Below are 288,358 nucleotides of genomic sequence, written 5' to 3'. Positions count from 1 at the left end.
GCCTAACATTTTGAGAGAATGAATTTGGTGTCCTTTTTTTTTTAATATTAAGTTAATCGTTTTATTTGTACATAAAACACATTTTGTTTCCAAAACTCGTAAAAATGTTAGTTACAAATAGTATGGAGCCTAAGAGTATCGAGAGACAGATACGGCTGCTCTTAGAAAATCGATGTTTACTTACGGGAGAGTGGGCTCATCTTGTTCTGGATGAACTTCTTGTTATTTCTCCGACCCCTCCCTTCCGCAAAAAAACTGCGTTATTTTTTGTAACGTGTTTGTAAATTGATGCCTCTAAAATCCTGGTAGTCTGTAAGTTAAATTTTCAAAGACAGCTAGCAATAGCAGTTATTTTGCAGCTGGAGAATAATTTAATTTCCAGTTCATACACTAACCCTATTTTCAAACAACATTTCATCACACCTATGCACTAAACAGTTGATTTGTTCACAGCTTCGATATGCTCATCAGAATTTCCAAAATGGACAAATGTTTCACAGTTTTTGGAACAGTCAAAGTCTTGGTTAAAAATACCTATTCATATATTTTCCAATTATTCTCTACTTTTATCACACCTAGAGATTCACTGCACAGTTCAATTGAAATAAAAATATCATACTATTATTTTAGCATCAGACTCAGTATAGAAGGTCTAAATTTCATTATATGTATTAAAGTATCAATTCAATTGTGAAATCATGGAAAAAAATGTGGAAGAGTTTGGACAATTTTCAATGTATAGTATAGTTTAGGTCATATTTCTTGAATTCTGAGTCTGTTTTTTTATTACCCTGGCATCAAGTGCGTGTAAAAATATAAATAAATTTTTAAAAGATTCAAATTTAGCTTATTTTATCTAAAATATTTCTGAACTAGTGTTATAATTTAATAAGAATTAGGCTTGGCACTGATCATGTTAGATTTCATTTATTACGACACTTCTTCCAAAGCATCAGTAGTGGAATGTAGAGCAAAGGGAAACGGTTAAGATAATTTACCTTTCTCAAAATGAATCAATTTGGAATTTGTTTTGAAAATTACAGTACATAAATAAGAATATTGTATTTTGTAATAAAACCTGCATTATGATATTATTTTTAGTTTCTGGCAATAAAGTTGGACCTTCAAAGAAGTCCTTTTTCCCTTCGCCCCCATGTACGAGCATAAGTGAAAAGTAAAATATTTTTGCAATGAAATACGTATTTTCTATTCGGTTATCAAAAACATTTTTCGTCAAATGAATGACTGAATAAACGAATAAAGGAGTAAATGAATAAATAAGAAAACGGAAAAATAAGTTGTTTAATTAATGCATAAGAAAAAATAAATGAGTGAATAAAATAGTGAATTAGTAAATGAAGGAATGGAAATTAATTAATTGATTAACACGTAAGTAACTTAATAAATAAAGGAATAAGTGAACCAAATGAACTATTTTACTGTGCCCCGTGTGCACTTGACAAACTGTATTACAATGTAAAAACGATTTAGAAACGTTCCTGGAAAATAATAGGCAGCTGATGTGCCCAATTTCAGCCAGTAACATATCTTACAAAAACCAGGAACGTTTTCCGATAAAAGTCAGTAACCTTTCTGAAGGGGCCATGGTAGCCCGATCGGTAGAGTGTCGGATTCGGGGCTGGAGGGTCCTGAGTTCGAACCTCGATGGTCGAAGATCCACCGTCGTCATTAAAGGGGACTGGGCGACGTTAAATATGCTCGTGGTCTCAATGTCCTCCAAGTGAAACGATACCTCTGGGGGTGCTAGCAAGAGGTAGCTATTAGCTCCTGGTCTAGTTCTAAATTCTCATTAACTGTTCGATCTGGTGATGGTGCTGCCATGAATCGGTATAAAAAATAATGGAGGCAAGGCACGTAGTATGCAGTCCTCGACATAAATACAGTTGTAGTCAGTTGTGACTCGGAATCGGAACCTTTCTGAAATACTATTGGGAAATCTTCCCTGTTAAAGCCAGTCGTGAACCTGCTAGAAAAATTAAATATGTTTAATGTACTTTACTAGAACCTTCCTGATTTATCAAAAAAGCTCCAGAAGCATTAGAGCAACAATCACCAAAGCTACGCGATGCAATTCCTGCCTCGCAAAGCGGCCTGCAGCTATCCAGTAACTTATTTGCTCCCATTGGTAGATTAGTCAATCCCGACGGCCAGTAATCAAATTAAGGCCAATACACTTAATAAACACGCTCTGTCAATCTTTAAACTGGTAGCAAAAAATATGTTTCACACCAGGGAAAAGTCAGCATTCGTGCATCTTTTAGCAATTCAGGAAACTTTTTTGCGAAGATACTCGGTTTTGAGGGGAAATACGTGAAAACCTCTGAAATCCTGAAATGTTCCACGGAAATAACCAGTAATGTTTCGGAATTTTTTTTACAGTGTAAATACGTACTGCACTGGACATCAGTAAATCTCATTAGTCTATAAAACGTTTATTAATAAAAAAATTATAATAACAAAAATAGTTTTTGAGAAACCAATTACAATATGTGTATTAAGCTTTGTAAATGACTTTTATAATTGCATTCCTTGATTTTTAAAGAAATTTATATTTTGACTGCAATCCATTATATGTTTAAGAACATAATTAAAATATTGCTAGGCAGGTAGCACTGCAAACTGAAAATATTTTACCATTTGACTTTACCTCACAGTCCCCTAACTCATTTATAATTTTTAAAAGATGACCTAAAAAGCGAAGCTTCAAATGAAATAAAGAAAAAACACCATGAATATGCATATTAGTAAAAGAAGTGCGTAATAGTGGTTTATCTTGTTTTTTCGTAATAAATGAACTCATGAATAGACATCTTTCCGTTGCAGTCATACAGGGAAGTATTTGCCTCGTTTTTTTTTTTTTTTTTTTTTTTTTTTTTTTTTTTTTTTTTTTTTTGCAGATGAAGGAGAAAAATAGAAGCCGTCCCTAATATCCTATAACTTTCCTGCATGTTGCATAAAATACACGAAGTGAAATCAGAAACCGTTAATGATTACATACCTTGATCTTTAAAACAATTTATTTTTTGACTGGAACCCGCTATATGTTTATGAACATAGTTAAAATGTTGCTAGATACACTGTAAAATTGCTTCATTAAATTTACTAATGCTTTTCCGTAAATTTACTGTACAATTTCCCGTTCTGGATTGATAACGGAACTTTTCATGGAATTACTGGAAATTTTCTTTTACTTTAGCGCACTAACAGAACATGTCCGTATGCGATCGTTAGAGGGAGCCTTTATCCGTGAAAAAACGGAATATCTCCAGCGTAGAAGATTTTTTAAGTATTGAGTGATAGTAACAAATGAGTAATGGCGGTGAAGCACGTTGTTTATTTCGTGCATGAAGATAGCTGATACTGAACATTTTTCGAACTTTTTCCTCTTCTCCAATAACATCAAATTGTTTTGAACAACAGCAGTGATTACTGCATTAACTGAAACGCTTAGAGTGTTTGTTCGTAGGCTACGGTTAGTTAGTTTATCTTGCAGCAATGGCGGATGCCGTAGCGGTCAGAAATCGCTATCGCCGAAGACGAAGTTTTTGTATCTTCTTATCCGGGATTGATTGCTGGTAAGTGTTTCCATTTTTACTACAAATAAATACTTTTTGAATTCTCTAACGATGATTGCTGCTTAAAATTAAGTTTTTATCTAGTTTGAACATTTAATTTCCCGTAGATCTTTGTTTAAACATTAAAACATCGGGACAAGTTTTTAAAATTAAAAAACTTCTAATAATATTAAAAACTTTTGTTTGCTAAGGGGATATTTTACAAAATTGTCTCGAATAACTAGGTAATTGTTAGATGGGACACCATTGAGTCTTGATTGTTTTATTGTTAATGAAGAATATTTTCTGCCTATATGTAAGGTTAATGTAAAGATATTGCTTATTACTTAAAATACTACTGTTTTTTTTAATTTTTTTTTAATTAATTTATTTTAATTTCTATGAATAACAACTATGTCTGTATAAACTTGCTTCTTGCAATTGATTAGATTTCAATTAACAAGTTGAAGCATCTAGTTTTAGTTAACTACTTGGGTTTTCAATTCTCTCCCCCCCCCCCTCTCTTTCAAACTTTTAAATGCTTGTTGTCTGCATTAATGAATATAATACATAATTTTTTAAGGAAATGAATATAAAAAAAAAATGTATCAATCATTAAAAAAAGCATTATTTTGAGAACTTTGAATCATATTATTCTAAGCACTTTAACATTCCAGATGCTGTCCACTTTGAACCCTCTCAGCACTGGAACCTTCCAAAGTGAGCCGGAGAATTTATTGATGGAATGCAGATTCAACTGTGCAACTGAGTGAACAGAACTCCTTGAACAGAAAAGGGAAGTTTGCCGCGAATATGCAAATTGTAAGTATAAAACATGTTGTTTTACATATGCATTAGGGCTGGGCGTTGGATTGATACATCGCCAAAAACCAGTGTAAACCCTGCATTGTTAAATCGGTTTCTAATTTTTCTCTTAACCAATGCATTGGTTCCACACTGACTACGAATCGAAGCGCCAATGTACGGACACCGGTTTACTATTATTGCCGTTGTAATATCTTTATTGTTTCAAAACGCCACTGGAAGCGGCACCCTGATAGGAGGTCACTGTGAACTACCAAAAGTGTTCTACGTCGACAATTTTTTCTGATGATTCTGTAAATTTGGACACTTCACTGCAAAACTGTTTGAAAATTTTAAATAGTGATGTTTAATGTCTCTTCTCATTAGATGCACGTTTGTGTTCATGCTCGTATTTTATCATTCGGTAAAATTCAGAGTATCGCTCGGCAAATTAAAAAATCATCCCTTCCCGAACATTTAAAAGCGGGGTTGTCTGTAAAGAAGTATCATAAGTGAACGAACAACTTTCACTTTTCCCAAAACTTGCAGTAAATGCAATTGCTTTTAAAAACCCTTTTGCAAAAAATATATTGATGAACAAAGTTGATCAGATAATAACTCTACAAAACAAAGCAAAATGAAATCTCAAAATAGGAGCAAAGGTTGTATGCACGAATTTTATTGCTTTGAGTTACCTCTTTCCAAATGCAAGATGATATTGCTTCCACAAGCTTGCATCTGTTTGTATTGAAAAAAATAGGTTCATTGTAGTTTCAAAACAGATGACTAATATTTATTGCTACCTTGTACACAGTTTTTTATTTTTGACAATTTTTTGCTGGTGCTAGAACGTGTTTGTAGCATTTATATTTTTTCATTTAGAATATATGTATTTTTTAAAATTTAAACAAGCAAATTATAAGTGAAATGAAGAAAGAAAAAAAAATGTACATTTTAATGCATCATAACATCGTGATGTAAGGTTGGCGATGCATCACAATGTAGAAATCCCTACAATGCCCAGCCCTATTTGGAAACATAAATATGCAAGTATAATGAATATAGTATGCATATGCAGGAGTTCGACAAAAAATGTGAACTCTTGAGAGGTAAAAAGAAATTGTAGGTTACCGACAAATTACATATCCGAGTTAATTAGGAAAATCTTAGCTTCTGAAAGAGTCTTGCTCTAAAACAACTTGTCGACATTTTTTTTTTCTTTTTTTTAGTCACCTCGGTGACCTGTTGGATCCAGTATATTTGTAGATCTGGTGCCTGACCTGTTACTTTGAGATTTTCAATACTGAGGAGCTGTGGCATAGCTACATCAAGTGGTGTGGGTAACTGAATTTTGCGAGGCCTCTGATTGTAACTAAAAATTACTTTTGAAGCAAATAAAACCAAATATCACATTTACCGGCTCGGGATATCAATACAAAGCCAATCATATTCTTCGACATCATATTTCAGTGTTTTTATTCATTGATTTATTAAAAGTGCTTGAAGGGAACTTAGACTTGCATGTTGACTGTTGCTGTTGAAAATTCGTTATACATTATTTGTAAATATAACAGGCGAACCAAAAGACCTTTTTAATTTTTTTATAATGGGGAAAGCCGTGCGAATACCACTATTAATTGAATAAAATATTTCATTTTCCACTTTGCTCCATAAAAAAAAGTTGAAAATTTCCACTTTTTTTTTCTTTTTGAAACTGCAAATTTACTGCCAAAATTAAAAAATACAGTTTCAATGGTAGTTTTATTTTAAATAGAATGTTCTGTCTTTAAGTACTATAATTTTCAAAATAAATTTCTAATTTTTTCATTTTGAAAAAGCTCAGTCATCTTAACTATTTCACTTTGCCCCACATTGCCCTACTCAGCACAAATGGTTGGCTGTTTATCAGTTACTAGATTACTATGAATTATGACGACAAAATTTACACACATGAAAATTTTCTGCTTTAAGTCTAACAAAAGTAATTTTTAATTATTGCAGTGTAATCTAGTTTTAACGACATAGCTGCTTTAGCAAATAAAACTAATAAAGCAGACAGCCTATCCTAACTCAACACACTTCACAATTTGTTCGAAAATGCAGAATGTCTGTAAACCGAATTCAATGATAATTTAAAGAGTAACTGATGTTAAACAGAAGTCTTTCCGCTTGCGGAAGGATATACTTTTTTAAGTTTAAAAACCCGATTGGCCCTGAGAAATAAAGCCTAACAATATTTTACTGTTTTAAAAATAAATTTTTTATGAAAAAAAAAGTTTCCATGAAAAGTTTTTCAGGTGTATAATAATCAGTCAGAATCGGATTAATATAATTTTTACAGTTTTATGTGGGGAGGGGTTAAGGAGACCAAACTAAGAAGGCGTAACCTTGGCTCTCGTTGACCTGAGTTGAACTATAACATATACACTGAAAAAATTAATTCTGCACCAGCTGTAATTTCATACGATTTTGTGGAATTGTGCATTATTGCATCCTTCCAAATAAATGCAAAAGGAGATTGAAAGCACAGTACAAGGACAAATCATAAACATAAAAAAATAATGATTTTTTTGTGGGGGGGGGAGAGAATATAGTAGAAAAACATCCAGGTATAACTCCGTGATATTTATTGTGATTCACAAATTCATGATTCCTTTCCTAACAGTTCTTTTGAAGTTTTTGAATAATATTCTCGAAACAATTCTTATAACCTGCTAAAATATTATTTTTTCATGGATAAGTTTTGTTTTGTTTCTTGAGAGTCAAGTAATGATGTTCGGAACAAAAATTGAGTTAGCAAATAAAATGTTACACTTACTATAGTTAGGGCAAACCTAACCTGGAAGCATTGTGAAAGCTAAGCATATCCGAAGCTCAGTATTAATTGGCTGCAGGGTTAGGTTCGCCCCAACTATAGCTAGGCGAGAATTAGGAGAGATCGAGAATAGTTTTTGAGCTATTGGCTGGCACGTTCAATTCTAACATATAAACTACTCCACACTGCCACTTTTAAAATTGAAAGTATTAATTTAAAAATTGTTGCAAAAAAAAATGCATGGGTGTTTACAAATTAACTGTTTCTGCAGTAAGATGCCTAATTTCTCTCCAAATTTCGACAGTGCTGTTGACTACTTTTTTTGCTTGCTGTCAGCGTATTACCTCATTGTCAAGAAAAATAATGTCAAATATCTTACCGTAGGTAATTGATGTTTTCATCTGCATGTTTATGACATGACACTTGGTAATTTATTCAATAAAATGTTCATGTGTTAAAAATTTTTGATATCATGCATTAATACTTTTATTCTTGTAATTTAGGTTTGTGACATTAATTGTGAAACATTGGAATCGTCCAAAGATGGCCCAGTTGTACCTATCAATCTTATTTAATCTCTATATATGAGTGCAGAAATAAAAATGGTACTGATGATGACAGCAAAGCAAACTATTAATTCGACATTGGCACAAGCAAAAAACTTTAAAAATTGTGTAGCACAAGATCTGCAATAAATGATTTTGTACTTGTAATAAATGTTTTGTTTTATTGAAAACAATGTTAACTATGCACAATTGATAAGTTTCAATAATTTTGATAAATTTAAATTTTGTGGCAGTTATTGTTAAATAAAACATCGCACAGTTAATTACAGGAACTTTTTTTTTGTCGGGGGGAGGGGGAGAGGAGGGTATTTTTGTGAAGACTGATTTAAAAAAGAAAAAAACAGTTGGTATGATTTGCGTTTATTTCATATGTTTTGCAGTTGTTTGTTGATAAAAGATTTTAATACAATAAAATGCAAAGCAAATACATTCCCAGATGGCTGTTATATCTTCCCTCTGTACTTTCAAAAGAGAAAGATGCATAGTTTCTGCATAGTAAAAATGTGTTTCTTCACTTTTAGGAAGTTTCACAAATTTTTGAAAGTTAAGGAAGAAATTTGTGCAAATGCTCTAATAGAACTGCTTTTCTTTTTCTTTCTTCTTTTTTTTTGCTGTTTTTCAAAAGAAAAAAAGAAAAAAATATATGGGCTTCTAAAATCTCCAAATGTTAATTCATTATGCTTTAATTGCCCAGCTATATTTTCAAAATAATAGTTTTTTAAACTGAAAATATACGTGCATAAAACGGAAAATATTTATATTATAAACTGAAAACATCAGTTCATGAAACGGAAAATATCTACGTTAAAAACTGAAAACATCAGTTCATAAAACGGAAAATATTCCGATTGAGAACGGAAAATAGCAGTTTTAAAACGGAAAGTGTCCGTGATAAAAACTGAAAGTGTCAGTATGAAAAAACGGAAACCATCCGTGATAAAAACGGAAAACACCACTTCTGTAAAAAAAACGGAAAATTGTCGGCAACTCTGCTGCCAGTACATTTTCCGTTTTTTTGAGGGAATTTTAAAATACAATGTAGGTGGCACTGCAAACTGGAAACATTTTACCATTTCACTTTACTCCACATTTTAATACAACAACCAACAAGGCGCCATGACGCATACTGTTGGTCGTTTGAAATAATTATTTATTTATTTATTTAACTTCAATACGCCCATTAGGAATAAATAATATTTTTCATGTGTTATCAAAAAATGACTCTCAAAATTGCTCGTCTACTTTTCATCTTGAAATTTAATCCTAGTTTATATGAAAGAACTACATAGTTCTTAAGTCATTTCCAGTCCAGTTTCTCGTCAATTATTGACGCATTTTTTTTCCAAGTTTTCTTCTAAACAGTTTTACATCTCACTCATCATCCAGTATCTAATATTATGTTTCAAACTCAAACATAAGGCTATGTCGCTAAAGCATTCCTGTCCTCTCTCTAAGCATTAATGTAATATTACTTGCTCTCAGCAATTCTCGGTTTCTATGCAAAATCGTTTATTTTATATACTTCTTGAACACAAAAATATTTTAATACTGTGATAAGAGTCCATAACGAAATTGGAACAAATGGACAATTAGAACAAATTGGAACAAAGGGAACAATTGTAACAAAATACTACAGGTTACATCGGATATAGATAAGCACGGATAATATGTCGGTAAAGCTTCGTAGGAAAACTGAAAACAAAATATCATTTACTATAATTTTGTCTAATGAGAAAAACTGTTCTCTTTAAAAGTATATTGCTTTAGATATTATATCAACTTTCTTTGTTTTGAATAATTTGTTTCGTATCAAAACCTCAAAAATAAACTAATAAGTTAATAAATTATTAAAAGTTGCATGAAGCATTTTAGGCCGATCATGTACTAATAGGAAAAAATATTAAACATTTGATTAGCTAGTGAGAAACCCCTCTGAAATTTTTTTGCTGCAAAATAAATTGCTGAATGAAAATTGGTTCTTTTACAAGACACAGAACTACTCTTCAACCATCAGTTCTTACGCAATTTCTTTCCTCAGATTATATTTATCAACATATCGTCGCCTCAGAGCAACAGTACGATATTTGAGCAGCAAAATAACATTTGAATGTCCTACTGTTCTTCTGAATCGACGATATATTCCTCACAGTTTATAGAAAATTAGAAACGCCAAAAAAAAAAAAAAAATATGTAACAAAAAAATTTTCTGAGTATGTTTTTTTTCTTCTTCTTTTTGCAAATACTTTTTTTTCTATTTCAAAAATCAAAAGAATTTTCGAGAATAAAATGCTCTGTATTAACATTTTTGAAGCCAAGATTTAAGATTATGGGAAATATTTCAATATTTAACTTTCTACATACATATATATATATATATTCATAATGTAAATGCTGTAATGATTCCTAAATTGACAGAGCAAAACGTTAGAGAATCAACTACAAAAAGTCACACGTTCCCATTTACTTATTAGTCAATAAAGGTTTCAAAAACTTATTCAATAAATGAGATTTTTGATGTTTTATAAATCTTAGATTGAATTCATTAACTTTGAAATATAATTATACTGCTGAATGAGTAATAAAGTAGCAACCTTTTAACTTTATCTTTTCCACTAAACACAATAATTTTAACATTATTTCATATTTTTCTGTTTACCTAGAAAAAAAATTTACAACCTATGAAATACATTTAGTTGTAAATGTGGACTTCAGCATTCTTTCAAAAAATTATGTAACAGTTTACCCGCTTCGGTAGGACTAATTTCATTGACCTCAACTCGTAAATTCCCCCCCCCCCCAAAAAAAAAAGACGTCTCTTTATCTGAGATCTTTTCGCGATAAGGCAGGTCAGGTAGAACAGCGAAAAAAGGCTCCTGATTACGACGACATTGTACCCAATAACGGGGTATGAAAATCATACGCCCCTTGAAATCTACAAGTGCTTGATTTAAATTCCATTTTGGATTAAAATTAATCGAATTATGGTTTCCTTATATTAATATTTTTATGAATCTTTTAATATAATTCAATTTTTAATGTAACTGAAAATACTATTGCAGTCTGAAATGTCCTTCTAATTTTATTCTCGAATTATTCAAGTGTAAATGGTCGACTTTATGTAGCACAAAAGCTCATAGGTAACTAAGTGCCTGAATACCAACCGCTTATAGTGTCCCTGCAGTTTAGTTTAAACTTAGCGTATAACCTATGATTACGACAGGTTATATTATTGAAAAGTACGCTTCAGGTATTTTTGCGAAAGAGAAAAAAGCTAAGAGATATTTGAACTATAGATGAATGAAATGGGGAAAAGAACTTTTTGAAGATTTATTTTAATTATATGTGGTGCATAAATTGGATTGGCTATGACTTGTAAAACGTTTTACAAAATGGAGAATAATGGAAGGAAATGTGTTTTATTTATTTATTTATTTATTGATGCTTAGACGAGGGAAGCAATGTTGTTCATTAATTTAGAAAACATCTTTAAACGTTATCGAAAAAAGAAATTGTAATGTTTCAAACTGATATAAACTACCCACACAAAAGCTATGCGTCTTCAGGTATGAAGTATCAAATCTTCAGTGATACTATACTTCATGAAGAAGTTTCAACCAAAGGAAATGCGCTTGACTGATTTCAAAGAACTATTACTTTGAGATAGACTGTACGCAGAAATTTCGAAATCATTGTAGTTTATTCATCAAAATAATGGAAAGCTTAAAAGATGTAGTAATAATGGAATTCTTTGAGATACCATTTATTTTATAAGTATTCCATCTATGTAAACAAATTTGTGAAGGATACTGTTTCATCAAATATTTCTACGTACTGCTAAATTAACCTTTTGCGAAAAAACATCTTTAAATTTAAAGCAGATGGTACAGTTTAGTTCGTTAATAAGGCGTTAAATCTCAGAGATTCAGTACATACTATGTGATGAAGCCATGTGATGATGTCTTTTCTAAATTCCAAATGAAAGCTTACGTTGGCAAGAAATTACATTTATGAAGATGGAAGTATACGTGTGGAAATATTCAAAATCATCTCCAGGAAATGCGGGAAAACCTTTGGAGTAAAGTTTGAAAACGATGTGGCATAAGTATTCAGAGCTTTGTTAGGTAACATTCTACCAAAAAAACTTAGAAAAATGACTTAAGAATACCCGAATGATCGGCAACAGACTTAGCTTCTATGTTTTAAAAAGTTCAGTTACTTGCGCGAAAACGTTTTGAAATTGTTAAACGTTTTGAAAAGTTTATTCCTTCAACATGAATATTCTTTCTGATTGCCTGAATACATTTACATGGAATACTTTCGGATTAATCATTTGTACGGATTAATTTTCAAACTAGTTCAACATGTAATAGTTCGAAAATACAATTGATGCCAAAGAAAAATTACTAATATTGTGGAAATAGTTTCCAAGACAATTAATTCCTTTGATGTGTAAAATTCTCTGGTTAATTTAAATGTTTCCAGTGATTGTCTTTCTGGATTCTTAAGAAATGTCATCCTCCTGCTTGGTTTAGTTAAATAATCTTTTATTTACAAGTTCATACTCATACATAAATAGTTATAAATGGCTATTTCCATACAAATGGCTTGAAATCGAATGAGTATCCGTAAAGTTCCTCTACTATGAAGAAGGAATGGTATAAAATTAGAGGCATGTGTGCAACAGCAAAACTTGTGAAGGAATTATGCTGCAAATTTTAAAGCAAAAATAAAAACATTCCTGCACCACTGTAAAGTAAGTTATACTTTTCATTCTTTTAAAACAAAACATTCATTGTAGCAAATAATAAGTAAATATAGCTTTCGGGGTTTTTTGTTTTTTCTTTTGCAATGGCTTAAAATAATTTGGTTTTTTCAGTGTCATATAACATTTTATAAAGACAGTGAGAACCTTACATGAATAGCTAATGCCACAAAAAGGATTTCAAAACAAGGATCTTCTTCAATGTGAAAAACTTTTTCAGTTCAAAGCTTTGTAGACTGTTCAAATCGAATCTAAAACTGTATTTTTTTTAGTTTTTCAGAGTATACTCAACATAAATAAATATAAAATATCTATATGCTTGATTGTATCACTTAAAGAACCTTTAGTTAGTTTTATGGCCTTACGTAAATAAATATAAAATTTTTAAGTGATAGATTAAAGTTCTTGCACCATTTTGTGTTATTTGAAATCTTTATTTCGGTAACTAGAGAGAAAAATTCTTTGAAATGTTTGATCTACGCAAAAGTTTCATTCTTTAACTTTGATATAAACTATGATAGGCTTTCGGTTTGCCAGAAATTGACATATTTATATACATAATTATACCTATTAATTCTACTTTTTTGTGGTTTTGTTAAAAAAAAAGCAAAAATTTACTAATGTCGTAAATACGATTTCCAATCATATAAATTCCTTTGATGTGGGAAAATATTTTCTACATAAAATTATATGTTTCATTAAAATGATACTTATAACTATCATTTTGGAGAGAGAGAGAGAGAGAGAGAATCCCCATTACATAGATAAATATTGAATAAACCATCTTGGGTCAGTCAAATAACTAATTTATCAACATCTTTATAGTCTTAAACCTGAATATAAATGACTGCTGACACATGAATTGTTTGAAACTGAACAGATATCTTTACAATTCAACTGAAATAAAGAATAAATGCTGTACAGTAAGATATATACACAATAGCAAACATTTGAAAGAATTATGTCAAAAATTTTCAAGTGAAAGAAAAATTCCTCCACTCCTGAATCAAGATTTACTAAGGATTACTAAGTTTTCCTAAGTTTATTAAGGTTTTTTATTCTTTAAACACAATACAATCAGTGTAGTTAATCAGAAAATATAGTTTTCTTCCTTTTATTATTTTAATTACTTATTTATTTCCAGTTTTCTCTTATGAGTCAACTGTCTGGAGAAAAAACTCAACCGAAGACAACACTGATCTTTACATGCATTATCAGACTCATTGTTAGCTAAAAACGTTGACTTAGCTAATGTAAACAATCGATCCTTTACAAGGCGAATTTTTATGTTTATTTTGTTAAATAAAAAAAATGACACAGATTATAATTGAAAGTGCTGTTTTTATGAAGGAAACCTCTTCAAAAAGTCAAGTCTTAAGATTTTAGTTTTCATATCTAAGACGAAACATTGTCTGAATTTGATAAGATATTGTCTTGTATTATAAATATAAGTTTTGTATAAGTTAGCTTGTTTCTTAGAAGTTCTTTCGATTTCTAAGCATAGTACGTTTCATTGAAATTCATTTTGTTTTTGTAATTTTTTTACAATTTTATTTCCAAAAAAAATTTTTCGTGAAAAATGTCTGAATAAATAAAACTAATAGTCCGACATTAGACGAGTGCTTGTCGTTTAACGTTACTGATATTATAATGTCAATACAGGAGCAGAAATGATTTTTAAATGTAGTCATTAAGGGGTTTAATACTTTTTGAAATGTTCAACATATTTCTATTTTAACAAGATTTGAGGAAAAAAATATCATTGGAGTGGTATGTGTTTTCTGACATAGTATTACCTGTTGTGACTCAAGGAAAATGCAAACTTAATGTTTTCTAAATGATTTATATTTTTTGTTTTATTATTTGAAATAAGTTTTTAAAATTTGACTCGTCAGTGTTTTGATGATTTGTTCCGTTAAGCACAGATGTCTTGTACTTAACTGCAAACAAAAAAATAGTCATCAAAATATGTTAAGATAAATAAATACCTTTGTGCTGAATAGTAAAGTCAGACCAAACAACGTAAGTAGAAGCACAAATTTATAAATTACAGCAGACACGTGTTTCGGCGTTACAGGGAACGCCTTTTTCAATGCAAAAATAATGAGCTTATGGATGAAAAGACATCCGACAAAAGCCAAGAGCAGATAAGCATGCAGCTTAAAAGATAAAAACAGCGGATTAGCCAAACACCAATGACAAAGTTATAAACCTTTCAGGAACCAATAGGAATGCAAGCAAAGGTCAGGAGCTTTCGCTTAGGTACGAACCCAGAAAGAAAGAATTCAATTGGACAAGGATTAAGCCGAAGCTTAAACAAAAAGAAAAGAAATTGTCAGTAACCGTGAACCGCAAGAAAGGAAAAGCAGAATGGAAAACCATGAAAAAAGATAAACAGAAACAAAAAATATTCGAAAAAAGGGAAAATAAAGATAAATAGAAGAAAATTGGGGGGGGGGGTGTCAATCAAGACAAAAAGGCGAAAATAAACAAAGAAAGATAGAAAAAAAAAAAAAAGAGGGGGGGGGGGGAATGGGGAAAGGACAGTATTAAAGATATGGGAGCCAAATGTTAGAAAAATATGGAACTGCACTAAGATCGTTAACTAAGTTAGAACTGTTCCTCAAAATATGAAAGGATTCCCAAAAGTCAAGATCTGATGAATTGGGGCATTTTTGGATAATCTGAAAAGAGGTAAAATCAAAAGAGTGATTCGAATCCCAACAATGTTGAGCAATACTAGACTTATTTAATTGTTGTTTTTTCACATAATTTTGATGCTCTTTCAAGCGAATTTTTAAAGCACGCCGAGTCTGTCCAATATAGGCAAGTTTACAACTACAATTAATAATATAGCTTCTAATATTGACTTTAACTCGAAAATTTCTAAACCTGTATTTGCTAATACTGTTAGCCGTTCTGTTAAAGACTTAGTTTCGAATTCTGATCTGGTTGTTACCAAAGCTGACAAGGGTGGCCAAATTGTTGTTCTTGACAAATCATCTTATGTTGATAAAACTAATGATTTGATTTCTTCTGGGCCATATGCTGAAATTTCTAAAGATCCTAGTGATAAAGAGTTAAAAACTATTGCATCTGCTGTTAAGTCTGTTCAGTCTATTCCTTCAAATGTTAAACGCTCTGTTGTTCCATCTATTGCTAATTGTGCTAGATTTTATGCTTTACCTAAGGTGCATAAAGCTGGTATTCCTTTCAGGCCGATTGTTTCCAATATTGGTACGGCTTCGTACAAACTTGCAAAATATTTAGTCTCTGTGTTTTCTCCCCTTAGGAGTCACAATTTATTTACCATTAAAAATTCTGTTGAGTTTGTTAAAAAAATTCATAGTTTCGTTCCAAATAATTCTTTTATGGCTTCTTTTGATGTTAACTCTTTATTTACGAACGTTCCCGTCGAGGGTTCATTGTTATGCCTTCGTAGAAGACTTTCTGAATTTCATTTCACCAATACGGAAATTGAGGATTTAATTTTCCTTACCCGTACTTGTCTTAAACAATGTTCTTTTGTTTTTAATGGGAATTTTTATATTATGTTAGATGGTCTGGCTATGGGTAACCCACTTAGCCCCATTCTTAGTGATATTTACATGCATTATTTTGAGGTTAAGCTGTTCCAAAAACTGCAGTTCCAATTTTATGTTCGGTATGTTGATGATTGTTTTGTTCTAATGAACCAGAATCAGTTTGAGAGTGATGAGGTTTTATCTATTTTAAACTCCATTGATCCTCATATTCAGTTTTCTTGTGAGAAAGAACGGAATAATTGCATTTCATTTCTTGATGTACTTGTTTCTCGTACAGAAATTGGTTTTGAAACTACTGTTTATCGCAAACCTTTTGCTGTCTCTTTACCTCCTCATAGACTATCGTCTCATCCTCCAAATCAAAAATATTCTGCTTTTAATTCTTTTGTTTATCGCGCAATTAATATTTGTTCTTCGTCGGAACTTCTTAAAGTGGAACTTAATTATCTTAAAGCTGTGGCAATTGATAAAGACTATCCGCCAACTTTGATTGATTCCATTTATAAAAAACTTTCAAATAAATCCCAAACTAATGTTCTTAACCGAACCTTCATCAGAAAGAATTTGGTTGTTTTGCCATTCTTTCCATCTGTAAGCTATCAGGTTGCTAAGATTCTAAAACGTTTCCAATTCCAGGTGGTGTTCTCTCCTATTAATAAACTTTCATTCTCTTCTCTTAAAGATCCTATTCACCCTCTTAATTGTTGTGGAATTTATAGAATTAATTGTAGTTGTAAACTTGCCTATATTGGACAGACTCGGCGTGCTTTAAAAATTCGCTTGAAAGAGCATCAAAATTATGTGAAAAAACAACAATTAAATAAGTCTAGTATTGCTCAACATTGTTGGGATTCGAATCACTCTTTTGATTTTACCTCTTTTCAGATTATCCAAAAATGCCCCAATTCATCAGATCTTGACTTTTGGGAATCCTTTCATATTTTGAGGAACAGTTCTAACTTAGTTAACGATCTTAGTGCAGTTCCATATTTTTCTAACATTTGGCTCCCATATCTTTAATACTGTCCTTTCCCCATTCCCCCCCCCTCTTTTTTTTTTTTTTTTTCTATCTTTCTTTGTTTATTTTCGCCTTTTTGTCTTGATTGACACCCCCCCCCCCCAATTTTCTTCTATTTATCTTTATTTTCCCTTTTTTCGAATATTTTTTGTTTCTGTTTATCTTTTTTCATGGTTTTCCATTCTGCTTTTCCTTTCTTGCGGTTCACGGTTGCTGACAATTTCTTTTCTTTTTGTTTAAGCTTCGGCTTAATCCTTGTCCAATTGAATTCTTTCTTTCTGGGTTCGTACCTAAGCGAAAGCTCCTGACCTTTGCTTGCATTCCTATTGGTTCCTGAAAGGTTTATAACTTTGTCATTGGTGTTTGGCTAATCCGCTGTTTTTATCTTTTAAGCTGCATGCTTATCTGCTCTTGGCTTTTGTCGGATGTCTTTTCATCCATAAGCTCATTATTTTTGCATTGAAAAAGGCGTTCCCTGTAACGCCGAAACACGTGTCTGCTGTAATTTATAAATTTGTGCTTCTACTTACGTTGTTTGGTCTGACTTTATCAAAATATGTGTTGAATGTAACTCAAATTTATGCTGCAACACTTTAGTAAACAATATTGAAGCAGAAAAGAAATGGAAAAACACTTCCTGCTTGCAAAATTTGATCTGAGCTAGTTGGTACAATGTTTTAATTTTTATTTCGAGCACGCGAAGATTTCACTATAATATTCTTATGCAGTAACAGCAGTGGCATTATTAATAGCACTTGTTGGTTTAGTAATTATAGCAGTTTATCATAATTATCCTACTATGGAGTTTTCATTTTTTTATTTATTTTTCTTATTTTTTAAATTTAGACTCCATTTTTTTTTCTTACACACTCCTTTTTGCATTGAGTCACTTGGGAAATTCTCAAATACCCTTTTTCTCAGTTAACCACTTGAACTTTTCTCGTATTTATTAAACTCTTCAACCAAATGAAAATTAACCTAGAGATGCTCTAAATCAGCGGTCGACAACCCGTCGATCCCGATCGACCGGTCGATCTCGAGCCTATTTGCAGTCGATCGCGACATTTTTTCCCCTTGGTTTCTACCGGAGTACCATTTTCTGAAACAAAATTAGGTTTAACGTCCAAATTATTTGAAAAGTTTCCAAACTTTTTATGTTCAGCGGAACTTTCTATGGTCACTATTTCATCAATTTTAAAACATGCAACATACTTATAGTTGAAAATATTTTATGCTAGTTAACAGTGTTCACATAACATTATTTTATCATATTAAAGCAACTATTTAATTAGTAGTAAAGTCTATTTGGATAAGATTTTGCCTATAACTTGAAGTTGCATAACCTGAACTTAACCGCGAATGAAACACGACCGTTTAACTCTCCCACCCCCCTCTTAAAAGTCGATCTTCGTATTCTCTGAACTTGGAAAATAGATCTTCAGTCAATTTAGGTTGCCGACCGCTGGTTTAAATCATCTTTTTTGTAATTTATTGCACTGTTATGTATCCTCTGTTGTTTCACTTTAAAAGATATCATTCGGACGTTGTCAAGCTGTGACTCTATGTTGACGTCTCATTAAAAAAATAAATTTAAAAAAAAAACCGATTCTGATCTGTCTGAAATATTCTGGCTGTAACCTCCCATAGATGTTACCATTGACATCATTGGCGGTCATTTTAAAGCGCGATGGATAGTTTTATATTCTAGAAAAAAATGAATAAAAATTTTTTAATTTTTTTAATCAGAACCTTGTATTTTTGAACAGATTACAAATACAGCGAAATTTTTTAAATATTTTTGGGCAACAAAAGGTAAAGGTTGTGTTTGCTTACATTTTCTTTCAGTCATACGATTTGAATTTCTTCAATCATTTCACTGTTGCTAATACGTTTAAAATTTGAAAATCTATCGGGCTACTAAGCTGCTTTGAAGGGATTATTCATTTGTTATGTGTGTTTATTTGTTATTTCTAAAGGGGTCGTAAAACTGTATGATTGTTTTTCATATACAGGAAACTAAAACCAAAGATCATTAATTTTTGAGAACTTTGATGTCTTTGTGTACGTCTAGTGTGAATTTCATCAATCATTTCAATGTTGCTATTTTGTTTAAACTTTAAAAATCCATCCAATAACTAGTGTACTTCATTTCCTTTGCTTGTTCGGTGTTTTCCCCCATGTTCTTTGGCTTCTTTCTTTTATTTTTGTTTGGTTGTGTTTTTCCCCACTAAACGTTCATTTAAACTTTATTACTCCTTTTGTGAGAAAAGACAGCTAAATCTAAATTTAACCCTCATTTTTTAATGTCACGAACTTCTTTCGTGTTTATGAGTCTCTTAGTTAATTACTTGCTTTCAATAAATGTTCCACAAAAGAAATCTATCCAATTATTTAAACTTTCCAACTATATATGTTGCTTGAAAAGTGTCTTTACACTTAAAAGATGAAACTAATATTTACGTTTTTTTCTGGATAAATTGTAAATGTATCTAAAATGGAATGCATTTATTAACTATCTAAGAGATTAAAGAATTGAAAACATTATATGATGAATACTGCACAGTCGGAACCATTTGTTTTTATGAAGTTATTTACAGTGGCGGTTTGCTTGTATTTTGAATTGACGAAAATTTTAGCACTTTTTATTTATTTCCTTTTTCTTTTCTGATATACAGGATGGTTATAAATTCATTTTAAAGACATTTAACTTTACTACATTTACATTTTAAAGTAGCCAAGTTTGCTGTCTAGATCTTTCTTGCGGAGTACAGAAACTTCCGACAGATTCTGTTTAAGAAGGCAAAAAACTGAAGTGCTGCTAAAACGCTCAGCAGGTCTTCCTGAAAAAATATTAAACATCGATTTGCAACAATGTTCTGTAATATTTGGCGACGACTGTCAGAACACCGAGAAGGCAGTGTCAGCGTAGACGGAAACTAGTGGCCCAGCTTGAAATTGAAGGGCTTGGGGCAGAAATGTGCCAAGCTACAAGGAGTAACTTTTCGATCAAAATTTTTATTTCTCGAAACTAAAATTGAAATAAACATGACAATGGATTATGTCATTTGGAGAAAAACATACCTGGTTTTAGTATTGCAAAATATAGAATGTTTATTACCTTTGATGAATTTTACAAATATTTTTTATAAGTTGGAAATTGGCTTACTGAAAAAATCACATCATTTGTCTTATCACATTCTTGCCTTGCCCAATTGAAATAGTGCAGAGTAAAATCAGCATAATGAGAGGGTACTCGGTGACAGAGCTGACAGTTGTCTTCCTTGGCGCTCGGTGGGCCTGATGACTGTGAGCTACACCAGTAACAGTACCTTGCCTGGCTTATTTATCTTAAGTTCTAAAATATACTTTCATGCCATGTTGTCAGATTGTTCTACTATTAGTGGATTGAGTAAATTATTAAGTGCACCCACTGCAAAATATTTAAATTGTGTAGCAAGCTTCTTGCAAGGTTGAATTTTATATTATTTGTAAACTATTACCGCTTGCATTGTGGGTCTTCAAGTGTGGGGTACACTTTTTTAAATCTTTTTTTTATAAGAGTTATTTCCTATTTTCTGGAATTTTTCTTTTTTTATACTTATTTACATACAATTTAAATATTAATTCCCCAGTTCTTTTGTTACTCTTCGTTAATAAACCTTTATTTCGGCTATGTTTCTGACACATTAATTTTCTGAACGTTGCAATATTTGATAAAAGCACTTGAGTTATATGAGTACTTTAAATCTTCTTTATCTTTACTAATAACAAAGCTGAAAGTCTGTCTGGATCTCTCTTTGTCAGGATCTCTGTGACGCGCATAGCGCCTAGACCATTCGGCCGATTTTCATGAAACTTGGCACAAAATTAGTTTGTAGCATGGTTGTTTGCACCTCGAAGCGATTTTTCGAAAATTCGATTTTGCTCTATTTCTATTCCAGTTTTAAGAACAGTTTACCGAACAAATTATCATAACGTGGGCGAGTAAGTTACCAAATTATCATAACGTAGAACCGTAACATGGGCGAGCAATTTGGCGAAAAATTCACCATCCATTATTTGTAAATACACTCTATAACAAAAAAAATCGACGCACCAAGAAGCAATCATCTGTTTGCTTTAAAATTTTATATGCATGAGCGTTTTGATCAGATATGCAAATGATTAAAATGTGGTGTCAAATGAATGAATAGTTAGATCTCCTACGCATCGAAACTGCGCACCCAGCAGATTATTATAAAGAGCAGTTCTTCAACAAATGTTTAAAACTTTCGGTTTGATTGCGATTCAGATTACCTTTCAACAACTTAAAAATGCCTCGCCGCATGGTTCGTGCTCATTACGAGCAACTGTCAGAGTTTAAAAGAGTTCGTATCATTGTATTGAAAGAGGCCGGTTAATCAAATCGGAGAATAGCTCGTCATTTGAGCCGAAGAGATGCGGTGATTCGAAGATGCTGGCAGGGATGAGTGGAAAATGGCAGAGTTCAGCGTTTGGATTGTAGCAGTCGACCTAGGGTCACAACATATCGTGATGACAGAGTGATTGTCCGATCAGCCGTCACAGCGCTTTCTTCATCTCTATGAACCATCAGACATTCAACCCAAACACCAGTGTTCATCATGACATCCTAAGACCTGTCTTGGCGCCCTTTTTTTGCAGTACCCTCGGCTAGTTTTCAGAGGGACAATGCCAGAAAACATACAGCACGTGTTGCTATGAGCTGTCTGCAAGCTTGTCAAACTCTTCCGTGGCCTGACAGATTTCCAGATCTCTCTCCCATCGAGCATGTCTGGGATATGATGGGATGGCAATTGCATCTTACAAGGAATATTGATAACCTCGTCTGACAATTGGAGCGAATTTGGCCGGAAATATCACAGGACTTCCTCCTGGAGCTTTATCGGTGTTTCCCACGCCGTTCTTCAGCTTGTATCCAAGCTAGAGGCAGGTCAATACCTTATTAAACTTGTTTCTGTAACTCTGACATACATTACTCAATTGTTCTGAGAATTTAATCATTTACTATTCTGTGCATTGTCTTCCTATCCACCGATTTTGGTTTCAATCGGATCACTCCTTGGTGCGTCGATTTTTTTTGTTATAGAGTGTATACAAGCGAACCGAATGACCTTTTAATTTTCTACTACGGGCAAAGCCGTGCGGGTACCACTAGTGATATTATAAAGCTCATGTTTTTTTTTGAAAATTTCTCAATGCTTTTTGTAACGGTGGTATGTGAATTCAAAAATCGCTCGTAGCAGTTGTGCTTCAAAGTGTTCGTTGAATTCGTTGTGCATGTTTGATATCATTTTCAAACTTGTTTCTTGCAATATAATTTCAGCTTATTATTGAAACAAATAAATGAGCAGAGGGAAAAGGATAATGAAACATGTACTGAGAAAAATACATGAAAAGAACAAATAACATTGGTATAGAGTATATTTTATGTTTCTTCTCGGTGATTGTTTGCGAAGCGAAACACTCCTGACTTTTTTTATTCTGCACCCCGTGTTACTCAATCACGTTAGCACTTCTCATAATGTAATCGTTATAAATCATATTCCCATTATCAGCTGTCACTTGAGTCAATGACAAAATAAAAGTTTTGGAATAAAACGAGTACTAATTTCAAACCATCATTCATTGAATTATTTTCTAAATTATGTTGCATAGTAGCATCTGCTAGTGCTATTATCATCTCTTGCTTCAACACAGATAAAAGTTCCTCTTACCATTTGTTTTAGTTATCTTCATTTTATTCTAATTTTTGGTAATTACACACTTTTTTGTTTTAAGTGTTTTAATTAATTGTTTTGTCATCAATAGCTTTTTTTACGTTACTCATATATTTTTTTATCCATAAAAGTTCATTCGTAACTCAACTTTTGAGCAACCACTTTATTTCACTATGAAACATGAGTATCTTCTCTGAAAATAAAAGGTGATTGTGTCTCTTACTCGTACGGGCTTTTGGTTATTATTTTTCCAGAGAGACACTAACTGTACCAAATGCTCGTGCAAGCTCTCAGTTATAGTTTTTAAGATAAATACGTGTGTGTATTTGTTCCATTTATTTATTACTTGGTCAAGTTTCTACGTAGTAGATCATGACAAACTGTCTGTAAACAAACGCTAAGTTATACTTTTCGTGGCTCATGCAGTAAGATGTAAGATGCTGCATTGGTCTGAGATGAGTGAATGAGAAGGTCCGAGTCGGGGACCGGATAGTGGGTTTTATTACAAGAACCTCATTGAATCAAATCTAATGCTTTAGAACGCTTTTCCAAAATTACTTACACTGAAATAGCATTCCTTTTATTGAGCAATTACGACTGCTTACGGTTTTCACTTAACCGTAGTTGATATTCCTTTGATTTTATTTTTCTGTACTTGTAATGCAATCTCCTCTGGTCCCCCTTATTGGGCGGTGGCGTCCATGTCTCCCAGAATCGACTTTATTTATACCCGACCCTCTCGACGTTACACAATCCTCTTTAAACAAAAACAGCAAAAAGCATCCAACTGGCATTAATTTCAATTTTGACGTCTTGAATTCAAATTATATTTTTCGAAATTATGATTGCGATAGGATCTCTTTGTAGAGACAAGAAGCCCAACAAGTAGGGTCCTATCTGATTGCAAAAAACATATTTTGAATTCAAGACATCAAAATTCAAATGAATGTTTTTTTTATTCATTTATTTTATCTTATCTGTTCAAGTAAAAACGTTTTTACTTTACTTTATAAAGTTCTTCATTTAATAAGATAATAATCATTATTTTCAAATGGTCTTAAATATTCTATTTCAATGAGAATACATACTAATAACAATTTACCCTGTAAAAACGATTCAGAAACGTTCAGGAAAGTAATGGGCAGCTGATATGCCCAAGTTTTCCCAGTAGCATATCTTGCAAAAAACAGGAACGTTTTCCGCTAATATTCAGTAACTTTCCTGAAATTATCTCGAAAACCTGCTTAAATATTCAGAAATCTTACCGTTTGAAGCCAGTTGTGTCTCTGGAACTTTAGAGTAAACTTTGGTAGGTATAATATAATAACTTCGTCCTTTCCTGATTTATTAAGAAAGTTCCATAAGCAGTATTGCAAACATGGCCATAGCTAAGCCAGAATTGCAAGCAGGTATCGATAATTTTTCTCGACTGCAACTCTTACAAAGCAACGTATTCCATACTTATTCGCTCCCTCTGGGAGCTTAGACAGCATAAACGGGCCGTAAATAACTAGAAACCGATTCACTTTTTAAATACGCAAAGTTAATCTTTAAACTGGGAGCTAAAAATATGTTTCACACCAGTGAGAAGTGTGCATTCGTGCAACTTGTAGCAATTCAGGAAACTTTTTGACAATGATACTTGATTTTTCCAAGAAGTGGATAAAAACCATTGAAATCCCGACACGTTACGGAAATACTCAGTAACGTTTCGGATTTTTTTTACAGTGTATGTGAGTGAATACATGTAATTATCAAAAAGTTTCTGAAGCTATAAATTATTTATAAAAATTGTAATTGCACATTGACGTGCAAAAAATTTATGGAGACAATAATAAGCAATCTTACAAAATCTTACAAATTTTATAGAAGTTGTTATTATGGTAATCAAAATTTCTTGTTTAACCTCAGGTATTCAAAAACTTTTATGATTTTTTTAGATGCAACAAGAAGGTACGAGTGTTTGTTATCTACCTAGATGGAATTGACAATTAGAATTAGCGTAAAAAGCAAGTTGACTGCAATGCGATGTAACTATTTTTTGTAACCTGTTTTTGATTTCTATAACTTTAATAAAAAGTATTTTGAAAATTGTGTCATTCTCTTACCTCTACTCTTACAGGTTTAGATTCCTTACAACTGTTAGTTTTCTTTTTGGAGTTCAAAATTAAAGTAAAACATCGTTATCAAAACAATGAGTTGTGTGCAAAACTAAGGAACATTCAAAGAATGTAATTATGATAATCATTTGCATTGAAAGATTTTCATTATAAATTGGACTTACGCAAAAGTTTAACGGCACACTGAACATAGTTTTTTACGAAAATCTTTTAACTTTAAAAACATTTTTTTAATAAATAAGTTATTACAAGTTGTAATATTTTTTAATAAGACTCTTACATGCTTAACATAAAATAAAATGTATTTGTATGACACATACAGAAACAATTCAGATAAGTCAATTTTTTTCTTTCAAGAGAAAAGTATCTCAGGAAAAAAGTTGATTCCTTAATTATCATTTTAATATTTGATTTTAATATTTTCTTTTCAGAGGAAAAATACTGAAAATTAAATTGAAGCCGCATCATTTTCTTCTGAATGCGTTTTAAAATATCAGAATTTGCTACAGGCTTATCATACGTACATGAAGCGTACTAAAATCGTAGCATAATGTTTATCTGTATAATCTGTATTACATCCGTCAAGAATTTTAATTTTGATATTTTTCAGAAACGATCATTTGAGAATAGAAAATAAATATGTAATTTAAAAATTTAATATACATTTAAAATGACTACAGTGAAACTCCGTTACAGCGAATACCAATACAACAAAATATCCTTTTAAAGAACTCAATTTTCAGTATCAATTTAATTTCCATTACATTGCTTAAATTCCATTGCAACGAAATTCCTGCTACAAATAACCAAAATTGCTGTGCCTTGATGTAACGGGATTTCACTGTATTTTTAATAGTACGTCAAGAAAATTGCACTTTTGCTATAAAATTTTCAATGCAAGTAATCTAAATTAGTAAAATAATATATCATGCTGCAGATTTAGATAACTTTATGTGGGGAAGAGTTAAAGGTTTTCTTGGTAGGGAAATTTTTACAACAGCGTTGTTTTTGCTGAGATTGATTTTACCTCTCTAAAACCTCTTACAAATTTTGATAATATTTCATTGGTGTTTTTTTTTAATAGTTAAAAAAAAATCAGTACATTATAACTCGACCTATTGAAAAATTAGAGTTTAACTCTCAGAATCATTTTTTACTTGATAAATGTACCTTCTTCTACCACATAAAAGTAACAGAAGCTACAGAATGAAGAATGGGTTACAAATTGATGTATCCAATAGATTAGGTATACTTTACATCTCATTGTATCATCTTCATAACATTGTTTCTTAGATTGTTAAATATAGCAAATTGGGTTTTTCGATAGTATATTCACTGTTGCCATTTGATATTCATTAAAGCTTTTGAGCAGTAACTTTAACTGAACCTGTGTGAAGTGACATGCATTTAAAGTAACAAGGTAAAGTAAAGAGAATGAATTTCATTCATAATTTCATGAAACCAGGGTATGCTGCAATGTTTTATCAAAGTTATGAATTACACACTTTCAAGTCAATTTTTTACCACTGTATTCTGAAAGTCCATCTAATCTTATCAAGAAGAGAATCCTTTTCTCTAGTCGAAGAGTGCTATAAAAGTTTTTTTGTCAGCAACACGAAAGCAATAACTACAAATACATGCTTTTGATGAAGCAGATAAATGTAAGCAATGGTGTACAAGGATTGCCATTATTTTTATTATGGTAATTTGAAAATCTTAAAAAATGAACGAAACAAAAATTTTGAATCGGCAGTAACACTTATGAGGCTATCGTCTTTAAAATGCATCATTTAAAAACATAGAAATAGTTTTTATAATTGTCAAAATACTAGAAGTTTGAAATCATCATTTTTTAAATATTTGTATGGAAATATTTCGTGAATTTCTAAGAAAATGATCGTAATGTCAATTCAAGGATGGTCTTGCAAAGCCTAGCTAAATAATGGCAATGGTTTCCAACCTACTGTCCATGGGTCATCTGTGGCCCCACGAAGCAGATATTTAGATGTTGAGCTTTAGTGAGACAGTTGCACACTGCAAAAAAAATAATTGTTGTTTTTAAAGTAATATACTGTATTTTCCTACAGTTTAATACTGCTTTGCTAAATAACAGAGAAAAACTGTAAAACTGTTTTAAATTGCGCAAAAACGATGCGAAAAAGGTGTTTCCTTTCATACGGGAAGATAAACGAATGAATTCGAGATATCGACAGCCATGTTAGTAATTTTCGGGGGTGTGCTGAGACAGGACTGATCAGCTGTAATTCAAGTTAAAGGTAAGTAATAGTTATATTATTCATTCCCTTTTCCTCAAAATGTAGTTTTCTTTATCATCGATAATGTATGTAAAATAATAGTGTGTGTTTTGAAATCATAATTCGTATTCCAATATTCGTTGATGTTGACTTTGCCGTTTCTTTTAGTTGCTAAGTTGTAGCGATTGCTTTATAGCAAAAGTCCGAGTAGTTGTTGTGATCCTGAATATTTTACTGCACGTATGATAGTTTTTAAACATTTTCTGAAATTCAAATTTGATTTAAAAATGAATCAATTTTTCTTGGTCGTATTTAAAGTTATTAGAGCATTAGACTTTCTTTACGATTATATTTTGTGTTATATAAGATGTGAGTACTTAAAATTTAAATTCTTATGTTTTCTAGTAAATTTTTTAGCGTATCGTGATTGACTTCTTTCTTCTTTTTTTCTTTTTCTTTGTTATGTTCAATTTTAAATTCTTTAACAGTTTGCATTTAAATATTTTATTGATAAACTTTACGCTATAGCGTAAGTAACTTTTATATCCTGTACATAACTCGATGAATAAAATGTAAATAAATAAAATAACAACGTAACCGAGAGACATGCAAACAGTATCAAGTTTACTGATATTTTTTGTTGAAGAATTTGCCCCTCTGGAAATACAATACTCTGATGTCTGAACGACTCAAAATTCTCTGAAATCTGAAGCCAGCTTTCACACTTATCGAACAAAACTAAAATAATAATAATAATACAAAATCATCAATGAAGCACTGCAAAAAAAAAAACTAATAAAAATAAGCATTTTTAGATACAAACACGAAACCCTTGTGTTTTAGCAGTTTTATATTTGCGTCAGTAGGAAATTAAAGTTTTACTTCAGGAAAAATGCACTAGTACCATTGAAACTTGTGAACCTAAAAAAAATTTTAGAAACTATATTCAAAGGCACTCGATGGGAGGTCACGGGAAGTCTCTATGACTTCCCCGAAATTGCCAAATTTTGAAAACATTGCCGATTCGGCAAATTTGGGGACATAATTGTAATGTTGCAATTTTTGAATTCTCGAATGTCCAAATTTCATTAGATATTGTACATAATTGTGCGTACTTAATGTGTGCATGCACCAGTATTTTATTAATCGACAAATATGTAAGTTCCGTTCGACAAATTGAGATTATACGCCTTCCCAACATATTTAAGTTCAGACCGTGCCTGGCTATATTTTAAAATTTTCAGCCTTTCATTTCTGATCAGGCAGTGTTGCGTTCTCGTCAAAAGTACAGCTTTTTAGTTAAAAGTCGAAAATATACATTATTATGCATTGTTTGTCATATTTTATTTACCTTGAAGCACATGCTCGTTTAGAAAAGTAGATGCTCGAGAACTACAGTAGAATTTGAAACTCTTGTAACCTTGAACTCGTCAGTTTCCTTACATTTTAACTTTAAGAACCCTTTGAGTCTTAAAGTTTTGCGTCAACGTGTTTATGCTGAAGGAAAAAAACTATATTATAAATACTGAAAAGTATGATTCTGTACTTAACTGTCTTTCACTGCATATAAAAAGTAAAAATATGTCAGAGTGTTATCCGTGTAAAATGGAAAAATCGGGGAATTTCGTTTAAACCTGTAACGGAGATTCAAGCCAAGGCCGGGTAAGATCTTTTGCATTTAAATGCGATGGGTTCCTTAGCAGTTGAGTTCTTTAGGCGGAGGGGGATTATTTTCACAATAATAGACAATTTTTCAAAAAAGTGAGGTTTTCGAATATTTTCTCAGGTTTCAAAAAAAGAACAGAGAGATTTGCGGGAAAGATCCGATTACGGAAAGGAAATTCTGAACTCCCGGTTTAAAATTTACCTTAGCGACCAAAGCATAAGAATCGACAAAACCAACAAATCCTCCAGATAACAAAGTAGCGTCTTAGAACACTATAACTCAACATTAATGAATGGAATTAGGACACTTTTAAATGAATCGGGTTTGCCTAAGCAGTTTTGAGCCGAAGCAGCTATGTGCTTTCACTACTTACGGACTAGAGCGGTTTTAAAAAGAAAAACCAAAACCTTTTTTGAGCTATCTGAGGGAAGAAAGACATCTATTAAACACTCCCGTGTTTTTTGGCTGTATTTCGTATATTGGAATTCCAAAACAGAAAATAAACAAATTGGATATGAAAGCTAAACAGGTAGTCATGGTAGGATATGCGTTTCATACGAAAGGTTATAGAATTTGGGATCCCGAAAATAGCGAAGTGACAGAAACTCTGAATGTTTAATTCGATGAAAATAAATTCTGGGCGGGGAAAAAAAACAGGAACGGGAAACGGAGATATACAGTTTTTTTTTCACTTCTGAGTAAATCTGAAGTAGAAGAAGAATATCCTGAAAATCATAAAATAGCATGTTGTGAGAATTAAATGGGTTAAAGAAATACCAAGGCAAAGTATATATTGACACGACGGTTCTAAAGTCCGAATCGCGAAGTCGAGGTTTATTGTTCTGAAAATGACATTGAATATGACCCAAAATATTTTGATTTCACTTGTGATGATAATTCAAGAAAAGTATCAGATTCTGATGAAGATAGGGGGGATAATTCAAGTAAGCTAGAAGCTAACATTTCCAAAGATGTAATTCCTTCAAATTTGAAACAAAGTTTGAGAACGCCAGAAAGTGAAGATTGGCAAAACGCAACAGAACAGATTTGAAGAACGAAATAATGCGCTTCAAGGGCAGACTAGTAATTTTAGGTAACCCCCAGCTATGAGGGGGGGGGGATACTTTTCGCAAGTGTTCTCTCCAGTAATTTCCTTTCCTTTGGTTGAGGCTTTCTTTTCAATTTTTCTGTAAAAGCTACATTGGGTCCATTTCCAAGCAGATGTTTGCAATGCGTATCTATATGAGGATTTAAAGGAGGAGATTTGTGAGACAACCGAAGGGTTTGACGATCCCTGAAATCTAAATTTTGTCTGTAAATAGAATAAATCATTGTTATTCTGATACAGATTACTCTTCAAATCACGACGGCCGGATTTCAATGCCGGGGGGGGGGGGGGCGCTTGTAGTGTCTTTGGATAGGGTACGAATAATATGGTGTACATTCAAACAAAAATGCGTAGCACTGTCAACGATGGAAGCTGAGTATATTTCAATTAGTGAACAATCTAAGGAAGTTATGTGGATCAAAAAAATTTTAGATGAATTAATTGGCCACGAAAAGAGTTCAGAATTTTAGATTGATTAATAGTACTTTGCACTGTGACAATCTAGTTGCGATTGATTTTTCCAGTTCTGCAATAGAAAATTGCAGAACTAAGCAGATTAATGTGGGGTACCATTTCCTAAGGAATTCGATTGACAAAAAAGAATTTGAAATAAAATTTGCTGAGAAACTAAAAATAATTTAGCTGATTGTTTCACAAAACCTTTCTGTAGGGAAAATTTACGTAAAGCTTGAATTGCAATGACATATTTTTCTAGTTTTTTTTTTTTTTTTTCCTGAAATGTTTCAATTATTCCATTATGTTTAAGCTATAATTTGTGCACACAATCGGATGGCCTATAATATATTTTTTATTCATTTCTTATAGTATATTTCATTTTTTGCGTGTGCTGGCTTGCCAAGGAGGGGGGGTATTTGCTAGCGAATATTTTGTTCCTGTCACTCCAGCGCACGGAAAAAAAAACAATTGTAGTTGATTTCATTTTGAATTTATGCCCGGTGATATGGTTGCGGTTAGGTATTTCGGAAAAATTTAAACTATAAATTTCATTCTAGCCGCCTGAATTAACTTCATTTAAATTTATTCACTAATGCAGTATCATTTCTTTTAGTTTAGTGTGTGCAAATGTAAAGAACTACGTAACTTGTGACCAGAACTGAATGGCAGTCTTTATCAAGATGGCAGTTCGCATTTGTGTTCCGCTTGGAATTTCAAAGAAGCCTCTAGTCTGAACGATGTTGCGATGATTCACTTTGTAACATGAATGCCGGCAACGGAAAACAGAAGTTTTTAAGTGTCTTTTCATTTATATTTTTGTGTTTTCGGATGTAATTTGTAATCACCAATGCTTTTGAGTTTTAGAGCGTTCTTAGCCACTGAAGCCTATCCTACAGTCTGCGTGCCGTATTGGGGCCCCTGAAGCTGACTTTTGTAGCCCGTTGTCAGGTTCTATGTTACAATCAAGAACTATGTATTGGAACAAGATAAACTAAATTTTATTTTGTTTTGATTGAAATGTGATCGGTCATACAATTCATTTAAGTCTGATTTTTTTTAATTTGTAATTTAATATTAGATTTTAAGGGTAGTTGAATATTATTACTTCAAGAATCACAGGAATATAGAAATTTCTGTTGCTAGAGCTAAATTAGACGTACATTTCTTTCATTATTTTTTTTAAATTTTCCAGTAAATTTTGAAACACTGATTCTCTGTTTTTACATGTTATTAAAGTCGAAGGAACCAAAACAGCATGCTAAAAGTACGATGTATTACAGCGTATGAAATTTTTTTCGTATATTCAGACTTGTGTGACACTTATCAAACAAAATTATAGATTATTTTTATTGTAATGTAAATAAAAAAAAGCAGTTACTTTGTAAATGTGAGCATGTTTAAATCTACAGTTAAAAGTGGCGCGGTCTTCTGGCAAAGCATTTTCAAGAAGGGTAGCATTGTTTACAACAAAGACGGCTGGCCAAATGTGGACTTACAATTTCTCAATGATTAGAACTGGCCCTACCAGATTTACTCTTTTTTGACATGTTTGACGATTTATTATTTTGTTAAAAACTTTCAACTTTTCTGACCGATTTTCATTTTTTACTGAATTGACTTTAACTAAGCCATCTTGATTTTGGGAACATAGAATTTTCAGATAAACTCTGAAAAACTTAAAGATAAATTGTCTAAATCCTCTCTGAAGAAGTGCCCCTTAAAAAAAAGTCGCTGGTGGCTTAAATGGGAACATCGATAGCTGTTCAAAACGGGGTTCGGAGCGGGGGGCGTCCCCATTTTGAAAGACATAGAATATAAATGAAACATTTTAAATTATGCTTAAATATTAAGAGATATATAAGATAGAACGTTCTTACGGTATTATTTTATTTCAACTCAAATGACTCTTTTATTTGATTCCTTAGTATTTAAGAAAAAAGCTCCAAAAAATTAAATTTTAATAATATAATAACCCAATTATGGAATAAAATGCATGATTTTTTTTTAAATTTAGTAAAATATTTCACATTAAGTACAGAGTTCTAAATAATTATTTTACGTCACACTTTGTTTCATATTCAGATTTCAATAATGGGCAGTTGTCAAAGAAAAAGAAGATGAAGCTGGTATCAGTGGAACATAGCTCGAGCTGTTAACAAGTGTTGGAAAGGAATATGGGTTACCAAAAAAAAAGAAAGAAAAACCATCTATATACGGTTTTCATTGCTACGATAGCAACTCGGGGGGGGGGGGGGATTAAAAGAGGCTAGATACAGTATTCATTGTTTTAAATGAATACCTAAATATTTCCCAATTGGTTGTCCTAAACGTCGACCTTGCTCCATTTTCTAAAAAAATAATTCTCTACCTCATCCTAATTATTGTTTTGAAGTAAACATATTGCAATCCGATAATCTGGAGCCTATTATAAGAAGAAACTAGTTTCAAGTTTTATCATTTTTAAAACATTTTAATTTTTTTCTTTAGGCCAAGATGTTAGCTTTCGCATTTTGGACAACTTTCCGTTGCTTTTTTTTTTTTTTTTTTTGGAATTCTTGACTTATAAAAGGAGTTATTCTCCCGATCACTTCAGTTATCCGATCGAAAAAAATAAACATTATTCTCAATCAACAGTCTCATTTGTATTACGAAATCCTTCAAAAATACCGAAAATTACAAGATTTTTTTTTTTTTAATTGTACTTCAAAAACCAGTATAAGTGCATTTCTTTACATGGAAGATAAAATGTACGATATTATTTTCTTTATTTTTTTCTTTTTTGAGTTCTTATGTAAAGTATCCAGATTAGGTCTACTTTAACTAGACATTAATAACCACCGTTACAAATGCGTAATTTGCAAATTGCTGCCAAACAGTTTTTTTTTTCTCCTTAAAACAACATATTTACGCTTAACTGGTTCCTGAAATAAACGGTTCAATTACAATTTAGGTATATGTTAAGCAGTTTCAAAATAAAAACAACTCTCAAGGCAACCTTAATTTCAGATCATTCAGGGTCATAATTTTAATCATTTTAGGGCGTATTTTTATACCTACGTAATTTGATTTTTCCATGTATGTTTTTTGGTGTCAGCAAGTTTATGAGATTCTAACAGTTTTTATTTTGACAGATACTTTCATAATATAAGTTCTAATGATGGCAACTAAGTCGGCAAAAATGTCACAAGAAGAATCAAGTTCGTGATGTAAAAATGTTGATCTTGAAAAAATTAGCATTCGATTTTAAATGATTTTTTTCAATTCAACTGGAAAAATGACTAATCTATATTTATAGGTAATGTATACGAAATAAAATAATTTGGCAATTTTTAATGGTGCGAATGTTTCGTTTTTTCTCATGAAAACAGTATAACAGAATATAAAGTTACATAATTTTTGGAGTAGTAAAACAAAGTTTTAACTTTTAATACAAGTACTCATAAACGTAACAGATTTTATTATACCGAGTGAAAAATTGTTACTGTTTAGTAGCTTTGGAAATTTGAACTGTCACGTATTTATTGTTTTCATGTATTTATATGGTTAATAGGATAAATTATTATCTAATCTATAATAATCAGTTTACAATAATAACCATTCTGTTCATTCTAAATACTGAATACTGCTCATATGGTGTGAAATAAATTTTGTCGGTAGTACTTCTCAAATAAAGTATAGGTCCAAGTGCAACTTATAACATTAAAAAAAGAGGAAAATTATGAAAATAATCTGTTTTAATCGAAAAGAAAATAAATCCACATAATTGCGTGCATAAAGTTAAAATAAAGTTAAAGGTATAAATGGATTGCATGCTGAAAAACATGTGCCACATTATGCTGCACAGTTTAGCAACACAATAATGCTGGAAGTGAAAAAAGTACTTTTAGTGAAGATACGATGTAGTCTTTTCAGTTATATATAAAAAACCTCATTTTTACTACCTTCATTTATCAAAAAGTTTTGTTTTATGAAAAGGCAATAGCTGTTCTTAAAATAAAGCTTCAGACCATATTTTCCAATTTCCTTCTATTTGTAAATTTTTAAGTTTGCAGTAGAGCTAAAAGATTTTGTAGAAATGAAAAGGCGCCACTTTTTCTTCTTTAACATGTGTTTATAAAATATAGAGATTGGGGGGGGGGGCATTGATTTATTTTGTGTACAATGAAATTAATATCAATAAAACATAGATTTAGCAGCAGTTAACTATTTTTATGTAAAAGGCTTTTATATTTATTTACTTGTCGCTTTTCATAGCCTAAAACATTATTTTTGTTGTTGAAAAACTTTAGAAAAGGAACAGATTTCGTATGTAGGCTGATTTCTACAACGTACATACAGAATCAATTGCTTTACTTTTCTATATTCTTCAGCTGTAAAAGCAGTGATTTCGGCTATGAAAAGAGACAACGATGCGTTTTGCATAAAAATTGATAACTATTTATTTTATGGTTTACTGCTGTTAATTTTACTGTACAAATCATTTACAAAACCGTATGCTACTGCTGTTTTTGTGGTGCAATTCAGCTGATTTCGCAGCATAATACTGCTAAATTTACAGATTGATACTGTTAATTTTGCAGGACAATTCCGTTAAAAAACAGTATATTACTGTTAATTTTACAGTTTGACACTGTAAGTTTTACAGGGCAGTTCCATTAAAAAAACAGTATATTACTGCTAATTTTACAGTTAATCATTGTTAATTTCAAAGGGAAATTCCATTGAAAGACACTATATTACTGCTAATTTTACAGTTTAGCTCTGTAAATTTCACAATAAAAGTCTGTTATAAGACAGTATATTACTGCAAATTTTACAGTTTAGAACTGTAAATTTTACAGTTTTTCTTTGGAATGTGAGCTGCCAGTATTATACTGTAAAAACAACAGTTTATTTTTTGCAGTGCAAACTTTGCCTCAGAAAATAAATAAGCATCAGTCAATCATATCAACCGTTATTGGTTTGTAATTTTCTCTCCTTTTCCATGTTTTCCTAACTTATCTAGAAAATATTTAAATATTTTAAATTTTTATATGTGCACTGGCCCACGAGATTCACCTTAATACAAGATGCGTCCCCGGAGCAAAGAAAGGTTGAGCTCCACTGGTCATGATGTTGTGTCTATAGTTGTATAACAATGATGTCAAATTAGTAGTCTGCTGGATACGTTTGGAAAGGAATAAAGTGGAGAACTTCTCATATAATTATCATAAGTTAGCTTATTTTTCTATTCGACAGTTTTTAACCCTCGATACCGTAGCGTATACGATTTTTTCAATATTAAAGTTTTCAAAGAGAAAAACAAAATATATATATATAAAAGAAGAATTAAAAGATATAACATACAGAAAAACATTCTGGAAAACTGACCGAATATTGTTGAAATAAAATTTCTCTTAAACTATATTCGAGGCAAAATAAATTTTGAGAGCAGTAATGAGTTTTGATTTTATTATAAACACGCACACACGTATATACATACATATATATGCACACAAAAAATTCTCAATTTGCTTAGGATTTTCCGCATTAAAAAAAAGCGTATGTTAAAAGTATAATTTATTTCATACACATCAACATATAACTTTTCATTAACAGATTTTTGTAATGTAATATACGAATACATCACTAGATTTTTTCAAATATTAAAACATCTCAAAAAAAGTCATAGAATATTGAAATAATGTTTGAAACTTTCTGACGTTGATGAAGAAAAGCGTACACTCTACAGGTAATAAAACACATAAATTTAAATGTACTATACGTTTCAGACTTGTTGTACTAAGTTACACATAAAAGGATTGAAAACTTGTTTTGATCTATAACAAACATTTTGGTAGTATTTTATAGAAAACATCCGCAGGCTGCAAATTCAAGCAAAGCAACTTTTTCACGTATTTGTTTGCTGTCGGTTGATTCCATTTTTATCTTATCTTTTAAGGTACAAAAATAATAATAATATCCAAGAAATAACATCCAATTTAAATTTATCTTTAACTAGAACAAAGGCTTTTTCTTAAAAAAAATACACTAAACTAAAACTTAATGCTTTCATCAAGCCGAGAAAGTGAAACAGGAATACTTTAACTCATGAAGACTTTGAAGAAGGTTTCGGAAAAAAAAGTTACACTTAATTGTTAGTTTTTGTATCCTAGTTTAACTTAGACAGTTTCAGTGCAAATCTGGAAAAGATTTATATGGAAATGAAGTGCTTCATCTGATAAGAAACTCTGGATGAGACTGAAAATTATGTAACCTAAACTTATCTTAGTCGAGTTGTCTCTCAGACATAATTTGTTACATTTCTCTTTACATCCTTTTAAAATTAAAATACAATGCTATCCTAAAATATCTGAACTATTTTATACACATACGATTTTAGTTTAGATACATTTTGTTATCATTATACGAAGTCACAAACTCAATCACAATACTAGGCTATTTTATACTATGGATGTGTCTAACGCTATCTGACAGTAAATGACTTAACCAAATGTATATACTTTTAACTAAAAGCAAGTTTATTTGATTTCAGTTTAAGAGCAGAGTTATAGAAAAAGAAATGTCACGTTCTTGCCCTTATTTTTCAGCTTGTTGTTTCTTTATGAAACAATTTGAATGAGGTTGATGAATACGAGTCATAAATGAAGCAAAGAATTCACACACAAATAAGACTTTGTTCAAGGTTCACAAAAATTCGATTTAATAGTGGACTGTAATGAATGAATTCGGAAGAATTCGCACAAAGAAACTCAAAACACAACTCAAGAATAGTTTCACACTCAGACAAAAAAAAAAAAAAAAGACCACAACTCGCACACAGAACACAACACATCAATTCGAAAATCAATCAAAGTCGAAGTATTTTTTGAACTGTTGCCACAACCTTATAAAGTAAATTATGTAAATTAAATTAGGAACAAAAACCATGGAGGAAAAAGTTTTAGCCCCATATAAAGAATAAATTTCACGGACTTCACGGTAATTATATAGAGAAAAAATGATAATCAGCCGTGAAGCCGAACAGCGCATTTTCTTTTCCTCTTCCTTTTTTGTTTTGTTCTCGCTGTACCAAACATACCCCCAGCCTTGAAACCCCAGGGGGCGGGGGTTCAAAACTCACGAAAGGCAAGCACCTGAAATGAGAACACATAAATACAACAAAGAAACTAAAATAGAAACAATTGAAAATGCAGTCTCTAATAAAAGTCAAAGTCAGTTCAGAGGTAAAGCACAAAGTTTAGAAATTGGTCTCTTTAGTACACAATTTGCAGTCAGTAGCTCTACAACACGCACTCTACTATCTTTTCCTGGGAAAACATGTTGAATCCTACACTGCAAAAAAAAAAAAGCTGTTGTTTTTACAGTAAAATACTGGCAGCTCACATTCCAAAGAAAAACTGCAAAAATTACAATTCTAAACTGTAAAATTTGCAGTAATATACTGTTTTATAACAGACTTTTACTGTGAAAGTTACAGCGATAAACTGTAAAATTAGCAGTAATATACTGTCTTTTAATGGAGTTGCCCTGTGAAATTAACAATGATTAACTGTAAAATTAGCAGTAATATACTGCTTTTTATTAGAACTGCCCTGTAAAACTTACAGTATCAAACTGTAAAATTAGCAGTAATATACTGCTTTTTATTAGAACTGCCCTGTAAAACTTACAGTATCAAACTGTAAAATTAGCAGTAATATACTGCTTTTTAATAGAACTGCCCTGTAAAACTTACAGTATCAACTGTCAAATTAGCAGTAATATACTGTTTTAGGAATGACTTGACCTGTAAATTTAACAGAGATAATATGCAAAATTAACAGTAATATACTGTTTTGTAACGGAATTGCCCTACAAAATTAACAGTATCAAACTGTAAAGTTAGCAGTATTACGCTGCGGAATCAACTGAATTGCGCCATAAAAGCAGCAGTAGTAAACGGTTTTATAAATGATTTGTACAGTAAAATTAACAGCAGTAAACCATAAAATAAAATTATCAATTTTTATGCAAAAGGGTTTTTCACCCTATGGTTGTCTCTTTTCATAGTCGAAATCACTGCTTTTTCAGCTGAAGAACAATATAGAAAAGTAAAGCATTTGATTCTGTATGTAAGTTGTAGAAATCAGCCAGCATACGAAATCTGTTCCTTTTCTAAAGTTTTTCAACAACAAAAATAATGTTTTAGGCTATGAAAAGCGACAAATAAAGAAATATAAAACACTTACATAAAAATAGTTAACTGTTGCTAAATATATGTTTTATTGATATTAATTTCCTTGTACACAAAATAAATCAATGCCCCATCTCAATATTTTATAAACACCTGTTAAAGAAGAAAAAGTGGTGCATTTTCATTTCTATAAAAATCTTTTAGCTCTATTGCAGACTTAAAAATTTACAAATAGAAGGAAATTGCAAAATATGGTCGAAAGCTTTATTTTAAGAACAATTATAGCTTTTTTTCATAATACAAAACTTTTTGATCCATGAAGGTAGTAAAAATGAGAAAGTTTTTTATAAATAACTGAAAATACTACATCGTATCTTCACTAAAAGTACTTTTTTCACTTCCAGCATTATTGTAATGCTAAAATGTGCATCATAACGTGGGAAATGTTTTGCAATATGCAATCCATTAAACCTTTAAGTTTATTTTAACTTTATGCATGCAATTATGTGCATTTAGTTTTCTTTTATCTTTATTCCAGAATATTTTCGCGGTTTTCTTCTTTTTTTAATGTTATAAGTTGCATTTGGATCTACTTTATTTGAGAAATACTAGTAACAAGCTAATTTTATTTCACACCATATGTGCAGTGTACAGCATTTAGACTGCACAGAATGGTTTTTATTCTAAACTGATTATTATACATTAGATAATACTTTATCCTATTAACCTTTTAAAGTTTACATAAATGAAAACTATAAATATGTGACGGTTTAAAGTTCCAGAGCTACTAAACAGAAACAATTTTTTACTCCGTTTAAAGTTAAAAATTGGTTTTACTACTCCAAAAATTATATAACTTTATATTATGTTATACTGTTTTCATGAGAAAAAATGAAACATTCACACCATTAAAAATTGCCAAATTATTTTTTTTCGTATACATCACCTATACATATCGATTAGTAGTTTTTACAGTGAAATTGCAGAAATTCATTTAAAACCGAATGCTAATTTTTTCAAGGTCAATATTTTTACATTACAAACTTGATTCTTCTTTGTGACATCTTTGCCGACTCAGGTGCCATCATTAGGCCTTATATCATGAAAGCATCTGTCAAAATAAAAATTGTTAGAATCTCATAAAACTTGTGGACACCAAAAAACATTCATGGAAAAATCAAATTACGTAGGTGTAAAAATACACCCTAAAATGATTAAAATTATGAATCTGAATGATCTGAAATTAAGATTGCCTTGGGAGTTGCTTTTATTTTTAAACCGCTTAACATATACCTAAATTGTAATTGAATCGTTTATTTCAGGAACCAGATAAGCGCTAAATATGTTTTAAGGAGAAAAAAAACTGCTGTGCAGCAATTTGGAAACTACGCAACTGAAACGGTGGTTTATTAGTGTCTAATTAAAATAGACCTAATCTGAATACTTTACATAAGAACTCAAAAAAGAAAGAACATAATCTTACATTTTAAATTCCATGTCAAGAAATGCACTTATACTGGTTTCTGAAATATAATTTAAAAAAATCCTTCTAACTTTCAGTAGTTTTGAAGGATTTTGTAATACATAGGAGACCGTTGATTAAGAGTAATATTTATTTTTTTCGATCGGAAAACTGAAGTGATCGGTGATTGGGAGAATGAATATCTTAAGGATAATAAAACTTGAAACTAGTTTCTTCTTATAATAGGCTACAGATTATTGGATTGCAATATGTTTACTTCAAAGCAATAATTAGGATGCGGTAGAGAATTATTTTTTTTAGAAAATGGAGCAAGGTCGACGTTTAAGACAACCAATTGGGAAATATTGAGGTATTCATTTAAAACAATGAATACTGCATCTAGCCTCTTTTAACCCCCCCCCCCTCCCCGAGTTGCTATAGTAGCACTGAAAACCGTAGATGTTTTTTCTTTCATTTCCTTTTTTTTAAACTCATATTCCATTCCAACACTTGTTAACAGCTCTAGCTATGTTCAACTGATACCAGCTTCATATTCTTTTCTTTGACAGCTGCCCATTATTAGAAAAATCTGAATATGAAACAATGTGCGATGTAAAATTATTATTTAGATTTCTGTACTTAATAAGAAATATTTTACTTGTAATTTTTTAAAATATTTTTTTTTCATATATTTTATTCCACAACTGTGTTATTATATTGTTTAAATTTAATTTTTTGGAGCTTTTTTCTAAGTACTAAGGAATTGCATAAAAAAATCATTTGAGTTGAAATAAAATAATACCGTAAGAGCATTCTATCTTATGTCTGTCTTAATATTTAAGCATAATTTAAGATGTTTCATTTATATTTTATGTCTTTCAAAATGTGGACGCCCCCCCCCCCCTCCGTTTTGAACAGCTATCGATGTCCCCATTTAATCCAACAGCGACTTTTTTTAAAGTGCTACTTCTTTTGATAGGATTTAGACAATTTATCTTTAAGTTTTTCCTGAAACCCGGAAGAAACAATTCTATATTCCCAAAATCAAGATGGCTTAGTTAAAGTCAATTCAGTAAAAAGTGAAAATCGATCAGAAAAGTTGAAAGTTTTTAACAAAAGAATAAATTGACAAACATGTCAATAAATAGATTAAATCTGATACCGCCAGTTCTAATCATTAAGAAATTGTAAGTCCACATTTGGCCCGCCGTCCTTGTTGTAAACAATGCTACCCTTCTTGGAAATGCTTGCCAGATGACCGCACCTCTTTTAACTGTAAATTTAAATATGCTCACATTTGCAAAATAACTGCTTTTTATTTACATTACAATAAAAATAATCTATAATTTTTTTTGATAAGTGTCACAAGTCTGAATATACGAAGAAAGTTTCATACCGTTGTAATACTTTAAACTCAAATCTTTATTGTTGCTCTCATTATGAAGTTGACTTTAAATTTTGTTCCTTTAAATTTTTACAAACATACGTACAATAAATAATAAAGTACTTAACATTCTGATTTGGTTCCTTCATCTTTAATAACATGTAAAAACAAAGAAACAGTGCTCCAAAATTTACTGGAAAATAAAAATAAAAAAATAAATAAATAATGAAATAAAATACGTTAAATTTAGCACTAGCAACAGAAATTTCTATATTCCGATGATTCTTGAAATGATAATATTCAACTACCCATAAAAACACATTTTGAATTACAAGTTTAAAAAACCCTGACGTAAATGAATTGTATGATACATCACATCCAAATCAAAAAAAAAAATTAGTTTATCTCGTTCCAATACATAGTTTTTAATTGTAACATAAAACCTGAAAACAGGCACACAAAAATCAGCTTCAGGGGCCCAATATGGCACACAGACCGTAGGATAGGCTTTAGTGGCTAAGAACGCTCTAAAACTCAAAAGCATTTGTGATTACAAATTACATCCTAAAACATAGAAATATAAATGAAAAAGGTACTTATAAACTTCCATTACCGGCATTCATGTCACTAAGTGAATCATCGCAACATCGTTCAGACTAGAGGCTTCTTTGAAATTCCAAGTGGAACACAACCACGAACTGCCATCTTGATAAAATCAGACCACCCATTCAATTCTGGTCACAAGTTACGTAGTTCTTTACATTTGCATACCATTAAACTCATAGAAATAATATTGCATTAGTGAATAAATTTAGATGAAGGAAATTCAGGCGGCTAGAATGAAATACTTTAAGACATGAATAAAAAAAATAGAAATATATTACAGGCCATCCGTTTGTGTGCACAAATTATAACTTAAACATAATGGAATAATTGAAACATTTTAAAAAAAGAAAAAAAAACCTCTAGAAAAATATGTCATTGCAATTCAAGCTTTATGTAAATTTTCCCTAGAGAAGGGTTTTGTAAAACAATCAGCTACATTATTTTTAGTTTCAAAAAATTGTATTCCAAATTCATTTTTATCTGTCAAATTCCTTAGGAAATAGTACCCCACATCAATCTGCTTAGTTCTACAATTTCCTATTGCTAGAAAAATCGATTGCAACTAGATTGATTAATAGTACTCTGTACTGTGTCAATCTAAAATTCTGAACTCTTTTCGTAGCCAATTGATTTAAAATTCCTTTAACCCACATCCTTAGTTTATTCGCTAATTGAAATATACTCCGCTTCCATCGTTGACAGTTCTACGCATTTTTGTTTGAATGTACCACCATATTATTCGTACCCTATCCAGAAACACTACAAGCCCCCCCCCCCCCATTGAAATCCGGTCGTCGTGATTCGAGGCGTAATCTGTATCAAAATGACAATGATTTATTCAATTTACAGACAAAATTTAGATTTCAGGGATGGACAAACCTTTCAGGTTGTCTCACAAATCTCCTCTTTTACATCCGCATATAGATACGCATTGCAAACATCTACATGGAAATGGACTCAGTGTAGCTTATACACAAAAATTCAAAAGAAAGCTTCAATCAAAGGAAAGGAAATTACTGGAGATAACACTTGCGAAAAGTCCCCCCCCCCCTGGTGGGTATTTAAAATTACCAGTCTGGTCTTGAAGCGCATTATTTCATTCTGCTCATTTGTTTTTAAATAAAAAAAACATCTGTACCTTTTTCTTTCTTAAACTTTCATTCAGTGGAACGAATACGTAAACGTTTCTTTCTCATATCACCTGAATTTCTTGAGCCATTCCGTTTTGCCAATTTTAAATCTCGGAAATGTTAGCTTCTAGCATACTTGAATTATCCACCCTATCTTCATAAAAATCCTATACTTTTCTTGAATTATCATCACAAGTGAAATTAAAATATTTTGTGTCATATTCAATGTTATTTTCAGAACAATAAACCTCGACTTCACGATTCGGACTTTAGAACCGTCGTGTCAATAGAATAATACTTATCCCTGCATTCTTTACTTTGCCTTGGACTTTCTTTAACCCATTTAATTCTCAACATGCTATTTTATGATTTTCAGGATATTCTTCTTCTACTTCATATTTACTCAGTATAGAAATAAAACTGTGTCCCTCTGTTTCTCGTTCCTGGGGAGGGGGGGGGGGGGGGTCGCCCAGAATTCATTTTCATCGAATTTAACATTCAGCGTTTCTGTCACCTCGCGATTTTTGAGATCCCAAATTCTGTAACCTTTCGTATGAAACGCATATCCTACCATGACTCCTTGTTGAGTTCTCATATCCAATTTGTTTATTTTCTGTTTTGGAAGTCCAATATACGAAATGCAGCCAAAAAAAACCCCGGGAGTGTTTAATAGATGGCTTTCTTCCCCCAAAAAGCTCAAAAAACGGTTTGGTTTTTCCTTTTAAAGCCGCTCTAGTCCGTAAGCAGTGGAAGTACATAACTGCTTCGGCTCAAAACTGCTGAGGCACATCCGATTCATTTAAAAGTTTCCATTCATTAATGTGGACTTATAGTGTTCTATGACGCTACTTTGTTAACTAGAGGATTTGTTGCTTTTTTCGATTCTTATGCTTTGGTCGCTAAGGTAAATTTCAAACCGGGAGTTCAGAAATTCCTTTCCGTTATCGGAGCTTTGCCACAAATCTCTCTTATCTTTTGAAACCTGACAAAGTGTTCTTAAACCTCACTTTTCTTCTTAAAGAAATAAACTGGAGAGTTTCTTGAAAAATCGTCTATTATTGTGAAAATAATTTCTCTCTCTCCCCCCCCCCCCTTTAAAGAACTCAACTGCTAAGGAACCCATCGTATTCCAATGCAAAAGATCTTACCGGGCGTTGGCTTGAATCTCCGTTACAGGTTTAAACGAAATTCTCCGATTTTTTCATTTTACACGGATAACAATCTGACATATTTTTACTTTTGATAAGCAGTGAAAGAGAGTGAAGAACAGAATCACACTTTTCATTATTTATAATATATTTTTTCTCTTCCTCCTGAACATGTTGATGCCAAAATTTATGAGTCAAAGTGTTCTAAAAGTTAAAATGTAAGGAAACTGATGAGTTTCAAGGTTATAAGAGTTTCAAACTCTACTGTAGTTCTCGAGCATCTACTTTTCTAAATGAGCATGTCTTTCAAAGCGAATAAAATATGACAAACAATGCATAATAATGTAAATATTCTACTTTAAATTTAAAAGCTGTAATTTTGACGAGAACGAAACACTGCCAGAACAGAAATGAAAAGCTGAAAATTTTAAAATATAGCCTGGCACGGCCTGAACTTAAATATGTTGGGAAGGCGTATAATCTCTATTTGCCAAATGGAACTTAAATATTTGCCGATTAATAAAATACTGGTGAATGCAAACATTAAGTACGCACAATTAAGTATAGTATCTAATGAAATTTGGACATTCGAGCATTTAAAAATTGCAACATTACAATTAGGTCCCCAAATTTGCCGAATAGCCAGACAAAATTTTCCCAATATGGCATTTTTGGGAAGGTCATAGAGACTTCCCGTGACCTCCAATCGAGTGCCTTTAAATATAGTTTCTAAAATTATTTTTACGTTCACAAGTTTCAATGGTACTAGTGCAATTTTCCTCAAGTAAAACTTTAATTTCCTGCTGACGCAAATATAAAACTTTTAAAACACAAGGATTTCGAGTTTGTATTTTAAGATGCTTATTTTTTAAGTTTTTTTTTTTTTTTTTTTTTGAGTTCTTTATTGATGATTTTTTTAATTATTATTATTTTACTTTCGACCGATAAGTATGAAAGCTGGCTCCAGATTTCAGAGAATTTTGAGTCGTTCAGACATCAGAGTATTGTATTTCCACAGTGTCAAATTCTTCAACAAAAAATATCAGTAAATTGTATACTGTTTGCATGTCTCTCTGTCACGTTGTTATTTTATTTATTTACATTTTATTCATGGAATTATGTACAGAATATAAAAGCTACTGACGCTATAACGTAAAGTTTTTCAATAAAATGGTTAAATGCAAAATGTTAAAGAATTTAAAACTGAACATAAGAAAGAAAAAAAAAAAAACAGAAGAAAAAAGTCAATCGCGATATGCTAAAAATTCACTAGAGAACATAAAAATTTAAATTTTAAGTACGGACATAGTATATAACAGAAAATGTAATCGTACAAAGTTTAATGTTCTAATAACTTTAAATACGATCAAGAAAGGAATTGATTTATTTTTAAATAAAATTTGAGTTTCAGAAAATGTTTAAAAACTATCACACGTGCAGTAAAATATTCAGAATCACAACAACTACTCGGATTTTTGCTAGAAAGCAATCGCTACAACTTAGCAACTATAAGAAATTGCAAAGTCAGCATCAACGAATATTGGGATACGAATTGCAATTTCAAAATAAACTGTTATTTTACATACATTCTCGATGATAAAGAAAACTATATTATGAGGAAAAGGGAATGAATAATATAACCAGCACTTTTAACTTGGAGTACAATTGAGCAGTCCTGCCTCAGCACACCCGAATCATCAAAAAACATGGCTGCCAATATCTTGAATTCATTAGTTTCTGTTCCCGTATGAAAGAAACACCTTTTGCGCATCGTTTTGCGCAATCTAAAATATTTTTACAGTTTTTCTCTGTTATTTGGCAGAGCAGTATTAAACTGCAGGAAAAAGCAGTATATTACTATAAAAACAACAATTATTTTTTGCAGTGTACCTAGACTCCAGCGTAGAGGAGGAAGGTTCTCGTTTTTGACTAACACTAAGTCACCTGGTTGGAAGTCACGTTGTAATTTACACCACTTAGGCCTCTGTTGTAACCTACACAAGTATTCATTACTCCAACGTCTCCAAAAATGTTGAAGTATCTTTTGCATGTTTCTCCAACGATCAATGTGGCTAATTTTCTCTGTACTCAAGTCCGGTTCTGGAATGGCACTCATAGATGTCCCAATCAAGAAGTGTCCTGGAGTCAAAGCTTCTAACTCATTCGGATCTGGTGAAGCGGGTGTCAGTGGGCGCGAATTTAAACATGCCTCGATTTGCGTAATAAGCGTTAAGAATTCTTCAAACGTTGGTACAACGTTTCCAAGGCATCTCTTTAGATGATACTTGACAGATTTAATTCCTGCTTCCCACAGGCCTCCAAAGTGAGGCGTAGCGGGAGGGTTGAAGATCCATTTGATGCTTTCAGATGACAGATAGCCATGAAGATGATCATTTCGTAACATGTCGAACGCCCTTCTCAACTCTTTACTGGCACCCTTGAAATTTGTGCCACAATCACTGTGGATTTCTACGGGCTTGCCTCGACGTGCTATGAACCTCTTCAAAGTTGCTATGAAGGATTTTGTCGTAAGGTCTCCTACTATTTCTAAATGTACTGCTCTCGTAGAGAAGCAAACAAATAGACACACGTAACACTTTGTAATTTTCACTCCTCTGCCAGTTCGATTTTTGATATTGAATGGTCCGGCGAAATCTACTCCTACACGATTAAATGCTCTGCTTGCAGTAACTCTTGAAACTGGAAGATCAGCCATCATCTGATTCGCAGTTTGAGCGCGAATTCTGCAGCAAATAACACATTGATGAGTACACCTTCTAATAGCATCTCTAGCACTAAGAATCCAAAACCTTTGCCGTATAACCGAAAACAGTAATTGTGGGCCAGCGTGAAGATAAACTTGATGATAGTAGTTGATGATCAAATTTGTGATATGATGACTCTTAGGTAGAATCATGGGATATTTGTCTTCTGATAAGTTGGATTTTTTAAGTCTTCCACCTACACTTATAATTCCAGTTGAATCTAAAAATGGTGTTAAACTTAAAAGCTTACTACTTGATTTCAGAGGTTTCGCAGATTTTAAACAGTTCAACTCCTCGGAAAATGCTGATTGTTGAACAATTTTAATAATCGCTGATGTACTCTTCAAGACTTCCTCTGTTGATAAATGGCTCTGAAGACGATTCTCAGCTAGAGTGGAACAGTTATTTTTGAATCTCATACACCATGCTACTACTCTGCATAGCTTTCACCACGATGAATATTTTGTACTTAATTCTGGCTCTTGAAATTTTGACACACAAGAATTGTAGCCTTTCTTCTCCTCCTTGAGCACAGTTTCACTTACGTTTGAGTCAATGACTACCTTTGGTTCAATAATTTCAATAGGTTGTTTGAGCCATTGAGGTCCGTGCAACCACAATGAACTCCTCAAAAACTCTGATGGTAGCTTTCCTCCAGTTCCACAGTCGGCTGGATTCTCTGCTCCAGCTACAAATTTCCACGAAACACTAGGATTGGCATCTTGAATTTTGGCTACACGATTTGCAACAAATGGTTGCCAGCGACGTGGTTCAGAGTTAATAAATGACAATGGGACACGCGAATCTGTCCAAGCATAGATATGATCAAAGGGAATTTCAATATGGGTACAAACAACTTGTAAAAGGTTTGATAGCAGTAAAGCAGCACAAAGCTCAAGCCGCGGAAGAGACTGGGACTTCAGCGGTGCTACTCTAGTTTTGGCAGCTAAAATATTTACTTGCACTTCTTGATCACTTGAAGATTTTACATATATCACTGCACAATAGGCCTTCTCTGAAGCGTCAGAAAACCCATGAATTTCTATAAGAGATGGACTGGAACACAAAACAAAACGCCGAATTTGAAAAGTTGATAGCTGTGGTAGTTCTAAATAAAACCTTCTCCACTTTTCTTCACATTTTTTACCAATAGGTTCATCCCAACCAATATCGTAATTCCATAACTCTTGAATTAAGATTTCGGCGTACATAATCACAGGTGCTAACCATCACATAGGATCAAAAATTTTGGCAATCTCAGAAAGAATATTTCTCTTAGTGCATGGCTTCTCGATATCAATGGAGTCAGTGAAATGAAACGTATCTGTAGATGGTTGCCACTGAATTCCTAAAACCTTAACTCTTGTGTCACAATTGATCTCTACAGAAGTATTATTTTCTCTAAACCTTTCGGGAATGCCCTCTAAAACATTTGGCACGTTTGAAAGCCATTTTCTCAGCGTAAAACCTCCCTTCAACATCATCTCAAACATTTGTTTGGCCACGAGTTTGGCTGTTTCTTCACTTTGGGCTCCTGAAAGAAGGTCATCAACGTAAAAATCACGAATAGCAACGTCAGTCGCTAAGGGAAAGTTGTCCTTTTCATCTAAAGCTAACTGTTTCATTACTCTTGTAGATAAAAATGGGGCGCTCGCAGTTCCATATGTAACCGTTACTAATCTGTAAGATTTTAAAGGTTCATTTGAATTTTCTCGCCACAAAACTCTTTGCCAGTTCCTATCTTCTGGATGCACTCTAATTTGCCGAAACATTTTTTTCTACATCTGCGCAAAAGACTACTTTATACGTTCTAAAGCGAAGGAGAATAGGGAAGAGTTCTTGTTGAATTCTTGGCCCTGTCATCAAAAGATCATTCAACGAAAGACCTGAGGTTGATTTCGCAGAAGCATCAAAAACGACTCTTAATTTGGTAGTAGAACTCGATTCTTTTACTACACCATGATGGGGTAAATAATAGGATGAATCACTAAACACCTCGTTATTAGGGACCATTTCCATGTGTCCTAAGCTATAGTATTCACTAATAAAGTTCTTGTACTGCTCGTGCACCTCAGGCTTAGATGATAATGATTTCTCCAACGATTTAAATCTGCAAACTGCTACTTGTCTAGACTCACCAAGCAACTCTGGAGATGAATGGAAGGGTAATTTTACCGTATAAATACCGTTATTATCTCTCGAAAATGTAGATAAAAAATGATTCTCACAGTCTTGTTCTAGTTTAGTTAAACTAGAAATTTCAGGCACAGAGTCTAATTTCCAAAAATTAGTTAGCATCTCTTGTGTTTCTAACTGAATATTATTCACTTGAATAGTATGATTCCCCGTCGCAGGAAAGTTAACACTACCTGAAATAATCCACCCTAAATCAGAGCGAGATGCATATGGCATATTTTCGCCTCCCTGGATGGTTTCTCCTCTGAACATTGGCATGGAAATGTCTACTCCTAATAGAATATCAATTGGTCCATTTTTAAAAAATGTTGGATCTGCTAAAGTGAGATCGCTAAATTGTTCAACAAACTCTTTACTCAGAGTTATATGTGGTAATTCTCCAATAATTTTGTTTATCACAAATACGGGAGTGGTGAATGATAACTTATTAGTGAAATGTGGGACAAATTTGATTTTTGAAATTCCATTAGTTTTAGCATCTGATGATCCAAGGCACGATATGAGAAATTTAGCTTTTTTTCTAGATAAGATTAACCTCTGTAAACAATCCTCAGGTATGAAGCTGGCTTGGCTACCAGGGTCGAGTAACGCTCGACAAAGTTGCAACTCTCCAGAAGAATCTACTACCTTGATGATTGCAGTACACAATAATACCTGCCCATGATAGTTAAAATCAGAAACACAAGAATTTTAGGCGCAGAAATATTTTCATGCATCGATGAATCTCCGATTTTGTTTTGATCAGTGTATGATACAGCTGTTGATTGTGGAACAAATACCTTAGCACTGGCTGATAATGTATTTGAATTACTCGCACCTTGATAATTAACTTCAGAGTTGTTCTCAGACTGATTATAATGAAGCAAGGTGTGATGATTTTTAGCACATTTTTTACATTTATAAACACTCTTACACTGCGATACTCTGTGATTTGAAAGTAAACAATTGAAGCACACATTATTTTTCTTCACAAAAGTAACACGGTCTTGAACACTTAAATTCAAAAATTTATTACACTTAATTAAAGAATGCTTAGCCTTGCAATAAACACTAAGTGAATGGATTTCTGATGTGAATGTTGACACCTTTTGATGAACATTTAGCTTTTTATTGCCCTGTTGTTTACTAGTTTGCAGTGTCCTTGAATGAGATTTTAAAAATTCTAATAATTCATCCAGTTTTGGAATACTATCTCCTTCTATTGAACGTTCCCACCAACCTCTTGTATCTGGGTCTAGTTTAAATTGCACGATAAACATTAATAGAGTGTCAGAAAAGCTCTCTATTTTGAACTGTAAAGTCTCGAAAGACCGAATACATTCTCTTACACTATCCACCAAACTTAAAATTTGTGAAGAATTTTCCGATTGCAATGAAGGTAAATACAGCAACTTCCTTACTAAAGCACTCATAACAAGGACGTAGCCAAGGGGGGGGGGGGTCCATGGGGTCCGGACCCCCCCTTCCCGAAAGACCACTGTCTGCTTTTTCTCGGTTGTTGCACCTCACGACAACAAAAATTTTCCAAAGAGAGAAATTTTATGAAACCCGGTATTTTCCTCTTAAAAATTCCCATTTATCGGCAATTTTCCCGCGTCCGAGTCAATTCAGAACACGAGAACCTCGTGAAATAACTGCGAGTTCCCAGTTGCCGCCGGTCTCTTGCTGTGTCGCGAAGAATCCGTCCGAAAACGACGAATTTCCAATTCAACCCAACTGGGTTGTGACCTTGAAATTCGGCCCCTCTCCCTCAGCCCACCAAATTGCCATCGGCAAAGTAATTGAAAACAAACATTCCCCAGTCTCATTGGGGGGGTTTTCTTTCTTTCTTCTTTTCGTTTTGACTCTTTTCCCGTTTGGACTTGATTTCCTAGACACATGCTGCACAAAGGACAGTCAGAGTGAGGTGCATCCCTGGTGAATTAGTAATTGAAATTCCTATTATTTTCTGTTTTTAACACACAGTTTTTTTTCGCGCTTATAGGAAACATATCTTGAACAAAATTGTAATCAGAAGAAAATTAAGTGTACATAAACTAGGTAAGTTGTAGTGTTTCCTTTTAAAGTTTTCTTAACAATACGAGCAATTTATGTGTTAATATGTTTTCCCATTTAAAAACTAAGTTTCGACAGCAACGAAAAAAAAATTCTACATATTTCGATTGATTGAGGATGAGAAAAAATAAATATTAATTATTAATTTATTTTTGAACTTTAATTTTTTGGTATGATTTATTTCAGATTCATTTTATATTTTGATTAATAATCTTATTTAAACTTTTAGTTTATTTTTAACAATAATAGATTACTTATCTCCCCGGAAGCTTACAACTTTTAAACTGTAATCCTGAAAAGTTCGTTTTTTTTTTTTTTTTTTTTTTTTTTTGAACATAAGTGAATAAATAAATTTGAAGTTGATGCACCGAAATTACTTTTCGCTGTATCAAAATTTTATGAAGCGAAGAATGAAATTGAAAATTACTTGAATATTTTACTGTAATCAGTTTATGAAATTGCAAGTTCGGCCATATTAACACATGTAATTTAAAAGTAATTATTAGAAATTCGTACTTTTAAATCTTACTGAAATGTGAGTCTATGGTCCCAAGAGAAGAGCAGCTAGTCATTTTTAACTGAAGAAAAAAATCTTTCTTCGATGTTGTTCCGTTTTTCAAGAAAAGCATATTTGTATTTGTTTCATTGGAATAAATTTTCTGATTAGTATTTACCGCCTTTTTACTGAGGAATTATTTAATAAGCGTCTATGCATCCATCATTAGTAAATTGCGAAGGTAGTATTAAACGTAACAAAAAACGGACATGTGCATTTAACTATAAAATTACCAGGTGAAAGTTTCTGCTATTTACTGCGCATATAATTAAAAAAAGGTCAATGCGAGGTACATTTTCTTGTGTTTTTCACATCTATATTAGATTTTTTTTTTTAACTCTTAATTTCTTCAAGTTAAAATTATTTGCTATTTCTTGCAATAGAATATCTTTTACTAACATCACATAAAAGAAAGAAAAAAAAAAGTCAATACCTACGTTATAAAATATGATATGCTTTCGAGAATACATGATGATTACAAAATCGCTCCTAGAATGGAAGTTATACCAATTTGAAAATGAAAGAATCAGAAGTGTTATTATTGTTAGATGAATTTTGGAAGGTAGATTTAAATCATTACTGGATTTTTAACCACAATCATTCTAAGATTTTTTTTACAAAAGATTGTCTTTAGACTTTTGAACATCAGATGACTGTTGAGCAAAAAATTTATAAACTGAGGCTATAAGAAACCTATAAGTTTTGATTTCAAAAATTAACTAGCTTTATGCATATTACATATCGTTGAAAACGTATCTAATTTAATGCTACTGTATTATCGCAATCGCAAACGGGACGAAGATTACCTTAATGATCAAAATTTGACGTTTGACTCCAAATCATGAAATTTTCGAGTCGAACACTTGCTTACTGCTAATAAAGACAGTAAAGTAAGCAGGTTATAATCAAATATTGACACGATAATTCGTAATAGAGTATATTGCCATTTTCCCTGTAGTTGTTTACAATTATATTTTTAATTTGAAAAAGACTGATTTGTACAGAAGTTTTTTTTTTTGTATTGGCAGAATAAACTGAACTCGTGTTTGGTGGTGAGATAGGTGGGTGCGATGCCTCCTCTTGATCTTTTAAATGAAACATCAAATTGAAAACATCAGAGGAAAATCGCCAATAATGTTTAAATCATTCATGACCTTATAAAAAACATTTATAAAAAGCAATCATTTGCATTTTTTCCAAAATGTTGTTAAAATAAAAATACATAGATGCTTAATTTCATTCACCATACATTCCATTACTCGACAGGTAAAAGATCTCTCAGGTATTCGTTTGGCTTGACAAAATTAAACCCCTAGTGCAGTTTCGCACCGAAGAGAGCTCAAGTGTCTCCATCTGGTGGAAACTCGGCATCGAAATTTCCTGTGCAGTCACATCCGCGCCTTAATGGTAGCATTTGAAAGACTAGATGCAATATCGGTGGTTCGCACTAGATCCGAAAAGGCTAAAGCCTCTAACGAAGCCCCATTAGAAAGAAAAAAAAATACCATAACGGATCCTAAGATAGCTTATTTTACCAATTCGTTTTGCAACAAAATAATAATAACGATTAAAAAAAAAACAGCAATACGCATTTTTTTTTTTTTTTTTTTTTTTTTTTTTTTAATGATTGCAACAAAGGAAGTCTCCATCCATCAAAGAGTTAATAGTTTGTTCAAGTTTTTAAATGATGGTTAGAAATGATAATTAGAAAACGGATAAAATTAGAAACTTCATTCAATTTCGTATAATCAAAAGAATGTTATAAAGTAGATAAATAAAGAACTAGTTCAAGCTTTTTAAATGAAACCTTGCTAATATTTTCGTCGAGAGGGTGGTTGAATTTTGCCAGAAATCTTGTTCAAATCGGACAGGGTGGCGGAATTACGTTATATTGCATTCATAGTTATACATTCGACTCGATGGATATAGATTTCTTTATTTTTTTCAAATAAAATGACTTGTACATATTTTGTTGAAATATATTACAAAGCTTTAATATTTTATTAAACTATTACCTGCGTTTTCCAAGTAATCCATAGAACAGTTTTCGTTTTCCGATTTTCTTTTATTGTGAACTTTTTATTAATAGGAATTATATCACTCATTTTCAAAGCATCAGAACAGAGGAAGCTTATGTGATGGAATTTTTCTATCCATGTATGAAAACTTAGTATGGGAAAACTTTTAGTTTAATGTTAATTTTATAAACTGACAATAATTTTTTTGCCACTTAATGTAAAATTTTTGTTAAATAATTTAATAAATGCTCTATCAATTTCAATTATTTAATTAATTTTAGTTAATTATCATATTTTAATAATTAGTTTTAATTGGATTTATTTTTTAACGTAAATATGAGCTACTAATTTTGCTTTAGCATGCCTCCTCTTTTGAAGTTCGTGAAACCTTGGACCCCCCCCCCCCTTAACAAAGTTCTAGCTACGTGCCTGCTCATAAGTTCTCTTTTATGCAAAAATCTTTGTGAAAGTAACTCCCACGCTATAGTAAAATTTGCATCAGAAATCGGAAGTGATTGCACAATTTTTAACGCTTCACCTTTTAAAGAACACTTTAAATATTGTAATTTCTGCCCGCCAGATAATTTCTCATTATTCGAAATCGCTGCGTTAAAAAGGTCACTAAATGACAACCATTCTTCAAGATTACCGCCAAAACTCGGCAGAGTTAATTTTGGTAGTTTTATATCAGCTGCCTCGGAACATTTACTTTCATTTTTTACAACAACAGAACTGTTCTTAGAAATGGCTCTACAGACTACAAGAAGTAATTCGTCAATTATATCGCATTGACTTTGTAGCTCAGTAATATAAGAATCAAGTTCCGATTCTTCAGATAAATCAAAAATATTATTGAACACAGAAGTAATATCTTCACTAGATTTTTGAATTTTTATTTTGAAGAATTCCAATTCTGTGGCATCTGCACAATCAATACTACTGTTAATTTTCTCCCTTAATTTTGTTAAACTGGCTTTAACAGCAGTTTTTCTTTTTTTCAAGGCTTTAAGATCCATTCTCACTCACAAATAAATGGAACAAACTCACCCTCGTTGATGCATAAAATCTCCGGCTCCGTCGGTCCAAAAATAAATATGATGAATACGAGTCATAAATGAAGCTAAGAATTCACACAAAAATATGACTTTGTTCAAGGTTCACAAAAATTCGATTTAATAGTGGACTGTAATGAATGAATTCAGAAGAATTCGCACAAAGAAACTCAAAACACAACTCAAGAATAATTTCACACTCAGACAAGAAAAAAGAACCACAACTCGCACACAGAACACAACACATCAATTCGAAAATCAATCAAAGTCGAAGTATTTTTTGAACTGTTGCCACAACCTTATAAAGTAAATTATGTACATTAAATTAGGGACAAAAACCATGGAGGAAAAAGTTTTAGCCCCATATAAAGAATAAATTTCACGGACTTCACGGTAATTATATAGAGAAAAAATGATAATCAGCCGTAAGGCCGAACAGCGCATTTTCTTTTCCTCTTCCTTTTTTGTTTTGTTCTCGCTATACCAAACAGAGGTAACAAATGAAGACCAAGTAACTTATTGCTTTCACACTACTTCAATCTTTTTCTATTTTCATAAAATTTAATATTCTATTCTGATTATGCAGTTCACAAAAATATATCTAACTTTTATCATCACATTTATTTTTTCAAATCAGGCTCATTGTGACATGACCACGCAGTAACTAAAAAGAAGGACTTTTAAACGTAATATTTCAAAAGTTTTCATAAAACTGATAACTTTTCCAAATTAGTTTTACTAATCTATACAGAGTTAAACTTTTCAAACTCAAAACAAATTGTTGTAAAGTAAAACATAAAATCAAACCAATGCTTTTCCAGTAGCTGAACACATTTAAAACATTCATAATCATAGATTTCTAGCAAATTGCTTTACGGTAAATCACGAAAGCTTAAAGCTACGCTATATGAGAGTGAGAACAGAAGCAAATCGCGAAAAGAAAAATAATTTATTTGAACATTGATAGGATTGCGATTCAGAGAAATCACATTTGTTTAAGTTATGAAAAATACCTTTCAAAGGTCATTTATTTTCATAAAGATAGTATTAATCTTCGTACGTGAAATACATAAAGTAAATAATTATGTATTTTATGATTTTATGTATATATGATTCAAGGGTCCTCCGCAGAATTGGGGCATAGTACATCGAGGGCTTACTAGACCATATAACTCGTTTATTACAAAAGCAATGCACTTTTCAAAGAGCGCAATGACCTAACATAGCTGTGCAGGTGTTCCGAAGATATTTCAATATCGCATTATACACGGAAGTAGTATCATTGTCTATAATTATGGGAAACCCACATATACAGCTATGGAAAGGGTAATATTTTACCAGATGATACATTTGCTTTCTTTTAATTACTTTCATGATCATGAACGTCTGTGAAACTTAGCAATATTTGACGAAATGAAGTTCTAATGAGCTTGTAATTTTTCTTATCTCTTTCAAAGACTTTGTTTACATAAAAAATACAAAAGTTACTCTTTATTTGTAAATAATTGTCAAAAAACTTTCATTCAAGACTCAAACGTAAAGAAAAACCGACGTGAGTAATCCACAAATGCTTTCATATCTACGTTGGTTTTTCTTTGATTTTCACTCTTAATTCCTTTTGTTTATAGTCAGTTATCTGAAAATTCGGACTTAAAATAACAAATCAATGATTTTAGAAAGGGCGTAAGTCTTACTGATTATAATGGGACCTACGCCCTGTCTAAAATCATATTCAGTTTGAAAATTGAAAAACCTTTACAAATTGATAAAAATTGTACTTCTGTTATCTAGAAGAAAAAAGTTCATTGTTTCTCTCAAATTGAAAATTTTTATTTATTTTAATTTTTTTTTACAATTTTCCTTAGGTACCAGAGTTAGAGCCATTACCCAAAAATTAGATTTAAAATCGTGACGAATGGAAAGCAACCACACATGGATTTTTTAAAGGTAACATCAGCAACGAGCACTGGTTTATCATGTAGTAAATGTTTAAAGTACAACGCGATAACTTATCAATACATTTTTAGTATTTTCATAAAATATTCCTTATTATCATTTGAAAACTGGTTCTAAAAGTTAGTTGTGTACATTTTCGTTCCGCTAGCTTTGCGAAAACTTTTTCAATTTAAGAAAAAAGCATAATAATATAGATACAAGACAACCATATAGCCCAAGATACAACACTAAATAGTGTCATATAAAATGTCTTCTTGTGAGAAATTTGCTTGGACGGGAACTTATCTAATACCTCATTTGGTCCTGATGTGTCAAACAATACTATACTAAAACTCAAAAAGAAGTTTTTGACTTAGTATAGTTCCATCTTTAACTTAATAAATGCACCTAGTGCGCTACAATTTGTAAAAACTTTGTTATTACGATTAGTTTTTTTTTATTATTATTATTTGTTACTAAATTATAAGAACTTTTAAAATAGTATTCTCGGATAATATTCAGGAAAATAAAGCACTTCCTATTTTTACTGACGTGGTTTCCCATGTTATCAGTAAGTTTCATCACAAGTTTAATTTCTTCAAAAAGCAGCAACCTCTCACAAGAACCATTTCGAACTCTTCAGACAATTCTTTAGATTGTATACTGCCGTGGGCAAGGTAAACGGAAGTATTTGCAAAAATGAGTGTTCGAGACATTAGAAGAAACACGTTTTGGATTTCGTACTAACGTAGGGAAATGTTGGAATTAGACTTTTTTTTCAGCGGAAACCAAATAAGCAAGCTTGTACAGCAAAGCTAACGTACAATTGATGACAAAAATACAAAAAAAAAAAAAAATGCAGTTACTGCCTTTATCTGCCCACGGCAGTATAAAGTTCAATACTTATGCCCAAGCAAAAAGCATAATGGGGGTGCACGTTTGAACGTAAGTCACAATTATAGAAATAATCCCTTTACATTCAAAAAAAATTATAAAGAAAAATGAACATTCAGTTTTACTCGTTTTCCTACGATGATTTCTAGGGCTCCTTACTTAAACGTTACATGCAATTTATTTATTTATTTATTTTTAATTTTTTTTCAGAAATAAAATTCAATGAAATGATTATTCAAAGTTCGTAAAATTATCGGAAGTTCCTTTCCCGGCCATCTCAAGAATAATTTTTATTTTCTTTTTCAGGAATAGCGCAGAGTGGATAGGCTAGAACACTTATAGTTTGAATGAAATTAATTATAAGTATTACGTTAAAATATCTTTACAGAGAATAAATTTTATTAAGATACTTCGGAAAAGAAAGTTATTTTTACAAGCAAATTATTTGAGTCCTCCAGAAAATAAAGGCTACCTTTTTCAATTTTTGCCAAAATTTTAAGTCTCTTAAAGGTTAGGCGGCAAAAAAACATCGTCAGCCACGATGACAAGGAACCCAATCGGCTACCTCTAACGTAATTTTGCAAAACTGTACCCCCTCACACAAGCTGATAAGCAAAACAATGCGTTAAAGACAAAAAAAAAAAAAAAAAAACTTATTTTGGCTGCATTTTTATGCATAAAATGCAAACGAAAGTCTTGTAAAAACTTCGACTTAAAGGGAGTGCATTCGAGATGTAGAGAGAACTTTATTCAGAACACTAAATTATTTTAGGACCAAAGTAAAACTTCGAGATAAAGATATATTCCAGTTATAAGACTTCGAGTTATCGAGAGTCTACTACAAATATATTTATATATATATATTTTTTTTTTAAGTTATGCCTCATAAACATTGTTTCAAAACTTCAGGGAATCTGTTCTCAATATTTTACCCTTATTTAAGTTCATCTCCAAATTTCGTTAAAAATTGTATTTGAAGAGTGAAAAAAACAACTTTTTGGTACCTCAAAATACGTCTCTATTTAAATGAAATTATAAATTTCTTCATGATTTAAGGGACTTCTTGAAGGAGTTTGGTAGCTCTCGACGTGTCATACGCCCCCTGAGAAACGTGACATTGGGATGGAAGACTTTCTTAATTAACACGAGAGAAGGTATGAGAAAAGTCCTCCTTTTCAGATGAACAATTATTGAAGAAAACCCAAACCATATTAGAGTCAAATTTTTACATTTCATCTTGTTTTGATATTATTGTTTCAATATTTATTTATATTTGTTTATATACTAACTTTGATTAAAATTAATGAAATTTTTGATACATATAAGCCACATCTATCATGAATATGCATTACTTTACACATTCTTTGTAAAACTTACAGAATGTTTTGAGTCATTTAAAATAAAAATTCCATTTCAAAATTAAAATATGCTTTTTAACATAAATCGAAAATTTAAATTAAAAAAAAAGAAAGAAAGAATTCAAAAGGTTCGTGAAATTCGAAAGTGAATATTAATAACTTCTCTCTTTTCTAAAACGTTATGTGTGCCAAAATCTTTTAATAATTTTCCATATAAGCCTTAACCAGACCTTACATTATTTGTAAAAGTACATATGACGGGCCAAATATGTATTTAATTATATATTTGAGCAGAGGAAGGGTTATTCATTTATTTTTGTGCAAAAGTAAAATTGATAAGAAGTATGACCAAAAACAATTGATTTCCTTTTCCGACTCGTGTAAAATTTTTCTGGAGTTAATCCATTGTTTTTTTTTCTGATCGCACTGGACATTATTTCTAAATAAATTTTTAAGCATATTTTTAAAACGCTTTATTGGCTATTTTAAAAGCCAATAACTTAAACTGCTAAGATAAAAAAAATATTCTTACTTTTAGACGTCCGCACAAACAGTTCTCCTGCATCATATACTAATACTAAAGTTAAAATTTGTACTTTATAGAAACACATTTTCGATAGAATTACTCGCAGTGTTAATTTTACACAATTTTCGTTCCAACTTCTTAAGAACGGATTAGATCTGTCGCTACAAAAAATACGGCAAACTAAATGTACATCTAGAAACAATAGTATCAGTCGAAAAGAGTTGGTGAAATGCCATTGATAGGTAATTTGATACAAATTACCATCAAATAATAATATCTATTCTATTTCCTAATTTTATCAAATTATATCTGATATGACCTGAACCCTCATATGTTGCTTTAATTTACTAATGATTTCTCATTTTATCACCTGTACGGGAAATATCATTAATAATTCATGTAGATTTCAAAGTAATTCAATTATGAAGCAGATGCACTTAATACAATACGAATTTTATGACATCAGACAAAAAATTCACTCAATCCCAGAAGATGCCGGTAGCCACCATGGTTAATTTCGGTTCAAGCCACGCCTCTACCTACTTGCTGAATGAAATTAGTGGAGAGAAGATTTAGTATATATACAACAGCATGTCTAAGGAAAGATCATCACATTCAGCATCTTCTTAGGATAACAACTGAGATCTCAAACAGGTATGAAAATCTCCTTTGAGTTTTTCTGCTTTTACTTTTGCGCTCTAATATTATTTCTTCATACGACTTGAACTGATTATTCAACCTCCAGCTTTTTTTTTAAATATGAGTTAAATAAAAATAATTTTATCTGTTTTATTTTCTGATTATTTTTAAAGCAAAGAACAAAAAGATACGTAATAAATTCACTGATAAATTTTACAGAAACTAAGGAATAAAAGCGACGATTCTCACAAATATGGAATTTAATCAAGTTAATTAGAAGAAATCCAGTAAAAAATCAATCACAATATTATTTTTTTTAATTATAGCTAATATTCGACTTTCAAAATTTGAAATTAGTAATATTAGAATGTTATGTAATATTTAGCTAGTGAGAGATTGTATGCCCCCACTATCTTGTGCAATCCCAATAGTGCTCATTTTAACTATTGTTAAACTTCGCCTTTCAAAATTTGAAACTAGTAATAATAGAATGTTATGTAATATTTCCCTTGTAAGCCGTTAGATGCCTTCACTACTTTATTATTGGTTGCACAAAAAAAAGCAATATTTTCCAGTTGACAAAATTGAAGAAATAAATAAATATCATTTAACTCATTATTAATTTATTTTTGCAACGCATGTAAACGTTTTAGTTCCCTGTATTTCTTCCTTATCACTCAACTTATTGTTAATTGTGAAACAGTCAATTAATCGTTAAACGGATCCGAGCTTTAAAATCTAAAGCATTTAACTATCAATCAATAGACTGTTAATTGTTTTTTATAGTTTGTGTTAATATTTTTCCCGTATAGCAGTGTTAGTTTCTAATTTTGTTTCTTCAACTGTGATAAGATGATATGAATTTTAAACTTAGAAATGTGTGAAATAAACTCAAAATTTTTTTGATTATTAATTCTAAGAAATATAAATGATTGTTAAAAGGAATACTAAGTGCATAGTTTTCAAGTACAACTTACTTTTAGGAAAAATTTACGAATATCTTTAAATAATTTTTTTAATTTTCTGATCGCACTTTGAATATATTTCTTGGATTAAAGAAGACTTGTACACAAACAAAAAATTTCGTTGCAGTCATGAAAGGAACTAGTTTGAAAAGATTGCTGGTTAATTTTCGAGTAGAATCACTCTGTAAGACATACGAATATTATTTTCGTTTTATAAAAATACCTCTCGATATTTAGAACTACTAATGGAAAGTAAAATGAATATTTTTGAATGATGTTTCTTCAGTTGCATGGTCTTAATGGTAGAAAAATATCTACTAACAGGTGAGGATAAATACTTTTCGATGAGTCTATCTTTCTTAAAATGAGAACAAAGTATGTATGTGCATCTTTTTTTTCAATTTATAGACCTCAAATATCACATTGGATATTTTAAAACAAGCTGTGTCAGCTTTCAAGTAAGTTTAAAGTGGTCATTCTGTAAAACTATGGAACAATGTCATAAAAGCTTTCAGAAAATTTAAAATTAAAAAAAAAACCGCAGAATTGTTTGATTTTAAAATAATACAATTGCTTAATCTTTCAGGAAAAACAAAGATGATAAGAATGAAATGCCTTCTAGTTTTTCTGGTGTCTATTGCTGTAACTGTCACTGCTGAGAAAGGTAAATAATGATACTTAAATTTTAACCAAACTGTTGAAAAACGTACAGTATAGCGATAGTGGATAGTAAAATGGAAAGTATTTTAAGTTAGTGTGAATAGTACTGCATGATATTTTTCGTAAGTAAAATAAAAAAAAAATCTATAAAAGTAAGTTTAAAAAGCATAGATATTTTAACATTAAATCATTAACTAAATTCAAAAGTGTGTGATCAACTTCTTAATGAATCCAACCAAGTAAAGTAAATGCTCTACAGCACTTTTCCCCATCTCCAACTAGCAATTTCGAAATTATACACTGAAATATAAATTTTTAATAAAATACCTAATGTAATATGATGTGTGTAATAAATGAATGTAATATAAATGGAAACAAATATGTAATACATTGCAATTTAAATGGGCTTTAGTTCTCTCGTCTTCAATTAGTATGCAGAGCTAATACCCTCTCCCTCCTCCCCCACTATTAGATATAATGTATCTTATTTCTAATTTTAACAAATATCAAAATAAGGTACGGCTTTGTTTCAGATTACCTAAAATATGGTGCAGAAAAGTTTTTGTCAAGTTTCTCACCAGTATAAGTTTGACCCTTTTTATAAATGAACTATTTAAATAGCAAATCAAATGTTTATTTGCATGTTTACTCATATATGTATGCACATTTTTTTGATTTTGTCAAAAACATTAAAAATTTATTAATTAAATTTTTCGTTGATAAATTGAGAAACTTACTGTGTAGATCAATGCTAGCCAAAAAAAAAAAAAAAAAAAAACTATCGATAGAGCCCCAAAGCTTCAAGGGGCCTGTTCCTGTTTCGAAACAATTCACATGTACATGTTTGGTTATCTGACAGTGAGCGCCCATCAACAAACATCTCTATCTCAAAACCCTGAACTTATTGCTGGTGTATAACATCTTGATGAGGGTCGTTGATTTGTTTCTTAGAGATACTTCCGGATTTAATAAGTTTTTTTAACAAACGTAATGAAACTTTCAAATCTTTTTTTATGGACATTAAATTTTGCTCACATATTACTTCATAAATCATAAGAGAAAACTTTTACCTCATATATAACTGAATATTACTACTAATTAAATGTTTATCACTGCAGTAATTACACCCTAAAAGTGAAAAAATTAAGTTGAATATAGATTCGGAAGATTTTTATACATCTAAGTTTTAGTTTAATTTTCATGCTTTTAGATTAAAACTTTTCATAATAAAGTAAATGATTACGTTGCGATGTATTGGAAGTGTTATGTATTGTGCCTTTTTTACACTTGCCCTTGATTTAAGAAAATAAAACAGCTTTTCTATGCTTACATAGTGTGTGAATTTCTCCACTAATGTCATAACACATATGACAAGGAAGCTAGATGTCATAACACATATCTCAGGGAAGCTAACTAATATATTTACAGTTGTTTCTATTTTAAAGCAAGCAGAATATTCAAAAAAATTCAATACACGTGTTTCACATTTTTTTAAAAATAATATTTAATGAATTCATCAACGATTTCAACTTCAAAAGTTCTTAACGCTCGAACATGTTTCAATCTGAGTAACTAAATACTCATTCCGATAATGAAAGTTTTAACAAAGTTTTATTATCATGAGTGCAGTTGAAAACCAAATTATTGTAATTCAGTGAATATTCCTTTAAATTATATCTTCAACCCAAACATAGCTTGAAAAACTATACTGCGTATAAAGGAAAACATTTGGAACCTTCAATATGTCATCAATGGAAACAGTACAAGATTTATAAGCATTACTTCAAGAAATTCGAACATAAGTGTCCAAATACTAAGTGAATACAAATGAAAGTCCTGCAGCCAATGACGATAAAATGCTTCTAAATATTTAGTTACCGAAATTTCTAAGTAGTTTATAAACAGGGCATTAATACAAATTTGACAATAATTGATGTTATTTTCCCCAGGAAAAACGTTTGCTTCATGCGTTATTAGTTAAATCAGATTTTTTAGACTTTTGGTTTTTTTCAGCATTTTATTTTGGGGGGGGGGGAGGGGAGGGGGGTGAAATCTCGTTAATTACTTTGAGGTAAGTTTATATTACTGGTGTATGTTAAATAACTTTTGATGCTATTATTATGCATGAACATCATCCTCTGATTAAAAATTACTCCCGAATAAAAGTTTTTATTTATTCATTTATTTATTTTTTGGGTTTTTTTTTTTTTTTTTGAAAAGTTTCAGTTCTTTTTTTTAATGCCCATCAAATGTGAATAAATATGAACTAAAAAAAAGTCACCATTTCGCGATGTAATGTAATGAAAAATAATTTTGTCCTTAAAACAAGAAGAATAAAACAAACAACAGAAATTACTAACAGTTATGCTTTCTGAGAAAAAATTTGTTTTTGATACCTTAATTAAGAATAAGAAAATTTTCGTTACATTTTTAAAGATCGTGTTAATTTTAAAACCTCGATGATAATCAAAACTATACTAAACATGCCCTTGTAAAAGGAATGATTCAGTAAATTAGTGTTCAAACAGTAAATTCGAAATGTCGTAAATCTAAAAATGAAAAGCCACATGTAATCACTGCAGGAGGGAAGTTGTTAATTAAAAGATAGTAAAATATAAGTAACATACATTTTTGTATCATGTAGATGCTGTCAAACAAAAGAGACAAAGCATTCCAGGTATTCCTGGAATGCCGGAAATCCCAGGAATGCCTGAACTTCCAGGAATGCCAGAAATTCCGGGAATGCCACAAGTACCAGGAATGCCAGAAATCCCAGGAATGCCACAAGTACCAGGAATGCCAGAAATCCCAGGAATGCCTCAAGTACCAGGAATGCCTCAAATCCCTGGATTTCCAGGATCACCATTCAAGTTTCATTCAAAATCTCAGAAAAATAAAAGGCAATCAATTCCTGGAATCCCAGGAATGCCAGAAATTCCTGGAATGCCAGAACTCCCAGGAATGCCCCAAATCCCAGGAATGCCAGAAATTCCAGGAATGCCACAGGTACCAGGAATGCCAGAAATTCCAGGAATGCCACAGGTCCCGGGAATGCCTGAAATCCCAGGAATGCCACAGGTCCCAGGAATGCCCCAAATACCCGGATTCCCTGGTTCACCTTTCAAGTTTCACAAGAGGTCCGACAAGAGCTTGAAAGACAAAAGGCAGTCGATCCCTGGAATTCCAGGAATGCCAGAAATTCCAGGAATGCCACAAGTACCAGGAATGCCAGAAATTCCAGGAATGCCTCAAGTACCAGGAATGCCACAGATTCCAGGTTTTCCAGGATCACCTTTCAAGTTTCATTCAAAATCTCAGAAAAATAAAAGGCAATCAATTCCTGGAATCCCAGGAATGCCAGAAATTCCTGGAATGCCAGAACTCCCAGGAATGCCAGAAATTCCAGGAATGCCACAAGTACCAGGAATGCCAGAAATCCCAGGAATGCCTCAAGTACCAGGAATGCCAGAAATCCCAGGAATGCCTCAAGTACCAGGAATGCCACAGATTCCAGGTTTTCCAGGATCACCTTTCAAGTTTCATTCAAAATCTCAGAAAAATAAAAGGCAATCAATTCCTGGAATCCCAGGAATGCCAGAAATTCCTGGAATGCCAGAACTCCCAGGAATGCCAGAAATTCCAGGAATGCCACAAGTACCAGGAATGCCAGAAATCCCAGGAATGCCACAAGTACCAGGAATGCCAGAAATCCCAGGAATGCCTCAAGTACCAGGAATGCCACAGATTCCAGGTTTTCCAGGATCACCTTTCAAGTTTCATTCAAAATCTCAGAAAAATAAAAGGCAATCAATTCCTGGAATCCCAGGAATGCCAGAAATTCCTGGAATGCCAGAACTCCCAGGAATGCCAGAAATTCCAGGAATGCCACAAGTACCAGGAATGCCAGAAATCCCAGGAATGCCTCAAGTACCAGGAATGCCAGAAATTCCAGGTATGCCTCAAGTACCAGGAATGCCTCAAATCCCTGGATTTCCAGGATCACCATTCAAGTTTCATTCAAAATCTCAGAAAAATAAAAGGCAATCAATTCCTGGAATCCCAGGAATGCCAGAAATTCCTGGAATGCCAGAACTCCCAGGAATGCCAGAAATTCCAGGAATGCCACAAGTACCAGGAATGCCAGAAATCCCAGGAATGCCTCAAGTACCAGGAATGCCAGAAATTCCAGGTATGCCTCAAGTACCAGGAATGCCTCAAATCCCTGGATTTCCCGGAGCACCAAGAAAATCAGCAAAAACATTTGCCAAGCAAAATAGCATATGAACTGAACAAAATTTAGAGCAACATGCAAGAGATATATTCAGTGTTTCAGTTACTGGGTACAATTATTAATAAAAATGGTACAATTATTTAAAAATATGTCATGTTAATGTTTTGTTATTGGGAGTGTGACTTGTAATGTAAAAATTTGTTTTGTAATTACATGTTGTTGGTAATTAAAATGTGTTTCGATCTTAAACAGTTTAATGAGTCTTTTGATTCACCGGAATTACTATCAAATGTAAAGGAATTAATATTTGTTTACATAACATCGAGTTCATGTTGACATTAAGTGCATAAAAACCATAATGAAAAAGATTTTAATAATTTTAATTTGTTCGTTTCGGTTGATCTTAACCATTTCATTAAATACTCATGAACAATAGTAACTTCACATACTTTATTTTCAAATACTCTCGCATAAGCCTTTTCTTGCACAGATTTTCGTGATACGCTCACGTTTAACATCTCGCAATAAACTATGGCGCTCGCAGATACCTACAATGCATTGCATGCAACGCCCTTTGTTCACTTCTACTACAATTAATGAGAATTTAATTTTAAACACTTTCCTAGGTCAAAAATTGTCTATTTCTCTGTCTTTCTAGCATAAATTCAACTACTTTTTTTCATGTTCCTTCGACTACATTTTGCACCAAAACCTCTACAGCAAGAATTCTGGTTACACTCTCATTTTCGGATTAGATCTCCGACAATCATTATCAACAGCAATAGCCCCTCAGATACAAACATTCCTTCTTAGATCAATTCATGCTTATGTATAAAATCCTTTAAGTCTTAGGGAACAGTAATGGATACAGGAAAAGTTAAGTACAAAACAAGTTTTCTAGGCATTTCATCCCCGCGAAAAATGGGGAAAGGGGGCATTGATGACCAGCAGTGAAAGTGAGTTTTACTTTAGAGAAGTGAAAAAGTTATCTTGTTATGGTTCTCTCCGATTTTATTATTTAAAATCTTCCGTTTAAGGATAAATTTTAAAAAATAACAATTTTTAACAATCTTTGAAAGATACCCCCCCCCCCTTTAAATTGGTATGCATAAACTTGTTGTTGGTGCTCACTATTAAAATCAGTCAAACGTGTAGCTATAGAGTAAATCGAGAAGTTCTACAATATTAATGCATAAAAGTTTTAAACATAAAAAAATTTTGAAAAAAAAAAACCGACTTCAAAATTGCTCTAAAAAGTGAAAAATAATTTTATTCTTTAAACACCATCGATAATACTTTTAAACATAATTTTTGAAGTTGGCACAAAAACAAAAAATAAAACCCAATCTAACCATGCTTCGTTCATATTTTTTTCAGAAAATCATCTAAAGTTAGGAACGAAACATTTAGATCGTAATTCAAATATGCTGTCATCAATGTTAGGTTCAAATATGCTGTTATCAATGCATGTATGTGGTAGTGAAGAAACTGGGTTGAATTTATAGCTGTAGTTGAGTTATGGCTGTGAATGATTTTATCTATCGTTTTTGCGCCAACTTCAAAAATTATGTTTAAAATTATTATCAATGGTGTTTAAAGAATAAAATTATTTTTCACTTTTTAGAGCAATTTTGAAGTCGGTTCTATTTTTTTTTCAAAATTTTTTTATTTTATTCTTTTTAGTGTAAATGTATTTTAGAAAAAGTAAGAAGTTACCATCATGAAACTTCACCTTTTTTTTTTCATAAAAATGGTTCATACTGAAAAAAAAAAAACCCTATAAACACGTTTTAAACTTAAAGCGATTGGCACTAAAATTTAACTTTGTTCCTCTCTGGGATTCATTTGTGTGCTAATTTAATTATAAGCATTTAAATATTAACGTTTTCCCAAACTAATTTACAATTCACAACATACAAATTGCTTATGATTCAATCCTATATCTCCTTACTTAGCCTCGATTATCTATTATTGGCATCGATGATAACGATAAAAGTACTACTATAGTTTGAGCAAACCTAACTTGGTAAAATTGTGAAGGCTACGCAGATCCTAATCTCAGCATTACCTCGATTCCAGGTTAGGTTTAGCCCCACTATAGAGCAATGACTGAAGAAACTTGACGTTTGCTTCAGAGAAGCCTTCCTTCAAAATTATCATTGCAATTACTATTAATATTACTGTTGTATGGCACCAAACTTTTTTAACAATGGGTTTTTATATTTAATCATTTAATAGGGAAATTGCAGGAAATTTACTGTTTTTTGAGCATAACTTTTTTCTAAATAACATATATGGTCAAACAAAGTAATGGGACCTAAGTTGAGCTTTCCTCTATCCATTAAAAAAAATCATCAAAATCGGTTCACTAGGTGAGACGCTGTGAGTGGACAAAAAAAAAAAAAAAAAAAACATACATACGGTATGAACTGATAACCGCCTAATTTTTGAAGTCGGTTAAAAAGAAGATGTCAAACAGAGGCGTGAACTCACAAAAAAATTTCGAATTTAGGAATTTTGTTTTATGGTGCATTAAATTCGTACACAGACTTACTTAGTAGTAGATTTTAATGCCTGATGTATCTTCTCATTAGATATATGTACAGTGGCTCCCAAAAGTATTCGTATACCTACGACTTTCAATGAAATAGGACCCTATCCATTGTTTAGAATTGATATTTCGGAATAGGTATTTAATTATAAGATCTATGATCAATTTTCAACAAAGCTACATGATTTTTTTAAAAAAAATATTAAGCCTTAATTTCTTTTAAATCAAAAACCAAAAGTTGTCGAAAATTTTATGTCACATAAGTCTTCATACACTTTAAAAAATGTCTATATATTATTGAATAATCTAACTTTTTATTAAGTTATTATTTAATAGAATATCATGCAGTATCAACAACACCTTTTAAACGTCTGGGAATAGATTTCATTTTTTTTTTTTTTTTTTTTTTTTGCGTAATTTTTGAGTAAGTGTTCAACCACACTTCGAGTCTTACTGTTTCTAGCTCTATTTTCGTTTCAAAACTGTATTTTCGTAATCTAGCCTCCAAATATCTCTAAATATGTTACATTAAGTTCAAATCTAGAGATTGAAGGAGCATTTTCTAAACTTAAGGACACTTTTTTGAGGCACTAGACGCAAACGTTGAAACCCGTGTGCTTCTTATCGTTATCTTGATAAAAAAACAAAGTTGCTTCCTATAACCAAATTTTTGGCTAAGAGTTTAACATTGGTCTTTAAAATACTTAAATGAACAGCATGATTCATTATTTCATCAAAAAATTCCAAACTACCAAGTCCTGATGCTGATATGCACCCTCACACAAGAACACCTTAACCGTCCTGATTAACTGGTCCAACTAAGTTCTTAAGATTAAGTTCCTATTTTTTTCCTCTATTTACAATTATACAACAATTTAACCAAAAAATGTTGAATTCGTTTTTATCTGTAAGTAACACGTCATTCCAAAACGTTTTGAGCTTATTTATCATTGATTTTGTGACGAAAAGAGTAAGCTTTCTGTTTTTTGCATGGCCAAGAAAATTTCTGCGGAAAGAGGTCCCATTTAATCCAGCTAATCAGAGAACTTGGCGAACAATTTTAATTGAAAATTAAATGTAAAAAGTTTCATTTAACTCTGTAGAAACTTTTACAGCACTCAAATGCGTATTTTTCATAATTTTTTTAACTGTAAATCTCCGATCACTCTTTGTCAACTTTGCCGGCTGACCTTTTCTTACCTTGTTTTCGGTCCTATTCTTTTCCTTAAAGCATTTTACCAAGCACTTTACTATAGAATGGAATAAAATAACTAATTTAGAGACATTTCAAACCAATTTACCACTAATGTGAGGAAAAAAAAAAATCAAATTTCGAACGGTGTTTGTGATTTTTTACGAATACCAGCCATTTTAAAGTAATAAGCACAATATTAAGGAATAAATGACAGACAGATTAGAATGACATAGGAATGATGTGAAAAAATATTGGACTTCATATTCGAATTCAGTTTTGCGTTATTTTGGTTTTACTAAAACATTTCAAAATGTACGAACACTTTTGGGAGCTACTGTATGTGTGCATATTTGTATTTTATCATTCCGAGTTTCATTTGAAAATTTAAGAATTCCCCTTCTAAAAGTTTAAATTCGGGGCGCCCCTGATGACAATTCTTCAGGGCTGCCATCACGTAGTTCCGCTACAAATAATTGCTTTAGTAGCCTGTAATATGAATGAGTCAAAAAAAAAAAAAAAGTCACCAGATGCAAAAAAAAAAAAAAAAAAATAGTTTCCCATTTTTTTTAATAGCTATCATATCATAATAGGGCGGGCCGAAAATGCACTTTTGCACAAACTTTCGAAATCGATGAGGCTTGGCGGCTGAAAAGTTGTGTATTGGGTTGCTCAGTAACCATGTAAAAAATTTTTGAAATCGAACAATATCTTCAGGTGGCGCCGGCGCCTTAAAAATTTGAAATTTTGACTAAAACAGACCTTTTTCTTCTAAAAACACGATTTTTTGCATTTTCGAAATAGATTACGCTCTAGTGCGGAAAAGTAGTGTATTGGGTTGCTCAGTAAACATGTAAAATTTTTTTGAAATCGAACAATATATTCAGGTGGCGCCGGCGCCTTAAAATCGGAGATTTTATTCAAAACAGACATATATTTTCATGAAAAGAGAATTCCTTATCAGTTTTCTATTTCACCCCCCTTCTTCTACTAAATGAAATGCTCTCGCACCTGCAGTCCACGTGACCCCCAGTGGTACAGGATTGTCTCTTACATTCCTTATCAGTTTTCTATTGCATCCCCCCTTCTTCTACTAAATGAAATGCTCTCGCACCTGCACTGCAGTCCACGTGACAGTCAGTGTGATAATATGCAACACAGTTATCGTTTAGTTCAGTCTAGTACAGAAGCAATCAACTAATAAGCTTACTTTATGTCGTTTGTTCATCGAAGAGCAGTCTCTTTAGTTATTTAAATGTCATTAACTAGTTAGTTATAGTTATACTTTTGTCACAATGGCCGGTTGTCATTCAACTAGAAAAGTTACAGATTGTTTTGTTTTTGGTTTGCCAGAAGAGCTGAAACCTAACGTCTTACCAACTTACAGTCAAGTTATGAAGTTTTACTTCCTGATAAGAGAACAAGTGAAATCTTCAAATCACGGCAAAGATCCAGCTTTTACTGACATTGCCAATGTTGTTGCTGAGAGGGTAGCTGATTTGTGGAAGAAGTCCTCGATTCCTACTATTTCTCATTGCAGAATTGTGCGCTTCCTTAAATCATATCATGCTAAGTATAAAAATATCCTGAAAAGTAAAAACAAGTCTACGGAATCCTATATTAACAAAGTAAAGGAATTTTTGGAAGACGCCGAGAAAACTCTCTTTGACATTTCCACATGCAAATGTCATTCCTTTAAAGCATGCTCCTGTGAAAAGGATAGAAAAGTGCCACATTTAGAACAACCATTTTTGATTGATCAACGAACCGTCAGAAAAATGATTATCGGGGGCATTGATTTAAAAGTAACTGAGAAGCTGCTCCGAAAGCAAAATAGGCAATCCAAGACAGTGTTGAAAGCTGCTACAAGTGAACAGCAATTCCAAACACCAAAGTCTATGTTCAAGTCGCCTGAGTTCGAGGATTGTGAGAACGAAGAATTTGAATATGAAACGCGTAATGATGAAGAATACGCTCCTCCTAGATCCAGAGAGAACCATTCCAGAAAAACGAAAAGAGAGACCAAGGTAATCAGCCAGATAAGGATAAAACTGCCAACCACAGCACTCGCCTGCGATAGTGCAGGGATTGGAGACAGGCCTGCAGCGAAAATTATTTCTGCAGTTCTTGAAGATGTCGGAATGATTTCTGATAATAATCGTTCCAAAGTTACAGATAAAAATAAAATAAGAAGAGAGAGAAAGAGAAAACGAAAAGAACTACAATGTAAAGGAAAACCAGAAGAGCTTCAAGCCCTCTTTTTTGACGGACGAAAAGATAAAACTTTAGCAGATCAAATCAAGGGGAAAAAAAAGCACAGGACAACGGTTATTGAAGAACATGTAGTTTTAATACAAGAACCTGGATCTGAATATATCGGCCACATTTCTCCAGCTAGTGGTTCTGCAAAATCTATTAAGAGCAGCATCGCTGAATATCTTTTACAGAATGATATCCACACTGAAACTCTTTTGTCAGTTGGCTGCGATGGGACACCCGTTAACACAGGTTGCAAGACTGGAGTTATACGTCTCATAGAAGATGTTGGTAGACCTCTTCAATGGTCATATGCATGTTACACGCAAATGAGTTACCGTTGCGGCATCTTCTAAAAAAGCTAGACGGTCAAACAAGTGGTCCTGAAACCTTTTCTGGTCCAATAAGAAAAGATCTCGAAACCTGTGAGTTGAAACCGGTAGTCAATTTCAAAAAGGTTGATGTCGTAGAGTTAGTAGCAATATCAGAAGAGCTTCGAAAAGATCTGAGTACAGATCAACAATATATGCTGCAAATTTATGAAGCTGTAACATCAGGTTACTGCTCTGTTGCCCTAGCAGAGAAAAAACCAGGAAAGCTAGCGCACTCCCGTTGGCAACGGCAGCATGTCGAGTTTTGCGCCTGTACATTTCAGTTACAAATGTTTCAGCAAAACTGAAAACCTTAGTAGAGTTTATAATTAAAGTGTATGTGCCGATGTGGTTTGATATAAAATCCAAACCGCATTGCAAAGATGGTGCTAGACACTTATGGAAGATGATTAGCTTGTCACGTTATCTCCCAGATGACTTGAAGACTGTCGTGGATGGCGTAATAAGCCGAAATGCTTTTTTTGCGCATCATGAAAATATTTTTCTTTCGATGCTTACGGATGAACGAAATTACATCCGACTGCTTGCAATACGAAGAATTTTAAAAGCCAGGGAAAATAAACAAGAAGGTATCCGGCGGTTCACTGTTCCTGTAATAAATTTCGAAGCAAAAGATTATACGGACCTAATTGATTGGCACCAATCAGTTGTTACGGAGGCACCAATGCTTCGTGCAGTCAGCAATGAAGATTTCCGAAATATTCTAAAGGAGAAAATATCTTTACTAGAAATAAAAGAGTTTCCATGCCACAGCCAAGCAGTGGAGAGGGCAGTAAAAATAGTGACAGTTGCTTCAGCTTCTGTGGTGGGACAAATCGAAAGGCCTTATAAGGGCTTTAATAAGGCGAAAGGCCTTATAAGGGCCTTTCGCCTTATAAGGGCGAAATTAGAATCACAAAGAATAATTCCTTCATTTGAAAGCAAGTCGAAATACAAAAAAGGTAGATCAGGCAACAGAAAAGTGAAATATTTAATAAAATCTCAGTGTCCATCATATGGTTGGGAGGGCACGGGTGGAACTCGATATGCAGCCACCTCCTCGTGGTGAGTTCTGGGTTATCTCAGTGAATTTCCTTTGAGATAAGCAAAGAGCTGCATTGCTTCATGTTTGTTTGCTTACTTGGCACAAATGACAGCAGTAAAAGATGAATTCAATTATTATTTTTGTGTTTATTGACGTTTCCTTTTTCCTGCTGAACAAACCGAATTTTAAAGGCTCAGGCTCCACCTGCAGATATTATTTGATTTTTAAAAAAAACTTACACGGCTACTTAGCAACTCAATACTAAACATTTCCGCACTAGAGCGTTATCTATTTCGAAAATGCAAAAAATCGTGTTTTTAGAAAAAAAAAAGGTCTGTTTTAGTCAAAATTTCAAAATTTTAAGGCGCCGGCGCCACCTGAAGATATTGTCCGATTTCAAAAAAATTTTACTTGTTTACTGAGCAACCCAATACACAACTTTTCCGCACTAGAGCGTAATCTATTTCGAAAATGCAAAAAATCGTGTTTTTAGAAGAAAAAGGTCTGTTTTAGTCAAAATTTCAAATTTTTAAGTCGCCGGCGCCACCTGAAGATATTGTTTGATTTCAAAAAAATTTTACATGGTTACTGAGCAACCCAATACACAACTTTTCCGCCCCCAAGCCTCATCGATTTCGAAAGTTTGTGCAAAAGTGCATTTTCGGCCCACCCTAATATCATAATAATGTAAGGATAGTTGGATGAATCGACACATCTTGGCTGCATGGTATGTAAGCGGGACCACTCAAAACAGTGGGCCATACCTCTACGTGGGTAAATTTAAGAAAATTGTCCCTAAATAACTCTTAATAAAAAATAAATAAAATGAAAAAACACTTTCCAGACTTCAAAATTTAGTCCAACCCTTTTAAATGAACATTAAACAAGCAAATACTAATACATTCCTGTACAACTTGACATTGTCTGACTATTGAATAAAAACAAAAGTAAAAGACTGACTACGTAAAAAGGTCCAGAAGCGTCGCATTCGCGATATTTCCAATCACTTAGAAAAAAGCTCTCTTTTCAAAAAATGAATGAGGATATTCAAAATATAAAAGCAAAACCTTACATTCATTTAGAATACAAACAAGAGTTCAAAAAACAGCAGCAGTGGAAGCGAACTTTTGCACAAATTGCAATCGCAAAAATTAAACCTTTACAAAAATCGCGACAGCATCAACGAAAAACTTTGTATCAAAAAAAAAAAAAAAAATTATATGAACATTTGACATATCTAACAGTGAATATGTTTCTCCCTTTCATTTTCTTACTTTTTCAACTGCTTTTAATTTTTTGAAGAAACGCGTTCTCGATTTTTTCAACTAATTTTTTTAAAAAAAATTATAATAATTTCTTCTTTTTTTTAACGAAAACAAAGAAAAAAACAGAAGTTTTTATGCATTTTAGTCGTTTTTTTTACTTAAATAGTCGCCGTTTTTTACAATGGGTGGTAAAATAGTCGTTTTCCTCGTACTTTGACTTCAAAATAGTAGCTTAAGTCGCTATTTTAGTTGCCAGTGGCAGACCTGAAACTCTTTGGCCTTGTTCCAATTGGGTAATTCCATGCGAAATGAACAAATCAGCTGCGGCTCTCGTGTCAAAGATTTCAGTGAAAATTACTTAGTAAATCATGCATATGTATGAGCAAAGTACGAAAGTTTAAGAGCTGATTGTTATTGAGTGTTTACTTTGTTATTGATATCCGAAGTTGATGCTCCCTCTAGGCCTAAATCCCTCAGCCAGTCTGTGTCTTCATAACTCCATAAATTATAAACATAAATTTAAAAAATGGATCTTTTTATCAAGGGCGCCCATATGCAAAATTTTAAAGGGGGGCTCAAAAATTTTCCCCATAGTTTAGAAGAATATTTCCCCCATGGAAACCGATTTCAGTACAGATTAGAGATATTAAAATTCCATATTTTTAATAACTTATTCATTAATGGCTGGAAAAGAAATTTTAATAAATTTTTGCAAAGAAAAAAGCACTAAAAGCAAGGAAGTTCTCATTTAAAAAGGGGGGGGGGGCTATATGGGCGCCCTTGCATTTTATATTCTCTTGAAAACTCTCTAATAGAAAAAGTGAAATATATTCGGAACTTCTATTAAACATGAGACGTTGACAAAGATTGAAAGCTTGTCAATTTACTTTAACTTTCAAGTTAGTCTGCTAGCTCTTTTAATGAAAAAGACAACATAATACATAATAAAAAAACTATTCGTAGCTAACTACATGGTCTGATTTAGCAATTATTTTTGAATTTCTTGACAAAGAACTGATGCTTTAAAAACTTTTAAAATATGGAAAACTTCATGTCTTTTACTATTTTAGATGCTTATGTTATTGAATAGGAAGCAACGCTTCTAAACCGCTTTTTTTTTCTTTTCTTTTTTTTTTAAAAGGACGACGTTGATGTGTATTTTAGATAATGTTGAATGGTCCTTAAAGCCTTCAGCATTTTTTGTCTCTAAAATGGCTTTAACTGAGGTAAAATTTCACCAATTAGGCCCATTCATTGCAAACGTAGGTTAAACTTTTTTTTCCTTCCCATGTTCCATCTCCTTCAAAGTGTGACCACGAAGTACTTCTAATTGTAAGCACTCAATATAAAACCACTTACCATAACACTAATGCATGTACAACAACATTTAATCCTTATATTCCAGAAAAATGAGATTACAGTCAATGAAATATCAATAATGACAGAGTATTAAAAAAATAAGAGGCAATTTTATTTACAAATATAACATCATTTACAACAAAGTGCTTTACTCATAAAGCAATATTTACAGAATGAATCCGAAAGAGGAATGGACGACAGAAAAACCATGAGGCATAATACTGACAGTTAAAATTCATATTCTGAATATGAATACTAAACACTAAAAGTTAATAGGCACATAAAGGTTGACAAAAAATATTGCTTCGCAAAAGTTTGCTAAACATATATCAGAGAAAAAATATTTATTTAAAAGTTAGCAATGATATTACATTTAACAGAAGCAAAAGTTATGATATTATTTGCCATTAATTTATGAAGCATAAAATATAGAATCAGTTCTTTTAAAAGCAAGAAAAATAATGAAAATACTTTTTTTTTTTAAATGGTATACTTCTATAGCAAAATGCTTTTGTCTATCAAGTGGTTGGTTCCATTAAATGAGCAAACCAACGGTTTATAGTAGGGGTGCGACATTGATGTCGATGTTTTGGAAACATCGATGTTTTTAACATCGATGTTTAACTTTCGATGTTTTTGGAACATCGATGTTTTGGGTTCGATGTTCTTTCGATGTTGATGTTTTTGTATTTTAATTGAAAATTGTAATAAACTTTTTTACAGAGAAGTGACATCGATTGAAAAACATCAATGATTCAAAACATCGATCTTCAAAATAAGAAAAAAAAAAAAACGATGGTATCTGTAAATTGACCTCTCGAAAACATCTACATCAATTAAATTTGAAAAATGTAGGAGCTGAGCTCCTGTCAGCTACCATGCAAAATAAGCTCAAACAGGGGTGCCAACTGCTCCGCAAAAATTGCGAAACTCCTGAGCTCTGCAAAAGAGTTATTTTGCTCCGCATTTCCCGGCCGAGCGTTTTCAAGCATGACGTAGTGTTTAAAGCTGTTATTTTATTTTTATGGTAGTGCTTAAAATGATTATCAAAGCTCAAAAACAATTTAAGACGAGTGGTTTTCGTTTTTTTAATTGAATTTTATGCAAAATACCGAGCTGCTCCGCCAAATTTCAAAATGCTTCTTAAAACTACCACATATGCTCCTCAAATTGTTTCTCAAGTTTGACTCAGAATCCTCATTGCTTGGAAAATAGCATAAAAAAATTCAAAGAAAGTAAATTCACTGCTGCCGGTGTTAAGATTATCTGAAATTTCTCAAAACTATTTAAGCTTCAACGAAGTATAAAATGAATGCATTCAAAATAAACATGGCATTTTTTTCAATGTTTTAAAAGCATAAACGGCGACAGGAAAGCTTCCTCTGGTCTGATTTGTTTATTTTTTTGTTGACTTGCGAAATGTTGTGTTGAACGTAATTGGTTAGAGAATATATGTAGTATATAATTTACTATTGGCTTTACTTAGAAATTTCTGAAAAAATAGCTATAATTAAATGAATTGACGCAATGCCAAAAAAGAATTTACTGATCCATTAAGAAACATTTGTTAGAGATCATCATATATTTAAGTCTGTAGTGTTGTACACTCAAAAATGTATGTTATATATTGATAAAAAAGATTGATGTTACGAAACATCGATGTTTTTTAGTCGATGTATCAATACCATCGATGTTTTAATTTCGAACATCGATGTTTTGAAACATCGATCAGGGTGGCGACAAGAACTGTGAAAAAAAGTTCCTTGACTTTTCCCTGATTAAGTTCACCAAATTTCCCTGATTTACGTTACTAATGATAATGGTTTTCTTTCTTTGCTCTACTTGAAATTCATTGTATGTTTGTATAAAATGCAGTATTTTAAACGTTTTAAGTTGGGTAAAGTTGTTGAACTAAAGATATATTTTAAAAAGATGCTACTTTTTTTAATAAAACGGTTGTAAAAAAAAACATAACAAGTCATTTTTTTTAGAAAAAAAACCCCTACAAAACAGTATATTAAATTTTTCTACATAGAAAGATTACAGAAAAAAAAAAATACTTTACCTCCAGAAACCACTTAGAATAAGAATTTTAAGAAACTATTAAAATTACTCTTAAAAACATGTGTATTTATGATAGAACTAAAAAGTAATTGAAATTGTTTCGAATTAAGTTTTCAAACAGTATAATAATTTTTGCAAGAATAACAAGTAACAGTGAAAGAATAGAAGTAATGTAGTTATTCTTATATCACTAATTGACATATTTTTGCTAAACAGATGAAACCATTTGACATCCATTCATAGGGAGCTTTTCTCTAATCAGGAACATAGGTTTTAATAAATGAATACAGCATTTTAACAATAAAAAAACAAAGATATTTACTTAAGTACACAAGTTAACTCTATTTCAAATGATTTCAGTATGTAACGAAAAAAAATCTTATATTGCTTTTGTAACAAACAATTTTGAAATGCAAGGGAACAAAAAGAAAAAAAAAGCAATTAGTTAATTTTAAAATATATAAAAGAAGAATACAACTTGGTTACAAAATTAAAGAATTACTTAAGTCTGAAGAAAAGAAAACCTTTATAATCTGCAGTGACAACAAATAGTATAATGGCAAAAAACAAAGTTTTCTTTATTGAAAGTTCAATTTTAGCAATTAAATTGAAAACGTGAAGAAGTAATAACTTTTAAGCTTTTATAGTATTAATTCAAAAACCAAAGGTTTCTTCTTGAAATCGTGATAACAGTACGCTAATTACTTTGAGACAATGGAATAAAGGAAAAGGGGCTAAGGCAGTAAAGAAGGCTTCCTCTTTGCCTCTATGGTTGTTTATTTTATGTAGCATTTAAAGCGTAAAAGAAAATTTCAAGCTAGGTAAAATAAACAGCCTAACAGACAAAAAAGCAATCTTAGGAAGTTCATCCTGTGGCTAATAAGTAAGATTCAATACTTTGACGTTGAGGAAAAAAGATGCACAAATATGCGGCAGTGTATAATCGCACTTCATTAATTTTACCTTTTTTTTTGAACAGATAATTGGTGGAAAATGTGTAGTATTAGAGTACTTAATTTTGTAAAGCAAAAAAAAAATTTTTTTTCTGCATAAAATCAATTTTTCCTGATTTTTTGTTATTTTTTCAAAATTCCCTGATATTTCCCTGATTAATAAAGTTCCCTGACTTTTCCCTGATCTCCCTGATTTGTCGCCACCCTGTCGATGTTTTGCCATCGATGTCGCACCTGTAGTTTATAGCATGAACTGCAAAAACAATATTGCATACGAATGAAATGAAGAATATTTACAGCCCAAAGCTCAAATTTGCACATTAACATGGTTTAGTCATTCATTTTATAGTTAAGGACTAAAGTATTAACACCTTTTCAATTTTTGTCTTACTTAACTTGCTTTTCAGGCAAAAAAAATTTTAATATATGCTTTACATATTCTTCAATTTTCATTGTTTTAATTTTTCTAGTGAAACAATTTTTTAAGTAGCCTATAATGAAAGCTGCAGCCTTTCTTTGAACAATAAAAGAATTTAAAACATTTTTAATGACACAAAATGTCATTTAATCAAGCATTCCAACCATATAAAAAAATTTTGCTTTTGTATTCTTTATTATGTGTGCAAGAGTGTGTGTAGATAGATAAAATACACAACATTAAGTACACTTTTCATAACTTTGCATGCACTTAATCAGCAACAAACAACATTCTAAAATTCAGAGCTTATTTCAAGACATTTTCTATTGAGAAATCATATTCTTTTATATGAAAATCTTTTACTCACTGATGTAATTAAATATAAATGTAAATACAATTTGGATCCTTGGGGAGATTACAGTGGGAGGCTTTTCAAATGGAACTCATATGATTTAAATATGATTGAGCTTAACTGTTTAGAAGACATAAATTAGAAAATACATTATATTAAACATTTAACTTTTTCAATGTGTGAAAACAATTCACCTTTTTTTTTCTCAATCTAACGTATACGAACTGCAAATACAGACAAAAAATTGTATTTTATTTTAAATGCAAAGATTCACTTTAAAAAAATAAATAAATAAATGTAATTTGGTTGACAATTCTTTTATTTTTTTACAAAAAAAAATATTTATTCACTTTATTTTTTTGGTTTCAATTCAATTGGAAAGCAAATGTATTTGCTTAAACATGCAACTTTATTCGTATACAAATATTTAAGTTTAACATAATTCAACAATCATTCCTATATACATATATACAATGAAACTTAAATGTCATGCAATTAAAGCAAAAATAAAGCAAATTTACTGAACAAAATTCTTTTTAAGTGCTTTGATTTGTTTTACATATTTTAAGTTTGCATAAATTAGGTAGAATATTTTTTATGTTAATAAATAAAAAAAAAATTTGTTCAAAACAGTTGCTAATTTTTATAAACTAGAAACAGAAATTACCAGTTTTAAGTTCATAACTTCTGAACAAAACTATTCTAAAGTTCACATTTAGAAGTTTTATAATAACCAACATTCAAAATACTATGGTTAACAAATTTGAATGTTATTATCTGAAGAAAATTTATCATGATGATGAATTACATCAAATTAGTCAGAAACAAATTTCTTGATTACAAACTGAAAACTAATAACATCACATTAAGATCTATTAATTGTGTGAGAGTTGAAAGCACATGATATATAATAATCAAAATGAGGTATTCTGTAATTAAATATACATTATAAGCTCATATTATGGTGGTTTACAATTAAATACACGTGACTGCTACAAGCTCAAAGTTAGTGTATAAATCATGTTATAAAGTTTGCAGTTTACAATGATTTTAATATTTGATCAAATATTAAACAAAACTCCACAAACACACAATAATTTCTGTAAATTTTAGACAAGAAACAAAGGCAAATGTACTGACTTCATGGAAATCATTATTCAAGATTAACTTAGAAAAACGCCATTTTTAACAATTATTTATTTCTGACACTTCATTTTCAGTAGCACTATTCTAAATGGCAGGGGGAAAAAAGGAGAAATGCACCTAGGAATTATTTTTTTCAGGAAGACTAACGATAGGACAGTAATTTCGAGCACTTTCTTGGAAGCAGAGCAGAGGGCAGAGAATGGGACGATGAGGAGAGGGCTGGGCTTGACAGATTTGACATGTGGGGTGACTTTTTCGAGTTCGTAGTTTAAGGTCATTCAAATTAAAACCCGTTTCATTATCTGTTATCTGGTTTAGGTACCGATCCATGAGTGATCTCTTGCTTGAAGTTGGGATTGAGTAGAAAACCAAGACGATAGGTGTGAAAAGAAAGCTAAAGATTTTTTCAAATGATGAAAAAGTGAAATTTCTAGAATTTTTGGATGGCAATCCATTAATGAAGAAAAATGAAATCGCTGCCAAGTTAAGTATGTACAATAGGGCAAGAAGGGTTTTCAGCCATTGCCAACCTCAAGAGAGGATATTTGAATCTAAAAAAAATCAGGCACCGAAAAGCAATAAAAGACTACATATTTTGCTCGCAAAAGGTATGCTTAAAATTTCATTGTTGTCAAAATGATTCCTTAAACTTGCAATAAAGTGCTTAGCATAAAATAGTAAAATAAATACCTAACAAAACTTTTATGGAAGAATTTGAATATTTCACATGTTTAGTCTTTGGTGTAAAATTCAAAGATTTTCATCATCAGATTCCAAATTTCAATAAGTTTCTCAAAACCTCTGTATCTCGAAACCTCTTTATCTCGAATTTTTTTCCATCCCGTGAAATTCGAGATAGACAGGTTCGACTGTATAGCCAATCATTGTGCAGCAAATTATATACATCTAAGGGCTGTTATGCCCCCTCTCCCTATCCAAAAAGGTTACACCTAACATTTCTTGGGTAAATCCATGTTGGAGCTCAGAACTCACCATGAAAAAAGGTGGCCTTTAGGGTCTATTAGTTTGAAAAAAGAAACTTTTAGGGATAAATTATAAAAGAGGGCACTTTAAGGGGTGAAAAGAACCTATTGGTAGTCCAGTTTCTACGTCAAAAGATAAAACATAAAATGAAAAATAACTTAAGTAGGGTAATGGCACCATCAACAGACAAGGGTCCAGTAACAGTTTGGATTTAAATAATCAGAATTTTAGGTGGGTAAAACCTTTTTTTTTTAGAAAGATAAGCTACTATGGCCCATGAATAGGGTGCAACCATCTAGTGTTATCAGAGTGGCTTTATGAATCAGTTGGTTTTTACAAGGCAGTGGTGGAAGGTTATAAACAGCCACCATGAGGTCTGCCAGTGTTTCATGTTCATTTGAATTTTATAAGGTTTTAGATCTAAAAATAAAGAAATTTTGCACATTTTGAATAGAAAAGGAGAATTGTGTCTATTACTCATCCTTTCCTCATCCAATCTGTTTCTGGGTATCATCAGAACTGTCAGTGTCTGTTACTGGGGATCCAAACATTTTTCGAAATTGAGCAAATAAAAATAGGATTAACTAATTCAAAGGATCCAGAAGCAGCCAAATGTTAGATGAGATGTAGTTGTATGAAAGAAAATAGTTTTAAAAGTCTAAATAATTTACAAGGCTCAGAAAATCGAGTTAACCTGATAGCGATGTCCTAAGCATGCCTGTTACTGGTGCCGTTACCCTATACATTCTTAACTTCACATAAAAAGAGAAATCCATGCAAAAGCATACATAAAGATTCTTGACAAGCACTGAAACAAAGTTCACTGCACACTAATATTAATGAAAACTTAAAATAAACTAAAGAAAAATAAACTTAGGTTTGCAAAACTGATAGTTTTTGTGTTTCTCTTCAATTTATGTTTGTTCTATGAGCATCTGCATTTGAAATACTCAATTCGAACTACTACAAGAACTGAGTTAATGAATGATTTTCTTACATCCATCAAAAATCCACAAAATAGTGTTAAAGATATTTTTAATAATATTATGCACTCTTAAAATAATTTTGGTGATAATTATATCATCTAAGCATGATACTGAACCATATAAGTGTACAGAATAGGAAGAAACTAAAAAAGAGCATTATAAAGACATTAAGGAAGGAATTCACATTCAAGGTATCTAGAGATTTGTATACTGTTAAAATAATAAATATGTTTGAACAAAGCTTTATTCTAAAATAAGAATATCTTGTGAAATATCATTCTCCACCAGATTCGGTGATTAGTAATGATAAGGTGACTGGGTATTAGTGGGTGTATAAGGTGGCTGCATGTATGTAGTATCACAGAGCTGTCCTACAGTCCCTATGGCTTTGTTGTATTTCAATTCCCTAAAGCTTGCAAAAAAAGGGGGGGGGGAGAAAGAAAGAAAAAAAGAAAGACAACTCATCACTCAGACATTAAAATTTAGCTTTAGGATAGCAAGGAGCACTTTAATATAAATTAATGGTCATTGTAGTTACTTCATTTTGTACTAATTGGTAAATTTAATAATCAATATGTGTACAACAAGTTTAACAGTATACTTTTTTTTTCAGTCAAATATTAAAAACCTGACCAGATTTTATGCTGAACATCTAGGTATACCAGTGATAAGTGGTAGAATGGTTATTTTGTAAAGTATCCACCAAAGATTTTTTTCATTAATCTGATTTTCTTCTAATATTTTTAGAAAAATTGGTAGCACAGCAGAATTTACAAGTTGTACAAAAAAAAAAAAAAAAAAGCCTGTGGAAATGCTGCATTTACAACACTCCATTTGTTGCTTTCCAGGGCCTTACATTTTATTAAAGCATTTCAATATCAGTGGTATTAATTTGTTTAAAACTAACCAGTTTCACCACTCAAGTTTTAGAGCATGAAATTTGAAATAGAACTTTAGAAGAACATGTTCCACCAGTAACACTCAAGAAGTAATTCTCCTTGCCTCTCTTTTTAAGCGGTACACCATAATGGGCTGAAGAAAATAGCATGGTCCTGTTAAGTAGAAATCAGCTAACTAGTAGTTGGAAGTTTTAACATAACAAAAGGTTTCAAAACATCCCAAATTGAAAATTTTGAAACTGCAGAAGAAAATCTAGCAATGGATTAAAAAAAAAATACCAGCTTTAAACTGAAAAAAAGCTTGTCTCTAAGTTCAAGTACATATTTTATGAAGATGCATGGCTTAAGCATTTAAATTTTTAACTTTTAGAAAAGTTCACTATCAACTTGTTTGTATACATTATGATATTTGACTAAAGAGTATTGTTGACTTTACATTTAAACCTTTCTCACAAAAGCTATCCTGCAATTTTTATTACGCAGTGTGATAACTGATCCAATGCTGACAGACATAGCCTTTATATAAAACGGGGAACTGGCTGCAATTACAAAACGATCACACTAAACAGAATGTGAAACATAAAATAGCAACAGCAGTAATAACAAAGAATAAAAATAAGAATAAATAAAATGTGAGATTGAAAATTGTATTAAAAATAAAAGCAAAATATGAGGAACATACAAAAAACATTGCATAATTAGGCTCAAACTTTAATTTTATAAATCCATTTTGCTAATTTTTTATAGGAGGGGATGATCATCAATTTCAAAAGGGAAAAGATTGTCAATGAAGGTCTTTCCTTATTTCCACAAGTGAGATTACTTCCCCTAGTTCCACTCAGTGGAATTCACACTGCATAAGACTCCCTCTTGAAAATTCTGACATTGATCTTACCTCCCTTCTTAAAAAAAAATCCTGAATGAACAACTGGTTAAGACATTATTTAAAAAGTAAAACTTAAATTTCTGTAGACACTTTCATCAACAATTTAAGAACATCTAAATTACAACTATATAAAATTAATTTAAACATTCAACATAATTAACTTTCTCACATTACAGCAAGAATGTGAAAATAATTCTAGTAAGATACTTCAGCTCAAGAGGCTTAGAGAAATGTTTTCATGAAAAACACTATGCACATGTTCAAATAAAATAAATACTATATTTACAGAGCAAAAACAAACATAACAGGAAAACAATAACAAGATAAGTAAAAAAGTACAATGAATGCAATACATGGAACAAAACATATTTTTACAATGTTTTGGTAAGTGTTTGTACTTGTGAACTGGAAGGGAAAGGATACAAACTTCCTTCTCTTTCTCCATCTTCTTCAATCCAAGGGTGAGAGTTACTAGCACATCCTAGGGTGCTTTCAGAAGATGACTCACTATTGTAAGCTGGGCGACTAATAACAAGTTCAATTCTATCTCCAGATGATGCAATAAGTGGTACAATTAGTCCAGCATTGAATGTTTTTACATTGTTAACCTAAAATGACAATGTAAACACTTTTTTTAAATTTCAAGTTACAAAATAAAGAGTTTTTTATTATTGACTTAACTATTGAAACTATACACTAACTAGAGGTAGATACCTTTAAGAAGTAGATAAAAAAAATATTCTTATATAATTTGATTAACAATCATAATGAAAGAGGTTTACTTATCTTCTCACCACATAATATCACTATATAATAACAAATACTTAAAAGAATAAATTTTTTTTTTTAATTTAAACTTTTTGGTTTTTTTAATTTAAACTTTTTGGTACAAAAGAAAATACGAGAGGAAAAACAATCAGCTGGCAACAAAGAAATAACTGTATTGACTGTACCCATATATTTGATTTTTTAAGGTATGTGAGCAAGAACTGGAGTCATATATAGCTTGCTCTTCTGTTACATGAACTTTTCCTATGTATTTACTCATATCTTAACTGCAATTAACTCTCAATAACTCCAAGTCACAAGGGATGGCTAAAAGCTTCGAGTTATGGGAAGATCGAGACATTGGAAGTTTTCCTCCCAGTCTTTTCAAGAATAATGTCTCTTTCCCCCTCCTAGAAATAGTGTATGTTAGATGGACTATAAAAGATCATAGTTTAGAATAAAAAGAGCGATTAGTGCAGTACAAAAATATTTTCGCAGAAAATAAATTTTATTAACATACTTACTTAAAAAAATTAAGTTATCTTTGTCTGCTCACATTTTTCTCTTTATCGAACTTTTAGAAGTCATTCATTTTTTAACAAATCCACTTTCTATTTCAAGCTAAGTTTTCAATTCTTGTTTTGACAACATTCTAAGTAAACACCACACAACCAAATCTCAATCCTGAAGTCTGGAAATGGCCAAGCAGGGTTGCCAGATGTTTAAAATAGTAAAAACTCCAAAATGTTAAGAAAATAGCCCTAGATAATACAAGGTCACCCAATTTCTCTTGATCACACTACTTTGAAACATTATTTTGACATAAAAGCACAATTGTTTATGTTGTCCAGAAAACAAAGGCTACTTTTTCAAATTTTGAAAAAGTTTAAAGTCAACCAAAAATAGCCAGATGCTACTCAAAGTTTTAGTTTGCTAGCCATTTTTCACTTAATCTGGCAATACTGTATAGATTCCTCATAAATATTTGGAGAAAAAGAACATGGCACCGGGGGTCATCTCATAAGAATCTAGGGGAAGAAGGGAAAGAAATACGGTTAAATTGCAAGTCGCACTATAGTACTTTGTGAATGAATTCCTCTCTCACACAAACTGATAAAGCAAAACAGCTTCAACTTAAAAGTTGTTAACTACGAGAAATAGAGACAACTTAGCATTGGAAAACACTGATAATTTTGGGACCTATAGAAAACTTTGAACAGAAAAAGAAACATTCAAGTTATAAGACTTCAAGTTATCGAGAGTTGACTGTAGTGAAATTTTTAATATCCATGCTTATTATGTAATAGAGCTTTTAATGAGGTAGCTTACTTTTTTTTTGTTGGGGAAGAACAAAAAAAAAAATTATAACTAAGATTTCCAGGGTCTTTTTCTCTTGTCAAAACCTCAGTGTTCAACATTCATGGTATTATTTTTGATGCGCTATCAAGGCATCATTTTCTCATCAAAATAAACTTACATGCCTTCAACTAAACAAATTGTCAGTGATGCTTATTATTACAGCATCATTAAATAACTATGGACTTCCATTTAAACAGAATGATCATGATATGTTGTGATGCCTTATAGTTGAAACAGATACGATCCTAGTTTGGTCACTATTCTGAAAAACTATATTGCACTAGAACAATTACTTTTTTAGCTCTAGAAATATAATTATATGATTCTATCACAAGTACATGTACGTGTGTATAAATTAATAAAAAAAAGATTCAATTTAGATTTTAAAAATATTAAAGGAAAGGAAAATTATGATGTTCAAATACAACAGTAATTATACAACTAAAAAAAATTGAGTGCAAAGAAGAGAAGTTCTTTTAACTGTTACTTACAATTTTAAAAAAGTTACCTGTAATATCCTATCTAATGGTTTGATTAAGCCACTCATATCGGCAGGACCACCAGGTCGAATGCTGTTGATGAAGACACCATTTTCAAACTTTCCATCAGATAAACTGAACCCAAAATCTTCATACACTTGGTCCTTAAAAAGCATAACTTTGTGAATTTCAATAGGCAAAGGGAACGAAAAAGATGATGATGGCACACAAAAAGTATTTCTAGAATCATTACAAACACTATGTATTTGAGGATAGTCTGAATACTCTCTACTGCTTAGTGCTGAATCATGAAAAGAATCATCTTTAAAATCAACACTGAGTTGCTCAATTTGAGAATTTAGTTCATCTAATTTATTTTCTGATAAGTCCCTAGAGAGAGATTTTACATTTGTATTTAAATCTTCAGAGCCTGATCTTGCTTCATTCTCATTTTCATCATAACCCAAAATAGTTCTCTCAATTTGACGAAGAAGTTGAGATTGTCCACACGTTTGCAAGTCTTCCAAAACCTTATGCCAGCTTTCCTTTTCATCATCAGATGGAACACAAAGACTTCCAGAAAAACTGTTTGATCTAACAGTTTTTAGTTCCCATGAAACTGATCCTACATTTATATCAATATTTCTTGCTGGTGACAAATCAGAAGTAGCTTGATATGAGGCACACAAATTTCCATCACTCACGGAATGACCTACATTATTAGAAGCAATAAGATATGTATTTTAAATAAAAATCACATGTTATTTATCCATTATTCAATTGAATGAATTAAATCATCATTAAAAAAGCATGACATTAGTTATCTAAGGAATCAATTGCACTATAAACAACAGAAAGAGGAAAAGCAAAAGGTTTCATCAGTCCATAAGTTTCACAATGAGCACACTAGAAAAAATACGTTCACTACATTTCAAATTTCTTTAGCATAAAATTCATCTTATTTATAAGAATAGGTTAAGTTAACTAACTTCAGTTTTCACTTAGAGAATTAAAAAGCTGTAAGTACTAAACATACAGGGTGTCCATAATTAAATGATCCTACATTAAAGTTGTCTAGCGACGAAACTATTGTTCAGAAATGAACAAAATTTTGTGCACAATGCAATGAAGTGATAGGAATTTGTTTGAGCAAATGAAAAAATAATTCAAAGTTTTATCATCAGAGGACATTTTTAATGAAAAACATTTCTTCTTGATCATCAAACCTCGATCCATGTGACTTTTAGTTTTGGAGGCATTTGGAACATCTCATAAATGGTGATAATCCCAGAAGACAAATCTTAAATACAACATATCACAAGACGTTTGTAGCATTTCCCAGAAGGGTCATTACATGCGAAATGAGCAAAATTCGCAAAAAAGTGGTGGCCGCATGGTAACAGATTTTTATGAAATTTGGTATACAGGTTCCTTTTATGCCTATATAAAAATATCTAAAATATTTTTGCTTAAAATTTTTTATTTAAGTAGTTACATGCGATTGAAAATTGGTCAAATTGAACAGCATTCTCATCAAAGCTAAATGTTGCACTTTTGAAGGCTTGTATCTTGTTAACTATTTAATGAAAACATAAAAGTTATATGTTTTTGCAATCTATGGAGTAGGGTAATCAGTCTGATATCAATAAAATGTTGAAAGTTATTATAGTTAACTTTTGACCGAGTCTCAAAAACTGAAAATATTTCAATTTTCTCATAATTAAGCATTTTATTTTTTAATCTCAATCTTTAAGGAATGCATTAGCTTTGATGAAATTAATACCCAATAATGTGCTAAGCATCATAAAAGAAATACCTTACTTTTGAAGTTGTATTTTAACTCATTTGTCTTCAAAATCAGTTTTAAACTTAGTGACATTTTGTAAAATGATGATTTTCCCCTTCACGTACACACAAAAATTCAAATGAGGGAAAATTCAGACAACTTTAAAATTTTTCAAGAATATAGAGCTGTGTTTCTACTATTTGCTTGAAGAAACTCGAAATTGGTTTTTGATTTCCAAACGTAAAATAAAATTCAGAAAAATAGCATTTTCTTTCTGTTTTATGGGTCAATCCATACAGGTTCGACGGATGGTTGTGCTCGACCATTTTTAATTTTTTTGAAATTCATATCCCTAAAAGCTGCATATGAAAGATGTTTAAAACCTCTTTTATTTTTTATCTCAACTTTGATTTTTTGGAGGTCATCAAAAGTGATTTTCGTATTCAAAAATGGCACTTTTAGACCTTTGCATTTTGGCCAAAATCTATTTGAATTACATTTATGACAGTTAATTTAACGCTTTGATGTTAAAGTGCATAAGTTGATAGTCTTACATGCTGAGTTAGGTAGCTGTACGTTATTAATTAAAATAATGGCAACAGGTTAGTTCAAGACCAAATGTAAAAATTTTACTCATTTCTAAGGGGGATAACTCGCGTAGGGGATGGAAACACAAAATGAAATACGACAAAAACTAATCACTGGAACCATGCTAAAAAGAATATGTAACTGTTGCTGTGTGTTTGTGCGCCCTATATAGATTACAGCCCCTCAAAAATCGGAAAAATGACAAAAATGACATTTTTAGACCCCTGTAAACCAAAAGGGGATGGAATTAAAAATAAAATTTCTTGGCCAATTGAATATTCCATTCAAGTACTATACATGATATACATATTGTTTTTTGTATTTGGTTTTTAAAAAAGATACAGGTCTTTGAAATTGAGCAATTTTGCTAGTCAATTCACACACTAAAACAGAAATTAAAAGTGTGAAAACTTCATTGCACCTTCTTAAATTACATATATTGTGCCCTACATTATACATTATACTGATAAAACATATTGTAATTTTCAAAATTATTATTTTAATTTTATAACTTAGAAATATTTGAACATGAATGAGTAGTTTACACTGTATGAAACCTGTATGGATAGATCCTTCTGTGAAATTACGAGAATTCAAAACACTAGATAAAAGACTCAATGATGCAAAAGCAAGTATATCTAACATTTATTTCGATTTTTAAAAAATGTATATTTTAGCAAATACTTCATAAACATGCTTTTGAGAAAATGAAACACGAAAGAAATGGTTAGTTTTGCTAAACTTACAATAAAAGAACTAACTAATGAAATTTTGCCTAAGTTCAAGTTACTCTAGTAACAAAAATACGTTGATACCAATGATTAAAATTTAATACCATCTAAAAGACACTTCAATATATTACATAAAAAAACTTGAGTGAATTTAGAGCATTCCCTCATCTTCAAAAAAACATCTGAAATAGAGGAAAAACTGAAATTTTCGATTTTTTAAAGTACGATTTCGTCATCAAGAAATTCATAAACAATAACTAAATTAGAGCAGATAGTTAGTTACAGATAGTTTTTCAATCTGAATCATTTTTACTCTAATATTTTTATTAAAAGAGCTAGAAGAGTGATTTGAAATCTGAAGTAAATTGGCAAAATTTCAATATTTGTTAATATCTCAGATTCAAAAAAAGATCCGAATAAATTTTACTTTGCTTTTTCCCAATAGAGTTTTGTTTATAGAATTCCGAAATATTTATTTTTTAAGTGTACGTTTATAACTTATGGAGTTATTGAGTCACAAACTGGCAGCAATGAACTCTGAAAATTTAGACTTAGCATAAGCATCAACTTCTAATGTCAATAACAAAGCAACAAACAGTTTTTAAACTTCCATACTTTGCATTCCCTCATAGATATGCATGGTTTACCTAAATAAAAATTTTCATTGAAATCTGTGACATGTCAGCCACAGCTGATTTGCTCGTTTCGCATGGAATGACCCAGAACATACTGTAGTCAACTGTGGAACATGCCATCTTACAATTCGAGAAAGTAGACGAAAATGATAGCCCTCATGTTGACCATGTTCTGATGAAAGATTGGTTTTTCAATAATCCTAAATACATAGCAAAAATGTAACTCATAAAAACACCCTCTTTTGAATTTTCTTTTTATTTGCCATTCCTTCGTTCTGTTCTACATTTTTTTCTTTTAAATTTCTGAGGAAAAGTCTTGCAGTTAGACAAGCTGCTTTAAAGTAGTGTAATTTAATTATGAACACCCTGTATAAATATGAGAAAGCATTACAATAGTTATATTACTTAATCATTATGAAGTTAAAAATGAAAAAAAAAAAACAATTTTTTAATTATTATCTTCAAAAAAGAAAAACTTTTCAATCTTACCATGAATTTCATTTTTCACATGTGTAATATTTGTAGAGAGACCAGGATTACAGCTATCCCAGGAATCAACTGCACTATCAACACTAGACAGAGGAGTAGCAAAAGATTTCATTTGGTCTTCAGTCGCACAATGAGTACACTAGAAAATATGTAGCTAAATTTCAAACATAGTCTAGTTTATGCATCAAAAATATGACAAAATTTTCAGGACATCTCAGTAAGTTATTAAAGCCAATAACTTTAAAAAGTACTACATATTTTAAGCAGAAAACTAAGTTATGTAATAAAATGCAAAGTACTGATGCCGAACTAACTTAACATGAACTAGTCAATAACACATAGTCAATAACAATAACCTAAGCATTTTTCCTTTCTTTTTTAAGCTACGTTTTTGAAGTATTTTTTCAAATAATTTAAGTCAAAGCTCTCATGTCTCGTAAAAAATTAACGCATGGAATTTATGTTTTGGGAGCTTCTGATTGTCTCACCACTTCACTTTTTAGCATCACTGCTTTTATACTGCATTCTCTGCACTTCATACTTTGTTAATAGTAGAAATATCTTTTGTTGACAAAAGATCATGCACAGCGAAAACTTTTTAGAATTGAAAGTGGCACTGAAATTATTCAAAGAAATTCAAACAAAAGTGACCTTTTAAGTGACTGCAATAGTAAAACCTGTAAAGTTGACCACCTTTGTAAGTTGAACACCTGTCTAAGTTGACCGCTTTTGTCAGGAACGGAATTAGTCTTATCTTATATAATGAAGGAAAACCTCTGTAACTTGACCACCTCTCTATCTTGACCACTAATATACACCAGCTTTGGCTTGGAGTAGTGTAAAAAACCCTTTGTAAGTTGACCACTATGCAAAAGCATTAGATTGTAATAAACGTTTCATCATTTATGCCTCAAATAAGTAACCAGACCCATTTTAGAAAAAACATATGAAAATTTATGCTTCCATCGAAAAACATTGGGCTAATGTTAAGTCCCAGAAAATGAGCCAAACTTCAATAAAGAGTTATTTTGTTGAAAAGTAGATTACCATGGTTACAAATGTACAAGAAAAAATCAAATGAAGAATTTGAGTCACTTTTGACTTGTTATGAATTTTTAGGAATTGTTAATATCAAGTAAGTACTTTTTCATAAGCAATGAGCCTTTTTTTTTTTTGATCGATTCACAAAAATTTTAATTTTGTATGATACTTTATGCGTCATTTTGGTAAATAATCTCTAAAAATATTTAAACAACATTTTTTTCTTATTGTTTTAAAGTAATGTTAAACAATGAAAGTGAGTTTAAAGTATTCCAATTAGTTAAAAAAATGCATGGGGGACAAGAAATGACCAAAAAAAAAAAAAAAAAGAGCTTTCATTACTACCCTCTATAAGTGTACCACCTGTCTAAGTTGACCACTAAAGTAGTGAACCACAAGTGGTCAACTTACACAGGTTTCACTGTATCATGATTTCACCATATATCTGATAATACATAACATAGACTACCTGTTTGATGAGTCAAGACTTCAGGAAAGTGACCTTATATATAGCTTAGAAGGGGGGAATATAACTTAGAAGGGGATGACCATATATGTAGGTGACCTAACATTGAGGTCTGACAGTGTGTGTGTGAATATATATATGTATAAGATTTTCATTGAGCTATGATAACTGAAATCTTTAGTGAGTGCAAAACATTGTTACCTGTGAATAATAATGTAGTAAAGAGGTAATGGGAGGCTACATTTTCAGTACTTGGCAAATGGAAAGAAATATTCAGATGACTCCAAAATATAGTTTTAATGAAGCCTTTAACACAAGATAAATTAATGCCAAAAAGAATATGAGTTTCAACATAAAACCAAAAGCAAATTGCCCTTTTGGAATATCAAATTGCAATCAAAGGAAGAAAGGCATAAACTACGTGCTTTAAAAGTCCTAATGAAAAATTTTAACAGTCAACAACTGATTATGATTAAGCGAGATAAATGTACAAATGGCTGGATAAACAGTCAATTTCAACTATTTAGTCACTGAGAGGAATGCAGCTGAGTCTGGGGGAAGGAAGGGGGTCAAAACTCCTAAGTTTTATTTAAAAATAAAAAAAGACAGTATTTTAAAAAAAATCTTCTGTTTTTTTTATTCATTTATTATTATTTATTATTATTATTATTATTATTATTATTATTATTATTATTATTATTATTATTATTGAATCACACAAAGTATAGTTGAGCTGGCCAGTTGTTTTACTATGAAAGAACAACCCCGTTTTAACTAACAAGCTGAAATCAAACTCTAATAAAAGGTTACAACATTTTTAAGTACTGTGCACAGCAACTAGCAGCATACAGCTTTTATGAACCGATCAACAAATCAAGCAATTGAAATCAAAATAAATAGATACTAAAAGTGATGCATTTAAATACCAAAACTTGCTTTGCTAACACTTTTTTCTATCTCATCTAAAATATTTTATTTATTTAGGACAAAAAAACATTTCTCTGGCGCTTTTAATTCAGGGTCTGAAGGGTAAAAAGGTGATGAAAATTGAATAACACATTAAATAACCTTTTTCTGTTAATTTATCAAAACTCAAGCACAACATCAGCAAAAACTACACCTGTGTAACAAATTTTATGTCTCTAGGTCTTATCAAAACATAGTCCACAAACAAACACACATAAAAATTAACTATATCATATGAGGCAGTGAGAGACAAAGGGATGCAAGTGGACATTTCAAGTTTTGAGTAAAGCGCGTTTAAAGATCAGCTCCTAGGTAGGCTTTCATTGATTTTTTTTTCTAAATCATGCTGTACAGCAGCAACTACCAGGGCTACTAGTACTATCTCTTGCCCCAAGACAGAAGAGAGGTTCACCTACCATGTGTACTGGTCATCTCCAAATTTTTAATTTTGCCACTTACATCTCTTTGCATCTCACTGCCTCATATGTACATATCTTACTCTTTATTGTGTAACATAATAAAATAAATCCTGGACTACAGATGAGTACTGAATATATGCCAATTCGTAAAAAATGTCTGAATGTTCACCAAATTCCCATAAAAGTTATATATTCAATTAGCAATCCCTTAATAATAGTTTTCAAAAAGAAATACATAGTTGCATGTCTGTAAACAATTACACAAGAGAATGTCTATTCAACAAAAATTACATTTAATATTCACAGTTAATACTGTTTATTAATAAGACATCACAAACTGAAAGAAAAACAAAACAATTATTTAGTAAAACAGCTGTATTTAAAGTATTTATCTGCAAAAAATAGTATTTGTCTCCTAATGTTAAAAAAAACGAGTTCTTGACCTCCCAAATCTTAGACCCCAGTTACATGCCTGGTCATTGCACAACTAAATTCTGCTCAAACCCTAAATGAAACTTTCAACATTCTAAAGCTACTCTCATGTATGTGCAAACTTGCTAAGATCTATGACAAGACTTGTGACAATCCAGTCACAGATGACCAAAGTTTATGTACATAGTGTTTGAATATGTTTTTTCAGGAAAATTGGCAAGCAGCCAGATTTATCTATTTGATGCAGATTATTCTATTTGAATGATTCTAACAGGGAAAAGGAAAAGTAGTGAGGTGACTCTGGTGCACATGTTTCATTTATTTTAATGTAGCACTGCTTCAAATTTGGCAAACTGGCGTGCCAGCATATTTAGAAATAACAGCTTGCCTTTCAATTACATGAATGATCAAACAGTATCTACAGACCATGACAAAACAAGTCAAAATTGAGTCTCAAATTAGTAAAATTGAAATCCACATAGAAATCTTGAGTGGTAAATTTTTGTGCATATGATACTTTCTTTGCTTCATACATGGAAGTTTTTTTTTAATTACATCCTTCAAATAGCTAAAGGGATAAAATATTAACTATTTACTCCTTTGAGCATACAAAGTTTTACAGCCTAGTACAAAATTGAAGAATCTCCATCAGGGGAGAGCATCTTGAAAAAAGAAAAGTTCTGGGCCCTCTGGAGTGCGGAGCAATCAAAGAGATGCTCGCCATTCATGTCAACTCCTTCGCCACAAAAAATGCAGTTAGGAGAGTCCACCAGTCTAAATTGATGTATATGAGCCTGAAGAAGGTCATGTCCTGTCAGCAAGCAGAAGGAAGAGACACCTATAGCTCTAGGTAGGTTCCTGGGAATACAAGATGACAAAAGGCTATCCCAAGATTTGCCAAGACATTTTCCCCTACTGGAGCTTGGGTGGTGCTCATGAATTTTTTGCTTGAGCAAAAGTTTGATGTTTCTCAGATTAGCAGGGGGCACAGAAGGGGTCAGGAGAGAAACCTCTTTTGCAAGAGTGTCTGCAGTTTCATTACCTGATAAGACACAATGGCTAGGAATCCTTTGTAAAATGATCTCCTTACTGGAAGTTAGGAAAGTATTGATAAGGTTCTTACACTCGAATTCAATAGTGGTAGGGAGCAGAGTGTAGGATGAATTAGTATAGATTGCAGCCTGACAGTCAATGAAGGGAGTGAATTCTTCACCATGTATCTCTTCAACCATTTGAACAGCCAGATAAATTGCCAAAATTTCTTCATCAAAATTGTCTGAACTTGAACTCAATGGTTGCTCAATTTGAAAAAACTTGGAGAAGATGCCGGAGAGCGCTCTTTCAGAGGTTCCATCAGCCAATCCATTGGCATTAATGTGTACCCATTTATCATCTTAGTACCTTTCATAAATTGTGGCAAGAGCGTCTAATTTGAGTTCTGCTAGAGATGACATTCACTTCTGCGTAGGGAGGACAAGATCCTGGACAGAGACTGCATATTTCATTGTATATGGAAAAATAGTACTGAAGGAGAGGCTCCTGCTACTCAGAATGTTCATAAGGTGGGTAATTTTTTAGAACTCTGATCAAAAAAATACGTTGGAAATAAATAAAAAGTATACACTGATTAAAAAAAAGTCCCGCACACAAGGAAGTAAAAGAAAATAAAAAAATAATAATGGTTAGATTTTCATTTACTTAAAAAAAGCTTAACTTTTCAAGACCTTTCTATTTATAAAGAAAGGTTGTCAAAATGTTTTATAAAAATTTTATCCCTTTCTTGAATGTACTACACTAAATTTCAGCTACGGACTATAAAATAAAAAATACTAAAATTATTTTAATGACACATGAATACAGATACAGACAAAACATGATACAGAATAATTTAAGATGAACAAAGAATACATACTTTTGTTCTTGTCTCTTCAGTTTCAAACCCTGTAAAAATATTATAAAATTACCACATGTATCATATTACAAAAACAAATGGAGAACTTTGAAATTTAAGATTTAAATACAAATGAGTGTGATAAGGAAGAGGAAAAACATTGTTCATTTTCAGTAAAATAATGCAATATTTATTATTTCATGATATAATGAAAATACAGTGCAACAAAAATTCTTTTAAAAAGCAACACATTTTCACAATGAAACATAAACTTTAAGAAACATTTTCCACCAAATTATAAAACACAGGAATGAAATAAAAATATGTGCAGGATTGATCTCAATAGTGGAGCAAGTCTTCAAAAAATTGTCTAACCCAACCCTAAAATGTATTTAAAATTTATTTTTTTATTACAACTCTTTTGACTAGGAAATAAATTCACTAACTAGTAACCCCTCGCTATATCGCGCTTTTCGGGGGACAAAGAAAAAGAGCGATATCTCCGAAAGCGCGATATAACGGAGGTCATTAAAAATAGCTACAATTCCAATATACAAGTAAATTAGCATTCGTTCTTCTTACATGATTTTCTAATGGTTTCGATGTAGTTCACGAATGTACTATCACATCTATTGAAATTTAAACAAGATTGAAATTTAAGAACATTTCACCGTCAGAAAATTAAAAACATCAAATGGCGAATGAAGACGATCTCTCTGAGCTACCGCGAGATAAGAGTGAGCATCCCAATACCCTCTTATTCCCAGTAGACTTTCTAATCTGTTTGCCTTCCTGGACAAAGGATGTGAAAAGTAAAAGTAACCACATTGTTTACGAAAAACTCTTTTTCCTGTCCAGATCATTCTTTCTTTAATGCAAATCCTGGTTTGTGCAACCAAGCACAAATCTTTTCTGTACTAAAAGAAAGGCGTATGTTATCTTCTACATGGACTAGTATAATATGATGATGTCTCTCACTCATTGTAACGGCAATGCATCAATACAAAAGAAGATGTCAAAAAGTTTACAGACTATCTTAAATGGAAATATACTGCGCGGGTATGTACATTTGCAGTGACAGGAACTGCTGCTACTTTTCCAGCGAATTCAGAAGAATAGCTTCCTTTTATTCATTGACAAAATAAAGAAGAAAGAGACCTTCTCTGAGCAATACCGTATGTTTTTAGAAATTGTTTCAAACTTGAAGCAAAGTTTTTTTTTCTTATTTTAGGCTTTAATATTTCGGGAGCAGAAGAAAAAAGCGATACATCCGAATGAGCGATATAGCGAGGCGCGATATAATGAGGGGCTACTGTATTTCACTTTAAAGTTAACTTGAATTAAAAAAAAGTTTAATTTCATTTAGAGCTATCTATGATCAAAGAAAAGACTCTTTACTTGGCTGTTCTTTCTTGCCCTCCTCCCCCCTTCCCCACACACAACAAGTGGCAAATCTAGGTGTGGGATTTGGAGATATACCCCTCCCCCCTCCAAAAGTGATAAATCTCTTTTTTTTTAACTATAGAAAAGGAATTAAACCAACTATATTCCCCTCCAAAATGTAATCATATCCCCTCTGCACTTTTTTCTCAGTAGGTGACTCCCCCACACCCACCCCACAAGCACTATTGAGATTACAGTAAAACTATATATTATGTGTGACAAAGAAATGTATTGTAAAGTGGGGCTACTTGGACCCAAAATTTCATACTTTTTTTAGATTTTACACTGAATGCTTTGTTAAGACCATAATATGAACTGATAACCTTGTTTTTACCACTTTTCACACATTTTGCTATCTCCTAAAGCCTTTTTAAACAACAATTTTAACTCTTTATATATTTTTTTCAATTTTTAAAAATTGGGTTCAAGTAGCCACGCTGGGGCTACCCCACTCAGCAAATCCATTAGAAAAAGCTGTAAAACAAGTGTAGGTATCAAGAAGGACCAATGATTTTGAAAAATTAACTCAAAACGTACATTCTAGTGATCAAACTATTTATATAAATTGCAAATTATTTATATAAATTAATATAAAATCAACGTATGCATAAAAACATTTTTAGGCAAACATAAATTCTCAAATAGAAACATAATCTAACTACAGCTAAAACCAATTGAAATGCACGTTATTTAAACGTTTGAAAGAATGAAAACCCTTCAATTTATAATGGCTTAGGTGGATTTTTTTTCTCCGATATTATTTAATACCTGCTCTTCCTAGCTACTAAATACTACAGGATGCCCAGACTCTTTTTGTAAACGATCTTTCAATTTCCTTATTAGAATTGATATACTTAAGTCAAAATGTGCTGATGCCACTCACTAAGACATTTCTGTGGAATTAGTAGAATGTGGACGCAATTGTAATTTTTCCTCTTAATAATCCTGATTATTACCTACTTCAAGGGGGTCTCTTTTACTTTCAGACCCTTTTTATACCCAGATCTGTAAAAAACGGGTATAAATAGTAACTAACCTCGTTATTTTAAAACATTAGAAACCTTACTTAAATTAATTTAGTGATGAAATGTAGTTGGGGCTGTTTGAAAGCTGGGTTCAAGTAGTCCCATTTTAAGGCAACCAGTGCACTTTTACTAACTTATATTAGTTACTTATATTATAACCTTAAACCACTGTTACTTTATTAAGAAATAGAATGCAAACATAAAACTGTCTTGACCTTGATGATATCAGATGTTTCCATGAACTTACACGTTAAAGTTTGCAGACACAAAAAACAATTATTGACACAACTTGCAATTATAACCTCAATCAGAAAAAGGCAGGACTAGCAGAAGCTTTGTTTCATGCTCCAGCCTCTACCTAGTACTGCTTCCTGTCATGGAGAAAGTTTTTTAAGTCTATATATTGAGTTATATAGGACCAGGTCGGATTTTAAATACTTTTTTCTCATGGGTTCAAGCAGCTCTTGGAGGCTCAAGTAGCCCCACTTTGCGGTATTTATGTAAACTTAGCTCAAGAATCCATCTCAGCATTAAAATTAAAGCAATGCTTGGAATTGCTAAAATAAAGACATAACTGCCCTCTTTTCAATCATACAAAAGCTTTGCAAAAAAAAAATACGAAAGGATTGACATTATTAGGCAATAATAAAATTAAATTATACCTTAAACCATTGGTTCCCAACCAGTGGTTCGCAAATCCCTAGGGGTTCGTGAGGAAGATAAAGGGGGATTGCAAAAATATTGTAATGGCGGAATTTTAACATGCTTGTTTGAGATGAAGTCTTAAATTTAAGAGGTTTTTTGTTCAGGATTTATTCAATTCTCTTTCACATTAGATACTTCCTGCACGAAAACGCTAGCATATTTGCTGACATGTTTTACATTCAAAGAATTAAGTCTGTCATTAAAAGGCGTGGGTTTTTCCATTTTCATTGAGAAGGCTGGAATTGAAGTTCCACTTTTTAATACAAGGTATTCAGATGAAAAAAATATGAATGCTTTGGTTTCTCAGTAGCTTTTGATCAGAGAATTCAACTCACACTTAACGGAAACATTACATGGTGCATATGGGAGCGCCAGAAATATATTTAGTTTATATTTGATGCTTAGTTTCTTTACCATATGAAGGCAACGAACCTCTATAGCACTAGGCTTGAGAAGTGCCGAAAATGTATAAAGGACCATCGTAATAAGTGAACTTAAAAAAATTCTTGTTGGTAATAATTATCTTTTGTGTAAAAACTAGAGCTAAGTATAACTCGTTTCTACTTTTTTCTTTTTTAACATAAATTTCCTAAAGACAAACTTGGAGACCTTTATAATTTTTCTTTCACTGGAAGAAAAAAAGCCCCTTTTCGGACAGCGTTTCTATGTGAAGAAGGATTTTCAATACATAGAGATAAATACAGAAGCAACTTAAATACTGAACCTAATGTAGGATTAAAACTCAGATATTTAAACCAAACTTTGTGCGCTTCGCTTCTTTATTACACAAATATCCAACTATTTGAAAAAAGCTTTCAAAATGGAAGCTCAACAAAAAATAATCACTGGATTTATTTTTCATTCTATTTTGGTTTCCTTTTATGGCTATCATTTTAGTTCGTAGTCATGTTTGTACTTCTGAATTTTGCTATTATGTTTTCGATTTTGTATTGAGTTGATGAACAACATTAAACTGCAAAAAAATCTTCCAAATTTAACTGAGTGTCTGTATGTGTGTATTTTTCTTCCCCCATTACTTACTACACAGGGGATACACAACTTCTTTTGGATTTGGAAAGGAGTTCATTAGGGGAAAAAGGTTGGGAATCGCTGCCTTTAACCAATAAAACTAATTAATAGGTTATTATTTGAAATTATTTATACTTACTTTTACAACATCAATATAAAAAGCAATGAGTTTTGATTAATTATAGTTAACACAATTTATTTATTGATTGTATTAAATAGGTATTTGTGCTACACATCTAAATAAATCTTCCAAAAACTTATCTAAATAATTACTTATATAATTTCTGCAATGAAACAGTTGCAGCTTTTTTATTTTAAATTTTCAGAAACATGATTTTGAATATTTTACTTTTAAAAAATAACCATTTTCAAAGTATTTAATTATGAAACGTTTTTCTAAAGTTTCATCTGACATAAATGTATGCAGCAACATACACAGCAGCCCCGCAACCACCTTGGCTCAGGAGGGGGAGGGGCAAGAGGTATAAGGGCATATGCTCTGAAAAAATAACACTATGTTAAAATTTTAACTTATAAATCTTACGCACTTATAAATCTTCCGAGGGAGGGGGGCATTCTATGTACATTACTGTTTGTATAAAACTTGTTTCAGCTGATTTTTTTTAATGTTTTTTTTTTTTCATGTTTAAAAGAGTTTGTATGGAGGACCTTTTCAATCTTTGCAAAAGTTATACATTAAAAATTGATCATTAATGACAAGAATAAATCGAGCTATACAAGAGAATTAATTATCCTGACAAAATAATTGTTTATAAGCATTTATTTATTTAGTTTCTAATTAGCCATAAAGGTTTCATATATTTCAGAACTAATAAAATGTAAAACAGAAGAATGAAAATAATGATGACATTATCTTATTTTCAGAACAGAAAAAGATAAAGTTAAAATGTTATAAGCTTCTAAAAATGCTATGGAAATAACTTTTCAATAGTTTATACAAATACAATACAAAAAGTGATAACTAGCAACAGGCTCTGAACCCAGCTAGACTGGTACTAAGCAATTTATTAAGCTCCAATGAAGATCAAGAGCTCTCTTAAAATTATTGATTCCACTGCAAGTACAATTGATGTTACAACATACTTACTCTCAGGGCAAGGACATTTTGATATTTTCATAGTAACCGTATCCCCACAAGTCTGTAATATGCAAATTGCTTCATTCAAAGTTTTTCCTCTCAAACTGTTGCCATTTATTGCTAAAATTTGGTCTCCAACATGCAAAGCACCAGTTCTAAAAAATAAAATAAAATATAGGAAACATTAGTAATAACACAGAAGCAAAGAAAATGAATCATCCCCTCTGAGATAATACTATCCTTCTCTCTTTCTAAGTAATTAAATAATCCCGAGAAACACTTTGATGTCCACTGCAATGTACTTAGAAAGTAACATCCTTAACGGTTTTTAAGCAACTATGTACTTTTGAGTACACTAGATACGGTTAAATTGTAAGAATCTAAAAGAACCACAAATAGTTTTTTTCCACACAGATAAGCTAACTAACCTGTCTTTATGTACAAGGAACACAATAAATAAAAAATTGTTAAATAAATGAAATCCATCTTTAAAACCCTCTAAGTAAAACTGGAATTCAATACTACATTTCACTTAAATTTAATCTTTAATTTATTACATTCATTATAACACTTTACGAACTTTAGAAACTACAATTAATTAAAACATTTTATTGATAGTGAGAATAATTAACATAATATAGTATGATCTCTACACAGCGAATACCAATACAAGGAAATATCTGTTTCAATGGACTAAATAGCAAGTCTCATTTTAATTGTCATTTTCTTGATTGAATTATTAATACCATATACATAGTAGCACAATTAAAATTGATATTTCTTGGATGTTTTTGAAGAAATAAATTTTTACAATGCAGGCAACTCTTGATAACTTGAATATTTCTTTATCTCAAAGTTTTCATTTGGACCCAAAATAATTTGGTCTTTTTACTTTAAAGTTGTCTTTATATCCCAAATGTATTCCTTTTAAAGTGAAGTTTTTACAAAAGTTTCCTTTTCATTTTTTGCAAAAAAATTAATTAGAAACGAAATGTTTTTCCCTTAACACATTGCTTTACTTATCAGCTTGTATGGGGGAGATAATTTATTTACAATAGCATTCCTTTATGCACAAAGTGTTGCAAGATTGTGTTAAAAGTAGCCGATTGGGTAATTTTCAAAAGACGGACAAAATGACGTTTCAAAGCAATACAAAATAAAACCAAATTACATGTGTTTCAGATGCAGTAAACTTTTAATGAGTGACAAATAAATGCATTATAGATTACTGAGGAGCCAATAAAAGTCACAACTTCTGATAACTATAAAAATGGAACAATACTACACTGTAATATACTTGGGAAGACATGATTATGATTTATTTAAGAAACATCAATGCCAGTCTTGTCTTCTTTAGTACCTCTGATTTTAAAGAAAAAAAGGACCAAAATGACATAATTTTGTTTCAAAAATATGAAAGAGAAAATATTTCACCAAAAAAATTATTTTAAAATTCATTAATTATTCATTAATCATTATTTTTTTTATTTGACTATTGAATATTAAAATTTACTAAGACTATGTAAATAAAAAAGCTTTTTAACAATCATGGTTTAAAATTTTTAAAGTATTGACATACTGTAAATTAAAATTACTGTACAGTGAAATAATTACAACACTGAAATAATTGAACATTCAGGTAAAGCACTACAATATTTTTAAGAGAAAGAAATTAAACTCAAGGTATGTATTTAGCCAAATTATCCTTGCAAGAAAGAAAAAAATTTTCACGAAACTCTTTGGCGATGAATCAAAGTTTATCACTAGTGATCTACTGTACATGATTTGGTATCAGACACATAACATTTTTCATTTGATATTATAGCTATGAATATAACATGTTTGAATTAAGGTTTTTCTTTTCTTTGACAATTTTTGTAATCATTTAATTAGACAAAATGACAAACTACTAAAGACACAAACTGCTAGTTTTACAGTAAGTACAAACTATCTAGGTATACTTTGTTTAAACAGTTGAAACAAAGCAAAAAGAAACTAAAAAACTTCCTGCACCATTTCAAAAACATCCCATTAACATGTCAAGGGAAAAAAAGCTACACAATGAAAAGTGTATGAAACAAATAAAATTGGAAAAACAACTTTCGAAATCTTTAAAAAATTATTTTCTTCCAAAATATTATTTTTTAAATAAATCTTTCAAAGCATATAATGCAATGAATGAGTACCTTTCAGCTAGTCCATTTTCAGTGAGCCCAGATATATATATTGGATCAAACGGCTCTTCTGTGCCAGAAACAGTTATACCTAAAGGGCCCCCATGTCTTACAAGCTCCACAGTGTACACAATTGCACAAGTTGCATCTGGGTCTTCTGAAATAGTATTAAAAGAATTCTGAACTTAATACAAGCAATATGTGAGATAAAAATAGTTGTTTAAGTACACTCCTAAACTTGAAGCATAATTCTAAGATTTAAACATAAAAAATTGTATTAAAAAAGTATATACATTATTTGACAAAGTCGTTGCTTTAAGCAACCAAATTAATACACCTGGAGAAACATGAGTCAACAAAACTTGTTCCACTCTCAAAAGATAACTACATATCAACATGCAGGGTTGGAAAAACTTCTTTGAACCTTTTTTAATGTTTTCCTTCTGTACAAAGTAATTTTGATCAATGTGGGAAAAACGATGTATTCAAAAGACAAGAAGGATGAAAAACAAACAAAAAATAACAAACATTAAGTAACATTTAGATACTGATTTTAAACAAAGATATATACAGTAAAACCCCTCTAATGCGGACACTAACAGGGTGAATATTTTTGTCTGCAACAGAGGGGTGTCCTCAGGACAGGGGTTTAATAATGTTATTTGCCTTGTAATCGGTGAGTTAAAAATTGTCTGCATAAGAAGGGTGTATACATTTGAGGGGTATCTATACTTGAAGGGTGTCTGTTAGGAGGGGTTTTCCTGTATTTGATAAGTATCTTAAGAGAGTCACAAGTTCACCAGCCTTATCGACATCAAGCTAGTCTCTAACTTTGCTTCGTACCAAGTCAAAAATAGAAACAATTTCCTAACCAGCAGTTAATGACAGTACTAATTGAAAATTACATTTGAAAAATATGTTCATTTTCAATATGAACATTTCACATGTGAGTCAACACAACTATTACAGTTTTAATAAAAGGAAAAGAGAAAAAAAATGTTAAAAAATTTCTTTGAGCAAACAAACTATAGCATTGTAGAGATGTCTGTCAATGGAAGAAATTATTATTAAACAATGAACATGCTTAAACATTTCACATGTACTGCTTTAAATAAAATGTTTGAAATATATTAACCCTGATAGCCATGGTCCCCATATTTCATTATGGACCCTGGTTTCAGAATCACCCTCCATCTCCTTGCAGTCACGACTTAATGTGTATTTTTTTTTACCAGTAAAATGATTACAATGAAAATAGAAGTTTAAAAAAGAAAACTGTTTTATAAGCTTAAATTACACATTGTTTGCTTGAAATGACAAGTTTATTTAACTCACAAGAATTGAAATAATTGCATTTTGATCTACATATTCCAATGAATCTGAATTTTCAGCAATACCACACATTAAGTCAAAATATTGAGTAGGGTGTTGAAAGTAAAGTGAGGTATGCTTTGTTACAGTTATAATCACAAAATCAAATACTTGTTCAGCACAACGAGTAGCAGTGACATCTCTATCATTAACATTACAAACTCCTGTTTTAACAATGATGTGCGCAAAACCTATGGTAATAAATCATTTGTTCATTCTTTACTGATATCTACAGCAAAAACTTGAACATATTATATATATATATATATATATATATACAGTCGAGTCCCGACTTACGCGAGAGATGCGTTCCAAGACTCCTCGCGTAAGTTGAAATTTTGCGTTGTGGAAAAATATATGCATACAATTTTTTTAAAGCATACCAAATACTTTTAGGCACTTATAAACATCCTTCAAACTGCTCAAAAGCATTCCTTAGTCATTACAGTTTCTTCCATAAAGAACTGAACTTTTACTGTATTTAAAAAATAAAAAACAGTTTTTAAAATGAAATACTTAAGATGCACAAAATGAATGACCAATGGGAATAAAAGATATAAAATAAAACAACACCGTACGCACTGCATGCAGTAAAATTAAAATGATGCACAAAATAGTACTATACAGTAGATACAGTAGCAATATTTACGAGTTAAAAAATGAGGATAAAGCTTCAATATTGAAACTAAGTTCTAAACTTTTACGGACATCTTTTTGTTTCTACTTTTAATTGTACATATGGAAGATTCACTCATACTTATTGTCGCGCTACCTTCGACGTTTTATAATTAATCAAGCATTCGAGAATCTTAGCCTTTTTTAAAAAAATTGATCAGAAACTTTTTTTCTTCACATTTTCAAACTTTAGATGAAGGTGTCACTAAGGGGTCATTCCATGCGAAATGAGCAAATCAGCTGTGGCTGACAGGTCACAGATTTCAATGAAAAGTTTTATTTAGGTAAACCATGCATATCTATAAGGAAATGCAAAGTATGAAAGTTTAAAAACTGTTTGTTGCTTTGTTATTGACATTAGAAGTTGATGCTTATGCTAAGCCTAAATTTTCAGAGTTCATTGCTGCCAGTTTGTGACTCAATAACTCCATAAGTTATAAACGTACACTTAAAAAATAAATATTTCCGCATTCTATGAACAAATCTCTATTGAGAAAGAGAAAAGTAAAATTTACTCGAATCTTTTTTTGAATCTGAGATATTAACAAAGATTGAAATTTTGCCAATTTACTTCAGATTTTAAATCACTCTTCTAGCTCTTTTAATGAAAAAATAACAGTAAAAATTCAGATTGAAAAACTATCTATAAGTAACTATCGGCTCTAATTTAATAACTGTTTATGAATTTCTTGATGACGAAATTGTACTTTAAAAAATCGAAAATTTCCGAAAATTTCATTTTTTCCTCTATTTCAGATGTTTTTTTGAAAATGAGGGAATGCTCTAAATTTACTCAATTTTTTTACATAATATATTGACGTGTCTTTTAGATGCTACTAAATTTCAATCATTGGTATCAGCGTATTTTTGTTACTAAAGTAACTTGAACTAAGGTAAAATTTCATTAGTTATTTCTTTTTATTTTGTAAGTTTAGCAAAACTAACCATTTCTTTCGTGTTTCATTTTCTCAAAAGCATGTTTATGAAGTACATGCTGAAATGTACATTTTTTAAATTGAAATAAATGTCAATTTTACTTGCTTTTGTACCATTTAGTCGTTTATCAAGTTCTTTGAATTCTCGTAATTTCACATAAAGGTCAATCCAAACAGGTTCCACACAGAAACTACTCATTCATGTCCAAATATTTCTAAGTTATCAAATTAAAATAATTATTTTGAAAATTACAATATGTTTTTTCAGTATAATGTATTATATAGGGCACAATATAAGTAATTTAAGAAGGTGCCATGAAGTTTTTACACTTTTTATTTCTGTTTTAGTGTGTGAATTGACTAGCAAAATTGCTCAATTTCAAAGACCTGTATCTTTTTTTACAAATCAAATACAAAAAACAATATATATAACATGTATAGTACTTGAATGGAATATTCAAAATTGCTCAATTCCAAAGACCTGTATCTTTTTTAAAAACCAAATACAAAAAACAATATGTATATCATGTATAGTACTTGAATGGAATATTCAATTGGCCAAGAAATTTTATTTTTAATTCCATCCCCTTTTGGTTTACAGGGGTCTAAAAATGTCATTTTTGTCATTTTTCCGATTTTTGAGGGGCTGTAATCTATATAGGGCGCACAAACACACAGCAACAGTTACATATTCTTTTTAGCATGGTTCCAGTGATTAGTTTTTGTCGTATTTCATTTTGTGTTTCCGTCCCCTACGCGAGTTATCCCCCTTAGAAATGAGTAAAATTTTTACATTTGGTCTTGAACTAACCTGTTGCCATTATTTTAATTATTAACGTACAGCTACCTAACTCAGCATGTAAGACTATCAACTTATGCACTTTAACATCAAAGTGTTAAATTAACTGTCATAAATGTAATTCAAATAGATTTTGGCCAAAATGCAAAGGTCTAAAAGTGCCATTTTTGAATACGAAAATCACTTTTGATGACCTCCAAAAAATCAAAGTTGAGATAAAAAATAAAAGAGGTTTTAAACATCTTTCATATGCAGCTTTTAGGGATATGAATTTCAAAAAAATTAAAAATGGTCGAGCGCAACCATCCGTCGAACCTGTATGGATTGACCCATAAAACAGAAAGAAAATGCTATTTTTCTGAATTTTATTTTACGTTTGGAAATCAAAAACCAATTTCGAGTTTCTTCAAGCTAATAGTAGAAACACAGCTCTATATTCTTGAAAAATTTTAAAGTTGTCTGAATTTTCCCTCATTTGAATTTTTGTGTGTATGTGAAGGGGAAAATCATCATTTTACAAAATGTCACTAAGTTTAAAACTGATTTTGAAGACAAATGAGTTAAAATACAACTTCAAAAGTAAGGTATTTCTTTTATGATACTTAGCACATTATTGGGTATTAATTTCATCAAAGCTAATGCATTCCTTAAAGATTGAGATTAAATAATAAAATACTTAATTATGAGAAAATTGAAATATTTTCAGTTTTTGAGACTCGGTTAAAAGTTAACTAGAATAACTTTGAAAATTTTACTGATATCAGATTGATTACCCTACTCCATAGATTGCAAAAACATATAACTTTTATGTTTTCATTAAATAGTTAATAAGATGCAAGCCGTTCAATTTGACCAATTTTCAATCGCATGTAAATATTTAAATAAAAAATTTTAAACAAAAATATTTTAGATATTTTTATATAGGCATAAAAGGAACATGTATACCAAATTTCATAAAAATTTGTTACCATGCGGCCACCACTTTTTTGCGAATTTTACTGATTTCGCATGGAATGACCCTAAGGTGCCATTATGGTTATTTGATGCACTAGACTAGTTTGGCGTGGGAACTTTGGCTGTCAGTGATGCTCAAAGGAACGTAATAACATTCACAAAAACAATATTTAGTAGCCAATAACGAAGCTGATACTTCCTGCTAAAAAAATTCATGTTGTGGACGAAAAAAATCGCGTTAGCTCTAAAATTCGTTACTCGTGAAAAATTCGCGTTATAGCCATTTCACGTAAGTCGGATCGCATTGTATAGCGGGAGTCGACTGCAATTCTGATTGCTAAATTTTATATTTACTTGGCTTTTTAGTTTTGCTGCGTTGCGCATCTATGGGCTCTTGGTGTGGTCTTTTCAATATTTTTCACTTTTATTATTATTATTATTATATATATATATATATATATATATATATATATATATATACATATATATATATATACTGACTTTCTGCTGTTAGTAATTTCTGCAGAACCATGACCATACAAGTTGTAATGAATTTCAAGAAAAAAGTAACTGGTAACATCGTAAAGTGTACATCTAGGAAATTTTACCAAAACTTGGAACTTTTTTCCCCTTTTCATTATTTGTTTTCCACTATAATTTAACTTTAAGCAAAATGTTCCAATAAATGTAACAATATGTAATGAATGATTATCTTGCATTTTTACACTTTTAGAAATCCATCCTTAAGAATTTTACATTGTTTAAAGCAAAATGACTCATGTGCATTTGAAATTCAGACTATGGAATGAAGTAGGGGGAAGTGGGGACTTTTTTCAAAATGAACAAAGTGGATATTTGTTTTGAAAATGACAGTACATAAAGAACATGCTATTTTTCTAAAACTCTCATTGAAACAGTATTTTTTATTTTTTCAGTAAATTTGCTCCTTCAAAAAAAAAAGTAGAAAACTAAGCCTTTTTTCCCCATGGGACAAAGTGAAAAATCAAATATTTTTGATCAAATGAGTCAATAAATAAAAGGCTTAATGAATAGAAAATATACTGAAATAATGAACTGAAAATTTAATTAGTTAATTATTTACTATGAAAAATAAATGAACAAGTAAAAGAGTGGATGAATGAGAAAATAAATGAATGAATGAACAAATATATAAGTGAATTCCTAAATGGAGGAATGTAAATGAATGAATTAATAAATGAATACATAAGTGATTTAGTAAACTATTGAGCGAGTACACAAAATAAACTATTTCACTTTGCCCCGCATGTACTTCACAGACTGCAGAAAAGATTTAAAATATAAATAAACTTAATATTAACTAAATAAATATTTCACATAGTATTAGAAAGTCTCAATTAATATTTCAAATTTTAATAACAAGCACTTTATCATTTTAAAATAACAAAAATAATTTTTGACTTGTAACAAAATAATATACAGTGAGTATCAATTTTGTAAAATTGCCTGTAGTATCATATGCTTTAATCTTCAGTGGTATTTTTTTTTTCCTGACTGGAATAGAGAGAGATTACATGTGTTACTAAATAGTCAAAAAATTACCAGCTAGGTGGTGCTGAAAACAGAGTAATTATTTCACCATTTCACTTTGCCCTGCTATTTCACTTTGCCCACATTCCCCTACTAAGATCAAATTTTTGTACACCTCTGAAATTCATTATTTTGATTTATTAAATTCTCAAGGCATTTTTCAAAGTGTGAACTGTAGGACTGGGCGATACCAGAAATTTGATACTCAGATATATTGTTCTCCAGATATCGATATTTTCAATATATTCATGAAAGAGTTCAAAATTTTCCGAGGGGGAGGGGGTGCAAAGGTTATAGTTCAGTGCATATTACCTCGAAAAACGACAAAATACACTTCCAAATATAATAAATACAATTGTTTCTTTAATTCTAAACTTTCCTGGAGGGGGGGGGGGTGCAATATGGTATAGTTCAATGCATGACAAAAGTGCTTTGCAACAAAAATGTTTTAAATATTTAATGCAATATTTTCATCCGTTTTGCGCACAGAACTATGAAATATACCTTTACTAATTTATATGTCACTAGCTGCATTAAGCAGCATTGCACGATCTATCTTGAAAATAAAAGTTTCGTGCAATGACACATATTTAACAATCAGGTTTAAGAAAGAAGAAAAAAAAATAGCATGAACATTTTACGTCCATGTGTAGAAATTTTACGACTCAAAATTTAAATTTAGACAGCATTGGATTTTTTCATAATCATTTCGTTTCATGGATTTTCTGCCAAATCCCCCTGGTGATCTATCCCCACACACCTCATTGGGACGGAAAAAAAAGAGAATTCCTGAGCATCAAAGGAACGCTGTGCCATGTTTGGAAAAATTACGATGAAAACTAGATTTGTATATTGACTCACACACACACACACACCCGTGTGCGGTGTATTCGCCCCCATTAAGAACGAAAAGTACTCTGCGAATTATTGAGCATCAAAGGACCTCTCTGTAAAATGTTGCAAGCCGACCTAAACTGGATTTGCATAAGGAAAACCTCCATCTTTCACACCCTCCACCCCCATCCTCCCTCATAGGTAGGCAGAAAACTTCCTATGAAAATTACTAAGCATCAAAGAACCACTGTACCAAACTTGGCAGAGATCTGACGAAAACTGTTAATTGGTTAAAGGAAACCCCCGGAGAGAAGGGGGGGGGTTTCTGATTGCGAACCAAAACTGCACTATGAAAATTCTTGAGCATCAAATGACACTTCAGCAAATTGTAGCAACAATCCGTTGTAAACTGGTTTTGCATAAGAAAAACTTCCATGGGGTATCTTCATATCCCATCCCCCTCCCTCATAGGTAAGTGGAAAACTCCCTATGAAAGTTCCTAAGCATCAAAGAACTGCTGTGCCAAATTTAGCAAAGACCCGACGAAAACTGGATTTGTCAAAAGAAACCTCCAGTGGGAGGGAGGGGGGTCCGATTGCAAATGAAAGCTGCCATATGTGAATTCTTGAGCATCAAAGGACCCCTGCCATGTTTGGCAAAAATCTGACGCAAAGTGAATTTGCATTAATAATATCATTATTTGGTTAATTATAATATATAATAGATTTAAAACAATTGTTTTCGTAATTATTTTTTAACGATGCACATATTTTTTTAGTATTGATTTTAAAAATGCAATTAATTTTTCTTCAGCAGATCCAATCCAAAATGCATACTGTTAGGTAAATCAATTATCTCATCAATGTCATTATTTCACAAGAAATTTAACCAAAAAACGAATACCCCGAAAATTTCTTCACTTTTTTAATTCTGGTATTTGATGACAACTCTTAAACTGAAGTCATAAAAACACCAAACAAAAGAGCTGCAATGGACTACTGAAGCAAAGTAAAACCGAAAGTACTCTTGGATTTGCTTTGCTATAATCATTACGGCTTCAAATCCATAAATGTGTAGAACTTACATAAAACCCCTATTTTCGTGCATGCACCCCGGGAGATGAATTCATTCATCGGAGTTGAAAATTTCCTTCAACTCCGGGCAACAAGAGAAGTTAGGAAGTTTCAGTTTTGTTCGGGGCTGCTGGCAATAGCGAGTTATCATCGTTTCAAATGGTGCCGCGCCGTGTGTTATGGAGGGATATGTGACAAAAGTAATCTCATTAGGATCTTTTTGTTTTTCATTCTTTTAAATAAAAATATTTCTGCTCAGTATTTTTCTTAAACTTTTTATTCAGCTTCAATGGTTTATATTTAATTTGAACTATGAATCCTGTTGATACCTCAATTGGTTAATTTTTAATTGTTGCATTAAGATGCTTTTTTAATCAACACACATTCACTTTTAAGGGTCCATGAGAGGCCATGTCAGTTTTGTCAGAAACTAGGGGGGGACGGTCCTTGGAAGCGACCCCAGTCTGAATCGTAGTAGTACAAGTTTTGAAAACTTTATAGGGGAGGGGATTCGGAGACCAAACAGAAAAAGGGGCCCAAATTCACCTTTGGCGGCCTTGTTAATTTTCCCTTTTACTGTAATTCGAAATTAAATATAAAATAACTGTTTGAAGAATGCAGATAATATTTTGAAATTTTAAACACTCACCCATCACACAGAGCTATGAAAGATTATGTATTTTTGAGTCAGTATTTTAACTTCTCCGTAACTAAGTCTTGTATTTCCTTTTCAACCAATATATCGGACAGATAGAAATCTAAATATCGTTATTGTGGAAGTAGATGTATATCGATACATGAAGGTATATTGGTATACTGCCCAGCCCTAGTGAACTGTCAATAGTAATAACTTATTGTAATGATTGCCAATACATACAGTTTACCAAACAAAAACCACTCGACAAAAAAAAAAAAAAGAGTAAAAGAATGGTGACTTTTAACATATAGCCTCCTTTTCATCACATTCAACACACTGTGATAGAAATAAAAGTACAAGTGTAAACTTCCAAAAGAAAAAACAAATAAAAATCTGTACATATTGATGAAAATATATAAACATTCAAATATAAGTAATAAATTTATTTTAAATTCTGTTGTAAAACTTAGTTTGAAAAATTTCATTAAATAAATTCTTTGAATAAAATTGGTATTGTTCTTGTGCTACAAGAAAATCTTACACTTTTCAGCATTGAATAAAATTTTTCAAATGTTACCAGAGAAAGTTTCATCTTTACGAATGCGGAGAGTCACAACATCATTGCATGAATGCAAAATTGCAGTAGCATCCTCCACAGTACAGTTTTCTGTTCTTAAAGAATTTATAGCTAACAACTTATCTCCAGGTTGAATTGAGCCAGTTCGATGAGCCACACTTGCTTTTTTAACACAAGCAATAATCAGTGGTTCTCCCAACTGTCTATTTCTGGGTGCTGAAACAGAATTAAATCAATTATATTATGTGAAACAAAACATACTTTTGATGAACTGGAACCAAAATGCAAACATACAATACCTGTTATAGAAATCCCGAGATCAGATCCTCTCTTCACTAGTTTAACAATAAATATTCCACTACTTGGAACTACAGCTTCTGCCACATCAAACTCTGTTATGAGGCAAACTTGTGGATGAAAATGAGCAATCATATTTGTTACATCATCCAATGTCACACCTTCTGTACTTCCTCCATTAACGGCTAAAATTCTGTCACCAATTTGTAACACACCAGATCTAAGGAAAAATCCATTTATACGCTTTAATAATATAATTCAAAACATTTCAGTTAATGTGTGATACATACTCTGAACGTAGAAAAAAAAAGGAAAAAGAAAGAAAAAAAAAAGAAAAGCATCATTCACTAATAAAAGCATTGCAGCCTTTTCAGCATCCCCTGTCCTATAACAAGCATCAGATTATTAAAAAATGAACTTTAAGCTCTGCATGCAATTGGTTATTTCATTTTTTATGTTTTTCTTCTTTTTTTTTTCTTGAAGCTCAATTAAAACAAATATTAGAGCAAAAATCCAGAGCATTTTCAGAGGAATTCTTACATGAAATGCTTCAAATATTGTCCATTTTCATAAAGAAGAAAAGAAAATGATCCAGACTCTTTTACTGCTTATTGACAAAAGCTATAAATAAATAGACATCCTTAACACACATATACACATTTTAAGCAAAAATTCCCCAATAAATGTTCTATTCCTGAAATATTTAATATATTTTATTTTTTTAAAGCTGGAATAACATTTTTTCCCACTGTATTGAAAAAGCCACAGCTTTTCCCTTAAACTTTCAAATAGAATGACCAATCGCTCCTAACATCTGACATACCATTTTTCTTTTTTTTTTGAACTAATAAGCAGTCTTTATGTAAAATTTGCTTCCCAAAATCGGTCCTAATTTCCACTTGAATTAAATGAGAACATATCTTACAAAAAAAAGTTTTTACCATTATTCTATTCAATAAAAATATTATGCTTTTATTTCATGCTTTTGTATCACAAAAAAGGTTATCAATATGAAATGTCCAAACATAAAGTATCTGCACTTACCAAAAAAAAAAAAAAGCAGTCTAGGAATTTCAAGACATGTTTACATTTGATGACTTAATATGTGTGTGTGTGTTTTTTTTTCTTTTGTCTTCCCATTGAAAAAAAAAACTGTTAAGATCAGGGGAAATGACTAGAATTGTTTTCTTTTTTAAAAAAGGATTAGACACCAAAAGACATTTGTCCTTCATTTTTCTTGAAATGCAAACATAAGTGCATGGTGCATTTTCAAACTAAAACATAAACAAAATTTCGGTATTTAGGCTTAAAACAAAAATATATATTGCATGTCATTAGTTATGCTATATTGTTTGTTCCCTTGTATCTTTTGAAATAATATGTGAGTTAGATAGAGAAGAGCTTTTAAGAAGTTAAATTCATGGAAAGACAGATGGCAGAGTTCTGATTTAATTCCCCCCCCCCCATTTTTCACGAGTTTGGTTTTAAAATGTTCCTTTTTTTTCTGCTATATATTTTATTCATTTTGCCTTCATAATTAGAAAACAATGTCTTTGGGACCCTTCAGACTGCTTGAAAATAAAATTTGGAAGATAGCATTTAACAAACTACTACAATCTGTACAAATAATTTGAAAAAAAGAAAATTAGAAAGATATGGGCAAAACAGTAAACCAGAAAAATTATATTTGCTATACAATGTATGAACAAAACAGGGGCGTTCCAGTTCATAGTTAAAGCGTAGAAGAATATTATTATGAAATCAGAATCTGGTATGACCTGATGATGCCAAACTTGCGTGAGAAAGGGAATCATAGTGGCAGGAGAAACAATAGTTTGGAGATAGATTTTGATGGAGAGCAATACGTTGTTGCTTGTGTCTGTCTGCTTAACTACTACTAAATTTGTGTATGTGAAAGACTGTACTGTTTTCAAAAGTTGCACTAAACTTGAAGGAAAGCATCAGGCACCAAATGTTGCAATTATTTCATTGTGTTGAAAAAAATTCTAGAATACATTTCAAACATGACTAAAACTAACTTTTCAGCAGGGCTTCCTTGCTCTATGCAACTTATTTGAGGTGGTGTAGTCAGTATATCAGAAGGAAATGTTGAGCCTTGAAGCATTAAACCAAATCCTTTATGATTTGCAGTTAAGATGACTTCAGTTCTGTCAGCTCGTTCAACACTTGTATATGTAGTTCTTGAATTAGATGAGATAGATGCAACTATAAATTACAAACATTAGAAATAAACTTCCTTGCATACAAGATAAAAGATAGAATGCAATTCAAACTTTAAAGTGAAAGAAAATGTATTATTCTTTATGGGCATTTTCGAAAATTTCAAGTTTTACAACATTTCATATCATAAACTTTAAGTATACAAATATTGCACACCTATGTACAGAACAATTTAATATTCTGAAACATTTGAATCATTATGGTTATTATATGCAATTTAAACAGCCCAATATAAGCCAATGCTTTCTTTCTAAGGTTTTTCTCATGATGCCCTTCTTGACCTTTGGTCTCTGGTGCTCCTCATTAGTTACCCATTGGAGTCAGATTTAACTACACAGGCCTGATATTTTGTAGATATTCACATTTAATAATCTATCAATAATGTGCTGACACATAATAGTCAAACATAATTCAAAAATCTACTTAATCATAGAATCTGTAAAATGTGAACCGTTACTTCAGGTCTCTCTCTCATTTGACAATTTATAAAGCCCAATAAAGTTGAATCTGAATACAATGTATGGAATACACTATCAAAATTTTCTAGAAAGTCTATGTAGGTGACATATAGGATATATGTTTCAAAAGCTCAATAAATTAATGATATTTGAAAACTTTCTCACACTTTTAAACAAAATTGTATGTATCACTGTAATAAAGTATTCATTGCAGTTTTACAAAAAGATCACAAAAAGAGTTTATGTCTAATATGTAATCACTTCTATGAACAAAACTAGTGAATGAATTATCTTGTGAAAAACAAAATAGATGCTGTATAGATGCAAAATAGATCAGTTGACCTAAATAGAACCAAACTATTACCAGACTTGATGTGATTTCTGAAACTAAACAATTAGTGAGTGAAGATTACCCATGATGAAAGTTACCCATGTTTCCAAACAGTTGTGTAGGTGTCGTCATTGTTTGAAAATGACAATGCAAAAAAATTGTTTTTTAAAGTGTAATGATATTTGATTTTCCTCTCAAGCAGGTCTACAAATGAGAAGTAACTATTTCCAAGATCAGGGGTTGTTCAACTCCTGACCTGAATCAAAAATATTGAAATATCAATAGAAGGTGCCTCCTTCTATGGTGAGCTATCTCAGATACATCAGACTAGCTAAAACAGAACATTCTTTCCAGCGTAAGACACTAGTGGTGCTCATTAAGATGACAGCTGAACTTGCATGCTATAAATTAGATCATATTATATACTACTACTCAAACTTAGTTTTCTGAGTGGCATAAATCACAAAAGCAACAAGACAATTGCTCAAAAATGTTAATAACTAAAATGCAATCTTTTTCAGAGAAATATAGAGCAAAACTTTTTACATAAAGTGCAAAAGGCACTTTATTAGGTTACATTTTTGCAAGGAAAGCAGGACAAGGGGTCATTGTTTTAAGATACTCAAATCTCAGGCTAACCTAGAAATTAGGAAAAATTACTACTTTAGTACGGTTGTGGGCACTTGGAACAGCTTACCAGAAGAGGCGGTAATTAGCAAGGGGTGGATAGCTTTAAGAGTACCATTGATCTTGATTAGGGACTAATAAACTGGCTAGGACTAACCTAGCTGGGCTCAGAGCTTGTTGATGGTCATCACATTTGTATTAGTAAAAAGCATTGGCTTTAATTTGAAATCAAGATTAGCTTAGTTGGATGAAAAATCATAGGCAGATTTAGGACCGAGTTCCTGGGGGGGCAGGATTTTTTTTAGCAACATTTTTATTGCTCCCCCCCCCACTCCCATGTTTTTGTCTTTTTCCTGTGATGCATAAGTCCATGCTTTACTTTTTGTGTGTCATTTTGATTAATGTGTGTTTTCATGCTGTCCTTTTTGAATTGACCTTAAGAGAGGGAGCCGGTGTCAAGAGAGTGATGCAGGGCTCCCTTTTAAGTGGGAAATAGAATATCTCCAATTTTAGGGGGCCGGGGGTTTCTCCTCCGCAGGAAATTTTGTAAAATGGATATAAAATTCTGCATTTTGAAGCCTTATAGAGTTTAATTGGCTAGACATAGATATTGATAACTAGATTATACAGTTGTGCATATAGAGTTTAGTTCAAACTTTGTAAGAAACAGCCATTTTAAGTTTGAAAGAAAAAGTAAACTATAGATTTCTCATTACAACAACCTTTTTTTTAATTATATGTAGAGTGCAGAAAACGAAAAGGAATAGAGGTAGTGTATCATTTTTTTTCCTGGCTAAAAAGATCAACAATATGCAGTAGAAGTAATTGGAGCCCATTTTGCTTAGGATTTTCAAAGTCTTATCTAATTATTTTCAAGACCTCTAGAATAAATAAGATAAATAAAATTACTTAACGCACTTCATTTGTACTTTCCAGTATCTGATATTTTAGTACTTGATTGTAAATTTTTACAGTCCTGTTCTAACTTTGAGAAATAGCTATTTTAAATTTAAAAGAGAAAAGTAACCATAGATTTCTCATGACAGCAACTTTTCTTCAATTGCAAGTGGGGCAGAAAACGAAAAGAAATAGAAGTAGTGTATTGTGTTTTTTTTTTTCCGTGATAAACAGATAGACAATATGCAGAAGAAGTAAGATAAAAGCAATCAATACAAAAGAATTTCCAAATTACTGCATTCGGGATTGAATAACTAGCAAGATATGAAACACATGAGTCACAAAAATTTATTTCAAATAATGTTACAAACGTGAGAACCATGATTTTTACATTTTTAATACAGGATGCGGCAAGGAGCTGAATTTGACATATTTTGGCATTCCTCCCTCTCTACCATTTGTTAGACATTTTAAAATTCAAGGTTTGTAGTCACACGTTTCGAAATATTCAAGGTTTTCAAGCACTTAAAAATGAAATTAGTTTTTTCAAGCAATTTCTATTTTTTAAGGAACGAATCATGATTTTTTTTTGGGAGTTAGGGACCCACTTCAAAGCAGGGGCCCTATGCAATAGCTTGTTTATCTCATGGGCAAATTTGGCCCTGTTTGTAATTCACTCTTACCTGCAAATTTTTGCTTGATTTTTTGTAATTTTTACGAAAATTCGTCAATTTTTACGGTTAAAGGATTTTTACGATTTAACCAATCTTTGTTAGGTTTTATAAACTTTTATAAAATTTCAGCAAAATTTTTCAAAACTTTTGATGACTCAATTACTTAGATTTCAATAATGGCAAGAACTGACTCACTTAGACTTATATGATTATGACTAACCTTACTTTTTAAACAGTATTTATAAAGTAAGTAAAATTGTACTTTCCTTCCAAGTAAAAAGATTCATTTAATCAGAACACTCAGATAACTGAAATTTATTCAGTTTGCGATAGTATTTATTCTCTCTCTCTCTTAAAAAAGAGAGAGAAGGGAAAAAACTATGCTTTTTAGAATTTCTTAAAAGGCCAATTAATCTACTAAGAACATAAATATTATGCACAAATATACTTGAAATGTGGACACAAATCATAACAAGTAGATCGTTCTGTTAGCGAGAATGGGGGCGGGGGAAGTCTTCTCGCCGTCAGAAAAGGACATTCGCTTTTCTCTTCATTTTCAACTATTCAAAAAAAGTCATGATTTTTTTGTTTTAAGATTTTGGAAGATATGTTGTTACTATATAAAGTCCTCCCAAAACTGGGGTGCATTGCCCCTATGCCCCCCCTTTATAAATCCACCCATACCCTTCTGAAATATTCAAAAAAGAAAAAAAAAATATTTTTTTAAATTTTTGGAAGATGTGTTGTTACTACATAAAGTCCTCCCAAAACTGGGGGGGGGGCATTGCTCCCCTCTGCCCCCCCATAAATCCGCCCATGTGAAAAATAAGTTCAATCTTTTTTTTTTTTTTAATATAAACTAATAATACAGCAACAAAATGTGTACAATTTTTTTTTTTTTTTCAATTCTTTAACTTTTTGATCAAGAAGTCTGAAAAGGTCAACTGGTGTTTCTTGTAATTAACAATTGATTTCTAAAAAGATAACAGATTATTGATGACATGCCTTGAAGTTAAAATTGTGAAAATAGATGCAGAAAAATTAAACTAGTGTTTCAAGAAGCATTAAAAATATGCAAAAATGTGTGTCAAATATGTAACTAAGTGGCTAAATAAAATGCCAAATATTCTGTATTAAGCTAGATCACAGTTTATGATATAACTAACTGGTAATGTTAATACTAACTAATTTCAATTTTATTTAAAATGAAAGCATGTAAACTAACAATCATGAAACAATAAAGAGTACCAATTGATAAAACATATTTTCTAAAGCAAAAGAACAAATTAGTTGAGGAGAAAAAGTCTAAATACTTACCTTCAACATTGTTAGGAATAGGATTTAAAACAGATGAGCACATGTTTGCACCATTGCAATTTCGCCTCATTCCTAATGTAGAAGTTACAAAAGAGTAAGGAATGCTAGAACTCACAGAATTTCTACCCAAGGAAGAAAGTGTATTATACCCAGAGTTGTTGAAATTAGCTCTTGGAACAGAGCTGCGGGATAATGCATATCCTAAAAAAAAGTTTAAAGCAATGACATCAAACTGATTTTGATGAAACTTAATTTTATCCAACATATTTCAAGAAAAGTAAAAAGCAATAGTTAGAAATTGTTAACTTTTGCAACATATCACAAGGATGTTTGTGCAGTTACAACCAGTCAGCTGTATTTTTGATTGTTTTCCAACTTTTACACAGAAATTTAAAATTTTGATACTTATTTTTACATTAATAAACTCATCGAATATAGCAGATTAACAACAGAAACATTAGAACAAAGCATGATGGTTGCTTGTGACTGCAAGGTAGCATTAAATGATATGTTTGCTTTCTTTGTACAAGTTTTGACATGCAGGAGTGAAAGTGATAAATCCTGAAATAATTCGTTTGCATTCCTTCATTTTATAGATCACTTTCTTATTCATCCATACACAGTTTCTTATTGATTTACTCATATTTATCATGTAGTAATTTATTTATTTATTTATCTGTTTATTGTTTCATTATTCATTTATTTCTCATTCATTTGATAAAAATATTTTTAATAATGGAATAGAAAATATTTCGTTAGAAAAATATTTCATTTTTCACTTTGCTTCATGAAAAAAAAAGTGAACATTTTCTACTCTTTTTTGAAGGTACAAATTTACTAACAAAATAGAAAAATAATTGTTTTAATGCAAGCTTTTTGATGAAATACATTGTTCTTTCTTTATTTACTGCAATTTTCAAAAATAATATCCAGTTTGTCTTACGTACAAAAAGTAAGATATCTTAACAATTTCACTTTGTTCCACATTCCCTTACTACAGACTTGTGCAACTGCTTGGCTTGAAATTGGCTATGAAAGCCAAAGGCACTATTTTTATACAACTGATGCATGCCAATCATAGTACATTAAATGACAACAAATGATAAATAATTTCTTCATTTGAAAGCACAATATGAAACCGAATAGTTCTTGAACTTTGGGAGAAGAGCAGAACTCCAATTTTAAGAGTAAAAAAATAATAATAAAAGAAGCAATTATTGTATGTTTGGTTGCATAAAAATCTCCTATTTATAAGATGCGTCTGAGAAATGTAATGCACTTTTTTGCAAAAGACAAAATTTCACAGTATGAATTTCTAAACATGTTGTCTTTTAAATTACAAAACCACTAAAATTTTTCACTGGAAACCGATGATGTAAGTAAAAAATATCAACAACAAATAAATTTCAAAAGTAGTAAATGTTTTTTGCTGGAACTATTGTGTAGCTCTGAGAATTTGAGCTCCGACTCTGACTATGTTTACCTCTGTTTCGGAAAATAGGGTGGGGAAATTGGCGCTAAGCTGAGTTGAAAAAACTTTCTTAGTAGATTTTTAAAAATAATCCAACTAAAATCAGAGCCAATAACACACCTATTTTTCACTAAATTCCCCTAAAACAGGTAAACATGCTCAAGGTCACAGCTCAACTAACCAGAGCTGCACTATACATATATACAGTGGCAGATAAAAAAACTGTATTACTTGCAAAAATGTGGAAAATGGTAAATAATGTTTTTCATGAGTACATTTTATGCAATGACAGCATTATTTCAATAAAATACAGCTGTAGGATTAATCTCAATCACATTTTGTTAGAATTAATGAATTATATTCCTTTAAATTCTTTGGAAAATGAAAAAAGGTTGAAAATGCAGCATTTTAGAAAACGCAGAACAAAACAATAGATGCAAGAATTCTTTAGTCAATGTGAATTTTTCACAACTTAATCATATTGCATATACTCAAAATGGAATACACCCATGAGGAACACATCAATAATTAGTAGATCCTCCATAAGCTGTGTGGAAAGCTTTGCAGTGGTCTCATATAGAAGATATGGACTGAATGCACTCCTCACTAACTTAATGGAACCAGATCCTAATAATGTTTTCCTGCAATTTTATCTCAATAGCAAGTTACTTAACAGCAAATTTGTACCCATTACATACAAACAAATTTTATTCCTGGAGCATTCTCAGTCTAGTCCAAAACTCTAATGATTGAATTGTTTTCATGCAGGATTGCATCAGGATTGTGAAAATGGGGGGGGGGGGGGGTGTTTTTCTGATGCCTGTAATGTTTTGGTGCTGAAAGCTAGTAAATTAGGCAGCAAAATCATTCATAACTAAGCTGGATTGTACATATTGATTTTGTTGTACAATTGAGTGACAAGTTTATTGAAAAATTCAATCTCCTACACTTTTCAAAATGATCCAGAAAGTGCTTGAAATTTGCAACTAGATCAATAAATGCATCTGCTTGTATTAAGATCTTGGAGGAATGTTGCTATTCAGAATCATTTGAAAGGCGCATGAAGTTGTATTTTCAAAAGAATACCCGATGAAGATATCTTACTTAATTTTCCATGTCATACAACAAAATTGGTACAGACAATCCAACTTATTTGTTAATGATTTTGCAGTCCAATTAACAAGTTTTCATCTCCACAACAATACAAATATTGAAAACCTATACAGACACTGAAAAATAACTGAAAAACGTTTTCACAATTTCTCCCCTTTATGAGCACTCCTGCATGTCAGGCACTAATTGAAAACCGTTGACTTATAATGGTTTTTAAAAAATGTTGTTAAGAAGCTTGGTATTAATATAAAACTATAAGAAAGCAAAATTAGGCTCTGGTTTCATCAAATGGGTAGAAGTACATTCAGAATTCTTCTATGTGAGACCGTTGCAAAGCTCTCCTAGCACCTTGTGGAGGACCTAGTAAACATTGAAGTGCTCCTCAAATATCTTTACACTTAGAAGTGTATGTAATATGATAGCAGTTATGTAGAATTCACATGAGCCATAAAATTTGATCACCATTCATTTTCTTAAATATTGCATTTTTAACCTTGTCGTCATTTTTTGAAACAATTAAAAGAAAATTCTTTGTTAATCCTAACAAAATGAGATTGAGATTAATCCTACATCTGTACTTTATTGAAATAATAACATTGCCTGAAGCACTCCTGTGAAAAACATTATTTGTACATTTTTTGTCTGCCACTGAATCTGCTTCTAATGAGAAATACAAAATATATTTTAAAAGCTCAATCTCTAATATTACCTAATAATCAGAAAGCTAGACGTATTTTTTGCCAGTAATATCAGTTATAGCCTGAAGGAAAAGGGGAAAAGTGCTTGAAGGGCACAAGAAAAGAAAATAGCACAAATGTTTTAAATCAAATCAAAACATCACCAAAAGCATTTTTTAATGATTGAAGCATCAAGTTAGGGAAATATATATGAGTAGCATATTTTAAGATTGCTTTTAAGAAACATGCAATAAAAAGGTTTTCTTATCTATGTTATAATACTCAAGCTCCTAATAAATTCAAAATTCTACACTGATTTTGTTATTAAAGTCACCTCTTTTCATATTCATATCTGGAGCAGATCGCAAAGCTATTTGGCTAACAGGCAAAATTTCCAATCTGACCATTTCATCATTAGATGATTTCAGTAGCTGCATAGCTTCAGGTGATGTCATAAGCTCAACTTTAATGTCATCTATTGCTAGAATATGATCACCCACATGGAGAGCACCACATCTAATCAAAATAAGAAACATATAATGTTTTTACTAAAGCACTAGATTTCCAGATATCATCAAACATTCAAATCTTATAACCTTTTATAACCTTATCTTTATATAATAAACACTGATAATGCACATATTCTTTTACATTTGGAAACAAATCATTTAAATTACCTTTCTGCTGTACTTGCTTGCTTTATACTTTCTATTACAATAGCATGTTCTGGGACAGAAACACAAGACAAATTTATGCCTAGTAGACAACCTGGAGTTTTGTCAATTTCCACTAACAAAGGACCTGTAGCATTTTTCACAGCATCTGAAATTTGAGAGAATTAGCATTCAAAATCAAATATATTTTGAAGACATATTTTTTTTTCAATAAAACTAGCATAAAAAATAATGCTGTCAGCACTAAAAAAATTCTCAACACAAATAAGCTAAAAATTGAATAACATAAAAGGAAAAACAGTCAAACAAATTTGAAAGTAAACTTAAAATCCATAAACGTAAAGAAAAGTTTTTAAAAGAAATTGTGTTAATGCTCAAGAATAATTTTTGCACAAACTTTGCCATTAAATCAAAAAGTATTTGAGGCAGTGAGAAGCAAAGGGATGTAAATGGACATTTTCCAGTTTTGAGTAAAATGCATTTAAAAATGACGTCCTAGGCAGGTTTTCATTGAATTTTTTTAATAAATCATGTTATACAGCAGCACCTACCAGGGCTATTAATTCTACCTCTTGCTCCAAGACAGAGGAAAGGTTCCCCTACTATTTGTATAGGTTATCTCCAAATTTTAATTTTGCCACTTATATCCCTTTGTTTCTCACTGCCTCATTTGTTCATCAATTGAAAAAAAAAATAACAACTGAAAATTTATCATATTCCTCTACTACCTAGGTGAAAAGACTTTCACATGAAAAGCTTCATATCAGTTACACATTAAGAAAAAAGAAATAAAAACCAAAGACCTAAGCCACAATTAGAACTACAATTTCAGAAACTTTGAGGGGAAGGATCCCCCAAAACCCCCCTCTTACTTTGAGTTTTACATAATGCAATTCTCCTGACTTGTTTGCTCATTTGCTACTGATGATCGCCCCCCCCCCCCTTCTCCCACCCTCCAAAACAAAAGCTGGACTCTACTTACTCTTTCTTGCTATATGTATGTTTGAAAATAAATTTAGCAGATGCCAACCACTCCAGCTTTTTCAGACCTCGCGATGGCTTTATTATAAAAAACTGCCTTCATGCAAGTCAAAGAAAGTTGGAGTCAGTAAGATGATATAAAATTTTTATGGACTAAGGGCCTTCCAAAACGAAACCCCGGAATTGCCACTGCACCATATGGACTATAACTACGGCTGTGTCTCAAAGTTCTTGACTAGTTGCTAACAGAGTTATTGACTCTGAAATTTGAACTTTTTTGAAAATCATTTATGACTTTTCACTTTTTACTCCACAGTCCCCCTTACCTACCACTATTTGTGGTTTAATCAGATGGATGGGATCCTCAAACAGCTCTGCTTTTTGATAAAAACCAGAAGCCAAGCAATTCCTGGTCAAGCACCCCCCGGAGGTATCGTTTCCCTTGGAGAACTTTGTGACCACAAACATTTTTATTGTCCCCCCAGTCACCATTAAGAAGATGGTGGATCTTCAACTGGCAAGGATCAAATCCCAGACCCTTTGGTCACAAGTCTGATGCCTTACTGATCAGGCCTACAGGGCCCATCATTTGAGACTGTTAAACTACTAAAGAAAAGAGTAACCAATGCAGTTTTATGTTTTTTTTTAACTAGCATACTATAACTTCCTGCTAAAGAATTACAAATGCAACACTGCATACTTTATCTCATGAATAATACACCAAGAAAGGTACATGAATACAAGACAGCATAGAAGGACTTTATTTACAGTTGTTGAAGTGAATCCACAATAGTGTTGCCAAATATAAATTAGAAATACATAAAATCACAGATAATGATATGATTAAGCCTATTGGGTTTCTTCCTATTTCTCAGTGGGTATCTCCTAATAGAGATTTTAACATCACAATTTTTATCTGGTTTATCGGTAACATTATTTTGTGGTGTATTCAGGATTTACACTATTATCAGAAATGAATGAACTAATACTACAACCTGGTACATTATGGTATTAGGATATGTCAAAATATTATCAGAAAATGAAAAATTGTCAGAACATAGTAAATCACCATTGAAACGATTAATAATCAATGGACTGTCCTGAACAATGTTATTCAAAGGTTTTATTTCATCACAGTCTGACAGTTCCTTATGCATATCATTTACAATTACACTTGAATCAGTATTAAGAACTGAAGATGGACAAAGTTACTCACTATACTTAAGAAAAGGTTGACCAGCAATGTCAACTATCCATGTGCTTAAAACCTCTTGGTTTAAATAATGTACCCAGGGTCCACTTTTGTTAAACTCTGTGAAATCATACCACACAATTTGATTAAGAGATAAACTATAATTTCTAGAATGAGAACAGTCATGATAAAATTTATATTCAGTTTGCATCTTTTCAAACATGAAGAGCATAGATGAAGTATATGTAATGCTGTTGTAATACAATGACCACGAAAAGCTCAGCTGAAAATCCCAACTGTCAAAATTCTTGAAGAGAGCTCTTGAACCTTCCACTAAATATAGCTTAAAATTGCGTTTTTAAAACTTCAATATTGAACAATTTCCAAGAATTTTTTTTCGAAGTGAAACTTTTAATGCTAGGGCATTGAAATTCTCATGTGCCACCTTTTGTGTGGGAGAAGTGATGTAGTTGTTTTTCATGTGGCGAAAAGTGGCAAATGCTTTCTATCTTTCTAATTGTCTGTGATTGAGTGCGTTCAGGCTGTGTGGCAAATATTGAGTGAAGCACCCAGATATCAACATCACTTCTGTTGAACCACAGGTGTATAACCAACACATTTCGAATATTGTTTAGAGTTCTTGTTTTTCAAAATCTATTTTTTTCATCTAAATATACATTTTGTTGTGAATATGCCTGAAACCTCTTGACTGGGACTTGATCCAGGGTCTGATGGGTTCAAAGCTCAGCGCTCTGTTGATTGAGCCACTGTGACTGTCGGAGGGGATTGGCACTTGTCAACATCCCCTGGAGCGGAAAAACTACTATAGTATATTCCAATCTAAGTTGGCACTGAAGGGAAAGGTACGAGATGTGCTACTCCGCGATGAGAAGTAGTTCTAGTAAATTTGGAGGTTTAAACGGGTGTAAATTCATAAATGAGGTGAAAAAAATAGAGAATGTATGTGGTTGAGATATATAGTTGAAGTTGTTGTGTGTTAAATATACTTAATTTGCAAGAATTTGATTACGAAAGGAAAATCAAAGCGCCGTAACTCGACTTCTGTCTTGGCGAAGACTTGAGTTTTCAAGGTTAACCTTGGCGTGCTTCCTGTGGATCGGCAAACCCCCCAGAACTCGTTTCTCCCCACTTCTCATCGCCCAAGGAAAAACATCTGATTGTCATTATGACTCTTGAATGAACTCTCCACATTGTGGTCAAAGCATTTCCGCCTAGTCTTTTTTCTCATTTATGCTTTCCATCGTTTTTTCCAAGCAATTGAATACATTTTTAAAAGCAGTTTTCGTGAGCCTAAGAAACAAAAAATGAAATGAAAATATTAGTTTTCAATCATTTACATGCTGCAATTACGAACAACATCGGGATTTTTTTCTTTGAATTTGAGATTTATTACATGGTAGTTTCAAAAAGCTTTCGTTTCTTACATAATAAGCCCAAACTTATAGAAAATTATTGTGAAAAAATGAAAGAAACTCGAATTTTGTTTGAATGCAACGAATACTTGTTGTGTACAAATAATTGCTACGGCAAAAGTCGTTTTTTTTCTTCTTTTTTTTCTTTCTTTTTTTTTTTTTTGGATCGTTTGAAAAGTTTATGGAGGAAAAAAAAATAATGCTCTCACGTATGTACAGATACACTATTACAAATTTACACCGATGAACTGCTGGATGAAGAAGTTTTACTTTTTCATTTTAAATTTGAAACATACACATCTCCCTCGAAATCCGAAATTAATTCGCCCTACTGTCTCCAGGTTTAGAACCCCTACTTTAAATTAATTTTTTATAGGAAGTAAATTTACTCACTCCCAAAATATACCTATAAAGTAGGCTACATTAACTACGCTAAGGTAAGTAAAATAATTTTTAATAAATTGAGTTTCGGGGTTAATCATATACTTTCACAGTCACGCAAAATTGAGAGCCATAACTTTTCTAGTATTTGCACAAACCTCGATGCATTTTCGTTTATTATTTTTAACTTTTTTCATAAATAAGTTAAGCTTGAAATCGACCTTTTTTTTTTGAAAAATTCAAAATTAATATCTTCTCTAAGCTCCGAAATAGTAATAGCTAATTGTTCCCATAAAGTTTCTAAGTTTTTTATTTGAATAAAAATTTTTAAAAAGGACAATCTTTTTTTTTCCAAAACTGGTTATTTAATCTTGGATCTTTGCCGTTATTACTAGAGTGTATAAAAGGAAAACGCGTGTACAGGGTTGAAGTATATTATTTTAGATAATAAAACAACGTTGAGTTACACAAATTTGCCGAGAATTGCAGACACGTGTTTCGGGGTTTCAAGGAACACCCAGTTTTAATGCAGAAAAGTGAGCACAATCTTTTTTTTCGATGAAAAAGGGGCTCCTTGAAACCTCAAAACAGGTGTCTGTAACGATTTATCATTGTTACATTTCCTTTTACTTTTCTGCACAAAGGTACTTCTTTGATTTATATACATATGTATAAAAAGATACAATGGCACCTTTTCCAAATTCCGAAGAAATGGTTGGAATTGACACAGTTGGATTTTTAAATCAGAGGGATTATGGAAAATAATCTATAAACATTAAAAGTTCCTTTTTTGTTGCAAAGATTTAAACGAACTTAGGATGCATTTCTCAACTCCAGAGAGCAAGTCGAGTGCATGTGAAAAATTGAAGAGAAGTTATTCAAAACAGAGGTAAAGAATGTGGGGGGTAACAAAGGTTGCAGATTATTTCAAATATGCAATCAGTTTTGTCCCAAAAGCTAAGGCAATTTCAGTTTAATTTAGTCATTTTTTCTGAAAGCACAAGTTGTAAAAAAGCTATAGATTTATATATACATAAGATATGGATAAGAGGAGGCACATATGGAATACCATTTCCATGTCAGAGGCAAGGTAAAAGATCCACTTCTTAACAAACTAATAAAATTGCAGGGCAAGGACTGAAAATGTATATTTCTTTTTTCGCTAAAGGTTTGTTGATGAACTTTAATCTGCAGTAGGAAAATGAAGATGCGCTTTGGAGAACATTGTCTGATAGTTTTTCATTTGTTATATATCTGAAAAGAACGCGGTTCTTTTCTATGCCTTTGGTACCTATTATTGCCATGGGTAAATGTTCACAGCTGTGTGCTAACGTTCTCCTTACATATATCAACTTTGGTCGTCTTATCTTTTCTTTTGAAATAGATGATATATACATACTGGATGGTCCGTATTTTGACGAGAGGGCACATGCTTTTTATCAGTGAACGAAGAAATAATCAGAAACAGAGTGTGCGTCTTTCAGAGCATATTCTCTTCTTTTAATTATTACTTTTTATTTGTTTTCCTGCTAATTTTTTAATCATTCAGAATTATTTGTTAATTACTTTGTGACCGATAGCTCTCCGCTGCTGTAAAGTGAAATCCCCTTCACAGCCTCGCATTTGTCATAAAAATATGATGAAACATATTTGAGACATATGTAATTTCTTTGAAAACTTCAAGGATAGTTGTTTCGTTCTTGGTATTTTAAATTATTTTTTTCCCTCGCCAAATTCAGCAAGTCGCGCCGCTGACTGGCACGCGCCCTACTCAGAGTAACCTCGTTTCCTTGACAACGGCTGCAATTCGGCTCGCCTAGCTTTCCCTTCAGTGCCAACTTACTGTGAAACAAAGTATAGCACCAGCCCCTGCAGTAGAGTGCAAAAACCTTTGTCTCATGAAAATTGTTTTATAGAACTATGTTGTTAGATTTCAATGCAAAATATGATTCTACATACAATTCAGTATAACTTGCAAATTGCCATTTTTGAACTTTTGTTAGTCTAACTTTTATAAAAATGTCTATACATAACAAGTATAAACATTCATCTGAAAATTGTTTTTAATATTATTACATTCTGGTTTATTTTCTAAACGAATGGAAAAGGCTGTGTTCTATACAGTAAAATATAGAATCAGTAAAAACTTGGGTGTCCCGAAAAAAATGAAATTTGATGTTTCAAGTCACACACCCTCTTATATTTTTCCTTGTGTGTCAAAACAATTGTAAAAAAAGTTTCATATAATTTGAAAAATGGCATCCCGTGCCGACTTGCATCTGAAAGTGTGAATCAGCACTGTGTGTTAACTGACCACTGTGTGGCTGAATCGAAAAAAAAAACTTTTTTTTTTTAAGTTCGAAATTTCATGTTGATAAAACGTTGCCCTGTAGCCCCACATGTATCACAAAAATATTTATCCAAATTAAAAATATATTCAGTTGTCCAGCAGGAGGCCTAAAATTTATAATTTTTTTTTAACTTTTTTTTTCTGTATATTTCTCTAAAAACGTGAGGTAAATTTCAAGAAATTATTAAGCTGAAAAATTCAAACAGTAAAATAGGTATTTAGCATTAAATAGAAAAGTTTGCTCTCCTGCAATATTTGTTCCCCACATAGTACTCAAAGATAGGGATTTTTTCAAGTTTAAGGTAAATTGTTCATTTTAAATACACTGTTTTTGTATTATTCATTTGCAAACATTGATTTGAAAATGTGTTCGGTTAAAACTCTTTAACTCAGTATTTTATTTAAATTTATATGCATGTTTTTAAAAGATAAATAGAAAAAAAAATCAATTTTTTGAAGAAAATATTTTAGGCCTCCTGCTGGGGACACCTAAATAGTTTTAAAGTTTGATGAATATTTTTGTGGTACATGTGGAGCTGTAGGGGCAACATTATATCAACATGAAATTTCTAACTTCCAAAAAAAAAAAAGTTTTTTTCGATTCGGCCTTATACACAGTGCTGGTTCACTTTCAAACATGGGTTGCCATTGTTAAATTGACATGATTTTTTTTTACAATTGTTTTAACATAAAAGGAAAAATATAAGAGGGACTTGAAACATTGACATTCAATTTTTTTTTTTTTTTTTGACACCCTAATATATACTACATTCCTAAAATGAGTTTGAATACATTCTTACCTATTACAGAAACATCATATTCAATAGTAAAGAGTGCAGATTGCTTTAGTTGTTTCAGAACTTGCAAAGCTTCCTGGAGAGTAGCCCTAGCTAAATTGATGCCATCAACAGCTAAAAGTCTATCCCCAGCTTTTATTATTCCAGTTCTAAAAATTTCAAATCAGGATATATGAGTTACAAGGTTACATAAAATTCAAATGACAGTTAAAAAGTAAAAAGCTGTTCATTAGTTGATGAGTTAACAAATTGTCTCAACCAAAATTTTAGTTAAACAATTAAAAGTGTTTAATCAGGGTGGCCACTCTTCAGACAAACTCAAATTCCTTTAGATTTCCAGGTTTTCTAGAGTAACATTTCCGAAATTCCAGACACCACCAAATGTATTTCTGATAGTTTAATTTGATTTTGAAACATAACAAAGCCACTTTTTGCCCCCCGGCTATGCTTTTATATTTTTCCTGTGATACATAAGGCCATGCTTTGCATTTTTGTGTGTCATTTTTTCTTATGTTGCATGCTGTCCTTTTTGAATTGACTTTAAGAGGGGAAATAGTATCAAGGGAGTGGTGCAGGGCTCCCTTTAAAGTGGGATATAGAACATCTCCAAGTTTGGTGGGTCTGGGGGTTTCTCCGCTGGAGAAAATTTTGCAAAATAGAAATAAAACTCTGCATTTTGAAGCCTTATAAGGGGTAATTGGATTGAAAAAAATCTTGGGGGGAAAAAATAAGCTAATAATTTTTTTTTTAAAGTTATACTGTCACTTCAGAGTAACACTTTTCACTCCAGGGTCCCCCGCACCTACCACTTTTTGTGGTCTGACCAGTTGGATGCGACCCTGAAGAGAGTTCTGATTTTTTGATCCAGACCAGAAATAGAGCAATCCCTGCTCCCCCCCCCCAGAAGAATCGTTTCATTTGGAGGACTTTGACTATGAGCATGTTTAACGTCCCCCAATAACCATTAATGAAGAAGGTGGATCTTCGATCGGCTAGGATCGAACCTGGGACCCTCCAGTCACAAGTCCAATGCCTTACTGATCAGACTACCACAGCCTCCCTCAGAGCTACAGAAAGATATTCCAGGTTTATTTCTGGGATTAGATATCTTACTGTTGCTCTGAGGCAATGATATATTCTTTTGCAAATTAAGATAACGCAGAGTAAAAATTGTTTTGGGGTCTACAAATCAATGACAGCAGTCATTAGAGAGAAAGAGCGAGGGAGAAGAAAAGATTGTGCATTGTTACTAGCTTACATCAACTGTCGGTACAATTGATTTTGAGCAAAACATGCTTTAAAAAATTGCATACAGGTTTAGAAAATAGGTAACAAGAAAGTAATATGCTGCCCAGGCCGTAATATTTCCTATAAAAACATCTCATCAGGCAGTAAAGTGATCTTACGAGAAATGGGCAAAACTTCCCTCTAGTTCTCCACACACTTTTTCTTTTATTCAGACCTTTTCTCTACAATGTATGAGCCTGGAAAGTCTGAAATTTAATTTTGAACTGCTAGGGATTAAGATTGTTATTTTTTCCTAAAAAATCAATGCATAGTTTAGAGTGCTTTTGCTTTTACTTTTTGTTTGCTCATTGGTTGGATAATTTTTCCAGTTTTTTGTTTCATTGTTACATAAATTCATCAAGTATGGTGTAAACCTTACATTTAATAGTATTTTGCTGTACAAAAACCTTTTAGCTCTGTACTTCTTTTGCAATAGCATTTATTTCAACTCAGCCAATTTCATTTGAACACATCAAAACAGAAGATTCTTCAAAATATTTTGTCTATAACAATCCAAAATATCTATCTTTTGAAGTTACGCAAATTGGAAATAAACATTCCGAAAAGAAAGAAAAAAAATCACCAGGAGTAGATCATTCTGTTAGAGCAAAGGGGTGGGGAGAGTTCCCCCCCCCTTTGTTTTAGCTTCTAATTTGTTAAGATAATCATCAATTATTTTAAGTATTGACGCTGAATGCATAGCTCGTTTAGCCTATATTTTCATTTACATACATGCCCTAATAGCTTTCAGTTCAAAATAGTCATTTTAGACACATTTTCAGCATCCCAGTGACAGCTTTACTATTTGTATTTAAAGAATGATGTTTCTTTTTTTATTTTTTTTTCTCCCATCAGAAAAGAACATTTGCTATTCTCTTCATTTTCACTTCTGAACTACTCAAAAAAGAAAAAAAAAAGGGGAAAAAATCATGATTTTTTAAAAAGATTTTGGAAAGTGTGTTGTTGCTATATAAAGTCCTCCCAAAACTGGGGGTCATTGCCCCCTAGCCCCCCCCCCAAAAAAAAATCTGCCTTCTTTGAACCCATTCCAATAAAATATCTTTCTTCAGATCACAAAGTCCTCTCTAAAGCAAGAGCTTCCCCCAAAAATGAAAAAAAGAAACTTCAAAACAGCCCCCCCCCCCTAAAAATTTAAATGGTGCTGTCTCCCCCAGGGGGCAACCCTGCTTTAGATAAGGAGACCAAAACTGAACAACATATTCCAAATGAGGTCTTACCAAACTTCTATATAAAGGTAGAAGAACCATATTAGATTTATTTGAAATAGATCAAATAATAAAACCTTTGTTACTTGCCATGCTGCACTTGAAGTCTTGATTCATTGAAATACTCGGATCAATAACATTTTCGGCCACAGTGACTGAACCTTGTAAATAATAACTTGCATGCTTATTTCCATGACCTTAATGTAGCACTTGGCATTTCCCAACATTAACTACCATACCCCACTTACCTGCCTACTTAGTAATATGATCTAAATCCTCTCTAGAAGCTGTTTTATTTTTTCTTCATTTTCCACAATCCCCACAACCGCAATAACTTTGATGTCATCAGCAAAACAGGAATTGTTTCCAGAAATATTTTCATGAATACCATTCATAACAATAATAAACTAAAGAGGCCCTAAACTGACCCCTGAGGAATCTCGCTCAAAACATCACTCCATTTAGAATGATTTATCCTTATTTAGAATGATTATCCTATTCTCTGTTTCCTTCCAAGTAGTCAATTCCTAACCCAAAGTAAAATGTCTCCTTCTATTCCTATATCAGCCAGTTTGTTGAGAAAAGCAACATGTAGTACCTTATCAAAAGCTTTTTGAAAATCAATACAGCATCTACACACTATTTGTTATCTAAAGCCACAGTTTGATTACATTGTAAAAAAATTTTAAGTTTTTATTTTTGTGTGTGTGTGTGTGGATTTAAAGAAAATAATTGAATTCAGCTAGCACGACAATTACTAGTTTTCAGTATGCTCATAATTAAGTTAGTGTAACCACAACTAACCAACAAAAATTTCATAGCTATAAAATGAGAATTAGTTTATTCCATGACCTAGAACTGCAACATCACAGTTCATTAACAATCTATACTACAAAAATACCTAAACCATGCCCCTAACTAGTTATTTATCCTAAATCATAATATTTTTTTTGAAATAATATTGGTAAATTACCTCCCTTCTTGCAGCTGTGCTCCTGGAGAGAGCTACTTTCATTCATCCTTAGTTAGGCCATTGCTTACCAAAATATGGGAAGTGTGATCAATTCAGGCAAAGATGTTGAAGGAAAAATAGTTTTAGTGATGCAGATTTGGCTGATACAGAGATAGTTATGTGGATCTTTTTTTAGATTTTACGTTGATAACTGGAATGAATTTTTTCAAGTTGAACATCGGATTGGTTTTGTTATAAATGGATCTCAAGGTAAGATAATTTTAGTTATTGGCAGGTACTGTCCCGTGGATGGCTCATTATTCGGAACTTGTTTTCCTTATTAGTCGAGGCGAAACACCCTGCTTTTATTTTTAGGTTTAAGCTCTTGTTTATCGTTTATAGTTTAACATGTGGTGCGTTTTGCCCAATGATACTCTAAATTGCATATACTGGAACTTGGACACTCTTTTAGCTCATAGTTAAAATTTTTTGGCCTTTGATCATATTTATTGAATCCTCCACAGCTGATGAGCTCTGGATTCATACTTTGTCTTTTCCTATTAAATAGCTGCTAACAATTTTCCTTTTTCTCATCATTATTTTTTATGTAAATTGTTTAATATTTGGTATTTGGCTTGCATATTTTTATATTTACTTGGCTTTTTAGTTTTGCCTCATTGCGCATCTATGGGCTTATATATATATATATATATATATATATATATATATATATCAGGGATAGAAGTGACATTTGCCAAAAAAAATATAGGAAAATACAGGAATTTTCTGAAAAAAATATAAGAATTGGATGGAAAATATAGGAATTTTCTGCAAACAATATAGGAATTTTTATAGGAATATTTTGAAAAAAAAAAAAAAGAGGATATACAGGAATTTTTATAACAAGGCTGGCCAGTATGACATTTGTTTTCAAAATGCAATACTACTATTCGATTAAAAACATGTAATAACACTACCTGACATAAGTGCAATACATAAGCATAAATTAGTCTAAAATTACAATTCTGCTTTGTTCTTATAATCTTAAGCACTTAAGCATCTTGTGCATCCCGTGAATGACTAAATATGGCGACTATGTTTCACACGTAGCCGCTGATCCGGTAACTTTCCGGGTGGAAACAAAATGATAGCTCCAGATTTACCCTATTATGTTGTTCGTACATTTATTTTGTGATTTTGTGAATGAGCTGCTTTTGAGATGTGGAATTTTGTGAATGGGGCACTTTTACAATGCGTAAATTTGTGAAGGGGCCGCAAAACGGACCCAATTTGGGTCTGGAACGACCCCAAAGTGTTCATGTCTTTCCGACTTCCTCAATTCCTTTAAAATCGGGAACAGCTTTGCGTATTCTTTTTTGAAAACTTGGCTGTGCGGCCTCTTTGGAGGCATTATTATTAAAATGAACGTTTAGTTGATACGCGAACTGCAGCACCTACATTCTGCACAATTAAAACGAAAACAATCGAAGTTGAGATGAACTATCCCGCAAGTAGAAATAATTGCAGCCGTAGCCAAACACAAAGTTCCGAAAAAAGAAAAAAAGTCGTGCGAGTGGAGACCTGAAACGGTAAGTGGCCGGAGAGCCCTTCCTAGAATGACATCGTCAAAAGCTACACAGCGCATGTGCCCATCATGATCGCCCAAGTTCATCGACGCCGAGTTCAAAAGTGAAGTTTTGAGGACTTGCGCAGGAGCTTCATGGGCGCAGAATTGAGCTGCGCAGACGAGCTAAAGTCGAACGCTGCTCCACTCAGGAAGAAACACGGTACAGGGCTCCCAACACATTTTAGCTTTAGAAAAGGGTAAAAGAGGACCATTTTCAATTAAAAAGAGGACTAAAGAGGACCAGTTAGGATTAAAAAGAGGATCTTGGGAGGACCATTTATTTAAACCAAGGAAGCACCAAAAGGCAAATTAGCTGCCTGCTGCTAAATCCATGAAGATAATTTGTTAATTAACCATAATACTGAGATTTTTAATGATACAATTCCTTTATCATCTTCTGCACAACTGATCTTTTTATCCATTGAATAATAACATTATTTACACAAACATTTGGATGGGAGGGGGTGGGGGGAGGCACTTAGCTCAGCATTTAAGGCAGCCTCCTTAGAATTAAATAGGCAAGATGATACATTTTGAATTGAACCAGGGATGCTGGTAGTCCCACAGAAGGATAGATGAAGCTGAGCTTCATCTTTCCTTAGTTTAAAATTATTTTTGTGTTTTTTTGTCTTGTAATGCTTCTTAATAGCGTTATATCCCTTCACAACCGATATGAATCTATCACACATCAAACAGATCTACTGTATTCAAAGTTTTCCTAAAAACGTCTGAAATGCTCAATCACAAAGGGAAGTAGATCACATGAGGCTTAGTTTTGCAATTTTCATATTCAAAGTATATTTTCAAGAATCATAAAGCTTACATCAAAAAAATTACTCCATGATTGCAGGGCCATGAGTGCTTTGAACTTTTATGGGGGGGGGGGAACAAATCCCCCCCTTAGCAGGCATCATGCCGCCTGCCTTGTCTAGTTGTCAGAGTAGTCTGACTGCGACAGGAAGGTCCGGGTTCGAATCCCGGCTCGGGCAAGGACGTACTTTCTCTCTCTTGTCCTTTCTTTGTGTGAATGTGTTGTGCTGTGAATGGTTGCCTACAGGGCCCGATCAAGCCAAACTGGTGCCCAGGTCCTGAGTAGATGTTGGTGCCCCCCCCCCCCCTCCCATGAGAAAATCCGCACATTATTAAAGTCAATGTTTCATACTAGAAACCTTATATACTATAAACTACATTTTGAAGGAACACTACTACTTTTGAAAGGAAACCTGGGATTTGAATACCAGTCACCATTTTAATAGTCACCATACTAATCGCAGTTAAAATTGCCTTACCTTAAGACGAAAAAAAGTAAAAAACAATTTAAAACTTAAAAAAAAATTTCTAATTCTGACATCAAGCTTTAAAAAGGAGTCTTTCTGTCTTTAACAGAAGCAAATGTGTCGATCAAATAATAGAAATCTACGTTTGATGTCACAGAATTTTCAATGGTCAATAAGGAAAACGCCTGTAAATTTTCCAGAGAAACACAGCTTCTCAAATGATTTTTGATTCTTTTCAAAAATGAAAAGGAATGTTCACTGGAACAGCTGCTGATAGGCAAGGTAAGAAGAAACTGCAGGGCTGAATCCACATTTGGAAATGTATGTATAATGTTTAGTGATCTTATCCTTTTAAAACATTCTCTAAGAGAAAGGGTTATCTTTTGCAAAAATTTTAAAGTGTGTTAATTCTTCTGGAAAATGTTCATCTATGTCATCCAAGTATTTTTTTTTTGAAATTCCAGAGCTAAGGGACAACGACTTCTTTACTTTATGCGAAATGTTTTTAACCTTATGAGATTTTGAGTTGATTTTAAAAAAAATTGAGCCCCCTCTCCCTTAAAATTGAGAAAAAGTGAAATAAGCTCAAAAAAAAAAAAAAAAAAAAGCAAGTAAGTGAATTTACGCTAGCCTATTTTGGTGCCCCAAAATTTGTGGCGCCCAGGTCCGCGGACCCGCCGGACCGTGCGTTAATCAGGCCCTGGTTGCCTACCCTATAAACTGGTCCTTATGACATGTGTGGACTGTGGAAGTCGGACTTCACACCAAATGACAGTATGGTTGGAAAAATAAAGCAGCACACCCCAAATTGCCAGCCTAGCTGGCACATGACAACAACAACAGCAGGCATCATGACAATGTAATGATATACACAAATTCAACTTCATAAAATTACATAATTTAACTTTGTTTCATATACAAATGCTACTTTAAAATGTTATGTCCTCAACTATTTAAATTTAATATCCCCCCCCCCACAAAAAAACTGTAATAAACGAAAATAAGCAAATAATAATCAAAATTAAGTTTGGAAAACTAAATAAACTTGAATTAAACACAAAAATTATTGATTTTTTAGTTATTTAAATAAAAATTAAATCGAGTTAATCTGACGTAGCATGTCAAAATAACTTCTAATTGCCATAAATATAAAAATATTTATAAGATGCAAAACGATTGAAAGCTCACAGAAGCATATTTTCACGAACCAAGTTCAATGTTGGCATGTTTCCCATAAAACATTTATTTTCTACTAAATTAAACATAAAACATGCTAATCTAAGGTGGCATATGGAAAAATAACATTCGATTGGGCAAAATATTTCAATATTTACATGATTCAAAAATATTGAAATTTCAAACACAAAAAGCAATTTTCCACGAAGTCCGAGTAAGTTCAATGTTACCATGGTTTCCAAAATAATTCCTTCGTTAATTATTGAAATTAAATGAAAAATAAGCTAATCTAAAATAGCATATGTCAAAATAACTTCCAATTGTCAAATACATCAAAATGTTTACAAGATGCAAAAGGATTGAAATTTCAAATGCGAGAAGCAATTTTCCGCGAAGTCCGAATAAGCTCAATGTTACCATGGTTTCCAAAGTAATTCCTTCGTTAATTATTGAAATTAAACGAAAAATAAGCTAAACTAACGTAGCACATGTCAAAATAACTTCCAATTATGGAACACATCAAAATATTTACAAGATGCAAAAGGATTGAAATTTCAAACGCGAGAAGCATTTTTCAGCGAAGTCCGAGTAAGTTCTATGTTGCCATGGCTTCCAAAATAATTCCTTCGTTAATTATTGAAATTAAATGAAAAATAAGCTAATCTATAGTAGCATATGTCAAAATAACTTCCAATTGTCAGAAACATCAAAATGTTCACAACATGCAAAAGGATTGAAATTTCAAACGCGAGATGCAATTTTCCGCGAAGTCCGAATAAGCTCAATGTTATGGTTTCCAAAATATTTCCTTCGTTAATTATTGAAATTAAACGAAAAATAAGCTAAACTAAGGTAGCATATGTCAAAATAACTTCCAATTGTTGAACACATCAAAATATTTACAAGATGCAAAAGGGTTGAAATTTCAAACGCGAGAAGCATTTTTCCGCGAAGTCCGAGTAAGTTCAATGTTGCCATGGGTTCCAAAATAATTCCTTCGTTAATTATTGAAATTAAATGAAAAATAAGTTAATTTATAGCAGCATATGTCAAAATAACTTCCTATTGTCAAAAACATCAAAATGTTCACAAGATGCAAAAGGATTGAAATTTCAAACGCGAGATGCAATTTTCCGCGAAGACCGAATAAGCTCAATGTTGTTATGGTTTCCAAATTTTTTCCTTCGTTTATTATTAAAATTAAACGAAAAATAAGCTAAACTAAGGTAGCACATGTCAAAATAACTTCCAACTGTGGAAAACATCAAAATATTTACAAGATGCAAAAGGATTGAAATTTCAAACGCGAGAAGCATTTTCCCGCGAAGTCCGAGTAAGTTCAATGTTGCCATGGTTTCCAAAATATTTCCTTCGTCAGTTATTGAAATTAAACGAAAAATGAGCTAAACTAAAGTAGCATATGTTAAAATAGCTTCCAATTGTGGAAAACATCAACATATTTACAAGATGCAAAAGGATTGAAATTTCAAACGCGAAAAGCATTTGTCCGCGAAATCCGAGTAAGTTCAATGTTGCCATGGTTTCCAAAATAATTCCCTCGTTAATTATTGAAATTAAACGAAAAATAAGCTAAGCTAAGGTAAGCACATGTCAAAATCACTTTGGATTGTAAAAAGCATCAAAATATTAACAAGATGCTAAAGGATTGAAACCACAAACACGAAAGCAATTTTTCGCGATAAATCAAACAAAATATATATGTTCAGAAAATTGCACTATTAAAACAATATCCAATGATTTTTGAAAGAATTCAAGCAATAAAGAAACTTTTCGTACATTTTCAAGGTTTTCAAGCACTTGAAAAAAAAAGACCTTTTTTTTTCCAAGAACTTTTTAAGGTGTTTTATATGGGCGTACGAACTTGGTTTAACACGCGCTGCGGCGGTGTGTTTGGGTGTAAAGTGCTTGTTTAAAGTTGCAGCCTATTGCTCTAATACATGCCTCACAACAATAATGCAGCAACTTGTGAAAGCTTGCCAGGATGGCTTGTTGTTGGGGTGTTAATGATTGCAAAACAGCTGCGTTGGTTGGTGTGTTATGATTGCAAAACAGCTGCGGACTGCATAATTTGAACAACTATTTTAAATGTTTAAAAACTAAAACAATGTGCAAACTAGCTTTTGTGTAATAAATTTGTGACTATTGTATCAGTCAGTTTGTGTACATGCAGCATTGTTTGTGACCACATGGTTTATATGAATCTTAATTGTTTAGATGTTTTCTATTATCCAAGTTTTGACATGCTGTTCAGGCTTTCTCTGCACATATTTTTCTTCTTCCTTTCATCTAAAATAATAATCTATAACTGTAAAAGAGGCTGAACAATTTGAAAACCAATTTATTTTATAGTACATAACTGTCAAATTTTCTAACAACACTAAGTTTACATGTGATAAATCCAATTATAATCAGAGTTAATTTATACATTTAAAAAAAACTCTTCAAACATCAAACCCTGAGAATTTTGTAAAATATATACCTATTTGCAGGTCCACCAAATCTGACATGTGTAATTACCAGAGGGCGGGATTTTAACTTGTCTTGACAAACACCTCCTCGCAATGTAAATCCAAAACTTTCATTCTCTTTCTCAAGCTTTACTTGTATCACTTTTGATGACACACTTAACGATCCATCATATGCTACAAAACATTTTAAAGTAATAAAGCAAAAACTTAGAGAATAAAAATTGCACTGGACTTTACAACTTCAATAAATCAGACAGTATTTTAGCTTTTAAATTGACTAAATGCAATATATTTTTCATCATAATAATGAAAATGTGATGTTTCATTACAGTAATTGCTGTTCTTAAAAATATATCCAGATAATTTAATAAATAGCCTAGAAAACATTCCTCAAATGCTATAACCTGTCCAGAAAACCGGATATGTATACAATTTGTATACATAAACAAAAGGGAATTAAAATAAATAATTTTGACTCAAGCATGAATTGCATTATATGCAATAAATAACTTCACAGAATACTTAAAAATAAAATATGCTGCTTAATAAATAATACCAACTCATATTTCTTTCCCGAAAATTAAAAAGGTTATAAAACTAAGCAGGGAATCTTAATTAAGAATTTGAATTCATGGCTCCACATCATATTAACTTGACTACATGGGTTTGAAAACTCTTCAATGCAAACGAAAATATTACAACCAAACTTCAAAATAAGTCTGAATACATTAATTTGTCCAATATATTTACAAAAATTCACAGTAGTTACCTTTAGCCTTAATACAGAGCTTTAAACGTATCACAAAATTTTCGGCTATGGACCGCAACTCACTTACTGGTATATTATCCCATTACTTGCATAAGAATTTATTTAGGGATACCAAAGATTTATGAGGTTTAGCACACATCCTTGTCTCCAAGACCTTCTTGCATTGTTATAGGGCCTCAACGATCCCAATCTGTAATGCTTAGGGGTTAGATATATGCTAGTGAGAAGATATCACTTGTTTTTGTTGACCAAGTGATAAAGAGCAATCAAGAAACATATCACAAACTCATTTTGGAAGATGTTGTCTTACCTTGGTCACAAAAGTTCTTTGGAAACAAAGATAGACCTTCCAACAGATTCTGTACCTGCACACAAAGCTAAAAGCACTCAAGATTGCTGCAAGACACATTTTCCGGATTTCATTGGAGCTCAAAAATGGCCACTGTATTCAACAGATTTGAACCCAACAGATTGTTCCGTTTGGTCCATATCCGAGTATGAGAGCGTGTGCTAAACCTCATAAAACTTTGGCAACCCTAAAAAAATTCTTAAGTAAGGTATGGGATAAAATATCGGTTAGTGAACTGTGGCCCATAGCTGAAAGTTTTGTAACACGTTTAAAGCTCTGTATTAAGGCTAAAGGTAGCCACTTTGAAAATGCATAAATACATCAGACAAAATAATGTGTCCATATTTATTTTGAAGTTTGGTCCTAATATTTTCATCAGCAATAAAATTACAATGTATCATGCGTGTCCAAGTTATTTATTGTCATCCTGTACGTAGTTGAATTATTATTTTAAAAAACATAAGTAGCATTATCCTAAAAATTGCTATTAAGTTTATAAACTCACTAAAAAGAACTTATGATTCAATAGAAGAATTCAGAGAATTTCCTGAATTGTGCAGAATTTAGAAAAAGTAGGTGTAACATTCTGTTAGCTAGAAAACCTCAAGGTCAAACTCAATCATTCCTCATACAAAATTAATTCACACCGAAGGAATCAAATTACAATGAAAATGAGTTAAAGTTTCAATGCAATAATATGCTGATAAATAAATTTTTAAACTTACAGGAACCTGGTACTTCATATTCTATTTCTAATGTCACTTTATTACCAGCATTTTTCAGCAAATTAGCAATTTCTTCATGTTTGAGTTTACAAGTGCGAATTCCATTAACAGAAATAATATAGTCCCCAACTGCTAAAGCATCGCTCCTTTATAAATAAAAGAGAAAGAGAATTTAATAAAGCAATGATTTTTTTCATACTAGAAAACAATCACATTATGTATTTAAAAAAAAAATATGCATTCAGGGAGATAGTTTATGAACACTTTATAAGAAGAGATTTTAAAAAAGTTAATGAACACTATGCTAATAGCAAATTTAAGAACACTATGTATGGTAAACACACCAGTAGTGGCCAATGCTTAATAGTGCCTCAGTAATGGCTACTTCAAGGTTTATATTTGAAAAAATAAGATGCCAGGATTCCCAATGGCTTCAAATGTGCAGTAGGTAACACCTACTGCACATGTGATGCAATTTGGAATCGATTGGGAAACCCGGAATCCTATGTTTTCAAATATAAACCTTGAAGTGACCACTACTGGTATGTTTACCTTAAAACATGATACTACGTGTCATTACAAAGGACACAAAATGGCATAATTTTCAGTAAATACTGGAAAAGTTTTTTTTTTTCTTCTAGAAAAATTATTTTCATGAATAAGGTTGCATGCAATATGAAAAGCTATTGAACTTAGCAAAAAAGAAAAAAAAAAAAAAAAAAAAAAACACCAATATAGTGTATATAGTGTCAAAATAAATGGGTACCTTAGCTACAGTATAAAACATATAGAAAATGTCATCAATGATACTTTGATGTATTAAAAGCTAGGGACAGTTAAAATTCTGAATTTTTTTACTTAGACCAGAATTTGCCATTAAAAAAATTATGTTTTATCAATAAGTTGCTTCTATTATTGTCAAAGAAAAAAAAACATTCCATAGCTAGTAGCTGATGGATAAAGAAAGCAAGATATTGAAGTGCATTTTCTCCATATGAAAACTATTTTAAAAGGTTACAAAATGAAGAATTCCAAAAGCCATGATCATTTATGAGGAAAGTAATTTGCCCTCTTTCATCAACTTTATCTTAGTATCTAAACTCATGAGTCACAGAGGAGTCCTTTTATGAACGGCTTTTCATAGTGCAAATTGCAAAATCTAACTGAGTTTAAGCAACATGGTTTCTGTATCTCATTCCCTCTGGAAATTCTGCAACCAATTTCATCAGAGAAATGACTCAATTGGAAAAAAAATTATCAAGAACAAGAGAAAAATAAACAATCATTTCAATTACATTATTATAATTGGTCACAAAATTTGACATCAGTTGTTGACATAATAAATGAAATGCTTGAAGTAAATTATAAGAGAAGGATTTACTTATGAGAAGTTCCCTCAACTTTGACAACCCTGATGAAACATTTAGGACAATACTATACACTACTACTTTTGGTGGCTCTTAACCTCCCCCCCCCCAAAAAAAAATACATACTACAGAATTGAAGAATTTCTACACAAAAAAAGTACATGTTTTAAAGATACAGACGCTTGCACTCTTTCAGCATCTATAACCTTTTAACAAAATTTTGCATTAGTGTCTGAGGGTGACGGCATTAATTTCAGTAATAATCTTAATCTACCAAACTTACCAGACAAAGTTAAATGTATTACAAAATCAAACTATTTCTAGTATCTTTCAAATATTACAGAATTAAAACTTTTTGAGTTTTACACACAGAAAATTGAAATATTTTGAACTAAAGTAAGAAATAACAACGTCAAAAAGCAAATTGCAGATTACTGCAGACACATGTTTTGGCGTTACAAGGAAAAGCCTTTTTCAATGCAAAAAGTAATGATCTTATGGATGAAAAGACATCTGAAGTAATCTGCAATTTGTGCTTTTAGACGTTGTTATTTCTTACTTTACTTTTCAGCACAAAGATCTTTATTTATCTTATTTTGAACTATATCAAAAAAATGACTTTTAATTGCATTTCAGAGAACTATGTTCAATATTAAGAAAATAATTTTAACTAATTAAAAATGTAATTTGATCTTTACAACTAGTGCTCAAGGGTGGATCCAGAAAATCCATTACTTACTCTTTATGGTGTATCCTAATTTACACATGCGTGCATACACAAGCAATATCAAACAGTCAACTTTCTTTTTGAAGATAAAAACTGGAGAAATGCAACATTTTGATTTAAAACAAATAAAAAGAAATAGACATTTAGCCAAAGATGAGGAGGGGGTTCCGAATCTAATTCCTTCCTTATACACAGACAAGGCTATTCTAAAAATGCGTGAATTTAGGAAAATTCCTGAAAAGAGTTCGAGACATCACCACAAAAGTATTCTAATATTGCATCTCATAACATCATCAACGCACATCTAGCATTGCATTTTTTGAAGCTTCGATTTCAAAAAAACTAAGAAAGAGAAGACAGTATCCCTTCCCCCAATGTAATCAAAGGTGACCTAAAATTGTGCTTTAGTTCAATTTCAAAACTTTCCCAGGGGAGTGCACCTGGAGAGAACTTCAACCTACAATCACAGTTTTAAACTTTTATTTCGAAAAATGTACAGGGTAATGAGAAATTTTCAAAACTTTTCCAGGAGGGCATCTGAACTCCTCTCCTCTAACATCACCAAAGATTGCATACAATTGCGTTTCTTAGGATTTAAATGCCGAAATTCCAGGGGAAAATCCCAAATTTCTCTATTCTTAATGTCACTGAGGAACATTTCAAGCTCTGTGTCCTTCTTTAAATACTGATTTGAGCTTACTCCACCCCTCCCCTACCTATCACACCACCATAATGTGGTAAATACAAGAGTTTAATCAAAATTTGAAACCAAAGCTAGTTTTTTTTTTTATTATTGTTATTTTTAGCAGTAGCACTTGAACGTATGAATTCATTGACTAGAACAATGGTGCACTCAGAACACATGAAGAAAGAGTAAAATATAAAAATGAAACAAAGTAAACTACAAAAATGTAAAATGTAACAAAAAATGAAAAGGTAGAATCTACAAATGTAAAATATAAAATTGAAAAATTGTAAAAACATAAAACTCAAAAGCTGAAAATGTACAAACATAAAATGTAACAAAAACTAGCCAAAGTAAATAAAATATAAAATGTACCATCTAAAAAACTAGACACGTAGCCAAAGCTAGTTGGCTAGTTGGAACAGTTGAGGCTGGTTACAAAGTGAAAATGTAGATTTCAAATAAAATTTAATACTACTGCACAAAACGTTATTTTGAACAGGTTACAAACAAACTAGAAGCAATATGTGTGGTTAACATGCTATGCTAATCATTTTCACATCATTAATAGGAGAATTACCACTGTTTGCTTTTGGCAAGTTTTTGAATATTTCATTGTAACTAGTGAAAAAGTGCTCCTCAGGTCAATATGAATATCTATCTCTACTCAATATTTCTACTTGATGCCTTCTAATACTGCAAATACAGATTCACAGGGACATGTAGAGAAGAACTATATAAAAAATGGCTGTAATGTAGATAATATTTATATGTGATCTCAAAACTGAGTAAATTATAGTAAAGTCAGTTTTACTCTCTTACTTTATTTTGTGAATACATTCACGCATCCTTCCCCCTTTGAAATTCTTCCATGCCCCCCTACGGGAGCACACTACTTAGGTTGAAAACCTATCATCTCTAACTTCATTTTGACTTATAAATAATAATATGCTTAAAATTAACAAACAAATTGATAATCCCAAAAGATCTCATGGCTTAAGGGAGGGGCGCTTGCCCCTAACGCCCTTCCCTTGTATCCAAGCTTGCTAGTCCTACAGACAAAGGTTTTTTAAAAGGGAGGGGGGGGGGGTTCAAAAATACGAGTAAGCACAAATCACAGATTTGCACAAAACCAGATAAATCTGAACTAAGGACTTAATAACAAAAAAAATTTTTGGCAGCTGAAATTTCTTGCATGAAATGTAAAGATGAAGAAGAGAGACAATGGGGCAGATCATAGATTTAGGTGTAACTAGAAAAACTAAATTATGTTTCAATAAGAAAAGGTTTTGTCTCCTTTTTGTTAATTTTAAAAATTACAAAAAAAAAAAAGCATTTTTTTTTTTTTTTTTTTTGAGACACAAAATGAGTTGCCATTAAATCTCGCTTCTAAAATTCATAGCTTAAAATTATAAATGTTAGAAAAGAGTAAACAGTCATGAATTTATTTTTAGAAACAATGTACAATATAAATATCTAAATGAGGATCTTATAAAGAAATGAGCTGATCTCGTGACAGTGGTGTAATAATGGAAAAAAAAGAGAGGGTCATTTACTAGTATGAGTATGTTACAAGTTAAAAAGTACAAGGACACTAGTATAAAAAGTAGAAAGTAGGGGGATATCATCTGCCTTGCTTAACACCACTACCATGACAAAAAAAAAAAAGTAAATTTGCCTTTAACATCACTTGTGACATCATAGTATTACATCTTAACTGGACAACATAACTGTGACAACATCTTAACTGGAGTATCAACAAATTTTGGATAATTGCAGTAAAATCAGATAGGTTTTTATCATCAAAGAGAAAGAAACAGAATAAAAAAGAGGGTAAGGAAAAGCAAATCAGTACGAAGTGTCTGCAAGGTTTTATTTTCTTCACCTGACTCCTTTAGATTATTAGTTTGTCCTCAAAGAATTTCAAAATTTTAATACAGAATGCATACCTGTGTGCAATGCCTCCAGGTCTCAAATTAGATATCTTGGGTTTTGAATTTTTATCGACGCCACCTGAAAAATGAACGTTTTGTCATAAATATAATGACTGTATTCAATTAGACATGCAAAACAATTGATTAAAAATAATTACATTAAAAAAATTAAATGAATAGGAAAAGAAAATTTATTAATCATTTAGGCAATGATATATGATGACAAAAGTTAAAATACATTAATAATTGCTGCATGAAAATGTTCAGCATTCTCAACATTAAACATGATTTTAATTCAAAATAAAAACTGTACAGTTTAGTATTTCTAATTAACAAGCAGAGTAAATGATGTTGCGTGGGCAGTTAATAATTATGAGAAGCAATAGCTATGTATTTATTATGGGAAGAAAAGGCCCTCAAAAGGTGGTTACGAATCCAGTTTCATCCCTGGCAACAAAACAAAAACAGTATTCATAAAGAACAAAAAATATTAGTTAAAAAACCAAAATGCGAAATTGGAGTCTTACTAGTTAAAAAGAGATTTCACTTTTTTCTTCGAAAATAGCATCTAAAAATGGTGATCACCACAAAAAGGGAAAACATTTAAAAGGATTTCAGTTGATTTCTTAGTTGAAAACTAATTCTCATCTGACACTTAAGAGCATTTCTTTAAAAAAAACAGTTTTTAGTAAAAAGAAATCACTACTTGTGCACACAAGAGGATTGATTCATCAGGTTTCATAGCTGCATAGAATTTCCTGTAAAAAGAACAGCTGGAATTGAAAAAAACAAAGCGCTTGTTTTCAGAAATAGTTGAATAGTTTACAGTTATTTCAATTTTATGTTTTGTAATTTATTTTATCTGAAGACGCTTTAAGTTAAAATATCTGAAAGTATCATGTCAGCTATAATTCCGTAGCACTGTTCATAACTACAAGCTTCCAGCCACACTTTCCAAATTTAACTACACTACTGCTACCCCCCCCCCTCCGACTTTGAGAAATAAGAGGTATGTATGCAATGTGTTGCTTTTTTAATGTAAAGCATACTGAGTACATCCAACTCCCCCCCCCCCCCCCGGGGGGAAAAGGCTGAAATGACGGGCATAATATGTTCTACTACAAAATTTCTTATATATAAATCCGGCATGCCTTTAAAACTTCCAAATATCATTCCAATCAAGTTGTGTGACTTTGCACATTGAACACATACAACACAGAAACAACAAACATATGGTATATAGATAAACTTGATACCTGAAATAATAAGTCCAAGAGTAGTTCCTTCCTTCTTTTCTAGTTCAACAAATGAAATTCCTTTTCTGTCTTCTGCAATACCAAATTGTTTTTAAAATAAGGACTTGACAATACATATATTCACAAAATATTCTTAGCTATGACCTTTTAATATTAACTATGCATGATTTAATTAGTTATGAATACAGAAAATAATTAATTGAATATCTAAGCTTTTTCTGTCAAAACATTCACAAATAGAAGTTGAAAATATCAGCTTTCGGGGGCTACAGCTTAAATTCTCATACTCAGCGTTTGGAGGAGAGGCCCCCCTCTAAGCTTTATATCTTCTTTTCTATATAATTTTCAAGGATAAAAATGATAAGAAATGATAAGAAATGTCAATGAAAACCCCGCCATCAGAACTTAAGCGCCTGACTTCTGTTTTAAAAATCAATTTTTATTACACTTTACAGGGTTGCCACGGAAGTTCAAGAATGAAATTCCCTGACATTTCCAGGTTTTCCAGGTGGTTTTGAGAAAAATTCCAGGTTATTGATCTCCACCTTCATTTTGCAACATTAATATATACATCTCAAATTTTGATAAAACTTACCTCTTTTTTAAACTTTACAAAAAATGGTTACCAAATTTAATTTACTCAAGCTGAAATAATCAAAAATATGTACTAAGGGTGGTTCATTTTTTTTTTTCTCTCAGCTCGAGTCTAAGACACCCCATATCTTTTTTTTAACTTACTAATAGTATTGTGCTGTAAAAGTTTTAGCTTCTTACTCAAATTTTAAGAGGGTGCTCAATGACCCCTTAATTTAACATTAGCTCTAGCATAGAAAAAGTCACAAATTTAGAAACATTTAATTTCCTCAGCTGTTTTTTTTTTTATGTAAGTAATTATTTTATTGCAATGAATATGCATATAACTCGTGTAGATTATAGTATGTAACATTGTTTTTTTCAGTTCAATGTATTTTTTTAACCCCCTCCTCATACTTATGAAGTTTGAGGGAGGGGGTCGAGCACCCTCTTTCAGTTGGAATAGGAAATTAAAATTCTTCCAGTATTTTACTATCCACATGTCTAAAAACATTGAGTGGTGTCCTGTTTTCTAGGAGAAACCTTTTTTTAAAGTGTATTTTTGAACTACCCTAATGTACTAACACAAGTGAAGCAAATGACTGTAATAAACATTTAATGTAAATGTTGCATATCTAATTTTCAATAGCGAGGAGCCACTGCCTTACATCAAGTGAAAGAACTGCAAAATTAACAATTGTGGCATCTGTATCACAAAAATAAAGTTAATTGCTAAAATAATCTGAACAAAAAACTTATGAAACCTAAACTTTTTCTATTATTGCCTTCTACCCCTCCAATCCATTGAACTCAAAGCGCTTTTAAACTTTGGCCTGTAAAAAAATCATGCATCTTTTAGTTTCACATATTTCCCCTGTTTGTTGCTCATAAAACAGGAGTGCTCCCCCCCCCCCCAATATTTCTGAACGCCTTAGCGCTTTTTTTTTTAATTTTTAACACTCTTTTTTTATTTATTTTTTTTACCTATTTATTTATTTTTAATTAGTATTGTTTTGAAAGAAATGTGTGCTCGCTCCCCAATAATATACACACACAGATGAAAATAATAAAGTAAAATAATATGAGTAAATAATTTGAATAAAAATAAAGTAAAATAAGTAATTAAAAAATCCCCCCCCCCCAAAAAAAAAAAAAATTTGATGGCGCAACTTGCGACATAATCACTCCTGTGGGCACCCTGTCATAAAGTTAAATTTTGAGCATTGATCAGAAACTTCTCTGATGTGCAGATTTTTTTTTAATCGGATTACTTTTATTTAGAAAGAAAGAAGCGTATTGGAAGTCTTTAAAGATCACTACCAAAATACTAAAAGATTAGCGATACTTCTGTAAAAAAGAAACTTTCTAAGTTTAAAATTGTCTAATGAACTAAATTTACAAAACAAAATTGTTTAGAATAAAATACGATTTCGTTAATTAATTTAAAGAAATAATATAAAATATGAAAAGATTATTGCAGCTCATTAAAAACTTCAGTCGCACTCGCAGACAAAACAATGTACTGTGCATCATAACAACTTCAGAACTGCTGACGTAAACAAGCAGCGTTTAAACAGAGCCCGCTCAAAGGAGGAAGAAAAGAAGTACCTTCTGCGCATGTCCGCCGCGGACTGCTATGGCGCACGCGGCAATGGCAGAGAGTTGATAAAAAGAACTGCTGCAGGGGGAAGAAGAGAGAGGGGAATGACAAAATCACGAATGGGAAGGGAATGGCGGCGAAAAAAAACAAAGCTGAAAGTTTTTTTTTTTTTTGACGTCACAGACTGCAGGCTGCGCAAGAACGATAGGAAATATGCAATTTTTCATTTTCCCTGACATTTCCCTGATTTTCAGCCATTTTCATTTTCCCTGACAATTCCAGGTTTTCCCGGTGCGTGGCAACCCTGCTTTAGTTAAAATGTTTACACATAAAACTAAAAAATGCAGAGAGTTGAGTGGGAATTAATAGAGCAAGAGTGTCAAGGAATTGTAGTCAAATTTTATAGGAAATAATTATTTTTAAGTAAAAATAACTTTACACTAAAATTGATATGCTAAAGATGCCACTTCACCCAATGTCATTGTCAGAAAGATAGCATGAAGAAAGTTTATTTATGGTGTAATGAAGCTCTTAGCTTCAGTAAATTTTTGAGGCAGCCAATGAAAGGCAAGCTTGAAGTGCTCCGTTCTGACACAGTGGTACAGAATGTGTCCGCCTGCCTCAACTGAGATTCGCACTGCAGAGAAGATTTTCCTCAAAACAAAGAAATTTTTTTCCTCATAGCGATTTCTTTCTTTGAGGTAAATTTTGATGCGCTTTTAGGTATCCCCCCCTCCCAACCCCCCTGAACGAATAAATGTTAACAAAGAGACTGCATAGCTTTAGGGGAGAACGGGGCTAGTATGCGAAGGGGTAAGTGTGTGAGTGTTAAATAATTGTCTTGTTTTTGGTTTTACAGCTCTGAGTGAGCTGTCACGTAACCAAAGACCATATAGCTTCCCATAAGACTGGACACTTCCGTAGAGATTAATGCTTTTGCGTTTTCTCCTACTTTAAGGAAAGTTAGTTATCATAGAAAAAACTTTACAGGCGAGTTGGCGATTCAATTTTGGCGGGAAAAAGGTTTTATACTGTGTGCAGTGTTTGTTTGCCAAGTACTGCTACTGCGCGTTGTGCATCGTATGCCGTGATCAGGTCCCTCTCCTTTCCCTTCTAGCAAAGGGTGGTAATTACATGGGTATTTAAGCCTCAGAGAGGGTCATTAGGAAAAAATGAAAGCAAATTAAAAAAAACAAAACAAAAGTAACACAGGGGAAGTTTTTTGTATCAATTAAAACCCTCGATCCATCTCTTAAGTGGCGACACGCTCCAGCGTCCGCCATTTTGTGTCGTTCCGCAACTTTCTCCCTATCTCAATAGTAGAAAAGTACAGAGTTTCGCTCATTGAAAAGTATCTTTTTATCAACGAATGTTAGCAGGTTTTTAAGTGTAACTTATGTAACTGACAATATACGTACAAAAATGTTGAATTTTATCTTAGTAAAATGTATTTTTTATTATTAAACCGCATATTAGTAAAAATGTGTTTCGAAGGAATTTTCGATATTTTTAAGAGTATTTTTTTTTTTACCACAAAGACCTTCTGAGTTACAAATTACCTGAAGTGTTTTGAATATGTGATTTATTATTAGAAATTTGGTGTAGTAGAAAAGTAGTGAGCTAAATTATAACTATGTTATAAATTGTTTGTAACTTGAGCAAGAGTTTGAACTTATTCATGTAAAGCAGTATCATTTATGTTACTAATGTGTGTAGTTTTCTTATGAAAAATTATTCACATCTAAAAAATTACAAAATTTCTTTTTGCCTTAGGTAATAAGGTTTTTTTTTCAGCAGGACTCCTCCCTTTTTTTTTTTTTTTTTTTGCATTTTACCAAACTTGCTTGTTTTTCATGACGATTTTACGTTAAAAAATGCCTTTCATTCAAACCAGATTTTTAAAATACTACTAGTTCTTAAAAAATCAAAAATCAACAAACTCATAATTAAGTGTTTTAACCAGTTTTAAATCAATATTAAAAAATAATAATAATAATTGAATCATTTGATACCAATAGGAATTCAAATAAAAGAGTGCAGATTACATCTTTGACGAACTGTTATAAATTGCTATAATGAATTTTAATAAATCAACAGACACTAGAATAAATCATATATTTTTTTTTATTGAAAAATTTTCACGTCGAAGTAATAATTAAACAAAAACAGCATTTTTCCGGACCAAAAAAAAAAAAAAAAAAAAAAACTTCAGATAATTGTATAAATTGGCTTCAGTTACATGTTACTGCAATCTCAAAGAAGCTTAATTTTTTAATAAATAATTTCACATTTTTAATATCTTGAGATTTTAGCACAAAATAGATGAATAATTAACTTGGCAACACACTGAAACTCATGGCTATGACACAATTAAAAGCAAAACTATGTTTTCTTAAAATAATTTTGCTACAGTTATTGAGACATTTTGAAACTAACTAAACAATAGAAAATTTACATTAGAAATAAAATAATTAGCATATTTAAATTTTCACGGCTTTGTTCTCTTAAACTCAGAACTATCAGTTTTGAAAACAGGGCAAATATTTTACCGCTGCTAGCAATTTATTAGGTGCCGTTACATAGTTAAGCTTTACAATATTTGAAGGAACTATATATGATTTTAGGGAATACCCTTATCATACCATAAAAATCAACAAACTATCAGACAACTATCCTATCCAGCAGCAGTTTTCTTCTTCCTTCATTTCTTTTACCCATAGGTAAACGATACAACTTGTGACCCGATTTTGAACTGTTGGAACATCCAAATGCACTACACCAAGGCATCTTCACATTTAAGATAGCTTTTGATGAAAATTACGAATAGCAAAGAGAAAATATCTAGTATTCCGCACAGTGAAATCACACAGGCAGCGACACAAAATGACGGACTGAGCCCACGTGATTGCCCACCTCCAATCGCAGTAGGAAGCGGCACGCAGTGCATAGATCAAAGTGTGTCGCCACTTAAGAGACGGATACAGGGCTTTAGTATCAATAACAGGCTGTTTACAAAGATGCAAAGAGTAAAATTAAGATCTCTTTCATTTATTTTTTTGCTATTTAATTTATTTTAATTCTCCTTTTTTATTGCATATTTATTTTTATTAAATTCATTTACTATGTATTTATTTATTTTTGAAGCGAGTGCCGAGATGATTTTCATTTTTGTTACAATTGTTCAACTTATAAGTTTTATTTCTCTAATCGCATTTTGTAATTTAATACATGACGACAAGTCATGTATTAAATTGAAATTAAGTTACAATTACAATAAAGATGACAAAGTAGCATAATGAAAAATATGTAAACATAATGTGTTTAAGTTCAGGAAAAAGTGTTTGAGCAAAAACGTGGGCTTATAATCTGTCGACGGTTTGGGAAGGGTCATGATCGATGAGTTTTTCTCAATTTGCCAACTTACCCCGTGACGGGGCAAGTGTACAAACTCTGCAAAGGTTCACAAAAAATTATGTCAAAAATAGACTAAGTAAAATACTGTCAAAACAAAAATACGACTTTATTGCTGATACCATACAGATTATCCAAGGAATGAAAGAAAAAAATTCTACTTTATTTAAAACATTTTTTTAAAAAAGTTTAAAAAGTTCTCGCCAACTATCCCCGGTCTCCCCTAATCTTTGACTTTTGAGAGTGCCGTTTCTCGCCTGATTTTTGCTGAAAACCATTGTTAGTTGATGTGCACGTTGTGAGCTCTACTGGCAACCACTGATTCAAGCAGGGTAATTTTCTCCCAGATCTGGCATTTTAAATCGTGGGTTTCAATATTTAAATCTTGAAAAAAAAAGTTTCTTTTTTTTTGGAGGGGGGAGGGGGCAGTTATATTTTTTAATAACTTTATGAAATTATTTTTATGCAAGAAAGTGGGCTACCGGCATTGACAAAGATATGAAATACATGCATGCATACTTCACCATTGAGTGGCCTCTAAGTATGAAGCAAAATGATTTGGGGAAATTTTGGGCCTGAAAACTTTTCGGCATTCCTGACTCCTATGCTCTGCCCATTACGCTCTGCCTGTTGCTGAGACGACTCTCAACTGTTTGTCACTGCTAGCAAATGATGAGTCTGTCATTCCATGATGACGTCATTTTTCGACTTGTCTACCTACCAAACATCCAGCCTATAGTATCAAAGTGCTTCATCTGAGCTGCAATTACATGGTAAAAAAGAAAAATCCCATCATGAAGGTCTATCCAGTGGCGGATTTACATTGTCGCAATTTTGAGGAGCCCCTACGACCTAGGGGCCCCAAAGAGAATCGAAAAAGGCACATAAACAATATCTTTTATAGTTATGTGCATCTTTTAAGAGCTCTCAAAAATGTTTTGTAACTATCCCTCAAAACCATTAAATCTGCTACTGGGCCTATAATTCGCACTTTGGCCTAGTAAATTTAGATTTTTTTGCACCACAAATTTATAATTAAGACATATTTTCAGAATTAGTTCCTCATAGCACGTAGGGTGAATCCTATAAAGTCCGCTAAGATCCCATGTGAGCTTCCATCCAAAATGGCAGATCAAAGATGGCCACCTAGTATTTTTTGTTTTCCTTATAACTCGGTCAAAAATGTAGATTTTTCAGTTCTAAAAAAACCTGTATGCTCTAAAAGTAATACTGTTTTAATATATAATCTAAAATAACTAATAAAAAAGTTCAAGCAATTGTTTTTACATCAAAAGCTAAAATTTCTATTTTTTACGTATTATGCGGCAGAACAAATAAGCTACTAAAGTAAAGAATTTTTTATGGTATTCTTTTTAAAATATGAACTGCAAAATGATTGATATTTACTGAATACTCAAGTAGCTTTTATTCCATTTCTGAAAGAAATCTTGCTATTTCTAGCTTTGGAATGAGAAAATAATAAGAAAAAAAAAGTGACCTTATAATGAATTTTCAAAAACATTGCAGACTATCATTTATTTAGTACTTTAAAAACTGACATACAATATCTTTTTGAAAAGCATGTAAAATAGACAAATAGAAGATAGTAATATCAGTAAAAATCTAGAAAAAAAAAGCATCACCATTCAATATCATCATCCTCATCTTCAAAACCGCACAGAAATTGAATTTTTACATTTCTCACCAAAACAATACATGGAAAACTTGGAACATCAAAGGTCAGCGTTTTCATTGGCATCTAGATCACAGTCTCACATAATTACTGTTACTTGTAGTCACAAAACATTAAATGCAGAATTCCTTTGGAAGATTCGGGAAATGACAAAAACGTTGTGAACCTTCCACCTTCTTTCATAACACGTCCCCATTTATTTGGATCCATGGTTTTCTTAAGCCACTGTTGTACTTTTGGATAAACACAAAATGGATGCTGTGAAGCAACTGCACTTGTGGCTGGAAGAGTAGCGGAGCTTTAAATTTTGAAGAAGGAGTTTTGATTACTTAATTACTATACCGGTTGAATCGTAAGATGTCGTAGAGAATTAAGTTACGCCCACCAAAAAGATGTTTCAGCAACGCTTCAACAATCTGGGTGACATTTTCTAGATGGATCAAGCTGAAAACTACTGAGCTGTGAGATCAGAGAAAGCAGTTTGAGGTTTTCCTTTAGCAACTTGAAAGCTCAAAATTCACCCTTTCTGAATACAGTTGACAAAGGGGTCGGAGTCACATCCTGTGGCTGAGTGGAGCAAAAGAATAGGATAATTCAAGGGACCCAAGGCTTCTTGTACTTTCAATATATTGTAACATTTTTCTTTGTATTAATTTAGTTTGAGGGTAAAAAATAGTGATGTTCCAGACATACCTCTTTCACTTAGAATCAAGAGCAGATCTGTATCAGTACCTATTACTGCTACTGGTCTGGAGCTGTTCTGGCATGTTTTTATTGCAATTGAGCAAATTAATACATTGGGTTTCCTATCCACTTGTACAACAGTCATTCCTCCAAATCGGTAGTATTCCATCATAATTTTAATTAATCTTGATTTGTTCTCAGAATTCCGCAAAAAGTTAGTCTATATAGTCGTTCCCACTACATTTTATTCAAAAAGCAGTAGCCACAGTCATTTTCGACATCCCCCTTTTTTCTTTCTTCCTAATGTTAGTTGGTAATGCAACAGCGTATACATTAAAAACCACTGGTTCACATAAAAAGAAGTTTTTTCTGAAGAAACCTGAAGTATTTGAGGCATATGTCTTTTTATTATAGGCCTGACTCGTCCCATGCCAATGTGTGCATAAGAAATCCCTCATCTTTAATGAACAAAGAGATTGGTGGTGGGTGGCTTAACAAAAGGCTCTACTGATTCAATGATAGCTGCCATGCTTATGTTTTTATCCTTTCTCAGAGAAACATAACCAAAAAGCGAGGGTAGTTGAGGCCCTCAGGGGCTAATTCATTATTTGAGATACCTCGTAAAGTATCGTTTGATTTGAAAACAGCAGCATCCTGGTCAAAAGCTGTGAAAGACTGAATAGAACGCTCATTTCTTAATAATAATCCTTTTTTTTCTGAAGTTTAACTTCCCAAAAGAACTTCCTAAAGTTGAAGGTAGTGATCTTTCACCGACATTTTTTCCATTGTCACATAATTAAATGGAAACATAATTTAAAAAGAAATCACTCTTGAGTAACTATTTGCTACCTAAAATGCATAAAAGATACCGTTTTGAGGTAACAATGATCTTTTTTTTTATTAAAAAAAGGTTTTGAACGATTTTTGACGAATTTCTAAGGTTACTGAGTGTTTTTTTAATTTCTTTTAATTTGTTCAATATTACAAAAGGAAATTGGAAGCCAATTTAAGATTTATGGTAGTTTCAAAGCGCTAAACAGATCAGCATTAAATCTTCACACTGAAAATTTTGCATTTAAGACAAAAAACACAATTTGCAGATGTTTATAGCTTTTTCTGGAGAAATGTCAGTAAAACACAAGCACCAATTCAAACACACATAGCATTTTTTTTAAACCGAAAAATAACAGCTATTGACTAATATATGAGGGAAAATATTTTTTAAAAAGTACCCCCAAAAATGTAAACAACTATTTATCTTAGTAGATTATGTGTTTTGCTGCATGTTACATAGAACACAGAAATTTCAGTTTTTGGTTTCAAAACAAATGTTAGAAATTTTTTATTGGTTATTTTAAGTTATGTATCGAAACAATATTACTTTTAGAGCCTACAGTTTTTTTCAGAACTGAAAAACTTTTGACAGAATTATAAGGAAAACAAAAATTACTAGGCGGCCATCTTTGATCCGCCATTTTGGATTGAAGCTCACATGGGAACTTTTCAGGATTCATTCTACACATGTTCAGGAACTAATCCTGAAAAATTCAGCTAATTATAAATTTGTGTTGCATCGACCCTATGTTTGGCCTAAATTTACTGGGCTACTTGTTCAAACAATTTTACTGTTTTATATGAGGCAGTGAGAAGCAAAGGGATGTAAGTGGACATTTTCAAGTTTTGAGTAAAACGGGTATAAATATAACTTTCTAGGTAGGCTTTCATTGATTTTTTTTTTTCAAAGTCATGCTGTATAGCTGCACCTACCAGGGCTACTAGTACTATCTCTTGCCCCAAGACAGAGTATTGGTTCACCTACCATTTGTACTGGTTATCTCCAAATTTTTAATTTTGCCACTTGCATCCCTTTGCTTCTCACTGCCTCATATGGTCTCTGTCATCTTAGAGGCACCAAAAACTCTAATTGCAAGTTTACCCATGGAAGACTGCCAGAAAAAAAAATCTCAATGTTCTGCTAGACATCTCTGTTTATAAGGCAAAATCAGGCATACAGAGGGCAATGCTCAGCAAATGCATACGCTATGATGAATTTCTAATCACTTCACAATCACACCCTCATTTGAATTTGGTGAAAATTTCTGCTTAATTACATGAATGCTTTGCTGCATTTTTTACAGACATAAGTATATACTATTAATTAGCATCAACAGCAGTGAACTGCTACAAAACGCTGAGTATACAAGTCTTCATTTATTAAAACTTAAAATAAATAAATAAATAAAAAACCTAAGAAGAATTTTTATAACTGTAATAAATAATAGTAATAAATAAATAAATGTACAAAATTGAAACTTAATATCAACTAAATATAGTTCTCCTTAATGGAAGGTCCAAATTAAATGTAGCAAAATTAGAAATAATTCAATTATAAATACATCATATCTAAATGCAAAATTTTTTGTCGCACATTGATCTAAAATAGAGCTAAACATGAAATAATGAAGGAAAACCTCAGGCATAAGTCTGCATATTTTGTCTAAATTTGTTTAAACCTAAAGTTTATACCAAAACATTTCTGAAAATTGATTTCAAGATATATCATCTTTGCCAACATAAAAATTCTAATACTTTAAAACAGAAACATTGCTTAGAACAATAGCACAAAATTGGTAATGTTTTCAACTGATATTACAAATATTTTCCGATTCATAAAAACAGCTTACTGATGTGGTAAAGGTTTCTTTTTCTTTTTTTTTTTGCGAGGAGGGGGGAGGGCGATCTTCAAAACCGGAACATATGAAATTTTTAATCCCAAATCATTATTAAGTAATGTAATAATTACATATTGCATAGCAAAAACGCTTACCTTTTAGCATACTACACCGCCTTTCATCGTGCATTCCTATATCAAGACCATCTTTTTTGCTAAAATTATCACCTAAAAAGAAAAAATAAATAAAAATACTTTGGAAAAATACGTAACGTAGAAAAACATGTTTAAGATAACTTTTAAAAGAATTTACAATTCAATGTTTTCTATTCCGTTAAAATGCTCACCGCTTGTTGGTAAAATTCGCTATCAGTTTGTTTCTTCAGCAGATTTTCTATATCAAGAAATTTTAACATTAATCTCTACATCACCCTTGAGAGTCCCTTGTCCCTTCACAAAAATACAAATTGCATGTCGTCGGGTCCGAACCTAAAGTGAATGAATAGCTTTTGATATTGAAATTACATTTATTTAACTTCTTGAGTACTACATGTGCGTGCAAAAGAATCGCTAAAACCGCTACAAATATGAATGTCCTCATATTATGTTTCCCCTAAAAACAAAATTCAGACAAAAATCAAGTTTTAAAACCTTTATTAGATTTTTGGAAATTTATGACAGTTTAGTGAATTAAAGAAAAACATTTTTTAAAGAATTTGGAAAATAGTGCAGCAAAAATCGTGACATTGAACGCAACATTTTACTACAGGACACACAAAAAAATTAATCAAATTAAACAAATACCTTCACTCCCACTCCTTCCCAAAAAATATATGATCCTCTCCAAACGTAAATCCACTACGAAATTTAAACTTTAGCCCTGAAACCCTGAAATAATAATTCAGCGTGTTTCATTTTTAAATTGATGGCATGCGTACTATGCAAAAATGAGAATATGATCAGTTTCATAGAAAAAAATTGTTAAGGAATGTAGTACAAAAAATCATACAAAGGTTTAAAAAAACTGTTAAAGGTATTAGCTTCATGGGAAAGAAAATAAGTACCGTAAACCGGGGCTACTTGAACCCATGAGAAAAAAAGTGTTAAAAATCCGTCCTGGTCCTTTAAAACTAAGTGTATAGACTTTAAAAACCTTCTCCATGACAGGTAGCAGTACCAGGCAGAGGTTGGAGCATGACATGAAACAAAGTTTCTGCGTTTCCCGCCTTTTTCTGATTGAGGTTATGATTGCAAATTATCTAAACAGTAGTTTTTAGTGTTTGCAAACTTTCACATGTAAGTTCATGGAAACATCTGATATCATCATCAAGATAAAGATAGTTTTATGTTTGCATTCTATTTCTTAATAAAATAACAGTGTTTTAAAGTTATAGCTAAGTAATTAACACAGTAACTAATAAGTTTGTAAAAGTGCACTGGTTGCCTTAAAATGGGGCTACTTGAACCCAGCGTTCAAGCAGCCCCAGACCACATTTCATCACTAAATTATGTTAAGTAAGGTTTGTAATCTTTTGAAATAAAGAGGTTAGCTACTATTTATACCCGATAGCTTGCAGATCTGGGGGAAAAAAGGGCCCGAAAGTAAAAGAGAACCCATTGAAGTAGGAAATATGCAGATTATTAAGAGGAAAAATTTCAATTGTGTCCGGAATCAATTAATTCCGGAGAAATGTCTTAGACAGTGGCGTCAGCCAATTTTGACCTAAGTATATCAACTCGAAAAAAGAAACCGATACCTGCTCTTCCTCCCTACAAAATCCTTCGAAACCCCATTTCCCTCAACAGTCTCCCCCCCCCCCTCCACGTGAAATGATTATATTATCGTAATTTTTTATGAGAGAGAATGGTTCACTCAGGCATTTAAAATATATTTGTATAAATTGTAACATATTCCTCAGAAAAACTACCTTTTTATATGAATTTATTTATATTTTTCTTTATTTCTTTGATGAATCGTTCAACCAATCCATATATCTGAGTCTTAAAACAGATTTAGCCCAAAATATTCAGTAACATTTTCTTTCTCTTCCACTTTCCTTTCACAAATTTATAGTTGCAAGAAAAATAAAGAAAAAGAAAATTTGTTCAAACAATTATGAAACAAATAGTACAGCAAAAATTGAGGTCGGACCCAAACATCAAAAAAAAAAAAAAAAAAAATGTTATACCAGTTGTAAATTGTTTATTACCCACCCAATAAGAACAGGTAAAAAGTCTCACCCCATTGAGCTTCGGGTTTCGGACGGAGGGCAGCTAAAAATGGCTATTATGGGTATATTTTCGAAATTTTTAGAGTGCATTTCAAGTTTAAATATTATGTCATACGAAATTTAAAAGCATTAAATTAAAGGTGTTTACCCCCCAAGAGGCATGACTAGAGATGTATACAATCGGAAAAAAACCGAAAATGTTCGGTAAAACACGGGGAAAAAAAACTTTTTTTTCCGAAGGGGTTAATTTCCACTCCAGAAAAATTGAAAAAATAATATTTTCTACTTTTCAGACAGTTTTAATTGAAATTTTCAGCAAAAAGTGATTAGAATTTTCTCACACTTAAATTCTGATGCAATTTCCTCCCCCCCCCCGTATGTTAAAACACTGTCCAACTTTGATAATGTAAGTTGGTATATAATATAATTTGTATACAGATGAATTAATACTTTTTGCAAAAAAAATTAAACCAATATCCTTAGTGAAGAATTTATTTTCCTTCTTCATAAAACAAACAAGCGTAAATTTAATCACAGAACTATGTTTCTGCTGAATGTGCGAACCAAAGCGTGTGTCTCGGCCAAAGGTACACGGTGCTGCGGACACAAAAAAAAAAAAAAAAAAAAAATCAGGCAAGCAATTTTCCATGTAACTTTATTAAAAATAAATAAATTAACAAAACACAAAAAATAATAATATGAGAAGACCTTTAGCAATCAATAAATTAATTGGCTTAAAACTGGCCGCCTTTTGAAGAGATACAGAGGCGCAACTGCTCGTTGAAATTTTCATTCAAGGGCCCCGCCGGAAGATATGACGACATTGCACACGGGATTCGTGAAAAATTACTTCCAGTGTTTGAAATTTCAATCTATTTATACCCTTCAAATGTAGTTTTTGACAATTTAAAACTTTATTTTAATGATAAAAAATGAATAAATTCTGTTTATACATTTATTTTTTGTAAAAGGCTAACTTAAAAGTTTAAAATCTTATCCCACTGTTTTCAAATTTGCCTTTGCAGTTTTTAGACAGTGTTGCAAAAACATCTCAAACCTTGGAACCAAGGGATTTTTTATAGTATGTTGCAATGTCAGTAATGAAAAACGCTGTGCAGTGACCAACTGAGTCACTTCAAAATAATGCAAAAATTTCTGGATATATTGCTTTGCATTACCTACAGTAATGCTGAGGTGAAGAGTGGAGTTCCAGGAAAGATGTCATAGGCATGAACAGCATGTGTTTAAAACGAGACACAATTGAAGCAAGGTTGAGAATCAAATTTAATGGCAAAAAAATAGCAAACAAAGATTTAAGTAAGGCTTTAAACTTATAGTGGCAGGTATCTATTAAAGCCAGTCGCTCTAGGCGTCAAATTTTGCAGAATTATATTCAATCGTTCAAAATGTACTAATTCTTATTTTTTCTGTTTTGATCACTGTAGTATATGCTTTTTAATATTAATGTCGTATAAAATCTAATAAATCTATGCTTTAAAAATATTCAAAAGTAACTATCAAAGAAAATAGCTTAATTTGTTGCATCTAACAAAATATATGTATATTAATATCCCTAGTGAAATGTCCCTGTTATTAGAACTTTCAATCATTTATTCTTTTTGAAGAACATAAATTAATTATGTTAATGTATCACAGTTTTTTACACCTTGACTCATTTTTTGACTTAAAATATGCATTACAAGTTCGATTGCCAATTTCTTCTTCAAAAATAATATTTATATAGTACAATTATTTCTCCATATTCAAAATACACTGTTAAAAAAAACTGAAAATTCAGGTGGTTTTCTGACTGATTTTAACAGAATATTTTCGTAATGCTTCAAAACGTAGTTTTTCCTTATAATAACAGAAACATCACGAAAAGAAGTAACGAAAACAGAATTTTTCCATCTCTAGGGTTGCCGCTGTGCTGTACTTCGCTCTGATTAGCCTTCAAGTCATGATAAACATCACTTTTGATAGTGCTTATAATTCGCACTGTTACATTTTGCTAATTAAAAGCATATTTAGAATAACAACTCCGTTGCTGTAGACAAAATAGATAGCTTGCTATTTCATGTCTGGAGAGTAATAGTACTCGTATGTCAAAATTGTTTATACGCTTTTGAGCTTTGTAGGTTTGGAAAAATGTCGGCGCCATTTTGACTGGCAGATGTGTTTTGATCGTCTTGGTAATTTGATATGGGTTTTACTGAGTCAGTATTAGAATATCCTTGTGGTTTTAATATTTTGCTCACTACTTAGAACAATTCTATTCGTTAGTCATATTGTGTGTTCTAGAGCGGTGAGAATAGTTTTAGGATCTCGTGTTATCCATTTCAAATAAAGGCTATTTATTGGATTACTTGTATCCAGATGCAATGGAGATACTTAAATTTAGCACCGCTGGTCACATGTAAGTATTGTTGAATATCTTTGTACATGTTAATATACAAATGTATTTTTCTTGTTAATATGCATTTGATAGAATTCCGATGTTAGCTTATTTAGAATTTATAGAACTATTATAAAGTTATTTTTTATTGCTCTAACGCATTGCATTCTTGAAAGTAGTCATCAACGCTAAATGCCGTATCTACCGGAGAGGTGTGCGAGCAAGATAGGAAAAATCACTTAGTTTTTTTTTTTTTTGGGGGGGGGGGGGGGGGTTCGCTTCACAGTTTGGAACACTGAAAGTCACTATTTTAAATCTCTAAATAAAGGTGTATTAATGATCTTTGAAAAGACAATGAAAGTTTTGGCAACAATAAGTACTTAATTCAATTTGTTAGGTTCTTATCCAACAACTTATTTGAGATTATTGCAAGTTTCTTGTAAAAACAGTTCAGGTAAAACGAACTGATTGATATTGATATGCTTAAGTATGATGATTATGTACTAAAAATCTATGTTGCGATTCCAATGAGTGAAAAATTGGGATATCGTTGGGGGGGGGGGGAGGCATGCAGCATCTGAATCAAAAATTCTTCACGTGCATGTCAATGATTCTGTTTTTAAATACAATAGATATGCGGTACTCTCTATCAGGTATATTATTAAATGATAACGTCAACCTGCTTTTAATAGTATTTTATTTGACATATTCTGCAAATAAAAATATCATATTTTTCATGTATGTTTTTCCATGCCATCCCAGACACTGTACGAGGAAGGGAATATCGAACAGTATCAGCAGGGATAATTGGTGTCATATTCAAATCCATCAATTTTTTCTGCTAGTACTATTTGATTAATTTGATTCATCTGAAGTTGATATAAAAAGTTTTGGTCACGGATGCTCGGAGTAGAAATTATGTTAGGTAAGTTCTCTGTCCAGTTGTTAATTTAAAAAATCTTTGAGTAACAAATGCAAATAAAAAAAAGTATTAATTTTATAAAGTTAACTATATCTGTATTATATATCATTTTAAAGAACTAAATTTTTGATGAAATGAAAAGTCAATACTTGACATAACTTTTTAAATATTTTTTTGAAAATAAAATCTTTTTACTTAAATACGGGAAAGTGAGAAATGGAAAAAATATCACAATGAAAAAATAAGGAACGTAAATTCTGCTAAAACACAGAAAGATCGTAAATGAACGGAAAAATAAGAAATGGAATTTTCGTTTAGTCACGGGAAATTTATAAACGGAAAACTACAACTACAGAGAAATAAGAAATGGAACTTCTGTTAAATCACGGAAAGTCATTGAACGCACACGTAATATTTACGGCAACTTTGCTGCCGGTACTTTCTCCGTTATTTTCAGGAAATTTTTAAACAGTGTATGTAATGTAACAATGGTGTTACACATGTATATATTATCACATGCAAGCTGTGAGTAATTACTGCAGAATATTTTTCAGAAGATTACTAAGTAGTTTTACACCTGTATACTACGTGTATCATGTTTTATATTGAATGGATCTGTAAGCCGAAATTTTAATTAGCATTGATATTAACAACACTATATTTCAATTCAAATCATACTCTGATTTCATCAATGAGAAAAATAAAATAATCACTGGTACTGTTTTTTATTGGGTAGGGTAAAGATTTTTAACTTACACAAAGAGATAGATGTGTGTTTGGCTACCAAAAATTTGAAGAGGCTACCAAAGCTCTACCTTACGGTGATGGCAAACAATGGTAGAAAAGCTGAAGTAAATTAATTAAGAAGAAGTAGGGAAACTTCAGTCAATTAGGACTTTTTGGGGGGGGAGGCTGCACAGGGATTTAGTTTTAGATATCACTCCAGCGTCCTAAGTTAAATAACTCCAGTCAAAACTAAATTTCTTACTGACCTAACTTGGATCATTTTAGAATGAGCCTTCTGACATTACTATTTCAGTGTGCGACATTTTGTACTTCGGAAGTAAAATTTTTTCATGAACTTCACTGCAATCGTTGATTTTAGAATGCAAATTACAGGGTCCCCCCCCCAACGATAGTGCACCCCTCAAGTGTTACGGAGTACTATTCCAGAATAAAAGTCCTCAGAAAAGAAATATCTCTTGAAAAAACTGCCTTAAAAATTCCAATGACGCAATCTGCGCCGTGGAAACCCCCGCCTGTTTAAAGAGGATTAGTTCGTCCCCCTCCCCTTCCCCCAAACCCGACGCTCAAAATGTTGGGGCTTATTAACCCTTCTTGCTGGTAGGGTAAGAAGTAATTTGCAACAGGTTTAAACTTTTTTTTTTGAATGTTTGGGTTTGCCCATTTTTTGGCCTAATTTTATTGTACTAAAATGCTTTTGATGAAATTTTTAGATTGCTCTCTAAGGCCTTAAAAAAAAAAAAAAAAAAAAAAAAAAAAAAAAAAAAAAAAAAATCCTGCAGACTGATACGAGTCGGAGGGCATTCCAAAATTATTTCAACCAAAATGTGCAATGTCACAGTTGCTGTAACCCCCTTCTCACCCCTTTTGTCACAAACTGTCACAATTTCACAAACCTTCAACCCCTCTCCCCCTCAGAGAGTGACGTCATTTATGGATGAACTTCTGTTCGGAACTTAGAATTTAGGAGTCTGACGTAACAAGGTACTAACAAGGTAGGAGACTCTAAAATTTTTTTATTTGTTTATATGTTTATTTATTTTCATTTCTTCTTTTCCATCACCAATACACACACACACATAGGGGAAAGGGGGGCCCAAGTGAACATTTTTTCCATTTCTTATTTTTTCAAAAAAAATTATTCATTTTTCGGAGAAAATGTGTCCCTATGATTGAGTAGTCTTTTCTTTGTGCCCTGCAAGTTTTTCATATTAAAATATATATATATATTTCTTTACTTTATGGATTTTTTAAAAAATGTCTTCAATTGTTCACACACCCACACCCACACACACACACACACACACACATATATATATATATATATATATATATATATATATATATATATATAGTTACAAATTCTGTAAATAGTAATTATTGTAGTAACTTAACCTGTAAATAGTTTCCCGTAATGAATATACAGCCCCTATACATTCGGTTGAAGTATATGGACCCCCCTATTTTTCATTGATTCGTGAATGAATAAAAAGAAGAAATAAAATAACGGTCTACTATTTTCGAGAAGCATTTGGAATCTTGTGGGATATTTGAGAGCTCTCTTTTCGATGTTTATAAAAAGCGTCCCGCATGATAAAAAGTTAGTTTCGATTGAGAATTTGTACTGAGAGTGTATTAGCTCTGTTTATTGCGAGGCATTTCGCTGTGTTGTTTTTCGTATTTGGAAGTAAATACGTGTGTAAGCGTTGAGTTTACAGTGTTGTGTGATATTTGCTTAATTGCTGATGATTAATTTAGCAGTTGTTGACGATCTTTCCTGTACATAGTGTAAATAAACTTCCTGTGTTTTTAATCAAGAACTGTGTCGTCCTTTCAAGAAAGCTGGAAGACGCACCAGATCCGTTACAATTGGCGCCCAAAGTGGGGCTTCTTCTGGACTTTCTTGGAGTAAGTGTGACTTTGGACATTTTTTCATAAAGACTATAGACTTTGTTTTTATGGTGATTACTCGCGCAATGGATGATCAATTAAAACAACTTCTTGACGCAATTAATGCTGTGAAAAGTGACTTGACTGAAAGTATGGCGGCTAATCAAGAACAATTAAAAAATGATATGGCGGCTAATCAAGAACAATTAAAAAATGATATGGCGGCTAATCAAGACCAATTAAAAAGTGATCTGACTGCAAGTATGTTGGCAAATCAAGACCAATTAAAAAGTGATTTAACGGTGCTGAAAAAGGACTTAACGTCTAACCAAGAAGAAATTAAAAACGACCTTATTTCGGTAAAGACTGTGATGGAAAATAAATTTAATGACATAGAGCATCGAGTTGAGATGCTATTGAAGAAAAATTTGATACCGTTGAAAACCGATTCAATGCTGTAGAAAATAAATTTGAAGAAGAAGATAGAAAATTTCTTCTACTTAAAGAAGAGATCTTTAAAGATATGGAAAGGAAATTGACGGCCTCTGGAAGCGGTGCTGGTGATTTTCTACCTTCAGCTGCACGACCGTCAATTAAGCTCGCCACATTTGACGGCAAATCCTCGTGGCAAGTGTACAAGACCCAGTTCCTGATAGTTTCCGAAGCAAATGGATGGGACTCTGTTACCAAGGCCTGTCATCTTGCAGCATCCCTGAGAGGTGACGCAGCGGACATTCTCCAGATCCTTCCGGACAGCCAGCGCCTGGATTTCGCCGCCCTCACATCTGCGTTGGAGCTTCGCTTCGGTGAGAAGTGCCAGAAAGATTTCAGTCGACTCCAGTTGAAGTCCCATTTCCAGAAAACCGGGGAAACCCTGCAAGAGCTTGCGGCGGACATCGAGAGACTGTCTCATCTTGCTTTTTGCGACTGCCCTGCGGATGTTCGAGACAACCTGGCACTCAACTACTTCATCGACGGAGTTCGGAATCCTGAAATCCGGATGGCAGATGTAAACGACCTGAAATCTGCATTGGTGTATGCGATGAGATACGAGGCCGCCCAAGAAGCAACCCGTGTGGATCGCCATCTAATCCGGACTCAGGAAGCTGATGAGTCCGATTCCAGGTCGTCCCACCTCGCTGAACTTGAGAGACAACTCGGTGACTTGGCAAGACATCTGAGCAGCATAACAGCCCAAAAGAAACAAGAGCAAAAGTGCTGGAAATGCGGTAGTGAAGGACACCTGCGAAGGAGTTATCCAGCTCGTCAAGCTACGGGAGGGAAGGAAATCACCACCACCAGAGCTCTGCAGATTTCCTCTTCTAGTAGTGGCAGTGATGGACTTTTCATTTACGCACATGTAAATGGGAATCCTTGCAAACTGATTGTCGACACTGGAGCCAATGTGACAGTCGTTAGGACAGATGTGGCTCGTGAATTTGGATTGAAACTGTTGTGGACATCGCCACGCGTAAGTCTCCAGACTGTGACAGGTGACAAAATCGAGATTGAAGGCAAAGTGGACTTGGAAATAGTGTTTGGGAATGCCACCTACCATCATACGGCATTCGTCGCGGATATCACGGACCCCTTCATTCTCGGGTTGGACTTTTTAAAGAAATATGACTTCACCCTGGATTTCAAGACTAATGAACTGCACTCGATGAGAGAAGACATAGCCATATTCAACGCAGAAAATGATGTAAAATCAGCTCATCAAATAATAGCCCAAACAGGTTTATCGATTCCCTCAAGGTCAGAATCATTAATACCTGGCTGCATTGAAGAAAGCAATAGTGTTCGATTTGGACTCATTGAATACCCCAACTTAAGCAATAACCCAAAAGGAGTGCTGGTAGCATCTACGCTTGTGGACCTTTCTAAGGATGTAATTTCTGTGAGAGTTGCCAACGTGAGTGAAAGGCCAAGGAATATACGGAAAGGCGAAGTGTTAGCAACTTGTACTCCCGTAAACTGCATCATTAGAAGAATCAATTCCCCCGAGACTGTGTCTTCTGAGTCCTTGACATCGAAGTTAATTGGGAGTGCGCCGTTATCGAAAGATCAAAGAACTGCTGCGGAACAATTGGTGGACGACTTCAAGCATCTGTTTTCATCTACATCGGAGGAAGTGGGCCGGACGAATTTAACGCAGCATAGGATCTACACTGGAGAACACCCCCCTATTAAACAGCATCCAAGACGACTACCGTTCGCCAAGAAGGAAGAGGTTGAGACCCTCCTGAAAGAGATGCAGGAGAATGATGTCATCGAACCCTCGTCCAGTCCTTGGGTCTCTATCATCGTCTTGGTCCGAAAGAAAGATGGCTCAACCAGATTTTGTGACGATTACCGGCGGCTGAATGAAATCACCAAGAAAGACAGTTACCCTCTTCCACGGATAGACGACACCTTGGACACTCTTTCCGGACACAAGTGGTTTTCGACCCTGGACCTGAAGAGCGGCTAATGGCAGGTAGAGATACACCCTGATGACCGAGAGAAGACAGCGTTTACAACTGGACAAGGCTTATAGCAGTTTAAAGTGATGCCCTTCGGCCTCTGCAATGCACCAGCTACGTTCGAGCGTCTTATGGAGACAGTGTTAAGAGGACTTTCCTACGAATCCTGTCTGGTCTACTTAGACGATATCATCATCGTGGGACGCAGTTTCGAAGAACATCTGGCAAATCTTAGGAAGGTGCTGCAAAAGCTTAAGGAAGCCAATCTGAAGTTAAGCCCGTCCAAATGTAATTTGTTCCGCCGGGAAGTGAACTACCTTGGTCACATCATCTCTTCTGAAGGTGTACAAACCGATCCAGAAAAGGTATCTGCGGTCAAGAGTTGGAGTCGTCCCGAAAACATCCATCAGTTGCGAAGTTTCCTGGGGCACTGCACGTACTACAGGAAGTTTGTGAAGGATTTTTCCAACATTGCAGGACCTTTGCATAAGCTGACGTGGAGCAAGCAAAAGTTTGAATGGTCCAAAGAATGCGAAGATGCATTCCTACGACTGAAGGAGGCTTTAACATCAACGCCTATCCTTAACCTGAAAAATCCTTCATCCTGGACACTGATGCGAGCAACGAGGGCATCGGAGCTGTTTTATCCCAAGAAATTGACGGCAATGAACATGTCATCGCTTACTGAAGCAAATGCTTATCAAAGTCGGAGGGAAATTACTGCGACACCAGAAAGGAGTTACTGGCCATAGTGAAAGCTGTAGAACACTTCCATCATTACCTCTACGGCCGAAAGTTTCTGCTTCGGACAGATCATGCCTCGTTAACTTGGCTTTTGTACTTCAAAAATCCGGAAGGCCAGATAGCCAGGTGGATACAGCGACTCCAGGAATATGACATGGAGATCAAACACCGAAAAGGGTTATCTCACGGTAATGCTGACGCTTTATCAAGGAGACCCTGTCCTGAGAACTGCCACTATTGTTTTCGAATCGAGAAACAGTATGGAACGACTAGCCCTACTACCGCCTATCAGGTGACAGTGACTCCAACATCATCAGAACCTGATCCATGGAGTGATGACCAAGTTCGAAAAGATCAACTTGAAGACCCCGACATAAAACCAATTATGGAGTTCATGGAAAGTAACAGTCGACGCCCTAGCTGGCAGGACGTTTCCACCTTCAGTCCTGCAACAAAAAGATACTGGGCTTTATGGAACTCACTCCATTTACGGAACGGCGTACTGTACCGAAAATGGGAATCTGATGACGGCAAAACATCTAGGTGGCAGTTACTACTTCTCCGATCAAGGATTTCAGATGTTCTGAAAGAAATACATAGTAGTGCGACTGGAGGACATTTTGGTGTCTTGAAAACCCTCAATAAATTTCGGGAGCGCTTCTTCTGGAGCAAGGCGAAGCATGACGTGGAGAAGTGGTGCCATTCTTGTGACGCCTGTGCTGCTCGTAAAGGACCGAAGAAAAGAAGCAGAGGGAAGCTACATCTGTACAACGTTGGAGCTCCCTTCGAACGAATTGGGATCGACATCCTGGGTCCTCTACCAAGAACTGCTGATGGCAACAAATACATTCTTGTTTCCATCGACTATTTCACCAAATGGCCCGAAGCGTATCCCATTCCAGATCAAGAGGCTACCACCGTAGCAGAGACTCTAGTCCAACATTGGATCTCGAGATATGGAACACCCTTGCAGATTCATTCCGATCAAGGGAGGAATTTCATCTCTGCTGTGTTTAAGGGCCTATGTCAAATTCTCGGAATTGAGAAAACTAGGACAACACCACTACACCCACAATCGGACGGCATGGTGGAGAAATTTAACCGCACAATCCTGAATAATCTCTCGCTTATGGTATCCAGAAATCAACAGGATTGGGACAAAAAGCTACCTTTGTTCCTGCTGGCCTACCACAGTGCTGTCCACGAGACTACCGGATATGCCCCATCTCAGATGCTCTTCGGACGAGAGCTTCGGCTACCTTGTGATCTCGTCTTCGGTCGTCCTCCGGATGCGCCTTCATCGCCTGAGGAGTACATCCAGGGTTCTTATTACGAGCTCTTCGGCTTCGACTTCGGGAAGCTAGAAATCTCACCTTTCTCATTCCGAACGAAGTCGTTAGGCGTATTACGAACTGCAAGTGAGAAGCATACTCACAGTGGGAAAGACTTACCGTTCGGGAAAAAAACATGACGTCGTTTTGTAGGCGTGGTTTAAGATGAACCAATAAGAGATCGCAGCGTGAAAATTTGAAATGGTGTTGTTTCTATGCGTTCTTGTTTCATGTGGATTTTGTGAATTTTAATAGTGACTTTGTTTTTTGTTTTTTTTCACCATATGTTAAACATTTTTTATAACTAATGAAATTTCAAAAATAATTAGAGATGCAAAATTTCCGGAAATTTTGCGGCGGTGGGAGGAAAAACAAATTTTTTAATTAAAATGGAGAAATTGATTTTTTTAAATTTAAAATGTATCAATTGATATATTTTATCAGAAAGCGTTTAAAATTTTCAATATTTGAAGGTGTATGCATTCCATGGAATTTTTTTCTTTCAAACAGATATAAACATAAACTTTTGCTATTAAATTAAATTCGCTACTAGCTTTCTTTGTTCTAACTATCAGAGATTATCCAAATTAGACAAATTACAGGGTGTAGCAAAAAAAAAAATAAAAATAAAAATGAAAATGCTTCTGACATACTTCTCGCTGATTCTAATGTAAAATGAGCCCCGGAATTCAAATATGGCCACCGTTTTCTCCCTACGCGTCCCTTTTTTAAAAGAAATAGTGCTCCCCCCTCCCATTTTTTCCGTTTCGACAGTTTAATAGCCATTATATTTATTTGGAGGGAATGGAAGCATAAAATTAGCCATTGATACTCTTCTGAAGGTCTAGAGAGGTGCAAGGTTCCAAAGTATGAACATTTAGACTAAGTCAAGAGACTCACAGTGGTATTTCCCATAAAATATTTCAAAAACCATCAAAACCCATATTTTTTGTCTAGGGGGTTTGTTTTACAATTTTTCACTTATTTTGCGACCTAAAACTAGAGTGTAGAGCTTAATCTTGTGAGCTCCATGTCCGAAAAAATTTTTACAAAGCCAAAAAATTAAACAAAAAGGAAAAAAAAAAGGGGAAGCATCGCATTTTTTTCAGATCGCATCACAGATCTTCAGCAAATAACCTTCCTGTATTATTCAACTTGCATTCCCAGATATAAGTATGATTAAAAATGAACTTAGGATATATGCTTATAAAGTAGCATTAATGTATGGGGATTTACTTAGTAAAATATCTATCATGATTTAATTTACTTCATGTGAAAGTTACGGCTTTGTTTCGCAATTCAATGAAAAAGACTTTAAATTCATTTCATTATAAATTTAGCGTACAATAGTTTTAAAAAAATGTCGAAACCACATTGATATCTACACTAAAATGTAATATCTTTTGCAGTATTCTGTTTCTGCTTGATGGAATAGCTAGTAATTTTGATGAATTTTCCCTCAACTCTTGCATACACTTTTTTTTTTTTTTTGAAAAATCAAGATTGCTTGCTGATTTTTTTTTTTTTTTTTTTTTTTGCTAGGGCTTAATGTTTTCAAATTATTGTCCTTTTGACTGGCAGATAGCTAGTCACGGTGATTTAATGTCATTGCGAAAATCAACCATCGGTCCGTCGTGTTGCTGAACGTAATAGCAAATTTCGGGACCCCATTCATTAATTTAACCTTTTTTTTGCAGGCGATAAATCTTTTCGTAGCTTATAAATTCTTTTATTCGTTTTATTTATTTAATTTTTTGACACGATATTTTTTTTTCGCATCTTTTTGTTTATTTATTTTTTTCTGCCAACATTATTTCAAACATTTTGTTGATGTACACAGTTTAAAGAGTTTAAATGAAATCATTCGTGAGTATTTCTCATGTAAATAGACTTCTATTATTTTTGTCTTTTGCAAACGTTATTTTCTTATTTGTTTTTCGATGGTTGTTGTCCTTATTATAATGAAAGTTATTTTATTTACTTTAGAAATGTTATGCGTTATTAATTACTTTTATTTTATAGACAAAAACATTTATGTGTATTTTTATTATGCTTCGAAAGGTTTTTTTATTTTATTTTTATTTTTGTATTCCTATCCTACTTCAAATTTGATTACGAAAAATACAATTTGACTGTCTCTAAATCAAGACTAATTCAAGTTATTTATTTATTCCTTTGTTTTCCATTCGGTAAGGAGAGAAGCATCCTTCTAGTTGAAGTAGTTTTCTTAAAACAAAATCAATTTTTCAAAAAGAAAAAAGAAAGGAAAAAAAGGAAAGAAACGAAAATAAGACGGGTTTTGGTCGATATCATGTTTGTGCTCTCTGTTAGGCGTTATATAATTCAAGCACATTTGTTTTTAATATCGTATGAAGAAGAAAATCACAGAACCGAATTGCACCAACATCTTTCCTCATCTAGTTAAAAATCATTAGGTTAAAAAAGAAATTTAGTGCAAAATTTATAATTATTTTCAAAGATTACCTATTTGTGGACAAATCGCATTAAAAAAACAAATTCTCAATTCAGAAGAAAATATTTTATGATCTGATTGTTGATAAAAAGAAAAAGAAAAAAAAACTGTAACAACATAATATAAAAAAATTAAAAAAAAAATTGCTCGAGTTTTTAAAAACATGCTGACGGTGGGATTCGAACCGACGATCTCGCTAGTGCAATGAGCGTGCGTGTACAACCGCGCCCCACGGGAGTACAAGTCTGTCGCCCAAATACAGTCTAAACCCTTTGAATCCTACGCTGCTCCAGCTATCCAGACTGTGTACACATTAAATGAGCTGCTTAAAATTACTAAATCATTCAATTTGCACGTCAATTGATATTAAGTAAATGTAGAAAGTTATTTCCATTTTTATTGTTATGCTTTTATGTCTTCTTGAAGCTTAAAACTAAGAGCATATATATTCGAATAACGTTGTTGATTTTTGGCTACAGGAATCAGTTGTTTTAGTTCAAGGGTTTTAAATGTTTTAAATCTTTTTCTTTCTTTCTTTTTTTATCTTTAAGTTACTTTTACGGAGAAGTAGGGTAACATAAAAAGCAAAACTGTATGTAGTTCGACCTGGGGAATCCATTGGTTTAGTTACGTTAATAATGTTAGTTCTATAAACTATTTTCAGAGCGCTGTGTTTCATTTTATTTATGTGTATAAAAAAGTTACTTTTTTAAAGGGTTCAACACGTTAGACTCTCCAGTTTGATGCAAAACATTTTTAATTAATTACAATGGCAAAATACAAAAATCGTGCTAACACTAACATGTCCGCCATATTGAAAAAGTTCCATCTCACTGTATCTCACCACCTCTGAAGCGGATGAGTAAAAAACCCGAAAACGGGTTCTTTTTTCCAGATTCCGTACACCTCGTAATTAGCCAACAGTGCACGCGTCGGGAAATCGCCTGCTTTTCCCGATCTCACTCCCTTCCGAAGAGCTGGTAATAAGCCGATCTCCAGGCCCGGTTAGAAGGCGTTCATAATTTCGCACGAGAGCGAATCAACATCGCGGCGGACAAGATGAAGACCCGATACGACACAAGGTCTACAGGACATGAATTCAACGAAGGCGACAAGGTTTGGTTATGGCATATCCCATCCGACGGAAAGGTCTTTCACCCAAATTGCAGTCGCATTGGGATGGACCCTACTAAGTCCTTAACCGACTGGATGACGTCGTAGTGAGGATCCAAAAACCACCTAATGCAAAACCTAGGGTTGTACATTATGATCGGTTAGCCCCATACTATGGCCATATTTCATGAGTATTACGTAAACAACCATGGTTGATAACATAAAAGTTGTAGATAATTTTTTTGCTTTTAATGTTTAGTAATATTTCTTGTTATTATTGTGTTTCCTATGCATTATTTGTTATTATTTAATGTGTGTATTTGTGAACTTGTGATAGAAGTTTTGCACTCTTTCTGTGGATTGTACTGCCCGGGACGTGCAGTCCTTAGGAAGGGGGCAATGTTACAAATTCTGTAAATAGTAATTATTGTAGTAACTTAACCTGTAAATAGTTTCCCTTAATGAATATACAGCCTCTATACATTCGGTTGAAATATATGGTCCCCCTATTTTTATTGATAAGATTCGTGAATGAATAAAAAGAAGAAATAAAATAACGGTCTACTATTTTCGAGAAGCATTTGGAATCTTGTGGAATATTTGAGAGCTCTCATTTCGATGTTTATAAAAAGCGTCCCGCATGATAAAAAGTTAGTTTCGATTGAGAATTTGTACTGAGAGTGTATTAGCTCTGTTTATTGCGAGGAATTTCGCTGTGTTGTTTTTCGTATTTGGAAGTAATTACGTGTGTAAGCGTTGAGTTTACGGTGTTGTGTGATATTTGCTTAATTGCTGATGATTAATTTAGCAGTTGTTGACGATCTTTCCTGTACATAGTGTAAATAAACTTCCTGTGTTTTTAATCAAGAACTGTGTCGTCCTTTCAAGTTGGAAGTCGCACCGGATCCGTTACAATATATATATATATATATATATATATATATATATATATATATATATATATATATATATATATATATATATATATATATGTGTGTGTGTGTGTGTGTGTGTGTGTGATACATATAGGGGGGTACACTTGCGCCTTGCTGTCACTTGTAAACAAGCCTGGGGCACATATGAACACGATTGAAAAATGCAGTACAAGCATCAAATTTCAACGAAAAACTCTTTAATAATACGTAGGAGAGGGTGGCTCAAAGCGGGTAGGTTTTCGAAGAACGCGCGAAAATTGCAGCTTTTGGATTTTTATCGCAACAATTTCGGTTTCATTTCCTAACAGCGTTCTTGAACTTCAAAGCAAAAAGTGATTTTTGTATTTTTTCAAACCCAATATTTATTTATTATCAATGTTTACAACCATTTGAAAAACGCGCTTTGCCCTACCAGGGAGCCCAAAGCGGGTAAGCTTAACTAATAGTTGTTTGGTACATTTGCCAATCAAATATGACGTTATAAATGATTAAAATAGTTGACTAGCTAAATGCAATTATATAAAAAATACATAAAACAGCTGTAGTTATCCAATAGGGAAGTTTTCGATTTTTCAATTTTATTTTTATATGATAGAGTAACTTGTATGAACATCATAGGTGAAAAAATTTTTGCGATACGATAAGTAGTTTTTTTTAAATTAATTTTTAAAGTTAAAGCGCTTGTGACGTCAAATGGCATAGGAAGTGACGTCATGCGCTCTACCGATAGGGGAGAAGCCGAAGGTCACGCATTCGACTTCGAAGACGAAACGTAAAAGGCTTATCTCGTCGCATTTAACTCCTCGCGTTTCTGGAACATTAAACCTCTCATCCTCTCGGAAATATTCGAATATCATCATTGATGTTACATGAGGAAGATTATTTAGATTGTGCTTTAACGAATCCGGTCTCCATAATGTGTTCAAAGGATTATTGAATTTCTAAAAAATAAAAATGTCAGCGAGCTCAAAATTTCCCTAGCGAAAACAAGGGATCTTCGGCGGAAGGCTGCCCATTCGCGCCCTGTGACGTAGGCTCGTGACGTTTCAGAAGAGCGCACTTTTGCGCGTGGATGTTTAAAAATTCATTAAAAATCAACCACGGTGTTTTAAAATTCGGCGATGGTGAATTTTTTAGTTTTGAGGGTCAATTAACAATATCCAATAGTCAAAATATGAACATTTAATAGGTTGCAACTTCCCTATTTAAAGTCAGCACATTTGTTTAAAAAACATAAAGAAATTAGTGATTAAATCAATTGACTAATTAATTGCCTTCGTAAAAAATAACTTTTTAAAGTTATACTTATCCTATTGAAATAGAAAATCGAAGTCAGCACACAAATTATAAATACAGTGGAACCTCCCTTAAGGGACACCTCCGAATAAGGGACACCTCTATTTAAGAGACATTTTTTCTGGTCCCAGTCCCTTTGAATTGGGACCTCCATGTATTTGCCTCTGAATAAGGGACACTCTATTTAAGGGACAGTCACAGACAAAAAAAATTACAAAAAATTATGTACAAATACATCAGAAAGAGTGAGTTTACTGGAATTCAAGTTTTACTTTTCCTTTAAAAATTTAATTTGAGGAGAGTTTAACATTACACATGTTAAAGAAACAAGTATGCATTGTAAAAGTCTTGCTGAAAGTTACATGCACAATTTGCCCATTTAAGTAGGTTCAGGGCCAAAGAACTGGGCACAAACTGACTAGCTTATGTGAACACTAATTGTAATTCACAATGTCTTGCATTGTAAATTATGTGACATGAAGCAAATTCATGCAATGAATAACTTCAAAATAATTGCTTTATTCTGCAAAATTTTGCACTTACCAAATTTTTGTCTCAATTATGATTAATACAATAATAAAAAATTAAAAAATTTATTAAGTGTGAATTTTATTTAGTTGTGTATGAAAAATGTATAGTATTTAATCTTAACCTTTAATAGTCTAACTTGATAAAAAAAATTATATCGAGTTAAAACACATTGCATGCATAAACTAAAATACCTCCGAAGAAGGGACACCTCTATTTAAGGGACGAAATGTCTGGTCCCGTTAGTGTCCCTTATTGAGAGGTTCTACTGTAGATATATAGTTAAATCCTATACCCGCTTTGCCCAAAGGCGCGTTTTTTATTTCAATAATTATAACCTTAAATTTAAAAAAGAAACAAACGAATGACTATCGTAGTTTGTAGGTGGATGGTGTTAGAATAACGTAATATTATTGACAATCAAAAAAATGAGATGGTGTTCAACTAATCACAAGTTTCAAAACTTCATTTATCTTTCAGAAATGTATCCCTTCTTTTATTTTAAGCTTGGTCGCACTATGCTGCTTCGTTGGGACTGATAAAAACTCGGGGGTGTTCATGTAAACACGACATACGTATGCATCACCGCTTACACACCATGGGGGGGGGGGGGCATAGGAAGGCCTACCCGCTTTGAACCACACTCCCCTACATACCAATTACATTGAAGGGTTTGTAAACTATACTGCGTCAGTATAAATTGTACATGTTGTGTTCACAAGTACTCCGTCATCTACCTTAGAACTAAGTTTCAAAAATAAAGAATTATTAATTTAATTAAAAAATTTTAACATTGTCACAAATTTACTTGAATGTTCGTAGAATAGTTTGCAGTAATTAAGTTCAGCTTATCAGTTAGTTCAAACTATGAGACACACTTGAAGAAGAGTCATAAAATTACATACAACACCTGCTAAAACAAAGAAGTTGTTACCACAAAAACAAGAACTGGTTCATTGATCTAAAAGTTTGGCCAAGAAGTAGCACTGGTACTGCCATTGCTTGAGATTTTTTCAAGATTTATTGCTTGACGTTATCCTAGTAAAACATACCATGTTCACATGTCCCCCCCCTCTTTTCCCCTAGATGTATATACAAACTTCTCGGACTCACAGGCTATCAAACCAAAGTGATGCGTTATTAACAGGTCCTGGCAAAATTTTGGGGCCCCTCTCACAAGAAATAGTTTCCAAAGTAGTTACAAAGAATATAGATAAAAGGAGAAGAAGTTCCACTTCGAGACCAGTTTGTAAGCTCCGCAGAGAAAAAAAATACTAACGAAAACATGGTTTTGGACTAAAGTCGACATTTAGGAACAAATTCGTCGCCAACGGTGAACTGGCTTGGCGGAGGGTTTCCATTTCATCGCGGGAGTCGGGGAGACACGACCCCTTTGGAGATTCTAAAGCCTTTTGTATCTGAAGATTTGAAGAGTTCCAGATGTTCAATCGTTCCTCTCTTTTAACTAATGTACTCATTTGCTACTGTTGTAAAACCGCAACTGATACCGCGATTTTTCTCTTTGAGTGGGCCTGGAAGAAGTGTCATCGCGCCGTTCGACCCCGACCGTTGTGTTGATGGGGGAAATTTGTTTCTTCACTCTTTTTGGGGCAACTTTAAGCGTTGTGTTGATTACGTAGTTCCGAACTGATGCATCTACTAATCAGAATAAATTCGCCCAAACTTTCCCCTTTTACTGATCATTGAGGGAAGAAACATTATTATTTATTTCCACTTTCGCTGATTTATATCATTGAGGTTGTAAAAACAAAATAACCTTTTTGGTCTGCTACGGGAGTAGTTGTAGGGGAGTATTCTTCTTTTTTTTTTTATTCAAAGAAATTGTTTAAACGAAGAAATAAATTTAAAAGTAGTTAATATTTTGTTTGCCTAATTTTACCCCTTTGACAGGAACACCAAGTGTCCCAGCATCTACTTTTGTGGAAAATCTCCATAAAAACCCTCGAGTATACCTGTGCGCAAGAGGGCGCTTTTCGATATGCAAATTTCCCACCTGTTGGTTCAATTTAGTTAGATGTCTTTCTGTTCATGTATCGTGGATTCGTGGCATTCGATAGCTTGATTTTTGTTGATGTTGGTCGTCTCGTGGCAGTTCGAATAGCAAGGGCAGTTTGGAAGCCCTTTCGTATGTAGAATCCAAATAAAGTTAATTTAGTTTTTAGATAGTTGCCTTAACATTTTCTTTATGGTGCATCGGCCGCAAGGTACGCATAACCATTTGATAGTTAGAATTCGTCGAGTAGTGATATGTTATATTGACATCGTTGTTGTTTCGTACCATTGGATATAGTAACTGAAGAAATTTGGGTGAGTTATTTGTTTTCAATTTGTATGTCAATTAGTATGGATGCTGAAAAGATAAAAAATAAGCGTAAAGCGCTTAAATGCAGTGCCACTAAGTTCGTTAAAAGTTTAGACGTCACTTTAGTAAATGAAACTAATGTTCGTAATTTAGAAGTATTATATAATCAATTAATTGATAAAATTGACTGTCTTAAAGTGGCTGATAATGAGCTTCTTAATGTAATCGAAGCAAAAGATATCGAAAAAGAGGTGCAACAATGTGAAGACTTCATGGAAAATTTAATTTTCTATAAATGTCAAATTACTCAAAGAATAGCAGCTCTAACACCTCCGGCTGTACCTTCTACTATTAATCCCGCTAATTTATCAAATTCAACATTGGAACTTAGTAGTCTAGTACATCAAGAAACTAGATCGTCGATTAAATTGCCAAAGCTAACTGTTAATAAATTCTACGGTGACCACAGGTATTGGCTAGAATTCATTAGTCAGTTTGAAAATGCAATAGATAAAAATAGCGGCTTATCTAAAATTGAGAAGCTTATTTACCTTAAGAATTTAGTAGGTGGTGCTGCAGCTAAAGCAATTTCCGGATTCGCATTAACAGAAAGTAATTATGATGCAGCCTTGGAACTTTTAAAATCTAGATTCGGACAAAAGAATTTGCTCATTAATGCGCATTTAGGATCGCTTTTGAACATGACTCCCATAAAAAATACAAGTGATACGAACAGTTTGAGAAAATTATACGATAAAGCTGAAACTGAAATCAGGAATTTAGAAAGCTTGGGAATAAATTCAGAATCGTACGGTAATCTCTTAACACCGATAATTTTGAAAGTATTGCCCTCTGAATTAACTCTTGAATTTAGTAGAAAGAATAAAAGTGATAATTGGGATTTAAAAGCTCTTCTCGAGTTCTTAGGTGAAGAAATACAAAGTCGCGAAAGAGCTCAATCTTTTCATTCTCCCATAAAAGAAAAACAAAATTCGACCCATCCGCTCCAAGAACGCAATCGAGGCGCTTCAGGGTCAAAATCTTTTACCAGAGATACTTTTCGAAAACAGAAAAGTTACAATTCTTCAGCGGCTGAACTCTTAGTCAATCATACAGTTGCTAGTTCAAAATGTGTGTTTTGTGGTTCGAACTTGCATGATTCAGTTTCGTGTGACTCGGTAAGCATAGAAATGAAACGGGATTATTTGAAAAGAAATAGACTTTGCTTTTTTTGCTTTTCGAATAGACACTCAATTTCTTATTGTCCAAAGCTTAAGAAAGAAAAAGGTTGTTCGTTTTGTGGTTTAAAATCGCACCCCAAAACACTTTGTTATCGGTTTTATCAGAATTCGGATAAAACAACTTTCACCTCGCCCCAAGAAGAATCTGATGACAATGTTACTAACGTTTCTTCTTGTCAAACTGAAAACAAATCGCAAAGGGTTTTATTGCAAACCGCATCGGTAGTTGCTCGTTATAATAATCAATATAGAAATTGTCGTTTGTTAGCAGACACAGCGGCTCAAAGAAGTTTTGTAGATAGAAAATTTTCAAGATTATTGAAACTTCCCATTATTCGAAAAGAAAATCTAACAGTTTATTCCTTCGGAGATAAGTCTCCTATTGAAAAAACGTTTAATGTAGTTAAAATAAGATTGGAAAATAAAGAAGATCCGAATTTGTATTTGGAAATCGAGGCGTTAGAAATAGAAAAAATATCCGCGGCACATATTCCGCCGCCTGCAGTAGATACTTCCATTTATAGCAAGCATTTGAAAGGTTTGAAATTAGCTGATACTTCGAATAAGGACGTTAGTGTTTCAATTTTAATCGGTGCTGATAACTATTATGACGTCATGACAGGCAGAATTAAACGTATTAATCGAAAACTTGTAGCTGCTGAGTCGCTCTATGGGTGGTGTTTAATTGGAATATCAGGCTCTCCAAATAAAAATTCAGGTGATTCTTTCGCCATGAAAGTAATGGTTGAGGAAAACATTTCAAAACAATTGGAGACATTTTGGCAACTAGAAAATCTTGGAATCGAATCAGCTAACGATGATGTAAGTTGTAATGATAACAAAACTTTACGAGAATTCGAAGATAGTATTCGCTTCCAAGATGGTAGATATGTGGTTAAACTCCCTTGGAAGGATAATTTTAAGGAATCGCTTGAAAACAATTACGAAGTGGCATATGAAAGATTTTCAAAATTGTGCTACAGGTTTCAAAATGATCATTCTTTGTATTCAGAGTATAGGAGGGTTGTGAATAATTACATAGAGCAAAACATTGTAGAGCGTGTTCCTGAATCAAGTGTAGCAGATAGTCCAGAATTCTATTTGCCCCATAGGGCAGTAATTCGAGATGATAGGGTGTCTAGTAAGCTGAGAGTTGTTTTCGATGCGTCTTCGCATAAAAAGGGCAAGTTTTCGTTAAATGATAGTTTGCATATTGGACCTAATTTATATCCTGATTTGTTTGAACTGTTGTTGTCATTTCGAAAGCATCCAATTGCGTTCACAGTTGATATTAAACAGGCATTTTTGAATGTAGCAATTGACGAGTCGGATAAAAATGTAACAAAGTTCTTTTGGACTGAAAATCCATATTCCTTTTCAGACTCTTTAGAAGTTCTAAGGTTCAATCGTGTTCTCTTCGGAATAAATAGTTCCCCCTTTCTCTTATGTGCTACTATTAAACACCATTTAAAGAAGTATTCTTCTATTTTTCCGCAGACTCACGAACTGTTAAACAAATTTTGTTACGTCGATGACATCATAGGAGGTCAAAATACTGTTGCATCGGCATACGCAACTAGTTTAGAATGCGTCCAGATCTTTAGAGAAGCAAATATGCCCTTGCACAAGTGGGCTACTAATTCTGCTGAATTGCGAAAACTTTGGGAGAAGAACGGGTTTTCTACTGAAACGTCATCAAACCCAATTGGTCAAAACATGATAAACTATAAAGTATTAGGCATTTCCTGGGACGCTGACAGGGATTTATTTTATTTTAACGTAGAAAATCTGATATCCCTTGTATCGAAAGGAATTGATACAAAAAGATTCCTGTTGCAAGTTGCTGGTCGAATTTTTGATCCTATAGGATTTGTAGCTCCTTACGTAATTCGTTTGAAGATTCTCATTCAACGCGTCTGGGAAATGGGTCTTCTTTGGGACCAGGAAATGCCCCAAGTTATCAAAAAACCTTTCAGACAATGGTGTCTTGAACTGAAGGACTTAAGTTTAATTGAAATCCCTCGCTTTTATCATTTCACGGACTCCTACACAGTTGATGTGCAACTGCACTCCTTTTCGGATGCATCTAAAAAGGCCTACGGAACTGTAATATATTTTCGAGTCATTAAGACTGACGGGACTATAACGACTAGTTTTATCACTTCCAAGAGCAGGGTTGCCCCGTTAAAGACTCTTTCTTTGCCGAGGTTGGAATTGATGGGAGCACTGCTTTCTGCTAGGTTGTGTGCTAAAGTCTCTAAAGCTTTAAAATTTGAGAAATCCTGCTTTTTTCATACGGATTCCTCTATAGTTTACCATTGGATTAGAGGGGAACCGTCCTGTTACAAACCTTTCGTCAAAAATAGGATAGAGGAGATTCAAAGACTGACTGAACCACCGAAATGGAATTTTTGTCCTGGGAGGGACAATCCAAGCGATATTGTAAGCAGAGGAATATCTGTTCGGGAATTGAAAGATAGTCAACTTTGGTGGCACGGACCACCCTGGCTTAGCCAAACAGAGCAGTTTTGGCCAAAAATAGAGGCCCAAAACGTCAGCAATCATGACCTAGAACTAAAGAGTAAATTTAGAGAAGTTTCGCAAAATGAAGTAGTCCTCGAAAATCGCGAAAAGCTCATAAACATTGATAAATTTAGCAGTTATCTCAAACTATTGCGAGTAACTGCCTTCGTATTTCGATTTATACACAACGCAAGAAATACGTCGAAAAATAAAGGTGCTCTCGAAACAGATGAGCTTAAATTGTCTGAAGAATACTGGATTAAAGAAACCCAGAAAGAAGCTTATTGGTTAGAAATAGTCGATTTAGAAAGATCTCAAAAAGTTAGCGATAGTTCAAAAATTCGTTCTCTAGTACCTTTCTTAGATCCCAGGAATATTTTGCGAATAAAAGGGAGATTAGATGAATCAGAATTTTCTCTAGACGAGAAACAACCCATCATTCTACCGAAAAACTCTAAATTTTCGGAATTATTAATCTTACATGAGCATACTAAGAACTTTCATATCGGAGTAACAGCTACTCTAGTAATGCTTAGAAGAAAGTTTTGGATAGCGAAGGGGAGACAACTCGTGAAGAAAGTACTTAGAAAATGCTTCATTTGTAGAAAATACAAATCCAAACCAGCAAACGAAATAACAGCGCAACTTCCGAAAGACAGAATTGTAGAAAATCCACCTTTCGAAATTTGTGGCCTTGATTTTGCAGGAGCTATTCTTTACAAATGTGATAAGGAAGTTAAAAAGGCTTATTTTGCAATTTTCACCTGTGCTGTAACTAGAGGAATTCACTTAGAATTAGTGTCCTCCATGTCTACAAAACATTTCTTACTAGCCTTTAGAAGATTCATTTCCAGGCGAGGTAGTTGCAGTGTTGTTTATTCGGATAACGCAAAATCATTCAAAGCCGCAAATAAAGATCTAATGTACTTCTATAACATTCTACAAGATTCGGAATTTAAAGATTTTATATCTTCACGTGGCATTAATTGGAAGTTTATCGTAGAAAGGGCGCCCTGGTGGGGCGGATTTTACGAACGTCTCGTAAAATCAGTGAAAGATCCACTCAGAAAAGTTCTCGGAAAAGCTCTTCTCACGTTTGAAGAACTTTCAACTGTTTTGACTGAAATCGAATATGTCGTTAATTCGAGACCTTTAACATACGTTACTGATAATTTTTCTGAGCCCAAGCCATTAACTCCTCTTGACTTTTTGCAATATGGAAGGAAAAATCACGACTATCCATTTAATTTTGCTGAGTTAGTTAATAGAGTGTCAACTAGAGAGTCCTTATTAAAAAGAAAGCAGTATCAAACTACACTTTTGAAACATTTTTGGGTTAAATGGAAAGAACTATATCTACTTAATTTGAAAACAGTTCACCATTTCAAATCGCCTAACATTCACAAAGAAGTAAAGATGAATGATGTAGTGCTCGTCGAAGGAACTTCAAAATCTAAACTACAATGGGACTTGGGAATCGTTCAAGAAACTTTTAAAGGTAGAGATGGACATATCAGAGCTTGTGTCGTCAAAACCAAAAAGGGACTTTTCAGAAAACCTGTGCAGCTGATATATCCCCTTGAACTTTGTGAATGAACTGGTTTCACGTATCCTTTTTATGATTAATCAGTCGAAAAGTTTATTGAAAATAATTTGTTTTAAGCTCTTTTTTCCTTCAAAATTTTGAAGTATTTGTGTTGTTGGACTTTAATTAACTTCTTAAAATAATTTGCTTAAATATTTCATTAATTTTGGAAAAAAAAATCTCTTGTTCATAGTAAAATTAATTTTGTTAACTTAAGTTTAAAATTGTAAATATGTTTGAACATAAAATTCAAAAATAGAAATTATATTTCATAAATTTTTGTAACCATATGGTTTATGGTATATTAATCCTTTATATTTAGCAACCTATAGTTATTGCATCCGTTATTGTTTACTGAGGAGAAGAATTTCCTTATGTATTTGCCTTTGTTATAGTTCTTTTTATAGGTTCTATTGATGAACTCTTAGAGTTCATGGTGGGGAGCTGTGGAAAATCTCCATAAAAATCCTCGAGTATACCTGTGCGCAAGAGGGCGCTTTTCGATATGCAAATTTCCCACCTGTTGGTTCAATTTAGTTAGATGTCTTTCTGTTCATGTATCGTGGATTCGTGGCATTCGATAGCTTGATTTTTGTTGATGTTGGTCGTCTCGTGGCAGTTCGAATAGCAAGGGCAGTTTGGAAGCCCTTTCGTATGTAGAATCCAAATAAAGTTAATTTAGTTTTTAGATAGTTGCCTTAACATTTTCTTTAACTTTACAGCACAAAAAAATGTTGTATGTTTGGTGCCCAGAGTTTAAGGACTGATTTTAGATATGTTTGGGGCTCTGAATCAAAATATGAAATTAGTTTTTCTCTAGCAGCTCTAGTTTTCAGTTAATTTCAACTGTTTTACCCAAATTATGCAGTTTTAACTCCATTTTATGCATTTCTAAATCAAAGTGTAGGCTTCTGAAACAAGGACTGCCTCCAGCATATTTGCTCTGCTATAATCAGTTTGCAGTCTAGTTACATTCAGAAAAACTCACTACATGGAGTAAATATCTAGCAAGTTTAGTAAGGCTTCAACGAATCACGGTCAACTTGTAAGTTCTTGCAATGCATATATTCGCTTTGCGTGATGTGTGACGAATTGGATCTTTGTATGTAATATTTTCAGGGCCCGACTAATGTAGACCCTAAAAAAACTTTTTTGGGGGTCCTCTACAGTCAAACCTTATAAACAAAAGCATTAATAAAGAATCAGGGGTGGTAGTTTCAGGGGTGTTGAGGTGTTAAATCACTTGTTCAAAGCAACCCACTCTTGTACACATAAAAAGCTGTAGATAAATTCAGGAGAGTACCTTAATTTTCTTAAATAAAAACTACAGCAATTTTAGTATTTTTGGGCTCTTAAAAATTGGGGACCCATGGCCAACAGCCTAATTGGTCTGGTTGGTAATTGAGCTCTGATTCTTTTGTATAATACACTTTGAATAAAAATTCCATTATTTGTTTTTCATTTGATCTATGGATGTAACTTAAACCCATGTCACAAATATTTCAATGTTATGTTTTAGAAATTTGAGCTCCTGCGCAAAAATTGATGCCCCGTAAGAAATGCTTTGGTGAAACGGATGCAACGTGAAAATGCAACTTCAGACCGTTTAGTTACATTCATTCCAATAACAGATTAAACAAAAAATAAAATGTGTTAGCATCTCACCCCTCCCCCCCCCCCCCCCGCACACACAACCGTACTCCGATTTCCCTGCTTTCCTTAACAAGGAGGAACAAGCGAAGTCTTAATTACATCGTATGCAATACTTCACACTTCACTGTGGCATTTTACGTAGAGGTCAAGTCCACCGAGAAGTTAATCGGGTCAACGAGAGAACATGAACCAACGGGACCCCACCTTACCCTAGCCTTGTCAAATAGAAACGCAGCTAAAAGGGAGCTAAGAAAATACGAACCTGTACAGCGAAATAAATGCGGTGTGCTGATCTTCTGACAACAAGCTTTAGCTATAAACTATCTGAATTCTATTTAACGTGTAAAAAAATCACCTAATAAAATAAGTACAGATTTTAGCTTCTGAGAATTCCTATGCAAACTAAGCTCTGACACGGGACATCTTGTGGCTGCATAAAGTTTAAAAATTTCATACGACTTATTCATAAAAATGTATCGAAATTTATTTTGGATTTTTTAAAAAAAAATGTTGAAAACTCTCATAACTGTCTCTCTAGTGAAAGTCACTGGTTATTCTACATTGACTTTCAGTTTCCCCAAAGGCGCTGATGTTAAGGGATTTGCACTGTTCAAAATTGAACGGAAAATTGTTCAAATCAAAAAGACATTTTATATACAAGTTTTCCATCAAAAGCTTTTCCCTACGAAGTTTGTTTGAAGCAAATTCGCCTCACAGTTCGGAATTGCCTTGAATTTCCCCGTAGGCGCTAATGATAATTTTTTTTGAATTGTTCAAAATTGAACAAAAAATAGTTCAAATCGAAAAGTGAAATATGGGAATGAGGTGCCCTCGCCGAGATCTTTCGAACAAAAAAAAAGTTTGTTCGAATCGAGCTATTCATTCAAAAGTTATTAGGGGGGGGGGGGCAGACCGATAGACATTTTTCCCATCTCGATACCCTACTTTCCAATTTTTAATTTTTCGATATTTATTTAATTATGTAATTTATTTTTTACTTTTTTTTGTTAAGTTTTGTTAAGTTTAAATAATTAAAAAAAATTTCATGTAGTTTTGTTGAAAATTGATAATAGATCTTATAATTAAATACCTATTCCGAAATATTAATTCTAACCAGTGGATAGGGTCATATTTCATTGAAAGTCGTAGGTGTACGAACACTTTTGGGAGCCACTGTAATTATGCATCTCAGAATACCATTGATTGCAATGTTCTGTGTCAGAGCTGCTTGTTCTGCGATCTAACTAGTTAGTCGGCTCATTCTGACCTGTAGCTCATTCTGCTATTTGCCCCCAATGCAATGTTTTAAAATTAAATCTTTATTAGGAAATACTGTAGCAATGCATATTTTCACAAATTATGACGTTTCTTTTTCATTAAATTCCGCATACATAGTAAAAAAGCTTTGACCAAGCTTCCAAGCAGCAACGCTTTAACTTAAGAATTATTCCACGTAAACATTATCAGCCGGTTCGATGGATGTCGACAGCTATGAAACGATTGTTAAAAACGTATTTTCATTACGTTAAAAATATGAAAATAAAAAATTTAGAAAGAAAACCATAACTTTCTTTTCTACTCAACTTCGAATCAAGATATTTTAGTATTTTCACCATGGAATATTTTCTTGTTCATTTCTGCTGTTTTTTTCATTTTGCAATTCCATTGTCGTAGAATGAAACAATATGGTTGACTGTCCCACGGACTATCTGTTTTAGGAATTGCTCAGAAAGTGTTAGATATCGTAAAAGTAGCCTAAACCATAAATTGAACAAACAATATGAATCAAATTTTATTTTGGCGTCTAGGTCCTTAGTATCTGCAAATATACCTTATACAGTGCAACCTCTCTGAGCAGCCACCCCTTCGTTCCGCAAAATTTCGGCCGTTCAAAATGGGTGGCCGCTTTAAAGGGTTTTCGTTACAGTTGCAATGTTATTCTATATTACGCAATATAAGTTAGTCTAATACATAGAATGAAATTTGAGACTGTTCTAAAATGGAAATAGTATATTATTTAATTATTGTTTACATTTTTTCGAAGAAAGGATACAATTTGGGAATTGAGTTTTCAATCTTCTCCTACAATTGTTCACAAAATCGAATTCAAAATGTTGCTTGTTGCAATTCAAATGTTTTTCAGTTCAAAATGACAAAAAAATTGCTCTAACCAATTTATTTGTCATTGCATCTGAGCAGATTTCTAGGGAAATGTAGTGTTGTAATTAATTTGTTGACCTGACAACAATAAGAAATGTAGTGATATGGAAGCAAACTAATGAACTAATCATGTAAATATTCTTATTTTATGTAATAAAGTGTTTCAGTGTATTATGAATTTTATTGACTCAAATTTTTAATGCAATCTTTATTTTTGATGCAAACAATACAATTGGGAAAATGAGAATACATACCAAACTGATTGAAGTCAAGGTAAATTTAATATAAAAGGAAATAACTAATGAAATTGCCTATTGATCATTAGAATATTAGCTCTATATAGGCTGTAGTACACATTACGTAGCATAAAAACATTGTATTACGAAAAACATTGAATGATTTCACCAGAAATGAATTGAATTTGTGGGATCAAAGCTATTTTTTAGATTAGACATCTTTCATTACTTTTCATCATTGAAAGACTATCACTCATTTTCATGTTACCGACCTTTGTAAAAATTATTAATATTATTATTATTTTTTTGCACAATCTAAAACATTTTCACTTTTATTAGAACCTGTTGAATTTGTCAAAGTGAAGTTTCAGTACGAGTTCTCTCGAGTACATTTCTGGACGAAAATAGTTTTAAACATGAGTTCTTAATTGTTTCCATCCAGGTATAACTATTTTGAATAGTTTCATACGGCGAAATGGATCAAGCTTATTCTCTTCCTACTTAATCATGGAAAATTATCGAACTTTATCGAGTATCGGAGCAACTTGCACGCTTAATAATGGGACCCACTAATGATTTTGGGAAAACTGCTGAATGCTCCTAGTCGTTGATACTTTTTAGGAAACTCTGTAAAGATACATTTACCGGGCTTTCCCCCTTCCCCATCTCTCTTATTAGTTCTGTCTTATCTTCCTTTCCTCCGAAAACACCAATCACTACCCCATCACCCCCAGAGTCACGAAAGAAAAAGCTATGTACGTAAGGTTAGTTCCTCCTCCCCCCACCCCCCCGGAGATCATCAGTGAAATTGTTAATGAGGTCTAAGGATATTAATGGTGCAATACTATACTGCCGTGTGCAGGTGAAAAGCAGTAACTGCAAATTTTTCATTTTTGATTTTTTTGCATTTTTGTCATCTATTGTACGTTTTCTTTACTGTACAAGCTCGCTTATTTGGTTTCCGCTGAAAATAACGCGCGAAAAAGACGTCTAATTCCAACACTTTCCTATTGTTAGCATTAAATCCAAAACGCGTTTCTTCAAATATCTTGAAAAATCATTTCTGCAGTTACTGCTGTTTACCTGCACAGGGCAGTATAATAAGGTTTAAGGCGAACTGAACGATAGTTTTTCTTGATCGTAGGAGGTCTGTGATGAATTTCCCTACTGAATGGAAAACTGGTAGTCGGCCCCGCTTAAACGAATACCGTGAGTTCCAAGAAATATTATTCGATTCAGCGGGGAAATTTTATTTATTTTTCCTGATTGACAACGTTTGTCTTAAAACGTTATAATAAATCAATATCTAAGTAATAGAAGAAACATGTTTTTTATTAAAAAGCTTTTTAAATAAGCTAAGTAAATAAAAGTACGTATGAAAATTATACGTACATATTTATGTCACTTACAACTTTGGGTAGTGAATCTTTGTTCCGACACCTTTTTTCAGTTAATATTTTTTGGAGACAGTCCATAATAGTGAATTCCTTGCTCAAGGTATTTTGGGAGCACCTTCCTAACTTTAATTACCGTGTTTTACGCAATTAATATCTATCAATTTCTTATCTTCTGCAATGTTTATATTTCGTTGTGTTTTTTAATTTAATTATCAACTGTCTGTTGGTAATGGCAACGATAAAAGAAAATAAATAGAATAGTGGATATGCTTTGATGGATTATGAATGTTTTTTCCCCGCCGGATGTTTGCCGAAAAATACAATTTTTAATTTTTGCTTCAGTAATTGCTCATAATTTATGTATTCAAAAATTTTCTCAGCTAAAACATATGCGAAAGCTGATCACTATTATTCGATTAACCGGGGAAATTGTTCGATTAAGCGGGATCCCTAACATTGCGAAATGTCTAACATTGGGAAATATTCGGTTCCTGGAGATTTTATTCGTATAAGCGGGGTTTTCGTTTATCCGTTACAAGATAGGGCGGGGCTGACAACATTGTGTTTCCATTACGATCCAAGTGCGCAGAACAAAAATTGACTTATTTTGTAAACAAACAAAGAACAGAATTTTTTAAAAAATACCAAGAACTTTTCATAATGAACTCAAAAAGTACAAAATAATTTTTCTGGGTCACAAAGGACAATTTAAGAATTCCTGTAGTTTTTGAAAATGACACCACAAACGAAGAAAAGTGCGGCTCATGTCATGAAGAGGATTTATTATTATCTAGCTTTCAATCATAACTTTGAGTGTTGAAACATGCATATTTTTGTTATTGGGAAAGTTTGGTTTGAAATGACTAGAACCGCACTTTTCTTCGTTTGTGGTGTCATTTTCGTAGAATTTTCGAAAAAAAAACAAGAATTCTGATATAGAAAAGCTATTTTGTCCTTTTGAGTGCATTATGAAAAGTGCTTGGTATTTTTAAAAACATTCTGTTCGCTTATTCTTTTTAGTGTAAATGTATTTCAGAAATAGAATAATTTTACCCTCACATTTTTAATATAAATGCTCCCCAATAAAAGGGAAAAAACATATGTACGTGTCTAAACTTTAAGCAGTAAGCACTAAAATTTAATCTTTGTTCCTCTGTAGGATTTATGTTTGCTAATTTTCTGATTGCTTCAGAGGAGCCGTGATTCAAAATTTTCATTATGATTGCTTTTAACATTAGTGTTGAAAGGCAACAAAATTTGTAACAATGGTTTTTATATTTAAACATTTAATGAGGAAATTACATGAAACTTGCGGTTTTCCATCTTAACTGAAATAATTATTTTATTTTAGATTTTTTTTTTTTTTTCAGCGCTAAGTTGTACCTTAAGATTAAGCAAATCATTTAGTGAAATCCCGAAGTCTCTAAGTGGTCTAATAGCAGAGATATAAGCAAAACCAGGCCTCAGATTTCTCCGAGACAATCAGGCCAAGTATAATAAAAGAGCTTAAATAACAGAATTTAAAAAAAAAAAAAAATACTAAGCACTTTTCATAACGCACTCAAAAGGACAAAATAACCTTTCTGGGTCAGAAAGGACAATTTAAGCATTCCTGTAGTTTTCGAAAATTCCAAGAAAATGACACCACAAACGAAGAAAAGTGCGGCTCAAATCATGAAGAGAACTTCTTATCATTATATAGCTTTCAATCATAACTTTGAGTGTTCAAACATGCATATTTTTCTTATTGGGGAAACGCTTTTTGTGTTCTCAAGAAGCATTATGATATTGAATGCAAAATAAACCTAATATTTACTCTCTGTTAAGCTTTAGTAGTTCAAAAAAAAAAAAAAACTCTTAAAACTGTTACATGACGTTGTGTATTTATCTCTGTACTTTTTTGAAAAACCTTCTTCATATAAAAACGCTGTCCGAAAAGGTGATTTTTAGGAAAAAGTTATAAAGGTCACTATATATGTGTCGTGGAAAAGGTCTGCGGACTGATTTCTAGTTGATAAGGATACAATGCGAACATTTATCGCTTGAAATCTGAAGACTTTTATTGTCCTAAAGTTAAAATTGCGGAATAAAACGCAAATGCGTATATTCACAAGGAACGATAAAATTAAAAATTTTAAAAACCTCCGATTGAGTCGCAACTGCAGAATCAAGAGGGAAAATTGAAAATCCTTTTAAAAGTCTTATATATTATTAAAAATCAAAGTCAAGTATTTTTTTTTCTTTTTGCTATTAAATAGAAACTGGCAACAGATAAAAACTTTAAATCACTGCTTTTAATTTCCTTGTTGGCCAACAATGAATGGGGTCGTTTCCAAAATTTTAAAAGTATTTTTTTCTGAAAGAGCATGCTTAAAAACACAGGATCTGACCATTTTTTAAATAATTTGTTTAAGTTTAATATTTAAAAAAAAAAATGCTAAAATCTGCGCGCTTGCATTGTTTACATTTCTTGCCTATGACATCACAAATGATGAAATGCCATTCTGTGTTGCCATTCACAGAGCAAAATATTTAATTCGCATCTTTACTCACGTGCATTGGCAACGATATGGTTAATAGCAAGCGTAGAGCTCAATTTTAATTCGCTTCTTGAGTATTATAACGTGGAAACGCGGTACAAAGATGCGTCAAAGAGCATCATGTGTGACGTCACCAAGACAACGCTTTGTTTGAAAAATCGGACATATTAAAAAATTAATTAAAAAATAACTGTTGGGAAAATGAAAGAATTTTCTGGGTTATGTTATTTATTTATTTATTTATTTATTTTTGCTCATTCAATCAATTTTAGTGACTAAAAGTACTACTTTTGACTGAAGGAAACAACCCCATTCGGTTTTCAATCGTGTGAATAAATGCTTAGCCGTTATTAAAATCTGCTTTAAAAAACGTCATAATTCGAATTTTATGAAAGATAGAAGCTCCAAACACATTTTATCAGAAGGCGGAAAAAATTTCTCTTTATTTTGGTATTAAATTTTAAAATTTTTAACTATGTTCTCACTGCAAAAATCGCGAAAAACATTTTAGAGGTTTTTAACTAATATTTTCGTTAATTAATGTCATCCAAAGACGCAACCTAGCTAAAAACACTCCCAATCAACTCCCCTTTCGAAATTTTTTTTTAAATTTTTTTTTTAAATAAAGCTGTCCATCCATTTTGGCGCTAGAGTGCGACAGACAGATAAACACACACACACATAACGGGAGCTCAGATTTTAAGAAAATGCATATGTACTTGAATAATTCCAAATTGCTTATCTCTACTATATCAGTGATATAATTGATTCACGTGCTTTAAGAAGTGCTGCCGAACTTAGAATTGGATATGGAAAATGTCCATCCGTCTCAATTTTTCAGGCTGGCCAAATTGATTTGAGAAGGTAATTCAATAAATGATGAATTATTTTTTTTTCGAAGATCTTCTAACAATTGTTTTACAACAACATCAGGGGTATTTAGCACGTTTGGGAACAAATAACAGACGTGTTTAGCGTTTATCAAAAGTCTAGAACATTTTGACTGCAAAAATCCACAGTGAAAAACACACGAACACAATGAAAAAGTATGTTTTGGTTTTTCCAGTAACTAAAATGAAATATTTAGATTTCGGATGTTTAGTTCTGATGTAAATTAGTATGCTAATTAATTAATATGTTGAAGTTTCCTGATCGTTTATTTAGTACTTTTGATATAAAGTTATCTTACCAACCTACTAGTACTCTCATTTTAGAATTAAGAGAGGGGGGGGGGGATATGTAAGAGGTAAAAATGTCACGTAAAAATGAATAAGTGAAAGGGAGGGGGGGGGGTTCACAAGCGGTTTCTTTATAATATCTGATACCAGGGTCCACCGACTGATGACAGGCCCTGGTGTTAAGCAAATTGTGATTTAAAAAAAGGACAAAAAGAAAAAAAAAATTGGAAGTGAAAAACAACGCATGTTTTCTTTTTTCCTGCAAAATTAATTTATTTTAAGGATTCAAAATTTTTACTCGTTTCATACTTTTGCGCCATTCTAATTTCGCCCCAATTCTTTTAAATCACGTGTCGCTAACATAATAACTTACGCTTGACGATTCTACAATGACTTTTTTACTACCCTTTAGCAATGAACCATCGGACAAATGAGGCTTAATTACCTCCCTTTCAGCGCTTTCGCAGAGGGGAGAGAATAGAGAAAACATCTTCACCTCCGGATTCGCATTGCAAATGCAGCGACATCAGCATTGGCGATTTAGTGCCTTTTCGATCATTCAAGCATGCTTTTTCCCAAACTTGTCTGGCCAACCTGTTCCTGAATGTCGGCTTTTTGGTCGAACCACTTTTTCGTCAGGGGTCGAAAGGAAGGTTACATACGTTTCTACCGGAGTGGGACATCTTTGCGTGTGAAATATCTTTGGTAGTTATTTCCAAAATAGAGAAGAAAGAAATTTACACCATTTTGGTGCCCCTAAAACCGTGGTGCACAGCTCCACGGATCTGTAGCAGTGTGAGTTTATCAGGTTCTGCTCGGGTCAAGCTATGCCCTTTAAGTTATACACAAAAGCGCAACCAAGACTTAAACTGCATCAACGAATAGACGACATTTTCAATCATTTCAAAATACATTGAAAGCTCGCAGGATACCCTGGCAAAGACCTCTTCCCACCCACCCTCTCAACAGATAATTTACATTCAACCAGAAACCTTTACTACAACAAATCCTGTTATAGAAATTGCTTGAGTCAAGGACGGCAAAGGCCTTTCGGAAAATGTTACACACGCGGCAAAAAGTTAGAGAATAAAAATAAATAAACTAATAGCAAAACTGCGTTCTAAAGCACGAAATAATTATACTTCAGGTAAGTCTAGGCCTTTCCAAGTCTAAAATCAGATTGGCAGAGATATACTCAACAGCTTACATTACTTCGTAATCGGGAACATACCACCCGGACATGAAAAATCTTTCAAGTGATACGAATCTCCAACAAGTCATAAGAATAGTTTATTTAAATTATAACAACTTATGATACTGCATATATATATACTAGCTGTACCCGAAGCGAGTTGCTACGCCAACAAAAAAAATACATCATTATACTGATTTTCATGACAATCGGTTGAACGGGGCAGAAGTTGCTACTCTGCAGTGCCACCTGGTGGCGAGTGGCTTCAATGAGCATATTATGCACCTTCTCAGTGGAAAAATACATATATATATAGCAATTTTCATAATAATCGGTCCAGGTATCAAGTGAAGCCGTGACTATACTCAAATTTTGTACTCACGCAGTTTGCAAGATCAATCAATCACTAAAAATATCAAATAGAAAAAGTTTTAAATCCCCCCGTTGCATGAAAAGCCATAAAACAATAAAGAAAGAATTTATTTGTTCAAACTCAAGAAAAATGGCAACAGCTAACTTCTTATCAATGAGATCTTTCACGCGAATTAATTTCTGCAGCCGATAATTTTATTCGTATTTATCCAATGGATTGCGACTTAAATTGGAATAAAAAAGGAACTATCGATCGGATTTTTTTCGAACTGGTCTATAAACATTCCCAGTACCAAAAATAACAAACGGTGAAAGTTTCAGCCAAATCTGCCGGGTAGTTTTTGAGTTCATGGATGACATACAGACAAACATTCATTTATATATATATATATATATATATATATATATATATATATATATATATATATATATATATATATATTGTTTTTTTTTTCTATATATTGAATAAGTTTCCTATTTCATCTCTCTGCCATATTTATTAAATTAAAAAAGATACAAATTCATATGTACTAAACAAATTATTCGCATATTTAGGCACTTTGATAAAATCCTATTTTTCATCCTTCGACTAAACCATCCTCAAAAATCAAATATTTAATGTGTGACTGTTCCCTAGCATAAAGTTATTTTAGCTTGGCAATCCGATGTGACTGTTATCAGTCTCAGTGTTTTTACACTCCGGGAAAATCCGAGAAAGACCTTTCCACGGAGTGATACGTCCCAATGCCGTCTTATTTTTATCTTTTTTCGCGTACTTTTCTTTTATTATTTCCTTAGGAACTTAGGGTATATATAAGAAGGATTTTCTGGCAAGATTTTTGACAGAGCGTTTCAGTTGAGAGTAACAGAGAGTCTGTTTGCCCTAACAAAGAGCTTTTTCATTTGAAAGCAAAACAACTTCCGGAAAAAAAAGAAGAAAATCTGTAAAGCTTAAAATACTGTGAAAATAACTTTTAAACATTCATCTCTTCAAGCATGACAAAACTGTAACATTTACAAGTAATCGAAACTTTTAATGAATATTATGAAAAAAAAGAACACAAAAATACTTAAAAATATTTCAAACTTGTTACACTTTTACATCAATCAAATATAGTAACCTTCTCAGCCGGACTGCAGTGAAAATTCGGTTAAAACTGGGAAGAAAGGGGGACAGGTAAAATAATGACATAGAATGCATTTTGAAACTTACAAATGAGATAAATTAAAGAAATTGTAGGAATTTGAAAGGAATATTTTGTATAAATTAAAAAGTATAAGCGGATTACTACAGGGTGCAACTAAATAAATTGACATTTATTTCTGCTCAACTCTAGATATTCTGGAAAAAGGATATCATACAAGGAGAAAAATACATTTTTCGCTATGAAATACAGGGTAACTCGAAGCGGAGATTTGGATAAATGGAAGCCGGTTAAGAAGAAGTGAATCACATAAATGAGATGTCACTGAAGTAAAGACTATATTTTACGCAATTTATTTACCAGACCCAAATACGTATCGCTATGTCCACTTCGAGACCAGTTTGTAAGCTCCGCAGAGAGAAAAAAAAAAAATACTAACGAAAACATGTTTTGAGACGAAAGCCGACATTTAGGAACAAATTCGTCGTCAACGGTGAACTGGTTTGGCAGAAGGTTGCCATTTCCTCGCGGGAGTCAGGGAGACACGCCCCCCATGGAGATTCTAAAGCCTTTTGTATCTGAAGATTTGAAGAGTTCCAGATGTTCAATCGTTCTTCTCTTTTAACTAATGTACTCATTTGCTACTGTTGAAAAACCGCAACTGATACCGCGATTTTTCTCTTTGAGTGGGCCTGGAAGAAGTGATATCGCGCCATTCGACCCCTGAGCGTTGTGCGAACTGATGCATCTACTAATTAGAATGAATCCGCCCTAAATTTCCCCTTTTACTGATCATTGAGAGAAGAAACATTATTATTTATTTCCACTTTTGCTGATTTATATCATTGAGGTTGTAAAAACAAAATAACCTTTCTGGTTTGCTACGGGAGTTGTTTTAGGGGAGTATTCTTCTTTTTTTTTTATTTAAAGAAATGGTTTAAACGAAGAAATAAATTTAAAAGTAGTTAATATTTTGTTTGCTTAATTTTACCCCTTTGACAGGAACACCAAGTATCCCAGCATCTACTTTACAGCACAAAACAAATGTTGTATTTTTGGTGCCCAGAGTTTGAGGACTGATTTTACATACGTTTGGGGCTCTGAATCAAAATATGAAATTAGTTTTTCTATAGCAGCTCTAGTTTTCAGATAATTTCAGCTGTTTTACCCAAATTATGAAGTTTTAACTCCATTTTATGCATTTCTAAATCAAAGTGTAGGCTTCTGAAACAAGGACTGCCTCCAGCATATTTGCTCTGCTATAATTAGTTTGCAGTCTAGTTACATTCAGAAAAACTCACTACATGGAGTAAATATCTAGCAAGTTTAGTAACAAGGCTTCAACGAATTACGGTCAACTTGTAAGTTCTTGCAATGCATATATTCGCTTTGCGTGATGTGTGACGAATTGGATCTTTGTATGTAATATTTTCAGGGCCCGACTAATGTAGACCCTAAACAAACTTTTTTGGGGGTCCTCTACAGTCAAACCTTATAAACAAAAGCATTAATAAAGAATCAGGAGTGGTAGTTTCAGGGGTGTTCAGGTGTTAAATCACTTATTCAAAGCAACCCACACTTGTGCACATGAAAAACTGTAGATAAATTCAGGAGAGTACCTTAATTTTTTTAAATAGAAACTACAGCAATTTTAGTATTTTTGGGGCTTTTAAAAATTGGGGACCCATGGCCAACAGCCTAATTGGTCTGGTTGGTAATTGAGCTCTGATTCTTTTGTATGTATTCTTTTGTATGTATGTATGTTTGTATTCTTTTGTACACTATGAATAAAACTTCGAATCAAGATATTTTAGTATTTTAACCATGGAATATTTTCTTGTTCATTTCTGCTGTTTTTTTCATTTTGCAATTCCATTGTCGTAGAATGAAACAATATGGTTGACTGTCCCACGGACTATCTGTTTTAGGAATTGCTCAGAAAGTGTTAGATATCGTAAAAGTAGCCTAAACCATAAATTGAACAAACAATATGAATCAAATTTTATTTTGGCGTCTAGGCCCTTAGTATCTGCAAATATACCTTATACAGTGCAACCTCTCTGAGCAGCCACCCCTTCGTTCCGCAAAATTTCGGCCGTTCAAAATGGGTGGCCGCTTTAAAGGGTTTTCGTTACAGTTGCAATGTTATTCTATATTACGCAATATAAGTTAGTCTAATACATAGAATGAAATTTGAGACTGTTCTAAAATGGAAATAGTATATTATTTAATTATTGTTTACATTTTTTCGAAGAAAGGATACAATTTGGGAATTGAGTTTTCAATCTTCTCCTACAATTGTTCACAAAATCGAATTCAAAATGTTGTTTGTTGCAATTCAAATGTTTTTCAGTTCAAAATGACAAAAAAATTGCTCTAACCAATTTATTTGTCATTGCATCTGAGCAGATTTCTAGTGAAATGTAGTGTTGTAATTAATTTGTTGACCTGACAACAATAAGAAATGTAGTGATATGGAAGCAAACTAATGAACTAATCATGTAAATATTCTTATTTTATGTAATAAAGTGTTTCAGTGTAATATGAATTTTATTGACTCAAATTTTTAATGCAATCTTTATTTTTGATGCAAACAATACAATTGGGAAAATGAGAATACATACCAAACTGATTGAAGTCAAGGTAAATTTAATATAAAAGGAAATAACTAATGAAATTGCCTATTGATCATTTGAATATTAGCTCTATATAGGCTGTAGTACACATTACGTAGCATAAAAACATTGTATTACGAAAAACATTGAATGATTTCACCAGAAATGAATTGAATTTGTGGGATCAAAGCTATTTTTTAGATTAGACATCTTTCATTACTTTTCATCATTGAAAGACTATCACTCATTTTCATGTTACCGACCTTTGTAAAAATTATTAATATTATTATTATTTTTTTGCACAATCTAAAACATTTTCACTTTTATTAGAACCTGTTGAATTTGTCAAAGTGAAGTTTCAGTACGAGTTCTCTCGAGTACATTTCTGGACGAAAATAGTTTTAAACATGAGTTCTTAATTGTTTCCATCCAGGTATAACTATTTTGAATAGTTTCATACGGCGAAATGGATCAAGCTTATTCTCTTCCTACTTAATCATGGAAAATTATCGAACTTTATCGAGTATCGGAGCAACTTGCACGCTTAATAATGGGACCCACTAATGATTTTGGGAAAACTGCTGAATGCTCCTAGTCGTTGATAATTTTTAGGAAACTCTGTAAAGATACATTTACCGGGCTTTCTTCCTTCCCCATCTCTCTTATTAGTTCTGTCTTATCTTCCTTTCCTCCGAAAACACCAATCACTACCCCATCACCCCCAGAGTCACGAAAGAAAAAGCTACGTACGTAAGGTTAGTTCCTCCTCCCCCCACCCCCCCGGAGATCATCAGTGAAATTGTTAATGAGGTCTAAGGATATGAATGGTGCAATACTATACTGCCGTGTGCAGGTGAAAAGCAGTAACTGCAAATTTTTCATTTTTGATTTTTTTGCATTTTTGTCATCTATTGTACGTTTTCTTTACTGTACAAGCTCGCTTATTTGGTTTCCGCTGAAAATAACGCGCGAAAAAGACGTCTAATTCCAACACTTTCCTATTGTTAGCATTAAATCCAAAACGCGTTTCTTTAAATATCTTGAAAAATTATTTCTGCAGTTACTGCTGTTTACCTGCACAGGGCAGTATAATAAGGTTTAAGGCGAACTGAACGATGGTTTTTCTTGATCGTAGGAGGTCTGTGATGAATTTCCCTACTGAATGGAAAACTGGTAGTCGGCCCCGCTTAAACGAATACCGTGAGTTCCAAGAAATATTATTCGATTCAGCGGGGAAATTTTATTTATTTTTCCTGATTGACAACGTTTGTCTTAAAACGTTATAATAAATCAATATCTAAGTAATAGAAGAAACATGTTTTTTATTAAAAAGCTTTTTAAATAAGCTAAGTAAATAAAAGTACGTATGAAAATTATACGTACATATTTATGTCAATTACAACTATGGGTAGTGAATCTTTGTTCCGACACCTTTTTTCAGTTAATATTTTTTGGAGACAGTCCATAATAGTGAATTCCTTGTTCAAGGTATTTTGGGAGCACCTTTCTAACTTCAATTACCGTGTTTTACGCAATTAATATCTATAAATTTCTTATCTTCTGCAATGTTTATATTTCGTTGTGTTTTTTAATTTAATTATCAACTGTCTGTTGGTAATGGCAACGATAAAAGAAAATAAATAGAATAGTGGATATGCTTTGATGGATTATGAATGTTTTTTCCCCGCCGGTTGTTTGCCGAAAAATACAATTTTTAATTTTTGCTTTAGTAATTGCTCTTAATTAATTTTTTATGTATTCAAAAATTTTCTCAGCTAAAACATATGCGAAAGCTGATCATTATTATTCGATTAACCGAGGAAATTGTTCGATTAAGCGGAATCTCTAACATTGCGAAATGTCTAACATTGGGAAATATTCGATTCCTGGAGATTTTATTCGTATAAGCGGAGTTTTCGTTACAAGATTAAGCGGGGCTGACAACATTGTGTTTCCATTGCAAACCAAGTGCGCAGAACAAAAATTGACTTATTTTGCAAACAAACAAATAACAGAATTTTTTAAAAAATACCAAGAACTTTTCATAATGAACTCAAAAGTACAAAATAATTGTTCTGAGTCACAAAGCACAATTTAAGAATTCCTGTAGTTTTCGAAAATGATACCACAAACGAAGAAAAGTGCGGCTCACGTCATGAAGAGGATTTATTATTATCTAGCTTTCAATCATAACTTTGAGTGTTGAAACATGCATATTTTTCTTATTGGGAAAGTTTGGTTTGAAATGACTAGAACCGCACTTTTCTTCGCTTGTGGTGTCATTTTCTTAGAATTTTCGATAAAATACAAGAATTCTTAAATTGCCCTTTCTGATCTAGAAAAGTTATTTTGTCCTTTTGAGTGCATTATGAAAAGTGCTTGGTATTTCTAAAAACATTCAGTTCTTTTATTCTTTTTAGTGTAAATGTATTTCAGAAATAGAATAATTTTACCATCACGTTTTTAATATAAATGCTCCCCACTAAAAGGGAAAAACCTATGTGCGTGTATAAAACTTTAAGCAGTAGGCACTAAAATTTAATCCTTGTTCCTCTGTGGGATTTATGTTTGCTAATTTCATGCTTGCTTCAGAGGAGCCTTGATTCAAAATTTTCATTATGATTGCTTTTAACATCAGTGTTGAAAGGCAACGAAATTTGTAACAATGGGGTTTATATTTAAACATTTAATGGGGAAATTACATGACACTTGCTGTTTTACACTTTAACTGAAATAATTATTTTATTTTAGAATTTTATTTTTTCAGCGCTAAGTGATACTTTAAGATTAAGCAAATCATTTAGTGAAATCCCGAAGTCTCTAAGTAGTCTAATAGAAGAGATATAAGCAAAACCAAGCCTCAGATTTCTCCGAGACAATCAGTCCAAGTATAATAAAAGCGCTTAAATAACAGATTTTTATTTTTTTTTCAATACTAAGCCCTTTTCATAACGCACTCAAAAGGACAAAATAACCTTTCTGGGTCAGAAAGGACAATTTAAGCATTCCTGTAGTTTTCGAAAATTCCAAGAAAATGACACCACAAACGAAGAAAAGTGCGGCTCAAATCATGAAGAGAATTTCTTATCATTATCTAGCTTTCAATCATAACTTTGAGTGTTCAAACATGCATATTTTTCTTATTGGGGAAACGCTTTTTGTGTTCTCAAGAAGCATTATAATATTGAATGCAAAATAAACCTAATATTTACTCTTTGTTAAGCTTTAGTAGTTCAAAAAAAAAAAACTCTTAAATACAGAACGTCATGTAACACTTTTATATCTGTACTTTTTTGAAAAACCTTCTTCATATAAAAACGCTGTCCGAAAAGGTGATTTTCAGGAAAAAGTTATAAAGGTCACTATATATGTGTCGTGGAGAAGGTCTGCGGACTGATTTCTAGTTGATAAGGATACAATGCGAACATTTATCGCTTGAAATCTGAAGACTTTTATTGTCCTAAAGTTAAAATTGCGGAATAAAACGCAAATGCGTACATTGACAAGGAACGATAAAATTAAAAATTTTAAAAACCTCCGATTGAGTCGCAACTGCAGAATCAAGAGGGAAAATTGAAAATCCTTTTAAAAGTCTTATATATTATTAAAAATCAAAGTCAAGTATTTTTTTTTTTTGCTATTAAATAGAAACTGGAAACTGATAAAAACTTTAAATCACTGCTTATAATTTCCTTGTTGGCCAACAATGAATGGGGTCGTTTCCAAAGTTTTAAAAGTATTTTTTTCTGAAAGAGCATGCTTAAAAACACAGGATCTGACCATTTTTTAAATAATTTGTTTAAGTTCAATATTTTTTAAAAAATGCCAAAATCTTCGCGCTTTCATTGTTTACATTTCTTGCCTATGACATCCCAAACGATGAAATGCCATTCTGTGTTGCCATTCACAGAGCAAAATATTTAATTCGCATCTTTACTCACGTGTATTGGCAACAATATGGTTAATAGCAAGCGCAGAGTGCAATTTTAATTCGCTTCTTGATTATCATAACGTGAAAACGCGGTACAAAGATGCGTCAAAGAGCATCATTTGTGACGTCACCAAGACCACGCCTTGTTTGAAAAATCGGACATATTAAAAAATTAATTGAAAAATAACTGTTGGGAAAATGAAAGAATTTTCTGGGTTATGTTATTTATTTATTTATTTATTTATTTTTTTGCTATTCTAGCAATTTTAGTGACTAAAAGTACTACTTTTGACTGAAGGAAACAACCCCATTCGGTTTTCAATCGCGTGAATAAAGGCTTAGCCGTTATTAAAATCTGCTTTAAAAAACGTCATAATTCGAATTTTGTTAAAGATAGAAGCTCCAAACACATTTTATCAGACGCGGAAAAAAATTCTCTTTATTTGGTATTAAATTTTGAAATTTTTAACTATGTTCTCACTGCAAAAATCGCGAAAAACATTTTAGAGGTTTTTAATTAATATCTTCGTTAATTAATGTCATCCAAAGACGCAACCTAGCTAAAAACACTCTCGATCAACTCTCCTTTCGAAATTTTTTTTCAAATAAAGCTGTCCATCCATTTTGGCGCTAGAGTGCGACAGACAGATACACATACACACACACACACACACATAACGGGAGCTCAGATTTTGAGAAAATGCATATGTACTTGAATAATTGAAAATTGCCTATCTCTACTATATCAGTGATACAGGCCCGTGTCCAGGATTTCATAAAGGGAGGGGTTTTTGCAGGCCTGTCACTTCAAAATATTTTGTTTTGAAGGGGAGGGGCAAAGCGTTTGATCGATACATTTTATCTGAAAAAACAACAAAATATGTACAAAAATGCTTAAATTCATCATGTTTGCAGGGATGTGCCAGTTGCGACAAACTGCTACAAAAGACTGCTAAATGAACTTTTCCGCTCCAAAATCGCACAAACTTGCGCCAAAAGTGCGATTTTGCATTTAATGTTGCAGTTCCTTCAGCATATTTGGCAGTTTTTTCTGATTATCATCAAGTTTAGGCATTTGGAGCTCGTTTTTACGATTTTTTTTTTATATAGACCCAATTTTTTGCGTATTTCAAAATCCAATTGCATCCGCTTTTGAAAAATTCAATCGTTTTAATTTATTATGTGATCGTTTCCTTTGAGTTGAAAAATTTTGCATTGACCATTATTTTCAACCATTCTTATCTTTTGTTTTCAGAAGAAGAGGACTTGTAAGTTCGACTTCTTGCCACGCCCACTCAAAAATGCCAAATCTAGTTGCATCAGAATTGATCTAAGCAAATACCATGTGTAAAAATTAATATTGTTCACCAGTTTTTAATCTTGGGTTTCTTAAGATTTTAGGACAGAAAATTGATCCCTAATTTTGGTTGGAGACACATAAGATAGCAAAAATCGGGGAATTCTAATGCTCTGGCGATGAAAATGCAGACATTTAAAGTTTCTGAGACTCAAGAATTACTTTCCATATTCTGAGCCTGCCTCAAAATTTTTATTTTTATTTTTCACATGTATTTTAAAATTCCTTTTCTTATGACATCATTTCTCAAAAGCATTCTTTTTTCATTGTAATTTCATTATTAATTTTGTGATTAAATATCAAATAGTTAAAAATTAAAAGTTTTAATGGTTTCCTTTGCATGATATTCAGATTTGTTAATCACGTGGCTCAGTATGTAACATATATGACTAGGTGTATAAGGTCAAATGTTAGTAAATAACTTACAGGTACCAAAAAAAAAAAAAAAAAGATTAATAAATAGCTCTTTAAAACTCACTTGTAATTTGTTGAGGTAAAGTTTTTAAATTTAACTATTCTTTTTTGCTTTTTTTTTAGCCTTTTTGAATATGTTTTTGAGTTTTATGTATATATATCTTGTGTCTTTTACATATATGTATGAACTACATAAAAGCAAACAAAATTTAAAAATAGATATCAAACACCAAAACTTAAATGTGAACAAAAGCAGTGATGAATTAAGCAAAGTAAATATGTGAACTCAATTTAAATCAGAGTAAGAAATAAGTAGAGCAGGACATGGCTTGTTTTTTGTGAAAAATATTAGACAAAAAAGAAAATAAACAAATAAATAAATATAAAATAAAATAAAAATAAACAAATAAATAAATGTAATTAAGAGAGCTTCAATAAGTAGTTGGAGTGTTGGAGTTACGGTTTTTTGCATCCTTCATCTCTTTTTTTTATCATTTTATCATGTCACACATGTTTCTGTGCGTGAAATATACATAGTTGCTACAAATTGATGCAAAATTTTACTTTTTGCTGCTGCAATCTGCTCCAAATTTGCAATTTTACTGCTCCAGGCTGCTCCAAATTCACCGTTTTACTTCTCCAAACTCACCATTTTCCTGCTCCCAAGATTGCTCTAAAAGCGAGTTTAGGACGGCACATCCCTGTGTTTGTAAAATCTAGGAAGAGGGGTAGCAATTGACCCCCCTGATCTCCCAAATGACGGGCCTGCTTTTGGCTTCAATTATTTTCATTCTTAGTTGCATTGTCAGGAAAACACACTTCAGTGTGCAAATAATTCTTCACTGTTTAAGGTCACAATGAGGGGCTTAGCAGTTTGGAGGGGAGGGGGGATGGTTCAAATTCACAGAGGATTAGGTTTTAAGTAATATACTACCTATTCTATTAACGTATTTTACACACAGCAGAACCTCGTTTAGCCAGCGCCTGTTTATCCGGATCAAATTTGTAGAAAAAATATATTTACGTAATAATCAATTAAAATTATGATTTCAAGAACAGAAGTTTAAATGCGCCAAATACTCGGTTTCATTTCAATTAAGCATACTACTCCTGCAAAGGACGTACAATAAAGTATAGTACTAATTTAGCAAACAATATGATATACTTTGGATGTGAGCCCAATACTATTGCAGCTGAATTATAACTGATGAAGTAATTGAGAAAAAATGGTATGATATAGTTTTGTTAGAAAGCATTGTTTTTTGGTGCAATAAAAGATAAGTCTGCATATTTAAGAATATTATTGATTATTATTAGGATTTTCGTTTATTAGGATTGCCTTTGGTCCTATCTAGTGCGGATAAATGAGGTTGTATTGTACATGTAAGGATCGTTATGAACCCCACCTCCCAGAAGGAAATTTCTGGTTGGGCAAGAAAACCTCAGTATTTATCAATTTTACTGCTTGTTTAGATTCAAACCTATTATCTGTTTACAGTGCAATATATTGCAACAAGTATTGAGAAAATTTCACCAACTCTTTTATAACATATGTTTTCAGGTTTTAATATTGTAAGTTAATGCTTAGCAAACTAAATAGGAAGAGTTTTGATGCAGATATAAATTACATTAACAAACGCAATTACTATGTACCTACAGAGCGGCAACAGTTATCGCTTTTTGTGAAACGCCCCAGATCAAAACCCCTTATGAGAAGCAATATTAAACAAAGTATTGACAGCCCATTCAACTCAATCCTCCATCTCTGTTTTCCAAAATATGATTTTAGTTGATTAAGAGAAGACTGTCGTAAGTTACCAGGCAACTTCAAAGAGAATGCTTTTAAAAAAAGTTCTGTACACAAATTTAAACATTAAAGCTAATTTTAAGTCAAATATGCACAATTCTTCATTTATTTTTTTCTTTTTCCCCAATGGGAGGGGTTTAACCCCCTAAAACCCTCCCCTTGGACACGGTTCTGCAGTGATATAATTGATTCACGTGCTTTAAGAATTACTGCGGAACTTAGAATTGCATAGGGAGAATGTCCATCCGTTTCAATTTTTCAGGCTGGCCAAATTGATTTGAGAAGGTAATTCAATAAATGATGAATTATTTTTTTTCGAAGATCTTCTAACAATTGTTTTACAACAACATGAGGGGTATTTAGCACGTTTGGGAACAAATAACAGACGTGTTTAACGTTTATCAAAAGTCTAGAACATTTTGACTGCAAAAATCCACAGTGAAAAACACACGAACACAATGAAAAAGTATGCTTTGGTTTTTCCAGTAACTAAAATAAAATATTTAGATTTCGGATGTTTAGTTCTGATGTAAATTAGTATGCTAATTAATTAATATGTTGAAGTTTGCTGATCGTTTATTTAGTACTTTTGATATAAAGTTATCTTACCAACCCACTAGTACTCTCTTTTTAGAATTAAGAGAGGGGGGGATATGTAAGAGATAAAAATGTCGCGTAAAAATTAATAAGTGAAAGGGGGGGGGGGTTCACAAGCGGTTTCTTTATAATATCTGATACCAGGGTCCACCGACTGATGACAGGCCCTGGTGTTAAGCAAATTGTAATTTAAAAAAAGGACAGAAAAGAAAAAAAAAATTGGAAGTGAAAAACAACGCATGTTTTCTTTTTTCCTGCAAAATTAATTTATTTTAAGGATTCAACATTTTTACTCGTTTCATACTTTTGCGCCATTCTAATTTCGCCCCATTTCTTTTAAATCACGTGTCGCTAACGTAATAACTTACGCTTGACGATTCTACAATGACTTTTTTACTACCCTTTAGCAATGAACCATCGTACAAATGAGGCTTTACCTCCCTTTCAGCAAGACCCTGCCTTTCAGCGCTTTCGCAGAGGGGAGAGAAGAGAGAAAACATCTTCACCTCCGGATTCGCATTGCAAATGCAGCGACATCAGCATTGGCGATTTAGTGCCTTTTCGATCATTCAAGCACGTTTTTTCCGAAACTTGTCTCGCCAACCTGTTCCTGAATGTCGGCTTTTTGGTCGAACCACTATTGCGTCAGGGGTCGAAAGGAAGGTTACATACGTTTCTACCGAAGTGGGACATCTTTGCGTGTGAAATATCTTTGGTATAACCTTCTAATTAAATACCCAAGTTGCACCGTCTGTTTCATAAACTTTTTAAAATGGTCGTCAACGGTGTGACAAAATTTTTAAAACGTTTATGAAACGTAAACGTTTGAAAGGTACTTGTGCTACCTGGGTATCAATTAATGTTTAGTGATTTTCAGTTAGAGCATAGGATAGATGCACACATTGCATGATTCAGAAATCACAGAAAGAGTAAGTACTAGTCTTTCCCCCTTAAAGTAGAGAAATCAGCAACGCTAAAATATAGATAGGAAAAAAAGTACAATATCAAAGAAATAAAAAAATAGCGAAAGTTGGTATTCAAAGGATATGTCAATGATTCACTTATCAAATACTTTATATATTTATATTAGTGAATATTAAAACATTAAATACCAAAATGAACATGCAAATTTACAAGTTGCTAACAATGTAATGACTAAAGTTTTAAAACATTTTGGTAATTTCATTGCACATATTACCTTTTCTTACACATTTGCAGGGCGCTAATAATCTAATATTTACGTTTTTAGAAAAATAAAAAATGGCAATTGCATTGCATATTTTACCCTTTCTTACAAAACAATTTAATACTAATTACGTAACTCGGAAATGATGCTTTTGTACATAAAGTATTGGCACAAACACAACTGTCACCCCTCAACAAAACAGTATTAAAACCTTCACCTCCAAAGCTAATCAAATATCTCATTTTTAAATGATTCATAGAATCTAGTAATGCTAGCACGATACGGATTCGAGGTTAACTTTTGAAAAAAGCTAAAACCTACCTATTTGTAAGCTTGAAATTTTACATTTAAATGTAAAAATTCAAGTTATCTTGAAATCAAATTGCTAGTATTTACTAGAGTTTGTCGGGGTCATTTGAGTATAAAAATATCCTACTTTGAACTTTCCAGTCCTGTAATAAATTTATATATACGTTTTTTTTTTTTTTTCTTGTTTCAGCTTAACATTATGACTTTCCAGAATCGTTTTCTACAAATTACATGTTAATAGACCCATTTGCATATAAATGGCAAACTTAAGTTTCACTATACCCAAATTACCCCGTAGATGGTGGAGTTGGGGTATAGTGATGATTGAAGAGCAAAGCATGGTTTTAATAACAATCTTACTCAATGTTTTCAAACTTAGGTTGAATGTAGGTAAAGTAGGAATAATGGGATAGTATGAATACTATTTTTTTTTTTTTTTAAAGTATTAAAATGAATCTAAGACTGAAAATAGCACAATATAGCAAACCGTTAATGGATGGAAAGTACTATTTTGTTACAGAACATTTAAGCAAATTTAAACAACCTTCCAATTCATTTTTAGCATATATTACCTTGTGTAGTAAGGATGCACATACCAGGGTTCATACCCTTTAGGCAGAAAAAAATTCAAGCACTTTTCAAGTACTTTTCAAGGTAAAAAATTTTGTTTTCAAGGCAATATCATAAATTTGTACTAAAAATATTGTATGCAGATTTCATTTACTACAAACACATAGAAATAAGGCAATAATACAAAAAAGTATAGGAAAACAAAATTGCTTTTTCTACAACGAGAGACGCTTTGATGAAAGATCTACTGCGTTGAAAGTTTTTCTGAAAATGTTTGAAAAGTTTGGTCATAAAGAGAAGCAGATACCAAGAGGTTTAATTTTGAGGTTTTTCAAAGGTTGCAGCAGTCAGAGGTTTGTCTATTTTCTAGAATCAGCAAATTAATACTTTTAAAAAAACCTTTCATAAGTGCTTTTAACTTTTATGGGAAGAAACTAAAATACACAAGTTCAATGGCATTGCCAGAGAGGAGTTTTTGAAGTCACTCCCCCCCCCCCCCCGGTTTCAACATTTATTTCCAATATCTATATAATGGTTTATTACAATATAAGGGCGGTTAGGACAAAAACACTACCCAGAAAGTTATTTCAGTTTGCACTATTAAGTTCTAAAAATATTAGGTTTGCAAATCATTTATAAGTATGCAAATCAATTATTCATATGTACTTATTAGCTGTTCAGCCAATAGGGCATTTCAACTGTCCTCGAGTAAATTTAAAAATTAGGAAGTAAGAAAAGTTTATGAAAGTCCACAGTCCAGTCTCTACACCTCAAAATATACAAAAGCAGCTTAAGCAGTGATAAATACTCTAAATGCAAACTTGAGCCTATTCAGCTTTCATTGATTAACTTGCAATAGACAATAAATGTGCAAGTTCAGATTTATAGAGCCATACTTCGAAATTGAAAAGATTCACAAGCAGTTGACATATATTATGACAAAAGTAGTTTTATTTTGGCAAAAAATGGGTTATTGTTGAAATTAGAATTTAAATTTAGAAAGGGAATAATATTCAGGTGTAATTGTGATTTGTGAGTTCATAAAAAATTACCTGAAAGTTTCAAAGAGCAAAATGGGGCGAGGGGGGGGGGGAATAATTTTTAAAACTAAGATCCCTATTACTTGAATATACATATGTACAACAATAACTTTTGCTATGCATACGATTCATAAAATAGTTTATTAAGTCAAAATATTCTGCATAGAAATACCATGCCCAGTGCCTGTTGATAACCAGCAACAGGCACTAGGCCTAGCTAGGCTGGTACTGGTCAATTTATTAGATCCAAATGAAGATGAATGACCCTCCTTAAGCTATCTACGCCTTTGCTGATTAAAGATTTTTTCAGTAAGCTCCAAGTACCCACAACCTTAATAAAGTAGTAATTTTGAACATTTGAGGAAAAGGGGAAAATTGGAGATATAGGGAGGTAAAAGCATAAAAACGAACACTACTGGATTTCAAGTGAATAATCATAACACAACCACCCCTGTTATACACCTTATTTATTTTAGCAGACATAAAAAATGATGTACTTATAAATAAAATTACATAAATCAACTTGATATTTAAAATACAAACTTTAAGTTAATTTGTTAGGTGCTCAACTGCTGAAATTTAACTTTTTTTTTTTAAAAATCTGTTATGACCAAAAATTAGGTAAAGATAATCAAATTCAAAATTTCAAAAATAAATACGCAAATAATTAAACAAGACCAAGGTAATAAATTCTTTAACTCTTTAGTTATTAAAGTAAAAAATAAAATAAGCTAATCTGATGTAGCAGTGTCAAAATAACTACTAATTGCCAAAAATATAAAAATATTTACAAAATGCAAAAGAATTGAAATCTCAAACAATGTAAGCAAATTTTCGCGAATTAAGTTTAATGTTGTCATGTTTCCCATAAAATAAACTTATATTTTACTGAAATTAAACATAAAATATGCTAATCTAAGGTAGCAAATATAGAAATAACATCCGATTAGTGAATATATTTAAATATTTGCAAGATGCAAAAAGATTGAAATTTCAAACACGAGAAGCAATTTTTCGCCAAGTCTGAGATTCGTTCGACGTGGCATGTTTCCCCATGAAATAAATTTATTTGTTTTTTATTAAAATTAAACAAAAAATATACTAATCTAAGGTAGCATATGCGAAACTAACATTTGATTAGCCAAAATATTTAAATATTTGCAGGATTGCAAAAAGATTGAAATTTCAAACACAAGAGCAATTTTCCGCGAAACCCGAGTAAGTTCAATGTTGTCCATAGTTCCCAAATTAATTTCTTCGTTAATTAATGAAATTAAACAAAAAATAAACTAATCTAAGGTTACCGATATGTCAAAATATCTTTCGGTTGTGAAAAACATCAAAATATTTACAAGATGCAAAAGGATTGAAATCCCAAACACGGAAGCAATTTTTCGCGATGTTGCATACTGAACACATGTTCAGAAAATTGCATTGGTGAAATACTTTTTTAAAACTTCTAAGCACAATTCGGTTGATTTTTGAGAGAATTTAAGCACTAAGAAACTTTTTCAAGGTTTTAAAACTTTTCAAGGTTTTCAAGCACTTGAAAATGAACTTTTTTTTTCAAGCACTTTTCAAGGTTTTTCAAGGGCGTACGAACCCTGCATACATGCCATGCTTGAAGTCCAATAAAATTATTTTTTGTCCTTCTAATTGGTGAAATGTAATGTATATCCAAATTACCCCATGTTTTAAATCATTAATTACATGAAAACTAATTATGTTAAATATTTCAATCCAATGCCGAATTAAAGTAAACATATGTAATGTCTACATTACCTAAACTTGAAAAACATCGAGTGGCAGGTTAATTAGAAGCACTATTTGGAAGTAGTTGGCTTGCATTGCATTGACATCACCAAAGCGTTCAACTTATTTTTTATCAATTTTAAAAAGAGTATTGGCAACATTTTTTCAGCATATATCCATGGGTAAGGATGTTTATAACTGTGAATATTTGTAAGTGTATCAAATGAACAGTTTTCATTTTATTCAATAAAATATAACTGATACCCAAATTACCCGACTACCCAAATTACCCCGACGTACCCTATAATACTAGTAAGTTTGTTAACAGTAGCGGTAAAATTTGAGCATACATCGACTTTATTTCAACGTTCTCTTGGGTTCCTCTGTTCTGTATGAGCAGTAAGTCATTTAAATCTAGAAACTATTTTTGGCAACACTAGTCACTGAATGTATCTTATCATGAATTTGACAAATACAGAAGTGTCAAACATTGCACAAAAAATAGTGTAGTCACAATTTGCTTAATGACTATAATTTCTACAGCAATTTTGCATCCCCCAACTTTCTATAAAAAACTGACAAAAGCATTTTAAATGAAATTTTTTAAACAACTATATCATCATTCTCATATTAGTCCATAGTCAAATCTTCTCACACACATATCAAAAATAAAACTGATAAAAGAAACTAAAACTTCACCTATTTATGCAACATCAATACATAATTCACTATCCGTTTAGGGGAAGATCAAAATAATAGGATCTTCTCCAAGGGATAAACAAAAATAAAAAAAAAATGAAATAAGAACAAAATGATAAATTATGTATTCCATGTAAGATTTCACTACGGTATACATTTTTTAAAAATCATAGCTGAATCGATTATTTCAGAAAGGGCATATAGTCCACCTAATGCAACTTTTCAGGAATCAATAAAAGTGATTATTTCAGTCAGAAAAGAACTATAATTTTATGAAAATTTGTATGACTAATCTAGCCACAAGTAGGATCATTACCTCACCTTAAATTAAGTTTCATTTTGCCACTGAAATCAATTATTATTTTTTTTTTTTTTTTTCAATTTGGATCCTATGGCCCTTTCTGCACTAAATATCTTGTAAGACTAGTTTACAGTGATGAAAATGTAAATCAAGTGAAACAGATTTGTTTCAAATTGATTTATGATAATAAAAAATATTACAAAGTGACAAAAATAATTAGTGACGTCCGGATACATCGTGTATTTTCCTCTTCCCCTCGTCCTTGTTTTAGTGAAATAATAAAGTCTGGCGAAAAAAAAATAAAAAATACAAAGAGATACAAGAGAAAAAATACTGAGATAAAAAGCAAAAGTTTTACATGTGAATAAAACTATATTCATATTCATCAAATACATCATCCAGGGAAATCTTTTTTTCTATCCTTCTCTTGTCTAGTTTTGTGTACTAAGTTCGATGTAGGTGAGACCAGGGCAATAGGACGAATGTCTTAATTTTTCCGTTTTCTACTCGGAAGCAGCATCAACTGGATACTACTGGCTCTCATATCGGCTGTTCGTTCAGCAATAGTATAAGAGCCATTATTTTGAAATTCAGACAAAAAACGGAAATTTTGACAGTGACCATTTTGGATTTTCCTAATTTTTTTTTATATCTCAAAGTAGGCCATAAGAAGTAAACATTCTGAAATTTTTAGCTTTCCAAAAATTTTTTTTCGCTCGTTAAAAATTCCCAAAGTTTGACGTTTTGCAGCGCTTTTTAGAAAAATTCTAAAAGTCGCATTTCAGTGCGCTTTAGCTCTTTACAGAAACACCACCCCACGGTTATGTTTATATTTATTGGTTGTACTGTATCTAGTGATGACGACTTCATAGTTATTTTGGTTGGGGGTTGTTGCTTTCTTCAGATAAGGGGTCGCAAAGTATGGATTTTATCCGTTTTCGCGCAAGTTGAACCTGCGTTATTTCCCCCAAAAAGCCACCCCCCGAAAAAAATGTAACGTATACTGAAAGTTTATACTATGAAGAGAGTAAATGACACAAAATTTGTTTGAGGTTTATTTTTTTTAGGAGAAAAATGCTTTGATATTTTTCAAATTATCAAAAATTGTGCTTTTTTGATCACAATTAACTCAAAACAGCATCACTAGGAAAAAAAACCTTTTATATATTATGGTACCTAGCTATGTGTAAAACATCATGAAAAAGAAAGCAGCATGGGATCTCTTCTTGTTTTCCAGAAAATAATTTTTTTTGTAGCTCATTTTATGCGTTTTCTCGTACGTAAAACGTGTGCCCAGTATGCAGATTAGATCTTCTAAAACTTTAAGGATGTAGTAAGAATGTATATAAATGTGTATAGAGAAAGAAAAATACTAGTAATACTTTATTTTTCTGATTTTTACAAATTGATGTTATTTTAATTGCAGGTAATTCAGAAAACGATAAATCGACATCATATATATATATATATATATATATAGTACATATATATATATATATATATATATATATATATATATATATATATATAGTACATATAGATATATATATATATATATAGTACATATAGATAGATATATATATATATATATATATATATATATATATATATATATATATATATATATATATATATATATATATATAGATTTATCGTATCAATCACAAAATAATTCTTTCTTATTTATGTCCGTAGCAATGGAAGAAATATCATGAACAATATCTGTTTCACTTTTCTCTAAATGCCTTTTTTCTATGTCATCTTCAAATACCTCTAAAAGGCTGTCGGTTCTTGACAAATCAGTATTATCCGCTTTTTTTTTTCCTTTGTACATCGGTTAAAAGCAGCTTCAATTTGACTTTTTGTCAGATATTCGTTCGGTTGGAATATTTTTATGTCTTCAATCATCTCTATTCTCATTGCATGTTCTGCAACAAAAGAGAAAACAAAGAAGAAAACATTTTGGAAATCTCATGTGAGGGGTGGGCTCTCCCAACTCGTAAAAGTACACAATTTTCATTGAAACAAATAGAACTTCTTTATGAAAAGTTCCTTTATGGTAAAAAACCGGCAGAAAACAGACGTCCGACCAAGTAGAACATGCAATGAGAACAGAGATGATTGAAGACATAAAAATATCCCAACCGAACGAATATCTGACAAAAAGTCAAATTCAAACTGTTTTTAGCTGATATCCCAAGCAAGAAAAAGCGAATAATACTGATTTATAAAGAACTGACAGCCTAGAGGTATTTGAAGATGACATAGAAAATAGACATTTAGAGGAAAGTGAAGCAGATATTGTTCATGATATTTATATATTTATAAATAAAAATAAAATAAAATAAAATAAAATAAAATAAAATATAAAATATAAAATAAAAAAAAATAAAAAAAAAATATATATATATACATATATATATATATATATATATATATATATATATATATATATATATATATATATATGGATTTATCGTTTTCTGAATTACCTGCAATTAAAATACCATCAATTTGTAAAAATCAGAAAAATAAAGTATTACTAGTCTTTTTCTTTCTCTATACACACATATATACATTCTTACTACATCCTTAAAGTTTTAGAAGATCTAATCTGCATACTGGACACATGTTTTACGTACGAGAAAACGCATAAAATGAGCTACAAAAAAAAAATATTTTCTGGAAAACAAGAAGAGATCCCATGCTGCTTTCTTTTTCATGATGTTTTACACATAGCCAGGTACCATAATATATAAAAGGTTTTTTTTCCTAGTGGTGCTGTTTTGAGTTAATTGCGATCAAAAAAGCACAATTTTTGATAATTTGAAAAATATCAGGGTATTTTTCTCCTAAAAAAAATTAAACCTCAAACAAATTTTGTGCCATTTACTCTCTTCATAGTATAAACTTTCAGTATATGTTAAATTTTTTTCGGGGGGTGGCTTTTTGGGGGAAATAACGCAGGTTCAACTTGCGCGAAAACGGATAAAATCCATACTTTGCGACCCCTTATCTGAAGAAAGCAACAACCCCCAACCAAAATAACTATGAAGTCATCATCACTAGATACAGTACAACCAATAAATATAAACATAACCGTGGGGTGGTGTTTCTGTAAAGAGCTAAAGCGCACTGAAACGCGACTTTTAGAATTTTTCTAAAAAGCGCTGCAAAACGTCAAACTTTGGGAATTTTTAACGAGCGAAAAAAATTTTTTGGAAGGCTAAAAATTTCAGAATGTTCACTTCTCATGACCTACTTTGACATATAAAAAAATTATAAAAATCAAAAATGGTCACTGCCACACCTTGTCTGAACTTCAAAATAATGGCTCATAAAGACTTTGAAATTGTCACATTTGTGTTAGTTCTGAAGCTCTGATTGTTTACCGCTGCCAAGTTATAACTTTTATGCATGTGTAAATAAGCTCTGCTAAAAATACAGGAATGATAGATCGTTTCTTTTTAGTATTTATGAGTAACTTAGTTTATATACTGCCGATTACCATGAATAAACGTCAATTAATCGCCTTCCTTGATGGCAATGAAGATGAATTCTTTCAAATAGGCAGTCCGGGGCATGATGACGGGCAGAAACACGGGGCAAAATGACAATACTTCCTCTTTACAAGTCCTACTTGTAAAGAAGAATATTGCGACCCTTCAACAGAAGGATGGTGTAGTGCTGCAATACCAAGAGTGGTGACATGATGAATGTTCAATAGTGAAAATGGCATTTTTATTTGTGACTATTGTTAGCTGCTCAACTAAACACTTCAATATTACGTTGCAATTCATTACGCTTAATTTGATGCTTTGTAAGATGTAAAAACAGTTATTATTTGTTAAACTATGTAATATATTCAAAAGATAAAATGTGTTCAACCTTTTTCAGTGTTGTCATCTTGCCCTAGTACTGGGACAAGATGACTACCAGTACACTAACTACCAGTATGACTACCAGTACACTGACACCACTCTCCCGGTAGGAATAATCCATTCGTACTTACCCTCCTATTCTTAATATCTATCATTTAGTCTAGAATTTATGCATTTTCTGTTCAGATAAGTTCAAATGGTTCCATCTAAGAGAGCCCCCGAAAAAAAAAAAGAATCGCGTGATTCAAAAGGGAAGCAAGAAACAGTACAGTGAGTATCAAGTGGCGACTGCAGCTCAGAATCACAGGGTACCTTGTATCACTCTTCACTGTAAGGTAAATGGAAAATATCCTATTTCTGGTAAACCTGGTCCAGCTATTATTCTGAACAGTGAAGAAAAAGAAGTTCTCGTTCAATGGATCAATGAGATGCTCAAAGCAAGGTTCCCTGTCACTGGCGAGCAACTAAAAGACAGTGTTCAGGAAGGAATAAAGAAGACAGTCACCATTCAAAGACGATCGGCAACGAAAAAGTGACAGATCCTCAGTCACAAAAATAGACATAGGCGGTTGGTTCCAAGGTATTGAAAAATATTTAAGTGTTAAATCATTGTTTAATATATTCGAAAATCCACAAAGGGTGATCCAATGGGAATGAGACCGCATTTTTTCTCGATCCTAAAGAGGAAACAGTGTTGGCTCCCAAAGGAGCAAAGAATGTTTATTTAACTGTTAACAAGGAAGAAAAAGAATGTCTCACTGTTTTTATAACTGCCAATGTACTTGGTGATATAGCTCCACCAATGGCGGTATTTAAGTAAGAGAGAGTGCCCCACATCATTGTGGAAAGCGTCCATGGGGTAATCTGAAAACGGGTGGATGACTGAAACCACGTTTTTTGAATGTATCCTATCACAAAGATACTTGAACCTTGGCTTGGAGAAAATGACATCCCACGCCCAGTAATTTTTTTCATGGATGGCCACTCATCGCACTAAACCCTACCATTGGAACGGCTTTTGTATGAAGAAAAATATAATTATCATTGCTTTGCCCCCGAATACGATCCACGGTAGTTTCATTTTCCACCGTGAGTTTCATTAAATATTTCTCATCGTCCCAGAAGATGTTCAATTAATTAACTTTTTAAACATCAATATTTCAACAGAACTTTGTGAAGTGAACCAACAACCCCAGTCCTGGGGTCCCTTGATCCACATAACAAAAACAACTTCTGTTGCAATTTTAATGATAAATATTATCTAACATTTGTAACAAACAAATATTGTTTTGAGATTAGAATTAAAAACCAAAGTTTAAAGATCAATATAATTAAAACTGAGCAACATTTACTTTTGCCCTAGTTATACCAGACCTGTTACATTTCTTCAAGAATCAGCACAATGGGTTTTTATCAACTTTACTATTGCTAATACTAGAGTATTGCTATTTTAATTGTTCTAAAAGTTTTTGCGGGTTTTCCAAAAGTGAACCAACATACCCAAGGTTCTTCGTCTAAAAAAGTTGTCTTGATTTTTTTCTTTACATCAAAAAATAAACTGCTAATACTTGGGAACTAAATGAACTTATTTTAGGGGAGGAATTCGATTTCTTGCTTCAGTCATCATGAAAACCATTTTAAAAATGAAGTTGCTTAGTTATGAAAGTTACTCAACCAAAATTAACACTGCCAAAGTAACAGTTTCTGAAATTTGTTCAATATAACTGTAGCATGTGATTTCATAACAGGAATTGTAGAACTATAGGCGCTACCTTTTGTCGGTCATAAATTTGAAAAAAAAAAGGGGGTATTAAAATTATCAAGGTCGGTGTAACGAGCCCCAATTTCCCCTAGTATCTATCATCTTACGGGGTGTTGACTGATCTGATGATCCCAAATTTCAGTATATTTTCAGTATGAAAAAAATCCAGTATTATACTGCACAAAAAAAAATCATTTTCACAATAAAATAAAAGAACAAAGTAAGGCATGTCATCTAGTACATTAATATTAGGGCCATTAAACGATAAAACGCCATTAAATGCGATTTTGAAATATATGGCTCAAAAATATCTTTTCCCTAACGTATCCCATCCCCTTTAAAGTTTATCCAGAAATTTCGATTTACCGAAGATGGTCCGGTATTGATCACTTCAGAGAATCAAGGTTCTACTGTAAAAGTGATATTGGTAGTAAAATTTGAATTAAAACCTATCATTTCTAATAACAAATCCAAGACTATGCAAAAAGCAGACTGAAGAAATAAACACATCACTTGGTCTGTTCCGGTAGCAGAAACTGCGAGACGCGAGACGTGCGTCGCAGATTTTTCAGCGACCTGCAGACAATTTTATAAAAGAACAAAAAGAAAGAAAAATAAATAAATAAAAGACAAAAAAATAAATATAACTTTGCAAAGATCGTTTTTTTTTTTTTTCTTTTTGGCCGGAAAGGCGATGGATACTTTCAGCATTTCAGCTAGAAACATAGTCGCCATATTTGGTCATTCAAAAGATCGAAGTAGTTAAAGATGCTTAAGTGCCTAAGTTTTCAAAAACAAAGCAGAATTGGATGTTTTATTTAACTGCAAACTGATAAAAATAACTTAAAATGTGCAGCAAATTGTTTACTTTTATTATTTTTTAAAGTAATTTTCTTAAAGAATGAAAAGTTTTATATTTAAAATTTCACCATAGACTTGATTTAGACGGAAAAGTGCTAAAAGCTTTTCAACTAAAATGTAACCTCATGAGAATTTTTATTTTTTAATTATTTTTTCGCAACAAATTAAAAAAATTATATCTTAATTTTCGGCATAGTCGCCATGTTTGGTCATTCCCAAGATGTTGGTACGCAAGACACTTTAAGTGCCTACGCTTTCATAAATGAAATTGGATGTTTATTGCAATGCAAACTGTTTGTGCAAAATGTGCCATTCGGATAATTCTTAATTATGGTCTTATAAAGAGCAAAATTTTATCTTAGAATAATATCTTACCGTCATTGCTTTAGAGGCTAAAGTGCTAAAAACTGACTATTTCATCTCAATCGTAGTTTTTTAAGGATTTTGAATTTATTTCTACCTTTATGTAACAAATTCAAAAATCTAACTACAATCACGCTTTTTTTCGCGCAGACGCCATGTTTGGTCACTCGCAAGATGGAAATAAACGAGACTATTACTTGCCTAAGTTTCCAAAAACAGAATTTGATGTTTACCTCAATACAAACTATTGAAGATTACATAAAATGTACAGCAAATCATGTTTCTTTTTAAATGATTTTCATAAAAAATGTGAATTATGTCACCTGCGCAGTTGCATTTACTTCGGAAGCTTTGCTATAAACAAAAAAAAATTAAAATGCAGTTACCTGCAACTTCTCATTTATTAACTTATTTATTTATTCATTTAAAAAAATTTTAAAAACCTATTTACTTAAATTTTCCACACTCAAATAAATATGTATTGAATAATTGCTTTTCATAGTGTGCAGAGTTCTATTTATTTTTATGAAAGTAGTGAAAAAACTGCCCTCCCCCCCTTTTTATGCTTTAAAACTCGGCAACAGTAGTGGCTACTAAGTTTTTCAGGTCTAACGACCACTGGTCATTTGGAAAATTTCTGAGTCTTGACCTTTACTTGTGTATTTTATGAAAACTCAAAATAAAACTGATAATAAAACTGCAGTTTATTTTCAACTGCCCAAAATAGTGTCGCAGACTGGATAGAAAGTTTCTGCTACTGGGCAGGAGAACCACCTTCAATCTGGTTTTTTACTTATAGAGCGGAACCTACCCCCCCCCAAGAGCAAGGGCTAACCCCCTAAATATTCCTAAGACCCCCCTAATAGCAAGAGCCTCCCCCCTCCCAAATGAGAAAAATTCCCCTTTAAAACACCCCCTAAAAATTCAATGGTACAGTCTGCGCCATGACCCCCCCCCAGGTGGGCACCCCTCACATATAATAGCCATAACAGTTGATTCTATCATTGAATCTATTGAACACTGAGGTAGTATTGTTGTTGTTTAGACTCTGTAAACAGTAATTCAAACAGTTCTCAAACGTGACAAATATGTAGAGTCCGTAACATGATCATAAACATGTAGTTTATTTTTTGCCTTTTTATTAGTTATTTTGGTGTGTAAATGTATTATAGATAAACTGAGATATGGAGTAAAAAACCTTCATTAGGTAAGAATAGTTTTTACTTTCTCAGAAAACTTTAAGATAGTTTAAGCAAAAATTTCCATGTCTTGAATGTAGAGTTCGTAACATGCTATATATCTTCTATATTTTAAGAAACTCATAACAAATCTAAACTTTTTTCTCCTTAAGAAGTGTAAAGTCCGTAACAGACAAAAGACAAATACTGTGAAATGCGCCAGTACGTCAGTCTTCTCACCAGGTTATTAGCCTTTAAAAATTGAAAATAGTGACTATATTTTGAATTGTAAGAAAAGGGCGAGAACAGAAAAATATAGTTAAAACGGAGTATTTGCGAAACTGTTAATGAAAATTATTCTAATGTATGAATTTCAAAATTAATGTAATATATTAGAATTTAGTTTTTTTTTTCTATTTTTATTAATATAAAATTTTATTAACAACATTCATATTAAAAAAAAAAAAAAGAAAGAAAGATCATTAGCATTTGTTTCGTTTCCACGCAAGTAATTAAGTATCAAAAAGTTTAGTTGCAAAAACATTTATTCACACTTTAGAGATTTATGTCAAAAATTTTGAAAGAGAAATTTCTAATTCTTTAATTACTTTCGTAATAATATCATTAATTTTGTACAGAAGTAAAAAGAAAAAAGCGGATTTCGCTTTTCGTGGGGATATTTCGAATCTTTCGCGATGGATAGTCACAACTTTCTGAAGCTTTTTAAAGAGGTGTCTGCAAATTTTTGGCGGAAATCGCACCACCCATAACTAAATTTTAGCTCCTGAACTTCATTTTTTATATTTTATAATGTCACAAAATATGCGGTTTAGCTACTTATTTTGTAAGCTAAACCGATCAATTTCAAATAATAATGTGCAAAAGGCTGTCCCCAAAAAACAGATGTGCATCTTTTGAAAAGCAGTGGCATTAGCATTGAACAAAGAACGCTTTGATTTTTTACAGTATGGAGTAAACGACTTAGACTTGGCATCCTATTAGAAGAAAATACGATTATTTAAAAAATAGGTTACTTTTTACGTTACCAGTAGAAGGATGGCAGAAACTGTTACTCAAATGATTCTTTGTTCCATCACTTGCAGTAGTTTCTACACAACATAAATTCCACAATTATGCTCAGATACAGAGATTGAACAATTTGTTACTATGTTCTGGGTACTTAAATCAAAAAATGTATAATTTTAACATTCATCAATGATTGTTAAGTCAACAAACTTGCCTTTTACTTTATTATTCTAGACATTCCTTTAAGTTGTTTTTTTTTTTTTTTTTTTTTTTTCGAACATTTAACATACCCCATGTATGTAAACTCGCTCAGAGTATAAATAAAAAACAAACTAATATACTGAAAGCATTATGCATTATTTTGAGAATATTTATAAGCGCAAAAGCACATTCAAACACTTTTTAATTACTACACAAAATAAATCTTAAATTTTATTATTAATTTTTAAAATAGCATTTTTTACCTCTTTTAAGCAATAAAGTAGGGGACAAGTGGTAGTGGGACAAGTGGATTTTTTCCAATGATTCAAGCACTAAAATTTTTAAAAGTATGCCATATCTTAGTTTAACCTGTATGGCAACACCGTGTGGACTAACCACAGCCACATTTTATCTTGTAGGGAAGTGGGGGGAGAGGGAACATGCGAAAAGGCCTGGGGCATACATGAACACTATTAAAAAATGCAGGACAAGCATCCTATTTTAAAGAAAATATAATGTTTGCAATAATTAAGTTTAGCAAAATAGTAAGTTTAAAATAAGTTTTCGCAAGACAAACGGAGTGATAAAATTACATACAACGACTGCTAAAACATAGAACTTGTACAACAGAAACATAAAATGACTAATTGCTCGAAAAGTTTGGTCAAGAGGTAGGACTGGTACTACCATTACTTGAGAATTTTTCAATATTTTTTGCTTGAAGTTATCTTAGTAAAACATACCATGTTCACATTTGTCCCCTCCCCTTTCCCCTACTTTCTCAATGTCCTGCTGATAATCATGACCTGTCCCACAGTGCTCCCAGGTGAGGCACAGCAAGAAAACGTGAGCGCTTTTAGAAATTCATTTTTTAAAAGGAATATGATGAGAAAAAATCATGAAAAAAAATAAGAATGACAGCTTAAATGTTCTATAATCATACTATACAAATAAAATTTCTTTAAAACTAAAATTAAGGAAATTATGAAATAAGGAATGAAAATTGTCCCACTGTGCCCTACTTTCTCCTGCATATCAACGAAAAAAATTTTATGAAGAAAACCAAACGAATTTCATACATTAGTTTGAACAATTTCAAACAATGAAACTAAATGTGTGATGATGGAGTTCTTAAAAGAAGGTGCCATTAAGCATAAACATTGTGTTTATAATATACTATCATAAAAGTTGATATGAAAAAGTTTACTGAACAAGTATGTATACCATTGCAACTTAAAAACTTACCAGTATGCTCACTTTCACTCGTCCACATACTATCCATCAGTACAATATCGAAATTTTTACAAACTTGAAGTACATTACGGCAGTGAAAAAATGTTTGTCGTACATTTTGCATCTGAATCGACACTTAACACACAAGACCATGTCTTTGAAGGTCGATTCATTTAAATTACCAATTATAATAGCAAATTAAAGACAAAATCAAATCTACAACAGGACAGCTAAAGATGCAGCATAAAATCCATTTCAGAATGTCTCATTTAATATCCTTCATTTTCTAAGGCGAACAAAATAGTTTATGATTGCCCAAATACATTGTTAATGACGATAATATGATATCTTTTCCGCGTTGATGTACGTCAGTTAAATTTCCATAACATTGAAAAACAGAGATAAAGCGGATGACACAGGGGAAAAAAATCTGAGAACTAATTTCCTTCGGCTGTAGAGCGAAATTCCAGGGAGCATGTCTACCATCCCCAAGACGGGGTTGAAAGAGAGATGGAGGATCTAAACAAAGATAGTCTTGAAGGGGCTGAGGCAAGGTTGGGGCCTACGGGATGTGAAGGACCGCCCCCGTACCGCAAGCAAGGGTGAAGGGAAAGTTTAGAAAAACAAAGTTCTATTTTTGAAAAGCGATTTACTCCGTATCCTTCCCTTGCTTTTCAAAGTGGAAGGAAACACGCAAACAGGAAATGAAGAGTCATAGCTACTTTAGAGAATCCTTAGTAAAACTTATAATTTGTTTACTGCGTGAACTGAATATTGTGACTAAAAGTTAAGTCTCTTTGACGAGATATAAATTAAAACTAACGCTGGGATTAACAATTTGCAAACGGGGTCAAATTACAGTGAAACCTCCCTTAACGGACACTCCCGAATAACGGACACCTCTAATTAACGGACATTTTTGCAAGTCCCAGTCCCTCAATATAGACCATTCCATGTAATTCACTCTGAATAACGGACAGTTATTTCACAAAAAATTTCCCTTGCGATCGTAGCACTTCCGGTTTTTTTTTCTTTTCACAGAATATCTTAGTAACTGCTTGCCTTACACAGTTTTTCTTCCTCCACAACTGATATTACCCCCCCCCCCCCCCCGTCATTTCCTTATCACTGTTTCTTGGAATTAAAAGGGTGGTAATGGGCAGAGGCAGCGATTGGGGCTTAAAAGTTAGGAGCAGAAAAAAAAGAACTAAAAGGCATAGTACTTTTTGCGGGCAGCAAAAAATGAAAAAGGAAATAAAAATCATAATTTTGTAACGGCTAGTTTTGAGAGTATTGAAGCAGATAAGTGAAAACTGATGTCAGTCTAACAATTAACGTACGTTTTTCTTAAGATTTTAATGAATTTTGTACACACTAACTATTCAAAAGTTAAGATAAAAAAGAGGAAACTGGGCGCTTTTTCTAACTGGGGCTCTCGGGGAGATGCAATTGAGCAGACCGGCGCCGGTAGTAGTCGGCTTTATGGCGCCGTGGTTTCGTTGGGTTGTTTAATTTTTAGATATGAAAAAGATTTGCCCATATTCAAGGTCATATTGCCAACTATCAATCATGCAATAGTGATACTCAAGATAAAATAAATAAATTAACAATAAAAAGTGGGGGGGGGGGGGGTTGCTCCGCCGAATCGCCGCCGTTGGTAATGCAAAAAAGAAATGTCAAACTGTTTTAATTGATTATTTTAATTGATTAAATGCTTTTTAAGACAAGTGTGTGCTGCCAGTATACCTTTATAAGGAAAAAACAGATTAATTACGCTTGACGTAAAATATAGTAAACCTTTCGCAATTGTTTCGATTGTGTTCTACAAAGGGAACAACAGCCCATTTTGAAAAAGGTTAATTAAGTAGTTCCTCCTAATAGCGGACACCTCCCAATAACGGACAAAACTTCTAGTCCCTTGACTGTCCGCTATTCGGAGGTTTCACTGTATATGATGTTAATTCCGACAGAGTAAATACATGGTGAGCTACAGAATAATAACAAGACATATAAAATGATCAAACAGATACGACGAAGTCGATAGACTAACGAACGACCATACTCACCATTCTAATTGAACTTCAGCCAGACATTCAAATCATGGAACAAAGCCTTTTTTAACCAATCAGAAGGCTTCGATCTTTTGCTCAAGTTAAACTCAGCTGGTGAATATGGTCGTAAATCAACTGTGTTCAAACCGTGGGCAACGAGCTCTCCGGTAAATTTTTTGTTAGTTGCCATAATTTTAATTTTTTTTTTCCCAATAAGTGTAAAATACCCTCAGTAGCGTAATAAAAAATAATTATCTCAACAAATAGATTTTTTTTCTTCCTTGCGAAAACAATTTATCCGCATAAGTATATCTATACCTTGGAGCAACGACAACGTCAGATTTTGACAGAATTCAATTTATGATAAAATCCTGTAAGCGACGTATTGGGAGCAACACCTAGGTCTGCGGAGTCGCAAGATAAATGACCGACTCCGACTCCAGGAATTTCAGAGCTTTCGACTCCGACTCTTTTACCTCAAAATCAGTCCGACTCTGACTCCACAAGCACTGCCAAAAGTGTGGACATTGAGGAAAATGACCGACTCCGACTCTGATTCCAGCTCTTGAAGTGTTAAATCTTCGACTCTCGACGCCGACTCCACAGCCTTGGCAGCAGCAACCAATGTGATGCAGTGCCTCAGTGTATTGAGTTGTAGTAATCTCAATTAATTAAGTCCTATAATCTTTGTTTTTCAACAATTTATTCTTAACTCGGGTTAAAGCAATCAATGTCACTCTTGTAATTCAAGAATAATCAAAATATTTTTAATTACATGTACATTTCTAATGTAGCATAATACGATAATCTCTTGGAGTGTTCAAAAATTAGCTGGTCTCGGACGTGAAAGTTAAATAGAGCCAGAAAAAATAGAAAGTTCTACATCACTTTTTGCAAAACTGATATTTTTAACATTGGTGGTTATTCTTTCAAAATTAACGCCTTCTACAACCGACAGGCGCACATAGTGTTAAAAGTCAATTGTTAATTTGCTCTGCTCTTTACTCGTGTGGTATTCACAATTCGTGTGGTACAACTCCAGCCCATTTGATGTTCTGTAGGGGTCAACTTCAGCCACAATGTGGTTCCAAGATACAAAATTTCTAAGAATGGATCCTGAGAGATAATTCGATTATCGCTAAATTTCCCCTATGTCACGTAACATAGAATCAGTTCTATGACATGAAATACAAAACTCTTTTACACTGCTCTATAGTTTGACAAGAAAAAATAGACGTCACTAAAAAAATTTCTAACATTTTTGAGCCACATTTGTCTGTCTGATCAGTAGATTGAAAGAATTTAATTCGTTAGAATCCTACGGTCACTTATTGAATTTTTCAAAACTCGACAAAACATTTTAAATACAAATAATAAGGAAGAGATCGAGATGTGTTAACGTTGGAAAACGAAGTTTAGTCTAATTTTATTTTCCCTTAAAATGTTATTCATAGGGAGAGCCTACTTTTAATATTCATTCTAAAATGTCATTAAAATACACTAAAAATAACTGATATATTTATTTATTTTCATATGAAATGCCGTGGTTCAAAAGCCTTTGTTGAAAACAAAACAGTGTAAGGTAGTAAACGTGAGCGGAAATAACATTATAATAGAATTAAGATGCAATTTCAAAATATTACGGTTCGACTATACAACTGCTGACATTTCAAAAAAAAAAAAAGAAGAAATCTTTAAACATAAATCAAATGCATTTTCTGCTTTTGTAAATGAAATGTATGACATTCACGTTAAACATGAAAGCAGCAACTTAATTTATCCAATTTGCAAGAGACGCAACTCAGGTAGTGTGACTTTCCCCGCTAAAAATACCATCTCTCTGCACCAGCACTTTTTTTCCCCTTCATCCACACTGTAGGAAAAGGATAAACTTACTCTTCCCAGTTTTTGCAAAAATGATCAAGATTTTTTTCCCCCTTCCAAGTCAGGAATACTTTAAAAATAAATGAAACTCTTATTTCAAAATAATATAATTTTTACAAGCATAATAGTAATAAAAAACCCAACAGCATCAATGTCCTTCGTCGAAAGTTATTTCTTAATTAGATTAATTTTATTAGTCTCTTTTCTTTAGGAATTCGTTTCATTTCTAAAATTATTTGTCCCTCCTCACCCCCCTCCATGGAAACTATGTTCCCCACATAGTAGAGAAATAACGAAAAAAAGATACGAGCCCAAACAGCGAAACCAGAATTTTGTCTAGAAGGGCCGGGTTAAAGGTTAATTCAGTACATTCTTTACACAGGAGTGCCCATCCCCCTCCCCCCAAAGTCAAGAGTGCATCCGAGCGAGATTCTCCCTCCAAAAAGAGAGAAATACACCTAAAAATTTCAATGCCCCCCCCCCAGATTGAACACCAATGCTTTTTTATTCATATCGATTGATATCGATTAGGATTGGCTGTAGGATTTAAAACCAATGTCCAGGCTCTGGATGCGTATTATGCATATGGCAGTGAGAAAAACTCTAAAATGATGGCTTACTTATGAAATTTGATGAATTATTTATTAGTTAAGTTATGGCGTTGTGACGCGAAAAAACCCTCTGAGAATTAATGTATATGGTTATTTTTATCGCAGAGATTTTCATTGATATATCATATATTCCGATGAAGTGTCTGAAGTTTGGTTTCCCATAACGGAAAAAAGGTGTTCGTAATATTAATAAAACGGAGACATTCGCAATTTCGAAATACAAACATTTAATATATGAATTTTCAACTGCAGGATATGTAACTACTTGTGAGTTCATTGATGCCCCTGTCAAAAGAAGTTTCCTCTAGCAAAAACAAGAACTGATGTGAAATTCCCCACATATCCAGATTACAGCGCTAAACTTGCAGTAAATTCTAAAAAAATTGGATGATTTGAAAAAACTTCTTCGTTACATTCCAGACGAAAAGAAACCATTTTACGACGTCATGGTGACTTGGCCTATTACATCTCACCAGGATGAAGATCACCTGGATGATTGATTTTGTGTTTTTTTTTCTCTTTATAATTTAATTTTTACTTCTCATAATTTAACTTTTTCACTTTTCCAATTTTCAATTAAATAAAGCATTAATTTCTTACTAATTTCGAAATTTGTTTCTTATTTTTACCCCGACAAATGTCAAAAGTTTTAAGAGGGAAATAAATCCTTCTACCTAGATCTATAAAAATTCTAAATAGTTCCAATATTTTTTTCACGATACTACATTACACTTAACCGAACTCTCAAACCCCTGTACAAAGCCGGGAGATATTGAATGAAATTTACGAAACTTATACAGTTTTTTTAATTTCCCAAAAATTCGATTTTTGGACTTATTCCCTTTTCAAACCTGTGGATTCAATTGAGTTTACTTCGTGAAAAGCTACATTTTACAGATTATTTAATGGACGTAAATTTATTAGAGCTATAAACGAAATGCCCTTTTTTGTCGGCAAAAGTTACCATGCGCAAAATTTCTGAGGTCAACTTAATTTCTTTTTCGAAATTCACGAAAAATATCTATGAATGCAGATTATTGAAATATTTAAGTTCGCTATGTACACACAAAACTCCAACTGCCCCCATTTCCGAACAAAAAACCCTTCGCCCTGTCACAGAAACTTATGTCAGTTCGGCGTCAGTAAATGTAGTCATCTATTTTTCTCCTTTGAGCGTGGGACAAAAAAAAAGGACAAGAGCGTAAAAAGGAAAGAGAGCGGTGAACATTTATGTCTTACAAAATAAATAAATAAACAAATTAGCAAGAGGGGACAATTTTTTGAAGCTAACCGAATGAAGATTATAAGAAAACTGCAAATAGGGAAGTATTCGATTTTCTAATTTTATTTTTATTTGATAGAGTAACATACATGAACATCATCTGCGAAAAAATTTTTACGATACGACTAATACTTTTTTTTTAAATAATTTTTTAAAGTTCACGCGCGAGTGACGTCATTTGCTTGTAAGTCCTTTGACTGACGTCACTGCCGCGCTGCGAGGCGGCGGGGTTGGCTAGGACAAAGAAGTGCTTGGCGATCTTTGGGGGAAGGCGCGGGAAAGCAAGAGCCTTCTAACAGCAGCGCGCATAAAAGGCTAGTGAAAATCCTTTGCTGTCTGTAGGGTTTAATGCATTCTGCGATTGTTTTTAATTTGATTTTCTTTGTCATGGCTAGTAGAATCAATTACAAGTATTGCTTCGTTCCTGGATGCGTATCTACATCTAAAAAAACTACTCACAAGCGATTTGTTATTGTTCCGTCCCAGCAGGATCTTCGAAAGAAGTGTTTTCAAGTGTGTTTATTAATTAAAATTTGAAAATGAAAATTTGCACTTCATTTTAATTAAAAACTATGTCAAGTGAGAAATACAGTTTGAAATATATGTTCACAACTGTTCATAAATAAATGTTTAATAAGCATATGAGATATTTAAAAAAAAATGCAAGTAAACAAAGGAATTTAAACCCTGCACAATAAACTTAAATAGAAAGTAATAGATGCATTACTATTTCCATTTTAATAACAATGCAAAAACTATTAATACTTTCTTTTTAACATTCAAACTATCTTCAAATTTTAACTATTACAAATTGATAATTTAAAAATACATTTTCAGTTTATCACCAGAAGCGTTTCTATATATACAAGACCTTTCTCACCTGCAAAAAGGTACTTATTTTATGAAATGAACACCATTTTCAAATTTATTATTTTTATCAAAAGAGCAAAAAAATATATTTTTCCTTTTTTTGCTAAGTTGCACAAAAACTCAAGGATAATTAACATGTATTAGTGGATTTAAAACAATTTTCCACAAAAAAAAAAGCAGATCAACTTTTATTGCCAACAAAGCGAAAAATTTTCATGCAAAAACTGCTCTAAAACTTAGTACTGGAATCACTTGCAGTAGGGTTGTTACAAAATGCGCGCCTCATTAAAAGCCGCCAAGTAAGAACTGGAATAGCGCTCTTACATTGTAATTTATATATTCAGATAAAAAAACCATCGACACACAAATGGAAATGATCAATCTTGATAAGGGAAACTAATGCGAATAATATGAACTGCAAACATAGACGGATATGTACGTACAATTTTAAAGAATAACAATGGTGAAACTTTGTTGTCTCACTCCCCGTACTTCGAGGACATTAAATCTCTCGTCCTTTCGAAAAAAGTCAAACACCATGAATGACTTTACTTGAGGAAGGTTATTGGATTGACCTTTCGTGAATCCTAGCCCCATGATGGAAAAAATGCTGGTTAAATGCTTTAAAAAGGCTGAAAAAGAGAGTGCTATTCACCTCCTGGTAGGCGCAACACGGCATGGAAATGGAGCTCTGATCGGAACAGGGAAATGACGTCAGCTGCTGACGTTTTAGGCCACACCTCTTTTTTGCGCATCGCTCTTTAAAAAATTCATAAAAAATCAATCGTTGGTTTTAAAAATCCGGCCATGGTGAATTTTTGTGTTTTGTAAGCCTGTCAACATTGTGCAATAGTTAAAATTGGAATATTTGATAGGTTGATACTTCCCTATTGTAAAAGAAAATATTCATTCAATCTAAAAACTTTTGCAGAATTATGTAAAAAACTACCGTTGAAGGAAATATGCATATTTTTTAAGTACATACATCATAAATGCATGAGCGAAATATGAATAAAACAAGAACATTGTTTTTATGGTTTGGTTATGTAAAATAAATGTTATTTTCAAGCACTAGCGCAGATAGAAATACCTTCTGGGTCTTTTTTTTAAATCAAAACAGTCCTTTTATGTACATATACTACTTTATCAGAATTCGCATTTATGTTAAAACCAATGCCTTTGGGGGGAGGTGTTTTTACCTCTTTGCTGCACTACCATGACGACGAGAATACGTCCAAAACTCTTTGTTTTTTATATTTATTTCGAGAATTTAATTTTCATTGTCATGGTTACAAATTGTCGACGTTCATTCGATGCTTAATTCAATCAGATTTTACATTGAAAAACGGTGGTTTTCTTTTTTTTTTTTTTTTTTCTTTTTTTATTGTATCAAATCACCTTTTTTTCAAGAAAAACACCTAACTAGATGAACTTAAATGCAAAACTCATAGAAATACAAAATTTTCAGATTACTAATTCCAATAATTTCGATTGATAAGAAATAAAAATACCACAACGGCATACGCTGTAAATATAACCTTTATGATAGGCGTATAGGTGCAAATTTGCTGTAATATCTATATCTTTATTACTGCATTCTAATTACAATTTATTTTTTATGGATATGCCTTGTAATTATCTAATCTAAAAAATCACGAATCATAATATGACGTGTGCAAATTTCTTCTATTTCCATTCTGTTCCCATCTGTAGAAACAAGAAACCCAACAAGTAGGGTCCTATCGCAATTCGTGATTGTGAAAAACATAATTTCAATTCAAGACGGGTTATTTCTTTTTGAAGACCAAAACATGATAAGTCCCCCAACCCCCAGCTAAAACATACAGATTTAGGGTTCATTATAATTATGAACTATTTTGTCGAAACTATTTACTATATAACTTATGAACTATTTTATTTTTGTCGACAGCCGGTTGTTCAGGTCGGAGATTTTGAAAATGTCTCGGTTTTGGTTTTAAAAGGCCTTCGTCCATAACTGAAATAAGAAACGATTAGATTTTGGACAAGTATCCTCGATGGATGCATTAACAGAAGTTCTTTATGATTTTGTGTTCCTCATTCTGCGTAATTAAAGATTTTCTTCTTCTATAGTAAACATTTTTAATTTGATCACTATTATTCTTCAATGAGCACATTAAAGAGTTTTCTCGTAAAAAACGAGCAAGTTTTTCTCATTACGACACTTCTTAAGATAATACAGAAAATCAACATGTAACTGTGAGGCGAAATATGGGGACCAGTAAAGTAACTTTTTGAGGACGCTAGTTAATGCCAATAGATTCAAGGGTCTCTCACAGCCGTAAGTCAGGGACTATTGATAAGATAAAAACGTTACTCTTTTAGTTTTAAAAAAAGACAATATTTTCTTTCTAAGTAGACTATTCCGCGAAGTACCAGAAAATCGACTATAAATATGATAAAAGGATTCGCATCGTGCAATGTTGACATTTGCTTTTTATTTAATCTCAAAATGCTCTTGCAAAAAGGGTATTTTATTTTCTTCCAGCTTTTAACTTAGAGAAGCGTCGCTAATGTAATGCGATGCGATTACTTCAAGCATGCACGCACGTTGCAGCAACAATTGGTGCTCCGATTGGAAACACTTCTATAAAAGGAATGAATGAAACAAATCTAGAACTTTTAAATCTTTATAAGTTATTTTTAATCAAGCAAATGTTTGGACTATGGAATTGAATCCAAACTTCAAAATAACGTCGGCTTCGTTTTCGCACATTGAATTAAAAGCCAATTTAAGGGAAAATCAAAACTCGGAAACATGTTCCGTTTTCACAACCGAACTCACAGTATTATACAGCCAATTATCTTCTTAATACAACGATAATAAGGAATTTTAACCGACGGATTATGCACAATCATAGCAACTGAAGTAAAGAAGACAATTTAATTATTATACTTCAATAAACGCATCGTCGTCCCGCCTAAAAATGCGACTCAACGTATGAAAACCGAATAAATGTAATACCAAATAATTAAACTAACTAAGAAGCTCCAGTATTAGAAATTTCGGAAAATGTTACATTTTTATGAAGTGGTTCCATTTACTGCATTTCTTTTATAGTAAAAGTCCCCCCCCCCCCAAATTAAAAATATTCAATAAGAATTAAGTTACAAAATCAGTTGCGACTTCAGACTCGACTTGATGAAATACTTTTTTGCATTAAGCGAAAACACACGATTTTAGCCAGATTTAAGATACGCTTTTACTAGCAATCTTTTTCTTGTTTATTAAAATTTGAATTTAGCAGGAAACTTATATTTTCTTTCATAAAAACAAGAATTTTAATCGGTATGGCACGTTAGCGATGTCCCTTACTTATTTTCTAAAAAGTGATAATCAAAATTTCATCATCTTCTGATTTAATAGAAATTAGTTAGTAAATAAATATAATTCATAAAAATTAGCATTCGCAGACAGTTAAAATTTGTGCGCAATAAAGAGGAAAAATTCCAGCACTATGTCTTTGGTTAAATAATTCGAGTTAAGCATTAAAATATGGCAGTCGCTTGACATTTGACAATATAATGAAACTAACCTAACGAGTTATTTTATTTTTATTTTCTTAGAAGCTCAATTTTCAAAATGCTTTTTTTTTTGGGGGGGGGGGGGGGAGTGAAGCCACAAACTTTAGTTTCTTGCATTTAAAAAATTAAAGTTCACAAGTAGTATGGGTACAGTGAGACAGGTAGAGCAGTGAGACAGCAGCAATTCTCAATCTGTTTAGATATTTCCAGCCTGGTAAAACTTTTGAAAAGTGAAGTCGACAAACTTGAACAATCTATGCTATAAAAACCTGTGCGCGTGTGTCTGAGTGTATATCTGTAACCCTATCTCCTCTGGACTGGTACCTGGTCTACCAGGCCAATGCTGATACCATTGGATACAGGACGTTCAGGGAAAGCGATTCCGCACTCTGTCTCAATCCTCTTAACCTTATAAGAGGCCGCTCATCCAGTCCTGGAAATGTCCTGACATACTGAAAAGCATTAAAATCATCAATTATTGAGCAACCACATTTGGAGAACAGAGCCCCCTTGTATTGTAGAAAAAATAGTTGCTTTCAAATCTGATGGAAGAAAGATTATTATGTCATCATAATTTGATCTCATCGAAGTAAAATAACTGCATTGTTTCTTATATGTTAGAAAAACATAACAGACTGATGTTATTAATCTTATATTAGCCTATTATTTAAAGTTCATTTTGACAGTAGAACGATGTTGTTAATTTATTTTGTCTGAAAATAGCAGCATTGAGTTTATGTAATACAAAGAGGGAACAGTGACACACCACAAATTCGTTGTTATCCGTTTGCCGTAGCAAAAACAAACTCTCGTTGCTTGTCTTCATCTTTTTGAGTTTTCTGCCGAACATTTCTGTCCCGATAACACTAGGACGCTCATAATTATAATTAACTCTTCAGTACCGAAAACACATATCTGATATCTGTCGTACTATCATAAATAATGCATTCTGATGACGAAAGCTAGCTTCGAGAACAAAACGAAGCCTTCATACTAATGAAATGCGGGCAAGGATTTTTCCCCTTCATTAGAAATATGATAATCCTGCTCATAGATAATTGGACCGAAAAAAAAAAAAGTCTACAGCGGGTCGCAAAAGAGCCGCACAAAATGTTTTATGCCCGAGTTTTAATATCGCCAAAAGGTCACAGTAAAAAGGTCCTAAACGGAAATGTAAGTTGAGAATACCATGGCGTCAGGCAGAAAATACGAATCTGCTGTTTTAGGAAACGTTTTTTTCTTTCTTCCATGCCTTCTTTTCCGTAATTATAACTCATCGTTTTTTGCTTCCTCCTTTCAGATAAGACGGAAGGGAAAAGTGGGTGAGACTTTTTTTAAGAATTATCTCAATTAACCGATCGAATTACGTTTTAAAGTGAAACATAGCAAAAGAACAAATACTCTTAGAAATATTGTTCAGCTAAGAGAAGATGTGAATGCAGGCCCGTGCTGGGCCTCCGAAGAGGGCGGTGGAAGGACTAGTTGGGGGGCGCCATTTTTTTCAGGTGAATGTTCACACATCTTAGAAAAGGGGGGGGGGATTTTTTCAGGAAGAAAGATATCTCTCTCTGGGAAAGTTCTTGTTTCTTGCCTGGTGTCTTTTTTGGTTGACCTTAAGAGGGGGAATAATGGTATCATGAGAGTGGTGAAATGGCTTCTCTAAAAGTGAGGGGGGGGGGGAGTAATAACCCAAAATGTGGGGGGTCAGGGGGTTTCTTCCCAGGAGGAAATTTTGAAAAATAGGTATAAAATTCTGCATTTTAAAGCCTTATTAGGGTAATTGGAGCTACAAAAATATGGAGGGGGGGAATAGGAAACAAAGCTTTTTAAAAGTTATATTCTGTTTTGTAAATTATGATAATACAAGTTAAAAATTGTTTTGGTTCGACAAATCAATGTCAGCAGTCGAAAGAGAAAGAGCAATGGAGGAGAAAAGATAATGCATTGTTATTTGCTCACATCGGCTTTCGGTTCAATTCGTTTTTGATCACCTTTTCAACCCACCAATAATTACAACAACGAATTAACATAGAATGATCAATAGTAAAAAATGTTTTAAAATAAATGGTGCACAGATTTAGAAAATAGGTAATCAAATAGTAACATAATGATACTACCCATTTCGACGGTTCATTTTTTAACCACTTAAGAAATAAATTAACACACTTTGCTTAAGAGTTTCAAAGACTTATCTAATTATTCTGAAGGACTCTAGAGCAATCAAAAATAATTTACGGACTTCATTTGCACTTTCTAGTCTCTGATATTTTAGTACTTGGTTGTATAGTTTAAGTTTTACAGTAGTGTTCTAACTTTGTAAGAAACAACTATTTTAAAATTAAATGAAAGAATACGATATAGATTTCTCGTCGCAACAACTTTTTTGTTTTAAATTACAAGTATGCAGACTAGAAAGTTAAAAGGAATAGACGTTGTGTGTTTTTTTCTCGTACTAACTGAACAGACTGACAACATGCAGAAGTGAGATAAGTGAGATAAGGCAAGCAATACAAAAGAATTTCCAAAATACTGCATTCGGCAGGGGTCTCTAACTGATGCCGTAGGAGGATGCTAGGGGTGCCGTAGTATCAAAATAAATGAACATAGTATACAGTAAAACTCCATTAAGGAACACTTCCGAGTATGGAACTCCTCTATTGAAGGGACATTTTTCCTGGTCCCAGTCCCTTTGAATAGGGAGTTACATGTATTTACCTATAATAAAGGGACACTCTGTTTAAGGGACAGTCACAAACCAAAACAAATGTATAAGTACATAAGAAATAGTGAATTTACTGGAATTCAAGTTTCACTTTTCCTCTAAAAATTAATAGAGGTAAGTTTAACATAAACATATGTGAAGGAAACAAGTAGAGTATTGTAAAAAAAAAACTTGTTGAAATTAAGATGCATAATTTGCCCTCTCAACAATTTATTCAATTAGGATCTGGGTTGACGAAGAGTGCACAGCAACTAATTAGCTTTATATATAAAACTTAAAAAATTTGAACATTAATTGTAATTCACATAGTATTACATTGTAAATTACCATAACATAAAGCAAATACATGTAATGAATTACTTCAAAATTATTTCTGTATGCCACAAAACTTTGCCATTACAAATCTTTTTATTAAGTTTTAATAAAATAATATAAACTTAGAAACTTGAATAATTATGAATTATATTTAACATAATGAGACATTTTCAGTATTTAATCTTAAGTGTTAATACTTAATGTTTATTGTGATATTATACTACTAAGTACACAGCATGCATCAATTCATCCACCTTCGAATAAGGGACATCTCTATTTAAGGGACAAAATGTCTGGTCCCCTTAGTGTCCCTTACTGAGAGGTTCTATTGTAGATAGATAGGGTGCCGTAAGATCAATGTAATTCTTCAAAGAGTGCCGCTATTCGAAAAAGTTTGAGAACTCCTGGCATTCGGGATTAAATAAATAGCAAGAAATGAAACATGTGCATCACAAAATTGTTTTCTTAATGTGTAACAGAAACGTGATAACCGCGATTTTTACATTTTTGATGCAGGATGTAGCAAATCAGATGAATTTGACATATTTTCTCATTCCTCCTATCTTCCCCCACCCATTTGATAGAAATTTTAAAATTTAAGGTTTGTAGCCAAACTTTTCCCAAATTTTCAAGGTTTTCAAGCATTTTAAAATGAAATTTATCTTTTCTACTTTTTATTTTTAAGAAAGAACCATGCAGTTTTTTGTTAGCTGGGAACCCTCAACAAAGCAGGGGCCTAAATTTGTTTAGCTAATAGGTAAATTCGGCCCAGATTCTTAATACAACAGTACTCGTGACAGAGTATTTTTATAAGCATGATAATATGCAACATGATCACAGCGACCGCAAATTGAAAACGTATTCGAAAAATAACTTTTTAAGCACTGAGACTTCGAATCTGGACTATACATTTATAAATCAACATGAGTATAACATTTAAAACATGAAAAAATAAAAAGAAATTAACGAAACTAAGAAAGATCAAAGATATTAACATTAGCTAATTACATTTAAAAAATCGACTAACTGGGAAATAACGACGGTAGGTAAAATATTGCGTTATTACAAAGATTACTTTCACAAACTTCGCAAAAGCAAACTTTGTATTCTACCAAAATTCAATTAGTAACAAAACCGAAACGTTCATGTATCAAACTGAAATTACGTTTGACGTTTCATTTCCAAGCTGGTTTCACAAATCCATTCTAAAATTTCATTAATTCTTAGGCTGACAGTACTGATGACTGAGCATTTTTATAAGCATGAAAAAACACAAAATATCCACAAAATAAGTCACCGCTAAAATTGAAAACGTATTTGAAAAATAACTTTTTAAACACTGAAACTTCGAATCTGGAATATCAATTAAAGCTGAACTATACAATAACACAGGTATACAATTTAAAACATGAAAAAATGAATAAATAATTAATCAAGAGAAATTTGGAAAGATATTAATAGTAGCTAATTACACAACAAAAAATCGATGAAATGGGGGATAATGATCAAAGTAAAATATTGTGATATTTACCATTAGATTACTTCACAAAACCTGGGTGAATATTTTATGACGCTTCTTTCCCCTCATACAGAATGGAAAGAAAAGTACCAGACATTTTTATATTAATTATTAGATAATTGAACATGCAATCCGAAACCTATGAGTACCATGAAAGACAGGAATACAATCAAAAAATTTGCATTCTAAAAACCAATTTGAAAAAGATAATAATTAAAAAAAATTGATTGTAATGCAGCAAAAGCTTAGTTTTTATGGCACCCCGCACCCTCTCATATCTCGGCGCTCGGAGCGACCCCCCTCCCCCTTCGGCTGGCCCGGCTCAGGGCCGTCCTAAGAAATGACGACTTCTGGGGCAACCATCTTCTGGCGCCCCCTTCCCTCACGCAGAGAGGTGGGAAAAGTACCGAACATTTTCATATTCATTTATTGATAATTGAACATGTTATCCGAAGTCTATGTGTACCCTAAGAGACATGAAAAATATTGCTTTTAAAAAGCTTTTTTTTTTAATTTTAATGCTAAAACATAAAAAAAATAACTATAATGCAGCGAAAGCTTAGTTTATAGTGCCCTCTCTCTCATAACTGGTGCCCAGGGCGATTGCCTCTCTTCGGACGGCGTCCGGGGCGAACATTTTTTGGTACCGCCCCCCCCCCCCCCCCCGCCCTCTTCCTCTCCTTTTTCACCAAGAATGGTAGAAAAAGTGATGACCATAAAGACAGGAATTAAATCTTATAATATTGAATTATGTATGTGGTAAAATTATTCTAAAAAATATTTTTTCAATATGAATAAAATTTAAAAAATGATAATTGTTATGCAGAAAAAATTAAATTTATGGCGTCCTCTCAGATCTCAGCGCGTGGTGCGATTGCCCCCCCCCCCCCTTCTTCGGTCGGCCCGCGGCACCAGGGCGCCGAAATGTCAGAAGGTGGCATTATTATTACGAATCTATAGTCACCCCTCCCCCCCCACCATCGCTCTTAGAAAATGTTTCAAACTAAGTGACCATTGCTTTTTCTCCTCTTTGACTTCATCAATGCTTCATATCAACTCGTAACGAACATTTAAATGGAAAATAGAAACCATCTGGTTACTCCAGAGAAAAAGAGGGATGGTCATCAGGATCAGGTGTAAACAGAGATGAATGGCATAGAGTAATTTACTGTCTTATTGAGACTGGATCACCATACAGGCACTTAACTGAAGAAATCGTTTTCCCCCTTCGGCTATATTCTACTTGAATGGCGGAAGGTTTTAAAATTTAATTTGTCGCTATGGCTGAGTTTTTGTACGACACATATATATATTTTTTTAAACTATTTTTTTTTTTTCGAACTAGTTTCGATAGAATTTTACATTCATTGTGGAAAAGGGCGCAGTAAAAGGATGCGCACCGGGATTCGTCTCGGTGTCCAGGTGAACCAGCACGGGCTTGGGAGAGTTAAAAAGCGGAATCGATCTGGACTCTTCCAAAAATTAAAAAAAAAAACGAAAGATGACGTCTAACCTGCTCCGAATCCAAAACATAAAAATTAAACCAAGTCAACACACATACTTACACAGTACATATCACTTTGAAATAACAATATTCTAGATGATATATACATTTTGCAAAGATAAAGGAACTTATTCACTGACATCTTCATTAAAATTGAATTACTTCAGCAGTGGTTATAACGAATAACATCGGGATGTCCAAAATGATTCAAATGACCTCAAAGAGTTTTTTTGCTTTTTTTTAAACCAAAGGGGAAAAGAGGCAATTCGCCGTTTGCCCCCCCCCCCAAAAAAAAATGCAGACAGCCGTTTATATTTTAACTAGTTGCATTGCCTGGCGTTGCACGGTCTACCTAGAATAAAAAGGTTACGTCAAGAGACCCATGTTCAACACAATCAGGTTTAAATAAAAAAAAAAATGTTATAAAATTTCCCCTTCAATACGTAGAAAAGAGTAATTTCATGACTAAAAACAAAAATTTAGACCTGTTTGAATAATGTTTGCATAAGAAAAACTCTCTACGGCTGTCTTCGCCCCCTTTCACATAGGGGGGTAAAAATCTCATTATAGCAACGGGGGTTGGCCCCATAACTGGACGAAAACTACTCTATGTGAATTCCTGAACTTTAAAGGATCTCTGCCAAATTTGGCAAAAATACGGCGTAAACTGTGGAACACACAAATAAACTTTCACAGTGATGTCTCCACTTACGTGAGGGATGCATTCCAAGGTCCTTTGCGTGGGTCGATATTTTATGTAGTGAAAAAAGGCGACTTATTGTTAAACATACAACACTCAGGGTTTGAAATAGGGTTCAATTTCTAGGGAGGAATGTCCCCCTTTACTTCAGATTCCAGGGGGGATTTTTTGAATTTGAGGGAGAATTTTTATAAGTTCTGAAAATTTGTTTAGAATTTTTTTATAATTCATTTTTATTTCATTTTTCTACTTATTCATTTTTAAATTATAATTTTTTTAGTGTAATATCAACCCTATATTTTTAAATAATTATTCAGTAATTTTGCAATTTTATTTTATTATTTCATTTTTAATAAAATATTTTAAAACTAAGTAACATGCACATTAGGGTGGTCCTTATTTTTGAAGTTGCAGATATTTTACGCGACGCCCCCTCAATTTGTTCCATTATACAAATAAATGATCCTTGCAAAATTTTAAATCAATCCATAAGTATTAACACGTGCCCCTAGGGCCCCCTTTTTTGAGTTTCGAAGAAAAAATTGCGGATTTTCTCATTTTTATGTAAAAATATTCTAACGTTTTATATTTAAAGTAATTTTGAACCTCAATAGGTGCTGCTACTTCCAGACTGACCATTCTCTCACTTTCATTCTGTAAAATTTCACATGTTACAGAGGGTACATGTACACCAATGGTCTTGGGTCAAACGTCAACTTTTCTGCGCTTGTTCCAACCAAGCGGCAGGGGAACGTTTCCTCCCACCAAGATGAACACAAGGTATTCTATAGGCCATTAATGAATGTCCTAGGCCATTAATGAATGATCTTTGACAACAACAAATTGCCTCCTCCAGGCTTTGGGGGTGTTGATTTACAAAATTCCCTGTGTATGTAATAGGTGTGGCAAATAGAGTCGCAAGGTTTCAATGCTATAAATATAAGTAATTGCAATTATATTTTAATTCGCTGTTCTTTAGTTATAAACATACCTAAATGCTTATGCAATTTTTTATTTTTAAAGTATAAATTTCGAAAAATCCTCGATTACTCCTAACATAAAAATATAGCGTATTTTACATAGCTAAAATATAAATAAAAAAAATATTTATATCAGAACCATGTAGAAATCTATACTTTAAATTAATTTTCTTCTATTTCAGTACATAGTCCTTTATTATCATCAAATTCTTGCGATTCACAAGATTCAGAAAACGAAATGGGTATCTATACTAACCTGTTGAACTTTTGTTTTCTACAGTTGGTCTACCACAATGCAAAAAAGCTTGCCAACTATTGATATCATCTCGCCTTTCATCACTGTTAGACAAATGCCATATTAGGGATAAATATGTTGCTCATTCATTTACAGCCTATGTAGATGCAGTAAATTTAAATCTAAATGTAGTGATCAATCGTACGAGAGCAAGAGAAAATCTTCGAGAGGTAAAATTAGATTTCATGAATTTAAACTTAGATCTTGTAGTTATTCAGTGAGATACAAAGCTACATTCAGATGTAACTGGAAAAAGAACGCCGACGGGATTACCGTGATAGCTTCAGGTCCTAATATTGAACAGCTACTCGGAATACCTTAGATATTTCTCCAGTTGTATATGATATCTTAGATGATAGCTCTTTATTGCTAACTGCTCTAGCTGTAGTGTTTGATACAACGACTTGCAATATCAACCATATAAATTGTGCATGCAATTTTTTAGAGCAAAAACTGAACGGCGATATATTACATTTGGATTGCCATCATCATGCACTTGAAATCGTACTGCAGAGTGTGTCCTGAAGAGGATTTTCGCCCCTTCTTCTTTGTCACATTTTCCATGTATCAACTTTTGGAGAGGGAGAGAATTGAAGAGACTATGTTCATTCACAACACACACAAACTAATTTATTTTCTACACACGGAAACAGTATACATGATGGGCAGCCAATTTGCCCATCTTTCCGAACAGCGGTCAACCATCTTTTCCAAAATGATTCCATTAGTTTCTCTCGATAGTTAAATTGTTTAATTAGCAACCTCCTAGTAGAGAGTTGGGACTTGCAAAGTAATTTTACTGATGGTAAACTTAGAAGTCTCTTCCCTACTAATAAATGAGTTGGTGTTAACGGGTATGGTTCATTCTGTTCGTTGTACAAATAAGTCAACGGTCTAGAGTTGATAACACTTTCTATTTCTACAATTGTCGTTTCAAGTTGATCCGTAGTGAGGGAGGATTTACCTAAAATTTTCCGTTGAGAAGTTTTAACGTTTCTCACTAGTCTCTCATAAAAAACTTCCCACCAAGGGGCCTTCTCCACATTAAACACCCATTTAATGTTCTTCCCAGCAAAGTAACGTTCAACTTCTGGGTGTTTTATTAGTGAAAAAATTGTCTTCAAGTCCAAATTTGATCGTTTGAAAGTTTTGGCATTGTCTGAATAAATTACAGAAGGTATTCCTCTTCGAGACACAAACTTTCTAAATGCCAACAAAAAGGTCTCTGCAGTTAAATCATTCACAAGTTCCAAGTGCACTGCACGTGTGGTGGCACAGGTTATAAGCAAAATGTAATGTTTTTCCTCCTTATCCTTGACGTAACGAGGACCAGCATAATCAATGCCTATAACATGAAAAGGACATGACTGTTCAATCCTCGGTAATGGAAGTGGCGCGACTACCTGTTTTCCAGGTAGAGCATTAAATCTTTTGCAGACAATACACCTGCTCAAAGCGGACTTGATGGCCTGGCGACCCTTGATTATCCAAAACTTTTCTCGTACTTGCACTAGAGTGTCCGACACTCCCGAATGGAACACGTTTTCATGAGCATCATAAATGATCATCTGCACAAGGATATGATTGGATGGTAACACAATTGGATGCTTGAGAGTTGAAGAGAAATTTGCGTTTTGCAGTCTTCCACCTAGTAGAAGCAGTTCACTTTCCGAAAGAAACGGATTCAACTTCAGTATTTTTGACTGAGTAGAAAGCTTGTTATTTGCTCTGAGAGCGTGGAATTACTTCCGGATAACATTCTTCTTGAACGTACTTAATCCAATAAATTTCTGCTTCTTCCATCTCTTCTGCTTTCAGTTCTCCTAAATCGTGATCTTCCTTCCTTTTTCTGATATTTCTGCAAAATCTCTGGATCCATGCCGTTAATCGTTTTAATTTCTTCCAGGAGCAATAATTTTCAAGTTTTAACAAAGGTTCCTTTTGGCTCTCATCCTTTCTGATTGCACAATGTAAGGAAAATTCAATTTTCGTTCTTCTTTCATTTTTAATTTCTTCAAACTTCGAAGATGGCATTTTCCCTACTGGCCAATTTTCTTCAGATAACTTAAGGAACGCAGGACCATGAACCCATTTTTCTGACTGCAGTAGATCTTCAACATGGCTCCCTTTTGTAATAATATCTGAAGGATTTAATTTGCTTTCACAATGTTTCCAGTCCAGCGGATCAGTATGGCTCTGAATTTCTGTTACTCGATTCGCTACGAAAGGCTTCCAGTTTCGAGCTGATCCTTTAATCCAATGCAGAACAATGGTAGAGTCAGACCAAAGGAAAACTGTTTTGATCTGCGGGAAAAGGTGTTTAATGTAATTCGCTAGTCTTGATGCAATAAGAGCTGCCATTAGTTCTAACCGAGGGAGAGTCAATGGTTTCAAAGGTGCGACTCTAGATTTGGACATAATGAGTGAGGTGTTTGGTTCTTGTGCGTTACTCTGGAACCTAAAATAGGCTACAGCTCCATAGAAGCCTGATTTGCATCTCCAAACACATGAAGTTGAACACATTCAAAATCTAGTTCCTTGTTTGAAAAGTAATGCCCAGGGATCTTAAAATCAGATAATAGTGGAATTTCCTTGCACCACTGCAACCATTTTTGCTGCACTTCATTTGGCAGTTCTTCATCCCATCCAACCCCTTTAATCCATAGTTGTTGCAAAAGGCACTTAATGCGTATAACCAAGGGTGAAATAAATCCAATGGGATCAAAAACTTGAGCTGCTATCTTAAGAACTGACCGTTTAGTACAAGGAGGATTCCCGCCTATGTAGGAAAGTAACGATTTTAATTCAATTCCGAAATTGTCCTCAACATTAAACCATTTTAGTCCAAGAACCTTTAAGGCTGCCGTGGGGTACGCATTCTCCCCGAAAATGTCTTTATTGGTTTCCCAATTTTCTTTAAGTTCGAGGGAATTCGTTTCAAATTTCCTTAAATTTAACCCGCCTTCTTTCATAATTGTTACAGCTTCTGCTGTTAGTTCATATGCTTCAGAGACAGAGTCAGATCCATAAAATAAGTCATCAACATAGAATGACGTATTCAACATCTCAAATGTCGAGGGATTTGTCTCGCTATATTTGGCTACATGATGCTTTATTACAAAATTTAAAATAAATGGCGAACATGTTAGACCGAAGGCCAGACGATTTATTTGGTAGGAAATCACATTCTTTTCAAAATCACAATCTTTATAGTACAAGAACCTCAGATAATCCCTGTCACATTCATGAATTTTTATCTGTAAAAATGCTTTTTCACAGTCCGCGGAGAACGCAATTTTATGTCTACGAAACTTAAGGATTAAATCTGCAATGGAAGGTAATAGGGACGGTCCTTGATTTAAGCATTCATTGAGCGAAAGACAGTTTTTTCCCTTCGAAGAAGCATTATAAACAATCCGAACTTTAGTCTTTACATTGTCCTCTTTTATTACAGGTCTGTGGGGTATGTAATATGAATTTTCTAAAATGGACTGATCCTGGCACTCTTCTATAACCTTATCACGCAATTGTTCCCGCAAAATTTGATTATAACTTTCAAGTAAAAATTTATCGTTCATTAACTGTTTTGACAGACGATTGAAACTTTTCTTAGCGACTTCATAATTATTATTCAGTTGAGTTTTCGGTAACTTCCACAATAATTTTGTTTCATATCTGCCATTATCAAACGTTAAGTTATTTTCAAATTCTTTAAGAAACTCTAAATCATGTACGGATTCTTTTTCTGTATCACATCCGATCGCTTCTATTTCCCATAACGCTTTTAATTGCTGATTCAAATCATCTTCAACGGAAACGCTAAAGCAAGCCGATGAGTTATTGAAGGTTGTTGGTATCTTACCCGAAATAATATCCCTAAATACACTCTTCTGAGCGAATAGATGTTTAGATAATTTTATGGGGCTCACTTTACAATGTCGAAAATGTAATCCATTCCTATGAGTAGCTGGATTTTCCCTCATGAGCATTCCGCGAGGTCAAGGTTATGTAATTTCACAATTTCTTTTATTTTAAGGGATGGAATATTTTTATTTTCTAAACTTGCCCCTGAAATGTGATTAGTAACTAAAGCTTCTATCTGGAAGGTCATATCTGGGTTTCGTAAGCTTTTAACATTCAATTTAACGAGATCAAACTCTGAAGGTTCGGGAATTCTTTTTCCAAATGAATAAATTAGTAATTTTTCTCTTCTTAATGGCTTTGCATCAAGTGCTTCAGCTACTTCTCGTAGCAAAAAACTTCTTTGTGATGCTGTGTCAAAAAGAATATTTATGTCTACTATTTTATCTTCAGACGAAGCTTGAGCGCTACAAGTTTGTAATAAAACTGATGTATGTTCTGAGTGAGACGTACTTATAACAGTTTCGTTTTCTGGTGGCTCCACACTTAATTCGGTTTCCTTTTCTTTCTTGCAAAATAATCGGATATGTGACTGACTATTACAAATATCGCATTTAAGTTTAATCTTACAGTCTTTTGATAAATGACGCCTGAAACATTTATAGCATCTGCCTTCTTTCTTCAATTTAGCGCGTTTATTATCATCCGATAAATTCTTACATTGCGATCTGTAATGTTGGTTACTGCGGCAGAATATACAGAATTTATTTGACATGGAACTTATGTTTAAAGCAGCAGCGGACGGAGTGTTATACCTCTTAGGATTTAATTTATCGTTTGAGCTGCTCTGTTTCCTTTCAACGGACTCCTCACTCGGGCCTCTTCCAAACACATTCAATGCGCTTTCTCTGCACTCAACTTCTCTCTTTATGAATGCTATTAACTCAGATACATCACTTTTAGAAGGATCTTTCTTTCTGTGAAATTCAAGAACTAAATCTGACGGTAATAGTTTAAGCAAGATCGGAATTAAAAGGTGACCATAAGAACCCGAAGTTACTCCTAAAGAATTTAAATTTCTTATACTAATTTCACAAGAATCATACAATTTTCTTAGAGCTTTCACATTTGTAGAATATTTTATAGTTTCAATATTTAACAGTTTATTCATATGACATGCAATTACAGTTTCTTCTTTGCCATAACGATCCTTTAATAAATTCAAACATTCATCATAATTCTTCTCAGATAAAGAAAAACCGGATACAATATTATATGCTTTCCCTGACAACAATGATTTCAAATATACAAATTTCTCAATTGTTGACAGCGCTTCATTTTCGTGAATTGCGCTATTGAAACTGTTAAAAAACTCATAAAAGAGACTAGAATCACCATAAAAAGGTTTAATTGACAGTCTGGGCAGTTTCAAACTGAACGTTGGTATAGGTTTGATTTCTTGATTTACATTATGTTGAGAATTGCCGGAAATAGTAGATGCACAGTCATCATTATTCATTTTTTCAAACCGACGTTTTAATTTCACTTTAATGCTTATTTTGTCAGAATATTCTTCGCTTACATTTATTTCATTTTCAAAGAGTTTTGGATCGGTTATGGCATCTTCGATTTCGGAACTCAGGATGTTTAGTTCTGATTATTTTTTATTTATTTGTTCTAGTAGTTCAGTTAGTTCATCAGAGTTAGTATCTTCAACTTTAGATTCTAATATGGATTCAGATTTTTTAATTAACTTTGTAATACTTCCTCTCAACGAGGTTCTTTTAACTTTAGCTTTTTCCGTAGCATCCACTTTGATTCCGAAATCGATTGAATAAATTCATGCAAAAAAGGGTTCAAAAGCTTTACCTTTGTTCCAAGAGTAGAAATTTAATCCGAAGTTTCTCCTTCTATCCCAAGGCTCCTTCCCGGGTTTCGGCACCAAAAAATGAAGAGGATTTTCGCCCCTTCTTCTTTGTCACATTTTCCACGTATCAACTTTTGGAGAGGGAGCACAACACACACAAACTAATTGATTTTCTACAGACGGAAACAGTATACATGATGGGCAGCCAATTTGCCCATCTTCCCGAATAGCGGTCAAGAGATATGCCATAAATTTATCCCGCTATTCGGTCAGGAGATTTTTTTGCAGTCATGCCTTCATAACTGCCTATAGCCATATGACCCAGGCGCTCTCATGCATCTGCGCAGTAGGCATTCGCGTAAAGCCCCATTGCGCAATTATGGAGATCCCGAGTTATTAATCTTGGGATCCCTGTCTAGTTTTGCGCAATGTAACCACGTCGAGCATATAATTTCTTAGATATCCTTAAAGAAGTTCTTGCCTTTCTTAGTTCTAGATCAGATATTCAATTATTTAAGCACTTCAAAACTTTGTAGAAAGATCTCCATCATTCAGAACTTATAACATTTCAATCAAGTACACATACCACTTAAATTCTAAAAGACGAAGTTGATGATTGTTCGTAAAAAGAGAAATTGAGAAAGATTACAGAGAATTCTCGTAACTTGTAATATTTCCTGGTGAATTTCCTCCTACAGGGATATGTTTTCGGCAATCTGGAGCTTATCCCTGAGCCACATGGGTGGCAAAAGGAATTTTTGTTTGAAAATTTTTATATTTAAGAAACAATTTAAATTGACCTTACATGAAAAGAAGGTCCTTCAATGCTGTTTTACAATTAAATGCTGTATGAAGATATGGTTTTTCGCAGCCACCCAATCGAGGCTCCTTTGAATAATATAATATGTCTGAAAGACTAGCAGCGTACAAAATGATGAAAAACATGCAGCAGAAGCAGTGATTGGAAAATTCATAAATCACTTATTGTACTCAGGGGATAAACTAGTAGCTTTGTCTGTAATAGTTGAAGGAATTAACTTTAAAGATAGGAAATGACTAGTCCAAAAAATGCTTGTGATGAGGAAGACTTGTCTGATGACTGTTTAACAAATTTCATATAACAATAGATTGATTTGGAATATTATTTTAGTAAAGATCTTCCTACTCTTTATAGAATCAATTACGAGTCAATAAAACTGTTTGGGGATAAGTTACAAATACTAAAAGATTTTTTCCTATTTGATCCTGATTCACGGCAAAATGAAGGACGCTATTTAAAGGGAAGAGAGATCGTTAAAATACTGAAAATTGAGAATGATACAATTGAAAGAGGAGCACAATTAATCGAAGAATTTCGCAACTAATTTACCAAATATGAGTCACAAAAACAATTGATTTTACAGACCGTCCAAGACTAACGGAAAAAAATACACACTATCGAGATACATGGAGAAAAGCGTACGATTAAGGAACATTTCTAAAGCATTATTTCATTCTTATTCAACGTAAAGTCTTTAGATGATTTAAAGTAATTAAAAAGATTAATTTTAGTGCTACTTCACTGTAAAAATATTTTGCAAGACTAGGAGAAACGATGTAAAAACTTGAAGATTTATGGGAAAATTATCAAATTGTTAAAAAGTTCAACGGTGTAGGGGCACGTGTTATTATTGACATCGAGCTCAAATTTTGCACACGTTACTTTTTAATATAGTGTCACAAAACTAGGGGACGTCACTTGTTTAATTCCGAAAAAAAAAATTCCCATATAAATAAGGACCACCCTAATGCACATACACTCAATTATTTTTTTAAATAGACCATTTTCTGGATCTAACTATCCGAATGGGGTTCGGTCCCCATTGTTTAGAATAATATTTCTACTGCACAAAGACTTTTTTTCTGACGATCAAAGTTTTTCGAAAACGGACTGTCGTTTCCAGCAGCATTCGGATCGCATTTCGACCGGCGGATCGGAATCAGTTGCTGTTGGCGGATCGAAATCGGTTGATGTCGGCGGATCGGAATCGATTGATGTCGGCGGATCGGAATTCGTCGATGCGAGCGAATCGGAATTCGTCGATGCGAGCGAATCGGAATTCGTCGATGTAACTTATTGCTTTGAATTGACGGACGCTTTATTAAATTTTTTATTCGGTATCAAGTTTAAGATTTTACGGGAGGGAAATCCCGCACGGGCCTTTGGATTGCGCGGGATTTACCGATTTTGTGCGCGTTTCGGGCAATCCCGCGCTCTGTTTCAATTTCAACACTAGTAAACACGCCTCAAATTATCTTAAATCATTCCGTAACTACATATTACCATATTCTACATAAATAACTAAATTTATGCTATATGTCGTGTTTTTAAGTCGTCTTATTCAACATAAAATACTGTTATTTCTTTAATTGAAAGAAATTGTCTTTCTCTTCCCATCTTCATTAGCTTTGGATGAAGTAGCATGTAAAGGTGCTATTTTGTTAATATTTCATATTTAGAATGAAAAACAAAATAGGAAAAGAAAATACGGAGTGGTTATTCGTACACACTAACAAAACAAGGATTATAGTCGTACAGTGAGGAAACAGCTTTCAGTGATGCTAAAGGGATGTAAACCCAATCACGAAGCCAATACTTAGTAGTCAGTAATGAAATAATAACTTTACTTTCATCCTGCGCTCCTCATACGAAAAGTTTCGTGCTGTGGGCAAGGAGTTGGCTTTAGCTCTGAGATACGCTACTAGCGAAAAACGCGCGCGGTATCCATTACGCGTGAGCCTTGTTTCATAAGTCTAAGGTATTTAAAAGCCATTGATGAAGCTGAGACTTGAGCCCCCGCGATTCCCTTTTGAAAATTTTCGTGTGCGTGTGAGGAATTCGCATTAGCTTTAAAATTCGTTAAAAATGAAAAACTCGCATTATAGCCACTTCGTATAAGTGGAATCAGGTTGTAGCGCGAGTTGATTGCATATTTAGATTTAGAGTGACACAAGTTTAAGCATTTTGTGTAACAATGTCTTCTAGTTCGTTCACTTCCCTAACAATTCTTACTTTTGTCTTGAAGAAAACCAGTTGAAAATAACCTTTCCACAATTGCTGAAGTATGCACGAAATTGCAAGTAAATTAAAAGTTCAAAGACTTTAGAATAAATATGTTTCTTTTGGAAAAATCACAGTGGTACGGAATTAACGTAATTAACTATAGAATCTGAAGACCAGGATGTTAGGAAAGGATCAGTGTGTTTGTTATTAAATTAATAGTTGAAGAAAATCTGCATTTATCTCTAAAAGTTGTTGAGGTACATACTCCTCCTCGATAGAATTCAACATATAGCAGCAAAATGAACTGGAATTAAACATTCCTATAGCCTTTTAATCAGTTATATTTCACAGGCTATCTAGTCATGATTTATGGCATATTCAGCTTGCAGACATACCAGAGCTACCGCTAAAGGCCAGATCAATCGAAAACCGTTAATTGTAATTTCTCACGTTAATTCTGTTTTACATTTTCTGTGTTCTTTCTTTAATTTTTCATTATTTCGATAATTTATTTTCTTGCAAAAATAACAGAAATAAATTCTTATGCATAGAAGAAAGTATTTCGCTTTTAAATTTAAACCTCTCCTTCGAGAATCTAACTAACCATAAAAATAATGAATCCGCAAATTAAACACCAGGCACTGCATAAATAACTCGATTTTTAACTACTAACTTGTAATTACGAGTTCAAATTGCAAATGTCTCTTCAATGTCATTTTGACTATTTAACTAAATAGCAAGAAAATAACATTTTGTTCTTCCAAAAAAGAATAATCTTCATGTTCGTAACAAGACTGCTGTTGGAAAAATTCAATCAAATACTTTTATTCCTTATTACCCGACTACTCATGAACAACGCAAAGGAGGAATGTGTTTATGAGTCTATGCACGTATGTTTGTTTCTATGTGGCGTTATAGAGGCTAAACACCTCGGCCAATTTTGATGATTCTTACGTCAATCGATTTGACTTAATCATGGGAGTGTCACTAAACACATGACAGTAATCAAAATTCACCATATCAACAACCAGTTGCCATACTGTCAGTTAGGGATAGTTTCGCACGCTACCTGCGTGCGACAAATGCAGGTAGCGTTTTTATTGCCTGAATTTTTTGTTCACTAAGTCTACTAATTCGATTTTTATCTCTAACATGTCGCATTTGTTTTTGTCGTGATTCAGGGGACTGAGTTTCGCCATGTGTACCTTCTTAACCGGCTTTTTTTTACTTTTGAGAGAGAGATTTGAATGACGACGATTCCGAGCTCGCGTCATCATGAATTATACTTCATACAGGCTGTTTATATAGCTGTGGTTGACTTAAGTTCGCGAATTTTTACTAAAAGTCAAGCATATGTAGGTTTGGCCCGAGTTAGGTCCTAATAATCAGTAGTTTACACCACCGCAAGTTACTTAAGAGCCAGTTTTTATAAGAGTCAGGCAGGTCAGATACATGCCATTTTTGATTTCGCTAAAAATTTTACAGTGGATTCTTCGAATGATTTTGGAAGACGCATATTTTTTTCTTTTCTTCCAAAAAATTTTTGGGGACCTGTAAAAATTCGTTAAGTGGAGCCCGACGTAGAGTTTTTTTTCTAAAAATCAGTATTTTTAAAAATTCGATAAACTCTGTGTATTGAGCATCCGCCAAAAAAATTCTTGTGTTGACAATATGACATTTAGTACCTAAATTGAAATTTATCGTAAATTTTGTGGCTGACCTTCAGTGGACCCTGGCAGAGGTGGCTAAACTAGGCCGAAGATAGTGAAAATGTGTCATGTTTGAGGCCTCCTGGTTCCATGCACTGAGGCTCCACCATGGTTTTTGTACGTAATTTGTGTAGTAATACACTGGTCTTAAAAAGTTAAGGTACAACCGGTTTTTTGTGTCTAATTTGCAAATGAATGAATGTGGAAACAAAAAATTTGGAGGGTATGTGCATTAAACGGTTTTTTATTGAATGCGTCATAGAAATTTGTATATAAGTGTATTGCAAAAACGATTTATAACAAAAAAAAGTAATCTTTGCGAAAAAGACTATTCTTGCAGAAAACAGAACATCACAGTGTTGTGCAGTAAAATGTCATAGAAACGATACAAAAATGGGTTCTAATAAAGAATGTGTCCCCCCTAACTTGAACTCATTGGCAGCATCGATTTTCCATGCTGTTTGTTAAGTTTTCGGACACCGGAACAGGAAGTAAAGACCAGACACAGTAAGCCTTGTTCCAGCTCATGTAACGAACTTGGAGAAGTTTTTTAATCAACAAATTGTCTGCCAAGATAGTCCCAAAGATGTTCTATCGGATCCAGGTTTGGAGATCGAGCTGGACATTCCATTCGTCCCAGACCGTGATCCTCAAGATACTCCTCGACAATCCGAGCTGGGTGAGGTCGTGCATTATAATCCATCAGAATGAAGTTATTACCAATAGCACCAGCATACGGGTGGACATATGGTTCAAGGATTTCATCCCGATATATCAGACCAGTCCGAGTTCCTCCATGGAACACATGCAGGTCAATGTGATCACCGAACGAGACCCCTGCCCAAACCATGATTCCACCACCGGTGGAATCAACAGTGTTGTATTTATGGTATATATTGCGCTGTTCCCTCCAGATCAGTAGATGCCCTGAATCACTCTCTAATGTAAATCTGGACTCGTCTTTGAACAGCACAGAAGCCCATTGCTGCTGGGTTCAAGAAACATGTTTTCTTGTCTAGTATAAGTAGATCCTTTGCTGTGGTCCGCTGAGGGGGAACACACACAACTGGTCGTCTTGCATAGAGATCTGCATTGTGAAGACGATTTTGCACCGTTGTAGCAGAGATTCCTCTTCCATGTGCTACAAAGTGGTCTGCAACGAGCTGCGGCATATTAGTGGTGCTTCACCTTCGGGCCGAAAGAACTAGAAAACGGTCTTCTGCAAGTGTTGTAGCTCGTGGTCGGCCTGGAACAGGTCTTCTGGACACTGAATCTTCGGATTAGTATCGTCTAGCAGCATCAGCCAGTGACAATCCTATTTCTATCCATCTAACTGTCCTCCACCTTAAACAATCGGGTAACCGACGTCTCTGAGACATTTTCTAATCTCTATTGACTATTGTCACCGAAACTGCCAACAACAGTTGAAAATCAACAGAACTTACACACAAAAGTACGAAAGCTTGATATTTGCATATTTTTTCTCACTCGTAAAAGTGTGTGTTTTTTTTCTATAAAACAAAAGTGGTGCAAATGTTTTTTCATAAATGGTTTTTAAGTTCGTTATTATCATTCATGCAAACTATGCATTTTATTGTTACTGACATTTTTTTATGGTGAGCTTCAAAAAACATGTTGTACCTTAATTTTTTGAGGCCAGTGTATATATAAATTATTCAATACCCTCATTAGATGCTCGGCTCACCCTCTGCGCTGCCAAAAACTGGCGGTTTTTCTATCGAAAAATGCAAAAAGCGCAGTTTACACGACCCTTTATCTCAGTGCACTGAGGGTCAGTGTAGAACTGGATACTTGCATTTCAAACTAGAGTATGTGTATTTTTACAAACAAGTGACAGAACTATGGGCAATGTTCTGCAGGCACATAAAATGCACTTCAAGATGAGAAAATTGCATAGGAGTTTACGACGCATCCAGTTAGTTGTACTCAAGTTAAATGCTTTGTTTTGCATTTTTTTATTGTCCCACTAGGCAGTTAGGCAATTGTACCCTTGTTTTATAATTTCATAATATTGCTTTTATCATAAGTAATCAAATATGACTTTGAAATTGTTTGCTATCATGGTAGTTTAATGCAGAGAAAGTAATTTTTGTCACTATAATGTACAGCCTAAAATGGTACAAAATAAGTAATTATCAAACGAAAAAACCTATCTTAATTAAAATAATTGAAAATGAGCTTAAAATACGACTTACGTTTTTACCACAATAACAACTTTTCTTTTTTTTTTTTTTTTTTTTTTTTTCACTTTGCTTTCAGTTGCAATATAATAAAGTATGCGAGTAAGCATAATCAGTCTACTTGCAAGTCTGTAACTCTTTTATGGTAAGTTTTTTATCATACTAGCTTATTAAATAGTATCTGGAATTTTTTTCGGGGAAGTATAAACCCGGATATGTTGATTGAACTGAAAACTGAATAGTTCATTTTAGTGTTTTTAAATACGTATTGTGTTCTTGAAAAGAATTGGCCCATAGTTCTGTCACTTGTTTGTGAAAATATACATACTCTAGTTTGAAATGTAGTCATCCAGTTCTACACTGACCCTCAGTGCAAAGATGCAGGGTCGTGAAAATTGCACTTTTTAGCATTTTTCGATAGAAAAATCGCCAACTTTCGGCAGCGTAGAGGGTGAGTCGAGCAACTAATGAGGGTTTTAAAATAATTTATATATATTATTACAAATTACGTACAAAACCCATGGTGGAGCCTCAGTACATGGAACCAGGAGGTCTCAAACATACACATTTTCACTTTCTTCGGCCCAGTTTAGCCCCTGCCAGGGTCCACTGAAGGTCAGCCACAAACTTTACGATATATTTCAATTTAAGTACTAAGTGTCACATTGTCAACACAAGAATTTTTTTGGTGGATGCTCAATACACAGAAATAATCGAATTTTTAAAAACTCTGATTTCGAAAAACCTCTACGTCGGGTTCCACTTTACGAATTTTTACAGGTCCCCAAAAAATTTTTTGGATGAAAAGAAAAAATATTTTTCTTCTAAAATCTTTGAAAGAATCCACCATAAAAATTTGACCCAAATCAAAAACGGTGCATATCCGAACACTCCATTTCTGCCCGTTTCTTATAAAAACTGGCTCTTAATAATCCTCACGATATAAAGTCTCTCAGAAAAAAATGACAAGATTCTGAAATTTACCGTGTTATGATCATAATAACAAATAACTAATTCAATAAAAATTAACTAAAAAATGTAGAATAAAAAAATAAATATTGAATAAAAACAAAAAAATCCTGACTGCGTAAATACCAAAAAATCTAAAAAGGGAAAAAAAATAAGCCCAGTAGTTTAGAATGTTATTAAGTACTACTGAATAACTACACCATTGAAATAGTTTTATAATCGATACACACCATAAGACAAATCATAAATTCAAAAGCAGAATGGATGGATCAACAGTCGGGATCCATTCAAATTTTACGGGGTTCCTTGACTGGTTAAAAAGGAATGATCCCCGACTGTTGATCCTTCTATTCTGCTTTCGAATTAATGATTTGTCTTATGTGTGTATCGATTATAAAACTATTTCAATGGTGTAGTTATGTAGTAGAACATCATAACATTCTAAATTACTAGGCATATTTTTTTTTCTTTTTATTTATTTATTTATTACGCAGTCGGGTTTTTTGTTTTTATTTAATGTTTTTTTATTTTAATTTATTTTCTCTACGGAAGCATGACTAGCTTAAGATCGCAGGATGCAAGAATGGACCCAAAAGTGTGTACGGACCAGTGAAATTTTGTAGTTATTTGACCATTATACCAAGGACTTATTTTTCTAAATTTCTATCTCTGGTTATTAGATAGTTATCTTCACAGCTATCAACAATCTTCATTAAGAAAAAAAAATCCTCTGCATTACATAAAAAATAATCAAGACACATGTAAATGTAACTTACTATCGTATCTTGTTCTGAATCGTAATTGGAAAACATCAGAATCATCACATTCAGCAGCTCTTTACTGCATGATGACTTAGAAAATGCTTTTCAATAATTGTTTGACTCATTAATGTTTTAACTAATTTAGATATATTATTCTAAAGCAGGGTGCGTTGATTTAAATCAGCTTGATTTAAATCATGATTTAAATCTTGAATTGAATCAAAGAATTTTTTTACAAAATCATTAATTAAAATCAGTTGATTTTATTTTTATAAATTAATTTTGCATCTTTTAGAATGTGTTGCTCTAAATTTCATTATAATAGTGATTAGTGATAGTCATTATAATAGTTTCATTATTTGCACAATCATGGCAAAACTACATAGATCCCTCTTTCTCTGTGTGTTACAGATTTTCGGACTCTTGCAGTATTGCTTTTATTCCAAAATTAGTTCAGAGCAAGATAAAAATTTGTGGTTTTTCTTGTACACCATGACTAAGATAATTGAGTAGGTAAAGTATGTATTCAACACATTTTTTTACCCTAAAAACGTACATGATGATGGAAATCTTTAACAAAACAAGATCACATCTTGATTAAAGTGAAAAACCAACGTAAATAAAGCACAAATTTTGAGAAAATACAGCATATAGCTATTTCAAGGCTACAATGGAGCCTCTTCATCAGTGCAAAAAACTCACCAACACAACCGAAAGTCGCGAGAGAAGTTCTCTCGTATATTTTCTATTGTATGAAATATATTAATGTAAATAAATTTTTAAAATATGATTTAAATTTTAAAATTTTGACTTTTTTGATGTTTTAAAAGAAATAAAAAAAAATCACAAACCCTGTTCTAAAGATATTCTAAAACGTTTAGAACGTTATACTGTTAATGTACAACATTCTCTCTCTCCTCACAACAACGTGTACATTACAAAGAGGCGGCTAAGGGGTCAAGTCCCTCCCAGAAATTTGATGCAATTTATTTTTTAAAAATGGTTTTAAATTACATTTTTAAAAATATCTTCTTTTTATGCATTAAAATTCATTTGATATTCATCTCATATAACACTACCAAATTTGTGTTCACATCCGACTATATTTCTGTATTTATAGTGTACTGCTATTCTTTCATTCTCACCCTGAGGACAAAATAGTGTTGGACGTCATTTTTAGGCACTTTCTGCATGATTTTGGTATTACTGAAAATCACTTGGTATCACTGGTATGTCTAGATAATCAAATAAAACTACTTACAGTTTTTTTCATTAGATTTCTAAAAAATTAATGACGTGCCCCTGAAAGGGTTAGGTTCATTCTTGCGTCCTGTGATATTAAGCTAGTCACGCTACCATAGAGAATATAGATAAAAATAAGGAATAAAAGATTTGATTCGATTTTCCAACAGCAGTCTTTTTACAAACATGAAGATTATTCTTTTTTGGAAAATGTTATTTTCTTGCGGTCTAGTTAAATAGTCAAAAAATTACAATACTGAAATTAAAGGGATGTGCACAAAAATTTTGCTGCCCGTCACATATGACTTTTACAGGCCCCCTACCACTATGTTCCTTTATATATTTCACCCCATATTTTAAAAATCTCAGGCGACCAGGCGAACAGGTGTCCCTTCTCATCAATACTTTGTTGCATCACTTTTTGCTAGAATCATCAGACATAGATTCCACTAGCTATTTATTCATCGCTACTAATTTTCCATACCCTCTTCAATGAGTTCAAATTTGTTGGCAAGATTTAGATCTTGAATATTTTCCTTAAATTTGACAATGCTACAAATTTTTCATAGTATTGATGATTGATAGAGTTACTTGCCATGTTCAATACTGAAATACCACTTTTTGTGTTATATCTATGAGTCAATTAAGAGATATAATCTTGATAGGGTTCTCCTGTATGAGAAACAGCTAATAAATTGTAACAGCTAGTAAGAGGATAAGGATGCGATGACTGAAGAGGCAAGTATTGTTACACCTACTTAAATACAAATTTATAATAAAACATTCCTCCACTGAAGCCAGTGTTGGATTTTTTGGCGAGACAAGTGTCAAAAATTAGTTTAAACCTATGTTGATGACTGAGAAAATCACTAAAAGTAAATCTGACATGCAAAGTAATTTTTCAACATATTTCAAACTCGCATTAGTTACATCAAATATATATATATATATATATATATATATATATATATATATATATATATATATATATATATATATATATATATATATGTATGCAGTGGTGGATCTAGAACTTGGACAAGAGGGGGGCTAACTTAGGTCTGTTAAAAAAAAAAAAATCCAGTATAATATCGTTCAGCATCCTTTTCACGAGAATGTTACAATATTTGTTATTTAAAATAAGCATATGTTTATTTTTAACTTGTAAAACATGAAATACACTAAAAAATTGTCAAAAGAGTCTATTTTTTAAAATGATTATGAAACAATTTTTCAAAAACACAGTCGGCACATTAGTTGTAAGAAAATAAAATGATTTAATTTGTTACTCTAGTTTAAAACAAAACAAAAAAAACTTTAAACATTATTTGACATGTTCCCAGTCTTCCAAGACATTCTCTTCTTCTTATTTTTGCAGAAGAATTCAATTATTTTGTCGACAGATACATCTCTATCTCTTGCCACATTTGCTAGAGCAAGTCCATTTAACCGTACTTCTCCCATTGTGCTTCTTAAATAGGTTTTTATCCTTTTTAAGGTAGAAAAACTACGTTCAGCTGTTGAAGTCGTTACTGGGATTGTTGCGAAAATTTGGAGAACAGCAATAGATGGGAAAAACGAGGGGTCTAGCTCTTTCAGTGCCCCGATAGCTGTTGTAGGAGGACCGCATATCGGCAGCCATTTATTCCTCAACATCTTGATTTCTGCTAATAGCAAGCTCAAACTTCCTAGTTCATCTGTAAAATTCCTGTATTTGTCTGCAGCAGTTATATTTTTGTCAGTATACCTCGACAAGTTCGATGGAATTAGACCTTCTAGGGGAAGCACTCCAAGAATATCTCTGCTAAATCTGGAATCAATCTCGGAAATGAAGTGATCTATCAGAGGAAGAAAGACTGTTCGTCTGAAATAAACTTCTGGATTTTCTGGAGGTGTACAGTCTCGAGCACTTTTACGCTTTCCTGATCTGGGTATTTCTAACTCCAGATCCAATTCTTCAGCAATTTCAAGGCAGTTTTTGTAAATAGTTTGAAATTCGAGTTCTGCGTTTTGTCTTACACTCCGAAAAGTGTCCAAAACTTGAGACACATTAGCTAATGCAGAAGACATATCCTGCTTCGGCCTTTGCAACTGCTGACTTAGCCTCAGTGTCAAACTGAGACAGTACACTGATATTTCGACGCCAACAATAAATTCACTCCTTTTTATTGAAGCATTTAACATATATGCTTTTGTTGACGCTTCGGAAGAGGCAGTTGTATGTAAACTTTCCAGCACAGTCACAACAGGAACAAGTAGTTCCTTAAATGTTATTAGGCTGTCATGCCTTTCTACCCACCGTGTAGGGCAAAGTGCTTTCAATCTCTTTTTTTTAGTTTCCGAAAAGTCTTGCTTTTCTACAACATCGATTAATGCATTTGTTCTGTGCGCAGAAGCCGAGAGAAACACAGAGACAGTCTCAACTGTTCCCATTACGTTTCTTATAACAGGAATTTGGCAGCTTTTTGTGATGCACAAATTCAGGGAATGGCTGAAACAATGAGTATAAATGGCGAGGGGTAGCTGCTCGGAAATTAGAGCTTGAACGCCCTTAAATAGCCCAGACATGTTGCTTGCTCCATCGTAGCCTTGTCCACAGAGGTATTTGTAAGACAAATTCAGTTTTGTCAGTTCTTCGTCTATTGCGGATTTAATCGATAAACCAGTTGTCGCTTTGAGTTCCACGAATCCAAGGAAATCTTCCCTGGTTGTGAAACTGTCTATGTCGACATATCGCACACAAAACGTAAGCTGCTCCTTCTTACTTTCATCTGTGGTTTCATCACATATTATTGAGATGTATTTGGCTTTTTGTATACTACTCGTAATCTCCGAACGGATATAATCGCCAATGCATTCGATTATGTCGTTTTGGATTGTTTTGCTGATATGTGTACTTTTTTTTCTGCAAGTGGTAAGGTGTGTTTTCAAATCTTCATCACCAGCATCAATTCTAAAAGCCAATAGACTTTTGAAAACACCCTGGTTTCCTCTTAATGCATTTTCTTGCTCTTCCCTGCTGTTCAAATTGCCATCATCCCTATGACATCTCAAAGGCAGATTGTTATGGGCACAAAACAGTACGGTTTTTACTATAGGCTTCAAGCGTTTTAAATTTTGCTCTATTATAGAGGCTTTTCTAGCGTCTATCAGGAGGCCAACATGACTTACTGAACTTCCAGGAATAGGCTCCATGGATTGTTTAAAATGCAGGGCTTTTTCCACAGAAAATTGATGGTATTGGGTAGTTCGGTGATATTTTAGTTCTTCTGTAGCTTTCTTAAACTTAATCAACGGCTCCTTAACGAATGTTTTAAGCACCTGAAAATAAATAAACATCTTATTAAACTGCAATATAAAAAAAAAATTTGACGCTCAATTAATATCCCAATTTAGGTGTTAAGAACCGGGTGGAACATTAGAAGCAAAAGTCTTTCGAAATTATTCAAACTAATTTATGTTGATATTCGAGGTTTTATCTTTTAACAGTATGCATGAGTTGCTTATTCCTTTGTATTACTTGATTTCGAATTGAGGTAATTTCGATAATTCATTAAAATTACCATTCTTCCTATTTTTATGGACTTTGCTTAGACAATTAAAAAATTTGTTATAAATAAATACAGCTTATGAATTTACTTGTCTAATATGATAACTTTTAGTTTACAAGCCTTAAACATATGTAAAAAATATGATGTATCGATGCCATCGACGTTAAAACTGTTAACATAGATATTTTGTCATTGATGTTTCAAAAATAATTAAAAATTAATTTAAATGAACCGTTTTAATAATAATTTTTCTATCTACAAGGTTGTTTTGGTCTATTTCTTCCTTTGGCTTGTGACTGATGGAAGCTTGATCGATATTGACATCGTGAAATGTATTCAGTGGGTCATGAGATTTGCGTAAAACCTAAAGCTGAGTTCGCACTAAGGCGCGGGGTTGCGCGATTCCCGTTTTTTAAAAGATCGCGGTCTTTCTTATCTTGAATTTTTCTATTTTTCAAATGTATTTAATAACGACAGTCAGTATAAATGAAATAGCCGAGAACTTTTGACCACCACTTTATGGAAGAATCTAAGAAATAAACCAAAAAAAAAACAGAAAAAAAATATCGAGAAGAGCGCTTAAACTATTATTTTGCCTATAAAGAATATTGACACTATTAAAAAAAAAAAAATTCAATTCAATTCTGAAAAATGCCACTTATGAACTGATGGAATTTCTCACCTGATTTCCAATTCCAGCTCCAGTTGGTGCAAACAGAAAGCACATTTTACAAAATCCACCAGACGAAAGCTCACTGTAAGCAAGCCAATTGTACTGCTCCAACCATTCTCGTCTAAATTTACGGTTCTGCTTTCCTTCAGCTCTTGTTGGAAAGCTATAACTCACCGGAGGCTTCCATGTTTCATTTAAATATTTCAGCTTTTTATCGTCATCTAAAATCTTTCCAACAGCTAATCCAATATCATATAATTGATAATTTGTTAAAGATGTTATATCAGTAGGATTCTAAAAAAAAATACATTTATAAGTTAAGTAATTTAATACATTCCCTACAAATTATAATACATATTCCTATCTTAAAAATACATTCAAATAGAAATAATTTACCTGATACAAAAAATCTTGAAAGTGCAAAACGGTTTAAATGCATTTAAAATGCAGTTGACACTCAATTTTACGAAACTCTATTTACGAACACTCACGATTTTAAGAATTATTCTCTAGAAAAAAAATTTAAAAATCTTAAATTTAAGCACTATAATTTTTCATTATTTTTTATGGTTAAACCAATTTTCTGAAAACGAAACTATCTTTCTCATGCAAAAAGATAGTTATTTAATAATATATGAACAAATAAGATTCCTTTTCAAAGTTTTAGTAAATTTCAAAAAATTTGTCTAATTCATTAGCAAACATTCTAAATTCACACCTTTATTTTTTCAACTTATGAGAGTACCAATGTAGAAGAGAGAAAAAACTATAGTAGTATTGCAAAAAAAAAAAAAAAAAAAAAAAAACCCTCAGTATAAAATGTTGAAACTTAACATGTGAAAAATAAATAAATGAATTAAAAATTGAACAAAGGCACCTGATTTTTATCAGATTGCTTTGAAATCACCTCATCTTTTGCCCATGTTTTGGGGTAAAAAAAAAAAAAATTTTCAATGCAAAAAAAAAAAAAAAGTGCAAGCTTATGGATGCAGAAATTCGTTAAACGTCTTAGACTCCATAATCTCACACCTTTTTTTACATTGAAAAAGGGGGTTCCTGCTAACATGACCCCCCCCCCCATGTACCAGCAATCATTATTACTATTTTACTTATTTATGCTTTAAACGATAATTTTAATTTTATTTTTGTATATCAATATACAGTTGGTATGTTATAACATATTTAAAATATAGCTGAATTTTAAAGAAAATATATTTACTTGTTCTTTAGAAGTCTCACATCCAGCTGTACAGTTGTTCACATTCTCAACGTTAGATGTAGTCGGCATGCGTTGTAGTAGTCCATTATTAGAATACGGCTGTTTGGAATCTGATGGTATTTTATCGATACTAACTCCATCGTGTCCTTGGAAATCATCAGTTATATGCGTATTGCTTTTACTAAAATAATCTGTAAGTCGACGCTTCATATTCACTCGACAATACTTATATTTAAAATATCAAAACAATTGCGAAATAAATCAAGTCAAACTCCAATTTAGCGCCCGCCCTTTAAAGCACCAGTCCAACAAAATCGCCACATTTGTTTCTTAACAAAACTTCCAAGTGTGAAAAAAACAAGAATCCAAGTATGAATTTTAATACAAGCAATTCGTTAAAACAACAGTTCAATACTGCGACAACCGATGCCGCGTCCCAGAAAAACTTTTCCACAATTTTCCACCTTTTATTATTTTAACTAAATTTTCGCTCTTGGTGTTTCCTTATCAGTAACCTTAGCATATTATGAGCATTACTACTTCGTTGTGCTATTGCTGGTTGTTCAAAAGAGGAGTACTCAATGTTATCTCTGGGCAAAAACAGCCTATTAAGAGTTCATTTACAATAAACATAAGTCCTAACGAGACACATGGTCAGCAATTCAACATTACAGAAAGGAACTATTGCTTTTTTTCTAGTCCGACTGCATATTCCTAATTCAGTGGGAGGGACTCTATTATCGGTTTCCGCGGAAATAGGGATGCACCATACCTGCTCCTGATGATACCTGTCAGTAGCCGTTATGTATCGTCCTCTGCGGCTTGCTTAGTACACTTGCTTAATTTACTGCCTAAACGTTTTGAAAAGGATTAGTGAACGACAGGTTTTCATTCTGGATGTCGCGGGCTTCAAAGAAAGAACAGTGGTGTCCGTTGACAGGAAGAGAATTTAGTAAACATAATCCTAGCTTAAGTTTACAAAAGTGGTGCAGTAATGAAAATCGCTGAAATTTCATTTTCTATGAATGTAATTTTTAACCAAATGGTAAGGGTTGCTATAGTATCCTTAGCACCTCCCCCTCCTCCCCACTGCTCTACAGATCCACCATTGAAGCTGTATAAATTTTATGAAATATTACAAACTTAGTAAAAATATTGCAGTATTAAAAATATCTAAAACTGAAATTTTATCAAGTGTAAGGTCTGACCTCAAGGGGATACTATAGACCCCCTTAGCCCCCCCCCCCGCATAGATCCGCCAGTGAAATGTATAAATTTAATTTAATATAATACAAACATAAAATATCCATAAGTAGTGCAGTATTAAAAAATATATAATTTCAGTTTTATCTAGTATAAGTTTTGACCTCATGGAGGTAGGGGGGGGCTATACTCCCTTGCCCCCCCCTCATAGATTCGCCACTGACGGCGTTAATTGGAAAGTAATAACTTCAGATTAAAAACCTCGATAGCAGAACAAAGTTATTGTCTCGAAGACTTTCCATGAAATTACAAATCGCATTGTAATCTGTTGTAAGTTTTAGCCAAATGGGAGAAAGGGTCACAGTCCCCTTACTACCCCCCCTCCCACCCCAAACTCGCCATTAATAAACCACCGTATATAGTGTACATATTTAATAAAATATAATGCATGTTTGTAATTCGCAGAAGTATTGACGTATTTAAAATCTTCGAAATTTCGGTTTTACCTAGTGTAAATTTTGACCTTATGGGAGAGGAGGGGGGGGGGCTATAGCTCCCTTAGCCTTGGAATGATGTAAAATATATTAGGGCTAACTTTCAGATTAAAAAATACCTCGATCGCAGAATGAAATTATTCCCTCTGAGCCGTTCCGTGCCATTGCAGATCACAATTTAATCTGTCGTAAGTTTTGACGAAATGAGAGAAGAAGCTACAGTCCCCCATGTATACGCCGCTCTATATAGTGCTTCTATATTTATTTAAATATAATACAAACTTAAACATGTTACAATATCGCAGTATTAAAAATCTCTGAAATTTCGATTTTATCTAGTGTAAGTTCAGACCTCATGGGGGGGGGGGGACTATAGCCCCTTTAGCCCCCCCCCCCGTGGATCTGCCACTGATAGTGCTTCTATATTTATTTAAATATAATACAAACTTAAACATGTAACAATATTGCAGTATTAAAAATCTCTGAAATTTCGATTTTATCTAGTGTAAGTTCAGACCTCAAGGGGGGGGGCTATAGCCCCCTTAGCCCCCCCCCCCCCGTGGATCCGCCACTGTATGTATGTATTAAGAAGTATCCTTTTTTAATACAGTGAAACCTGTGTAAGTTGACCACTTGCGGTGCACTACTTTTGTGGTCAACTTATAGAGGTTGAATTATATGATAAGATCTAGTTCTGTGCCTGAAAATAGCGGTCAACTTAGACAGGGGGTCAACTTACAAGGATGGTCAACTTTACAGGTTTTACTGTACACTTCAAAAACATTAATTAATTTAATGCTATAGGGGAGGGTGGGCCACAATGAGACAAAAAAAAACAACATATTTTTCATTTGTCGTATGTTGGTGAGTTCTAAAGCACAGAAACATACTTGATTATATTAAAGGTATCAAATTATAGTATATTGCACCAAATTTAGCTTATTTAATGTCAGAAAAAAAAATGTTATGAGGCTTTATAAATTCACTCAAAAGTGTCACATTGTGGCCCAGTGATGGGCTATGATGAGACATGGTTTCATCATCATCATGGTTTCATCATTCATGGACAACACTGTATTTTTACCTAAAGTTTGCAAAATAAGTACCTTTAGCCAGTTCATTAAAGAAACTTAATACAGTACAGAGTTTAAAACAAAAAAATAACAACACCACGTGATACACTGATTTTTTAAACAATTCCAACAATTTTTTTTTCCATAAATTTGATGGTTTCAAAGTCCTGTGTCCCCTTAAAGCATATTTTAAGTATTTAAACTGCTTTTTATCATACATACAAAACAATTTTAATTACAGTAAGCAAAAAAAAAAAAAAAAAAAAACATTAGGATTTAAGAAACAGGAAAAGAATAAAATAATAAATGCCAAATATTAATTGATAATTACCTTATATAATTATTTTATACAAATATTAATTATAATTATAAAGTGCTTTGAAATAAGTACTATGTTTGGCAACCTTATCAACAACTAACCGGTTTCTAGTTTTGTTTTGTACAAAGCTGTGTAGTAAAATAAAAAGTTCACTTGTAATAATTAGTTCAAAATATAAATATTTTTAAATCAAGCCTATTTTTTATTGTCAAATTTCTTTTTTGTAAACTAAAACAAGAGTAGATAAGTATTCTACACTTGCTTACTGCTGCTTGAGTCACAATGAGAAGTCTTGCTGTGGCCCAAACAACAAAATAAATATTTTTCATATCATTAAAATAAACCATGAGTTAAAAATAATATAGCTGAATAATAGAAGGTTAAAGTGTCAGTAACAGCATAAACTACAACACTTATCTCAACTGTTGAAGTTTTTCAAGATTATGATAGATGCATGAAATTATCCAAATAACTTTCAGTGAGTTCAAACTATTTTTTTCTACAAAACAAAAGCATATTACAGAATGGAACTAGGAATTCTAGGAAGCATTTGGTTATGCCCAGCTAAGTTCCAATTATTTTAATCATAAATTTTAAAAAATTAAAATGCCTTGTTCACGGAAATAAAAAAAAAAGAAAAATCTTTTAATATTTAAAAATCAATGCAAATTTAATATCAAAGTAGTAATTTTGTTAATTGTGCAAACAATCAACTACTTTAATGATTAGTGGGAATATAATATTAAGCTCTCTTAATTAAAGTACGGATTAATTACTAATTTTCAAATGTATGATAAAAAAATAGTATTTAGTAAATTGGAGGATATCTACTGGCAATTTATAATTTTGGTAGAATGCCTATTATTGATGTATTTCCCCTCCGTCATTTATTTCCACCTCAGAAATAATGACATTGATGAGGTCTGTCAAGGAGGCGAGATTCACGGAGGTGAGGAATTGTCTATTCATGTAGGCCTAATAGATACATTTTTCAGGGAAATTTATTTTTTTCGTTGCTACAATCTGCACATGTTTAAGCATATGTGTGTGAACGCATGTTCACTTCTTTTTTTACATTAATTTACATCCCTGAAATTCAAGTTCACGGAGGTGAGAAGTCAGAGTAACCACACTAAGTTTTAAAGCAAAATCTATCTTCGTGTTTTTCAATAAAAATCTCACAACTTCAACTATGGCCAAAAGTAAACAAGGGGGCTCCCTTGTATCATGGAAAATAAAATTTGATGTCATTACTGCCATGTGTTAATGAGGAATGGCATTTTGTGTTTAGGTAACGGAGGTGAGAATTTATTGTGTGACATGACTCCTTATCCTACTAAAACAAACTAAAACACAATATTAAAAAATTAAATATACTTAAACAATTAGTATTTGAGACACTTGTAAAAGGAATAATAAATAAATAAGTACATACTTTCAATTAAACAAGTTTTTAAGCAACATAAACAGTCACACAAGGTGTGGACATGCCACGGAGGTGAGAATTCACATGTTGTGAACCAAAAATATACTAAAATCAAAATTTATTAAAAAATTGTTGGCAGGTTAAAACAGATATTTTTAATTTTTGATGAAAACAATGCTTTTTAATTTTTGATGTAATTAGAAAGCATTGTTTAATGAATTGTTCCTTAAAGTTACTGTAAAAGCCGTGTGACAGAAAAGTTACACTATTTGAAGAATGACTTACTAGTGATGTTCAACTTACGGCCCGCGGACGACATGAGACGCGCGAAGGTCATACATGTGGCCTGTTGTATCGAAAAATATTTTATCTGTAATTTTTATCTTCACTGTCATTTGCTCAATCTTTGCTGTCCTGCCGTTTGACATTCGTAGGTATACTCAAAAAAAAAAAAAAAAAAACAGATCACACCTTCCAACTGAAATATTATTGCCTACATATCGAGAGATATGACGATGCTAAAAATCTTCCCCCAAAGTTTTTCTGAAAACACTGTTACAACTTTCTTTAGTTCACATTCATGTAAATAACAAGGATTAAAAGCAATTTTACCAAGACCTAGTTAGAAAGGGTAAAAATTATGATAAAAGTCACAAAAAGGTACCCGGTCATCAACGTTAGGGTTAATAAAAATAGCCAGCAATAATAAAAACATTAATGTTTTATAATTGCTAATTGCTAGACATAATTTAAATCGAAATGACATAAGGAATGAAAGAGCACTTTCAATTACATTGAGGTTCCAGGTCAAATCAACATAAAAATTAATTTTTTTGAATCACCATCTTTGAAATTTGTTTAAATTTTTAAGTGGATCTGCATTTAATGCATGAAATTTGTTGTGACAAGTGCTGATTGCAGTGAATAATAGTTATTGTTGCAATAGAAGTAGGTTCATTTCTTCCACATGAATTAAAACATTGATTCCTTTTAGAATTTTCAATTTCCTTCTCTATTTTCAATGTTTTTTATATTGTACAAACACGTAAGGAACCTACATTCATCATAAAAAAGGACTAGTAAATTGGTGCAATGTAAAAAAAAAAAAGAAGTAAAATATAGCCAAAAGTTATGTTGTTACTTTACAAACAAAGTTTTATTAGAAATGAAAAAAATAAGTTGTCTCCCCACATGGATTACTGTGTTACTGTTATTTCAAAAACAATTAACATCAAAATGTGACTACATTCCTGCAATTAACAATTTCATTAATGAATTATTTCAGATATCCACAATACTAGCTACAAAGTTATGATTATAGTAAATTAGAGGTTTTTTGACATGACAGTTGAAACAAAGGTTAAAACTCAAAAAATTGCCAACAGGGAATCAAGCCACTTTGATGCTAAATCTTTCAGACCTGTGATAATTTTACCGACTTTCAAGGTTTGTGAAAGCCCTGTCTTCATAATAAGATATCAGATCAAAACCGCTTAAATTTCACATTTCAACATTTAAGTTCCTACACAGTATTTTAATAATTTAGCCAAATTAGGAAATGTACAAAAATAAATTAAATAGTAAATGTGCAAAAATGAAAATTGCTGAAAAGAAATTATATTTATGTCCTTCCAGTATTTATCTTTAAAAAAAAACAAACAAACAAAGAAAAGAAAGAAAGAAAGAAACATAGCACGAAGTAATTGAAGTCGGTTTTTTTCTTTTTCTTTTTTTGGAAATCGTACATGATTTGATAATGCGGCAGACAATACCATAAAAGAAAACCACACGAAAATTTCATATCTTTCGTGCTTACCTTCTTTTTTAAATGATCCAAAACAAGCTGAGGTCCAACCAGGCATTTTTTGGTCTCGAAAGAGTAAAGAAAGTTTTACTTGAAACACCGAAATATAACAGATGATTCACAAATAATCGCAAAAACAGGAAAAATAGTTAATTTATACTACGATAATTTATATAATGAAAATGTTGAAAGTGGAACATAATAATAATTAAAAGGACCGCTGAATGTTTACTAAGAAGCGGGTGCACATGCCTCTCTGCCGAGCGCATCCACGCAAAAGTTATCTATTTAATAACAACGAATAAAACCATCAAGCGCATTCAAGTGTAGCCTACGAAGATGCAAAGCTTAACATGAAGGCTGTGGCTATTGCGCCGGTAACTGGTTCAATAGCTCCCCAGCTATTGCGCCGGCATAGCCTCAGGCGTTCATGTTCCCGGGCATCTATTACCGGTCGTAATAGCAGCAGGGCTATTGAGCCAGCAATTTTTAAGGCGTAATAGCCACTGGGCTATTGAGTCAGCAATTTTTAAGGCGTAATAGTCAGCAAGCTATTGAGCCTTGATTTCGGATTATTATATCCCAGGGGTGTCCACCTATTGGGTATTGGGGATCATGGCGCAGGCTGCGCCATTGAAATTTTTAGGGGAGGTGGTAGAGGGGTATTTTTCTCACTTTAAGGGGGCTCTTGCATTTCGGGGAGGGGGGAATTTAGGGGGATGCGCCCTTGTCCTTGTGGCTGGTTTTGAGGTAAAGTCAGGGGTGCTCATCTAAGCGGGCGAGGTTGGGGACATGGCACAGACTGCGACATTGAAATTTTTAGGGGGTTGAAGAGTATTTTTCTCGCTTTAAGGAGGCTCTTGATGCACTTCGGGGGGAAGTCTTGGCGAAATTTAAGAGGATGAGCCTTTGGGGGCAAATTTTTGGGTAAAGCAGGGTGCCCACCTACGCGGTGGGGGGATATAGCACAGACTGCGCCATTGAAATTTTAGGAGCAGTTTGAGGGATATTTTTCTCACTTCAAGGGGGTTCTTGCATTTCGGGAGGGGGGGATTTATGGCGATGCGCCCATGTCCTTGGGGCTAGTTTTGGGGTAAAATCAGGGGTGCCCACCTAAGCGGCGGGGGGCATGGTGCCGACTGCGCCACTGAAATTTTTAAGGGGGGTTGAAGGGTATATTTCTTACTTTAAGGGGGATCTTGCATTTCGGGGGGGGGGTCTTTACGAAATTTGGGGAGATGCGCTCTTGTTCGTGAAGCTGGTTTTGGCATAAAGTCAGGGCTGCGCCATTGAAATTTGGGGGGGGGGGATTGAAGGGTATTTTTCTCACTTTAAGGGGGTTCTTGATGCATTTCGGGAGGAAGTCTTCGCGAATTTTAAAAATATGCGCCCTTGTCCTTGGGGCTGATTTTGGGGTAAAAGTAGGGAGCCCCTTAAGTGGAAAGGGGGGGGGGCATGGCGCAGACTGCGCCATTGAAATTTTTAGGGGGGTTGAGGGGTATGTTTTTCTCACTTTAACGAGGCTCTTGCATTTCGAAGGGGGGGTCTTTGCGAAATTTAGGGGGATGCGCTCTTGTCCATAGGGGGTGTGGGCACACCTGATATCTACTATTATGAACAATTTAAAATTGGTTTCGTTTATTGCAAAGGAACTTTTTACGAGAATTCAACGTTGATCTGTTTTCAGTTCAATTTTAATTTTCACGTGTGAGATGGAATTAAGGCAGTCACATACGGAAACCTTAGTAAATTACTTATCTTTTGTTTTCTTAGAAATTCATCCGTCTGTTTCAGGGCTGCGGAGTCGGGAGTCAAGCTGATTTTGGGGTAAAATCATTGGTGCCCACCTAAGCAAGGGGGGGGGAAGCATGGCGCAGAATGCGCCATTGAAATTTTTTGGAAGGAGTTGAGGGGTATTTTTCATTTTTAGGGGGGCTCTTACACTTCTGGGGGGCTTCGGAAAATTTAGGAGGACGCGCCCTTCTCCATAGGGAGTGTGGGCACCCCTGATATCTACTATTGTGAAAAAATTAAAATTGGTTTCGTTTATTTCAAAAGCGTTTTTCACGAGAATTCAACATCTGTATCTGTTTTCAATTCAATTTGAATTTTCTCTTGTGAGATGGAGTTAAGGCAGGTCACATACGGAAACCTTAGTAAATTACTTATCTTTTGTTTTCTCAGAAATTCATCCGTCTGTTTCAGGGCTACGGAGTCAGAGTCAGGCTGATTTTGGGGGTAAAATCATTGGTGTCCACCTAAGCAAGGGGGGGGGGGGGCATGGCGCAGAATGCGCCATTGAAATTTTTTGGAAGGAGTTGAGGGGTATTTTTTCATTTTTAAGGGGGCTCTTACATTTCTGGTCGGGCATCGGAAAATTTAAGGGGACGTGCCCTTCTCCATAGGGAGTGTGGGCACTAGGGTGGATCGAAAAAAACGAAATTTTGAATCTTAATTTGGAATACCCGCCAAAGCTGTGCATGTGTAAGTACAACACACATGTAAAACATTATCAAGTTTGAACAACTCTTTGAGGGTCCTACCAAGGCTTGAATTTCTCCAAAAATAGAAAAAAAAGGTCAATTTTCCAAAATTTTTATGAAAATACTAGTGTTTAAAATTTTTGTAACAATACGGTTAAAATGCTTCCTTTGAACACTCTTTTCATGTATCTTCACAATTATTAACAGTCTTTGCACCATTAAGTTCGCACATAAGGCGTTAAGTTTCGCAAAATTAACCAAAAACTGACTTTTTTTAAGCTTTTTTGCACATTGCAATATTTCTTCTTTTAAGTCCAGTTTTCTTTTTTAAAACGCCGGTATAGAATTCAATTTTAAACGGAAGTGAAGTTAAACTTTATTACATTATCAGTCCAGCATCCACTAAAAATAGGTGGCTGCATTTCGAGTTCCATTCGACCTTTTCCATCAGCCGAGCCACATGTATTAAGTATAAATTTAATACTTATTTTACATTAGAAGTAAACTATCAAAATGATTTAGTTGCATTAACTAAAAAACATAGAGAGAAGTGCATTGGCTACAAAGAATGTTTTACTCACACACAGTCGCTCTGACATATAAGCATCAATATTTCACAAAATGAGGGACTTGAAAAGTATCAGTTAGTTAAAGCCACAGAAAATAGTCAGTTCGTCACATACATTCATGAAACCTCTTTGAAATCATTTTTTGATTCAAATGATGACATGATACTTCGAGATTTGATTTTTGCTCCTATGAAGCCAGCTCTTGCCGATTGACTAATCATAAACAAAGAAGCTTCTGTCACATTATTAGCACAGCGTTCCACCACCTGAGTGTGACAGGAGAACTAAACGAACGCAAAATTGGCGTTGGTGTTTTCAATCTATTGTTGAAGACTTTCATTAGATATGCCAGCTAAAATAGGAGAAAGGTGGCAGTTATTGCACATTCTTGCCGGTTGATAACATCTGAGCAGTCTGATGCATTAAAGTTAATCCTTGAATTATATAATTCTCTTATTTCTTCATGAACAGAAGCCACTTGTCTGGCCTTCAAAATCTTCGCAAAGCCAGTTCTCATCATTGATCACTGTTAAGAGAATATTTTCCGAGTGGCAAAAATAGGCATTTTGTTGAATGACAGGATCAATATTTTTTTCAGATTTTCACTTACGCAACGAGATGCTGTAATAACATTGATGAAGAACAGCAAAGTTTTGTTTCAATTCCAGAAGAAGAAAAATTTGCTACGGCTATACTGCCGCCAACAGAGCAATCAACATCTTTTGGTGTTGATGTCACTTCAAAAGTGGAACAAATGAGGCTTTCTTTGCCAACGCTATCAAGAGTGTGCTACCAGTACGGCATTTCTGACAGATGTGCGATATGCTGCAGCAATTGCTTCAGAAACATTACAGGATTTTGGTACTGTGTCAAATAATTATCGTTCTAAAGTCGTTGATAGGAATAAAATTCGAAGACAGCGACAGAAGTGTCACAGGTGTTACAGACGAGGTACGTGCTTTTCTTCAAAACCTGCAAACTAGAAGTGAAAGGGTTTGAAAATTACATTTTTCGATAGCCGAAAAGACAAAACTATGACAAAAAGAAATAGTTGGAGGCAGATACCATAGAAGAATCAAAAGCGAGGGAACCATGGTTGAAAAATCCAATTCTCTTTATTTGGGTCATGTGACGCCAACTTCTGGAACGGGAAAACATGTCGCGACAGCAATGTGATTTTTGAACTGAAAATTTGTTTAAGCAGTAAGAATCTTTTCGCTTGGCCACGAATACCAGAAAAAAGAACAATGCAATTGTGGCCATAGAGAATAAAATTGGACCTCCTGTTTCATGGTTAATCTGCGAACTGCATACGACCAGCCTTTGCTCAACCTGTTCACATAACTTGATGTTGAAACTGCTGGTCCATTTGAATTTTCGCAGAACCAATAGGTACATTGCTAGACAGGTGCGATAATTTACCACTGGTCCAGTTTGAAGCAATTACGCTTCTTGTCGTAGGTGCTGGGCTGTTAATATAATAAAGTATAATTTCATTTCCATTTAAAACTGCATTCTGCAGTCATTGCAAAAAAATTGGACTTTAAAAGAAAAAATATTGCAATGTAAAAAAAGGCTTGAAAAAAGTCAGTTTTTGGAAATTTCACGAAATTTTATGAACTTGTGTGCGAACCTAATACAGCAAATAATGTAAATAACTTTGAAGATACATGAAAAGCGTGTTAAAAGGAAACATTTTAATGGTATTAGAACAAAAATGTTAAACCTTATTATTTTCATAAAAATTTTGGAAAATTGAACTTTTTTCCTATTTTTGGAGAAATTCAAGCCTTGGTAGGACCCTCAAGGAGTTGTTCAAACTTGATAATATTTTACATGTGTATTATTCTTACACATGCACAGCTTTTGGTGGGTATTCCAAATTAAGATTCGAAATTTCATTTTTTTCGATCCACCCTAGTGGGCACCCCTGATATCTACTATTGTGAAAAAATTAAAATTGGTTTCGTTTATTCCAAAGGAGTTTTTCACGAGAATTCAACATCTGTATCTGTTTTCAATTCAATTTGAATTTTCTCTTGTGAGATGGAATTAAGGCAGTCACATTGGGGAGGGGAGGGGGTCATGGCGCTGACTGCGCCATTGAAAGTTTTAGGGGCGATGTTTTAAATATTATTTTTTACTTTCGGGTTCTCTTGCTTTTGGGGGGGATTTTCACAATTTTTAGGGGGATGCCCTCTTTCTTAGGGGTGGATGGGCACCCCTGGTAAAGGAGATGGAGTCGTTACTCAAAAGTTTTAAATTTACAAATGTCTGGAGTTGGGAGTCGTTTTTATCTCGTCCACAACTTTCCCATCTTGTGGAGACGGAGTCGAACTGATTTTGGGGGTAAAGGATTTGAAGTTGACACTCTAAGGTTTAAAATTTACAAAAATCGGATTCAGAGTCTATAATTTTTCCTTTAAGGCCACAACTATCTCATTGCTAGTGTAGGATGGATTTTGAGTTAAAAGAGTCGGAGTCGGTTACTCGAAGAGGCTTTAAGATTACAAAGGTCGGAATCGGAGTAAGTCATTTTCGCTTCAAGTCCGCAACTCCGTCATTGCATGTGTGGAGTCGAAGTCGGTGCGCGAATGTTTTAAATTTACTGAAGTTGGATCCGGAGTCTGTCATTTTCCCTCCTAGTCCTCATCAACTCTCCCACTGCTAGCGGAATCGGAGTCGGACTGATTTTGGTGATGTAAAAGAGTCGGAGTCAGTACTCTAAGGTTCTAAGATTTACAGATTCAAAAGTCGAAATCGGAGTCAGTCACTTTACCTCTAAGTCCGGCGCAACCCGGCCCTTGCTTGTGGAGCCCCTGACTGATTTTGGGGCAAAGGAGTCGGAATTGAAGCAGTGGCGGATCCAGACGACCCTTTTAGGAGTGGCGAATGACTAATGCATGTGGGGGGGGGGGAGAGACTAACGAAAATAAAATTTAAAGAAGTTTAATATCCTTGCATAAGTAAGAGTGTTTGTGGGCTCTCTACTAAATATTTTTGTTCAGAAGTTTTACTTTTTGTCAAAGAAAAAATTCCAATAAATTTGAGTTAGGGATTAATCTTCCAAACGGGCAATCCCATCCATTCTTTAAGGAGTGGGGACTTTATATAGCAAGTGCGAAAAGGAAAATGTATGTTGCAAGTGAAAATAAGTTCGTTTCCTGTCATTGAGTACTGCCATTTGGGGAGCCAATGTAGTGGTCAGTGGCGGTTCTAGATTTTATGGGGGCCTCTGGGCGAAGACTTTTAGCGGGGCTTCCAGTTAAAAAATATTAATCAATGTATAATTATAGGGATGACCATCGCAAGAGTAATGTCACCCCCCCCCTCCCCACTACGAACGAGACTCCTCACATTCGTTAGACTAATAAAATTCAAGGTTTGCAACTACATTATCCTAATGTTCAAAGCTTTCGAGCACTTAAAAATGAAAGGTTTTTTTCCTTCAAACTTTTCATTTATTTTAGGAACGACTCCTGTTGTTTTTCGGGAGTTGGAAGCTCCCAACAAAGTTGGATCTCTAAGCTATAACTTGTTTAGCTATAGGTAAATCCAGACTTGCAAATACGTTAAAGTAAGACAAAACAACTTTAGATGAAGCACAAATTTGCAAATTACAGCAGATACGTGTTTCGGCGTTACAGGGAACGCCTTTTTCAATGCAAAAAATAATGAGCTTATGTATGAAAAGACATCCGACAAAAGTTAATTAAGACAGAGACAAGTGCGGTAGAGGGGTGGGGAGTCAGGAGGAATGGGACAGCTGCATTAATAAGCCGAAGTAAAATGAGAAAAATTAATTTTTAGCTAGTCCGGTAGTGGTAGCAGCTTTAGACCCTCGCTTGACTCAACTCTACATCTATAACATCTACTGGACAAGATGTAGAAATATTTTTTCACTTTATTTCGATTTATATAAATGCAGCTGTTCCACTTCTCTCGCAGTCCAATTCTTCTCGACTCTCCCCTAATTATTGTAATTATTAATACGTAAGAAAATCAATCTTTGAGGGGAAAAAACAGAAAACAATAAACAGTTATCACAAAATTACTTAAGAGTGTAGAAAGGTGATAGGTGAGACAGGATAGCTTTCCCTGGATGTTCTGTATCCTATAGTATGAGAAGCATTGACCTGGTAGACATCAATGACAATCTGGAGGAGATAGTGTTACAGACACACAGATACGCGAAGAGGTTAACAGGTTTTAATAGTATATATGAATAGTCATTTTTAACAGGTCCTCTTCGTGGATCATTCTTGATCAGCCTAAAAATAACTGAAATTTACTTCTACTTTGTCATTGAAGTTTCAAAGATATTCTACCCAACTTTTATACCTCATTCACTAGCTGATTCTGGTAAAAGTAAATTTTGGTACCACTTTCAAAAACTTGGGAACCAAACACGGGGGTTCCGCGTTAGGCTGACCGCCTAACCACCTAACTAGAGAATTAACCACTTTCTTCAGAATTATTTTTATCGAATTCATCATGATTTTGTATGATTCATAGAGTTTGATCAGTACATTTAAAATTTAATTTAATTGCAGGAATTAAGAGATATACATATCACACTCAAATGCGTATGCAGCACATGTGCACAATGTACCACTTCCACTTTTTTTATGAAAAAAGGAAAAAGGAATGTACTATTAAATTTGCCAGACATTTTATAAGGCTTTCTTGTCACGTTCTAAAGTATGTACAACAATATTTACAATGGGCTATGAATAAAACAATAAATTGCGTGCACACAAAGTGGCCCACTGTGTCCCATTTGTGGAGTATAGTTGACCAATCTTTCTTATTTATATTGAACAAACATAAAGTACTGTTTTGTAAGGTCTTTTTATACAATTATAATTCAAAGAACACAATGAAAACATTTTCATGAAGTAAAATAACCAAAATGTATGGAAAATACATAAATGATGTGACATATAGAATGCTTTTCTTCAGCAGCTATGGTAGGGGCAAACCTAACCCAGCAGCATTGTGAAGGTTATGCAGATTCAAATCACAGCATTATCATGCTGCAGATATTTTATTTGCTCCAATTATAGTTTAACTGCTGTTTCAATAAAGTGAACCGACAAAGATCTTATAATACAATTCCAGTGCCTTATACATACCATCTCTAAAAAAATTGGTAATGAACTTATTATTTTATTTATTTAATGCTGTTTTGAAATCTTTTTTAATATCATATAATTCAAATATTTATTAACTTTTTATATGAATAATTATTGTACTACTACTACTACTGAAATATGAATTATATTCAATAATTTCTTTATTTCTTTATTTATTTTTTCAATATTTTCAACTGATTGTTATAATAACCAGACTTGAATATTTTGCCAATTTTGCACTTTCTGGTTCATTGAATAGCCGTTCACTGTGCCTCATGTAGAAGCATAACAAATTAACAATACTACACCTGTATGCTTGAACGATGTATTTAATTTTGAGGATTTTTTTCATATATAACTTAGTTTTTGGGTTTAAATGTATATCCATTCAATACCAAAATTATTTTTACAAGATAAATAAGTGCTGATTCCAGTTTTGTAAGTTACGGCTGAGAATCAAGTGCCACGGAATAACTGTAAAAAGGAAATAATCAGGTTTCCACTAATTCCCTATTTTTTCCAGAAAAAGAAAGTCCACAAAATTCCAGAATATATGAGCCACATAATAAAATTAAAGAGAAATATTCAGTTTTGTTATACACAAAAAAAAAATAAATAAATAAATAAATAAAATTAAAATTAAAAAAAATTAAATAAAAAGAATACATTTAAAAAAATAATAAATAAAAAGAATACATTTAAAAAAAATAATAAATAAAAAGAATGAATTTAAAAAAAAAAGACAAAAAGCCCAGACATATAAAACTGAGAAAAGACAGAAGCACACATTTGCAGTTATAAAAGGTATTTTAATAGCATCACACAAATTTTATTCAGTCTAAAATCTAAATCTTGAAGTTAATAATATTTGATTAGGGAACTCTTGCTGCATTGTCAAACATTCATTTTATGTGGTGAAGTATCTGGCTGCTACTCCATATAAAGGGGGAAGTAACATCTAACAACCCTTGTACTTCCTCAAAAAATTTTCCTCAGCCCTTTTATTCAGCTAAAACAAATTCTGCAAGCCTAAAATAAACAAATAACAAGCTAATTAAATTCAAAACTCACAGATCAACTGCACATACTGATATAGGCATCAAAACATGCAGTCAAATATCAAATACCTCATGCTAAATTAATTGGATCATACATTACTAGCCTGGATACCAACAAACCAGGGTTGACAAGATTTTGAACCTGAGGGTAAAAACCTACATTTTTGGAGAAACTGTATTTTGTTAGAAAATTTCAAAAAAACAGAACAAAAGTATGTTTTTATTGAATATTTATTCAATGGTGGACATTCAAGTGCAAATATATACGTAACTTATTTATACAGCTGATTCTAATCTAATTAATAACGTTGAATTCTTCATTTAAAATTTCAACTTGTATGCATGTTTCTTTTTTCTTTTCATAACAATAACCAAATTTTTCGACATTTATGCATGGGTGCAGAAGAAAGTATTCAAAATATAGAGCAATAATTGAATTAAATGCAATAAATGACAATTTTTTGTAGTTACAGAATGTATTAAAAATATAAATTTAAAAAAGAAATTGCACAAGTTTTAAAATATTAGTGCAGTGTATTTAATCATCAATTTCTAAATCTCCCTGCTGCATACTATTCAGTATTAAAGACAGCATTCAATTCTCTGCACTTTTTTCAGCAAGATTAAAAAACTACAAAGCCTAAAATAACAAATAATTAACAAATTTAAACATAAGCAATTTCAAAACAGGCAGTGCCTTCAGAACTCACAGATCAATCATATTTAGAAAAACAAGCATCAGAGCATTCAGTAAAAAATTTTAAATACTTTACGCAAAATTAACTAGATCAAATTAGTCATAACTGAGAAAAGAAGATTTCGAAAACAAAATTTGTTTTTATCTTATTTGTTTGTTATCAGACAAGACGATTTATCTGGTAAGACACAAATAAGATTTTAAAAAAATAAAAAAAATTAATTTGAATTTTGACCTCTTGAATTCAAATTATGTTTTTCGCAATCACGAGTGTGTGTGTATGTAGGCATGTGTGTTTATGTGTGTGTGAGTTTGTGTGTAGGGGGTATGTGTATGTGTGTGTAGGCATGTGTGTTTGTGTGCAGGTATGAGTGTGTGGGTAGTTGTGCGTATGAGTGTTTTTGTGTGGTGGGAAATGTGTATGTGTGTAGGCATGAGTGTGATGAGTGTGTGGGTAGTTGTGTGTGTATGTGTAGGTGTCTGTATATGCGTGTGTGTGTATGTATGTGTGTATGCGTTTGTGTATGTGTCTGTGTATATGTGTGTATGTATGTGTTTGTCTGTGTGTATGTGTTTGTGTATGTGTATGTATTTGTGTAGTTGTGTATGTATGCGCATGTGTGTAGCATATGGATGCAACTTGGAGACGGTTTTCGCTCTAGGAGCAGCATCATGAGGAGCCGGTCGACAGTGATGCTGCCGAGGGTGCTGGCGGGAAAATAAAATGATAGACCGCCAAAACAGTCAAGTGAGAACAATAAGCAATCATGGTTGTTCAAAAAGCATTATTATTGTATTGTTATTGCTGTAGGCGGCTACACTTGCTTGCAAAATAAGTTGACAATGATGTCACGAGAGGCGAAGAAAAACCGAGATAACAGAAAAAACGTCACACTTACTATAGCTCCCTACCCTACCTACTTCGCAAATAAGAAGAGATCATCATCAGTCTGTGAGCTGCTGAGCTGCTATTGGTTGGCACGTTTGATTCAAATGGATAAAATGCTCAGCTGATTGATTGATAATATTCAACGATTAACAGAAATTATGACAAAAAAAAAGGTAAAACTAACTAATCCGATTTCTAAAGTGAAGAGCAGAATTCTACCCAAATGTCGGACAAGGCGCTAGGAACTATTTCTTTCCCTTGGCATCAGCTTATTTCTCCATTATCAAGTAACTTGCATTCAAGTATAGGCAATTGTTGGCTGGCTGGGTGGTGGAAGGTTCATGTCTTCTGGTTGAAAGGCAATTTTGCTTCAAGTTTAGGAGTTGCTGGATGGCTGGGTACAGCCTAGTCAATCCCCCTTACCAGAGGCATTGCCTGATACAAGTACAGATGAAAATGTGAGAGATGAAACACTCCATCTGATGATCCAGTGAAGGCTCCCATGGTGTTGCTCTGTTCCATTGGTACACAAGGGGGGCAGCAACAGCGGTTTTGTCATGAATAGGAAGTTCTTTTTTTTTTTTTTGTCTTGCTTCCATTTGTTTGGCTTTGTCTGCAGCACATAGATCTCCTTGATCGCATTAGTTCCACATTAGATAAGGGTTCCGATCTCCTGATTTCTGTTGCAAAGTGAGATAAAACCAATATCATTTATATCAAGTTCAATTATACAATGGTATTTGATTAAACATTGGAAAAGAAGAGGAAGTAAATTACTAGAGTCTTACATTAAAGTCTTAAATTATTAGAATCGTCGTGAAAAGTACATGGTCTAATTAAAGCAGATGGCATACCTTTTCTCATACTGCTATTTATTAAATTAACTACATTATAATTAGCTGTGCTAGACGCTGAAGTCATGTCTGCACTTTTTGTCAAATTTTGACTTACTATCATCTGGTGGTTCTGTGTCACACATTTCACCTAAGGGCAGTTCTCAAAAGGTGGGAACAAACACAGACCTCAACTTTGAAGCTTCAACACCAAATAACTTTCATTTTAATTAACTCAAAATTTTTTGAGTTATATTATAACACTGTATAGAGACAAGAATTGCCATAAATTTTTGAAAAAATGCTCTTCAAATGCCCTTAAAAAAATATTTTCTCTGCTAAAAGGCACAATTTTGGACATACCAAAATGTTAACTGAGCATATGTACCTTTAAAAAAAAATTTTTTTTTAATTATTTCCATACGTTTCAAAAAAAAAAAAAAAAATTAAAGGCATGAATCTTACACTGAATAATTTTTTGTTAATACTTTAGACAAATAACAAAAGTAAAGACAGATTATTTACTTTGTAAATGATTTTAGAAAAAAGTAAGTTTGAAATTTGATGCATGTCCAAAAGTTATGATCTTTACAATGCTATTTTTTGAGAACTAAGTATATGATGTTTTCGTTTTAAAGGTATTTATCGATCCTCAGAATCAATTTTTAATTGTTTAAAAGTGTTTTCATAAGCTTTTATGCAGTATCTTAGAAGAAAAGTAATTTTTCTTAAACATACATGCGAGATGTCCAAATAGTGTTACGATCTTGACGCCGATAATTCTGTCCGTTTATTCATAATTTTTAGATGATCCACTGTCTTCTAACCTCAATAAAAAAAAAGGTAATTATAATGTTATCTTCTTTAATCCATCGGTATTTTGCATAATTAATACGTTACACATTGAACAATACATAAATTACAGTGGAAACATGGCTGGTTATGATCGCAACGAAAGCCATTTTGCGCTTAAATCGCCAAGCAAACCACCGCTGGCGACAACACAGTATACGATAAGCTAAAGGTTACCAGAGGGGAATTCCAGTTTGATAAATGTAGTTTATCGTCAGCTGCACCAGTTTTGGCGACGTTATCACCTACGCTAGCATTTTTCCCCCCCGCTTTTATTATTTTAGAATTTTCTTTTTCTCTTCTTTCTTTTGGAAACATAATTTATATATATATATATATATATATATATATATATATATATATATATATATATATATATATATATATATATATATATATATATATATATATGGGACGCCGAGCTACTGGTAATAACTATGAAAATGCTGGTATTCACTTATAAAACCACTCATTGATGACATCATTTTAGCTACTAAACATTTAATGATAACTAAATTACACATAACTAATATTTACAAAAATGATTACAATGCAGAAGTGCAGCCGTCTTGCTGCTCGTCTTTATACCACGTCTTACGTCTTTCGTCTCCTCAAAGTAAATCACTAATCAAAAAAGTTTTACCGCCCTTGGCGCTGTTCGTTTTGTCGCCGGACTCTACGTCGTCATCTTTTGGCGAGTTTTCCATATAAGAAGGCTAAAACGTAAGAATGGCTATGCAAGTGTACCAGGGTGTACCAGAGTCGGCACCACAAGTTCGGCCGTCCTGCACTCGACTGGACCTCCAGGCGAACCTGAAAATATAGTAAGCAAAAAAAGAAACAAAAAAAAAACAACAATTAAACTAAAATTAAATTGGTTGAAAAAGTTTTTCGTCTTCAAAAGTTCAGTCTTTGATTTTGCTCGTCCTAAAATTTTTCGACTTCACAAAAATGTTCGTCTGCAAATGAAAACTGTCCGTCTTTAAAAATTGTTCGTCTTTAAAAATATTTCGTCTTTAAAAAATTTTCTTCGTCCTCATCTTTGAAAAAAAATTCGTCTTCGTCTTTAAAAAATATCGTCTTTGTCTTTAAAAAATATCGTCTTCGTCATTATAAAATATCGTCTTCGTCTTTAAAAAATATCGTCTTCGTCGTCGTGCGTCTCGTCTTTTATCATTTGCTTCGTCTTTCTTTCGTCATTTGTGTTTTCTCTCATCTTTTTCGTCTTCTTTTGGTATTCGTTTTTCGTCTTTAAATTGAAAGTATGGACAGTTGGTTACAAAAAGTCTGTGTTCTTTTCTTCTATTTTTTACACTTCTTCGCTTCTTTTAATCTTTTTTTTTTATTATTATTTAATTAACATTCCGAAAAGTTGTTCCATGGTTTAAGGAATTCTGCGCATGTTGATGTGCAGTTTGGTCCTTCGTGAGTTCCTTCTTTGATGACATCAAACGTATTTCCTCCTTTCACCTTCGTTATTCTGTACGGGCCTAGGTACTTCGGTTTAAGTTTTAGGTGAGGTCCAAATTGCGTTCTTTTGATGGCGACCAAATCGTTAACTTCATAAGGCTTCGGTTTTTTCCTTCGTAAATTGTATGTCTTCTTGTTTTCTTCCTGAATTTTAAAAATTTGTTCCTTCGCATGTTTTCTCATATCTTCTCTTTGGGCTTCAAAACTGGCTTGAAATTCAACTTCAATCATTTCTTTCAGCTTTTCATGTCCTGCAACCTTCATCTTCGTTCCAAAAAGTAATTCAAATGGAGTTTTATCTATGCTTCTTTGATATGTTGAGTTAATGGCTTGTTGCAGTTTATTCGTGTGCTTGTACCATTGAGCAGGGTTTTCCAAGGACAATTTAGAAAGAATTGCAATAATTGTTTGATTAATTCGTTCGACTTGGCCATTTGCTCTTGGTAATCCTGTCGTTATAAAATGATGATTAATCCCCTCTTTTGCGCAGTAATCAGCAAATTCGATAGAAGTAAATGCTGGTCCTTTATCCGAGATTATTTGAGAAGGGTTTCCAAATACAGTCTTTTGAAGCTCTAATTTGGCTATGGTTTCAGCAGACGTCGTTGTTTTTGTTGGGTAGATCCATACAAACTTAGTAAAGGCGTCAACTACAATAAAAATGTGTTTGTAATTTTTGTTAGTACTCTCTAAGGGTCCAATGTGGTCAACATGATACGTTTTCAGTGGGACGTCTTCTTTATGCAATGGATGCAAAAGACCTTCTTTTTTTTCCCTTTTTATGGTTCAGAAGTATACAATGGACACAATTTCCTATTATTTTTTCTATTTTCTGTCTTAGTTTCGGGATAAAATAATATTCTTCTATTTCCTTTTCAGTATACTTGATACCTGAGTGACTTTTCTCGTGCGCATTTCTTATTATCTCTGTTTGCATATTCTCTGGCACAACCACTAATTCTTTACCTTCAACAAATTTATATAATATTCCATTTCTATCACAATAATCTTCATAATCTGAAATTTTAAGTAATTCCTTAATAGTTTTAATTTCAGTATCTTTATCTTGAGCTCATTTCAGCTGTGGCAACAAATTATCGACTGAAATGCAAAACACGTCGATAGGGGAGCGGCTGAGAGCGTCAACATGTGGCATCTTGCTTCCGGGACGATGTTCAATGTCATAATTAAATTCCTGTAATAACAAAGCCCAACGAGCTACACGGGTACATAAGTCTCGTTTTGACAACGTTTTCTCAAACGCGGCGCAATCGGTTACAATTTTGAAATGGATACCCAAAAGGTAAACACGGAACTTCTTTATCCCTTCGATGACGGCTAGGGCCTCAAGTTCATAACTAGAATAGTTCTTTTCGGCATCAGTCGTTTTTCTACTCATGAAATAGGTTGGATGAAAAGTCTTTTCATTTGGGGGTTTTTGCATCAAAATTGCAGAATACCCTTCTAGGATAGCGTCCGTATGAAGTTCAGTCTCAAATTTAGGGTTGTAGATTCCCAAAACAGGTGTGTCAGCTAACAACATTTTTAATTGGTGGAACGCATGTTTTTCTTCGACACCAAAATGAAATTTTCGATCCTTTTTCAAGAGATCACTTAACGGCCTAGCTATTATGGAATATTTCGGGATAAACTTCCTAAAATATCCTGTTAAACCTAAAAAGCTTTGAACCTTTTTCAAATTAGTCGGCTCTGGAAAATTAAGAACTGCTTTAGTTTTTAAAGTAGATGGGAAAATATTTCCACCCTCGATTACATGTCCTAAAAAATCAATACGTTTTTTCAAAAAATGGCACTTCTTAAAATTTACTTCAATTCCGTATTCGCTTGCAGTTTTTAAGACCAGCTCAAGGCGTTCAATACCTTCTTCGGGAGAGGAAGACAAGATGATTATATCAGCCATATAGGGCAAAACAATACCCTTATTAATTAATTCTCGAAAAATAGTGTTGATATATCTTGTAAAGATCGCCGGAGAGTTACATAATCCAAAAGGGACTTGGCGAAATTGGTATTGTCCTTCATGCGTTACAAATGACGTATATCTTCTGCTCTCTTCACTTACATTTACATGAAAAAAAGCGTTTTTGAGGTCAATAGTACTAAAAATATTGGAGCCCTGCAGTCTATCCAAAATATCTTCAATTAGTGGAAGAGGAAATCGATCTTTTACTATAACCTTATTTAGTTTTCTATAATCAATGCATACGCGCGGTGTCCCATCTTTCTTTTTTACAATAACCACTGGACTGCAATACTCAGAGGAACTGGGTTCCACTACACCTTCTTTTAACCATTCGGCAACCTGAGCTTCGACGATCATTTTTTCTGAGAATGCCAACTTACGGGGATGATGAGATATAGGTACGTCATTTTTTACCAAAATTTTTAACTCAACATTAGTGGTTTTAATTTTTTGAGGCACATAGTTGGAAATCAATGTCTTTACTTTAGATCTTAAATCATGAGCAATATCAGGGGAAATATTCAATTCAATTTCTTCAACACATACATTAATTGGCAAGACAGATAAAACATCATAATGTTCTGCATCTTTGGGTTTAGCTTGAATCGTAACACCATTATCATCAATTATTGTTATTCCTTGCATCAAAACATTTAGTCCGATAATTACATCGCAAGCCATTATTTCGTTATTCACCACAACTACATCTGCTTTACATTTAAAATTGTCAATTTG

General features: G+C 32.8%; 4 protein-coding genes across 4 annotated transcripts; 1 reads left to right on the top strand and 3 right to left on the bottom strand.

Moving 5' to 3' along the window:
• Positions 1–47,545: 47,545 nt before the first annotated feature.
• On the bottom strand, positions 47,546–48,310 carry LOC129218824 (uncharacterized). The gene has a single exon (XM_054853146.1). The coding sequence runs from the start codon at positions 48,308–48,310 to the stop codon at positions 47,546–47,548; it is 765 nt and encodes a 254-aa protein (XP_054709121.1).
• Positions 48,311–48,328: 18 nt separating this feature from the next.
• On the bottom strand, positions 48,329–54,940 carry LOC129218823 (uncharacterized). The gene is made up of 4 exons (XM_054853145.1): positions 54,634–54,940; positions 50,075–50,529; positions 48,907–49,949; positions 48,329–48,779 (listed from the first exon to the last, which is right to left on the bottom strand). Exons 1-4 carry the CDS (start codon positions 54,938–54,940, stop codon positions 48,329–48,331), a joined length of 2,256 nt encoding a protein of 751 aa, XP_054709120.1.
• A 6,950-nt stretch (positions 54,941–61,890) lies between these two features.
• Positions 61,891–66,237, top strand: LOC129218822 (uncharacterized). Its single transcript, XM_054853144.1, has 2 exons — positions 61,891–61,957; positions 64,598–66,237. Exons 1-2 carry the CDS (start codon positions 61,891–61,893, stop codon positions 66,235–66,237), a joined length of 1,707 nt encoding a protein of 568 aa, XP_054709119.1.
• Positions 66,238–85,282: 19,045 nt separating this feature from the next.
• LOC129218821 (glutamate receptor-interacting protein 2-like) lies at positions 85,283–271,896 on the bottom strand. Its single transcript, XM_054853143.1, has 19 exons — positions 271,666–271,896; positions 160,406–160,477; positions 149,618–149,689; positions 148,377–148,440; positions 143,649–143,794; positions 141,817–141,979; positions 131,775–131,920; positions 124,641–124,785; positions 124,298–124,479; positions 120,703–120,903; positions 116,197–116,383; positions 114,160–114,377; positions 113,861–114,076; positions 104,449–104,593; positions 102,272–102,417; positions 96,983–97,011; positions 91,747–91,885; positions 87,547–88,229; positions 85,283–85,519 (listed from the first exon to the last, which is right to left on the bottom strand). Exons 1-19 carry the CDS (start codon positions 271,709–271,711, stop codon positions 85,283–85,285), a joined length of 3,237 nt encoding a protein of 1,078 aa, XP_054709118.1. The 5' UTR covers positions 271,712–271,896.
• Between the last annotated feature and the right edge of the window lie 16,462 nt (positions 271,897–288,358).

This window comes from Uloborus diversus, chromosome 3 (assembly GCF_026930045.1).
Source record: "Uloborus diversus isolate 005 chromosome 3, Udiv.v.3.1, whole genome shotgun sequence".
Lineage (NCBI taxonomy): Eukaryota > Metazoa > Arthropoda > Arachnida > Araneae > Uloboridae > Uloborus > Uloborus diversus.
The sequence above is the reverse complement of the archived record's forward strand: the minus strand, read 5'-3'. Positions and strand labels throughout refer to the sequence as shown.

What these genes read in the sequence shown, in the direction of transcription:
- LOC129218824 (XM_054853146.1), bottom strand. Translation starts at nt 48,310, where the DNA reads ATGTACGCCGAAATCTTAATTCAAGAGTTATGGAATTACGATATTGGT.
- LOC129218823 (XM_054853145.1), bottom strand. Translation starts at nt 54,940, where the DNA reads ATGGATCTTAAAGCCTTGAAAAAAAGAAAAACTGCTGTTAAAGCCAGT. An exon ending in TGTTGTTGTAAAAAATGAAA is followed by an intron (nt 50,530 to 54,633) that starts GTAAATGTTCCG and finishes AATTTAAACTAG; the next exon opens with ACCCAGATACAAGAGGTTGG. An exon ending in CATTATCAGCCAGTGCTAAG is followed by an intron (nt 49,950 to 50,074) that starts GTATTTGTTCCA and finishes TATCATGGGCAG; the next exon opens with GTATTATTGTGTACTGCAAT.
- LOC129218822 (XM_054853144.1), top strand. Translation starts at nt 61,891, where the DNA reads ATGATAAGAATGAAATGCCTTCTAGTTTTTCTGGTGTCTATTGCTGTA. An exon ending in AACTGTCACTGCTGAGAAAG is followed by an intron (nt 61,958 to 64,597) that starts GTAAATAATGAT and finishes TGTATCATGTAG; the next exon opens with ATGCTGTCAAACAAAAGAGA.
- LOC129218821 (XM_054853143.1), bottom strand. Translation starts at nt 271,711, where the DNA reads ATGCCTGGTTGGACCTCAGCTTGTTTTGGATCATTTAAAAAAGAAG. An exon ending in TATTCCTAACAATGTTGAAG is followed by an intron (nt 116,384 to 120,702) that starts GTAAGTATTTAG and finishes TGTAATTTATAG; the next exon opens with TTGCATCTATCTCATCTAAT. An exon ending in TAAAGATGAAACTTTCTCTG is followed by an intron (nt 104,594 to 113,860) that starts GTAACATTTGAA and finishes ATACTATTTCAG; the next exon opens with AAGACCCAGATGCAACTTGT.